The sequence below is a fragment of the Thermobia domestica genome, chromosome 3, assembly GCF_964235325.1.
Source record: "Thermobia domestica chromosome 3, izTheDome1.hap1.1, whole genome shotgun sequence".
NCBI lineage: Eukaryota > Metazoa > Arthropoda > Insecta > Zygentoma > Lepismatidae > Thermobia > Thermobia domestica.
The window spans coordinates 248,264,063-248,552,420 of record NC_137456.1 but is presented as its reverse complement, the minus strand read 5'-3'; the positions used below and the strand labels follow the sequence as shown (position 1 = coordinate 248,552,420).

At 35.8% G+C, this 288,358-nt stretch overlaps 4 protein-coding genes and 2 long non-coding RNA genes across 7 annotated transcripts in view; 1 reads left to right on the top strand and 5 right to left on the bottom strand.

The window, feature by feature from the left end:
- Window positions 1–57,184: 57,184 nt before the first annotated feature.
- On the bottom strand, window positions 57,185–57,646 carry LOC145682187 (protein CFDP2-like). Its single transcript, XM_081753774.1, has one exon. The coding sequence runs from the start codon at window positions 57,644–57,646 to the stop codon at window positions 57,185–57,187; it is 462 nt and encodes a 153-aa protein (XP_081609900.1).
- Window positions 57,647–74,390: 16,744 nt separating this feature from the next.
- fat-spondin (extracellular matrix protein f-spondin) lies at window positions 74,391–279,017 on the top strand. Of its 2 annotated transcripts, none has more exons than XR_014130712.1 (14): window positions 74,391–74,625; window positions 142,280–142,466; window positions 144,514–144,766; window positions 146,393–146,540; window positions 150,473–150,679; window positions 154,625–154,748; window positions 160,789–160,919; window positions 162,924–163,146; window positions 167,802–167,973; window positions 178,339–178,546; window positions 184,111–184,303; window positions 213,989–214,070; window positions 265,957–266,127; window positions 273,775–273,911. XR_014130712.1 is itself a non-coding variant. In XM_081752273.1 (14 exons), exons 2-14 carry the CDS (start codon window positions 142,298–142,300, stop codon window positions 278,646–278,648), a joined length of 2,268 nt encoding a protein of 755 aa, XP_081608399.1. In that variant the 5' UTR covers window positions 74,398–74,625; window positions 142,280–142,297; the 3' UTR covers window positions 278,649–279,017. The 2 variants fall into 2 exon arrangements, 1 of the variants encoding a protein (XP_081608399.1); XM_081752273.1 differs by lacking the exon at window positions 213,989–214,070 and adding an exon at window positions 278,556–279,017 and having other exon boundaries at window positions 74,398–74,625; window positions 273,775–273,950.
- LOC145682186 (histone-lysine N-methyltransferase SETMAR-like) lies at window positions 106,111–106,575 on the bottom strand. The gene has a single exon (XM_081753773.1). The coding sequence runs from the start codon at window positions 106,573–106,575 to the stop codon at window positions 106,111–106,113; it is 465 nt and encodes a 154-aa protein (XP_081609899.1).
- LOC145682185 (uncharacterized) lies at window positions 113,607–115,893 on the bottom strand. Its single transcript, XM_081753772.1, has 2 exons — window positions 115,560–115,893; window positions 113,607–114,715 (listed from the first exon to the last, which is right to left on the bottom strand). The coding sequence occupies exons 1-2, from the start codon at window positions 115,891–115,893 to the stop codon at window positions 113,607–113,609; spliced, it is 1,443 nt and encodes a 480-aa protein (XP_081609898.1).
- On the bottom strand, window positions 119,756–128,413 carry LOC145681609 (uncharacterized). The gene is made up of 3 exons (XR_014130834.1): window positions 128,276–128,413; window positions 120,320–120,422; window positions 119,756–119,828 (listed from the first exon to the last, which is right to left on the bottom strand). It is a non-coding gene; the product is annotated as an uncharacterized LOC145681609 (long non-coding RNA).
- Window positions 279,018–287,498: 8,481 nt separating the features above from the next.
- Window positions 287,499–288,358, bottom strand: part of LOC145681008 (uncharacterized) — a 91,408-nt gene continuing 90,548 nt past the window's right edge. Inside the window, exon 3 of the long non-coding RNA XR_014130711.1 lies at window positions 287,499–288,358. This exon is cut by the window's right edge and continues 195 nt beyond it. This is a non-coding gene — a long non-coding RNA (uncharacterized LOC145681008).

Below are 288,358 nucleotides of genomic sequence, written 5' to 3'. Positions count from 1 at the left end.
AACGGATTTCTATTTCAGATTTAGCTATTGAGAGCTAAAAGAGAATGCTGGATCCTGATTTCTCTTTCTATCTGGACTACGTACACAAGAATAACCTGTTAACCAAATGATGTTTTCCATTTTGCAATTTTAAAATAAAATGAATTTATTATTTTTTCATATTGTCCTGGTAATGTACGTGGTGATGTTAAAGATTCATCACAATACAATACTCTGCACGACGTGACAGTGATTCACCTACACGATTGAAACGCATCGGCGTATTACGAATTATTCCAAATCCATCATGAATTCTTTGCTCTAATTCGTGTATGTCGTTTATTTGTGTTTTGTACACTATACTTTTGAGGTGTCCCCACAAATGAAAATCCAAAGGATACAGGTTAGGGGATCTACGATGCCACTGTATGGGTCCTCCACGCCTATCCATCTGTCTTAGAAGTGCTGATCAAGAAACGCACTAACACCTAGCAGAAAATGTGGCGGAGCACCATCGTGCATAAACCAAAGTTGAGATCTTCTCGAAAGTGGAATATTTTCCACCATTCTAGAAGATTGTGTTGGAATTGCAGGTAGGTTGCATCTGTCAGACGTTGTGGTAAAATATATGCCCCAGAAGTTCGTCTACCGATATGCCTGCTCACACATTAATCGAGAATTGATGTTGGTGTCGGATAGGTGCGTTAGGGTTTTCTTCTGCCTATTGGTGTTCGTTGTGGATGTTGACAACACCATCTCGTGTGAACCCAGCCTCTTCAGTAAATATAATTAATGAGGGAAACAGAAGGTTTTCTACACACCGATTAAGATACCACTCGCAAAAGTATCTTCGCAAAGGATAATCTCTTTCTTGTTTTCCTTGCACAGGCTGCAAGTAGTAGGGATACAGCTGTTCGTGAAACACTTTCCACATGGTCCCATGAAAAACGCCTTCTTGCATTGCTAGCCTTCTTGTACTGGTCCTAGGATTTTCTTCAACTATCTGGAGAGTTCTCTTTTATCGATCAGGAGTCAACACTGTCCGCGGGCGCCCAACTGAATCATGTAGCACGCAATGCACCTGTTTCCCGAAGCCTCCTCGATAGCAGCGAAAGTACTACGGTTGGGAAGAACACGATTTGAAAATTATTAATTATATAGTCGTGCTTGATGTGGGTTTCCATCAGCACGACCATACATAAGATGCATATCTGCCATTTCATTACAAATAGCAGCTATAGTGGTCACTGTTCATCCATTGATTCGTCCTCTTCCAAGATATCCACACAGAGATCATCGCTGCACTCACTTGCAATTTCCTTGTCACTTTCATTATTAGTTCTCAAATTAACCACTACACGGTCATGCAGTATTTCAGTAAGTCCGTCGGTCTCCCATATATAATCCTCAACAGTTTGTACGTGTTGTGCAGCGTTTTTCCACTTCTCTGGCGTGATATTGTGTACAGCGTTTTTCATAAATTGTTCCCGTATCAGCCAATGTAAATTTTGAGTTGCGCGCCGCTATTTCACCTTTCAGACGCCCAGATCAATTCCATCGGATTTAACTCACAGTGATATGGCGGAGTCCGCAATACTTCATGTCCGGCACTTTGAGCTACCTCGTCAAGCTTATACGTCACGTGTCGATTACGTTCACGATCCACTATTTCAAGAAGTTCACATTTATTCAGAGATGGATCCCAGGAAATTTTCGGTCAACGATTCTTGAATTTCTACTTTTTAGTTCTTTTGTCGGCGCTTTATCACTTTTCTCCGAGTGACTGGGGATGTTATCCGTCACTATCACAGTCTTAGGGGGGATATTAGGAAGTAACCTTTCTTTGAAATATTTTTCGTATACTCTGGAATCCATTTCCGAGTGATATTCTTGGTTCTTTTTATCTTTTTGGCCTCGAGAAATCAGTTCAGCGCCTGGAACAAAACCATCTCCTAATCCTGCATGAACCAGTATCACCCTTCCTCTCTTCCCAGAGGGAGCTTCTGCTCCTGTTGTAAGACTCTCTCGCCAAGCTTGTTCCGCAGATTTTATCTTTGTATCAACCCACCTTTTGTTTTTGGTGTGCCCCTGATTCGACCAAGTTTTATCTGTGTATATATATATATATATATATATATATATATATATATTTTTACCCTCGTGCCCTGCTTTTCTTATGGCTCTTAAGTACCTGTGTCTCCAAGCAATAATGTCTTCCCTGTCGATCAAGAGAGAATTTCTTTTATTTCTCAAAAATTTAAAACCCATTTTTCGTAGAAGGCGGTACAAAGTAGATCGTGAAATGTTTGGGAGCTGAAGGTCATTCTACACGATTTCCAACACACTTTGCACTGTTGGGAGTTCATTTTTCTGAAAAATTCATGTACTTTCCGCCTTATGGTTTTCCGGGTAAAATTGTCATAAATGTCATGTGCCATTTGCTTTTCACTTTTTCTGTCTGTGTGGGATTTCTAATCTCTCGTTGTTCATTAAATGCTTCTTTCTTATATACAGTAGATTTCGCAACGAGAGCGGCCACAGCAGTTTTATCCACAGCCTCCCGCACAGAAGGTTTTCTTCCCCTTTCCTGTTCTTGTTTGCGGAAATACGAATAAATATTAAGTATAATTTGTCGCTCTCCACTTTTAAGAATACGCTTTTTATTTCCTCCAATCCTATAATATTCTGGTAACTGCACAGATGTTGATGGTTTCATTATTTACAATTAACTACTTACAAAAAACAATACTATATAAAGTCCAACACACTTATTTCTGCCACGATCTTTGCACAGCGAAGTGTTGCAATCTAAAAATCCAAAAGAATAACTACCAAGCATGTGTGAGAGATGGATCAAAAAATTTCTTTCAAAGAAACAAGAAAATGTGCAATATTTGTTTTGTGTGCGACCTACCTAAAAATGTACCTAAGAAATGTACCTAAAAATAGGTACTAGGTACAGGAAAATCGTACCTAGGTACGCATTTTGTACCTAGGTACTTCCCAACATTGCCAGGGGGTAATGGACACATACGAGAAACAAGCTAACATGTTATAGATGTAAAACTATATAAAAAGCAAATTAATTAAAGAAATACGTCTTTTTCATATATAAAGCTTATGCTGTGAAACATCGTGTTGACGTTGACTTCAGTCAAGATCTTAGTTTGAACATATGCGATTTGAAAACGTCCGGATCAAAAAGCACTTCTGCATCAGACAAAACTTTTCAAGAGCAAAAAAAAAAAAAAAAAAAAAAAAAAAAAAAAAAAAAAAAAAAAACTACAAGTGGAATCAATGCTTTCTTATGTAAACGCGACACTGTAGACGCGTTTTTCGAACTGAAAGAACATTTTCATAACCAAAAGGACTTCAAAAAATAAGACTTGAACAGCAAGGTGGTGTTTCCTTTGAAGTGCGTATTAGCCAATAAATATTTCCAAGAAATTTAAATTTGGGAAATAGGTACGTAAGTAGGTTTATTAGATTTAAATTATTTTGTATAAAATGATAAGAGCGTGAATACGGAGACACTATTCTTGCTGTGGATAACAGTGGATCTGGGACCAAAATAGTTTCTTTATAAAGTGCAAACAGTTCTGCAGAAAAATAACAAGAATATTCTCACGACAAAATTCCTTATCTGCTGAAAACCTGAAAACACGTGCAAAAAAAAAAAACGCATGGAAAGTTCAGGTGCATACTAATAATGAAACTATAAATGGAGTACAAATTTTTCGTTCTCAGCTGGTATAGCGGGCTCCCCCGATACTCGGTTCCCCGTCGCCGGTTTGATTCCCGCCGGGAGCTCACCTTGAATGGAGTGGTTCGGATCGCACATGAATGCAAATTAATAAGTTTTGCTTAGAACGAATTATCCATTCACATACTTATTTTACGTGGAAGTGCAAGAAATAACTTCTTCCATGTTTGAAACACAGGATCACAGTTTGTATATTTCATTCTGTTCATTCCTTTAGGGCATAATCTGCAATGTCCTCTTGCGCAATATGATGGCCAATGTCCTATCTGATCTATCGAATGTCATCATTCGGTCTTTGAACCACTGGAGCTCTTATCTTTCGAGGAGGTTGTGTTTCATTATCTTGTGATGGCCAACCACGCTTTGATCTTCCTGCATTTCAGTGAACTTATCTGTTTTCTGAATTCTTTTGAGAGTTACTTTGGTCCCCAACACCGCGTTATTGTTATTTCTATACAGCAGCCATGCATTGGATACAGTCAAGTCGAGAAAGTGTGAAAATATGGAGAAGTATCACCGTTTAGATTTTGACGGGGTCTTATGTTGTTCCACAATCATACTTAATAAATTTATACCACCCATATGCCATTGTATTTTTTGACGGTAGGTGGACAAGGCACAAAAAAAGGATGTTTCGAGAAAACGGCGATTTAATATTTTAAAAATTTATTAATTTCACAAACATAAATGAAACCGTGTTAAACTCTATTAACTAATAACAAGGTCCTTTACAAATCACATAGCACATACTATGTGGTTAAAACAAAAGAAACATGAGTACAATCTTAGGAATTGTAGAACAATTTTTGAGTAAACAAAGATGTGACATATCATTATATTGCACCTAATTGACGTTTACCATTGTTTTGCTAAAATATTTTGAACGTAATATTTTTCCTACCACCAAAACTAAAAATCTAAACAAAAATACTTATTGTTTCAGGTTTATATAGACAAATGATGAATAATCGTACAACATTGGTATTCTTACGCTAACAGTATCAACACAATATTTCCTATGATAGCGCAAAATTGTGCATTTTTGTCACGTGTACATAATGTACGCTGCTTTTCTAACGTGACCTAACGGGCTATATCCGATAACAATAACCCAAGCTAAAGTAACCTAAGCGGTATTCTTTCGATGATTAGGTTAGGTTATTGTTATAGATACAGTCCGCTAGTTCACCAGTTAGAAGAATACCCCATGTACTAACGTAACAACCTTATATCTCCTTATCATCACGATTTTGTGCATCAAAAGTTAACTTTTTGTAGAAATCATGGTGTACAGGAGGCACGTACGCGAGCAAAAATTGTAAGTCGGCATACTTTTGAAATGAAATGGGAACTTGCGAAACGTTTTTGTGCGGGACTTGATTCAAATCGATCTTAGGTCGAGGACTACACTTGCCCAATGGAACTTCATGCCATTGCCCCATGTCACTGTACGTGTTTTTAAATTTCACAGTCCAAGGATCGTCTTTAGTGATCTGAAATGCACACGCTTCCCAAAATTTAAGTTCCTGACCATCCGTAGCGATTTTTCGTTTCGTAAAGTGAACAACCAACTGACTAATACGGCGGAAATCCGTCTGCGACATCTTCACAATGATAAATATGATTTGAATGTTACATCATTCCCTTCGTAAACCCCTCGTTACGCTGAAGGATTCTGTTAACTTCTACATCAAATTAACACAAGTGAATTTTGAAACTACGAAAGGCTTCCAAAGCGGTTGAATACAATACTCAAACTTCGAAGTAATCGGTTCTATTGGATGTAATAGAGAAATATCAAAGAACGAACCTGTTCCTGAGTCCTTTATATATATATATATATATAAGCTTGTGGTGAACAACATCGTGTCCGTGGGTTTTCTTGGGATACTCCCGTTCCCTCATTTTCTCATTCCACCAGTCCTTCCATTATCATTCATCTTAAAAGTGAACTTTTTTAAAGTGATGTGATATAAAATAGCCTAACGGGCATATTCATAAGACGTTAAACTATTTCATTTTCTTTTCCTTCAACCTTCAGAAAATCATCTTTGGCTTTTGCAAAACTGCTCTTTAAAGCCCCAAACGGAAAAACATAACGGCAAAAAGTTTCAAAAGTGTTCCTATTTTCACTGCTAGCTTATCATTTTGGATAGTGTATATTAACAACGAAGAAGATGCACGTACACCGGTGCACCCCCAGCCGTGTAATATATATATATATATATATATATATATATATATATATAATATTCCTCGTTATTACTGTTTTCATTCAATGGCAATAAATGTTGAAACCAAAAATCGTTAATTTGAACCACTTTCAGTTTGAATACAGGTTAAGGGAAGGTATAAGACACTGTTCAACAAATTTTGATCGAAAGTGTAAATTCTTTGAAATTGCGATTTTTACATTCATTTAAGCATAATATGAAAGGAAATGATAATAGAAGAATTTTCTTAGCTCAGGTTGTGAAAAAAAAACGCCCTTGTACAACAGTAGCTGTACATATACAAATGTATTAATATTTAAAGAACATTTAAGCAAATCCTTGTAAAAACCTACATTTCACTTTTTTTTTTTATCTATTTCACTGTAATGTGATAAGCTGGGGAGTTAAGAAGTATCCTAACCTATAGCTTTCTATACCCTTGTACTTCCTTTTTCAAAATTGCGCAAATACCAGTTTCACAGCGATACAGAAAATAAAGTAACCGTAGTCAAGTTAAACATTAACAATTCCGTAGGTTACATCTGGAGCATCCCTTGCAATAGTCCAACAGTAGTCGGCCAATATGTTAGAACTCCACTTTCCCTCATATCTCTTCTCCATGGCTGCAATATCTTGATGGAAACGCTCACCATGTTCGTCACTTACTGCTCCACAATCTTCGGGAAAGAAGTCTAGATGTGAATGAAGAAAGTGGAGTTTCAGAGACATATTGCAACCAAGATTTTCGTAGCACAATAACAACTTTGCTACCAGTTGTTTGTAATTTGTTGCTCGGTGTCTTCCCAAGAACTGTGAACAAACACTCTTCAAGCTTTCCCACGCATCTTTCTCCTCACCTTGGAGAATTTCGTCGAACTTGTGATCTTTGAATAGTTGCCTAATCTGTGGCCCTATGAAAACACCCTCTTTAACTTTGGCATCACTTAATCGAGGGAATTGTCCTCTTAGGTACTTATAGGCCTTATCCTCTTGGTTCATGCTCTTAACAAAACTTTTCATAAGACCTAATTTAATATGTAGAGGGGGAAGCAAAATTCGGTTACGATCTACCAGTGGTTCATGCTGCACATTTTTCACTCCCGGCTGAAGAGTTTCTCTGGTATTCCAATCACTTTTTCGGTAATGAGATCCACGATCTCTACTGTCACATTCACATATAAAGCAACAATACTTTGTATACCCTAACTGCATACCTAGCAACAGTGCTATTACTTTAAGGTCACAAATGAGCCACTGAAAATCGTAATATTTAATGGCTTGAAGTAAACGTTTCAAGTTTTCATAAGATTCCTTCATATGAACCTACAGGAATTGAAGGAAGTTCATTTCCAATATGTAAAAGCACTGCCTTTAAACTCACCTTGGACGAATCTATAAAGAGCCTCCACTCCGTAGGTTCGTAATTAATTTTAAGTGCCCTCATGAGACCATTTACATCTGTACATGCCACAAGTGTGTCTTCCATAGTAAAAAATGAAGTGAACATCTTCCCCCTATTCCGATACACTGAAATATTTACTTTTTCGTGCAATAAATTCCATTGCTTTAAGCGTGACGCTAAAATTTCGGCTTTGCTTTTCGAGAGGTCCAAGTCTTTGATTAGATCACTTAGTTCCACTTGAGTAAGTCTATGTGGTTCACATGGAGGTTCTTCTACAACAAACGTAGGGTCCTTCGAAGTACTTGATTCAGGAGCTTCAACTTCTTGATCATCATCAGAAAAAAGATCGTATTCTTTAGGTGGGTCAGGAACAGGTAGTCCTTCTCCATGTGGAACAGGGCGCATTGCAGAAGGAATGTTAGGATAGATTAAGGCCCGCTTCTTCTTCGTGGAAATTCCCTTCTTGACGGAAGGAACCATACAAAAATAACAGTCTCTGATGTGATCGCTTGGCTCCCTCCAAATCATTGGCACTGCAAAAGGCATTGAGCGCCCCTTCCCATTAATCCAATTTCTTAGATTGCTGGCACAAGTGTTACACACAATGTGGGGTGCCCAAGATTTATCTTGGTCTCCAATTTTACAACCAAAGTAATATTGATAGGTTTTTCTTGTTAGTGGTGTTACAGTCTGTTTTTGTGAGGAAAATTTCACTTTCTCACACACGTAGCAGAAGCTATCCGCACTGTTTACACAATTTCGCGGCATTTTTGTTTATTGAAATCCTCAAAATGTCACTTGAAATAGTCCCGACAACTATTTAAAAATATACATTCGAAATACCAGTATTTTTGCGTACTTGTAGTTGTATTTTTATGTTCTGCACTACACAAACGTCACACCCAAAACGCTGATAACTGCACTAAACCTGTCTTTTCTAACAATAGCAAAACATTACTGAGATAAGGAACACAATGAAACCAAGCGTTCATATAGTTTCTCCAGTGTTGCCGGATCGGTGTAACATTTTACCCCAAACGAAGCGAATATATTTATTTTTAAAGCGTTATTATTAGACATGCCTGTAAAACGAAAAGTAGAGCTAATATTCGAAAATAACTTTCAAATTCGTGATCAGCACCACAAAATCAATAAGAATTAGCTGATTTTGTTCAATTTACATATTCGTTGTTGAACAGTGGAACAGTGGATAATTATTGGAATGCTAAATCGATTGCAAAAAAGTTGCTTCTCAATATCTCCTTTTGTTTTCGTTGTAATACCTGACACAGTTGTTCTGTAAGACTTCCTACATTTACGTTTGCAAATATGTTTTAAAAATCGGATCATAAATTTTATATGTGAATTTATAAAATGAAACGAGACGAGGACATCTTTTTCGATAATCGAAACCAGAAGAAACAATTCTTCGAAAGCAACAAAAGATGTGCCTTACAAAATTTACAAGGTGAAACAAGGAAACTTATTTCTCGTCTCATCTCATGAACAGCGCTATATCAGACGCATTCATTATTATATTGGTAATTGTATTCGATCTGATTTACACAATAGACTTCAGTGTTTACCAAAATTGAAGAGTGTGTCTATTACAGTACATTTCTTTCTTTTTGGTACAGTCAATAGTTACTATTTATATAGCGCTTATTATTCAATTGCTATAATATTTAATCAGTGTTCAAGGGAGACTTATGCTTGTTCTGTTGCATTGCTCCCTGTTTCGCAAAATATTTACTTTGTCTCAGTTACGGGAAAGTATCCTGAAAAGTGTGTTATCAAAAAAGATTTTTTAAAATTAACAAAAAATGAAAAAGAGTCACTGACCATCAGAATCCCTTTCTTAACAATTTGCGAAGACATATAAGGCAACGTCGTACAAGCATTCATGGATGGGTTTCCCCAACGGGAGGGTCGTTTTGCTAGCGTTATTTCAATGCTGTTTTCTGCTTTTAGGGGGAAAGGGACCATGCCTTTGAGTTTCTGAAACTGTATAAGACAATAGCGAACAGCTTTGCCACAAGTTGCCGCCTTTCTAGACACAAATCATAAAACCTACGGTTCTACAAACAAAATACCACCATCTTTTCATTTCCTTCCACAATACAGGTCATTATTATAAATTAAAACCACTTGTCACTCCTCCCGCCTTTTTCTCCACACACAATTATCTTCCAATAGATTATTTCTTTTGCCATCAGTACAAAATTTTAGCCGTAAGTTAACATCTATGCAAAAATATTTTTATGTAAAATTACGTTTTGCTAATTTCCAGTTGTATTGCACTGCTGTTCAAATATTCTTCCTAAAAAGAAAAAGTAAAATAAAATAAATACTACGGTATTGTTATTGTTGAGTCATGGTGCCTTATAAAAGGTATCTCCAAAATCTTTCTGAAATGAAGGGAGCTATCTCCATTAGTGATATTAAATTGACAGTGAATTGTTCACGATGATCTACTGACAAATTTGGTGAAAACAGTTTCAAAATTGGATCAGTGGTTGATGGGTTCCAAACAGAAACGATGATAGTTCTTAATATTGACTGAAGTGAAAGGATCTAATTGTTATATTTCCCTTTTTATTTTGTGAGTGACTTTTTGACCTTGTTTTAAGATATAGGTGACGGCACTTTGAATTCCGCAGTCGAGAGACTATCAATAATATTCTTGATTGCATTAATTTTAAAAAACATTAATTTTAAAATTTTGACAATAACTGATAATCGATTTCGATATTTCGGTTGATATCAACAATGGCAAAGATGTCATCGTTCACTGTTATTTAAAATTTAAAATTTCAACTTTCTAATACACATCTTAATTGAATATAAAAAATGCAAAATGAACTAATAGAATCATCAAGTGACGGCTCAAGTGTTCCATCGGTTGAATCAACCGAATAAGGTAAATCTAATATACCTAAGATTGATTCAGTTGCCAACATTAGCAGGCCTAGTAATGGCCGTTTATCTACTAACTCTAAGAATGTGTTACCATGTGCTCACTGTGGAAAACATTATGTGAATTCCTGAGGATTAGCTATACCCATAGGTAAAAAGCATCAGGTTATGAATGGGGACGAAGATTGTTGTCATATCTATAATAGTAGCTATCCTGATTATAAAACTAAAAGAACATCTCTAGCCGCAATAAAGGCACACAGGATTTGACGTTGTCTAACTTGGGCAAAATATTATCGTGAAGATCCTCAACACGTATTTTAAGACGTGTCCCTCGAGGTGCTCGAGCTGCAGTTGCTGATGCACTTGCCGATGTGTTACTTCAAGTAACTTTCAAATGACGAGTGGCCCCGCGTAGCGTAGTCGCTAACGCTCTCGCCTTTGTTGCGAGCGATGCCGGGTTCGATTCCCGGTGGGGGCACTCGGTCGAAAAAGTGTAAAAGCTTTTTCAGGCCAGTCACCCTGAATGAGGTTTTCCTGGGTTTTCCTCATTCACACCAGGCAAATGCCGGGGTGGTACCTAACTTATAGGTCCCAGGCCGTTTCCTTCCTTCCCTTTCCCCGGATTCTGTGCTCGCCGAGGGACGTCATCCCTCAAAACATATAGCTAAATGTCATAAGGGCTAAATGGCCTTAGATGCCGAAAGCCCAGAAATCTAAATCCTAAATCCCTATTTCAAATGACGAAAGAGATTGGATCAATATGTTTCTATTTCCATTATTTGCACTAACTTCTCCCAAAAAATCTGAAAATGTAAAAAAAAAAAAAAAAAAAAACCTTACCTCGTGAGTAGTATTATCCGACTGTTGTCGCCATCTCAGTGTTGCCTGTAATGAGAGTAATTACACTGATACTTTTTCCCCTAAATGGGTAAATTTTCGTGATTTTTTAGGGATTTTTAGTGATTTTTTGCAGTGTTACAGCGAAAAGTAACTAGGTTTCTTACGATTTTTATATGTAATGTAGTTATTGTCCCCTTTTATGACTTATTTTAAGTACACTTCATGTACTGCAATTATTTATTCAATTACATTTTTAATTAAACTAATGAGATTGCAATTACACTGGATCGATAATCCTTCCAGCGTATGACGCGTGTAAGATGTTTCTGCTGGCGCCATTACTGTCTAGTTCCCATCGCAGCTTTCCTTTATAGATTTCCGCCTTCGCTTTGTAGAACTGCCCGCCCCGCCAGGTCCGTTACGGCGCGTGCTAATGTAATTTGTCGGTACTTTAGCCAACGTAGGAAAAAATAAAAGTTCACTTACCTTTGATGACATGCCCGCTGCTTCATTGATGTTGACAATCTTCTTTATGACGTAGAAGTTGCGCAAAGTGAAAGTGAAGAAAAAACATTGCGATACCGCATTTGTAATTTCCGGTTGACTACAACCTCGGTTGACTATTTGATTCAGATTATTATTGAGTTTGATAAAATAATTAATTGGGTGAATATATGAATTTGATATTGTATTGTATGAAAAGTATAAATATTGTGCCTTTAATGGGATAACTGATACTCTATTTTACGTATAAGAACTATATGTATTCTTCCCTTATCTTACACAAAATACACATATGTTATTAATGTACGTAAATAAACTTATATAATAGTATATGCAGCGTATGTATTCTTCCTTTATCTTATATAGAATACACATGCTTTGTATTAAGTACCTTATTTCTTTCTAATTGTACAGGATGTAGAAATAAAACGCACGGAATGTAAGTTTAAAAAATTATTGTAAAATTAAAAAAATTGTCTATATAATAAAAAATTAAATATAAAAATAAATTATTTGAATATAAGGATACAGTGTTTTGTAGGTATTTACATAACTTTGTACTTGATTTGCAACAAAACTATAGCTTTGAATTATGCTATATACATTATACATATCGTGAAAAACTATTTACAATATATGAAAAATCTATATAAAAATTTTATATATTTACAAAAATGAGGGTGGGGTGCAGGGGAGGTATATAGGTGACAATAAGCAGAACTTGTGAGTTATAGAAATAAACCCTATACTGTAAAGAAATTAATATGCTATATCCAAGAGGAGCGTAATGTATGATTGCCATATTTATTTCCCTTCATTCATATTGCTGTTAAATTATTTGAAAATTGATACACTGAGAATATTTACAAAATGCATATGTACACCCATTCATTTACTCATCACAGGACAAGACTAGAACTTCTATATCCATACGGTAAACTCGTATAATCTGTTTCATCAGTCGGGTTAAGTCTACGTCTTGTTATTAACTTGTCGATGTGTTTTTGTGTCTGGTCGTGATACAATGATAAACCCGCGCTTATGGATTGTCTATCTCCTTTTTTTAATCTTTCCGCGGACTAAATCATAAAAGTGATCAAACGTGATTTTACCCGAGTTCTACTGTCCAAATTCCCCGTATCTTATATACATAATCTAGTTTTCCCGTCCCAATTTCTTTTAACCTATACGCATAATTTTTTGGCCCCAAACCTATAAACATGTCAATTTCCCACTCGTTTGATATATCGTCAGTTAGCTCACCCAAGTATCAGCCAGTGGTAAGCTTGGGCGTATCATTTCGTCGCTGTACATACATGATACTATCTGCATCACAATCTAATACGGCTTCAGGCCCTACAGCCGTCAAGAGATCATAGAGTTTTAGCCTTGCCCAAGATGTAATAAACGAGGCAAGTACGACATTCGAAAATTTCCAGGACCTGTTTTCATTTTCGATGTCTTTATATGCAATAATGAGATGACTTTCACCAATGTGTGACACTGTTTGCACCTCATATTGAGCTGACAGTGTCAAAAATCTTTCTGGATCATCCACAATTTTCGATTGCGAAAGATCGGTTCGCTGCTCATATTTTCCATATAATGAGTTGAGGAATATCTTGGAGATATACCTCAATCCCGGGTTCTTTCGGATGTTATCGTTATTTAATTGTATGCCCTCGTGAGCAAGATACTCGCGAATATTTCCTTGTTTTCTTCAGTGTGGCATGTATCAGGAAATCCAGACGCTTGCTGTTTCATTTGGAGGAAAGAATTTACGTAGTCACGGAACAAACTACGCGCATTACAATCCTCCGACCCTACGAGTTCGAACTCCCAAATTTCCTTTATTGTATCTTATACCCATACTGTATAGGCTTATGCAATTCTGGTTTGCAGATTGTGCCACTAATGGCACGATCAATCTCGCAATGCGAACAATCGTTGATATTTTCCTCCTCCATACATGTACGACAGAGTCCGAACAGTAATCGGCCTCCCGCAACAAATGGCAGGACCGGAAAATACATATCAGTTGGAGGCATAACGGTACATTTAACCATACCATGAATACTTCCCACATCTGGAAAGTCCGGCCCCCTATGTATTTTTGGCTTACGCGCCATTACCGAAGGGTAAAGATTAGTTACATCAAGATATTGAATACTTTCATCACTGATACATTCATGTAGAGCTTTAAAACATTCGGTTCAGCCGCCGTTAAATCCTTCCTTGGGGAACAAGTGATCGACAATATCCGCAGTGAGTTCGAATGAACTCTTGTATGGACTTGTCTTTCTTCACTTGATCGTCCCAATTGCATTCCCACATTTCAACAACGTTAAGACCGCGTTTACGCAGGTAATTAGACTTAATAGTGGTAGACTCAAATCGCTCTTACATGGATGTAGATTGATGTGAGGTAGAGTCAAGCTGATTGTGACACAATTCAGGGTAACAGGTGAGGCAACCATTCCAGTAACATCCCAGGAACTCATACACAGTATTACTACTTGGTTAATAACCATCGACTTTATATTTTCCAAATTTCTTTTCCTCACAATTTCCAGTATACTGAATTTCAGTACCTCTTGTTTTCTTTAAATACCGTAACCACAGTAATGCTTTCACACTTTGGCGGTCACGATAATCAAAGTCAAGAGGAGGAATAATTGGGATCAAGTCTTGGTAAATACAAAGTACAGTAGACCTGCATAGCAAGACGCTATGGTTCCTGCAGAAATGAAACTTTGCAAACCGCCAGTTTTCTCTTCAATCAGATCAGAAAATTTGACAACGGCCTCCGTTAGAATTCTCACGTCATTGCGGCAATAATCTAGCATCTTTTGCAGATCATACTGCTCGCCACCTAAAGTACGTTGTTTCGTACCAGGCGTACAATTGTTGTCTTTTTTCAGGACTTCTACTATCGGGATCAAAATACTTAATATCAGGGATTGGAGCTACATAATTTTGATTAGCCGGAATATTAAACAGGTATCGGAAATCTCCCTTCTTCAAATTTTGATTAAGGTCTAAAGTTTTGGATAAGTCAGACAGCTTAACTCCCATATAAAGATAGATATTCCTGAAAAGTTTATTCCCGATCCGCAACTGGATAATTTTCTGTCCTGTCATTGTAACTGTTGGAGAAAGATGCTGAGATTCATTGAGACTTCTAATTGCGAAGAACATGTCAAATCTTCATCCGTTATGCGAAAGCACAATAGTTTTTTCAAAAGCACAATGAGCCTTTAGTGTATAACTAATAAATTCATCAATGCTCTTGAAAGAAAACTCGCGATTTCCATTTTCATTCCCATATATATGCCATGGATCATCCAGTGATTTACCCTTGCATGCATAACAGTCATTGAACATACTAAAGAAACATGTTCCTGCTCTCCCTCAGTATTTGTATCTAGCAGCATAGTCTCTACATCAAACACAATGTACAAATACATTTCAACCCTGGTAAGACGGTGGTTCTGAACATATGATCCCGTTCCACGTGTATATTACACGATTTACATAAACGTTCATCACATTTGTGTTCAGATTTCCTACGCCGCAAATTAAACATTACATCACATTTTTTATACTGTACACCTTCACATAGTCACATACACTATTGCCCCCTTTATTTACACTTTTGTGATTATTATAACTCACTCGTTGGAAATAACCTATAACAATCATTACATTCTCGCTTAATATTATTATCTGACTCATGATACTGTTCACAAAATCTACATTTAAGCTCACACTTATGATAAACCCCTTTGTTATTATATCCTTTCGAACAATAATGACAATAACCTTCGGTTCCCAAGTTTGCGCACGCTTTCAATAAGCTGGTAATGTGCATCTTCATATAAGATGAATATTTACTTATCACCTTTAATTCCTGGATATCATTAAATTCACGCGTATCTTTGCATCTTCCAACGTACATCCATTATTTTTCCAGTCTGAATCCCCAAATCATTACACAAAATATCAGGTTTTCTAGTAATCGCTTTGGATTGTTTCTCAATTTATAGAATTGTGAACGATTTTGATAGGCCCTTGCCATCCCCAGAATCACACTCTTTGGGAGGCAGTACACATCCTTCTCCATGGGAACTACTTTTTCTTCCAAAAACTCTGTTAATGGAAGATATTTCTGATTAGTACGGGTTCGATTCGTACCTCTTCCTTTGCGAAGGTTAACCTAATGAACCTTAAAAGTCACACTACATCCGAATAAATAATCCTCATTGGAATTGCGGGTGTTCTCTATCACGGAGAAGAGTACAATGTAGTAAACTCATACCTTTCTTGTTTATGAGCTATCATCATCACTCTAATCTTCTGAAGAATCTGTTACTTGTACACAGATGTCAGTCCTTTCAGTTTGAAAGTTTTCGTAGCTTTAATGCTTTCTACATGTTTGATATAATTTATCAACTTTTCGGGCGTCACATGATTGCATGCCTCCTTAAGAAGTTGCATTACTTCCCCCACTGGTAGTTTCCTTAAATTTTGAGACGATACCCTACCCTTCATTTCTGACCACGCCATTTCGATGGGGTTGAGGACGCAATGGTAAGGTGGTAAACATAGCACAATATGCTCGTATTTTGCAGCTAATTCGTCCACCGCATATTTCTCTTTTCTGTCGGTAACAGAAGTGTTCTCTTCTAGGAACGCCAACTTCAAGGAGAACGGGAATTATAGGAACAGTATTAGGAATGGGAATATTATGCAAGGTCATATAATTAAGAATTTGACTTTTCTTCCAGGAAGAGGTTGGCTTTGGGTTGAGAACACGACTGTGATGCGGAGCATTGTCCATAACAATTACAAATGGTGTCTCGAGGCGTTTCAATAGTTTCTCCTCAAACCAATTGTCAGATACCTGCATTCATACTACAATGGTAATCTGCTGGAGCATCAGCCATTGTTTTGTGAGTTATTAAAAGCGCATCGCCAATAAAACCTGAACACCTCGCAATGTAGAATAACAATTCTATCACCGTTATTCCCAGGACACGTTACAGCACAATTGTCCGAATCGTCTGTCCAGTTTTTCATGCGACAGGAGTTACTATCAAACCACGTTTCGTCGAGGTACACATCTGCATAACCCTGAACACGAAGATTATTGATATTATGCAGGTATCTATATTGCCATGCAATTACATGTGATGATTCACTACGAATACATTTTTTCACCGAGGTTTTATATTTAAAATCCATACTTCGTAGCAGGCGATAAACTAGTGCGTTGGTATAGAAACTTTTATTCCGTGTCAGCTGTCTTAAGTCTCATTGCTTCAATTAGCATTTCCGTTGTGGGAGATTTGCTTTCCTTATAAAATTCAAAAACTGTGCGTCGCAATAAATCACGAGTGAAATCGTCAATTTTGTCGAATTGAAGCTTTTGTTTTACAACTTTCTTTTTATACTACTATTGCTAACACCAGTCGCCTGCGTTAATATCTTATTTAAGTTTTTGGAAGTTAAGAAACCACCATTATCGATAACACTTTGTAAAAAATCACATTTTTCACTAACATCACCGTTTGCTTACGCAACTTAGCTCCCCTCCCAACTACATTATCTTCTTTCGTCGGAGTTCTTGGCGAAGAAGGCCCGGGCTCCGGATTTTCGTCCAAATATTACTCGTTACGAGTGTTATTGCTTAACCAAGGTCGGGAAAACATTGACATTGTAGCGAATTATAACCGAACACACTAACACAAAGAGTTATTCAAGACTGAAAGAAATCTCGAGAAAAGGAGACATTTGGCAATCTTTTTCTGTTTCTAACCGAGACTCGCCTCTTGTTTTCTTAGATTTATGGCCAGTTGACAAGGGTCAGGGCCATGTGGGTGATCTGTGAATTCCTTGAACCAGGGTTCTCTTGATCTGAAATCATATATACATATACTTTTCATCAGGTAAGCACTACAATGAACTAAATTTAATGACACACAAAAAGAATTGTACTTATCAGAGGGTGCCTAAATTCAATAATTATTATTGCTAAAGCGTCAAAATGAAAATAAATATGACCCTACAATCGTCTTTACAATGTATCACACTAACCTATGCACTTACATTTTATGGACAATAAGTTGGCCCTAATACCTACATAATGTTCTCAATAGAAACTGCATATATAAGTTGGATGGACTACAACTAAGTGAAACTTTTTCTTAGTTTCCATCCTTGAAATTTGAGATGGACCATTTATCTTGATACGCCCATGTAATTTTAAAACTGGATAAAAATGGCTGGAATTTTGTAAGATGCAAATAACGACAAGGGAACTCTGTCTAATGAACTCTGCAGTAGCAACAAATTAATAGTGTTGCCAACATAAGATAAAGTTATATTTTTAACACCACTATGCCATGTTATTACATATCTCAAATCTAAATATTAAACGAAAACTTATAACACAAATTTGTTATTCAGTGTTACAAATTAAGGACGCTGCAATATCACAAGCATCTAAACTTCAGAAACCTGATAATAGTATTGATAAAAGCAGAGGCGGATTCAGGACGAACTCAACGGTGAGGAAAGAAGGTAGTTAAAGATTCTGTTTTCTCCCTCGCCGACTTTTGCAGTACTGGTATTGTGAAACTCAGGGAGGTGAATAACCTTTCCCCCCTGGATCTGTGTATGAATAGAAGGGAGACGGACAGTGAAATGCAAACCCGAAATACCTTAGTGTCGAATACTATGACCATGGCTTATTTCGAATGAATACAAGAAATTGAAAATTAGACCTTTTTTCGAAAAAATTCTTACATAAACAACGTCTAATCACGTAGGTGATTCTCAAAAGACGTAAACTTCTAGGTGCCGTTACAGCAATTTGATATCTCAAATCGTTCAGGAGATATGAAAAACGTGAATACTGATAGTGATACTCCTATAAATGACGTATTTGAGGATTGTTTGTAACGTATCTTGATCCTCTTTGCTTTTATAACATTACAGAAACAGATTTTGGTACTTGTAATTACAATAAATTCTTGCAATTACATAATTTTAACCAGTGTTGCAAACTTTACCAATGTGTATCATATCTCCAGATCAGTTTGAGATATCAAATTGCTGTAAACTGCATTATGATCTTTACGTCCGTTGAAAACCTTCTATGTTGTTGGATATGATACTCATCGAAGCAGTTATCGAAATAAAATCTTTCTGGAAAAAAGTCAAATTTTCAATCCCTTACGTGAAGACTAAGAAGCATGGAAGCTCCTCAGTTGCGGCAAGTGACTTGCCAATAATGGCAGAATACCTATGATGACAACTTTGTACCTATTTATTTGAAATAAGTCATATCATGATCATAGTATGTAACACTAATGTGCTGTGGATGTGCATACCCGTCCATGTTATTTATTACTATTATACAAGCCTAAAATATTTGGATCATTGTGGATGTTCGTGATCCTGTAGCATCCTTAGTTTGTAACAAAATTACAGCCTTTTTTATATGATTCTAAAAGTTACAAGAGTGTAAAGATAAATAGTCCACTAAGTGTGTGTCACTTATTTTTCATTTTTACTCTAAGAGTGTTAAACACGAGTGTCCTCTAAATAAATCTTATCTACCCCATTCGGAGAGGGGGGTAGAAGATTCAAATGACACCAATAGATATGTACAATCACTTACCTCTGTTTCTTTTGTGGCTCCATCTCTGGATTACCCTCGGCCTCAGTAATCTCTTCCAGTGACTCCTGCCTTGATATTTCTTGTATAACACCGTGTCGTGATCTTAAATGGTAACACAAGCCAGTCGTTGAATTTCGATTGTGGATAATACTTCGACAGTAATTGCATTTTGAAGAAACACCACCCTTTTCACAAGTGAAATGTTCCCATATATTCGACTTACCCATTGCAAATACTTCCCGAAAATATCTCTTCTTGCAGTTCTTTTATATAGTTCGAAACAGGCTCTGCGTTGGTAACTGATATAATGAACGTCGGTTGGGTATTCCTCATAACGAACTAATGCTTCTCCCACAAGGCCAATAAACAAATCAGAAGTGTTGATATCGCACATACACTCACACAGCGCATTACGGCATAGAACTTTGGCTTCGATATCCATAAGGGATAGTACGGTAGTCGGTAATACTGTTATGGTTTAATCGCTGTCTCTTGTTATTTACCTTGCGGTGAGTTTTTGTTAGGTCGTGATACAATGCTAAACCCAGTTTTACGCGCAATCCTCCCTGGGAACTTTAACTCTTCTTTCTGTTTTGTTACGAACTAAATCGTAAGAATGTTCAAAATTAATTTTCTCCCGCGTTCTACTGTCCAAAGTGACTCCCCTAATTTTATATACATAATCAAATTTTCCCGTCCCAATTTCTTTCATCCTATATCCGTAGTTTTTAGCCCCTAATCCAATAAACATGTCAATTTCCCACCCTTCTGGAGCTTCATTAGTTAGCTCCCCAGGTAGAATCCGGTTGTAAGATTGGGCTTAGCATCGCGTATTTGGACAAACATACTGATGTCCGTGTCACAATATAAAACATTATTTGGTCCTGCTGCCGTCAATAGGTCATGAAGCCGAAACCTTGCCCATGATGTAATAAACGCGGCAAGTTTGACATTCGAGAACTTCCACGGTTTCTTTTCGTTCTCGATGTTCTTGTATGTGACAATCAAGTGTTTGTCACCAAGGGGCGTTACAGTTTGCATTTCGTATTGCGCCGACAATAGGTATGTAAAATATTTCTGGATTGTCAACAATTTTTGTCTGCGGTAAGTCTGTTCTTTGACCCCATTTTCCATATAGCGAAATGAGGAATACATTAGCGATATACCTCAATCCCGGGTTCAATTCAATGTTTTCTTCTGTTAACTGTATGCCTTCATTGGCAAAATAGTCTGCAATATATATTTTTGTTTGTCTCCTTTGCTTTAACACTAAGCAGGAAAACATGAGGGTTCCTGCTTCATTTTTAGGAAAAAATTTAGTCTTGAAACAGACTATTTGAATTATCCTCCTCGCCACCAACCAGGTTAAATTCCCAGATTTCGATAATTTGCAGTATTTTGTATCCGGCTTGTATTGCTTTGTGAAGTTTTGGGTTGCAGATTGTACCAGTAATACTCCTGTCCTTATCGCAGTGCATGCAATTGTTAACATTTTCCTCCTCCATACATGTCCGGCACAGTCCGAAAAGTAATCGTCCGCTACCCATATATGGAAAAATCGGAAAATATGTCATTTGGAGGCATGATGGTACATTTGATTAACCCATGGATACTTTCCACTTCTGGAAAGTCTGGCCCTCCACATGTATTTTTTGCATACCTATTGGCAGCGGCTTACGAGCCATTACCCACGGCTAGAGACTTGTAACATCCGGATATTGAATGTTTTCCTCATCACTGCACTCATACAACGCATTGAAACATTCTGTGCGACCACAATTAAATGCGTGTTGGGGATCAAATGTTCGACAATATCCCTACATTGAGTTCGAATGAACTCTTGAATGGACTTGTCTTTCTTCACTTGATCATCCCATTTACATTACCAGATTTCAACGACATTAAGTCCTCGGCTACGCAGGTAATTAAATTTAATGACGGTTGCCTCATAACGTTGCTGCATAATTGCACGATAAGACGAGAATTCGTCAAGTTGTTCGTGACGTAATACGGAATAACATGATTTACATGAATGGCAGTAACACCCCATAAGCTCATACACAGTCTTACTAGATGGTTCATAGCCATCGACGTTATATTTCCCAAATCTTTCGGTGCCATTTTCCGCAGACTGAATTTCAATACCTCTTGTTTATTTAAATATCGCAATCATTGTAGTGCTTTCACACTTTGCTGATCACGATAATCAAATCCAAGAGGTGGAATCACACCAATTGAATCTAGGTAAATATAGGGTGCAGTAGGCATACATAGCAAGATGTGTGATTGAAGAAATGATTGTGATTGTGATTGAAGAAATGAAACACTGGATACCGCCAGTTTTCTCTTCGATCAGGTCTGAGAATTTTATGACACCCTGAGTTAAAATTCTTACTTCATTACGACAGTACGCTAGCATCTCCTTTTGGAGATCATACTCCTCGCCACTTGCAGCACGTTCTTGGTGCCAGGCGATTAGCTCTTTTTCCTCAGGGGACAAACTGTCGGGATGAAAATACTTAAGATCCGGAATTTTGCCTATGTAATTTTGATTAGCGGGTGTATTAAACAAATACGAGAAAGATCCCTTTCTTAAATTAGCGCACAAGCCTAAAGTTTTCGGCAGTTTTGATAACCTAACTTCCATGTAAAGATAAGTATCTCGAAACACAATATGACCGTTCCCGACTTCCAACTCAGTAATCTTTTGTCCCGTCATTGTTAGATTCACAGAAAGATATTCGGTCTCTATAAGATATTTAGCTACAAAATGGATATCATAACGACTCCCATTATGCGATAACACAATGACCTTCTCAAACGCTCGACGAGGTGTTAGCACGAACTTAACAAATCCATCAAGAGTTTTAAAAGAAAATTCACGATTTCCATTTTCATTCCCGCATATTTGCCATGTCATCCAACGTGTTATCCTGGCACGAGTGACAAATTACTTGTGCACACACGATTTACCTCATGCTGTTGTTCCCCGTCAGCATTCGTATCCAGTAGCAGTCTCTACGTCGAATATTATATACAAATACTTTTCGACCCGGGTAATGCTTTGATTCTGAACATAACAAGTATGGTTTCGGTCTACATCCATATTGCATGGTTTACATAACCGCTCACCACACTTGTGCTCAGATTTTCGACGCCTTAAATCAAACATTACGCCACATTCGTTACAAACCTTGACTAAGTCACATACACTCTTGCCACGTTTTAATACATCTTTATGATTGTTAAAACAGTCATCCGATGAAAACAATCTATTGCAATCACTACATTCGCGTTTAATGTCAGAGGAAGATAATTTCATATTTCTCACAATACATGCACTTGAATTCACATTTGTGATAAATACCAGACTTATTATACCCCTGCAAACAATGTTCGCAAAAACCTGTTCCCAGAAGCTTACGAACGCTCCCAATCAGTTGATAATGCTTGTCCTCATATAAGATATATATTTGTCTTCCACCCTTTACACCCGGATATAGCACATGAAATTCCCGACTATTAAGCTTCCTTTCAAAGACAATAATTTGGTACTTGGATGTGAGGTGGTTTTGAATTTTCTTTACGTCTTCGAGAGTACATCCGTTTTCGGCGCTAGCTTCAATTCCTAATTTTATGCATAATTTTATTGCTTTTCTTAATAAGCGTTTAGGAATCTTTTTCAACCTACACACATGGTCATGTTTTTGATCAGCCGTTGCCATCCCAAGAATTACACTTTTTGTGAGACAATATACATCTTCTCCATAATAAGCAATTTATCTTCTAAAAATTCGCGCAATGGTGCGTATTTTACAATGGTTCGATTTCGTCTTCCACCTCTTCCCTTTTGGAGATGCACACTATGCACCTTAAACGTGATGTCACCTCCGATCAGGAACTCATTACTGTTAAGGGTGTTTTCTACTACGGAGAGGAGGGCCTCCGGGTTCAATTGCAATTTTCTGTGCCAAGACAGATAAATAGGCTTATTTAACTTCGAGGCAGTGCTCTCGATAGTCATTCCTACAAAGATGTTCTGATCAACATCCTTTAATGTACGGGTCAATACGAAATCAAACAATTTCGTACATGTTTTTCCGAGTCCTCCATTCCATTATTACCCATACACTTAATGGTTACTTCCTTTCCCTTAATTCCAAAGTATGCATAATTACGGAATGCACTCTTCATAACTTGAAATTTTAACACCCGTACCATGCATTGTCATAGGTGATTCATCAAAACTCGGGCCAGCCAAGTTTACAGGTTCACCTAATTGCTCGCCAGCGATTTCCGCAAATAACCCACTAGCTTTGCCTGATGAGATCAACTGTTTGAGCTTTTCGCAAGCCTAATTTTTTATATCACCCACTCGAAAGAAGCCTGTCCGATAAAGAACGGTAATATCGGCAGCAGTTTCACACCCCGCCAAAATAAGTTGCTGAGCAATCCCGTAGTGTTTAAACAATGCATGCAACAACCGATCATATTGCACATTACGTACACGCACACCCATAGAACGATAACTTTCAATTACACGTCTCCATGTGTAATATGTAACATCCGGAGCGTCATATCCACAACGGTCCTGAATGGCCAACACATTACTGACTTCCTTAAGATTTTGTATGTGTGCCATCTGTAACAACAATATATTCCTCTATAATAATAATAATAATAATAATATATATAATACTATCTTCGTAACTTACACCGGTATATTGGTAAAATAATATTAGATTAACAATATATATTGATATTCAGTACACTGTACTCCAAAGATGAAGTTAATAATTCCTCTTGTAAATGATAATGCCTCGTAACTTTTCAATTTCCCAACAATGCACTTGTAAGTTTATCGGTGAATCCTCCATGACATTCCGGTAATTGTAAGTTACAATCTGCCGTAATAAAATTTTCTTCAAGCTAATTGTACCACGCAGTGTACAACCAGAAACGTCATTAATACTTGTGATATTACTTGTTTTGAAGAACGCTAGGACTTCAGCTCCTTTCCAAGCAGATGGAAAAGTGCCGCTCATAAGAGAACGGTTGAAAATATTATTGATGGGATTTAGTATAAAACGCAATTTTTTAAATAAATTCAATACTAATTTGGTCAGCTCCAATAGCATTTGATTTTATTCTATTGATGGCCTTCATGACGTTAGAGGATTGACATATTCCAAGGAAAAAACGTTTTCTGTACATTCTGGACTCTCATATATGATTTTAGAATCTGCATTACTTAAAAACGTAATGTCAAAAATTGTTATTAAAATCATCTGCAGTAAATTTATTGTTAGCCATATTTTGTTTCCTACTGCTCTTGATCCCTAATATATTTAACTTTTTTCAAAAAATTTTCGAGTTACCAGTGCTGTTCGTTAGGTTCGAGGCAAATTCCATTTTGGCTTCCCTAATTAAGTGTGTACATCTATTTCGTAAGATTTTGTTTTTTAAAAAGTCATCAGCTCATACTGAATTATCTTTACGAAATTTCGTGTATTGTCTATAAGAGGAATCGCGTTTAGTCATTAAACTTAGAATTTCTTTAGTTATCCACGGGGAAGATCGCGATACTTTACGTTTAATGAGTGGAGCATGCTTATCAAGTAGTGTTAATATCGTGGTATTAAAGAAATTAAGTTTTTCGTCTATAGACGAAGAATTGTAGATTATCTGCCAAGGAATATTTGCTGCATCAAAGAAAAGGGCAGCTTCATTTATTTAAGTACCTGTACGAAATAAACTTTAACTGTCTCTTCGGAGTGTGTATAGAGTAGCAGGCGAACACTAGATCGTTGTAAGATATACCGAAATTGGTAATTGTCCATAGTGAACAATTTTTTGCGGATTATTAGTTAAGATGAGATCGAGTAGTGAATGTGATGTAGCAGTATGGAAAGTGGGATTTAGAGTGCACATTGTCAGGTTAAGGCCGGATAAAACATCATGAAATGTTTCAGGTTCACTGTTCGACTTTAGCATGTTAAAATTAAAATCACCAAGAACTAAACAATTTTCATAAAAGGGTAGTATTGCACTATTTCATCTTCGAAATTTTTAAAATTTGCTTTTGGCGGTCTGTACACCGAACAGATTAGAACTTTTTTTATTCCAGAAACTAAATTCAATGATAATGTACTCTGTGCAGAAACTGTATTCATGTGGTGACATAGCCAGAATTTTCTTATCAACGTCATCCCTCACATAGATACCAATTCCACCTGCGCCTTTTTGCGTTCTGTCGTTTCTTATGAACTGATAACCCGGTAACTCATACATGCTGCTATTCAAGCTTGGCTTTGCCCACATTTCGGATACCAAAATCAAATGCAGACTATTTTGAGGGAGAACAATAGTTTGAAATTCATCGAAAGAGCTTAGAAGGGACTGCGTTGAGGTGAATGACATTTAGGGTTGTCCCCGCTGCTGGTTTACCCAGTTCTGTTTACAATAAATGTGCCGTCGGGGGCGAAGGAGGAAGAAGGGGCGGGGAGAGAGAGGTTGGAAAGTGATCTTCAGTCCCGTTAGGGGAGGAATAGGTGCGGAATACTTTTGTGGGAGTTGAAGTCGGTGTTGCTAACTCTGGCAGTTTTTCTGTTTGAGACATGCTAAAATTTAAGTACTGTTAACAGTAGGTACAAAGGAAATACATATATTTAAAAACCTTATTATGTAGGCTACGTAAAAATGAAGAAACATAAGAGGGACTTACAAACAACTGAGTGACTAAAAATGCTGATTTCCGAACACTAGTTACACAGGAGAATGCTTCTATTAGAAAAATTACACACACACATCACGCACAAGGAAATTACATACACTAACACAAGAAATAATACACTATACTCTTCACATATATTCCAAAAATACAAGTATCGTTCACTCGAAGGCGTAGTTCAAGTTCCCTACCCCCTTTCACTAATAAGGTTAAGCAGCTTCCGTTCAGAGGTGACATAATACTTCTGGTTCTCCAGAGCAATGACAATCTTGCCATCTGATGTCCAAGTATTGCGGACACCAAAGGCTTGCCAAGCTTGGCGAAGTAAGGCCAGTCGTTTCGTGATAAGAGATTCGGTGATAAGAAATTTGCTGCCTTTCAATTTATTTTTAGCTTTCCACACCACTTCCCTATAACGATATGACAAATTTCACAATTACAGGCCTGTGTCCTTCAATCACCACATTTGCAACAGTTCTGGTCCTGCGTTTTATTCCTAGACGATGTGATCTGTTCAATTGCTTAATGTTGATATCAATGTCCAATTTACTCTTAATAAAATCAATTGCTACATTGGTAGGATCTTCGCCAGGCTTCTCAGGAATTCCGTGTAATAGCAGGCAGTTTCTCCGGCTATATTGTTCCATGCTGTCCAGTCAATCATCGTGAGCCACTACTGTCTCGTTTAATTGCTCCACTTGGGATTTTAAGTCTTTCACTTGTTTTTTCAACTCTGCAAGTTCTTGCAGAATCACAGACACATCACTATTTTCATTACTTGCAGACGTCGATGTTGGCTTCTCAGCTGAGTGAGTTTGGGCATCTACAAGGCAACTTACTTTCTCTTGCATGCTGTTAATGGCATCTTCCATTAACGCACATCTGCTATTGGGAGAGTTGTTTTTTAATTTGCTTGGCATTTTTCTGTGTGAGGATGGCAACACTGACTATGAAATAACAGTAAATTTGAATGAGATTAATATCTATGGTTGCACAATAGAATAGCGCGGAATCGTAAGTGAACTTGAGAGCACCCTTATTCCGGTTAATGCCACACTAGAGTTTGTTTTGTTAAGATCGTTTATAACCGGGGAAAGAGAGATAGTAACAGACGAACCACTAAGCGTTGTCTTCTTCGGTCGCCATCTTACTTGCTTATCGATCATTTAATAAAGAAAAGAAAATACAATAGGATGTACTGCTGCTACAAGTATTTGCTAGAAAGAAAAGGTATATATAGTTCTGCATTTTTCATTCGTGACAGTTATAAGGCTTGCATCTCCCATGGTTATACCCTTTAGTATCAGAAGAGTTTTAAATCTTTTGTTGCCTTTGTTTCTGTATATCGTTTTTTGATCTTTGTTGTTTATGCAGTTAACAGATGTTACTTTCTTAAAAAGTACTGTAACAAATAAGTATAATTCATAATTCATTTGTAAAAAGTATGTTGTAAATGATATTTTAATTTGGGCAATTGAAGTTTTACTTTCACATCACTTTCGTGTTAGTGTTTTGATACTAAATGATTTTTCGTCTAGTTTAGTTTCTAAAGGTATGGTGAATATTATTTGTAATCTGATTGACGTTTCTAATATATCTAATATATCTGCTATGCTCAATATTTGTTTCATATCTAATGCGTGTAAGTGTTCTTACAGATCTACGTAATGTAATGAAAAAGAAGTGTAATTCTTTTTTTAATTTCTCAATAAATATAACTGTAAATAGACATATTATATTATTTGTATTTACGTCCCTAAGACCCATCTAGTCGTCATAACAAAGCATATAATGCAAAGTATGAATAATGTTCCTTTCAATGAATTTAGGTATTGAAGTCCTTTAATTTCAGTCTGGTTCGTATGATTTGCTCAGTCTCGTTAATGACAATTGGAATCACTCAAAACTTCCGCCTGAAAATGCTTCTTTTACAATTATAGTAGTTGTTCCCCAGAGCCTTTGGCTTGTCTGCAAATCTGCCACATCTCTTGGCGTCAGACAGGTGGCAGTGGAGCTAGCGACAGCTTCGCCTAACTGAACTATTAGGAGTTAACGTAACTGATGAACTGAGTTTTATGCATTATTATTATTATTGCCTGTCGGTAGATCCTGGGACTTTTTCTAACGTTTGGACCTGGAAATGTTTCTTTGATGTTTCTCGATCTTCAGCTTCTTTTAACTACCACTATTTTCTTCTATTTTTCAACTCCCTATCCCTCGCTTCCCTTTTATTTTTCCTGCTATGGCGGTATGAAGAAACAATTCATGCTCCGTATATAGCACCAACTTCTTCCGTAGCCCAATATTATGCCTGCTAGTTAAGAGTGATCTTGCTGAATGCTTCTGTGGCTATCGCAATTCTTGACCTGATCTCTTTGGTACAGTAAGCGTCTCTCGTGAGAATACTTCCCAGATGCTTGAAATTATCGACCTCTTCAAGTTTTCTTTGTTCTACTCTGACCCGCAAGGGCGCGTTCCCACGGGATATTCTCATGACTTTCGACTTTTCAATGTTCATTTCCATTCCTCAGTTTCCCAGTGTCAACTATTTTGTCAATCATCTATACTCCTCTTTAAGTTCTAGCTATAATCATATCCGCGTACCTGATCTTGTTAATGATATGCCCTCCAATGTTAAAATCCCCAATTCTCATTAATGCATCCTTTATTAAACATTCACTGTAAATGTTGAATAATTGGGATGACATACTACACCCTTGTCTGACTCCCCTTCCAATCTCCACACTATTAGTTTCTTCTTCATTTAAGCGCAACTTCACTCGTCCAGTTGACCCCAGTTTCTTTAAGTATTTTCAAAAGTTTCGTCTAACTGGCCCGGTGGAAAGCTCTTTGGCAGTCGATGAACCACAAACACACCTCTTCCTTTACGTTTATATTAAGGATTAAAAATATGTAAATATTTCCGCCTAATAAGGATATTGTTAAGAAATGAGACCTTTCATTTTTTCCATGTTTTAATCTGTCCATCAGGATGAAACAACACACAAGTCAGATTTCGTTCAAATCACGTGAACTTCATTAACATATCCAAATCTTTATAGTGTGTTCCTTCTATAGTGATTTTTTCTGTATGTGTTAACAAAACATCACACATGGTTGCCACAAACTTTGAAAGTCATGAAATTTGAAAGAGGTCATGGAAAATATTGAAAGAATAAGTAGTAGTCAGTGAAAATGTTGAGCTTTTGAATTGTTTATTTGTACAGCATAGAAGATGGTCCCGGATAGGTCGTCATCTTAAGATTTAGGTCACGGAAGTCTCCGATTGAGATTCCCTTGTACACCGTAACCTAATAGTAAAGGCAAATATTATTCTATTCTTAACATTTCGTATACCGGTATGGTATTCTTGTAGGCTTGTATTAGAAACAGGGGCGGATTAAGGCTTTTGGAGCTCTAGAGCCGACTACTTCAAGGGGGCCCTAGGTTACGAAAATTTCTTTGCTACCTTTCACAGCCTCATAGGCTTATCGAAACACCGAGAACTATGCTATAATATTTTAATCTGCTCCAAGTTTATAATAATTAGTTTAATTACATTCATTATTAACAGTCCAATGCTCATACACTGCAGTGTAACACACGAATGCCAAGTACAAGACAAATGGTCAATAGTCCCTGTAAAAATACTAATAAACTAAAAGGAGAAAAATCGTATACAAATAGGTAAAGCTGTACAAGGCTACTTTGTTAGAAGTTTTCTTTCTATATTTTTGCTCTGCGAAGGATTATATTATGCCATTAAACGATAACTCTCTGAACAGACATGATTCAATAGATAACAGGGCAAGAGCATTGAGCTTCTGCTGCGTCATGTTAAACCTCACTGGATTTTTTAACCATTTAAGTTTAGAAAAGGATCTTTCGCCATACAATTGGTAACAAAAGTAAGTAGATAAATTCTGCACACAATGCAGACATTTGGGAAAATTGTCTAAGTTACTTTCATATAACATCAGAAGTATTTTATTTGCTGTAAGAGAACTCGCACTGTTAATTTGGGTGTTCTCATTAGCAATAAGAGTTCGTATATACAATAAGAAATGACGAAACCCTTCGTAAAAATTCTAGTCCACGTCACCATTGTAATTTAGAATAAAATCACTGATGGCTCGGGTTATATCCTCTTCGTTCATGGAGTTAAATTTGACTATTCTATCAGGCCTTGTTTCCATTTTGTACTAACACACAATAACACACTGAGCAAGGTTATGTGATAATATGTAAAAAAAAAAAAAAAAAAAAAAAAGTATCACGTAACAGTTTCAACACAATAACTGTGTCTGGAAGTCTGATGAAGACACAGTTATTGTGTTGAAACTGTTACGTGATACTGTTTTTTTTTAACATATTATCACATAGCCTTGTTCAGTGTGTTATTGTGTATTAGTTAGATTTGGTAAGAAACCCGAAAGTCTCGTGAAGATTTTTGTACTGAGCTGTCCGCTGTAGCTCTCAAGTGAGTTTATCTGTGATCGGTAAGAACGTTTCCACACGAAGTCTGTATTAGATTCTGCTTCCCAGATATCAATAATTAGAGAGGATACAGTTTCACCTAAAGCTAAGATATTGAATATCAACACACGATTAAAAGGAATTACTCAGGATTCTCTTCTGATAAACAAGATAGCAATTGTACGTTTCAAAATTAATGGAAGAACATTTCATCATGCTTTTCGCGTGTTAAATTGTTTTTCCCAAGACATGTTAGGAAATGACTTTTTAGTATCTCAGAGCCCAAATTGATTTGAATAGGAACGTTTTATTGTTAAGGAGATTCGGAAAACCTCCTAGATTTGCTCTAAGTAATGATAGAGATATTTCAAAGGAATTGTCAGCACAAGCTAATAATTTGGTTTGTAATAGAGGCCCAAAATAGCTCACTCCCTCACAAAATAAGTATCGTGCAGACGCTGGTGGAAGAAGACAACTCTAGCAATACCGCGACAGGGGAAGAAATTAGCATGGATCTGAATCCTATAATACAATAAGTTAATTGTTATATTTTAGCATTAAAGAGGGATTTTTGAGAGCCCTCTGAGCCTGGGGGCCCCGGAGCTGAGCTCCATTACCTCCACTCTTTAGCCGCTCCTGGTTAGAAAACATGCTACCCAGTTTAGTAAGAGAGACAAAAGAATTTTTTTTTTCAGAGAGAGTGATGGCGAACGATGTCAGAATAGTTATTATTGAAAAATGATAGTACTAACTATTGTATATTTATCTGTAAAGGCAATTCCAAACTTAAGAAGTTTGAGATAATGAAATTATGTGCAATTACGAATAGTCCGGCACTTTTTATCTGATACTCGTCCTTTATGACACGCGGCAAAGAGGGAACAGATGGATCTGTCTGTGAAATGTTTTGACAAATACAAATAAAGTGTGCACGCGTTTGTTAAACAGCGTATATTAAGATCTTTCTACAGCCCAACATTTGTTAGATGCTTTCAGTACTGACCTTCAGTTACTTCCTCGAAAAAATATTCAAATATCCATGGATGACCCGAATGTAAACCTTTCGTTCATAAAGAAACTAGATCAACAAATGAAAGAATGCCCTCATGGCAAAATGCTAGTTAACAGGTTTTGTGGTCTTCATGTTGTGCATGTTACAATGGGAACAGAGTTACAAGCTGTACAGTGGGATTATTTTTAGTCATTCACTATATTTTCAATGATTCTTCAGCACGACGTGTTGAATTTGTGTCACTGACTAGAAGAGATATCTTCCCTACAAAGTACTGTGTGACAAGGTGGCTTGAGAATGGTCCATCTTTAAAAAGAACCTTGCAGATTTTTGATGATAGATATTTGTTAATAGTTCCAAAACAGTGCAGACAAGGCCATTTAGAACTGTTATGAATCACACCAAAGATAAATTCGTAAAATGTAAGTTAACCTTTTTTTAAACTATATCATCCGAGTGTGAATTATTTTTAAGGTGATATCAGACATCATTGACTACCCTCTTGCCCCTTTTTGTTCTCAGACTTGCACACTTTAATACGAAATCTGATGGAACGGCTTGTTAAAGCAAATATGTTGCCTGCCATTGTCAGTATAATTTCAGTCATTGATTTTCAGCATGCAGAAAATTTGTCAAGTGAAAAATGCTGATATTGGTCTTGAGGCACAGAAACTTTTGAAAAAAGTAGTCATCTGAAGTTGATAAGCTGCAGTTTAGACATGAATGTCAGAAGATTTTGATTGCCATAACTGAGAAAATTCTTGAGGTTCTTAAAGTACAAAGTTGTTCAAGGATTATCTTCGTTAGATCCAAGTATATTGTCACTCAACCAGAACAAGGAAAAATCAGGTTCAGAACGTTGTTAGAAAAACTGTATCTAAAAGACAGAGCACCAGAGAAACTTGCAGAAAAGGCAAAAGCTCAATGTTGAATGCTTTGGGAAGAAGCTTGTGGAACCCTGCAGAGCAAATTTCAAGAGCTTTTGGAAGATGAGGCAAATCAGATGCAACCAGATGAATTCTTTTCTTCTATTATGTGTGGTATCAAAATATAAATGAACTTTGGGAAATTGTCCAATTTTTGCCATATTTTCACATGGCAATGCATCTGTAGAGAGTGTTTTTTCTGTGAACAATAGTCTTCCTGTGGAGAACCTGCATGAAGAAACTCTTGTTGCACAAAGAAAAGTATATGATGCCATTAGATATTTTGGGGGTGTACACAAGGTTCCTGTGACGCATGAAATGTTAACCAGTATTAGATGTGCACGACAGCGCTATGAAGACTTTCTTGAAAATGCTCGAAAAAATCGTCAGGATGAGGAAAAGAAAAAACAGAAAAGTCCAGTTGGATATAAATAAATTAGAAGAACAAAGGAGAGTTTTGAAGCTTGAAACCCAGCAGAATGAGAAAGCAATTTTGGAAAAAAAATATGAGGTTGCAAAACCAGAGGTGAGAGAATTAAGAACAAGGATTCAGGTAGGATTATTTTGATTGTCGTTTGCCAGCAATACCGTGTATAATTTTGTTACTTTTCATCACCAACATCCATTATATCAAAGCGTCATTTCGCCTAAAAAAAATTGTAATATGTTGTTTCACAGTAGGGTTTTGTAATGTCATTTTGATGATTGGCTGTGGTTAATATAACTGCTTAACTGTAAATAACACTCCAAATTTAAAGATATTTTCAAATTGTACGTAAGTTTTTTATATGTAATTATGCTTTCGAATTTCAATTATAACCAATGCCAGTTATGGAATTTCAATTACTTCAATTATGTATTAAAAATTGTTTGTAAATATATACATATATATAAAATGGGAAAGAAGAGTGTTGGTCGTCTATTGAGGATGGTGGAAGCCGAACTTTAAAAAAAAAAAAAAGTTTGTTGTATTAGTGTATTTTGCAGTCAGAAAAAATTACATCTCCAGTTGTTGGTCAGTGAAAACCAGGGAAAATCACTTAGCAAATGTGGCAACCATGCCACAAATCCAAAAATTTATATCCAGAGGTAAATGTTTTCTACAACGTTACTCATGAGATTATTCATCTATAGTTGCCAATATAGATAAGAGACTTACGATTCCAGAATGAACTATCAAAATGCTCACCCTCAGTTATGCCTGCTTGAGCCTATTATCAGTTTCATTTGCCTTCAAGCTCAAAACACTTCTGATACTTGAACGTCACGTACTGAAAATTAGGTTAAATGAGATCACCATGGGAAGAGATCAAAAATGGTAATATGAAGAGATCAAAAAGATTGGAGCAACGAGATTGAGCTTACAGAAGATGACGATTTGTATCTGCATTGCATGACCTGATGGTTTGGGAAAATGTATGAAGTTTTCGAAACCATTCAGCCACCTTTTTTTGTTAATATTGCTTTGGCAGAAGTAAACCTTGAAATTGTGATGTCATTAAAATCAACTTTCTTCAGTGCCCTCACAATTTCTGATACTTTCTTTTTAATAGGTTGTTACTGAGGCTTTGAGTACAAGAATTCTGATGCTTCGTCTATGGCTGAAACATATTTTCTAGTAACTTTTCGGTCATTAAAATCGCTAAATTACATTGAAGCACAACAATATTATACTTCTTTAATATGGATCGTTTTTATCAGAAATCTTTTTTCATCATTATTTTTTATTATTACTAGTAATGCTATGCGATCCTCCTCCTCACGAACTTCATCCCTAAACCATAGGAGTAAGGGTCTAATCTCCGATAAAACACACACAATGTTCTATGCAAATCTGAGTGTTTTTAATAAATATTCAGGAAATTATTTTATAAGATTGGGGAGAACCTGCAAGCAATTGAGGCTATTTGAAATATCAGGAAACATTAGACTGTATTCGATTAAATCTTTTTTTATTAACGAAAGTTACCATAGAATCTTTATTTGAATTTTTATGGGGCAGTAAGTCCTTTTATTTCATTGATTTCAACTGCAAGAGTGGGGATCATGTAAAAACCTCGATAAGCATATTCATCATGTGTTAAAAAAATCAAATAACATTTATAAAAGGTAACACAGAAGTTATATTTTTAAAAAAAACATGGCGGAATAGGTTCAGTCTCGATTGGTTTTAAATCCAGGTAGTGGGAATGATTGTAAAACCTCAAAAAGTATACACATTATTCCATGAAAATCTCAATATTTTCCAAAAGATATCTTGGATCATATTTTTTAATCGGATAGAATGGGAAGTGGCATCCATACCACATTAGGGAAATAAATTCATCGCTCATTCTTGACTACAATTATTACAATGTATTACAATTAAATTTTTTCCTTGTTTCATTCGTCAATACTAAAAAGGGTCTTTAACGAGTATCATGATATTCCTAATCGAATTTCTTCTCAAACCAATTTTTTTTTTTTTTTTTTTTTTTTTTTTTAAAGGGGGACAACCTTTAGCTGGCCCATATGTTTCATCTGGACCCTCACAATATCTCTTGAAACTTGTTCACACATTCAAAAAGTGCGTAATGTGATCAGATAGTTACGCATAAAGACGCCTCACTAACTGAAATTCTTATCGAACTTATGAGATGTACGATGCTGCTGTATTCGTGCGGAAACAGGTATTAACATGTAGAGTTCACAGTGAACCTTGAAAGACAGGAAAAGTAAAATGAGTCAAAAGGAATTAACAAAATAAAAAATTGGTTACTTACCAATAAATCCTCCCGTGGGAAAACTAAACACTCTCCAGCAGCGACGCAAATCCGTCTTCAACATTGAGAGGGACGGGTAAGACCGTCCCCATAGTGATCTTCAAAATATTTATGAAGATCAAAAACAATGCTGTGGAGGACAAGGGGAGCAGAGTTCTCTTTAAAATATTGGGAAACGGGCAGATTTGAGGCTGCTTCTGGGAGGACATCTCACTTTCCTTTGTGGCAATCGGACACAAATCATCACATTTCTCCCCCCCCCCCAAAAAAACACATTTCAAATCAGATTATTGGGGACACAGTCCCCCCAGTTCCAAGATTGGAGAGACGTGTCCCCCTCCTCCTCCCCGGGATTTGCGCCAGTGCTCTCCACACGTATCGGAACAATAAGCTAGTTCTGTCTTCAGTGGTAAAGTAACAAGGATTTTCACACCTTCTTTGTCATATCCGTTTCTATCTTTGTTACCTTGCCACTGAAGACGGAACTACTTGTTCCGATACATGCGGAAAGTGTTTAGTTTTCCCATGGGAGGATTTATTGGTAAGTAACTTTTGTTGTTGTTGTTGTTGTTGTTGTTGTTGTTGTTGTTGTTGTTGTTGTTGTTAATTTGGATCATCCTCTTATGCACCTACATAATTTTAGAGTCAAAGGAATGTGTCAAAAATATGCCGGAATTCAAGAAAATTGCTATATTTCACAGAGGAGTCGTTTTTCTAACCTACCCACATAGGATATGAAGAACGCCTGAAAGAATCAAGACACTCAAAAGAAGACTAAGAAAAAGGCTGAAGAAAGAAAATTGTCTTTATAAATGAAGAAGCTTAGTAGCATCGAAATGTTTTCAAGCTTCAAATTTTAAAAGAATAATAAAGCAAATAAAAAAAAATCAAATGTTACAGAAGGGGCTTAGTGTTTATCCTGATGCGTGGATCCCCTTATTCAATCCCTGTTCACGTTACTTTGTGGTGGAGAGCACCGTGTCCGTGATTTTCTCGGGGTACTCCTGTTTCCTTTCACATTCTCATTCCACCAGTTCTTCCATCATTCACTTGTCTTAAGCATCCGTCTCCCATAGCCTAACGGGCGTAATTGTGGGACGTTATACTGAAAGGTTTCATTTCATTTCGTTTTCGTGCTAAGCAAATTGTGATATATATATATATATACAGTATATATATATGTTTACTTGTTTATGCTTATGAGTTTTCAGAATGCCAAAATATTAAAGATATCATTAGCATATAATTATTGTTTGGTACTAGTGTTTTATTGTATTCTAAATACAGCTTATAATAAATATTTACACTAAGTAAGATTATACTGTATTTAAAAATAGAAGAGAAGAGGGTTTGACAACTGGGAATGGTGGAGGTCGATTTAAATAATAATAATAATATTTTTCTGATCTTAACCGGGTCAGAGAAAATTTACTTACTTAGTAATGGAAATTCATGGAAATACATACCAAAATTTTAATGTGAACCTTACTATGGAGCACTGTTTTCGATAAGTGAGGACAAATGTGTAAAATGAGAAACTAACTGGTCGACCAAGCATAAAAACACGAATCCCCCCCCCTTCCCCCCGACTCATGGAACCATTCGAAAAGCACCTGGGCACTATGTAATACGGAAATTCAAGGCAGATATCTTCGATGTCTTGGTGTACCATAAGAACAAATGGTTATGTAAGTATAGTGACTACGTCAAAAATAACGTTTACTATTCCTTACTCTGCCAGTGCAAGAATTGTATTCATGAGAGCTTTGTTGTCTTTGAATCACTTTCATATATAATCGTTGTGACCTTTGACGTATATCTCTGGTGGTAGCCGAGTTTTAACTTTTTTTTTTTTTTTTTTTTTTTTTTTTTTAATAATGAAGATGTACATTGTATTGACGGAGTCTTGGTCACGGAGTCTTGAATCTCCCGTGATCAAGACTCCAGAGGAGAGTCGAAAGCTTGGAAGTCTAAAGAAAATCTGTAAGTAGAAAGATCTAAAAAAAAAAAAAAAAAAAAAAAAAAAAAAAAAAAAAAAGCTTACACTGACCTTAAAAGTCAGAAAATTAATATGAGTCGGGGAAATGCTTCAAAATATGCCGAAAGTCAGGGAAGTCTGTTATATTTCATAGAAGAGTCATGAATTCTTTTTAGCTGCCCACAGAACATATGAAGAAGACCTCAAATAATCAAGACAGATTTAAAAAGAAGATAAGAAGAAAGCTCAAAAAACAAAAATTGTCTTTAGGAACAAGGAAGCTTGAGGAGCGCTAAAAGGATTAAAACTTCAACCTGTAAAGGAACAAATTAAATCAAATGCTACGGAAGAAAAATATAAGTTAGGCTTGTTGATTAGATGATCAAAGAGGTAGGTCAAATTATTTTATAAATATATATATATAGTGTTTATTTATGATTTCAGAATGCCGAGATATTAGATATCCTTTACATATAATTATCGCTTAGTATTGTTTTATTGCATTCCAAGTACAGGAAATTTCACCCATAATATTAGTATTTGCAGTAAGAAATTAAGGTCACACTGTATTTAAAAATTGAAAGGAGGACGTTGGATGGCCATGGTAGCGATGGAGGTCAAGTAAATAATTATTTTTCTAAACATAATCATAAATTAGCGTTTCCTAATATCACTGATGTCGCGGATTACTTGTAAGCGACAGTTAATACTCCGCGGCCCCCCGTGAAATATTTTTTAAAAATCTTCTTCTTGTTCACCTGAACCTAGGTTGTTGGGCAACATGGAAATTTTAAAACTTTTCTCTCGCTTGGGGGAGCTGTTTTATACTTTGATAAGGCCTCTTCTTCGTAACTGCATCTAGATATTCTATGCTTGGTCTTCCTCTTCCTGGTTTTCCTTCTGCTTTTCCCTCTATCAGCATAGTGATCCAATCGGAGTGTCGAATAAGATGGCCAAGCATGCTGTTTCTTCTTTTTCCTATTATCTTCATGATTTCCTTCCTTTAGTACGTCTTCATTCCTTTTCCTTTCGGTTCATGATATGCGCAGCATTCTACGCCAACACCACATTTTAAATGCTTCCAGCTTGGATATTTCAGCTTTTCTCAATGTCCACGTCTCTGACCCGTACAGCGCCATGCTCCATACCAGTGTCTTACTTGTTAGTAAATCGTTTACGAACGTCCAGCGACACATTTCTTGACGTTAGTAGTCCTCTTTTCCTATTGAACTTGTTTAGCCTGTGCTATTCTGGAACTTACGTCTTTTTCACTTCTTCCGTTCGAGGATATTAGATTTCCTAAATAGGAGAACGTTTTAACGTCTTCGATTTTCTCTTCATCTAGCCATACGTTTGCCCCTTCCTGTCCTGCTCTTGTGCACTTTATCACTTTCGTTTTCTTCTTATTTATCTTCATTTTGCATGTTTTTTCCAGTTGAAAATTCAAGTTTGAAAGTGCTTCCTGCATTCTTCATCGTTCTCCGCTATCAATGCTGTTATCAGCAAACGTTATTGTGCTGAAAACCTGACCATTTACTTTTACGCCTTTCTTGTTTTTATCCAAGAATTCTTTCATAGTCTCTTCTATATAGACGTTGAACAGGAGAGATGAAGGTCCACATCTTTGCCTCACTCCTTTACTTATTCTTGCTTCCTTCTGATCTCTTGCTATAACAGCTATATTATTCTTCTGTCTCTGTAACCTACTCTCAGATTCTTCAACGCTCTGAACATGATATTCCAATCTACGATGTCAAAAGCTTTCTTTATGCCTACAAATGCTATCACAATTGGTTTGTTTATTGTGATGTGCTGTTCCATGATCAATCGTTGACTCAGTATTGCTTCCTTTGTTCCTCTTTTCCTCCTAAATCCAAACTGGTCCTCCGATAACCGTTCTTCGATCTTCCCCTCTATTCGTTGTGCGATAATTTTGCACAAATTTTTGATGCGTGGGAAAGCAACTTAACGTTCTGTGTTCTTCGCATTTCCGTGCGCCTTTCCTTTTCGGGATAGGTACCAATATGCTTTTCTCGAAGTCTCTTGGTATTTTTTCCCGAGATGTACATTTCATTAATAAGATTAAATAGTTTCTTCTTTGTTGCTATTCCGAGATTATTAATCACTTCCGTTGGTATTTGATCTATTCCTGGGGCTTTACCATGTTGAATTTTCTCCAAAGCATTGTGAAATTCGCACTGTAAAATTGATGGTCCTAATTCATTTTCATCCACGTCTTCTTCCTTCTCTATCTCTTCATCGTTCACTCTGTCTTCTTTGTAGAGTTTAATTCCTTCCATCTTCTTGTTATCTGCTCGTCTTCTATTAGCGTTGTCCCGTCCTTGTCTATGATAATGTCTGTGCGTTTCTTTTTCTCACCGAACTGTTTTATAACCTTTCTATATGCCGTTTCTGTATTGCCTTTGACTATATTTTCCTCAATTTTCTTGCATAAATTGTTTATCCAGTTTTCTCTGGCCTTCTTTACTTCTCTGTTGATGTAATTTCTGCACCTTCTGTATTCCTGTTCTTTGCTTGCTATCTTGAACTGTCTTCTTTGCTCCAACATTTCTGCTGTTATCCAAGGTTTATATTGGGTTCTCGTTTCTCTTCCTATGTGCTCGTCGGCAGCTTTTGTAATCCCTGCTTTCATGGCTTCCCATTTCGATTCGATGTCATCACCTGCTAAAGCTACCAAAGACGTCTCTTTGTCTGTCGCATTTTCATGTTTTCATCTCTTCTTAGCTTGATTGTGTTCCATCTTTTGTTTGCTGCTACCACTCGTTTCCTCTTTAGTCGGAGTTCGCTCTTCATCAAAACTAAATTGTGGTCTGAGTTAACGTCTGCTCCTGGGTAACTCTTACTGTTCTTCACTTGATTTCTAAATGCTTGTCTGTCTAGTATATAGTCTATTTGATATCTTTCTTTGTCTACTGGTCTTGTCCATGTGTATCTTCTTCTTAGTGGTTGTTCGAAGAGAGTATTCGTTACAGTCAGATTATGGCTTTTGCAGAACTCAATTAATCGTGTACCTCTCGCATTCCTTTTTCCTAGGCCTAAATTCCCAGTTACATTCTCTTGTTTGCCTTCGCCGACTACTGGGTTCCAGTCACCCATGATGATTAAATTGTCCTGGTCTTCAACTTTCGTCAATACTTCTTCTATTTGCTCATAGATTTTTTCTACTTCCTCAGGCATATATACTTGGATTATCGTCATATTTCTCGGTTCGGTTGCGATCTTCAACATTATTATCCTTTCATTGTATTTCCAACTGCCTGTGACTTTCTGTCCTATCTTCTTATTCAAGACAAAACCAACTCCTGCCGTACCTGAGTAAATCATTCTGAAGTCCCCGCTACACATGTCTCCTCTATCATGCCATCTAACTTCGCTGATTCCCAAGATATCTATCTTCATGCGTTCTATTTCTTTCTTCAGATTTTCCAGTTTTCCACACTGTAACAGCGATCGCACATTCCAGTTTCCTATCCTGCAGGGGTTTCGTTTGATGACGACCGAGGAGGCCCTGCTGTGTTCCCCTCCACTGGCGGATACGACCCTCTGTGAAACAGTAGTGTCGTATTCCCTAATATTACATTCTCTTATTTCTCTTTCCATGTTGTTTTCTAGGGACTGAGTAAAGTGGTGGTATCCCAGGTCCTTCCACCTCGCAGTGAAACAGCCATAGAGGACACCCTGTCCCTGCCTGTTTTTGTCCAAATCTGAGCCTTGCCGATGTCAATCATCTTCAGCCTCAGTGTGGTAATGGTAGAGTTGCTGCCCAGTACCATAATATCCCTCTTCGTCTGACTCCTACCCCTAAAGACCTGTTCGGCATGGGAAGCTATCTCCGGCATAGCTCTTGGGATCATTAGAGTACGCAAGCCCCCCTCCCCCGCTGCAAGTTTTTTAAAATATGTTTTACATTTTAAAAAATAAAATAATAAATTAACAATTTCAAAACATTAAATGTAATTTAATGTTAAACATAATTTCAAAGAAGTGTTTCAGTTATCATATCTCGGATTAACCTATCTTTGAAAAATAGTGAGCAAAATATTCATTTACGAATAGGGTTCAAGTCAATCAGGTATTTTTGTTTAAAAAAATAAGAAAGAAAGAAAGAAAGAAAAGGTAAATAAATTAATAGAAGAAGTTTCAAGGAGTGCAAACTGCATTTATTTTTACACATAACCTCATGCTACAATTATACATGACTTGTGAGGTTTTTGTTTCTGTAACTCGCTTTGCAGTCTTTTAATTCAGTGCAGACGTCAACTACCTGTGCCGGTCGAAAGCCGAAAGATCGTTTTGAAACCCACCGTGAATTCACTTTTCGGAGAAGTATGTGGATTATTGTGTTTACTATTCCTATCGAAATATTACAAACCTTTTCCATTTCACGAAAAGTTGTGCGATGATTGCCATTGCTTCGTTCTGTTAAATGTTTCCAGGAATGACTGCTGGAGGCTGCGATCCATCATGACCTTAGTGATAGACGTACGACCATCTTTGAAGCATTTGCATCTTTCAAATATCTACTACGGCTATCTCATCAGTATACTCTGGCTTAATCTTCTGTATATTTCAGCTGGTTGTATGTCCTCCTTTACTAAAAATTTCATCACCAAATGTTCCGTGTTCATCTTTACACTGTTGTCCGTCATTTTGAATAACAATCTCCGGACTCGCCCGCAAAATGAGTGCTACCTACTAGTGACAGGACCTTCCTACTGCATACACTATCTCATAGTGGAATTCGATTTTAAATCTGTAAAATGCCATCTCGGATTGACTTGAACGACCTTGGTACTTAACATTGAAATTGATGTCAAAACACGGGAAGGTTTAGCAGTGAGCAGTTAATTAATAAGTCCTAAGCAACTACGTCAAACAGCTTAAGGTTATTTCGTACGTTTTGAACATTGTTGTCTAGTGACGAAAATTGAAAATAGGTGAAAGTCCTCTAGTGAATAATTATTCGTTACATTCTAAGTCAAATAGCAGAAATATAAAATTATTCAAGGAAAGGGGTTCTTTCTGTCAGCGACATGGGTATATTAGCTCTAAGCCTCTCCGGAATTTTTAACAAATAACCTCAATTCGTTTTAATAATACGTTAGCTTGTGCATTTGCTTGCTTCAAACTGCTCAGCTCAATTTTGCAGGCTTCGAAACCGGGCCTGGTATCCCAAAATTGCACAAGAAGAACTTGAAAATGTGTATTTACAAAAACGTTAAAATTATTTGAGTTTCTTCTAAATTTGTTAAAATATTTTAAAACCTTATCTCGGTTTGTAACACAACTAGATATATATTTCCGATCTCTCAAACTCCGCAAGCACGTACTGTATCAAATGAATCAAGTAAATATGTGACAACTGCAGGTCACTATACAGGCCCGTAGCCAGCCTCGAAATTTAGGGGGGGCTAAATGTAAATTAGAGTGGGCACACACAAAGATATATATATAATGTCTGTCTCTGTGTGTGATGATGAATAATTTCTTATGCTCTTAAAACTAAAACTACAGCGTGAAAGAATTACTATTAAAATTTTCCCCTATAGCGTTAGTAGAATTGTACCTGAAAGCTAGAATACTATGTGTTTCCTTTTTATTTATTTGTTATGACAACAAAATATTTCTTCCGTTTTCGCATCATCAAGGAAATAAAAAAAAATATTTAAAAAAAAAATAGTTGGCCGAACGAACCAATCATTGGAATTTCCAAAGAATTAGTACAGGGAATACGTTTTTAAATTTTTGATGGACTGAAAAAATATTTGTGAAACTCGAAAACATCTAGAGAGTAATGAGATTTAATACTATCTTCAAAGAGATTCTACAGAGAAGGGTCTCAAAATCTTAAATCAATATTTTGAAATACATGTGGCCTAAACAAATATATGCATATTGGAGAAATAAAATTAACATCTTATCTGTATTATTATTTACATGTCCTTAGATACGAAATTTTATATTTCTTCAAATATTACGCGCTTTATTTTACACTTGTACTTCTAAACATTTTTTGATCAGTTTTTTATAGTGATGTTCGAAAAAAACAATGATATGTTTATGGATTTTTGCTATCTACAAATTTATAAATTTTATAAGATTAAGAAACACAAACACAACACGCATATATACACTCCTCATGTTGGCACACTATAGTAGAAACAAGTTGAACATTTGAACAATCACTAACAACACAATCACAGTATAAGTCTCCTTGTTTTGGATGCTGCCAATCAGAACAATTGTGTCCAGATCGAGATTTCTGGTGATGCCATTGTTGTAACTCAACAAAACAAGATCGGCACGGTGCAGTTAATGTACAACTCCTTTTGAAAAAATGCCCTAACAAAGAAGGAATTCCTCTCACCTGAAGTAGTCCTATATAACGGTTGACCGGCTTCAGAGCAGAAATTTAGTAAAGAAAATATTCAAATTTACAAACGTAGATATATAATTTCTAATTGGTTTCTTTTTAGTAACTGAAAAAATACATTTTGCATAACAGGTGTGAGTTCCATTTTATCACAACACACTTCAATTTTTAGACGTCGCGGACCCCGTAGCCAGGTCAAGCGGACCCCCGGGGTCCGCGGACTCCAGTTTAAAAACCACTGCTCTAGACTTTTTGGAACATACTATCAACAATCATTTAGGACGATTGCTACTAAAGTCATTTAAGTAAAAATAATCTGTTATGTTTTGGTACTCGAGCATTCAAATAAGAAATAACTCCAAAAAAGTTCCCTGTTCTAGCGCAGTTACCTTCTTTCTCGAAACGAAATTGATAAGAGAAGTAACAATTCATTAAATTTTCTTTGTATAGTACAATTCATATCAAAGTATGCATGAAATTCTTCTTTACATTGTACAAATAAGAATTCGACATCAGTGGCTTTAGTAGGTACCGGTACTAAAAAAGTTTAAGTTAAGAACTAATGATTTAAACAGCTATTTACTTATTTCTATTGAAGATATCTCTTCTTCAAAATGAAACTACATTAACAAATTGTTACTTTTGTGGGCTACCCCGTAGCCTCATGGGTACAGCGCTCGACTTTGGCGCGTCTGGTTTCAGGTTCAAACCGTACTGGGAGTCCTCAGATTCAAACCGATAGTGATTTGGATGTTACTTTAAGCTATAGGTCCCGTGTCTACATAGCCTCCCTGCTGAAGAGGGACGCTAAACTCCCCAACGCACCCTGTTTTAAGTCAAAGATCAAATTTCAAATTTATAAAGCATTATACATATTATCATCCAATAAGGTTCAATTTTTAATTGAAAATTCTGTTTTTCCTATAAGTGCAACTACTACCTCCATTTAGTCCGCTACATTTTTTGTTTACATACCAGAAGATTGCAAGGTATTCTTTTACAAAATAGTAACTTTGGATGATTAGACTTACGTCTGATGATCTGCATGAACATTTGATTCTGGCACCAAAGATTGGCAACAATTATTAAATTATTTTAATAAAGTATCTAATAATTCATCCCCGAGAAAGATTAAGTGAATCGAACTTATTTTTAGTTTAAAGATATATTAAAAGTATTACTTATCTATTCCAAGTTATTTAACAAATAGTCAAGTTGCTGATACACTACAATTCTCATTCTTCAAGTCAACTTCGGTGCATCTTCAGAAACCAGCATCGATCAACTTTCAATTACAACCATCACAACAAGAGTAAACACAATTCAGAAAAGGAAACTTTTCTTACTCCGTTATCACGTGACATAAAACGTAGTCAAAATTCCCCCCCCCCCTCTCTCCATGTCCAATATACACAAAACAAATCCATACGCCTGTGTGATGATTAGAGCGAAGCAGTAGCGACCCCCTGTTAAGGGATGCTGTCTTTTCAATCTCTCGCATATTGACCGAAAGCCAATGACTCACAGCAAAAGGATGTTTTCAGTTGCTAATTTCAAGGACAGGAAGAAGTAAACTCTTCGTCCAAAGATTAAAGTAAAACTATGTTGTTTCCGAACACAAATGCATGTTTGCCGATAGAATAACCATAAATTATGTTTCTCCTGCAGCGAGGGTCGTTTGCACATGAAGCATTAAAAAAAAAAAAAAAAAGTCTCACGCTCAAAGAAATCTTAGCAATTCAAAGAAGCGTAGCGCATAAATAGGCCAATACTTTAAATGAGGATAATAAAAGTAAATTTTAATTTAGCACTCTAAAGTACATTTGGAAATACAATTTCTTCCAACATTTCTGTCAGTGTTCGAATTAAACTTTCGAACGAGAGGGGAGGGTCGTACTAAGTTAACCCGCCACTTTCATTACTGAAAATCGTGAAAAATTAAAGTTATTGTACAAGACTGAAATTTTGCCTTATATTAGCTTATGATTCAAAGAAACAAGTGCACTATATGATTCCATGAAATATCTCGTACGTCGCTGGGTATACGCACGTCTTTCTGTGATTATTTTGAAAATTGTAACGGAGGTCACACTTTCATGATCGAATTAATTTCCAATCAGAAAATGGATTATAATTATGATCCATTTTTGTCAATATTTTTGTGATTTCTTTTGAGCATTTAATTCAAATTTATATAAAAATTTGATGTAGATTGTCAATAAAATGTAAAAATCCATTGTTTCTCAGAAAAAAGAGAAATTTAATAGTGAATTAGATTACTTACTGCAGTTAATATCGTTACTAGTGGACTGATTGCATTTTTTTACAGTAAAGCTTTGCAAACCAATTAACTAAAACAGTAGAACATTATTAGAAATGTAAAAACCCAATTTATATTAATTATATTTCTTGTGTGACCTCCCGTTACAACGTGACCGCTGTTACAATGCCTGTGACATCCTGTTACTTACCATGGACCGCTGTTACTTCGACAGTGGCATTGATACATATCCATGATTATCATAACTTTATCAGGTGAGTAGGTCTGTTCACAAGTAGTATTATACTACCTAATAAAATGTTGAACTGTATATGTTAAATATTTTCTGCATATATATTTCTCATTAGTTAGTTACAATAGTGAAGTACTACAAATTAGTTTGTCTTCAAAATATTGCTCTCCAAAGTTAGTGATGCATTAAGAGATTAAGATGAAAGGCTACTTGTTTCTTAAATAAAATAAAATAAGTTTAAACAGAATACAAAAAACTTTGTTCAGAACACTTTCTCAGCTAACATGGCAACTTCATCTTTTTACCGTCCTTTAGTCTAACTTAGCAGAATTACAAAGCAGAACACATTTAGGAAATGCATAATGAAATATTCGCTTATTTGGTGTCATGACTTTCACTGGGGGATCTATTATAGCCTTCACATCACTTAAGCGATAAGGAGGTGTATCCTTTTTCTTAGGCCAACTGAACTGTCCGGGCCCTGAATACTACATTACATTTACATGTATCACATTACAACTGTCCAATTTAGTAATAGTCCCAGGGTACAATATTCCATTGAGCTTCACAATTACCCATTGTCCAATGACTAGCTCTTCTTAAGTCGTACTCTCTTTTCTTTTCAAGTTCATCTTCTGTCATTTTTGCACGTCTTCTACGTTGCCTCTCTCGATCCTTTCTTGTTTTTTCTTCAAGTGCCGAACCACTAAGCTTCCTTCTTTGCCTGACTTTCTTCTGTGAAAGATTTTCATTTCGATCGTGTAAATACCTCCGTAGGGTGGATTCTGATTTTGAAGATGTTGGGGTCTGAACATCCATCGCTATATAGGAAGTAAGAAGAAACAAATACCTGTAAAGCAGAGGTTTCAAATTTTAACTTATAAAACGTATTCGTTTAAAAATACTGATCATCGTCTGAAAAGATCTACAAAATCTCGTAGCGTAATCAGTGTTTTGCAGAATAATTCCAACAAACTAGAAGCAGGCCCTTCTTCCTACCATACACTGTAGGACAAAATAAAATAAAATATCAAACTGAACGCAGCATCTTGATTTTTTGTTTAGGAAAATTGTGAAAAATCTTCATACCATTCTGTAATAGTACAATACTACGAACTCTGATGCGTTAATAAACTATACTTTCAATTAATATTACATGCCTCACAATAAAATATTAAAAGTGCTATTCTTAGAAGGACCTAAATCACTTTTCAGTGACCTCCGCTTCTGTCTGTATTTCACTCCACGAAAGGCCGAATGGTTTCCTAAACTTATTTGCATTTGAAAGAAAGTAAAGCAATCAATAAGATTGTAAAACATGCTGAGAGATAAACACAATCCTCTAATCCATCTCGTATCTCAAATATTTCTAAGAGACTTTCCATTACTCTTTGCGATCCTTAATTCTGTAGTTTTATATACCTTAATCATTAGAAAGAATCTTCTAATTGAAACATGAAGTATCGGCGGTCACGCATGTAACAGCGGTCATTTTTTGTATCGTCGGTCACGGTAAAAACATAGCCAATTCGTGACCGCTGTTACAGTGACCGCCGTTTCATTTTCGGGCTATAGCTTCAGCTATCATTCGCACATGGGCTTAATCGTGCTGGTCTCTTCAGTAATGTTAGCATTGTGAATGTGATTTAAAAAACAGTAGTTTATTTTACATACAGGAATCAACTTATTCTTTGAATCAGGCGACCGTTGTTACGTTTTCAAAAGTCATGCCTGAAATTTTTAATATAGTTTGCACTTACCTGCGTAATTGATTGCTTATCTGCTCGATTCAGCTGCAGTCACTAATCACACGCGTCATCTTTTTTCACTAGTTAGTATTGCCAGTTCTGAACAGGTTTCGTGCAGTGAGTAATGACATCGCTTGATGGTATGACCTCCGTTACACAGAAATATCGAGACATGACTTTGGAGGTCTGTGCTATCCACATAAATTGCTTGCGGAGATTAAATGGTACATACGTTTATATTTCTATATGTTTAGTAAACTGTAACATCAAAAGAATATACTTTCAATTTAATGTTTAATTTTAATAAGGAGCTGAATATCCTATTTTGTGTATCGGGACGCGTGACCTCCGTTACATTTCTTAGGTTTATAGCTTCATAATATAGAGTTCGGAAATATTATTCGTCATTCACTTGTCTGTAAAGATAAGGACAACAATGGGGATTGTCAATCAACGCAAATCTACTTTACTTTACAATTCAGTAATCCTATGGAAGCCTAGGACTGAAAGTGGCGGGTTAACTTAGTACGACCCGGGAATGCTTATGTATTTTTGCTGTAAATGTAGAAGGCAAAAATTTATCCCAGAAATGGATGTTATGTTACTTCTGTGATACGAGCCGGACATACATTTACCGAAGGGGAATTTCCCCGGCATCCCCCGTTAATTCGAACTATGACTTTAGTTAGGGGGCTGCAAAAAATTTAGGGGGGGCTGAGCCCGCCCTAGCCCCCCCTTGGCTACGGGCCTGTCACTATATACACTGTATTTTGAAAAACCGGTCTTTAATTTTGACGCAAAAGTTGATTTTATACACATGCTAAGGAAACAGAGGGCCAGCGGCTCTGTTTGTCTTTGAGTTCCCAAGAGATTGATATCTCCTGGAGAATCGTGGGGTACAAAATGTCGAGCAGCCATGTCCCACACATGTTCGATGGGCTATATATCATGCTGCAGCACAGGACAGGACAGCAGCAGTACTCCTCGTTTCTAGAAGGCTTGTACGTTCTGGCATATATCTGTGACTGCAGATTAAATTTTCTGAAGAAGTGTATGAAGTCCATCTCTAGAAGTTTCCTGATGTGACAGTAACTTGCGACTGGCGAGGTTGCCTCAGTACGTAGAAGTCGAGATCCTGTGTTATATCCAGCAATGCCATGCATCATCCCACTTGTGTTTTGGCCGGTATGACGTTTGACAATGTAAGCTGGAAGATTGGGTTAATCACAATAGCATCTAACGCGTATGCGGCAGTCACGGTAAGGCACGTTAAAGCGAGACTTGTCCTAAAACACTACCGTCTACACCTCAGCATGTCAACAAAGGTTTTCATTCGCCCACCGCAACCTGAGCTCTTGCTAAACGCAGGCAGCTGCAAAGGTTTACGTACCTTCAATTCAGCGTTGTGCAGATGCGGCGACACAGGTAAGTCCATGCAACTATATCATGCTCTAACTAACACTGTAGATGACGCTGTACGGTCGGCCACGAACATTCAAACAGTAAGTTTATCTTTGCATGGGTTGGTAACATTGTGCAGTCCGCTGCTCGAGCAACAAATGGTTCTTTTCTATCTGTTGCTTCCATTAAATGCATCATTGTCAAGATGGACCAATTTGACAGTACGAAAAGCCATATGTCTTTCCGTAACTCCATACGAACGAAACCGTCTATTTATATTACAGCCTTTGACGTCGACGAAGCATAGTGGCACTTCTCTATACGTTTCGTGTTTACTTGTCTACGCTGTAATTACTTACTCACAAGTAAACCTTACGTTTGGGTGAATCGAGTTGCTGACTGAGACACATATGAGAAAGTAGTACTAAATGCGGTCAGTATTTCGGTGAAGTTTTAGGTGCGAAGCTCCAGGGGTTTAGGAGATACAGCTACCAGAACATCACATGGAAGTACAGAATAGTCTTCATACAGTTGAAGGTAAAAGCCCTGTAAGACCTCTTGTAACGACAAAAGGTGAATAACAAATACATGGGTACATATTAGGACTAGGGGAAGTCATATAGTAAGGGTATACCTGACGGCGGCCATCTTGAAATCCGCCATTTTGAATTAAGGTTAACTTTTTAAAATAGGAATAGGGTCATGTGATACATGATTTAAGGCGCAAATTTAATCAGAAGAACAATGGTGACGTTAATTTTGATTTACGCGCAATTGGTAAAAAGTTACAGGGAAATTAAATATTGTTGCAGCATATGTATTAGTCTTTTACCCCACCTTGTAAATTTTGTGTTAATGATAATAATTAAATAAAAAGCAGGTGGATAAATATCAGGTTTATGGTACGAGTTGCCTTGATGGCAGCCATGTTCAAATCCGCCATTTTGAAAAAGACAAAAGTTTTAAACAAAACGCATAACATTGACACCTTATTAATAGCAAATTTTACCATAAATCAAACGGTATAACTATTTTGCTTTATCATTAACCAGCATTTGTTATCGCATAAACAAGATGCTAACTTAAGGAAAAATGACCAAAGTGGAATTGAGTCATAATTGAACTTGGGTCTTTCTTCCAGAAAAGTCCTCAATTAGTACAATTAGTCCAGAAAAGAGCAAAAATGGTTATACCGTTGGATTTATGGTAAAATTTGCTATTAACAAGGTATCACTGTTATGCGTTTTGTTTAAAACTTTTGTCTGATTCAAAATGGCGGATTTGAAGATGGCCGCCATCAAGGCAACTCTTACCATAAACCTAATATTTATCCATGTGCTTTTTATTTAAATATTATCATTAACACAAAATTTACAAGGTGGGGTAAAAGACTAATACATATGCTGCAACAATATTTAATTTCCCTGTAACATTTTACCTATTGCGCGTAAATCAAAATTAACGTCACCATTGTTCTTCTGATTAAATTTGCGCCCTAAATCATGTATCACATCACCCTATTCCTATTTTAAAAACATTCCTATTTTAAAAACCTTAATTCAAAATGGCGGATTTCAAGATGGCCGCCGTCAGGTATACCCTTACTATATGACTTCCCCCTAGTCCTAATATGTACCCATGTATTTGTTATTCAGCTTTTGTCGTTACAAGAGGTCTTACAGAGCTTTTACCTCCAACTGTATGAAGACTATTCTGTACTTCCATGTGATGTTCTGGTAGCTGTATCTCCTAAACCCCTGGAGCTTCGCACCTAAAACTTCACCGAAATACTGACCACATTTAGTACTACTTTCTCATATGTGTCTCAGTCAGCAACTCGATTCACCCAAACGTAAGGTTTACTTGTCAGTACTACTCGCACCGAACTGATAGTGCTGCTAGACTCACACATGCGCGATTCTGCTCAATTAGTAATACTTACATTCAGTGGGCGAAGTGAGACGGTATACGGTGGTATCCCATACCGCCTCTGGTTTTTCAATGATAAAGAAATACCACCTCTGGTTTTCCGGTGATCAAGACATACCGTCACTGGAAAGTGGGTGCTAATACAGTGAAACCTCCTTTAACGGACACCTCTCAATAACGAACACCTCTATAAGACGGACAGATTTTTTTGTCCCGGCAAAAAGATATGTTCTCTTACAGAACAAAACCCTCCCTTTTACGGACACTCTCAGATACGGACGCGGACAGTCACTTTCTCCCCAAACGTTTGAATAACCTCTTCATAACGGACAGGAATTATTCTCGGTTCTGCGATATATTACAGTATACAGAAAAGTCTTTTCCCAGAAAGTGTATCTCTCATCAGTCCAGACCTGGTGAACCATGAAACAAACAGCTGAACTTGACATTTTTTCCGCAATAAATTGCTTTCTGGCGGAAATCATAGAAAATTTTCAATAAGCAATAACACTCATGCAGGGTTAGTCGTAAGGTCAGGAATTCTATGCGAAAGATCTTCCCTTCCCTAACAAATTCCTTTTCGTCTGGATCTTGCATCTTTACGGACAATTTCATAGATAACAAAACAATCATTGTTTGTTTTACAATAACATTTTCAACGAGCAATGCTACCTCACTTACTTTTTTGGGAAAGAAGCATTTTTCTTTTACTCATGATACTGGAACAAGTGTGGGTTGGAGTTTTCCCGGCTTCCTTTTTCATTTTCTCCAAAAGGATATTCTTTGTGATTGGGCCTGGCTCAATAAATATATATGCACCCCCAATGGCTTGCCTTTTCATCCATTCTGTCAACGAAGATGCCGAGCCAGTACACAAACACACACACTCATATTTCTTCTGCAATCGCACTGAGGATTTCTAGAGGACACCTGCTAATGAGTTTTATTACCGTTGTAGAGGAAAAAGCATGCATTTTTCGTTCAACATTGCCCAGCAATAATAGGCTATGATTTAATAGAAATGAATTTCTTCTTCATCCCTCACAGTATTTCAAATGTGTACTAAATAAGACTATTTTCATATTGAATTTTACGTATTTACGCCCATACATAATATATTTACTGTATATTACTGCATACAATTACCCTTATGAAAAATTAAATTTCTGTAACCTCTCTATAACGGACACCTCTCAGTAACGGACAAAACTTCATGTCCCATTGGTGTCCGCTGTTGAGAGGTTTCACTGTATACCTTTAATAAATCCATTTATAGCTTTGCATGTCAAAGATTTGAAGTTGGCATCACGACATTTTTGTTATTGGATCAAAAGATCCAACATATTTCAGTTAAAAAATTTTCTTGTATGCCTTACATCTGGAGAACTACATACAGTATAGCCAAATCCAAACTATCACTTAACTCAGTATAATGTGCTTATTCCGTTTAAAGAAAGAAAAAAAAAAAACGAAAATTCGATTTAGAGGCCGTTTAAAAATGTTGTGGTCCCTGATCCAAAAATGCATCAAAAGATCCAATATATTCCAACAAAAATTTTCTTGTTGGCCTTATATCTGGAGAACTACATATAGTATAGCCAAACCCAAACTATCACTTAACTCAGTATGATGTGCTTATTCAGGGTTCATACACTACCTGGAAAACCTGGATATCTTAGGGAAATTGATTTTGGAAGAGACAATCCTGGATAATTCAGGGAAATCGATCATATCTAGTTAAAAACCTGGAAATATTAGGGAAATTGAGTTCAATATTTTTGTATATTTTGAATGTATTCAAGTATGGAACAAAAGTATTTACTTATCAATTCCCTTAGTAGGCTTTTCAACTTAATATTTTTCAACTTAAATTTTATTTATTTTAATTATTTATTTTCTTATGACTCAATATTTAATTGCAATCGTTCATTGGGGAGAAGAGTGGTCATTCTTAAATATATAAATATATTATTCCTAAAATTTATGTGTTTCTTACTGTTAGTTTCTTCCACTAGACCTGAAAATTGCAAAATTAATACCTGTCAAACCTAGAAAATTCAGGGAAATTCAGTTCAATATTTTTTGTATGAACCCCGTTATTCCGTTAAAAAAAAAAAAAAACGAAAACTCGATTTAGCGGCCGTTCAAAAATTTTGTGATCCCTGATCCTAAAATGCTTTAAAAGATGCAATATATTTCAATCAAAAATTTTCTTGTACTCATATGTAGAGAACTACATATAGCCTAGTATAGACATATAGCAAACCCAAACTATCACTTAACTCAGTATGATGTGCTTATTCCAGAAAAAAAAAAAGGAAACTTAATTTAGGGGCCGTTCAAAAATTTTGTGGCCCGTGATCCGAGAACTAATTATTGGCCAAGATCGCAATCTTTTGATCCATGTTTTGTATCAATCCTAAAATTCTTGTCTTTTCTTATCTCTTGTTTTAAAATGAGATGTCTACAAAAAAGTACACTCCTTGCTCCTATGCAAGAACTCGTGTTGGCTGCAGATAAGGGAATAGAAATGCAATCTTTTGGGCAACATACCCTCATTGCCTTTCTTCATTTAGATAGATGGTATGTCGAGTCAAAATGGTAATAAAACATACCACCTCTGCTTTTTTTCCACTTCGAACACTGCTTACACTGCCATACAGATCCTGTGATTTCATCTACATTCTGTCATTCTTTATTTTTGTTACTATTTTCACAAACAGTAGTGTGTGCATCTCATTTTAGCAATACCAAGATTAAGCATTGGAATCCATAAATATGTAAGGACTACAGAATATTAGTTTCACATCATATGCACTAAAAGACTTAAAGTTATTCGAAAATAGAATAGAGGACTTTATGAATAAATAAACTAGGAAATTGGGTTTAAGGAGAGAGAGAGAGAGAAAAGCACAAGGTATGTTTCGGCAAAAAAAAAAAAAAAATTGTAAAATAAAGGAGGAAGATTAATATTGTATATGAAGGGTTTGGTACAAGAAGGAAGCAGCTCCACTTTGTGCCGCTATTGAGTTGCACACCCTATCACATACAAAAGAAAAAGGCGCTTCGTTTGGTACAAGAATGGGGCAGTTCCACCCGCTAGTTCCAAAGAAATGCGGCAGATGGAGCTGCCTGTACTCCGAGTTTGCGTGAAAACTGAATTTTTAAAACTTTTTTTTTTAATTTCTACATACTGGAAAAAGTGGAGCCGCCTCCTTCTTGCGCCAAACCCTTCATTTGTTGATCAGAAAATAGTTTTGATGGGTAAACTTGGAACTGTTAGTGAGAATTCTGAAGGAGATTGAGTTGGAATGAGAAAGAATCGAAGATTCATATAAGAAGCTTACATATGATTCAATAAGGTCTCAATCTAGGAGATGTACTGACAAGAGAGTACAATTAAAAAGAGAATTGAACAAGGACTCTCACCAACGCTATTTAATATTGATCTAGAAGAGGTAGTGAAGAAGACCCCTCAAATGAAGACGGTATTTCGATAGGAAGTAGAGGCATTAAAGATTATGATTTTCAGATCTAAAAAGAAATTAACAAGATGTTAGAAAACTTAAAAATGTGCTGTCAAGGATTATTATTAAGTACTCTGCCTTTCGTCAGGTCCTGGGACTAATGAGGTTTTTTTTTTTTTTTAATTTTAGATTTTAGATTTAGATCTGGATATGTTTCTTCCACGTTTTGAGATCTTCAGCTTCCTCTTTTAACTCCCAATATTTTCTTCTGTTTCTCGAATCATCGATCACCTGTATTCTTCTTCCTATTCCTCGCTTCCCTTCCATCTTTCCTTCTATGGTGGTGTGAAGAAGACAATTTCTTCGCATGATATGTGCAATCCAATTGGCCTTTCTACGAAAGATGGTGGCTAGAAGTGTCCTCTTCTCTCCTATCCGTTTTAAAACATCTTCGTTTGTTGCTCTTTCTGTACATTTTATCTTCTCCATCTTCTTCCAACACCACATTTTGAAGCTCTCTAAATATTTCTTCTCTAACTTCCGTTATGTCCCAAGTATCTGAACTATACAGTCCAATGCTCCATATATAGCACTTGACCAACTTCTTCCTAAGTCCAATATTGAGCCTGCTAGTTAAGAATGATCTTTTCTTGTTGAATGCTTCTTTGGCTATGGCAATCCTTGACCTCATCTCTTTGGTGCAGTAAGCGCCTCTCGTCAAAATACTCCCCAGACACTTGAAATCATGTACCTCTTCAAGTTCTCTTTGTTCTAGCCTGACCTGTAAGGGCGTGTTTCCACGGGATATTCTCATGACTCGACTTTTCGATGTTGATTTTTATTCCATACAGTTTCCCAGTGTCAACCATTTTGTCAATCATCTCCTGTTGATCCTCATCTGGCCTAGCTGTAATAACCGTATCATCTGTGTACCTGATCTTGTTAATGATCCGCCCTCCAATCTTGAAATCACCGATTCCCGTTAATCCTTCATTCATTAAGCATTCACTGTAAATATTGAATAACTGTGGCGACATACTACAGCTTTGTCTGACTCCTCTTCCAATCTCCACACTATTAATTTCTCCTTCATTCAAGCGCAACTTCACTCGTTGTCCTCTGTACAAGTTTCGAATGAGTCGTCGGTCTCTCCAGTTGACTCCAATGTCGTTAAGTATTTTCGAAAGTTTCGTCCAATTGACCCGGTCGAAAGCTTTTTGCCAGTCGATGAGGTACAAACACAACTCTTCCTTTACATCAAGAATACTTCCTGATATAATTCTCATCAATCCAATAGCATCTCTGGTGCCTTTTCCTTTCCGTAATCCAAACTGATCTTCTTCTAGCATCTCTTCTATCTTACTTCCCAGCCGCCTGTTCAGTATGCGTGCAATGATCTTTACAGTGTGGAAAATAAGGCTAATGGTTTTATGCTTGCTGCGCCTCTTTGCTTGCTTTTTTGTGGACAATGCAATCATTGTAACATCAAAAAAATCCTTTGGTCATTCTTCACTCACGTAGATCTTGTTAATAAGTGAAATCAGTGCTTTCATTTCATTGTCTCCTAATCCCTTGAGCAAATCTACTGGTATGTCGTCATCTCCAGTGCCTTTTCTCCTTCGCATGTCTTTGATTGCTTGTACTACTTCACTTTTCAATATACTGGCTCCTTTTTTATCACCATCCACCTCTTCCTCTGCTTCGATTGCAATATTCTTGGACAGATTCTTCTGATCTTACAGATCTTTTATGTATTCCTCCCAAATTTTAAGGATTCCTTGATGGTCGGTGACCACATGACCTTGTTGATCTTCAATTTCAAACGTTCGTATACTTTTGTTAGCTTTCTCTCCTCATTCTTGTGTTTTCTGATACATCAGATCATATCTGCCTCGCCATTGAAGTTCCATTATTTCTTCATATATCTGTTCCATGTATTTTTGTTTGGCTTTGTCCGTCTCTCTTCTCAATTCATTATTTAGCCTTCTGTATTCATTGATGTCCGAGTTTTTTGCCCTTCTGCGTCCCTCCATCTTCTTAAGCATCGCTTCCGTTATCCATGATTTCCTCGGTGCTCTTTCCATCCCGCCAATGTTATTGTGGAGTGTGTCTAGTAGAATCTGTTTAACTCTTCGCTCTTCCCTAACTATTTTCTACATTGTCGACCAAATCACCCGTTGCACATAATTTTTCTTCAATCTTTTCTTTCACATCGCTGTCGATATTTCTTAGTCGCTCTAAGTTCCATTTTCGATTTCTCCTCCCATTTTTATTGATCGACTTTAACCAGGTTTGCACTTCCGCCACTAGGAGATCGTGATCCGAATCAATGTTCTCTACCTGTAGTGTCTTCACGCCTCGTACACTATTCCTGAAACGCTGCTTCACAAGAAAGTAATCTATTTGGTAACGTTTCTTATCTCCTGGACTTTTCCACATGTACACCTTATTTTTTTTTTTCTTAGACCACGTATTCATCACCACCAGATCACGCTACCTGCAGAAATCGATAAGCTTTTGACCTCGCTTGTTTCTTCTACCTAGTCAAAATGGTCCCACTGTCTTATTCGCAGTTCCTTCTCCTACTACGGTTTTGAAGTCTCCCATTACTATGGCGTTGACCTTACCTCTTCCTTCCTGATTCAAAATGTCAGTAATCTCATCATACAATACTTCTACTCCATTGTCATCATGGTCGGTTGTTGGCATATACACTTTTATTATCACAATAACCACTTGTTTTACACTTAGTTTCACGAACATCAATCGGTCACTGCAGTATTCCATTTTGGTTACACTTTGTGCTACTTCGTTCTTCATTGCTATCGCGACACCATTCTCGGCCTTAACGTTACTCGAATAGAATATTCTGTAATTTCGCGATACTAGCTCACTTTTTCCTGGCCATCTCATTTCACTCAAGTCCATTTTACATTTGACCATTTCTTTTTGAAAATTTTCAAGTTTGTCTGCACGTCGTAGAATTCGCACGTTCCAAGTACCCATACTGAAATGAAAGCTATTATTTTCTCCTTTTATGATTCTTCCCGGAGTAGTCCCCACCCGGTGATCCGAACGGGGTACTATTGTACCTCCCGAATGTTTTATCTCAGAAAGAACAATCATAAACCTATTTATTTATTCTTTTCCTTCGTCCCTTCTGGGGAAAAGATAATGTGGTAGTATTCCCATTTCCTTTCCACATCTCCATTCCGTTGACCACCTTGTGGTTCGTCCGCCTTTTAGGAGAGTTTCCCCTCCTAAGGACAAGAAGATACCATGACCTCTACCCGCTCATCTGCCCTCCGAGAAGGCTGTTGGCACTTGATAGAGGTTGACTCCTTATTCCGCGAAGAGGTGTAGGTTGGTATTTTCCCTTCGTTTAGGATGAGACCCGAAGGCTTTCCTCAAACCTCTCCAGTACTTTTAGAAAGCCTGTGAAGAATATGGGATAAAAAATAAACATATTAAGACAAAAAAGAATAGTAATTGGAATAAAGCGGTGTATCAAATTTAAAAATAGGAAAGGAAATGGGAATATCTCTGTCTACTCTGTCCCTAGATAGTATTATTAATTAAGACACGAAGTTCAAACATGAAATAAAAATAAGAATTGGAATATTAAAAGAATATTTAGGAAGAAGAAAAGTCTAGGTCCTTGCATAAAGAGTTAAGAAAACAAAAAACTCATAAAATGTTTCATGTGGAGTATTGTAGTCTGTGTGATAAAAGCATGAACACTGACCTAGCTAGTTTTCTCGATTGTTCTCCACACCCACATGTTAGAGCAAACAGAAAGCCAATGAGGATGTGTCAGGAATAACAGAAGAGGAAAGAACAATGTTAGTTGTAATTGAAAAAAGAAATAGAAACTGATTGAGAAAGGCACGAGAGCAGTTGGGTTGCCTGAAAAGAAACTGTATTCTGAGGCACGGGATAGGGAGTACAATGAAAGTAAAATAAGAATGAGACGAAAGAGGCTTCAATTGATGGAGTATATTAAAACAGAAAATAGCTACGTAAAGGCGAAGAGATTAGCTGAGGGCCGCGGTGCATGAAAGCTACTGTTTGCGCCATATCGCTTGCTATTAAAAGGAGAGGATACCTATGGTGATGATGACTCTTCCTATGATGTAAGAATAGATTCAGTTACCATTCCATTTGTTTAAAATAGAAATGTGACTCACACACTTCTCGAAATAAAATATTTCCTATGCTTGTTGATGTATGTTCTTTAACCGACAAGCATGTAGTAATAACATAAAACACTGAAAAAATGAAATCTTTGAGTTTAACGTCCCATGATTATGCCCTTATGCTAAGGGATACGATGATTAAAGCAAGTGAATGATGATGGAAGAATTAATGAAATGAAAAATTGAAAGAGAATGGGAGCAGTGGCGTAACTAAGGGCTTGGGGGCCACCCCGCAGACAACGTGGAATGGGGCCCCTTCTCTACGTCCTACATCACGATTTGGAGGCCCCGTGATGGCTTTGGCCCTCCCGCAATGCGGGACCTGCGGGGCCCTTATTTACGCCCCTGAATGGGAGTATCCCGAGAAAATTCTCGGACACGATGTTGTCTACCACAAACTTACTTGGCCGGGACCAGACCAGGGACCCCATGCAACAAGGTTAAGCGCACTACCATTGAGCCACTGTGCCTCCATAAAACACTGAAGTATACCTAATTGATACATAGAAAAGGTTAGACCACCAAATGAAGCACTTGTCCTGTGCATAAAAAATAGTATTATGTGCACTAAGAAGAAAAAAAGTATTTGACACAGCTCCAATCGAAATAGAATACGAAGCCAAACTATAAGAAATTTCCAAACGTATTATAAATAAGTGCAGTTAAATGATGATGAAACGATTGTTGGTATATGGATGGTGGAAGAAAACTAGAGAATCCCTCCTCAAAAAAAGAAAGAAAAAGTCACGGACTCGATATATCAATCAAATTGAACTTCCTATTTCATATTTTTAGCATATATCAGTATACTTATTGCTTTACGAACTATGATAGGAGAAAAGAAAGTATGGTCATCGAAAAAAAAATCGAATTCGAGATTTGAACGGACTTACACCTTAGCCTCCTACTTACCGAAAAACGAAATCTTTTAATTTAACGTCCCACACCTATGCCGGCTAGGCTAAAGGAAACGGTGATGATGAGAAATGAGTGAAATGAAGAAAGTGGGAGGAAACGGGGGAACCAAGAGGAAACCCACGAACACAGTGTTTGTCCACCACAAAGTTCACTTGGCGGGAGCTGAGATTGAACCCGGGACCCCATGCGCCAATGGTGAACGCTCTGTCACTGAGCTACCGCGACCCCTTACCGAAAAACAAGTTTTTGCATGTTTATTTGTTCGTCCCTCAGTCGGACCAAACGCTCAAATTTCTGACAAAAACTATTTTCTGCTTGAAATTCGTTCTTTTTTAAGTGGTAAGGAAAACACTTATATACATTGGTAAGTATAATTACGGTCTTTAATGTTTAAACAGAAATATTATAAAATTTAAACGTTACCCTGCTTTAATTGTATAAAGCTTGAGGCCTTTTCAAGCTTAAGTTTCAGATTCGGAGTCACTCTACGACTCATTGCTGTCATATATCAACTTCTGGTGACAATATCGTCTCGATTATTTCTGTTTTAAGTGTTTGTTTCTTCGCGGTTTCGCAGAAACCTGAAATCACCGAGTTTCGTGAAATAAGTAACACTTCTTCGATCAGTTACCCTATTAGAGTAGAGCATGTTCGATTACAGCTGAACCATGGATGAGTACCTTGTGTATGGTTGTGGGCATAGGTTAATTATAGGTAGGCCTACTTCTTCACAAAAAAATATATGTTGTGTCCAGAGCGTTGGTGTGAATTTTTTCTATATCTATTTGGTGATCATTGGAAATAACTTTAGCATAATTTCTGATTATATTGATATCAATGCCACAAGTGTTTGCGTACTTTTTTTTTAATTGGAAAGAAACGTCTGTAAGTCGTGCCATCTTTGGAGCTTCAAATCCTAGGCATGATTTGTCAACCAATAAGCCCATTTCCTTCTTGAATTAGTCCTGAATGTATTTCTTCCTTTGGGTCGCAATCACTTTATTTCCTTAAGCGCGAACTTTCTACTTTTTAAGAGGCAGTTTGTAGACCCTACTTAAAGTGTACAAGACATTTGAGAAATCTGATGAATTGAGTGAAATACCTACAATTCAGATTCGACTGTTGAGATTCCCAGTATTTCTTTACTTAAAAACCTTTCCAATGTCGTCTGTGTGTGTGTTGACCTATAGTATCAAATGCAATGGATCAAAAAAGCTTTAATATGCGCAGCTTCTATTACTACTTTTGGCACAAACTTGTATCATGCAGAACGTCAGTACTATTCTTTCAGATATCATGGGCCTTATGCAAAGTCGTTTTGACGTATGATTAGCGTCATATTAAAGGTCTGACTACTGCACGAAACATACGTCAGTCGAATTCTTTAGTATACCACTAATCACGCATCAGAACGAGTCTGCATAAGGCCCGATGTGTCAAAAACGTATATATAAACAATATTCTTCCTTAAACACTATGTTCTAAATTACCAACGTAAAATAGCGGAATGATAGTAGCCTATTACATGATAATTGAAGATGAAAGCACGGTCTTACCTGATGTTATTAACGGTATCTTCAAACTGAAATTAATCACTAAAAGCACTCGAACTCGATCCCATAGGCTGCAGTGGTGCGCAATAGCTGTAAGAACTTCTACGTTTAGGTGTGTCATGTGAGACATGCATTTTTATTTATGCTTTCAGCTAAACAGAGCTGTATTCTGTGGATAATTAAGAATACATTCCATGGTTACTTCAATGAATATCCAAAATTTATATTTTTAAGTTATTGCCAGAAATTCGAGCGTTTGGCCCCACTGTACATCCGTTCATCTTTTAATGTGAATATGTTCACTCTTCTATAGGCCATACCGTGCAATGTATCGAGACTCAATTTTAAACTTTTATATGTTTAGATGTTCATAAGAACTTTAAGATGTATATAAGATTCCTTAGGGATGTTTTTCGAATTTTCTTCATATCTTCAAAAATAACGGTAATTCACATGAAGATGAAAATAAAAATTTATATTTTCTCGGAAACGGCTCTAATGATTTTGTTAATATTTCATAAATCAATGTTTCATTAACAACACTATAATATGATAGACATGAGTTGCTTTCCTAGGGGAAAACAGGGGTAGTTTATTTTTGGCAGGTTTCTTTCATATAATTTTCTGAAAAACGACGCAGGCATTTTGTTCATATTTCATAAATAAATACGAGGAGGTATCAAAGAGTTCGTGCAATCACCTAGAAGAAATCCACTCTGGAGAACTCTGACACCTTGATGGTATTTAGGGATGCGCTCGAGTCGAGACATGTCTCGAATCTCGACTCGACTCGACTCGAATTCGAGTCGAGATTCGAGTCGAGACACACTTTGTAAAATTCGAGACGAGTCGAGACAAACGTATTTCTCGACTCGATCGAGACACGAGTCGAGTCGAGACGGCTCTTAAAAATCTCGACTCGACTCGAATGTCTCGAAAATCTTTCTATAATTTTTAATATTATTTTGAAGAAAGTATTCACTCAGAAACAGCCTTGAAACCAATTCCAGCTTTTATTCCTTCAGAAAGGTACAGAACGCATAAAATTAATAGTTAATCTTTAAAGATCAAGATTTAATTTTCAGCTCAATTCAGTTAATTAGAACTAATAGTTAATGTCGTTGTATTTCGTTGTACTGCAAATATAATGATAATAATAATAATAATAATTGATTATCTAGTTTGTATAAAACTATTATCCGTAGTCTAAATCTAGTTTGTATAAAACTATTGCGATAAAGTGAACTTCATAAATTCTCTGAATGAGCAGTTGGTAGTCTATAGTAATTTAGCATAGTTATAATTATTGTGTTTTCGTTCCCATGAACGCAATAGGGTTACGTAACTTCTGGATTATTCGCTTGGCCAACTATTCTGAGGCTTTAATATGTTGCAGCATATCACGAGCTACGGATAATATATAATGTAACATTTGTTGTACATCACATATTATGATACGAGACTATTTTACATAGTATATCTTATCTAATATAAATAAAATAAAGAGTTTGTTTCTGTGTTTGTCTGTCTGTCTGTGTGCGACCTGGGGACCAGACGAATGGACCGAGAGTTCCCAAAATTTGGTCACGGGTACCTTAGTCCAGGTCCCAGATCAAGACGAAGCGTTTTTTTTTTAATTTCGAACCAGGGGGTCTCGGGGGGGAACGTTTACTGGGACCGACCTGGGGACCAGACAAGTTGACCGAGAGTTACCAAATTTTGGTCACGGATACCTTGGTCCAGGTCCCAGTCTAAGGCGAAGCGTTTTTGTCAAAATTGGAACCAGGGGGTCTCAGGGTGGCGTTTAGCGAGACATGTAGTAAAAGTAATCCAAATTGATCGACATTAGTGTCAAATCCATAGTTTTCACGGTCGCTGAGATCAATGGTGACACTTCCATCAGCGATGACTTGCAAATTTAGCTACTACTGTATGCGGGCCGGGTGTCAGCGGGTGAGGGATACCGAGACATGTATAAATAGCCCATATTCATTGATACTAGTGTCAAATCCATAGTTTTCGCGGTCACCGAAATGAATGGTGATACTTCCACAGGTGTTGACTTCCAAATACAGCCCCATACGAAGAATGGGTATATTAAGCTAGTATTACAATAAATGGACTGCTTGGATGCCAAGAACTAGTACAGATAAGTACCATTCACTTCTATGAATAGGTATTTTTTAAAAGGATTTTTGTAAACACTAATGAACTACATACAGTAGTTATGGTTTTGGTTCCCAACATAAAAGAAATATGGATTGTTCATGAGATATTGAACTTCAACTTTCACTCCTGGAAAATTTCAATTTTGGAGTTAGGCCACTTGGCATCAAAGCAGTTCACTGTAAGATAAATACATTCCGCACATTAGTAACATAGTTGTTCAGGGGCCTTCGATTTCCATCCTCTCAAATGAAAGCTGAACGATTGCTTGATACATGCTGACTATATAGGAGAAATAGTGTATTAAGTTTTCGAGCTTTGGTGCGTATCCTTATTTACACTCTGATATAACTTTAAGTTCACACTCAAATCGAGCTAATTGTTTAATGCATTTCGAAAGCTTTTGTTTTTATGCAGCTCATTAAGGAAAATCTATTTCATAATCGTAACATTTATGTACTAAGAAACTATGAACGTAAAGTGGACTCGACCTAGCCCCGTGGCCGCTATGACTCAGTGGCACAGCTCTCACCCTTGGTGTGTGAGGACTCTGATTCTGTGTGTGTGTGTGAACTCCGCGGCTAGTGTACGCGTCTTTGCCGTGGAAGACTCGGGTTCAATTCCCGGCGCGAGCTCATGTAGTTCGGATTCCACGTTAATCAGTAGGTCTACATTTCATATATCCTCGCTGCTGAAAGAGACGGTAAAGTAAAAATCAACTCAACAATATATATATGTGTGTGCTTATGTGAATTTCCTCGTGGCTGTATGGTTAACACATACGCCTTGATCGCGGGAGACTCTGGTTTGATTTACGGTGGAAGCTCATGAAGTTGTTACCGGTATCCCACTTTAAACTGTAGATCCATGCCTCATATAACCATAGATATAATATATATGCCTTTGATACACTTATTTTCCGACTTGGAAGCCATCGAAAATTTCCGGACACAGAGTCCCGTAGACCGAAAATGAGAAACATGGCTACAGAGTAAAACAGCCATAGAAATTTAAGCTTTTTAGGCTAACTTAATCCTTACATATAATGCAACTAGCTTGGCCAAGTTATAATGGAGGAAATGCTATCATTGCAACACTCTGAGAATAGACTTATATAAACATACGAATAGAATTACAGGATAGGACATGTTTAGAGTGCTTGCACGTGACAGTCGGAAGCGGTATGTATTGTTTATACTACTTACAACGTTACCCCCCACATAAAATATAAATTCACCCTTTCTCCCTTCCCTTTTTCGAATACAATGAAGCGACTCTTTTGCTGAAGAAAGATGCTAAAAGAAAATTGAAACATCTGTTTCTAAACTTTCTTTGAAGCTCAGTCTTTTGTATTTGTAAGGTTTTGCGAGTGTTTTCGAGATAGCCAAATCTTTTACCATGGACTCCTGCTGCGAACTGACCGTGAGTAAACACCCAATCTCGCTGTGCTCAATTTCTCTCGCACACGTGAAATGGGTTTGTTGTTTCCAAAACAAATAGGAAGTTACCTTGTGCTTTTGCATTTCTGCACGCACACAGGCACCATTGTTGTTTTAATGATCAGAAGAAATATCAAAACCATCCGATATATATTATACAAAACAGCTAACAGAGGGAGGCAAAGATAAAAGTAGGCCTATACCAAGTTTTCCGCGTGGTATCATTATGGAGAATAAATATTTGATAAAGTCACGTAGATGCGCTTAAACCTATTCCATCTGTCCTTATAATTTTTCTGGTCTCATCAGTTTCTCAGGAGAATACGTACAACATATGTCCAAATTCCATATATACTCTTTCTAAACTAATGAGTAAACTCATTAAGAACACCAACTGATATCAATAAACAGGAAAGAAAACAATACTTTATACTTCTATCATTTGGTACACATCTCTATGAAGCACAGCTTGTTTCTTTTTGAAATAGCTCCTTCGTGTCATAGCTGTGGTTAGTTTTGTTTTGTGTTAGGATGAAAGAGAGAAATGCAACATTTGCTTCGCGGTGAAGTTATATATATTATTAAGATGAGCGGTGATAAGCGAGGTTTAACAAAGAGTGCCTTTCGGATGCACAATTTAACGGCTAGTTGCAGTCCGTGTTGAGAATCGAACCAAAGCTATGTAAGACATGTTAATATTGAGCTCTTTTGTGGTAAAAGTGAACTTCAGAAACACACAAAAGACTTGAAACATCAAGCTAATGTAAAGCAATTGAAAAATAGCCTACCTATCGGTGCATCTTTTCTGTGGCTAGGAACATGCAGTGTGTAGCAACAAGAATCGTGTTAAGGACTTTTTTTCGAACATAACATTATCTTCCACACCATAAAAGACAATATAATGTTTGTTGAAAGAAAGTGCACATAATATTTTTAAATTTTGTTTGTGATCCTATCATGCATAATTATAAATAATGCCTTTCATACTACGAGAGTGAGTTCAACTATACGTCATGGCCCCTCTAAAGCGGGGCCGCGGTGGCTCAGTGGTAGATCGTACACCTCTGGTGCTTGGGGACCCTGGTTCGATCCCAGCTCGCACCAAGTGAACTTTGTGGTGGACAAACACCGTGTGCGTGGGTTTCCTCGGGGTTCTTCCGTTCCTCCCACTTTCTTCATTCCACGATTTCACTAATTTCTCATCATCACCCCTCTCCTTTAGCCTAACCGGCATAAACGTGGGACGTAAAACTCAAAGATTTCACTTCATTTTTTCCCCTCGAAAGCGATATGTTTCAAAATTATTTATTGTTAGATATTGTAAATTTACGGTATCTATTTTAGTGGACGGGAAATTTTGCATCTAATCGGATAATTTCATGGCTTCTAACAGGAATTCGCAGTTACGAAATTTGCATCACTGTCTTTTGAAAGGATGCCTAGAAAAAATACTACTAGAAAATAACTGAAAACACAAAATGGATTTGATAGCCAAATTCACGTCATCTTGGTGCGTCATCATTTTTCTTTAAATATTTGTATTTAGTATTAGATTAGAGTTTAGTGTCCCTTTCAGCATCAAGGCTATATGAGACGTGAACTTACAAATTAACGTGGGTTCAGAACCACAGGAGTTCCCATCGGAAATCGAACCTAGGTCTCCCGCATCAAAGACGCGTACGCTAATCATATGGACAAGGGTGTTCGATAATTAGTAATGTGTACATAAAGTTGTGAAATTGCGCTTGTATAATGGAATGCAATTACTTCTACTGACATAAACCTTCACAATACTTAGCTGGACAAAGTATCTTTAAAAAGAAAATGTCACTCTTTATGTTTCAGTTCCTGGTTCGACTGAAGGATGGAACAAATTGCAATGAGCGTTTTTGGATCCTACTTTGTGTAGTTGATTCATCATAAACTTGGTATTTGGTACGGATATGAACTATTACACTTATTTGGTGTTTATTTCTAAATAATAAGTCCTAATACAACTTCATAAAGTTGTAATTTTTCTTTAGTTTGTATCACTTTACACAATGACAAATCCAAAAGGTGTGTTGTATCGGTGCAGTACCAGTTTTTCACGTTTTTCAAAATGTTCCAAAACCAAAGAATAATCTTTAATTTCTGATATTTTAGTCGTCACAAATTACAATTTTATAATGTAGTCAATGTTTATAATTACTGGGCAGTTGGGCGTTTAAACTAATGACATCATAATAAAGTCAAAACCATAATTTTGAGTTGAATTGATTCTGAGTTTAACGTCCCGTTCAGCAGCGAGGCTATGTGAGACGTGGACCTACTGATTAACGTGGAATCCGAACCACATGAACTTCCACCGGGAATCAAGCCCAGGTTTCCCACGCCAAAGGCAAGTATGCTAACCGTTAGCCACGAAGGAGCTCCACCATAATTTTAGTGGGCGATAAGAAATATCTCGCCAGTGCTTTTACAATAAATAAAATTTTATAAGTATTAAAGAATAGTGGTAAGAGATTTTATAATAGCTCTTTTATATATGAGATATGAGTATTTTGAAAAAAAAAAACAACTAAAGAATAGGTTGGCGGAACCACAAAAGACTCGTAAAATAAACTTTCTTATAAATACATACGCACCTTATAGTCTGGAGGAAAAACTCTACTTTTGGACCAAACCAAAAATTTCAGTATGTCAAATGTTTTTCAACGGGTTTTACACCATTTGAGGGTGCTGAATCTGAATCTGCCGGGTGTACAAATGTACACCTTGAGCATTTTGAGTAATTCAAGATGGCGGCCAATATGGCGGCTGCAAAAGTGATAGGAATATTTTTGTATATTTTATCAAGATGGGTATCAAATTATATGTTTTTGGGGTTGCAAATTCCAATAATAATGTCAAAAATGTTACGAAATTGATACAAATAGAGATATTCAATATGGCGACTAATATGGCGGCTGCAAAAGAAGTTTATGTTGTCATTTCTGAAACCTATTTTTGATGATATGATGGCATTACTGGAAGAAAGAACAAAGACCAGCCGAACCTGCAAATTTGGTTGGATGTTGTCATTAAACCTGTTTTCATTATGATGCTTTACGTACGTGCAGAGAGAGAAGGTGATTTTCCGTTACATTTAGTTGTTGTAAGGTTGATGTTGCCATATTTTTTTTCTGCTGGTCACGTTAATTACGCTAGATATGGTCTTCTTTATCTGCGGTCAATGGACCGACTCCCAAGTGAAATACTAGAACGATTTATGAAAGGCGAACATGTTCTGCAACACAAACCAGGTATCTGGAATGCTATATGGTCAGATATGTTCATTGAGAATACATTTATGAGTTATGGCCATGGACCAGGAGGAATAATCGGAATTACACTAAATCCATCAGCAGTGAAGCGATGGGCTTTCAGCCTTCACACCTGTAGTCGTTTAGTAAATGACGTTTGTGTCATGAGAGATGCTGGACGAGGTATGGAAATAACTAAGCATAAGGAAGAAATGCCATCTCGAATAAAAGGAGATGCTGCAGACCGAATTACGTTAAAGAAAAAGCTGTCTCATTGCATAGATCCTCTGAAGACCGATGATCAGGCAAAAACTATTGTGAATATTGTGACAGGGAAAATTTGTTCCCAGAAAGTGAATGTTAATAATTCTGTTGAGATATGTCAGAAGGCGTTGTGCTCTTACCAAGAAAAACTACCAACTGGTTTTCACGATCCAATCTCAACAACGGTTCGTAATGTTTCGCGATGACGTCCAAAGAACAGCTAGTATTGGTGTCATTGACACAGAACTCTTGTAATCGCGTGCTATGTGTCTCACATCTACAAGAGATATTGATGCTAAAGGAGTGATTTCATATGAGCTTGCCGCTGTCCCCACATCTTTGTTTGATGAATATGGGACTCCCAGGTTCTGCAAAAGTAAGTCAAAACTGAAACAAATATTACAGGTAGAGAAGTCTATGAGATCGTACAAGCACGAAGATGCTATCATACTTGATGGTTGTGCTGTTTTGTGGGTGATCAACTGGTCATCTAACGTAACTGTTCTTGACTTCATAAAATTGTGTCGGTCATATGTGCTTGAAAAATTGAACAAATGCAACGTGTACCTGATATTTGACAAATACAAGGAGTACAGCACCAAAGGAAGAATAAGAAGCTTCAGAACAGGATTAACATGTAACAGGTATCGTAAATTGTCTTTCAACACGTCCTTGCCCTCCCAATAAGTTGTGCTAAATGTTACGAGGAATAAGGTACAACTAATACGGCTGATCTGCAAGTATCTAATGACAGAAGGGTTGCCATCAGATTGCACCTAAAGAATATTCATCACTGGACCAGAAGATGTTACAACAGAAATAACTGCTGATTGTATCAAGGAACGTCCAGATATGAAAAACACTCACGAAGAGGCTGATGTCATAATTATCACACAAGTAGTGATGGTAGCCAATCAGCTGGACAGAAATTGTACAATAAATGTAATTAGTGATGACACGGATGTTTTTCTCCTCCTGATGCACCACTACCACACACAAAAACTTACTTGTAACATTTTTATGGAGAGGAGTTATTGACATTGGATTGTCTGTGTCCAAACACCGTGATATTGTTTCTAACTTACTAGCACTTCATTCTCTTTCTGGCTGCGATACAATTCCTACTCTTTATGGCATTGGAAAGCAGAAGGCAATGAAAGTACTACAAAGTGGGAAGGAACTTCAAAAGCTTGGAAATAAGACATCACTACTTGAAGATGTGATTCAGGAGGTAACTGAGCTTACAGTTTCTTGCTATGGTAGTAGGATAACTGGCCCTACAATGTCTGATGTCAGAAGAGATGTCTGGCTGAAGAAATTGTCAAAGAAGACTGCCGTACATATGCCGAAATTGAAGAGCTTGCCACCAACTACAGAGGCATTCTCTGAAAATGTAAAAAGGACTCATTTCAAGGCTTGTATTTGGAAACAAGCAGATAAACCAGACCCACCAGATATGGATCCGACACAGTTTGGGTGGTATCGTGATGAGCTGAACAAAACATTGGAACCAATTACTGTACCACCGGGAACTGTGATGGCACCGAAAGACATCTTGAAGATGGTGAGTTGCGGCTGTTCTTCTGAAAACATGTGTAAAGGACGTTGTGGCTGTGTGGCAAATCATAATAGTTGCACTGACTTCTGCAATTGTGAAGCCTCTAAACGATGCCAGAATATCTTCACACGTCAAAATACAAGGAATCTAGAAGACGAAAACATGGATACTTCTTCTGACGAAGACTGACAAGTGACTGATCTGTGATATTTATTATTTTGTTGCGGAGTAACATAAAAACATCGGCATTTTGTATTGTAAATGTACATATTTTGCATTAATGTGGCCAGCAACATAATTCTTGATTAAGAAAACGTCCAGGAAGAAAAATATAAGAAAATCTTCAAACCTAAGCTTGTGTTGTTTGCTTTCTTTTCCACACAGAAAGGAATGGTTTTGTAAATAAATATAGAGAAGCCCAACATGTGGAAAAAATATTCTAGAGCGCAAACAAGGTGAGTTGCAGTGACAGAGAAAGCATCAACACCCAATCCAAAATTTCAGTGTATCAGATATTGTTCTAAGTATGTACCTAGCTCGATGGTCGCGAATCTGAATATTTCATATTGATTTCTATCAATTTCATATGATTTTTGAAGTAACTATTGAAATCTGCAACCCAAAAAAACATATAATTCGATACCCATGTCAATACAATACTCCAAAAATATTATTTTCAATTTTACGGCCGCCATATTGGGTGCCATATTAAATATCTCAATTTGTATCAATTTCATAACATTTTTGAAATTATTATTCGAATCTGCAACCCGAAAAACGTATAATTTGATACCCATCTTGATAAAATATACAAAAATATTCCTATAAATTTTACAGCCGCCATTTTGGTCGCCATATTGAATTACTCAAAACGCTCAAGGTGTATATTTGTACACCCGGCAGATTCAGATTTAGGACACTCAAATTAGGTAAAAGCCACCGAGAAACATTAGACATACTGAAATTTTTAGTTTCGATGGATTTCCTCCAGACTATTACTCACCTTTTATAATTGCTATGCTTACGTTCTCCATAATAACAGAAATTCTCTTTTAGTGATACTTTACACAAGATCATGAAGTGGGTTCAAATTTAATTAAAGGCAAAATACAATACAATAATCCTCAAATATTGCCTCAAGTGAGTTTAAAGATTTCTAAACACTAGTGCGAAACCGGGCTCTGCCGTTGCGATCGATTTACAGGTCTTGAGACAAAAGTAAGAAGGGACTTACGCACACAGTAAGTAAAAACAATTAATATGCCTGTAACTTTCCCACAAATGGGTGTATCTTAAAACTAACCTCACCATTATTTTTCTAATTAAATTCTAGCCCGAAATTATGTATCATATTACTCTATTCCCATTTTGAAAACTTGACCTTAATTCAAAATGGCGGATTTCAAGATGGCTGCCATCAAGGTCATATCTACCATACGACTTCCCCCCAGGATTTATATGTATCCACATGGTTTTTCTTCACTTTTCTTCATTAACGCTCCGTTTACAAAGGGTAGTAAGGGACTTCTGTAGTAATCTCTAATAACCACATCACAACTCTTAAAAGTTATTTTTAAAAAAATAGAAAACATGCACCATGGCAAAAATTTGTCATCACAAGTAATGATGCATACATGCCTTCTATCAGCAAAAAAAGTTTCATTGAATTGGAGCCGGTCATTTGAGTGATGTCCCTTGTGGGATGTGATTGAACGTCACGTCAGAACACATCGCCCCCCTTCCCGGAATTTACGGGAATTAGGTGAGCTGTGTGAGCACATGTGGTGCCAGCTCTCTCCAGCGACCTATCAAGGATCATTGCGTGTATGCCAAGACGTGTCGCCGTTTTTATCCATGCCAAAAGTCGACATACTGAAAATTAGGTAGGTAGTCATGATGGTCTGGCTGATGTGTGCGTATATTTTAACTCGTACATTTTGTCTCGACTCGAATTCGAGTCGAGTCGAGACAGAGACTGTCGAGTCGAGACACGAGTCGAGACAGAAACATATTTTCGAGTCGAGACACGAGTCGAGACAACATTTTCTCGAGACGAGTCGAGACAGGCTTAAATCTCGACTCGACTCGACTCGAATGCATCCCTAATGGTATTAGTCCTTATCTACGTAGACACCGTGCTTAGCGACACATTTTTGCCGACATTTCTTCACCTTCCATAAGCCCATTTTGTAAAAGTCTGCAGTTTGGCTTTGAAACCACAGTTCAACCTCAGAAGTGATGTCATTGCTATTGTCAAAATGGTGTCCTCTGAATGGACGTTTCATTTCTGGAAAGAGAAAGAAGTCACTTTGTTCTGTCAGATGAATATAGGGGTGAGGCAATATTTCATATCCTAATTCCACTGCCTTCGTCGTTGATGCATCGGCGGAATGAGCAGGTGCATTGTCTGCCAAAGCAGCACCCTTTTTTGTCACCAATCCATGACGTTTCTTCTTCGCTTCTTCTCGTAACTTAGTAGTTTCTTCCTGTGATAGGTAATCTATCATGATGATGACCACTTCACAGTCCTAGGAAACAGAACGCATCGCCTTGGAGTCAGACTTATGATCTTTCAGATCTAAAGGTGTCCGCGATGGTCATCTGTCCAGTTTGAAATTGTCGTTTCCACTTGTATACCATGTCATAGGATGGGGACACCCACATAAACTTCTTTCATCTCTTCGTGGACTGCATTGCTTATTTCCTTTGAAGATGGAGGAACTTAGGAGGCCTTATCACTGCGAAATTAAAATACCGCTAATTTTACAGTAATTCTGTGATATCTTCAAATAGATAAAAGATAACGGAAATGTGGAACAAGAGCGCCCTAGATAATATTATTTTGCATGAGGTACCGTTATCACGAGTCACCTAATAGCTTTCAGTTTGCGGCCATTTAGAACGCGAAAATAAATGCCGGGTTTCTAAATGGCTTGAAATTGAAAATAGATAAGTGAGTGGCGATAACGGTATCTCATGTAAAATAATATTGTCTGTCTGTATTGAAAAGTCCACAAGGGACAGTTTGCTTTTGAAGGCTGGGTTTTCTTCTCACGAAGTTTTCCGGAAATAATTTTGTTCATATTTCATAAAGAAGTGTTTCAGTAGTAACTGCAGCTTACCATGATGTAAGTTAGAAAATTGTAGCGAGAAAATTTAGTTGGGTGGCATTCCTTTTATTAAAATAATAGTCTATTTATTAAAATTCCCGTAGTGTTATGTTTGTATTAATAAAAGAAAATACATATTAGTTATTTATTAATAATTGAAGTCTGTGTGAATATTTTATAAGAACACATCTATATAAGCTATTAGAATTTGCATAGGAGGGCACAGTGGCTGTGATAGAACGCATACATCTGGTGCGAATGGTCCCTGGTTCGATCTTCACTGACACGCGCTTATGGCGGACAACATTGTGTCCGTCCGTTTTCTCTTGTTTCTGACGTTTCCTCCACATTCTCATCCTACCAATTATTTAATAATTCACTTTAATTTATTCATCCATCCCCTTTAGCTGAAAGGGCATAATCATGGAAAATGATCATTTTTGGACTAATTTAGTTTAAGAGGGCTACAAGGGTATACTTCGAGAACCACTTGTAGTCCTTGTATCACAGTTTAAGAAACACTGGGTGAGATGATACATTAAAAGAACAAGGGCAAAATCCAGTTCTTTTTTGTATGTCAACAACGATGATAAGTTTACGTGAAATTTGTTTTGAGCTTGATGCACTTGCACCACGAATTGAACCAAAGACTTTCACGTCTTTAATTTTAGCTAAAAGTAAAAGTGTTAGAGGCGTCCGCGGAGGCTCAGTGGTCGGGCGTTCACCTCTGGTGCATGGGATCCCTGGTTCGATCCCAGCTCGCGACAAGTGAACTTTGTGGTGGACAAACACCATGTGCGTAGGTTTCCTCGAGGTTCTTCCGTTTCCTCCTACTTTCTTCAATCCACCGTTTCATTCATTGCCCGTCATCACCGTTTCTTTTAGCCTAACCGTCATAACCGTGGGACGTAAAACTTAAAGATTTCATTTCATTTCTCAAAAGTGTAAGACTTGAAAGTAACATTGATGTCATTTTAACTTCTTAAAAGCCATTCTAATTACAGCCTATATAAAAATGAGAGATCAAGAGATATACGAATCGTGATCTCTGACCTTTGTTTCTAATTAGAAAAGATTTGAAAAATTAAGGATTTACGACATCCATAATCACCTGTCAACCTCTACGAGTGGCATCTATAAACAATTAAGCATTTTACAAAAGTATAAACATATACTTTAGTTTTATGGCCTTTGACATTGTCCCCGATTATTTATAGTGCATATGAGTTACACATTTCTAACTTGTTTCATATGTGATGATGTTATGGTTACAATGCAGCTCTGTGACTGTGGTCACAGTGAAAATATGAGCGAGATAAAAGTGTGTTCGGGAGCCATCTGCAGGGATCGTTTGAGATGCTCATTCCGCCTTCATTAGCTCGAGACAGCTGGCAGGAAACAAGTGCGTGAAAGACCGAAGTTCGCGGAAACTTGGGAGAGATACTGGACCACGCTTTCAACATCTCGAAGAAACAACAGTGCTTTTATGTCGCCGGCGTAAGTAGCAGTGTTTTTTTCTCTATTGCATGCGCTCAGTAATCGCAAGTAAATAAATATAGTTAGTATTCCTAGTTATACATCATAAACTGTATACCAAAACAACCAAATTGTGAACAAATTCCGTATATATTTGCTTTATGTTGAACTTTGAATAGTTAAATTAAAGGCGGACTTAAAGCCGTGCTACACAACATTATGAAATCATATCACAAAACTCACTCAGATTTTTTTAGAATAGAAAGATTGAGCGATAGAGAAAGTTGATATTTTTAACTTAAAAATCGAGGTAAAAAATATATACACGTGAAATATCATTTTATCATGATGTTTTCTTCTCTCTCTCCGTTTTTCAGAAATGTTTATGTCGTTTCTTCTCTAAATGTTACTTGCAATACAACTAGAAACATCATCGCAATTATTAGAATAAAGGGAACAGAATCAATTACTTTGAAGTTTGAGATTTTATGTTTTGCTTCTTTTTGCAATACCGAGGTTATGAAGGACGGGATATATTAATGTAGGACACTATTAGCTGTTCCTTACCACACTATTTCGCCTCAGAGAGCCGGATTATAGGATCCATCGGACGGGAGAAAATACAAGTGATCAGCATTATAGGTAGTATTAAATTAGGCAATATTATTAGTGATAAATAGAACGTAAAAGGATAATACCAGTGTTTCAGGAGCACCCGAAGAAAATTTTCTAGGATGGCATCTCCATGATTGCTATATTACGTCTGGTATTTAATATGCGTGGTTTGCTATATTATGTAGATACATTTTCGTGAGCCAGTGGGACTCGGGCGCCCATTCAATGTTTAGATGCAATTTCAGCCTATAAATTAGCCATTTTCAAACGTGCCCCGTCCCACAACGAGTGCACACTGGTATGCAGAAGAAAGTTATGGCATAGTATACAGTAACAGTACCAGTTTTAATTTCGTAGGAAGGGGAGTGATGGGACAGATAAATTATTTGAGGACAGTTATTGTTTATATACGTAAAATAATAATTTAATATTAATTGACCTATCATATAATCGAAACTGTCTGGGAGACATAGACGATGCCACCGAAGGACGTCCGTCCCCTTGCCCCCTCTAATCCCTTCACTGGCGGTGTATAGTGCACTTTTTTTTTTAAATATTCTTTATATATCTCTCAAAGCGGTAACACGGACTATTTTTCGTTAGTTGATACTCATGCAGTTGCATTTCCGTAAATAATATTTCTTTATCGTCAAATATACATATTAATTTGGCATTAGCTACGCAGGCACAAAAGTTAAAATTTAAAGGTCTGCCGTGGGATTTTAAATTACAAAGTTAATGTGTCAAAAACTGAAAAATAGATTAAAATACTGGCCTAGATCAATATAAAGAGTTGCGGAAAAGCCTTATGAAATGTTTCGTAAAAGAGTAGAAATCTTTACGATTCGATAATAATGTCCTAGAGGATAAAGGAGAATGATGGAATGAAATGGGTAAGGGAATGGTAGAACTCCGAGAAAACTCATTGGCACGATCTTCATTCCATCGTTTGGTTTCTATCTGGAACTCACATTGCCTAGAAACGCACCACCCTTTGCTGTAGAGGTGTGTTCCACCCCTGTGTTAGAGTGCTTTCCTGAAGTGTTTTATACTTAATAAAGCAAAACATATGAATTACGCACAACCAGTGGAAAGAACTATAAATATTCATAATGTGGAGAAGAATTGAAAAATAGCTGACTGAGTGAAACGGAAAACCAATGAGGAAATGGAATGAAAATGTGGTATAACTCTTTTTTAAGATCTTGGGTTTTTGAGGTATTTTTAGACTTTCAGTCAAGCAGCTACTGCATCGTCACTATTTATTCTAGGATCATGGTTTATACCTCATTCTCTTCAGAATAGAGTAGGCTTTCAAATGGTACCACCTTCATGCCCACACCGTATACCAGGAGAGGGAAAAATTTAGGAGAAGGGAAATTTTTGGGGATTTTTTGTTACACTTTGGGCCCTCTGGAACGACCCTGTGTGAACGTAGAGATCTGAAAAAAAAATCAGATAAATACTATTCGGTAGACTGTATGTGTGTACCAAATTCAAGCTTCTATCTTGAATAGTAAGGGCGGGAAAAATTATCATTAATCCCCACAATGCCCAGATTACCGCAAAAGACCCTGATCTCAGGTAAAAAATTTCCTGAGACATCCATATTCATCCTAGAATCATGGTTCGCCCATCGTTCTCTTCAGAATAGAACAGACTTTCAAACGCTAAAATTCACATGTCCCCATCGAGTATCTGAGGCAAGAAAATCGCAAAGAAAGGCATTTTTTGGTTAAAACATTCTCTTTTTAAACTTTTTGCCCCTCTGGACCCCCCTGTTTTAACGCAGAGATCTGAAAAAAACCTGATAAATACTACTCAATGGACTGAATGTTTGTGCAAAATTTTAGTCTTCTAGGTGCAAAAGTAAGCCCGCCCCCCAAAAAATATACCCAAATATTCCCGTATAAAAAAAGATCTTGGGTAAAAGTTCCCTGAGACATCCCTAATGAAAATAGCCAGAAATAATGAAAATAGGCCTAACAAAAGAAAATATAGGTTTTAAAGTTATGACATCATCACCTCCTATGTGTCGACGCAGGAACCATACGTAACGACGTGTACTACAATGCCTCTAGACTTGAAAAAAAAAACGGACGAAAAAGCTCAAATAGAAGAGTTATAACGCAAAGTATCATAAAACACCCGTATGGTACAAATTGTATTAAAGATCTTAAAAGGGATAAAGTTGATGGTATGTGATCGAACCGAGCGAAACGTAGGGTGTTGTGACGCGACGTTGCTAAGCAGACGCACTTCAGCACGAGCAGGTGAGATGATAGATGGATTGACGTGAATGGGTACAAAGAGCTGGCAACGTTTAAAGGGAGCTTTGAGCGCCGCCTACAAACCAGGGGCGTCATTTCAGTATTCTATTGAGGGGGCAAGAGCATTACCAACCTAGACTTTCACGTTTTGTACTAGTACATTAGTAGACAATCAATTAATGTAAATGTATTCCTCAAACTCTTGGGGGGGGGGGCAATTGCCTCCTCCTGCCCCCATAAATGACACCCCGCTACAAACGTCATCATCAAGTTGGTCTCACGCTTACTGCATTATTTGAAAATACGAGGAGCAGTCAGAAAGTTTCCGGAATTTAGTTGTAGTTCTTTATTACCGTCACCACAATGTAAATACACGTTTACTTAATCAGCTTCAAAGTAGGCACTTCCGGAACACCGCTGCTGCCATTACTGGAAACACCGCCAAAAGTAATATTTTGGTATATATATATTGGTATTGCAAAATATCTTGATCTAGGATATTTACACCCCCGCTCGTGTACTCGACTGTCTCTCACTAATCAACCTTTATTTCCTTGTATATCTATAAATATTTTATTATCCAAAAGACGATACTGAAATATCCCAATATTCTAACAATCCTATCACGATTCAAATCTAAAAGAGTTTAAAAATATTCACACTGTATAATTTAACGTCTTAAAATTAAGCTTAGTATTTTATCTTTCTCTGTCTCCAACAAAAGAAGCTATCGTTGTAGTTAGAAACATGCATACTTTATGTGACAAGGAAAAGTCAAGATGATCTCCTCCGTGCCTAAGTGGTTAGAGTTTTTGCTTCCGGTGAAGCAGGTCCTGGCTCGATTTCCTGGAAGCTGTTGTAGTTCGGGTCATCTTAAGACTGTGTTAGCACAACGTTCTTTGTACTCCCGATGGTGATAAAAAACCTTAAATACTAAAGAAACAAAAGAAAGCAGTCACAATAGCTATTCCTTCACCAATACGGGTATTCACAGAAGGGGGTATTCACCTTTGCACCCAGAGTGCCAACTTACGGAAGCACTAGTTTGATTGCATTCCATGTGAGTTTGTGAAGAACAACATCATGTCCATATTCTCCCACCTTGTTATTGTACCGATGCCTTCATATTGATCCACTCAGTGGCGTACACGAAATTTATCCAAGGGAGGTTCAAGCTCTTAAGTTCAGATCGTTTTTTGATTTTTGTATGTATGTGTCGTAATATGGAAATGTTTATTTTCCATACCATCTTGTTCAAATGGATGTTAAAACACGGAAATCCTCCTTTGCGTACGCCACTGGATTCACTTGAATTTATCAGCCATCCCATTTATCGTAAAGAGTATAATAATGGAATTTCATTTATTTTCTTAACATTAGTATTGGGTCAGATCCGCGAACATTGAACTAAATATTTTATATTGTTTGTAAACAAACAGTACAAAGTTCATGAAATGGCTATTGGACACACTAATCTGCTTCAGTTTATACGTTATTCTATTTCGTATACAGGAATCACTTCACCCAAGAAGACGTTAATATAACTGGATAAACTGCCCTATGCCCCAACATGTATGTTAAATACCTAAATGTGTAAAGCAAACAAATGAAGTAATTCTGTACAAATATAAATAAAATGATACAATTTATATCGTATAAGAAGTCCTGAGTAAGTTAGTGTCTAATCAATGGCCAGGTCAAACCGCTTAACCTAGAAACTTCAAATTTGAACAGTGCATAGGATTTGTGACGAAACGTACCACTAAGGAAGAATTTGTAATAATTTAAGCCGGAATAGAGGAAATAGGGTGGGCAATTATTATATATTGAAATGTCTATATGTTGGAATTTCTTAAGCTTACTGTTAGAGACAGGAAGTTTGGTTCATGGACTTCTCACTTCAAATGATTTGACACGTGTTTCAGCGTTTCTTAATATGTGGCCTAGGAAAGAAGAAAAGAATGTAGGTGAAGAAAGGGCCAAGATCACAATTGTTATAATAAAAGTCCGTAACTCGCAATCTCATCACGGCGAAATTAAAATACCGCTAATTTTACAGTTATTATTATGATATCTTGAAATAAAAGATAATCGAAAAATGAAACAAGAGCTTGCTAGACAATATTATTTTATATGAGATACCGTTATCACGACTCACTTATCTGCTTTCGATTTCCAGCCATTTAGAAAATCGGCATTTATTTTCGCGTTTCTAAATGGCTGGAAACTGAAAGCTACTAAGTGGCTCGTGATAACGGTACCGATTATCTTTTATCTATTTGAAGGTATCTCATAATTACTATAATATTAGCGGTATTTTAATTTCGCAGTGATTAGTCCCCTTAAGGTTAGAGACATCAGGTGTGATGTTTAGACTGTTGATTTGAAATAATTAAATATGCGTTTCAACGTTCTTTTATAGTTGTCCTAGAAGAAAAGAAAAGAGATCAGAAGAAAAAGGGGATGAGAGTTGTACTTATTATATGTCCATATTCAGAATCCTTTAAGGGTAAAGACATGAAATTTGATGTTTGGACGTTTCATCTAAATTATTTAGATAGGTGTTTAAGCGTTTTTAGATGTTCGACCTAGAATGGAAGAAAAAGTTCTGCGTGGACCTAAGTTTAAGGAAGAAAACAAAAGAAAAATGCAATCATATATATATATTCATGGATCAGAAGTTTTTAGCAGTCGACGACCAAGACCAACACGGTTATTTATTAGATGAACTAGCTCATAACAACTGCAACTTTACGTAACCTTAGAATTTAACAGTAAGTTGCACTTGTTACCTTGCGAACGTTCTGCATGTAGCTGCTAGAGTTAGTGAGTGTTGTGCGAAAGGAAGGAGAATTGTGTCCATGTCAGTGGTCAGAATGGAGTAAAGTGAACGAAGTGAAGTAAAGTAGCTACTTTCCCTCAACGTAACCCAATACGAAGTCAACTGTCGAAAGAACCATTCGACATTTTGCAGAAACTGGAAGTGACAAAGACTATTTGCGATCAGGAAGGCCAAAATCCTGTGCAATGAAGCAGTTTCTTTGGATTGTTACAATCTTTTGGGGAAACTGCGCAAACATCGAGAACCAGTGTTGCCGACATGATGATTTCTCAGAGTTCAATGCAAAGAATTCTACTTCGCAGTAATTTTAAACCTTATAAAGATCGTTTAATACACGAGCTGACGCCAGATAACTTTCGCACCATAATAAATTTTCCGAAGTAATGATGCAAAATATCGATGACATCAGTATTAACGTAAATGACATTGTGTTCTGTGATGAAAAGATATTTACCTTGAAAGGTCAGGTAAACTGACATAAACCGCGATTGATTATGAACATCTTACCCTATTGGAGCGATGAAAAGCTGCATTGGATGTTGGAACATCATATACCCAGTATCCACAGAAACTGAATGTTTGCGTAGAATGATAGAAAACATCATTATTGATCCCTTTTCACTGACTGCAAACTGACAGGTGAGAAGTATTTGACAATGCTTCGTAAACAGATTCGTTCTACCATCAAGTTTCTAGATATAATTTTTATTGCGTTTGACTCCAACAGGACGAAGCGCCGTCACGCTGTGGACTGAATTTTTGACATCACAGTAATACTTACATAAGAGAGAAAACCTTTCCACAGCGATGGATTGGAAGACGAGCTGTGATCGAATGGTCTGTAAAACTTCTCCGATCTGTCATACCTGGAATACCATCCATAGGGGTACACAGAGGTGCTATTCTACCGGTTCACTAGCGCTGTTGTTATACCCAGACATAACAGTAAATTTTACAGGAACAGTAAAGTTTAGTTAACTATCTTTGTTTTTAGAATTATTTTATAGTTACAGGGTTAAACATATGATCTCTCGGAACAAAGTATAAGCTTTTATGTATTAATCTCAAATGCTCAGATATGAATGAGAACTGGGTTCACATGAGTGTACTGGTGAGAGTTATTCATATTTGAAATACATGGATACTGTTATCAACAATTGTCGATCCATTGCTGTCTTTCCAACACTTTTTGACAACCATCTATCTTGAATAATTCGCTTGCAAGATATTCGCAGTACTACATAATTTCGTCACACACCCTTATATGAAGATACTGCGTTAGTCCCTACTTATCTTTTGAGGTATCCAGTAAAACATTTGCTTTTATCTACCTTGTATGTCTATCCAACTACTCTCTCTCTCTCTCTCTCTCTCTCTCTGTATATATATACAGAACCGGGTGTAAAAAAAAAATAGAATAGAATAGCACCACTGGGGGTACATTAAAGACAAGGTGTATCAAACCAAACTACACATCCTGAATGACTTACGGCATCGCATTGTGAAAGAAACAAGAAAACTTCCTTGTGGTATACTACAGTATGCACCTAGCAGTTTTTACGACCAAATGATCTATTGTCAGACAATCGTCAAAGTGCAAGTAAATGTAAGTAAATGTCATATTTTCTTGTTCATACTGCGTGTAATATGCAGTTTATAGTTACCCAATGGAATATAGTAAGTCTTTCAGATAAATCTCAGTTTTAAATGTCAAACGTAGCATACTCTCATCAAGAATTAGCGATAGGTAAAAAGTAAGTTCAGATTCTCGTTTCGAGAAAAATCCTAGTCAGTACTGATATGTCATGCATATTCTTTCCATTTAAAGAATATTGTGTGATATCCAATGTGATGAAATTCGAGTTGACTGTCACGATAACCACACATTCATTCAATGCAGTTTTTGCCCCAATACCCAATTGCAACATTTGCTTTTCTTCCGCCAGCATGTCTCGTTATTACTGGCCTGTCCCGATACTTTTGCCTACTACATACAAATGTCAAATATAACACACCTACCTTGTAAAAGAAAGGTGATAGGTAAAAAAGAAAAAAGAAAAGAAAGTAGTTTAGATTCTTGTTTGTGGGAAGATTTAAGTCTTAATTTGATGCGGCAAACATACTCCTTTCCATTTAAAAAATATTGTGTGATATCTAATATGGCGGAATCCAAAATAGCTTCAATGATGTCCACACCCTCACTTAATGCAGTTTTCACACGAATACACACACTTGCAACCTTTTCCTTTCCTCCGTCCACATGTCTCGTTATTAATTGCTTGTCCAGATACTTTTGTCCACTAGATATAACTGTCAAATGTAGCACACCCTACCTCGTAAACGAATGCAGATAGATTTTAAAGAAAAATAATTCACATTCTCATTTGTGGGAAGATTCTAGCCTAAATTAATGTGGCAAACTACCCCCCTTCCGTTTTAAAAGATTGTGATATCCAATATGGCGGAATCCAAGGTATCTGCCATGAGGTCCATACCCCATTCAATGCAGTTTTCGAATCAATACCCATCTGCAACATAGCGTCTACTTTTCCTCCGTCCACGTGTATCGTTATTGCTGGTCTGTCGTAATACTTTTGACTAACCCTGTATACAGACCCACATATATGTTCTATCAACACAAATAAATCAGATATTGTCCATAAAATATTTTTCATCTAATAAGCATTTTTATACTTCTCAGGCTTTTTTTTTTACGTGAGACCCTTGTCGAGAGATCCCTTTTATGTGGGCTGTTTTAACTCGGGCCTTTCCAACGTGACACCATCTTACAAGGCATAACCATGGGCCATAAAACTGAAAAATTATAATTCGAATTATTTACATTACGTGCTGCAGCTCTAAATTTCGCTTACTCTGAGGGAAGAACATAGACTGAAAGTATTTGAAAACAAGATCCTGAGACGAAGAGGAATGGGAATGGGGAATGGCGGAAACTTCATAGCGAGGAACTACATAATTTATACGGTTTACTAAACATTGTTAGAGGTCATCAAGTCTAGGAGGCTCAGGTGGGCAGGCCATGTAGCCAGGATGGAAGAAAGTAGGAACGCTTTCAGTCTTAATTAGAAGACTAATCGGAAAACGATCATTAGGAAGACCTAGGCGCAGATGGGAGGACAATATTAAGATGGCTTTTGAAGAGATAGGAATACAAAATAGAAACTGAATCCAGTTGCCTAAGAATAAAAGTCAGTGGCGAGCCTTTGTGAACGCAGCATTGAACCTTCGGATTTCTTAGGCCATAGAGTTAGTTGGTTAGTTTTAGCTCTAAATTTCCATTTTTCCGTACACCTTTTTGAACCATAGGGAAAAGAAAGTGGGCACTCGACCCTCCTCTACTGACTAGGGCTGCCGTGAACTTGGGCGCAATCTCCTAATCTTACCATACAAAATTTACCATTTTCCCCTCCAAATGTACAATTCTCTCCCCCTCTCCAAATTTACCATTCTTCCCGCTAAATTTACCATTCCCCTCCCCCCAAATTACTATTTTTTCATCAAATTTGGCATTCTTTCCCCCAAATTTAGCATTCTCCTCAAAATTTACTATCGTCCAGTTTAATTGTACAATTTTCAGTAAAAAATGTTATCCACCCAAACAATCTCGTAGGCGCATCTTGCTCCTGCAAACCCTCCTGTGGGTACTCCTGCTACTGGCTTAGATTTCTTATCTAACCATGTTAGGCAAGTTTACTAGAATCTGTCTTCTAGAAGAACACCTATTCTTAAACTAGCGTTTACAATTATAACATTGCTTGTGTGGGAAATACCTGTGTGTATACGGAAATACCAATAGACTGTTGGTTCAAATGCTACGGGGAGTAAGATCTATGAACAAACCGGGGCGATGATAAAAGAAGAGGATAAATAAAGCATAAGAATAGGATAAGTTGCCTGAAAAGAAGATAAGAATTCATTAATGAGTTTTTATTCGTGCAGCGATGATCCTAGAGTGAGTTACAGATGAAATGGTCGACATTGTTTTTATAAAGGTTCGAGTATGCTTTCTTGATACTATTATCCTTATCCATATCCTGAAACTCTAAACCAAGAAGAATGTAACAAGGTGGGGGCAGGAATCGCAATTATCACTTAATTAACCAAAGAAAGACCTACATGTTAATTTCCATTCATGAATTGCAATCTTATTACGCTGTGCAAGATATAAACATATCCATAACTCCAATTGTGGCTTGATGGGATTCCGTGGTCCTGTAATCCAGCTCTCACTTACGCAAAATATTATACTGAGGAATGTTCTATATTGTGAGGATTTATCTTCTCTGATGGGGCCTGTGAACCCGTCAACTGCACCGATTTCAAGCCTTTCATAGCCTCGGTGTTTAATACGGGCACAAAACACAAAAACTCAAGTTTCAATGGATTTTTCTGTTTAGATGACCACGGATGCCCGTTATGAACATGAAATATGGGAAGTACGTAGAGCATTATCAAATTCTGATTTGAAACCTTATGAAAAAGTACTTTTAAATGAACCAAAGAAGAATATAGAAGGGAATAAAGTAGAATCTTCCAAAGATGGGTAACACAAAACCTGACTTGTTTCGCTGGTCCGATTGGAAACTTTTGTTTCTGTGGCAATCAGCTTTCTTACTTCTTAACCCATAGAGTTTGTCTCTAATAATAACTTACGCCCATGTAAACCATTATGTCGATTTTATATTCATAGATGTTTACGGCATATAAGAGCGTCCAGGGATGCCCAAGTAGATCCCATTGGAGTTTGAGCTTTGTGTCCTTATGTAAAGTCCAAACGACGGCAGGGTTTCAATCCAGTGCAGTTGGCACGTTCCCGAGTTGCCAACTTCAGAGAACAAAATTATCGATTTTAATCTCTAAAATGATCATATATTACACATAATTATTGCATATTCGTTAAGCACGAGATGATTCTAGAAACAAGTATAATCCTATTGATAATAGCAATCTCTATGAATAAAAATGAATGTGACTATGTGATTGAACCACACGACCAATATCGATCAAAGTTTCCATATAGATAAGGTTCAAATCTGGGATGGTTTTTATCATTTTACTTTGGCGGTGCAACTTAGGAGACTAAGAGGACGATATATATATATATATATATATATATATATATATATATATATATATATATATATATATATATATATATATATATATATATATATATACAGGGTGTTTCAGGTAAAACGTCCAGTGCTCATAAATCCGAAACGGCTGAGAATAAACAGATGAAACAAAAACTGAGATAGGAAAATGTCATAGGGCGCATCACATGGTGTTGTTGTGGTGACCTCCAGGGCCCTCCTTCAAGGGGGCCCAGGGGCCAACTTCAAATTTTCAAACAGGAACATGTATTGAATCATACCTCATTCAATAGTACCTGAAAAACGAAACAACTTTTGTAGGAAACAATTTTCGATTTGGGCCACCGTTTTCAAAATGGCCGCAAAAAGTCCTGTATCAGTTTGAAGTTGGCACCTGGGCCCCCTTCGCGGAGTTTCCTGAGGGTCACCACAACAACACCACTTGATATGCTTTATCATCGTTTCTATCTCAGTTTTTGTTTCATCTCTCTATTCTCAGCCGTTTCTGATTTAGGCCTATAAGCACTGGACGTTTTATCTGACAAAAAGTAAAAATGTAAAAAATAGATCTTAAACTTCTTAGTCTCATCAAGAATCGTTGATTTTATTCTGACACAAATCACGATGAAAAAGTTTTTTTTTTTTTGTCTTCAACATTGTCATATTGTTCATGAATCCAGTCTTTACACGTGCTGCACTGTATACAATCTTCATCAAAAGACTATGATGTTTAGTTTTCGAACATTTTTTTTAGTTTTACTTAGAAGCATTAGTTGACTATCCAAAGTCTTTATATGATTGTATAGTATTTCCTTTTGATCACGATCAAACGTTGTACTAAATCTGCTTTTGTTATCCGAACAGCAAAGTTAGCTGTTGCCTCTTTCTCTTCCAATCTTGACACAATCTTGTAATCTACTCTTAGGAATACCATATCTAGCACTGGTTGCACATACTTGCATTTCTTTGGAAATAACTTTGTCCATGGCCAAGTTCATATTTCCTTCATCCCAATTGCTACCTATTTTCGCCATGGTTTCCTGAAATACTCAGAAATCATTTAAAACATCAAATTTACTTACCAGTGTAATGTCCGTTAACAACCGGATTTCACTTTGTCCGATACCAGCCGAACGACTTGCAACGTGTGAATGGCTATCTACCGGTTTGTAATAACACGAATGCAACTATACGCCTAAATTATAATACGAGATACACTCTAATAAATGTCGTGATGGCGTTAACATATCAATACACTTAATTTGTAATAAGTTGCAGCCACATAAATCTATCTCCGTGGACCTGATCACTTGCAAAAAATACAAAAACATCGATGCATAAGACACACCGTTCACCGGATAAATCCACTATGGCGTGGGCTTGGCTAGTTCATTGCGATCAACTCACTGTATGCTTGACAAGCGCTGCCTTAAGCGGTAGATAACGAAAACTACTTTTGTCCGATACCAAACGATTTTTCCCTACTATTTTCTGATTTTTCATTATATTTTCTTTGTTTCTGTCGATTTGAGCGCGCTTCAGTAATAGTAAAAAACGGAACATATTACTATTTTTATTATTTTAACCCAGTGAAATAGGTAATTAACGCTAGTAGGCCTTAATATATAATACACTTATCTAGTAATCAGTTTCTAACTCGCAAATTGACATTACTGACCTCACTATTTTTTAAAAAAAAATACTTGTTAACACTGCTCTGAACAACAATAATATGCTCTACCCGCTCGTAAACGTTTCCGAATTTAAGAAATGGATCCAGGGTTGCCATTTACCAACTCTAAAATTATTATTGATTTATTTTAGCGGTAAAAACTTGTCAGAAACCTCAGTGTGTGTTTTATAATTATTTAATTCACAACTACAATTTATTTGCATATTCAAAATATGAAAAAAAGAATTTTGCGCTCTAAAATAGTCGTATATTAACCTGTTATCGCAAGGGCATTATCGTATTTAGCATTAATTCTTTAATTATTTTATATCACAATAAATTATCGTATGGTTGCCAAGCCTGGTTCGTTCACAGATCATCAAGATCAATCCACACAGTACAAGCCATTTCTTGAGCTCCCTTGTGGCTAAGCGGTTAGCGTGCCCGCCTTTGGCGTGGGAGACCCGGGTTCGATTTCCGGCGGGAGCTCGTGTGGTTCGGATTCCACATTAATCAGTAGGTCCACGTCTCATATAGCCTCGCTGCTGAAAAGGACGCTAAGCTAAAATCAACTCAACAAGCCATTTCCCACCACATTATCTTGCCTCCAATTTCAGGATTACATCAACGGCCCCAGATAAAAATCAATTGCAGTTAAGAACATACTTATATAGTGCACAGTACAATAAGATTACAATTTATGAATGGGAATTAGCAAAGTGTAGATCTAGATTGTATTTTGGTTAATTAAATACAACCAATCACGAGATGTATAAACAAATGTTGCTAACTGGTATCTTCGGAACACTTCAGTTCTCTTCATTCGTTTATCTTTGATTTTCATTTATAAACTAGCTGAACCTGCGCTGTCTACTCAGCGTATCGTTCTGTTATGACCATGAATCTCCTTCCCTCTGTGCATGTCTCCCTACTCACACAAGTAAAGGATAGGAGACTCACAAAGGAAGTGAATTGCTATGTACGGAGTGGTGTTGGGGTGCAGTGAGTTTGTAGCAAATTTATAGGAGTAACACGATATCAAGTGGAAATATTTTTTACTAATAAATCCATATCCGTCCGAGTACGCCCCATTGCGACTCTTAAAGCCTTTGAAGTTGCCAGCATGCAATAGGTTTTGCCATTCAGATTTAAGCTAAGCGCCTGCAATGTCCGTCAACCCGCCATACGTAACTTCTGTACTGGATGCCTAACACCGTAGTTTCGGCCTGCAACAGTGTTAATCTTATGAGCTTAAAACGGCCCCTAAAATGTTGGATAGAAAAATAACTACACGGTTTTTGAACATTTGAATGAGAACTGGACAATCTACACGAAATTTGGAATCGACCAGTGAAAACGGCACATTTCTAGCACTTGTCATTTTCGAGATCTCATTCAGTGGCGGCGCTACAAGGCGGAGCGAGAAGGGGTGACCGCCACCCCAATAATTTCCTCGACCCCTATTTTTATATGTACAACCGGTGAATAATAATAATAATATGTACAACCGATAATAATAATATTTAAAACAAAACAAGTGTGGTTGCCTCGCCTCCCCCAATTTTTTCTTAACTCCCCTCTTGCCCCCTTACTATTACGAGCTTAGCGCCGTCACTGACCTCATTGTCGAAATGATTGCGGACAAACATATAAACCTAGCATTTTAATATATAGATTGATCACTATATTGTGAGTTACAAAATCTACAAAGAATTTTCTGCTCCTCTTTCTTGCTAAATTCTAACATGTAAAAGAGGTGCTAAAGTTAACAAATTTGGGAGCCGGGCTGCTCAGTGGTAGAGCTCTCATCTCTGGCATGGTGTCTCTGGTTCGATTCTGGCTCCCGCCAAGTGGGTTTTATGGTGGAAAAATTTCTTGTGCATGGATTTCCTTGGAGTTCTCGCGTTTTCCCCCACTTTATTCATTCCATATTTCACTCACTATCATCATTACCGTTTATCTCTGCTACAGGGCATAATCGTTGGACGAAAACTAAAACAAAAAGAGAAGCAATTTACTCCATATGAGCTTGTTTCGTCTCCCACCTACATCATCTTTCAACGCCTAATTTTTGTGGACTTGGTGGAAATACAAGTGTCATATGTATGCATAGCATTTAACATGTGGAGGCAAAGACATATATCATTTGCGATAGACGAAGTGACTGTTCTATTTCAGTCGCTTGTATACCAACATGTCTCGTTCAAATGTAAACAGTAGACTTGGCACGCTCAGTAAGAAGAATTAAATGTATCACAGAAGCTGTAAACTGGTTTGCATATTGCTTCCGAAACCTGGAAATAGAGACAGCAAACTGCTGAACAGTGTTGTCTCCCTGATACGTCAATCAATATCAAGTAGGCCAGTAAGGGGAGTTTGACTATTTTATAATCATATTATTATTATTATTATTATTATTATTATTATTATTATTATTATTATTATTATTATTATTATTATTATTATTATTTTGTTTGTGGATTCCAAAGCAGGAGTTCAGGAAGTTGGATGCGAAGGAAAGAGAGCAGTGAAGTCCGGAAATTTTACGTTCTTTTACGGAGAATGAAAAACCATCAACTAAAAACAAGGTTTTTCGTTCACAAACGAATAATATCATCAACTAAACGAGTTGAATTTGTCAAAAATAGACTTTCTTTTATTGCTCTTAAGGGTCAGTGATGTAGTATTATTGTTTTAAATCTACATGCACCAACAGATAACGATGATGATATAAAAGACAATTTTTAGGAAAAAGTAGAACGAATATTTGATGAACTCCTGCGATTTCATATGGACAGGGGCGTAAATAAGGGCCCCGCGGACCCCGCATTGCGGGAGGTCCCCAAATCGTGAAGTAGGACGTAGAGAAGAGGCCCCACTCCACGCTGTCTGCAGGAGGGCCTCCAAGCGTTTAGTTACGCCACTACATATGAAAATCCTATTAGAGGATTTCAATGCGAAGGTAGGACGAGAGGGTATTTTCAAACCGAGTATAGGGAAAGTCTGCATAAAGGTCTACAGACTCGTGAATTTTGCAACATCCAAAAACTTTATCGTGAAGAGTGCAAAATTCCCACATCGCAACGTACATAAATATACTTGGATCTCACCATATGGAAAACCGTATAATCAAATCGATCACGTTTTAGTAGATAGAAGAAGAGTGTCTAGCATAATTGATGTTCTGTTGTTCAGAGATGCTGACTGTGATACTAATTACTGCCTGGTAACATCGATAATGAGAGAGAAATTGTCGTTGAATAGAGAAAATATTCAATGTCTGAAAACGGAGAGGTTTAAATTATAGAAATTAGAGGAGAGCTAGGCGAGAGGGGAATCCCAAATTGAAGTTTGGAATAGATTTTTGGTTTTAGATGGTTCGGAGTGCATTAGTCTTGAGGATACTTGGATTGAAATTAAGGATAGTACTAAAGTTTCAACAAAAGAAAAATTGAGGCACTCAGAAATATACAGGAATAAACCATGATTCGACCACGAATGCACTACACTAGCAGAAAAGAGAAAATAGGCAAAATTGCTTTTCTTAAGTTTTACGTCCCACGGTTATGCCGGCTAGGCTAAAGGAGACGGTGATGATGAGAAATGAATGAAATGGTAGAGTGAAGTGGGAGGAAACGGGAGAATCCTGAGGAAACCCACGCACATGGTGTTTGTCCACCACAACGTTTACTTGGTGGGAGCAAGGTTTGAACCCGTGACCCCATGCACCAGAGGTGAACGCTTGGCTACAAAATCTGAACGATATAACTACACAAAATTTCGTAGACATCAGGCGGAAAACTTCCAAAACTTTTAGAAAAAGAGAAACACGATCCTTTGAGACTAAAATTAATGAACTTGAAGATAATAGTACAAACAAATGCATTCGGGATGTGTATGAGGGCATCAACGAATTTAAGAAAGGCCATCAACCTCGCGTTCATAGAATGCCGGTGGAAAAATTCTCACTGACACAGATAGCAATTTGAATAAATCAAAAGATTTCTTTGACGATTTGCTTAACATACATCCAAAAACTAACGTTCGTGGAGAAAGAGAAATACGTACAGCAGAACCGTATAATCCATAGCCTAACCGAACAGAAATAGAAATTGCTAAAAAAAAAAAAAAAAAAAAAATCCGGTTGTAGGCAAAATTCCAGCTGAGTTAACTTTAGCTGGAAGGAAGAAATTCTGGAACAAGATACACAAACTCATTCTTCATATCTGAACAAGGAGAAATTGCCACAAGAATGGAAAGAATCAGTGTTCCAATTCACAAAAAAAGGCAACAAAACTAATTGTAGTAATTATCGAGGCATTTCTCTTCTGTCAATATCCTATAAAATCATTTCTACGACTCAGTTAGGAGAACATTGTACAACTTTCGTACAGAATTTGATATACCGAAAAAAGTGGTTACATGAATCCCAAAGTAAAGTTCGAGTAGGAAAGTATTTGTCCACGAGCTTTCACGTCGAGAATAACCTGAAACACGAAGATGCGTTGTCGCCAGTAATATTCAGCTTTATTCTGGATTCCGCTATAAGAAAAATCAAAGATGGCAACCAGGGCCTAGTTCTAGAGCTGAATGGTATTCAACAGGTTATAACGTATGCTGATGATGTAAATCTGATAAGGAATGATAGAAAAACAATAGAAATAAAAGCAGAATTCTATTAAACGGTTGCAGGGACATGGGTTTAGGAGTTGCAGAGAGAACTAAATACATACATGGAAGTTCGCCGCGATTGTAACCAATTGGAGTTCCGGTCGCTGTTCGGGTTGCCATTGATTTGTGACCGTTTCAATTCGAGGTCTCTGTTTGGGTGAACATTTATTTGCAACCATTCTGAGTTTGTGGTTCGTGGTCCTACCAATAAGTATCTTCCTGATACTTGAACTTACCTGGACTGGACGATGAAGGACCTCTCCAAGAAGAATTACAAATTGTTCCCAAATCGCTCGTCGGTCTCAATGATGAGATGAGCATTAGGCACCAAGAGGTTCGGGTGTCTCGTCTCGAAAACCTCACGGACGATCAGACGGTCATCCAGACCATAACGCACACAAATATCATTCACACAAACAACGAAAACACACTAGATTAAATAACACTATACTTATTTATTAGAATACTATCATCTTAAAAAAAATAACGAAGAGGAAATAACACAACACTGAACACGGAATATGTATAATGATTTTTATCACTAAAATCACACTTTGCCTTTTTATGCAATGTAGCCCTTTATATATATATATATATATATATGAGATTATAATTCAGATTTCACTGCAAATGCTTCTCTCACACCATTGACGCACTTGGGGGATTAGCACTGGGGAAAAGTCGTTAGGACAATCTCAAGATGAATCCAGTTGCTGCGCCAAACAATCCTGAAGCGTAAAGATGAGTCTTTAGCAAATTAAAGAAAAAAGTAGAATGCTAATGTTGGAGGGCGCGTGTATAACTTTTTAAACGCACAAGGTCTGCGGACCTGGGACTTCACTAGTTGGGGCTAGCCGTAAGAAAACGTCCTTCACCGGCTAATAGCTTGTGTCCCTTAACACACAATTGTACTTGGTTCCCGACGCAACGTGCGTGGTGGCTGCGTACAACATCGGAGTCAAACTCCCTGAGCACCAAAGCTCAAGGTACGGGCTGCAGTGGCCAATTAAAGAGAGTTGGCAGTTCATTTCAAAAATCACTCAGTTAATGCACATACAAACAGAATATCGAAAAAACATTATGTTAATTTTAGTCAACTGCCTGCAATGCACTAGACACGGTGATAACTCTGGCGTGAGAAAGTACAGATAACAAGCTACGAAACAACGCAGTTAGTGCCACTTTGGTCACTGGAACATCTGGTCAGCCCGTATTTCTCTAATCTATTGCAATGTTTTATAAGCGATTAAAGAAAACACTTAATTCAGTTCCCAATAACTATAGAATATATACTGTGCATATAAGTCAGGGAGAAACACTGAAATGGTTCATCACTAACTGAAATGTGCTGACCAAAAGCAATGTTTTAAATATATATATGAAAAAGCGATGAAAGACTTCTTTGTCCAATTGTGTGGGAAAGAAGCAATTCCCACCGAAGAAAGAACTTATATGCGTCACAGAATAAAGTACAAATCGAAAATAATAATCACTGTCTTTACGAAATATACAGAGTATCCACAAAAAATCCTTCTATAACCTGGTAGCAGTTATAGGATCGTAATACCGCAAATTATGGATGCGTCAAAATATCAAATAGTGCTTTCCACAAAGTGGATAGTTTCAAATATCTAGGATCAATATTAACAAATCAAAACAATATCCAAGAAGAAATTAAATGTCGACTGAAGGCAGGGAATTCGTGTCATTATTCAGTTCAAAATCTTTTATCGTCTCGAATGCTGTCAATGAAGAACTTTTGTGAACGCGTCATTGAACCTCCGGTTCTATAGGTTAGTTAGTTAGTTATAGTTTGAATATTTAATATTTCAAGGGGAAGTGACAGGACTTTGTGACCACATTTGTAATATGTATATAAAAACGCACACACACAAGAAAAGAAAGGAAAGGAAAGGAAACATACGAAAAACTGCCTTGAAAGTAAGTTCCCAATACTTCATAACTCAGTTTGATCAGAGTACGCGAAATTTAATCCTGCTTGAATTGTTAAAACCATGTATTGGCCTATAATTTTAAGATTCTTGAAATAAGCTTGTAATGCCAATATGAAGAATATAAATATAAAACTATTTAACTTGAACTCATAAAATCCTTGATCTCTCATAATACAAGGGTCACTGCCTCGCCTTGATAACATGGCGCAATTAGACTTCTGAACTATTTTCTCTTTTCAATTCCTTATACTTTCTATAACTGTTATATTAGGTGAGATACAGTATTGTAACATTTAATTAGAATACCTGTATGGTCTATAATTATTTCTTCATTAGATACAAATAATGTTACTGTGTTAGAGTACAGTAAATAGCAAATGTGTTAGAACTATGCTCAGAAATCGAAACGGTCTAGGATAAAAGAGAGGGAGATTTAAAGAGTAACTACTAACACAGACCCTACGTTATATTAGCAAGCCCAGATTTTTCTTAGGAATACTGTTAAGAGTTTGCTTTCAAATGTGTAGACCAGTGGTTTTCAAAGTAGGGTTCGCGTCCGTGGGACTTAGGCAGGAGGTCCGCGACGCCTAAAAATTGAAAACTGTTGTAATAAAATGTAACTCACAGATATTGCGCAAGAAGTGCTTTTAAGATTAAGAAACTGCAGCTGTGAGCAATAGGAGTGAGAAACAATAACTATTCATCATTTCCAGTACTCAAGGATTTCATTCATTCTTCAGGTGAAAAACGCTCTGCTGAAATCCACAAAAGACTTGTAGAATACTTGAAAGCATTAGCTGCAAGTTTCCGAGAATATTTCCCTGTCCCACAACCTGGTATGGTTGAATTAGAAATCCTTTCACTAATGTAGAAATTCATGACATACAAGGTATGAATCTCTCTAACACAGAACAAGAACAGCTATTGGAACTATCCTGGAACTTCATGGAAAAACGCTTTCAACGAAAATAAACTTTGTAGCTTTTGTTTGCGTGTGCGCTGTCAGTTGTCTAAAACGACATTGCAACATTTGATGTCTTTCCCTACAACTTACTTATGTGAGGAGACCTTTTCTGCTATTTGCAGTATTAAAACCTTAAAGCGAAATCAAACCTAAGATAGATGGTGACAAAACTTATTTCAGATTTCAATACAATTATGGAAAAACACAAAGAATTTCATTTCTTATATTAGTGACTCCACATTTAAGAACATTGTTTATCAAGTGAATTTCTTTTCTTTCTTTCTTTCTTTCTTTCTTTCTTTCTTTCTTTCTTTCTTCCTTCCTTCCTTTCTCTTTTAAATTTCTGTCTTGAAAGTTACTGCATTTTCAGTTGAAACTGTTCACTATGAAACAATCACGTATCTGTAGAATAAATTACTTCTTGCATTATTTTTCTTGATCTTTTTTTCTTGTCAGTGGTAATTCAAATTAGTATATGTTTTAGTACCATGTGAAATTTCAGAAGCACTCAAGGGGTCGACTGAAAACGGGGTTCGCATTATCGGAAAGTTTGAGAACCACTCCTGTAGACTAGTATTTCTTATACAATGCCGGCCCTAGGCAATTTACCGCCCCGTGCAGTGGCATCATTTGTCGTCCCTTTTCTCCAGAAAGAACAAATGTTAAAAGCCACGATTTTAAGTATGCTACCCCATTATGAACAACGAATGGGGGATGTGCACTCGCACTCAGAAAAGCTTAAATACTACAAATACAATCTCATTTTATCTGTTTTTTCTTTCTTTAAATAATAATCTATTATGTTAGTGAAAGATAAAGCAAACACTCCTGCAGAGGAAAGATGGTAATCCTTTTGATAAAATTTAATATCCAACTCTAACCTCAATATAAGTTATCAGTTTGCAATTCCAGTGTAACTTGCTCATTTATTTTTATTTCATGATTTTCACAATCCTGCAGTACTTCCGCGACAATTTTTATAAAGGTAGTTGGTGAGTACTTCAAATTATATGTCCGTAACCAAACTGCCTGTACAGAAATTGTTGCGTGAGTACCTTAAGATTCTGAAACATGTACTTTTGGATAGATCACATATTAGTTCCTAAATAAAGTCTTCACTCGACTACAGTAGGTAACATAGTTTTGGAGCTATGGACTTTTAAAGTTCATTTTTTCATGTTTTCGGTAGCCTATAAGTCCGAAAGCAAGCATTTGTGCACCCAGGTTGGTCTATACTTTTCGTCTTATTTTGGTGTCTGTGACTGGGCAAAATAAAAGTAAAAATGAAATTCGACAAATTTCATGTCAGCCACTTTATAAAAAAAAATTATATGCAAACGAAAACATTACAAATAAGAATTTTCCCGGCTAAGATTTTATGTGTCAATAGGGACGAAACGTGAGCTAGTACGTTGATAAGATTTGCAAATGTTATTAATTTCTTTAACACAAATTTTATTAGTGGAACAGTCCAACTGTTATTATTTTATTTTTGGTAGTTGTCACTTAATGGTCTTCCCTTAATTCCCTTAATAGTCTTTGGCCGTTCTATAATGAAAGATTTATTATAGTTCATGTATGTTTGATCTTACCGGCCCTCTCCACATGGTCTCTCGATAAGTCTCGAATATTCTCACCAAATAGTCCATCCAACGCACCAATCACTCACATTTAGCACAACTCACTGTCAGAAAACATTCAATATGGATTCAAGTTCATGTCCAGATCCTGCCGCTGGGGCGATTATATCACTAATTAGTTTAGTTGTCTTTCTAATTATTGTCACTGGTCGTTACGTATGTTCATACACTACACTCCTCGTCTTGTTGATTAAACTAAAAAAAATGTCTTTAAAATAATGAGAATAGACGCATTCCCTTTTTGCACTGATCGTTTTGGGGTCCCCTTTCATTCTGTTCTCTCCGTTCACACTTTTTGGTTTTTAGAAACATTTACAAATTTTCAAATGCAAGCCCACCCTCGTTTCCTATTGGTTGGAAAAACTATTTAACATTTTTTTAAACTGGACAGAAAAGAGAAACAAACAGGAAACTTCGTTGGTGGCGACTTGAAACATTATCGGGTGGTCAGTGGGTGAAAAACAAGAAAGTGTAAAAAGGACAGAAAGTTAGGAAAACGAGAGGGGAGTTGGGGTGTGGACCTTTTTTTTTAACATCGTGGAGGGTGGCTGGACACAACTGGTAAGAAAGTGGTTTGGATAGGATGAGCGCCTGAAATAAAATGGCCAAACCTACGCTTAGTGAAATTAGAACAATAAATAAATACCGAATAAAGATTAATAATATGATTGATGATATGTGCACTGGCACATTGCCCCTTTTGAATTGGATGAAGTCATGTTGGTGACGAAGAGAATTCACGAAATTATGAAATAAGATGAATTAATTAGGGCATTCCATACTAAATATTAATTAATATTGATTACATACAAATAAAGACTTAAATACTTAAACAAAGACAATTCTAGTTAATGTAGATAATTTTTATGGTTAGTGAAACATTTATGATAAACTACCAAATAGAAACTAAAATACCAGCATTCTACAATACAATTATTACTGTATTATGAAACACAAGATAAGCTATTTCAACTTTAACTAATGTAAATGATGCATGGCACCAAGGAATATATTTAGTAAAATTAAATTAACTACTCTACTTTAATATTAATATTTTAAATCTACTTTCTGTGATACTTAATTCAATGCACTATCTACTTTCCTACTATACAAAGATAAGGTCTAAAATAATAATAGTTAGTATTATTAAATACACATAATGACTAATGTGTTAGTAAATACGATTATGCTACTTCATGTCTGTACACATATTGCTAATCTAATATATCGCAGAAATATAAACAAAATGGGAAGGCACTTTGCCGCTAATTAAATTGATACAGTAGCACTTAAATTAGTGTTCTCTTTTCTTTTCTTGCTTTCTTCTTCTTCTTAATCAGTGATGGGTTCTATATAATGTTTTAGGTCCTTAACATTTATTGCTGCATAATGAACACCCTCTAGTGTCTCTACATGGTAGCAATTGTCACACACCTTTTTACTTATTCGAAATGGACCCTTGAAAAGAAAAAAGAATTTTGCGATCTTCTTATTAGCAGCAGAGCTCTTTGGATGATCGCGAATGAGCACCTTTTCTCCCACAGAAAATTCAATGGATCTCGCTCCCTTTTCTAATCTCCTTCTTCTTCTGTTCGCTTCTTTCTCCAGTTTTTCTCTAACGAGAACTAATTTAGCATCGTGTGGCACTTCATCTCTTGGTTGTGTTCCCAGCAAATCATGTAATTCTGTTGTTATGGGCCTCCCATAATGAATCTCATACGGGGAAAATCCATGTGGCCCAACAGACATATTCAAACACTGGGTTACGAATGACAGTGCACTTGGCCAACCAACATGGTGGGCATGAATGTAACTTCGAAGCATTTTTACTAGACTACCTATTTGTCTTTCCGAAGGATTTGACTCCGGATGATAGATGGACGTTCTCACTGCTTTTATCCCATGTTTTTCTAGCGTGTTGGCAAATCGGGGCGATGTGAAAATCGTCGCGTTATCTGTCAGTACTATCTTGAACCTTTGTACCTGTGGGACATAATAGTGCAGAATTTTATTTAAAACGCTGTCTGTTGTAGCTCTTCTTAACGGATATGTTACAAGGAATTTAGAAAATACATCTACCATGATGAGCGCATATTCAAATGCACATTGTGCCCGGGGCAAAGGCCCTAGGAGATCCAATGCTATAATCTCTCCTCTCTCATTTGGAATTATGCTCATAGGTGGAGCGGCAAACTTCCTGTTCGGGGGTTTTGCCCGTTGACACGTCACGCACGAAGCTATAATCTTTCGTATGTCTCGATACATGCCGTTCCATGCGAATGTGCGGGACATTTCGGTGAAAATCTTTTCACTGGAAACATGTCCCCTTAACGTATGAAAATAAAGTGTGAGTTTGACCACTAGCGTTTTGGGTACACATACTCGCCAACTGCCATTAACTGGATCTGTCCTCTTAAAGAGTAGACCACCTGCAATCTTGTACTTTTGTATGATTTGTTGTTCTCTGTTAGTTACGTCCGAGTGCGACTTTTCCAATGCAATAAATATTTCTTTCACTTTTGGATCTCCGCGTTGTTCATCGATAAAAGAATTCGCATCACCCAGAATGCGATCATCTATGTCCAATGACACAGCAGCGATAATTTCAGTCGTCTCTGAGTCATCTTGACAAATAGCCTGATTTGTCTCATGGTCTAATGGGAATCTACTGAGAAAATCTGGTACTATATTTGATGATCCGGGGACATATTCTACAGTGAAAGACAAGCTCTGCAACTCAAGAAAATACCTTTCAATCCGTCTGTTGCGAAATGCACAGCGCCAAAGGTGTTTCAAGATCTTGTGGTCCGTAAGTACAATGAAATGTCGCGCCTCTAAAAATGGTCGAAATTTCCTACATGCGTACAGAACGCTAAGAAGTTCAAGTTCACTCGTACTGAACGAACGCTCTGTAGGAGACAAAGTACGTGACGCATATGCAATCACTCGGTGGTTTCCTTCTTCGTCTATTTGAAATAACTCGCTCCCAATTCCGTAACCACATGAATCGGTTGCTACGTAAAACGTCTTATCTGGCAAAGGAAAGTACAATATTACTTCATTTAAAAGACATCTTTTAATTTCCTCGAATGCAGTCTGCTGTTCGCCATTCCATTCCCAACGAACGTTCTTACTTAGTAATTTCGTTAAAGGAGCTTCTAGAGTAGCTAGGTTCTTGATATATGAACGATAGAAACCGACGAAACCGAGATATTTCCTCAATTGACGTTTTGTACGAGGTGGTGTTAAATTTTGCACTGGGGCAATTCTTTCAACGTCTAGCTTAGTTCCCTCTCCATTTAATACAAATCCGAGAAATTTTACTTCTCTCTGTCCGAAACTGCATTTCCTTAATTTTATGTGAAAGTTTGCCTCTTCCAATTTCATCAAAATGTCCTCCAGTCGCTTTAACATTGATTCCCATGTCTGTCCGCTGATTAGGACATCATCTACATACCAGGATACTCCCTCCGAGTCTGGACCCATAATTTGGTCTAAACACCTTTTGCACGCACTACTAGAATTTACCATACCATACGGGCAAGTAGTGTGCACGTACGTGCACCCCTTGTACGAGTAGCCCATATATTTCTGACTATTTTCGGAGAGTGCTATGCTGAGGAAACATTTAGAAATGTCTAGGTTACAAAAGTATTTCGACGTTTGATGTTTAAGAATTACGTCATACATGTTTTCATTATGATCGCCATCTTTAGTTATCGCTAAATTCACTCTACGAAGATCTGTACAAATTCGTACTTCTTTTGTTCCTCTTTTTCTCACTACGACAAGGGGAGAAATATATTCCGAAAACCCTCGTTTAATTACTCCTAAATTTTCTAATACTTGAATTTCTTCTTCTACTGCGTTTCGCAATTCATATGGTATGCAATTATTCTTGGCTTGGAAGGGTTGCAAATCTTTGACTTGGATTTCGTACTGAAATCCCTTCACACGCCCTGGCTGATCATTAAAGACTTTTCTGTATTTAAGTAATATGTCTAATAGCTCTCCCTTTTGCTCGTTACTAAGGTGTGATTGATTGGACACAAATTCCCGAATATCAGAATCCGAATATGTCCCTGTCTCTTCATTCCTTACTTCCTGTTGGGTAACTTGGTTACATTTCACTGTGTGGGTGGTTGAAATGTCACTAAATAGCGTATCTGCTTGGATGAAGTTTACGAATTCAACATTACAAATATCCTTTTGTCCACAAAAAGGGATTTCATGCACAATGTTATCTATTTCAAATGAAAATAATTTTCGCAAGAAATCAAAACGTCCTTTATATTCGTAAAACAAATCAACTCCTGCAATAATTGGAAAAGACAGGCCTGCTACTACAAGAAACGGATGGACAATGCTTGTTTTCTGAAAACATAGTTCTAACAATATTTGTTCTTTCACTCTCACGCCTTTATCCCTAGTTGCCGTCTTAATAACTGTATTAGTCACTGGGATGACGTCAATATTTATGCCCGCTCCCAACATTTCATTGAAATATTCTTTCGACACGAGAGACGACGTACAACCTGTATCCAACAGCATTTTGACACCTTGACCACATATTTGTACCTCTATTTCAGGTAAAATCTTTATTGGTGGTCGTAACAGTGTTTCATTTTCACAAATTACGTCATCAAACATCGACGTTAAATTTTCTCGGACCTCGAGGTTATGACTTTCATTCATTTCAGTTCTAATGGGATAAAGTGTATTTTGTTTTAAAGAACAATCGTTTAAGCTATTTTCTACGGACAAGCTTCCTTTTCTTTTTATTTCATTGACCTGCTTTCTGGGGGTAGAAATCCCTTTCGTGAAAACTTGCTGGTCACTTTGCTCACAGGAAGAGCTCTTCTGACCACCCTCGGGGGCTTTGCCGCTCTGATTGTTTACCACTGACCTGCCGTGTAGGGGAAGATTGGAAGAAGAACTAGCCTTTTCTTTCTGTAAATTTTCCCTCACCGTCCCCTCTAATGAAGAGGCGGTGGTCGTTGCGCGTTTCCCTGATATGAAACATTCGCTCCAGTTGCAGTATTTATACTTCGGTTTTCGCTTATTTGACTATTGTCATTCCTCTGAAATCTAGGAGCGTTGTGATCGTTCCGCGGATAGTTATGATTGTTTGGTGGATTTCGTTGTCTTCTGTTAGAATTATTGCCGTGTTGAGATTCCGATGTTGCGTTAGCGTAATGTTGTTGGCGTGGTTCCCGGCGTTCATCTCGGCGGGGTGGACGGGCTGTGCACCTCTCTTGTCGGTCTTCTTCAATTTGCCCCAAGTTTCTAACGAGTTCTAATAACTCCGATAAAGTTTTTAGACTAGCTGCAGCTAATGTCCTTTGTATGGGAATATTGTATTGCTTGCTAATGACCTTTACTAACTCATGCTGTGGTAATGGAGGGCGGAGCAACGAATTTAAATGCGCTATGTGCATAGCATGATCATAAAATGATGATTTACGTGGGTCATGTTTTGCGGTGTACACTTGCAGTATTATGTCGCTCAGCCTCTCGTCAGAAAGATATTCATTCAAAAATATTCTCTTGAAATCCTCAAGTGTCTTAATTTCCGACTCCATCATCTCGAAAAATAATAATGCTTTCCCGCGCAGAGTTGATCTGATTACTTTTATGTGCAAATTACTGGGGACTTGCATTAGTGAAAGGTAATCTTCTAAGGAACGCATATATGAGTGAATTTCTAACTCATTTTCTTCTGATGTAAATACAGGTGCTTGGATAATGCGACTATCTATTAACGCTTTTTGGACGTTGCTTGTTATTTCCATGTCGCGATACTCGTGAGATCTATGTCGATGCAACCGGCTGTCATACTCAGGTATGACGTCATTATCAGGGGTATTCCTAGCCATGTTATTAGTGTTTAAAGTACTGGGTCCCTGTGATAATTTTCTTACTCGCGTTTCTAAATTTTCTATTGATGAAGTCATATGGTCGCGTAAGTTTTGCAGTTCTTTTGTGAGGTGCTCAATATCACTTACGAGACGTCTTTCAAGCTGCTCTGTTCTATTCGCATTATGAGCACTGTCTTCGCGGAATTCATGGAATTGGCGTGTCGTGATGAAATCTTGAGTGCGCTCTTCTAGATTTATCACTTGAATTTGTACGGTTTCCAGTGTAACACTATTTGTTTGTATTTTTTTTTATTTCTTGCATGTCCCTATTTATAGTAAGTATCACATCCTCTTGCTCTGACAATCTGTTTGATTGTAAATCTACTAGTCCCTCTAGTTCCTTCGACCTAACTTCTAACCTTTTGCTCATATTTATTTCTGATTGGAATATTTTATTCTCTAAGTTTGTAATGAATCGATCTTTTTATCTAATCTACCGATTTCGGTCATGATTGTTTGGTTAATTTTAGTGTTTTGGTCCTGCATTTCGCGTGAAAGCTTTGACTCGATTTCACAGCATCTCGCCTCAAAACGGGCTAATTTCGAGTCCAATAATTCTTCTATTCCCCGAAGGAGATCTTCATTGGGTTGTACGACTAATGCTGGTTGGTTTTGTGACTGTGAATGACTTTCATTTTCAATAAGGGTTGGCGAAGACCCTTCCGCTAGTCCTGTTTCGACCTCCGCGGTTAGCGGGTGGAGGGACAGTTGCCTTTCCATTTCTATTATTTTCAAAAGTCTTACTTGTAACCGCGTTACTACAGGCATAAAGCGGCACAATTGACAATAGATACTATTATTTCCCAAGCAACAAAAATGAATCTAAATGAACACAACATATGACATAACAACAACACAAACCGATGATACAAAATAAACAGGAAATACATATATTTCAAATAAATTATAACAATAAAATGGCATGCACAAAAACATAAATGCATAGACAACTATATGCATCATGCACTGTTAATTTTCAAGTCTGTTCTGCCCCTTTCCAAAATAAAGGATAAAATTAGAATAGTCTGCCCCTTTCGAAAATAGTTATATTTTCTCTTAAGGAATATACTAAAACAGAAATTAGTCTTCATATGAAAAGATTTGGCCAAAGACAGTTATTTCAAATGAATAAAATTTTAAAGGATAATTTAGAAGTCTCAGGATGAATAAAATTGTGTAAAATTCGAGCCCCACGCTGGGCGCCATTTAATGTGACTGGGCAAAATAAAGGTAAAAATGAAATTCGACAAATTTCATGTCAGCCACTTTATAAAAAAAAATTATATGCAAACGAAAACATTACAAATAAGAATTTTCCCGGCTAAGATTTTATGTGTCAATAGGGACGAAACGTGAGCTAGTACGTTGATAAGATTTGCAAATGTTATTAATTTCTTTAACACAAATTTTATTAGTGGAACAGTCCAACTGTTATTATTTTATTTTTGGTAGTTGTCACTTAATGGTCTTCCCTTAATTCCCTTAATAGTCTTTGGCCGTTCTATAATGAAAGATTTATTATAGTTCATGTATGTTTGATCTTACCGGCCCTCTCCACATGGTCTCTCGATAAGTCTCGAATATTCTCACCAAATAGTCCATCCAACGCACCAATCACTCACATTTAGCACAACTCACTGTCAGAAAACATTCAATATGGATTCAAGTTCATGTCCAGATCCTGCCGCTGGGGCGATTATATCACTAATTAGTTTAGTTGTCTTTCTAATTATTGTCACTGGTCGTTACGTATGTTCATACACTACACTCTCGTCTTGTTGATTAAACTAAAAAAAATGTCTTTAAAATAATGAGAATAGACGCATTCCCTTTTTGCACTGATCGTTTTGGGGTCCCCTTTCATTCTGTTCTCTCCGTTCACACTTTTTGGTTTTTAGAAACATTTACAAATTTTCAAATGCAAGCCCACCCTCGTTTCCTATTGGTTGGAAAAACTATTTAACATTTTTTTAAACTGGACAGAAAAGAGAAACAAACAGGAAACTTCGTTGGTGGCGACTTGAAACATTATCGGGTGGTCAGTGGGTGAAAAACAAGAAAGTGTAAAAAGGACAGAAAGTTAGGAAAACGAGAGGGGAGTTGGGGTGTGGACCTTTTTTTTTAACATCGTGGAGGGTGGCTGGACACAACTGGTAAGAAAGTGGTTTGGATAGGATGAGCGCCTGAAATAAAATGGCCAAACCTACGCTTAGTGAAATTAGAACAATAAATAAATACCGAATAAAGATTAATAATATGATTGATGATATGTGCACTGGCACATGTCAGAAATCACCTCCCAAACGTTGTCAGTGTTGTTTTAGAACACTATATATATATAGGTAATCTGTGTTATTATCAAAGTCCGATTTTTAAAAAAAATAATTTAAGAGTTTTAATCTATGAACTGTTGTTTCCTATTGTGGGCCGTTAAATGACTTCACACTTAAACGCCTTACCTTTCGAAAACGAAGCGGGATCTGCCCCATATTTAGAAACGTTTTGATGTCAGCAACCATATGCTAACGTGTAAACGTCTTGTGCTATTTGAAAACGTAACACTTTGTACCAGGTTGGCAACACTGACAACCCAATAACCTTAAATGTCGATCAGTTTCATTCTCTATTTTAGTGTAAGTGTATTTGCACTGGCATAATTACACTTGTTTATATTATTCCTGCAATATTGAACATTTCCATTCACTCTCCCATAATGAGCCATTGGAGGGACTCGACATTTGAACAACCTGTATCTCAGAAACTAAGTGGCATCGGACCGATGTTTATAGGAACATTTTTACTTATTTAGATGTCCGCAATCACCTCGCCACTTTTGGACATCCATTAATGTTACACCCTATATATATACATATGCAGGGCTTGAAAAATACACTCGCCTGCTCGCCGGTGGCGAGTACTTTTTTACACTTGGCGAGTAAAGTCCGATCAATCAGAAACCTTTTTATTTCACACACAAAAGAATAAAAAATGTAATATTGCAATGCACTTCCATCTAGAACAATCTTTTTCATTCGTGTCCCAAAGTGATTTTTTGTTTCATATATATATACACGAGGGTTGGGGCAAAAGTCATGGCAACTATTTTTTTTTCTTGAAGATACCAGTCCGGTTGGAAAATCTGACATATACAGACGAAACGACAAGGAGTTAACTACATGTGTGGACAATGAATACCACTGAAATATCGTAACACACTAATTTATTACGGTAGTATACAGGGCAATATGACCTTCACGGTGCAAAAGAATGACAACACAGTACGCATACAGTTGACATGACAAATCTAGGCCTAAAGACCTCAAAGTAGTCCCCTGCTACTTGAGCCACGCGCTGCCAACGATGTGGGAGACGTTGAATACCATCCGCCTCAGCATTTGCCGCACCATGTGTGAATCGGGTCACCTGTTCGCGCACAGCATTAGCAATGTCCTCGCGTGTTGCAAACCGCCTACCACATAGTCGTTCCTTTATCTTTCGAATGAGATCAAAGTCACAGCGCGATATGTCAGGAGAGTACGGTGGGTGTTCCAATTCTTCCCATCCCCAATGTCGCAGTAGCTGCCTACACACTCTGCTTTATGTTGTTTTGCATTGTCGTGCAGGATTATTGCACTGTCCACAAAATCCGGACGTTTCTCCCGAACGCCACGTCGTACCTGTCGCACCAGGAAGTCCCTGTAGTACTGTGCGGTCACTGTTCTGCCATGTGGAACAAAGTGGCAAACAACGACACCCCTGACGTCATACGCGACGATCACCATCAATTTGAGTGGGAAAGGATTCTGACGGAACTTCTGCCTCCTTGGTGATCCAGCATGTCGCCACTACGCGGACTGACGTTTCAGTTCTGGTTCGTATGCCATGGCCCAAAATTCATCGATGGCGATTATTCGTGACAAGAATTGATCGCCGTTCTGTTGCCAGCGTGCAAGGTGGTCGGAGCATACTGCATAGCACATCCACCTTTGAACTTCCGTCAGGGCATGCGGTACCCACAACGATGCGATTTTGCGTAGTTGCAGCTCATTACGCAATATCTTGTGGACGGTGCGTTTCTCAATGCCACTTGCCTTCACTAACTCCAGTAGCGTCCATCGTCTGTCTTCATCCAGGAGCTGCTCGATGACGGCACGTACCACATCGGTCCGCACACTGACAGGTCGTCCCGAACGTTGCTCATCACTGTTTGACACACTTCCTTGCTGAAACTTTACTACCCACCGTGCTACTGTCCGGTATGGTAGGGCATTATTCCCAAGCGCTTCCACTAATTCACTGTGACATTCCATCGCATTTCAGCCTCGGAGAACGGCTATTTTGATATAAGCGCGATGCTCAATACGGGTTACTTCCATCTCGCACAACACTCACCAACTGACTGATTTCACAGGCCTCGCTGTGCTACTACCAGCTATCACAGAGCCATCTGTTGTTCTGCATACACACTATGCCTGCAGAACTTCCACACGACACATAGAAGTTTATGATCCGCTCACATATCTGCAAGAAAAAAAAAGTTGCCATGACTTTTGCCCCGACCCTCGTATATATATATATATATATATATATATATATATATATATCAGCTAAGTTTTTATCAAAAAATCCAATATATTTCAATCAAAAATTTTGTTATACGCTATACATATCTGCAGGAGTGCCCACAAGGGGGGCTATGACGCAAACTGCGTCATTGAAATATTTGGGGGGTTAAAATCTATATAAATATGTTTGATGAGGGGGGGGTAAAATTAATCGATTAGAAGATTTTTTCATGGAAAAACACCTACGGATAGACAATTGGGGGGTGCGTCATAGACATAAGGGGGGGGCACCACTGATATCTGGAGAACTACATATAGTGATTCGAAACCTAAATTATCACTTAACTCAGCATGATATGTTTATTCCGTAGAAAATACGAAAATTCGATTTAGGGCCCGTTCAAAAATTTTGCGGCCGCTGATCCAAAAACGAATTATTGGCCAAGATCACAATCTTTTGATAATTTTTTTTGGGATTATTCCTCAAATTCTTGTTCAGAGAAATAACTCAAATGGAGATGCCGACAAGGAATGAATTTTAAAATACATATTCGTTTATATTTGTTAGATATAATGAAATGCACATTGATATGAATTCGTTGGTTCGAAGATTTCTTAACAGCTATATCTTTTTGAAAAGAATTCAAGTTCGGAAAACTTAAAGTACGCTAGAACATCCTAGGTAGCTATTTATGAAAGGTATAATCAGCTTGAAATCGTTATCAACTGTAGACAAAATGAAATGGTGAAGAGACGATCACAAACCTTAATTAACTGATGGAAGAAGCATGACATATTTTCCATTGAATTATTCGAGTTAGAATACAAACCTTCATAAGCAGCGGCTTATTCAGCAGGCACTAGTATAAATTCGGTTTTCCTGACTTGATTTAAAAAAAAAAAAGGGATTTTTTGCAGGAGAGGGCAAAGTTTGTCCTCTGGTTTTGTATTTTTAATATAGCTATAAAAAGAGAAAGGGTATGCGAAGAAGTCGCAGTGAGGCTGATTTATTTGATACTATCTCGATATTAACGGTAGTTTCACATGACATTATTAGTAAGAACGACAGGAACTTTTACTTAGTGGAGTGTTCAAAATATAAGAGGATGTGCATCCAAAATAATGATATATACATTTTACAAAAGCTAAAAAAAAAAACAATATTTTTACTCCCTGGGGTGTGTGTAGGGAAATATGGGGGATGTTAGGGGTGTTGGGGGTGTGTAGAATACTCCCTGGATATAATTTCTATTTTTACAACCGAAGTCGTAAACGTAAAAAAATCAACAAACTACTGCAGCATTAAATTCAGAAAATATTTGCTTATACTCGGAAACTTAATACAAACTATTCATTTATTTGTTAGGGAGAGGCCATACCCTCCCTTGTGGAGTCCATGGATGTACCTGCATTGGATTATGTTGTTGTGTGTACAACCGAGAGTAGAAGAGCCATCTTAACGGTACCATAACCATTTGGCCGGAGGGGCCGAAAACATTGGGGTCTCCGCGAGCAGAATGGCATGTATTAATTACATATATTAGAAGCACTGGCGCAAATCCCGGGGGGATGAGGGGGACATGTCTCTCTTGGTACTGGGAGGACTGTCCTTCCCAATAATCCGATTTGAAATGTGTTTTTTGGGGAGAAATGTGATGATTTGTGTCCGATTGCCACAAAGGAAAGTGAGATGAAATTCATGTCTCCCCAGAATAAGCCTCAAATCTGCCCACCTCCCAATGTTGAAGACAACCCTGCTCCCCTGATCCTCCACGCCTTTGTTTTTCAACTTCATAAATATATTCACGCTTTAAATATATATATATATATATATATATATATATATATATATATATATATATATATATATATATATATATATATATATATATATATATATATATATTAATTATGGGAACTGTCTTACCCGTTCCCCCTCCCCAGTGTTGAAGACAGATTTGCGAGGGGACCGATTGGGACCAATCGGTCCAATCGGCTTAAGGCTGGCCCTGAATCTCAGGCTATATATGAAGTCAGGGTTCCTTCTCATTCGGTCAGAATTAATTAATGATTTCCTTTTTGCAGGTTACTCCTCATAATTTCCAGTTCCTTCTATACACAGTTAACACAAATGAAGCCCAACAAGGGATGTATAAAGAATGTGAATAGTAACATAAGAAGAACTGCCTGGCGTCCCTTATTCCGAATTCCGATTTGTTGTGTTTAACAGCTCCTAAATATTGTGCCAATTAATTACGACACACCCTCCCATTTATGATTGAAGAAACACTTTTTCTTTGCTGTGTCATGACCTAAGTCAGAAACACTACCCTAAAAGAAATACAAATTTAGCATTTAGCAAGAAAAGATACTCTGAGAAAAAATCGTATGTGGCGTGCATAGGGATGTAAAATACCTGGGTATTTATATCATGGGGTAAATACCCGGGTATTTACCCAAAATGAGTATTATAGTGGGTATTTTATGTTTCAATTATCCATAAACGGATCTTATCGTTGTCAATGAAAAATATAATGGTCATTTGTATTGCATGCAACAAGAATACTAAATAACCACGTAACTAATCCTTTTTTTTATTAATTAAAGAATTAATTTGATATTTATTAAGTAACACATTTCGGATTTCCCAGCTACTCATCATAATTTTTCTTTCTACTTACACTAAATTTCCTTCTATTACCCTTGGTGAAAAATAAATGTCTATTCTACCCCGTGAATTCTTACCTTAGTATGCTCCTGGGGCGTCCAACCAGCTACGCGATAGAATTCGATAGTGGACCAAACCAAGACGAGAATATAAAATTTATGACAGAACATAACGATGACTAACGAAAGTGAAGTCAGTTGTCACCAAACCAATCATTCACTATTATGAAGTATTCTCCCTGCCAGCAGCTCCTGGTATTAATGACAGGAAGTTTAAGTTCTTCTTTAGGTTCACGTCTGATGAAACTGCTTTCTTCATTTTTCTCGATCTGGCGCATCTTTTATCTTCCAAAATCTTGATGAAATCTCCAGTTTTTCAAGTCACCGATGAACACACTAACTAAACTATTTAAATAACAGGAGGATCTCTATTACTGAAATGAATAACCACGTTTTCTTCTGGTTTACCAAAGTTATTAATGGCGGAAAATGTATGTACTGATTTAATAGTACTGATGAAAAACAACTTTTTCGATAATTAAAAAACGGAACTGATATTCCAGATACAGCTGGTTACTTTCTTCACACAAAATAATATTATTTTTGGTATTTTATCTATAGGGAATGGGATGTACTGAATTGTCAATTATGCAAAGAATTGGACCAATAAATTTCTTATGTTTTACTCCTGGTTTGCTGAATTCAATCTGTTTAAGAAACTAGATTGTTCATATATCAAAGCAAAGAAACTCGGCTTTAGTAAGTAATAACCTAAAAAATACTTAGAAACTAAACAAATTACGCATTCACCGAACTTGCCATTCTGTAAAAGTAATTGCTTGATTACGAAAGTTGCAGAATAATCAAAGTAACTATATTTAATTAATTGGTCGATCAAATTATTTACTAAATATGCCGTTGAAAGAAAATTATCCATAAAATAAGGAATAACACTTTGTAAAACACTTAAATAATTAATTCCTGAATTTTAGAAGTATTCACTAAATGGAGTTTAACACTAGTACTAATGCTTTGAGTTCTTATTGGAATAGCATATTTAAAATAATAATGTGATAAACAACGTTAAGTCGTATAGTAACTCACTGAAGGTAATATTTATACTTTAAATTATTCAGTATAGAACAGCAATTAATCTCTGCGATATTTGCGGTACTATAAAAAGACCACAAATTTTACCGTCCTACTCAGAATCAATCCTAAGATCACAGTCGGAATCATCGCAAACTTTACATTTAAAACTGGGACTGTCTCCCAAAGATTCAGCAAATAAGGTTTATATACGATTTCTATGTATACAACCTAACCACCTAATCTAAGCCTTGAAGTCATACTATGATTTCTTCATTTTTTAGGTTTTGGTGAAACTAATCCAAGTTTAAAAGCCGGTCAGACCTTGATGAAGAAAGAGCGTAGGTGGATAAGTATAATAAAATGGCCCCAGATCAGTCTTGAGACGACAAGTGAGTCTCCCTGTAGATACCCCCAGAAGACATTAATCTCTCATGCTTCAACTCTTACTCTGATTCACAACTCTTTTTCGTGAGCAATGACGTAAATTCGGAAAAGTGATGTGAATTATTTCTCAAGATTGGCTTAATCGATGTTGTTCAAACTTAGATGTAATATAGGTGTACATGAGGCTTCGTCTGAAAAATGTAGCACCTAGTAGAGTGTTTTCCATATCTGACCTCCCTGAGGCGATATTATTTTAATTGTGGCCTTTTACGCTGTATTACGGGCTTTTTAGCGTTGCGGTGTTGTCAAATTATGCCCTAAAGGGTTGAAATTCCCTATATTTTGTATATTTATAGTGTAAATTATGCAACATTGTAAGATATAATTTAATTAAATTTTGATATCAATTTAATTAACCCTTTAATTAAACTTCTATCAAATTGATTACCCCATTAATTAAACAGCTATTAATTTATTCAATTAAAGATGATTACATAGAATTAATGTAATCGCGTATGATGATATACGTACCGTTATTACCTTATAGTGGTATTTAATTACGAACGGGTTTAATGTATTATTGAAGTAATGACTGCAATTATTTTGGATTGATAACACGTGTTAGATGGTGCCGTTGGCGCCATTACTGTTTGACCGTAGTGCAAGTTTCCTTTATACTTTTGCCGCCCGTCCACTTTGTATATTACCGACTGCCGCACTGTATTGAACGTTAGCTTTTCGCTGGCGCCATTATTGTCGCGAGTTTTTTAGCCCGCCCGCTTTGTATTTTGCCGCTCGGTAGCCGTGGACGCTAATGGTATTTTTCGGCACACTTTGTATGTTTATTTAATATTGTAACTTAAGTAAGAAGAGAAAGTTTACTTACCTTTGATAATATTCCGCCGTTGCATATTTTTTGGTTGCGGTTGGTGGTTCATTGATGATGACAATCTTTTTATGACGTAGAAGAACTTGTTGAGCGAACAAACAAATATTGCGATACCACATTTTGTAATTTCATGTTTTAGGATATATTTATAACCTCGGTTGACTTTTTGATTCTGATTATTATTAAACTTAATAAAATAATAATTCATTGAGTGAATGTATGAATTTGATATTGTAATTTTATGAAAAGTATAAATATTGTGCCTTTATTATTACACTATTTTTATACATATGAAGCATATGTATTCTTCCTTTATCTTATACAGAATACATATACTTTAGTATAATGTACGTAAATAAGTTTATATAATAGTATATGAAGCATATGTATTCTTCCTTTATCTTATACAGAATACACATACTTTTTATATTAATTTTATAGGGTGTAGAAATTAAAGGCATGAATATAGTTTAAAAATTTTATTGTAAAAATAATGACAAAATATTATATATAATAAAAAATAAAAAAATTGTAAATATAATAAAATGAAAATGTAAAATATATAATAAAAATTAAAAATTGAATGTATATAATAAAAATAAAAAACGAATGTATATAATAAAAATAAAAATGTAGATATATAATAAAAATAAAAATTGTAAAATATATAACAAGTGTTTAATATAATGATATATACAATGTTCTATTGATTCTTTGTACTTGATTAACAAAACTAATTTAATATTTGAAAAAATGGTATTTACTATATGAAAAAATCTATTTATAATATATAAAAACTATTTACAATATGAAAAATCTATTTACAATATATAAAAAACTATTTACAATATGAAAAAATGTATTTACAAATTTACTATATGAAAAAATCTATTTGCAACATACGAACAATTTATAATATATAAAAACTATTTACAATAATATACACATTGTGTCTTAAATACAATAAACATAATATATAAATACTATTTATAATATATATTATTTGAAAAAATATTATTTACAATATAAATTATTTAGGGCGTGAGAGGCTGTATAATATTTAAAGAATTTGATAATATAGCATACCCGGGAATAACATGATAGAGTGTATAATTGTTACGTGTTTCCTTTTCATTCATTCATACCACTATTTATATTTTTACCATTTATTCATTTATTTACAGTTTGTTCAATTTTATTAACAAAATATATATATTTTTACATTACATTCATGCATTCACACATTCACACATTTGCCAACCATTAGGCACGGTACCCAAAGGGTAATGTCCTGTAGTCAGTCGTGCTGTCAGGATTTAATCGTCGTCGTTTGTTGGATACCATTTGATGGGTCTTTGTTTCAGGACGCGAAACGATGACAAATCCGCGCTTACGGGTAATCCTACCTGGGATGTTTATTGATTTTCTTTTAATTTTTCCACGAACCAGGTTGTAAAAATGCTCAAAATTAATTTCTTTGCGTGTTATATAATCCAAAGTGATACCCCGAATTTTATACACATAATCAAATTTTCCCGTCCCAATTTCTTTCATACGGTAACTATAATTTTTTGGCCCCAGACCTATAAATTTGTCTATTTCCCACCCCTCTTTTACTTCGTCGGTTAGTTCACCCAAGTAGGGCCCTAATGTAAGCGGCGATTTCTCATCACGGCGTTGTACAAACATGATGCTATCAGTATCACAATACAACACCTTATCACGTCCTACACTTGTCAGCAAGTCATAGTTTTAACCGCGCCCATGACGGAATGAACGCCGCAAGAACAACATTTGAAAATTTCCAGGGTTTATTCTTATTTTCCGTATTATGAAAAGTAAGAATAAGATGTTTATCTCCAACGGGTAATACGCTTTGTACCTCATATTGCGGTGCCCATAGATAATGCAAAAATTTTTCCGGTGTGTCAACAATTACGGATTGCGACAAGTCCGTTCGTTGTCCCCATTTCCCATAAAGCGAATTGAGGAATATCTTGGAGATATACCTCAGACCAGGGTTCAATCCAATATTATCCTCCATTAACTCTATGCCTTCATGGGCATAATAATCTGCTACGTATTTTTCTTCGTCTCCTTTAGTTTTGCACCAAGCAGGAAGTCCTGAAGATTCCTGCTTCATTTGGAGGAAAGAATTCACGTAGTTGCAGAACAAACTACGCGAATTACGATCCTCAGAACCGAACAGTTCGAATTCCCATACTTCAATAATTTGCAGAATTTTATATCCGGCCTTTAACGCTTTATGAAGTTCTGGGGTACAATACGTGTCTGTTAAGGCACGATCGGCGTCGCAATGCGTGCAATCATTGATACCTTCTTCCATACACGTGCGACATAAGCCAAACATAAGTCGACCGTTACATGTATATGGGAGCACTGGAAAATACAAATCTTTTGGGGGCAAAATGGTGCATTTTACTAACCCATTGATACTTCCCACATCTGGGAAGTCCGGCCCCTTGTATATTTTTGGCTTACCTACGGGCATCGGTTTACGTGCCATTACCCAAGGATACAATGATGTTACATCATAATATGCAATGAACTCATCGGAAGTACATTCGTACAAAGCATTGAAACACTCGGTCCGACCACCATGAAAACCGTCCTTGGGTACAAGATGATTAACAAGATCTTTACACTGAGTTTTAATAAACTCTTGCAAACTCTTGTCATTTTTCACCATGTGGTCCCAATCACATTCCCACATTTCAACGAGATTAACACCTCGTTTCTTGAGGTAATTAGCTTTTATGATGGTCTTTTCGAAGCGGTCTTGTAGGGATGTACTATCCTTAGAGGCAGAATCGAGACTGACGTGGCGCAATGCTGTAAAACAACGCTTACACCCGTGGAAAAAACATCCATGAAACTCATAAACTGTATTTGTTTTGCTATCATACCCATCGACTTTATATTTACCAATACGCCTTTCCAATCCATTCCCTGAATGTTCAATTGTATTACCTTTGGTACGTTCTAAATACCGTAACCAATACAAAGCTTTTAGACTTTGCCGATCACGGTGATCGAACCCATAAGGCGGAATAATTGGAATATAAGGACCGATAAGTTAGAATTGCCAAACTTGCAATTGTAGGGGAGGAAATAAAACACTGGATACCATTCGTTTTCTCCTCGATTAAGTTCGAAAACTTAATCACAGCCTCTGCAAGAATCTTAACGTCATTCCTACAGTATTCCATCATCTCGTATTGGAGATCATACTCCTCGCCGCTTAAAGCACGTTCCTGGTGCCAGGCGATTATTTGTCCCCGTTCTTTCGGGCTGAGACTGTCTGCATCAAAATACTCTAAAGACGGAATTTTGCCTACATAATTTTGATTTTCGGATGTGTTAAATAAATAGGGGAAATATCCCTTTCGCAAATTGCCAGATAAACCTAATGCTTCAGGGAGCCGGGACAATTTGACTCCCATATACAAATATGTGTCACGGAAATAAATTTTATTTCCAAGTCTCATTTCTACAATTTTTTGGCCCGTCATTATTACATCTGGTACGAGATCATGTTTTTCTATTAAGGTTCTTGCACAGAACTGCATGTCATAGTTACTTCCATTATGAGAAAGTACTATGATCTTTTTGAACATTGGCCGACTTATTAGCACGTGACTAATAAATCCATCAATATCCTGGAAATCAAACTTACGGGATCCATTTTTATCCCCACACACAAAACATGGATCGGATAACTTTGTGTCTTTGCATTTATGGCAAATATTAATACAATTTACAAAATTCACGCAATGTTCTCGTTCTCCCCGTTCATTCTTGGGTAATAACATCGTCTCCACGTCAAACACAATGTACAAGAAGGTATCGACATGCTCAACTTTGGCAGCCTGAACAAAACAAATATGGTCACCATCCACATGCATGTAGCATGCTTTGCAAAAATGTTCACCACATTTGTGTTCAGACTTCCTGTTTCGCATATCGAACATATCACCACAATCGGGACAAACTTTCTTTAATTCACACATTGTCTTGCCACGTGCAATTACATTTTTATGATTGGCAAAACACTCATCCGAAGGAAACAGTCGTAAACAATCATTACACTCGCGTTTAATATCGTCATTACAAGGCTCATGATATTTTTCACACGCAGGACACTTATATGCACACCTATGATATTGTACCTTATTATATCCTTGCAAACAATAGCAACAATATGAGTTTTTGTGTAATCAACTCATAAGTGTAGTAATATTGGTAATCAACTCATAATGCCCTTCTGTGTACAAAATTAATATTTGTTTGTTTGCATGAATTCCCGGATATATTATATTATATTCACGAGTCATTTTGTTCTTCTCATAAATGACAATTTGATATTCAGGGGTTAGTTTGTTTTGGAATTTTTTCGCATCAGTAATAGTGCACCCATTTTGTTGTTCAATGGTAACATCAGCATCATCGCACAAATCCTTAGCCTGCTTTAACAATCGCTCAGGATGTTTTTTTAATTTATACAGTTGTTCATATTTTTGATCGGCCCTAGCCTTCCCGAGGATAATAGCCTTAGGAAGACAATAGACATTTCTTTCCATAGGGATGGTACACTTTTCCAAAAGTGTTGCACATTTCTCATACTTGGCCGATCCACGGGTTCGACCCCTTCCCTTGCGTGGATTAACAATGTGGATCTTAAAATCCACCTTTTTCCCAAAAAGAAAATGTTCATTACTATTAAGCACGTTTTCAATGGTATGGAACAATATATTGGGGTTAAATTCCTTTTTAGGACGCCATGTCATGTACACCGGTTTGTTTAATTTCGACGCAGAACTTTCAATAGTAATACCAATGTACATGTCATCATCGACGTCATTTAGCGTATGCTCTTGTACAAATTCAAATAATGAGCGAATATATGTTTGTGGGTCTTCGATTCCAGTAGTGCGCATACACTCAACGGTAACTTCCTTTCCACGCAGACCAAAGTAAGGATAGTGCTTAATTCTACTATTAACAATGCGAAAATAATCCCGTTTGCCTGCACCATACAATGTAGGTTCCAATGTAGAACATGTACTATGTTCTGGCGCAGAACTCGTACTAGCCCCTGGAAGAACACCCAATAGCTCGTCAGAATCATCAGCAGTTAAGTCCGTAGTCTTCCCTGAAGACACAAATTCTCTAAATTTTTCACGCGCTGTTTCCAACATATTGTCTTGACGAAAGAAGCCCACACGATACAAATCAATAATATCCTTTGCGGACTTGCAACTCTTCAATACAATAGCCGGTACACAGCCAAAATGCACAAATACCGCTTGCAATAACTTTACATATGATAAAGTGTTTACCCTCACACCCGTAGCATGGCATTGCGTCAACACTTCCCACGTAAAAAACACTTCTTCGGCATTATTATAGCCCCGAGCTTCCTGGGCCGCCAACATGGTGGAAATAACATTGTGCGCTTCCATTTTTTTCAGTCTTCAAGCACTGTTTAAATAAAATAAGTAGTTTTAGTTTCGATAGAACTTTTTAAATATTCTTACACAGTTTTGCACTAATGATATAATTAAAAGTTTTCGTGCTTCAAATCAGTTACTTAATTTTTCAATTTACTGAACACACTGTTTAACTTTATCGACAAGTCCGTTAGTACTTTCTGCCAGCAACAATTCGCAATGTCCCGTAATCAACTAATGATCACAACACGAAAACTACAATCAGGGATGTCTTCACAATTTCAATAATTTTTCACTACTAACTGCCCGTGCAATTTTACTTAACTTATATACACGAAAATATTGTAAATATCACACGAAGTTTCCGAACATTAACGAAATTTTCCGAAGATTGCCGAAAATACCAATCCTATACTAACACTGTTTATTGAAAATATAATTAAATGTTTATCAACAGATCCTGATAACTATAACTCCGTAAGTTTTTCACTTTACAGAATCGGCAAATCCGCTCACAGTTTCCAATAACACTAAATGACAAAATCTTGTAATATTTATCTAACTGTCTTGCAATTGCAGCACACAACGTACAAACAGGAACGTCTTCTATACTGATTCGGCGCGGCTTGCTGCGCTCTATTTATACTTTCCGAAATGTAATCTCGTACCCAAATGCATTTAGTTTGTAATCTTGTACCCAGATACACTTACTTTAAAGTCTCATACCCAATCGTGTTCAGTTTGTAATTTCGTACCCAGATAATTTAGTTTGTAATTTCGTACCTAGACGACATAAAATATTTTCTAAAGTAATAATCCTATTTTACAAACATGTATTATTTAAAGTCATGTGACATTCTCGAAGTTTCCCGAACTTAACCGAATGTTTCCGAATTTTTAATTTTCACGGACAATAATATTTTCATATTTGAAAAAAGGAACATATCTGATGTGAACATTCCAAAGAATAAAAATCATTTTAAAATAACATTGGCAATAAAAAAATCCAAGTAGTAATAAACAGAAACACAAATTAATAAAAATAACATAGGAAACAAAATATATCAAAGAAAAAATAATTTAGCAAAAATCAAATAAGAAACAAGGTTAGAAAAAAGGTTTTAGAATATTTTATGACCCAAATCATCAGAACTTTATCAGACAAACAATATAGCAGAGATTTAAAGAATATACTGAATTAATACACATAGGTTAGGAAAACCATATTTAATTAACCCAATTATTATTAAACAAACGACAGCATAGAAATAGCAGATTTCAAAGATAGTTAGTTAATGCAGTTTTATTCAACAAAGAATAGCAAAAGATAGCATTAGGATAGTTAATTATTACAAATTGAAGTTAAAGGCCAACAACAACATAACACAACAACAAAGAAATTAATAGAATAGCAATAGTATAAAAATACCAGAGAATAAACGAACTTGAAACCAAATACGAAAAAGAAGAATGGTTAGGAAAAAAGCACATTTACTTTAAACAAATTATTTAGCAGTTCACAACTTTTAACAAGTTTCGAAACATTTAACAACTATTTTTTAAACGTTCACACAAATAATTAACACTGAGTTTATTTTAGTACACTCACATATTGTTCAAACATGTTATACATGTGTACGAATAAAATAATTAGAATCATAGATTGTTCAGTTTCAGTTCATAGGAAGCGTATGAATTAAAATTGTAAAGTAACAAAATGTATAAGTAAACAAAAGTAACACACACATTAAATATTTTTCTGATAATGTAGTTTTTATAATACATTTTTTAAATTCTCTTTTAATGTATTTTCTAACGCATGATTTATTTATTTATTACTAAAAATATTATTCACTTGTAATGTAAGTTTTCATTAACTAAGTGTTAATAACATTTGTATCTTCTACTTTGATAGCCATTTATATTCTAACTGATAAAATGAAGAATGTCTTGTATTAGTAAAACTTTTCATATTTCTAATTTACTTGTGTCGATACTTTGAAATTGTTATACGTATTTACATTATACAAAATTAAAAAATACAAGTTTAAAAAACGAAGATGTAACTTTCAAAATTAAAAATTCAATTTACGAAAATGAAAATATAAGTTTAAGAACAAAGATGCAATTTTAAAATTTTGTTAACAAAAAAACGTATGTTGTAAACGGAAACATGATACAAACTTTATGTTGTGCAAAACAAATCCATGTTCTCAAAAAATAAGTAATGCAAAATAATTCTTTTAAACTAATCTGCATGTTACAAAATAATGCACGCTTTCAAAAATAACTGATGCAAAATAATTCTTTCAAAGTAATCTGCATGCTACACAAGCTCAAAGCAGCTACGCTGTGAACTTACAAAAAATTTCTTAAGCATAAATTATTATGTAAATTGTCAATGATACTTACTTTACTTCTGTGAACTTTGATACTTTGGAATTCTTAATTCCGCTGCCACTTTTACTCCAAGTAGTTACCTCCAATTAGTTGCCCTGAAACAATGAAACATTACTAACTAACACTTGTAATTTATTTTCCTAATCATTTTTATGATTCGCTTCTTATTAATTTAACCTCTCGTAATAAATTACTCGAACACTTACAGTGTGATTATTTTATTCGTTCGTGTTATTTAAAATAACACTCGTTTTTAAAATTAGAAAGTCGTAAGGGCAGCTATGCTGCGAAACTTACAAAAAATTTCTTATCTTTTACCGATCGCTTGGTACACAAGCTCAGACCAGCTACACTGCGAAACTGTAAATAACTCGTTTGCTGTGCAAACTCTTTATTAACTTTAATTTGAGCGCTTGCTAAGCAAGCTCAGAACACTTACAGTGTGAACTTACAAAAAAATTTCTTATTTTTATTGGATCGTGTTTTTTTATTATTGCGCTTCTTATTTTACTATTTTGTATTATTTTCAATAATATTCTTGCACCAACATAATTGGTCTATTTTAGTACAAAGGAATAAAAAATACCGTTGGTAGCAAAAATATCTTGCTCCTCTGGTACTTCTGGTTGGTACTTCTCGATACTTTTAGTACTACACCAGTAATAATGGTATTGCCAGAAAAGGGTAACCTAAAATATAACATAACATGTGTTAGAGCATATGTTGTAGTATAAAACCTTATACCAAACTATATATCTATATTTACATTAGAGATATATCTATAACTATATTTATATCTATCTATCTATAACTATATCTATAACTATATCTATCTATCTATAACTATATTTATACCTAACTATATATCTATATTTACATTAGAGATATATCTATATCTACAACTATATCTATATCTATAACTATATCTATCTATATCTATAACTATATATATATCTATATCTATCTATAACTATATTTATATCTAACTATATCTAACTATAATTATATCTATAACTATATATATATATCTATAACTATATTTATATCTAACTATATCTATCTATCTATCTATATAACTATATATATATATATATATATGTATTTCTATCGATATATATCTATATTTACAATACCGATATATCTATAACTATATCTATCTATCGATATATATTTACATTAGAGATATATCTATATCTAATATGTTAGTATACTATATGGTATGCCTAATATAAGATATATATTGAGTGTATCTAATGATATATATTTCTGAAATATGTATAAATCATTTGGTTCTGTTAGAATTAAATTTTCAAATATCAGTACTATAAGATACTGGGAAGAGGTGGCAAGAAACATTTACAGGTGATATCAATGGAGTTTTGATAAGTTACGAGAAACCTAAAGGAAACATTTATTAAAAAAAGTCTACAAAAACAGAGTACCAAAAGAAACAATACAAAGAAAAAACAATGGCAGGCATAAGAAGAAAACATGCATAAAGACAAAACAACAAATTTGGATTATACACAAACACAAAGCTTCTGCTATATACAGAAAGATAAAAGACATATAATAGCTAATATCAAATAGTTTGGGTTAGGTTAAAGAAGTTATAATAGAATAACAGACCATCATCTTGAAAAAATACAAGTAGTAGTGCTAATAATAGTAAATAGCAGTAGAAGCCAAGCAAGAAAAAGAAATACTAAACACAATAGAATAGTACTCAAGCAGGTTAAGAAATTCTACTAGTAGTGCTAGGACCAAATAGCAGTAGAAGCCAAGCAAGGAAAATACTAAACACAATAGAATACCAAGCAACCATTTTAAGAAATATATAATGCTAGCACAATAAGGAACACATACACCAGTCTTAAAATCATCTACAAAGAGGAGCACAATTGGAAATTCTAAGGGACATCTAATAATAGAATTGGTAACAGACATATAATAGCAAACAGGGAGACAGAAAACTTTCAAATAGCTTAAAGTTAGTTCAGGATAGGGACATAAACTTGAGTATGCAATACTTAAAAGCACTATACTGGTTTAGCATTAAGAACTAGCGAACTAATTAGTTAGCAAGTAAATCAGAACATGAGCTTAAGTTTAGAGTTTAGGAAACATTTAAAGCTTAGTTGTTGTTCTGTATGGCTGCAAAACACTGTCACTTACTCTGAGGGAAGAACATAAACTAAAAAATATTTGAAAACAAGATCCTAAGACGAATATTCAGTCCTCGGAAATGGGGAATGGCGGAAACTTCATAACGATGAACTACATAATTTATATGGTTTACCCAACATTGTTAGGATCGTCAATTCAACTCTAGGAAGCTTAGGTAGGCAAATCATGTAGCTAAAATGAAATAATGCTTTCAAACTCTTGACTGGAAGACCAGTCGGAAAACAACCATTAGGAAGACCTAGGCGCAAATGGGAGGAGAATATTAAAATGGATCTCACAGAGATTGGAATACAAAGTAAAAAATTGATACAAGAATAGAAGTCAGTGGGGAGCTTCTGTGAACCTCCGGGTTCCATAGACCATAGAGTTAGTTAAAGCTTAGTTGCGGACAAGATCTTAAAAGTTTAAAATAATTCAAAACAAATTATTCAGATCATGACCGTATTGGCGTTTATTAAGTATTGTAGGTCATTGGCAATTGACGACTGAGGCAAAGCACAAATACAATTAAATTTAGTTCACATTAAAAAGTACAATAACAGCAGGAATAAAAGTAGCGGCAGCAAAGTAAAAGAGGAAATCATGTAGTACAACAAACAGAAAGAAAATATTTAGCGATTCATACCACGGAGTCAATGAAGGATAGATATATTACATAACAAGTAAAGGTGACTGGGCAAAAGCAAGAATATGTTAGCTAAAGCATAGTCGAAAAGGTACCAAAAAAAAGAGCAAATCAAGACGTAATTTATGTAAAATTTAATTGGAAGGTCATCATAGTTAGGGTAACACACAATAAATTGGAATAGCTTAGGTTAGGACAGGTTACATAAAAAGTCGTCAGACTCAAGCAAGAGAAGATACTAATCTGTAAGAGATGTCTTGTTAATGATACTTTACTTAGTTTTTTATCTACTTCAGCATATTATTCTATAGAAAGAGATAGACATACATGAAAAAAGAGAAATATTCAATAGAGATAAACCAACGAAAGAAAGAGACAATTTAGAAGCCGATCAAGGAAAGAGTAAAATAGAAATAGGTGCAAATAGTACAAAAGGTGAAATAAAAATCTAATAGCATTCCGCATAGAGCAAATAGGTAAAAATAGTTAAAGAGAAACACAAAGAAAAGAAACTTTGATTAGAAAAAGGGGACACAAAGAAAGAAAAAAAGAGGCATACATACAAAAGTTTACATGGTAGTAGAAGAAAGAAGGTTAGATTACAAGCGGAACAAAAGAAATAACCACAAAGCAACAAGCAGTAGTCGATATTCGATAGTTCACATACATCCAATAGGAGTAGTAGTAGTAGTAGTGATAATACTAGCAGTCGTATTACTAGTAATAGTAGTAGCAGCGGTAGTACTAATAGAGTATTAGTAGCAGTAGCAATTGTGGCAGTGGTAATACTAGTAGTCGGTAGTAGTAGTAGCGGTGGTAGTAGTAATAGTAGTAGTAGTGATAGAATACTAATAACAGTAGTGGCTAACAGTGGTAATACTAGTCTGTAATACTAGTAAAGGTTGTAGTAGTAGTAGTAGTAATAGTAGTAGTAGTAGCAGTGGTAGTACTGGTAGAATACTAATAGCAGTAGTGATGGTAATACTAGTAGTAGTAGTAGTAATAGTAGTAGCAGTGGTAGTGCTGATAGAGTATTAGTAGCAGTAGTGATGGCAATACTAGTAGTCGGTAGTAGTAGTAGTAGTAGTGGGAGTAGCAATAGTACTAGTACTAGTAGTAGGGGGTAGTAGTAGCAGTGGTACAATACTAGTGGCACTAGTGGCGGTGACATTGGTAATACGAGTACTCGGTAGTAATAGTAGTAGCAATACCAGTAGTACTAATAGTAGTAGTAGTAGTAGTAGTGGGAGTAGCAATAGTACTAGTAGTAGGGGGTAGTAGTAGTAGCAATGCTAGTACTGGTAGAATACTAGTGGCACTAGTGGCGGTGACGTTGGTAATACTAGTACTCGGTAGTAGTAGTAGTAGCGATAGCAGTAGTACTAATAGTAGTAGTAGTAGTAGTAATAGTAGTAGTGGGAGTAGCAATAGTTGTAGTAATAATACGAGTTCATGCAGCTTCAACGATCATGTGTTTTTACATATATAAAGTATCTGTATTTAAAACTTAGTTACTTAAGAACCCAAGGCAAATACATATGTAGTGGACTCAACTAATACAGATTTACTTTTAATTAGATACTTTCTCTTACATATACAATAAGTTTCCATATACGTAGACTCTCATTGGGTAAGCATTTATCTAATGTAGGGGTCCAGGGTAAGCATTCTACATTGAACTAAATTAGTGACTATTTATAAGAAAAAAGGGATGCCTAAATTTAATCATTATTATTGATAAGCTTGAAAATGAGTCTTTACAATATATCAGCTATATTCTCTAACAATATCAATAACTTGGTCCTATCTGCAAATATAAGCTGGACAAATAATGAACCGGTTTTCTTAGTTTCGCATGTGTCAGTGTCTTGAACAATAGTATTCACATTGAATTGAAACAAGTGTTTCTGCTTCTATTATTCATATTGACGAATATTAACAGCGTACAGTTCTTCCGCCTCTGATTATATTGAAATCTTCTAATTAAATGCGTATCCTACTTATAGTTAAAATTGCATCCATTTAACTCGAATGTATGCCACACTTAATAGTAAAATTGCGGGGCGCTGCTATGAATTCTTGGTTCAACAAATCCTGTAGCGTTCTCATGACAAAAAACAAGTGTTTTGTATAAATTGTAGTGAACAATCAGCGTAATCGTGGGTTTCCTTCCACTTTCTATATACTTTTTTCAACAGTTTTCTTTGTAAAGCAAATCAACATAAAAATTCATTTCTCATAAGGGGCCGCGGTGGCTCAGTGGGAGCGCGATCACCTCTGGTGTTGTTGCCCCGGGTTCAATACCAGCCCCCGCCAATGAACCTTGTGGTTGACAAACACCGTGTGCGTGGGTTTTCTCGGGGCTCTTCCGTTTCCTCCCACTTTCTTCATTCCACCATTTAATTCTTTACTCATCATCGCCGTCTCCTTTAGCCTAACCGACATAACCGTGGGACTCAAAGATTTCATTTCATTTTTTCATTTTCTCATAATCACCATAAACTGAAAGATACTGATTCTTTAACAAGTACATACAAAATTTCCCTCTGCCCCAATCCTAGTGTCCGGTCTTAGTGTCCATCTCCAATCAAGTAATTTCATAACAATTTTAAATCTTATATAAATTGTGGTGGGACCCCACCCCGCCTTTGGCTTACATTTGAAAGAAAATTGATGAGTATTTTTCGAAAGTCATAATTGTGGGACGCTAAACTAAAATATGGCGTCTTATTATAATAGTAAATTTCAAAAAATAAGTTGAGATAGGGTAGTATCCCTGGTTGTATGCAACCCTGCGGTACATAGGTGCTTATCTAGTCTACATAACATTTCAGGCACTTTTCTATTAAATATGTTTGGTATTGTTCCGTAAAGTATATGTATTTCTTCCCTGTATAGTTAAACCTCCTGTACGCTAAGCATTTTAAATGTCAAAATACACAAGTCTCGGCATGTCCTCAAATAAGTCATTATCCAAGGTAGCCTAGAAAATCTAAAATCTTAATTCCAATTCTATACGTATTTCTGAGTATTGTCCTAAAGATCTCACTAATCAACCTTACAAGTATTGAGGAGTGCTATAACATTTTTTTCGACGGCATCAAATATTTTAAGGAAGCTAAAGACTCTAATCGATAATTAAGAAATTTCATTTAAATTTTTTGTCCATCTAAACGATTTCTCATTTGTATTATCAAACGGAAATAGATATAAAACAAATCGGGTACGCTAATATTCAAATATTACTGTAAACAAGGCTGCGAAAACACAATTTATGTATACTGTTCAACTTATTTTACACAAATACGGAACTAATAGCTAATTTGATAATTCCGATATAAAATTATGTTTCCAATAATATTGAAACTCAATCGAGTACAAATCAAATCTAGTTTCAGGAAATACTAGCTTCAATAAACTCAAATAGTACGCTACAAACAAAATTCAAGAGTACTATAACTCGTTGTATCTAAAATTATGTCTACGGACCCTGTAATCATCATTATTTCTTAATAAAAAATGTAATCTACAAACTAAAATACAGTGTAATTAATCTAAATAGCAAATCAGTACAACTACTCCTTTTATATAGTCTTAGTATTAATCAATTTGTCCTCATACCAAAATATTTCCTATATTTCTTTAATTGTGGGGAAAATCAGTAATAGAGTGCTTACTTCAAAGCCAAGTTAGGGCATTATAACAATGTCCATAGATTTTTTCGGGGTTCTATCTATTTTAATGGGTCAAAATAACCACCATTTCCCTCATAACTTAGCAACTATAATTGCATAAAAGTTGGAATTATTCCTCAAATCATTATAACTGCAAGTTTTTTCCCTGAGTGACTTAAACAATATAATGCAGTAAACAAAGTGAGAGAATTTTTTAAATTTGTTCTCCAAAACTTTAAAATCCATGTGTGCCGTCCGTTTTTAAAATTACTAACAGCCTTTAGAATCTCAAACCAAACAAAGCGACGCTACTAATTCAATAATATATGCCTCATATAATTACACCGTTGGAGGTTCATGTCTCAAATATCCATAACTTTGAAACTTATGTTTCGCCACCCATTAAAAAACTAATAACTTAGTTCATACACTCTACCCAATGTCCTTAAGTGTCAATATTAGCTGTATTACGCTATTACATCAGTTATGAGTCTATTTGCTTTGCTTCACTCTAAATTTTCTATGACATCCAATAAATTAAAAAACTGTTATTTCGCTCTACGCAATTTCTACTTTCATTTAAGCTGGTCGCCATAAAATTTAATTTTATATGCGTCCAAAAGAAATAACATCTATAAAGTATTAAGGTTTTCTCGGAGTATCATATACGGCTTTAGCACGGTGGAGGTCCCCCATGTTACTTCCTGTGGTTCAGGAATATAATAATAAAATATAGGTCCGTGTCTCCTATAGCCTAGCTGTTAAAAGTAATAATAAATCTTGTTCCTTACTAATCAATTAACATACACGTCCTAGTTGTGGGAAAACCCCCCAATGGGTAAGCAACGCTAAGCTATGCTTCATATAGCCACAGTTCTAAATGAACTCTATGTATTATCTTGGACTTTAAACGTAATTTTACTCAATAACCGTAAAATTGAAAAAGTACATTTTCGATGGGTCATAATCCAAAAGATCTAAGTGGAAAATAAAATTCAATTACAAGGCTAATATAAGAAATAACAGTACGACCAATAAGCGTAAATTGCTCTCATTATGCGGCGTAAAGCATCTAGATGTTAATGGAAATTATTCTACAATTTCATCTCATGACTTGTCCCTAGCTGGACACTCTTTATTTTTACTGCTACCAACTCGCTGAATACTCACAAAATTTTATAATTCAAACCCTTTAAACTTAATTATTCTGTCACGCAGCAATTCCTGTAACATTGGCAATGCCCCCATTTCATATAAAGTCAATACTTTATACTATTGGTATGTGAAATCAACAATAAAAAGTTTAGTATTCGATGACTATAAGGAAACATCCTAAATGTAATTCACTAGACTTGACATCACAATTTAATGGTCATATTACAAAATAAGGAAAACAAACGTAATGATGATAAAAGGGACTGAAAAACAACCAAATAAGTTAATGTTCTTACAGTTCATCTTCTTTGCTGAACGAAGGATTTTCTTTATATATAATCTCAAATTGATTCCTAGTTAGAAAACCTTAAACACCAACGTGATAAATACACATTTCACACTACTAAACTCCAATAAATCACTTCAACAAATAACGTTTCCTACAGCTTTGATTCTAATTCTGTACTGCATAATAATGAAATAGAAAAATCTCCAAAACGAAAAAAACAAAGTTTAAAATCAAGCTCAAGATGCGCAAAATTCCAACTCAATAATAATAATAATAATAATAATAATAATAATAATAATAATAATAATAATAATAGAGCTTCTTTACTGCTAAACTTTTTAGCGTATGCGCCTTCGGCAATTAATTCTTTATTCCTACAAAGTAGTATTCAACTCTGCTTTCCATTGTTTACTAGTTTGTTCGTTTCATTTTAAAAAAATCGGTGCTGAACAGGCCTATAAACTCAAACTTAAGTACAATCAGCATAATAAAACAAATCTCTTTCAATAAAACAAAGTTTAAAAAACGAAATATCAATTTCATGAATTAATCAATCTTTGCAATATTTAATTCTATATTTTCTATGTATAAAATTAGTTAAAGTTTTCTTACCTTAATTCTGCATAAGCGCTGAAACAATCTTCAATGTCAATACACCTATCTGCAGAAATCAAACACCAAACTAGTACACCCAATAAATTCTAATACGACCACGCAATAAATCTTCTCTATACCAAGCGCAGTACTCGGCATATAATAAAACGGCTATGTTCGGTCATGTATTTATAAAGTCCTTCAATTCCGTCAAAGCATAAGTTCGTTTACCTACCCTCCCTTCTATCTATGATTAGATACAAAATATCTTTCAGCTTTCTACCGCTATGCTTATTTTAAAAGAAAAAATAGGTAAAATCTGATTTCCTCATGCATTTTCATCAGCTATAATAAATGAGGGGTCAGTCTCCTGCCTTGTCCTAGTTTTTGGGTTAAGCAAACAGTTAACCAATTTATTTATTTCATTTCTAGCCTGCATGTTATTCCAAAATAAGATTGCACTTAAAAGAGAAAATTCTGGAAATCGTTTACTGATTACATGGCAATAACCTCTGTAAATAACAATGCCAGTATACATAGCAGTTTCTTTCCTTAACTATCATTCCATCAACGTAACCTTTAGTGGCCGTTCCTTTCAAATCGTCTATTGGTACAGTTAGAGCCGACTTGCAAACATAAATATCTTCACATAAGTAAATCTTAAAATATCTAAAGAGTCGCAATAAAGTGGTTCTTTTTAGATAATATCAGTCATTGTGCCATCACTGCAAATAATATCATCTGTAGGAGAAAGTCCCATAGCGGTTCAGAAAAATAGCACTAGAAATCAAAGCATGTTTTTATTTCAACGGATGTGGCTATTAATCAAATACTGTCTACATTTATAACTCGTCAACAGTCCTCATTTCAAAAATATTTTATAGTTCTTGTGTACATCAGAATAGACACAAGCATCAAAAATAATATTTCAACAAGCTGTATTTCAATTAGAGGTAAATGACATTTTAAAAATAAATATGTTCCACATGATTTCAAGGCTGAGTTCCAAATTTCCAATAACAACGAATATCCCGCTTCAATCACACCAAAACCCATCGCTAAGGGTTCATTCCAAGCAGGTCATATATCTTGTCTTGTTCTCCGACTCATTGTAATACAAAATTCTGCCACATGATGTCGCCACCTCCTTATACGCAAAGAGAAATCTATCTTCGAAAGTATTAACACACAAAGAAAGATGCATAGTTAGATTGTCTTTGATTTTCTTTCACCAACGTATCCTAAACCGTTGTTACCGCTGTACCGTAAAAAATATCAAATATTTTATAGTGTAATTTCCAGTATTTATAATTCCACGTACTTAAATAGATCAACTATTTTTCCTAAATAATTATAATATGCGAAAATGATATTGTAACAATAAATAATTCTAAGTTGTTCGGAAAAAATCAGGTTCATTCTAGAAATAATTAAAGATTTTAAAAAAAACTCCGGAATCATAAGACCAGTTCATAAACGGTCTGTGCGGTTCGTGTGTCATTGGCGTGCTACGTCAATGAACATCAGTGGTGATATCAAAGATAACTTGTCTTCTTACTTAAGTTACAATATTAAATAAACATACAAAGTGTGCCGAAAAATACCATTAGCGTCCACGGCTACCGAGCGGCAAAATACAAAGCGGGCGGGCTAAAAAAACTCGCGACAATAATGGCGCCAGCGAAAAGCTAACGTTCAATACAGTGCGGCAGTCGGTAATATACAAAGTGGACGGGCGGCAAAAGTATAAAGGAAACTTGCACTACGGTCAAACAGTAATGGCGCCAACGGCACCATCTAACACGTGTTATCAATCCAAAATAATTGCAGTCATTACTTCAATAATACATTAAACCCGTTCGTAATTAAATACCACTATAAGGTAATAACGGTACGTATATCATCATACGCGATTACATTAATTCTATGTAATCATCTTTAATTGAATAAATTAATAGCTGTTTAATTAATGGGGTAATCAATTTGATAGAAGTTTAATTAAAGGGTTAATTAAATTGATATCAAAATTTAATTAAATTATATCTTACAATGTTGCATAATTTACACTATAAATATACAAAATATAGGGAATTTCAACCCTTTAGGGCATAATTTGACAACACCGCAACGCTAAAAAGCCCGTAATACAGCGTAAAAGGCCACAATTAAAATAATATCGCCTCAGGGAGGTCAGATATGGAAAACACTCTACTGCAGCTAACCCCCACAATTTCCCTCTTTCAAAAAATTCGATTCAATATTTTGATCTCCTCTTTACCTATCAAGTTCTTCAAGAAAAATTATGAAAAGAATAGGTTTTGGATGTCGCTTTAACCCTAGAATAACATATAATATATACAATTGTACCGCGGGTGCGCTATGGTCAAAGCTGCCTGCAAACCTGCATGCACCTGAACGAGGTCAATTGGTTATTATTTTGCATTTTTACTCATGAATGAATGAGAAATCACGCTCGAAAGACCATAAAATCGCCAAGGGTCCATTTGGTGGCCTATGGCACTACCATCCTCATTTTGGGTCAAAGCGAAACTGTTGATATTGGTGTCTATTTCGTATGAATCTAACATCTTCAACATGAATATGAGATTCAAATTGCCATTAGTTTCCCGTAAGTACCGCATTTGATGTTACCTGAAGCTTCAATTTGAGCTGTTACATAATAAAATCAATGTTATCTACCAGGTATACATATAGTGCCCAATTGAGGTAAAGAGAATAAACATCAATAAGAATGTAATGATGTTTGTTGTTGTGTCCATAGCGGTATAGAACCGTTTGCCTTACATTTTCTTATATTTCTTGGATGAAATGTTTCTTTTCGATTTCATTCAAAGGTTTTATTAAATTGCATTGTTGTTGATGGTTGTTCTCTCCCCAGCTGAGGTGTTATCACCTTGATTAGACATTGCCCTGTAGGTATATGTAATTTTTTATATGACAGCTCACACTGAAGCTCCAGGTACTCTCAAATGCATTCCTTACCAACGGGGAGAGATGTTCATGAACCCACTCCTATTTGTAGTGTTCTGCACGGTAAACCAGTAGCCACTGAGAAAGAAATGCAGTTGAATTCTGTTCTTAACATTCCTTCTGACAAGAAGCAGAAGTCAGACTTCAATTGGTTGTGGGTTCGACGAACATCCGCTTGGTACCGTAAGATTTAATATCCACCTTACTCAAATAAGCTATACTGAATTGTTTGCAGTTTATGTTTGTGACTGCATCAATGTAGTTCACAAATGGTGACAAAGAACCCAATGATTTACTTGAATTAGAACTAGTAGTTATATTTGCACATGAACCCAGCGATAGAGTTGCAGGGCTTTCTTTTGACACTGAAACATCAGGAATATATATTTGTAATAATTCAGCTATTTCTTTCGCAGATGATGTACTTGTAACGATATTCGAAAAAGTACTGCAGAATGTTGGTTTTTGAAGCTGTTTCTTCATATGAGCTGGGAACTTGAAACACTTTTTTAAATAATTTGTCATTTTATTGATATTCCCAATTTTATATTCCTTATTACAAAACTTACAAACAACACCTTTGTTTTTGGCTTAAAAGAACTGTCACACACGACCTTTCTTCTTCCACATGTTATGCATTTTAGTGTAAAATATTCGTAGTGTAATACTTATAATAATTTCAGTAACTAATAAAATACAGAAAAAACGTCACCAGTATGGTTAACAATTCTTGAAACTTCATAATAATTTAATTTTCGTAAAATACCCATTTTTGGGGTAGGTAAATACAAAATGGGTAAATACCCAAATAAATACCCATTTTTATTTACCTACCCACTGGGTATTTACCCGACCCACATCTCTAGGCGTGTGTAAAAGGTATGTTACATTTGTAAATCTTGTAGTTTTTGGACTTAACGTACGGCAAACGTATAACTGAAAACGCGTGTTTTAGAATACTTTCCGTATCGGTGTTCCATTTATACGTACTTTACTTTGCGTATGAAACGGTCAGGATCTCACATACAAATGGATGTATATAACATATAGCTAACGAATGTAACATATATGTATATGTATGTAATATACCGAAAACTGTTAGATGTAACGGCATCCTGTAACGGCATGATGTAAATCTAAGAGCAATGCGTCTGTAGCATATGGATAACGCATGCTCCGTACTGATTTCTGTATTAAGCAAGAGGATTCCGTATATTTGTACAATATACCGCTGTCCGGATAACGGATTTTTCTCAGTGTACAGTTACTCTAAATTCAGAACGATAAAGAGTCTTTTTTAATGTTTTTAAATTTCTTTTTTCCCTCTGGAAGATAAACAACCCGTAGGATGAAAGAATGAATGGGATTTTCAAACTCCTTGTTTGTTTAATAAAATTAGTTGACTACACAAATCTTCCGAAAACCTTCTGTTTTTAGCTGAGACATACTAGTTCTTGCAGGTTGAATTTATTTTTCAATCTGAAAGAAGAAAATCGTGACAAACATGCGTCTCGAAAGCTTTTTTTGGAACAATTAATTCTTTCGTTATAATCCGAGACTGTCCTAGAAAACCAGGACGTCTCGCAACCCTAGACCTTAAACTAATGCGACCTAAACATGATTTATGAATGCAGTATACAAATAGAAGATCAGCTTAGTAAATTTAACTACCATCATCATGGAGTCTGTTTCCAAGAAGAAATATTCGTTTTAATAATATAGTTATGACAGATTTTGTCACCCCTCGAAACTTGTCGACCCGTGCAAATGCACGTGTTGCATATTTGGTAGAGCCGGCCCTGTTCTTATGATGCAACTACAGTAGTGACAAGAAAACGAAAGATTTAATTTAAGTTCGAGATTATCAACATCTTTCTCGTAAAAAAGTTCACCACCAATCGATAAGAGCCTTTAAGGAAATTCATCTTATATCTCGTGAAAATCAGATTTTTCATTGTACAAAAGTTACACTGAAATTGAAGATAACAGAAGGAAAATCATTGAAGATAACAGAAGCATTTTAACAGTTACGTTTGGAAGTGACGGTAGTTGGTTGAAGGAGAGGAAGTATCATTGCGGGTAATAGTGATTTCAAAAGAAGTTTCCTCTGGGAAACTTTTTATATCGAAAATACTAGTAACATATTGAGCACGATCGGAGATATTACTCCGGCAAGGAAATTCTCTACTGGGCCACCCCTGAAATCATCACTGATTAGGAGACTACGGCAAATAGAAAGAATTTATCAAAACGAAACTATGTTATAGGTTAAGAACATATTACTTAGGAAAGCAGAAATGCTACTGTGCAATACATACTTTCCCACACTTTCACACTTTGTGTCCACAATAACATACACTAGTGAAACATGAGTAATGGCTAGTAGAGCAGAATTGGTGATATTTGTATGCAACGTTCTCCGAAAGACAAGAAATACTGAGAAATGAAATCATCAGAAATATACTCAACCAAGAAATTGTAGGGGAAGCTAAACTGCGCTAGTATGAAAATGTAGAAATAATAAAAGACACTTACAAAGATTTTACTTATGAATATTACGGGTGAATGCCCACGAGGAAGACATAATCCAGGCTCTGTCCATAAGAGCTGTAGAAAAGTCGGGGATGACAGCAGATCTCTTCAGAACCTGTTAGAGGGTGATCAATTAATGAAAAAAATCGAAGGTAACACTTCCGCAACCGGGGCCTTCATTGTGAAATTCAATATTCAAAACGGCGTCCGCGCGCAAGTACCAAATTATATTTGAACTGAAATATCTTCTCACAGAAACAAGTTAGAAACTTAGTTTTTGTAACAAATTAAAGATAATTGATAGTAGAAGTAAGAAAGCTGGATATATTGTTTACAGGTTGCCGCCATATTTAAAAATAACGGTTATTTGGACCAAAAATTAGTCTTTCTCGTTTCTCTTTTTTCATTTCATGACAAATAACTATGAAGTTATTAAAAATATGAAGACGCAGCCCAAACTTATTAAAGGAGCATAATCTTGGCTTTCTATCATTAGCAATATCTTTAATAGATCTTAAAAAATGACGGAGCTATTTAAATTTAAGTGGCGCAGGGTGTAGCGTTTTTTGGGCTGTTTAATAAATTACCGGAAAAACACTCACTACGCGGGGGCTATTACTTTTTAACAAATTAAAATAGTCCATTCATTTTATCGATAAATTAAAGGTAATAGATTGCTGTGTCGTAGGAAGTGAAACAATAATGTCATTGCATTTGTCAAATATTAACATGTTTGTTCTTATAATATGTAGCTAATGTAATAATTATATATTTTTTTTTATTTTGCAGACTTTGATGTCACGAGAATTTACTTTAATTTGATGGTAATATCATGTGTGCTTGTGAGAGCTAGTAATATTTAACTAAGGTTTTCTACAGTTTCAAAATTCACTTTAGCTGTGCTTTAGAGAATATTTACATATTTATTTTCAGAGCATAATGTAAAATTACTGACGCTCAGCATGAAACACTCATGTAATTTTTTTTAACAATTGAAGAGGCAGTGACAGATATAGCAGGAGTTGCACTATTTGCAAACAGTAATTCACTCAGATACATTTCAAAGACTATAAACTTTGCTTTTGTGCAGAAGTAGTCTTTTAAGACATCTTGAATTTCAAATTTGTTTTCCGAGAAAGCCAAAAATCTCTCCATTTGCGCAGGTAGGAATGTGTACATGATATATTAATTAGTAGTTAAGGTGAGGCTGTTACCCTTTGCTATCTTTGCACATTTTTGACCGAGGTGATTAGTCAGATAAAATCCCTGCGGGTGCGTGTTTAAACATTGCTGCACCTCCTGAAGAATACATCAAACAGATCAGCAAATGTTTGTAAACCTTTCACTCGAGTTTTACGAAGTTGGTTCATAACATCAGCAATAATTGCTGTATTCATTGATGAATTTCCTTTGGAGACGTACTCAGACGGTCCCAACAACTTTTGCAAAGCAGACAAAGTAGACTACTTTATTTGCTTGACGAAACAGTGGAAGTTTCGTCTGTGAATGGTCTTCGACAACGGAGTTGTTTTATTCAAAAATGGCTCGTTTCGGAATGCCACATAAGATTCATGGCTACGTATCAGGTAATTCAGGATTTCTTCTGCATTAGAATCTGGTACAACTTCATGCGACATGAAATGGTACAACTTCACAGGACCGTGAACTTTGTACGGGTTTTTCCTGCGCTCCATAAAAGTCTACCATTCTGTTAACAGAGTTACGAACTTCAAGTACAGTACATTACCAAGAAACTCATGGTCTGTTTGGGATATACCAAGAATCTGACTGAAGATTTGGAATGTCGAAAGAACTTCGTGGTACAGTTCAAACTCCGTAATATAATTCTTAGTTGCGTCTGACACATAATTTCTTCCGATGATTTTTAGATCTATTTATAATCTGTTCAAGTATCATATCAGCACCAAATGCGCTAAATACATTGTTCGTTCTTCTGACTACGAAATGACCATTCATGAACTGAGCATCTATTTCCGGGTGTTGAGTCTCCAAATTTCTAATTTGTTCAAGATAGAGGGGCGCCCACCACAGGAAATTGATTCGATTGAATGTCATGAATACCGGAAGCAACTGCTGTACTATATACAGATGCAGTGGCCAGTATCCTTCTCGGTCAGCTCTTATAAGGTTTTTCAACAGAAATAAAAGATGTAAAAACTCTTCAAGGCAGCGGCCCTGCTCTGAAATTGAGCTGAGTTTCTCTGAAAAATTCTGCAAAGCTTCTATATTTCATCTGAATTACTGACCAACTCCATGAACTGATAAGAGCACGTTAAGCTTGTCTTTCTTTCATAATAGTCATAGTGTCAACGAACTGCTGGATGACAGACGTATAATATTCACCTTCTTCCAGGAAAGCCTTCCCTTTAGCATAAACACATTTGCAATCATAAATATACCTCTCACTGCCCTGACGTAGATAGTTCTCTTTAGAATACTCTCGGTTACTTTGGACCCAAAAATTTTCTATGAAAAGAGACTCCAAACCACTACCAGAAATGTACTTTCCTGTGCAGACAAGAAGGTCATGTGGAATGATCCTAGCATGAGGACAATGTTTGAAAATTCATTGCTCCTAAATTGAATTTCGGCAGCAATGTGATACACCCCTTCGTCACATACTACAGGCATTGAAGATTGGTTTAAGTGTATAAGTAGGCTCTGGAAGTTTTTTTTCATTGCTGTGTATACACTATTATATTCCGTTACTGGATACTTCAGTACTGGAAGAAAGCCAACCTGTTTCTTGGAAACATCTGAATCCGTTATTATTGCATTCACAGTACCCCGCGTTAGAGTGGATTCGTTAGTTTCTAACTCGTATGCAGCATGCATTATGTCTTGAGTAAACTCCTTCTAACGCAGATTATCGATGTCCAAATCATACAGTTCGGGAGAAATTGTCAGCGTGTTTTGAATCGATATAGGTTGTACCTTCCTTTCTTATTTCTTCAATTGCTGTGATGGAAGGATCGAAGATGACTGCAGGTCTTGCTAATACTGACTTTGACAATTTCGGTTTCGATGGGACTTTGTTGGCACTTCCCAGAAAAGCACCATGACTGTATCTTGGCTATCACGGATTCCTCACAGAGTAGCTTCTTCACGGTCGAAATTGTCCACAGCTCCTACCGTGAAACTATCCTCCTGAAAGTGGCTTGAAAAAGACAAGATGGAGAAACAGGTCTTTAGTGTATATTGTACAAGGTTTCTTCGTGCTTGCATGATATCTTTATAGCCAACTGACACACCTAATTTATTCACAGTTGAGATCAGTTGTCTGATTTTGCATTTCTCATGAATTGAATGTGCCACCATCAAATGCTTGGGGGTTGCTTTCCTACTACGATATATATTATAGAATACAGCAGTGTGCGAATTATATAACCTATATTGGGGGGGATAAAATTAAGCCAAAGGACATAGTCTGAAGGTTCAAATTTTAAAATGAGACAATAAATGCCTTACCCCCATATATATATACATATACATATATATATATATATATATATATATATATATATATATATATATATATATATATATATATATATATATGTGTGTGTGTGTGTGTGTGTGTGTGTGTGTGTGTGTGTGTGTGGCATTTATTAATTTAATAAATCTACCGACAATAACTATGCACATATATATTGTGTGACATACACACACCCCACTAAACCTTTCTGAACGTGTTTTAATGTTGTACTCACTCTTGTCCCCGTAGCTCTCTAAGGTTTATTTAGTTAGTAATTCGGCTCGAGCGATAGCCATGATCACAAGCATATGTTAATTTTTCCACTCATATTGAAAGCTTCCACTTTGCATTAATACATACAGGTTGCGAAAAGAAACCTGCTTCAGTCTTGTGAAAACCACTAAAATTATCAGTTAAACCGGACATTTTTTTAAAAAGAAAATCTAGATATTAGCCTATCAAATAAGAAATGGATTGTTGCTGGTCCCGATTTCTCACATCAAGGTCAAATCGAAGGCCAAATATTTAAAATCTCTCAATTCAAATTTCGAGCTTGTGCTTCTACTTCCCGCTAAAGCTGTGCTCATCACGACTTTTTTTTCTCCAAATATTGATTCCGTGATGGGCACGGAAAGTCAACACTTAAAAATTACTTTACTGTTAGATTCACTATGGGCTACGTTATTCAAATAAAGTAAAACATTACACTGAAGTTTTTCAGACAACATTAATTGCGTGGACAGCAAACTGTACAGCGAAAAGATGGAAAAACGAAGGGTTAACTTTAAAAAAACCCGCTCCAGTTGAAATGCTTATACAGACACGGACAATGACACGGAGAACCAGTCGTATTAACAAATGCTGAAACAAATCTTGAATTATTCGCTTATTCACCTAAAAATCACCTTCATTAAGATGTCAACGTTGAACATAGTGGGTAATTAGGTGGTAAGTAGAAATGACCAAAACTGAACAGTTTACATCGATCATTTCGAAATACAGCTAGAAGATTAAATTTACAAGAAATAACAAAAATCAGTGAAATTTGGAGTTATACTAAGCATAGTTTGAGGGGGAAAGCGAGCATCCCCGGTGGGGATACTTCAGCTGACTTCTTTGGGGGGGAACAAAATGTGATTGAGGGGGAAAATCCCCCTCATCCCCCCCGGTAATTCGCACCCTGGAATACAGTCTGGAAGATTGACTTCAATAGATTCTGAAAATTTAGATTTTGTTGGTCGGAAAATTCTTCAAGATCATTTTCACTGTCTTCGTCAGTGATATGTAGATCTTCGCTTGCGTCCCAGATATGTTGTTCAGCTTGGCCACTTGTAGCACTTCTGCTAGGAATTCCAAAAGAGGTTGAGGAATTCTAGTTGTTGGCCAGGACTTATGAAGTTGCTGACTGACCCCAAATTCTCCTTCAATACCGAAATCTGTGTGAAGAAGAGCCGTTCGTACTTCTTTCGCTGCACTCGTAAGTATGTTAATCGATCTCAGTTTGTCAGCTACTTCTTCGGCACTAAATAATGAGTTGAAACCTAGAATCGGTTTATTTATTTTCGAAGGCTTCGAAAACCTTACTTTTTCTCCAAAGTTTAACTTCGTTGTTATTGAAAGTCAGTTCACTGTTTCCATTAATGAAGTCTCGAATTTCCGACAATGTCAATCCACACCCTCATCCAATAGTTTCTCGATAATTGGCGCCACTTTATTAAGCACTCCACTTTTATTAGTTTTCTTCGACTCGGTAGTTGTGCTATCTGATTTCTGAGAATATTTATTGAACTTCAGAAGATAGTGCTCAAGACAGGCCTTATGATAATAGAGATCTGCACCGAAAACAGGTAATTTATCCTCCAAGTCACAAGTTCTCGTAAATCCGTCATCTTTAAAGAACATAGTTGCGGATAAAAATGTAGTTGCACGATTTGATTCACATATTCTGTACTTTTGTTTAATTCCGTTGTGTTTCTCTTTTCCACATACTACACATAAAACATTTCTTGCTTTCTTATTTGAAGATGGTGATTGTCGAACTGCAATATCTACTCTCATTTTCTTTGCCATTGGCTCAGATTGAGATTTTATTGAACGTTGATCCAGCTCCTCAGTTTCACTACGTTCTCTTTTCTTTTTCTTCCGTAACAACACATTCTTATTTGAATATAACATATAGGATGCGTCATTACAATGATATACAAATTCTACACCTCGCTGAAAATCCTTAAGTCTTTTCAGAACACCATCCTTGCGAATTTCAGCCGCAGCTATAACATCTTCTCTCCCTCGGAAAGACGACATTGTTTTACCTGAAGATTCGTCACGTTTCTGGCAAATGATGCAGGCATTTACGTCTAATACGGATGCAGAGGAAGAGGTGTCTCGGGATAGGGAGATGCCAAACAGGTTTTCTATAGTCATTGTCTAGGATATTGGTGCCAACTATGGATTTTTATTATTTCACTGTCCACATTAGAGTCTGCAACATTAGCTACATATTATATGAACAAACATGTTAATAATAATATTTGACAAATGCAATAACATTATTATTTCACTTCCTACGACACAGCAACCTATTACCTTTAATTTATCGATAAAATGAATGGACTATTTTAATTTGTTAAAAAGTAATAGCCCCCGCGTAGTGAGTGTTTTTCCGGTAATTTATTAAACAGTCCAAAAAACGCTACACCCTGCGCCACTTAAATTTAAATAGCTCCGTCATTTTTTAAGATCTATTAAAGATATTGCTAACGATAGAAAGCCAAGATTATGCTCCTTTAATTAGTTTGGGCTGCGTTTTCATATTTTTAATAACTTCATAGTTATTTGTCATGAAATGAAAAAAGAGAAACGAGAAAGACTAATTTTTGGTCCAAATAATCGTTACTTTTAAATATGGAGGCAACATGTAAACAACATATCCAGCTTTCTTACTTCTACTATCAATTATCTTTAATTTGATACAAAAACTAAGTTTCTAACTTGTTTCTCTGAGAAGATATTTCAAATCAAATATAATTTGGTACTTGCGCGCGGGCGCCATTTTGAATATTGAATTTCACAATGAAGGCCCCGGTTGCGGAAGTGTTACCTTCGATTTTTTCATTAATTGATCACCCTCTATCAGGTTCTAAAGAGATCTGCTGTCATCCCCGACTTTTCTACAGCTCTTATGGACAGAGCCTAGACTAACAAGGAACAGATAGCGAGAATCAAGTACAATAAAAAGTAAAAAGAAGAATAAGATAAAAAAAAGTCCAGGATGAAAACTGTTAGAACGAAAGAAGTCAATTCAGAGGCTCCATACACACCCAAAGTGGGCATGATATTGGAATTGGGAACTTGTGTTTGGTTGTTTATGATGTGTTTGGTTGTTTATTAGTGTTATTACTGTACAACAAGGTTTACAACTACGTGGCTAAATTCATAGTTCAGTTACATCAAAATTGTGAAACATGAATGTTTAGATAGAGTTTATAATAATTTCTTTCCATGGTTTTTGAACAAAAATCCTTTTAAAATAACCAATCCTAGAACTGTTCAACAACCTATGACTTTGAAAGGATGCATCATTCGAAGTATGTTTATTAAAACATGTGAGGGTGTGTGTGAAATAGGAAATGAACATTTTTTGTTTCTGAAAAAAAGGAGAAAAAGGAAAAAACGTTCTATTTTTTGCCCTTTAGACTAAAATAGAAGGGTAATTAATGAAAGTGAATACTTATAAAATTATTTTTATGTTTTCCCATCGGGAATCAAACCTAGGATCATATGCACAAAAGGTACATACGCTAGTCACTAGATTAGCACAGCGGACGGTTTTCATTTTTGATTTCGTGACTAGAAGTTTACATCTATTGCAGAATCTCTTCAGTAGAAGCCAAATAAGAACCAGTTGAGAATACTCCAAGAGCATTGCCAGAACGTACTTTAAAAGAATTATTTTTTCTTATTAATTTCTACAGGCTTTATAGCAACTGTTTTATGTACTTTATTAGTATACTCATTAAACAGTTCTTGTAATATATCTATCTATATATAATTTCCTTCAGTACTAAATTTTTCTCGTATGTTTTGATTAAGAGTTCTGTTAAAACGTTCTACGATATGTTGTTTTACGGACACACGTGCTCAAAATTGAGGTCTCAAAATTGAAAAATTTCGCAAAATATTATTTCTCTATGACTTACGGTTCCCGAGATATGGGTCCTTAAATCTCCCGAAACCCAAACTATTTGGCTAATATCTGAGAAACGGTGGCCAGTTGACCAGTGGCCACCGGTTACTAGTGGGTATCAAAATGTTCACCATCCTCTTAGTATTGATCAACACCAATATGATCTCTCTATGACTTCGGTTCCCGAGATATGGCTCCTTAAATCTCCCGAAATCGGGACTTTTTTGGCCAATATCTGGGGAACGGTAAGAGTGACGCGAAAAATTCCATCAATTCTTTCAGATAGTTTGTCATGCTGTATCGAATGGAGAGCTCAAAATTGAAAAATTCGCAAATGACAGAGACACACGCATACACACACAAAGAATTCAGTAATGAAATTTTAAGTTGGTTGAAAATACGAGTATTTCTATTGTAGTCAACAGCGGGATAAGAGGATAATATAATTTAGATGAAAACGTTACCTTTACCTAAATACTTCATGCAGTGCAGTGCGCAAGAGGAAAATTTCCGTGTTTTAACCTGTCTCCCGTTTAGCAATATATTATGCAAAAATATACATTTATCATATTGAGACATGCATACAAACACGTGAAATAACATAAACTTTGGAGTTTGAGCCCCCCTCCCTCGACGAAAGTTTACCTACGCCACTGACTACACGCATTCCATTGCATTTACTTAGCAAAGAGAAACTTATTGACTATTAAAAACTTTACGAAGATAAGTTTGCTTAACCCTTCCATACCAACATATGTTGATAATATTCAATAGGTATAACAATAAAATATAATTTCGTACTTTTTCCTTTTTTCAGGTGAATTAATTGTTCATTATGAAAAGGACTCTAGCAATTTTTTTGGTACTGCATTTGGCAGCTGGGAGTGAGCGTTGTGACAGGGTGCCTCATGATACGACGTTCCCAAAAACACCAGGAGATGGTGATTTCTTTATCTCGATAATTGGAGAACCTGAAAAATATGTTCCGGGTTCAGTTTATACAGGTAATTATTAAACTTCTTTCCCCTATCTTTCTCATAATATATTGCTTTAATCGTTAGTTTTGGTACAATTTACCCTAATGACATGACAAATTACCGAAAACATTGACTATTTTCAATTTTAGCACTTTTTAAGCACTAGAAAAATTACCTTGCAAATTTTCACGTTTATTATCATTTATTTTTCAAGTATTCTGAAAAACGTTTAAAAAATTACATAAGTACCTAACAATAATCTTGAAAGCCAGACTATAAAATTCTTCAACGGCTAACAATATTAATATCGTAATTAACCGATTTCATTGTGTGCATGTTCAGGCACAACTTCAACATAGATATGCCAATTTTATCAAGAATTTATTACAATCTTTGGAGTTACACTATGAAATTCCTCAACAGATGATAGTGTTTAGATCATGTTTATGTTCATGTATAATTCAGTAACGCGTAGACCGAGTAACATATATAGTTTTCTGGCGCTATGCAAAGGTACGGCGTACCAGCACCCCTTTTAATAAGAATGGAATATTTCCTCTTCTGTCTTAAAAAGGGGCTGACGAGAAACTTCGAAAATATCAAATAGTAAATACATAATTTTATTGAGAAACAGAATTTTCATTGTTTTCCTTTTCTTTTTCTTTCTTTTTTTATCTGGGAAAAGAGTTGCGAATCTTTGTTCCTTCTTGAAGTCAGTTAATTGTATTCAAGGACTAGAAATATTTGGGTCCTTTTCTCCCTCGCTCGCTGGCACGTCCTCGCACCTCCCTTTTTTAATTCCTTTTTTACGTGGTAATATAAACCGTAAAGACTTTAAACCGACCAGATGCCTTTTGAAAACAAACAATAGCAGCTTACTTTCGCCCGTTTACAAAAAGCAAGAAACAAATAAACCACTATGAAATATTTATTATCATTACGTTCATTGTATTATAAAATTAAGATCGAAGAATCAGACATTTTAAAGTATCTTTATATATATATATATATATATATATATATATATATATATATATATATATATTAGATATGTGTGTGTGTGTGTATCTGATATGATCACGAATGTTTCGTACGCTGATTCTCTTTATAGGAAGTTAGTACCTATATCCTATATCTTGAGAGTAGTTTAGGTATCAAATTAAACTACTGGGCTAACAAAAAAGTAGAAAATTAAATAAACAAAAGAAAAATAGTCAACTTTAAAAAGCACTTAAAACCAGAAAACAAAATATCTTTTTAAAAGAAACCATATTAACCTACTTCAATAAAAGCGTTAAAGGGTCGAAAATAGTAAAAGTTTTTAAAAGCAGAAAATAATTCATTACTATTATCTATAAAAATTTGGAAGTCTGTCCCAAGCCAGACAAATTAATGTCTTATAAAATTATCATTGAAACTAATGTTTCTTAGGTGTTAATTTGGTTGATTTGTCACAGACTTCAAAGTTTGTTATAGATAATATTAATGAATTACACTCTGCTTTTAAGCAGCTATTATTATTTTTTTCTTTTATCATTTTTATTATTTTCTACTTTTTAAATTTTGGAGTACATTAACGTCAAATAATTACTAATAGGAGGAAAATCTCCTACCAAGTCAGTTTAAACAATTTTACCTTAAGACTTCTTTATGCTATTCAATATGCGTCCAATGTTATCGTTAAGTAATTGTTCCAGCAAATCATAAACTTTCCAATAATAACAATAATGGTAAGCCTACTTGAATTCTTTCATGCATAGAAATTCCTTAAATTTAGAGTCCTCTGTCCTGCCTGCCGTCTATACCTATCTTTCGAGTCAAAGCAGTTATTTGTCGTAATAGGTGTGGTATCATAAAATATTTTCAGGAATCTTTTTACACAGGTAAGTAGGATATACATACTCTGCAGAACAAAGCATACATATTTTTGTACTTGAAGGCTGTAGTTTGTTTATAACTTTCGATGTTATAGCGTACAATATTTTCTACAAAGTTTTGCAAAGCAAATGCTCGTCTTACAACAAACATACAAGACTTTTCCTTTCTATATACTTTCTGTTGCTTCCTTTTACAGTGTCTCTTCTTGGAGGTGTTACAGAAACTGGCTTCGAATCTTTTAAAAGGTTCATGCTTGTTGCCGAACCATTGGACCCATGGGGAGACGTAGCTCCACAGAAGACTGGAAGCTTCCAGTTATTCGGTGACGGGCGCACTTCTTTTAACGAGAAATGTATAAACACTGTGATGGAGACTTCAGATTCACCGAAGATAGAAATTCAAGTACTATGGACAGCACCCAAACCTCATTCAGGATGTGTGGTTCTAAAGTAAGTTGCAAGCGTTCAATAGTCGTAGGAAATACAAATACATGATAGCTGCAATTGAGTAAGACAATCACTTCAAAAAATTTACAGATTTTACGTATACGGTTCTTTAGAAAAGGTAATTGTGCCTATTGAAGCATTAGTAGTAAGTCAGATCTTAGAATAAGATGTTTTAGTTAGATCGTCTAACTTTCCCATGTTCTGAAAAACTACCTTGAAATGGAAAAAAAGAAAAGAAAAAGAAAGAAAGAAAGAGACCGGCCAAATATCATGTACTGATCTGCATTAAAACTGAAGTGTTGCGGGAAAACTTCTTCGAAATTCAGTTCATAACGTTTTACATAAAATGTGTGAATTGATTCTGTAATGTATCTTTCAGTACACAGTGGTTACTCGTTTCCACGGTGTCTGCTCGTTCTGCTAATGACCCTCCAGCTCTTTGTATCATTTTTTTTTTTTTTTTTTTTTTTTTTTTTTTTTTAATATTACCTAATCTACCTTTAAGCAGAATGGGAATTCCTGTACTATCAGACCTTCGCAGAAACTTACATTTAGATTTGAGGGAATTTTATTCTTCACCCAGCACTTGAAGTTGCTTTCAAAACCCGTCGACTTTCATATACCATTTTAGTGTACATGAAATTAAATAAGCAATCATAGATCACCATTATTTTACTATTAGTATGTCTACGGGGTCTCTGCTGGCCGTCTACAACCTCACTTCGTATGTTAGCCTTATTCAAGACTACAGTAATGTGTATAATTGTAGTTTCCTGTATAAATTATGAATAAATCTTTTAGTTTCTTAGCAGTAGTAGTAGTAATTATTGTTGTTGATAGTGGTAGTGTTTTTTTTTTTTTTTTTTTTTTTTTGTTTTGTTTTGTTTGTTTTCCGTTTGCGTTTTTGTTTTTAAGCGCTCCATGCTACATGTAATATTACTTTATTGGAGATGTGTTTAGCTACCAACAGCACTACTTTATTTTGCTTATAAGATTAATTTAGAAATGGGTGAATGTTTCGAAGGTACTTCGTACTGAAGACAGATGTTGGAGTTTTGGCCTTCCTGATGCAATACAACAGATATCAAATACAATTTATGTTAATTTATTTATTTATTTGAATTACTCATACGAGGTAGTGTACTAAAGAAAGAAGGATGCAATAATAACAGTTAAGCTAAATTCCGAAGAAAAATTTCTGCTTCACAATGTTATCAGAAACTGCATAACGAAAAATATTCCAAAAGATTTCAACTTACTGACGCACTCACAAGTAGCATTTGTTTTGGTACTAACTGCAATGATTTGTTTAATTATTCTATCTTCTACAGGTGAAATTAATTTTAATTGAAATTAAATTTGGACGTTAGACTATTATGAGAAAAAATAATAAACGAAAAATTGAAAAACAGAAAATATCGTAGTGCGGAAAAGTGAAAACCTCCAGTGCTCCAGTCTTGAAATTGACAGCAAAATATAGGTTTTTAATTGAGAGATTATTGTAGCATGAAAAGCAATATTATCGAAATAAAAGTATATAATGTGGGTTGTTTTATTATTCATTGATTATAGACACTATTTTAAAGTACCTTAATTTGTGAACAATCAATTTCTTAATTCTCTCTTCAGAGCAATGGTGATGAAAAATGACGAAGAATGGTACATGGATGATGGTAAACTCAGTCGATTACTTTGTGAATTGGAAGATGAAAGTAAATTAAAAGATGAACCAGAGAGTTTGGATAAATGTTGCGCGTGTGACGAGGCCAAATATGAGGTATGGTAGTAACTATTTGATACTCAATACATAGTATTAAAATAATAGAGTGTGAAGTCTAGTATTTTCTATTCGTAAATTGGACCGGTTCTGAATACGTAGCACATAAATGATTTGAACAACAAAAAAATAGATGAATAATGAAATTGCAAATATATAATTAACAAATAAGTTTGGTTTTAAAAATGCAAACTTAAAAAAAAGAGAGAGAGAGAGCTGGCATAACTGGTTCCACAAAACTACAATGCAGTTATTCAAACAAAATTTCAGTTACCTCTAAAATGTGTAGTACGGTAAAACACACAATCACTTGATTGAGAATGTAAACTGAAATATCCTATTTGATCCATTCTTTAAAATTTCTGTCAATAAATCTTCATCATCCTTGCAAGAGATTCTCTTAGCTACAAGGGTAGTACATTCTCACCGCACGATGAAGCTCCTGTACATTTCAAAGACGTACTATTTCTCATACTTCTTCATAGAATTCCGTACTAGTAACACTCAAGTGGTGTAAAAGCTATATAGAGCTCCCTCATGGCTGTATGGTTAGTGTGTGTACCTTTGACCCAGAAGATCCAGGTTCGGTTCCCGGAGGGAGCTCATGTGGTTCGGTACCCACGTTAAACTGTAGGTTCGTGTTTCATATAGCCTCAGTGCTCAAAGGTACGCTAAACTCCAAATTAACCAAACAAAAAGCAATATAAGATGAAAACTGATTGATGCTTCTCAATTCGTTAATACATTTTTTTTAAATACATTATACCAGTAATTCTCGCCTGTTATAAGCAAAATTTTCATATAAACTTTGTTTTCACGTTTGAGAAGATATAGATCGTACTTGCGATTTACAGAGGTACAATAGTCCAAGTCCATTATAAAGAAATACATTCTTTTTAGTATTTCATAATAAAAATGATAAAAGTTATTTCGGTATTTCAAAATAATTAAAATTATTTTCATGCCTGCCTTTGGGTCCGTAATTACTTCCTAAATTTTATTATCAATTCACCTTTTGTAAATAATTCTGCATTCTGATAGCAAAATGTTTCAATTCAAAATTAAAAGAACATAATTTGAGTGCAAGTTATTATTATTGCCAATAATATGGAAGCTGATCAACAAAAACTGTGATTAAGTCTAAAAATCATTGTTTACAAGTTCACAACAAAAGAATTACTGTGATCAAAAGTACAATCTGTGTTGAAAATCACCTCAAGATTTGCTGTTTTACATTTTTAAGGGCACAACAAAATATTACTTTCGTCTCTTAATGAAGTGCAGACCAATAGACTTCGTAAATTTAGCATTTTGCTTTCGACTAAATAAAATAAACGCTGAATGCTAGTTGAATCATATGGTGATAAAGCGTCTTTCTTTCTTTCTTTTTTCTTTTTTTTTTTTTTTTAACAGAATTAAAGGAAAAGTCGCTTCTTTTATTAAAGGATGTGACTGGATGTCAATTAGCAGCTGTCATAATGTGAAAAATGCTGTGCCAGTTTGTTGTGCGACTTCATACTACTTGTGTTTTAGATCCATACTGTACATAACTTTTCGAAGTTGAAACATATATATTGGAATAAGATCTTGTGTATCTATTTCTATAACAACACAAGATGTCAGTGTCTACTTGAGTAAAGTTTTGTTCGTTTGTAAGTTTTTTAATTCACTAGCTTTCAAGAATGTGTTACAAGAATAAGTTTTATTTCTTTCGAAGCTCTTGTCAGTACAGTAGAGGCAAAAGAGTTCTTCAGTTCTAGCCTTACGCTGTGACTCTTAAATTTAAATGAAGTTTGATGTGATTTCTCATTGATATTGAATGGGCGTAAAAGGAGCGTCCTTATCTCTATATATAAAATAACATTAAATTACACATTGAATGAGCTTTGAATATATGAGAAACCTTTATAGGTTATCGCTGGAATTCATATGCAAGCTTATCAAGTACAAAATTTATATGAGTTATATTTATATTTATCAAATACAAAAACTAACTCATGTATGTACATGGCCATTATCACTATATTTACGAATTTTATGACGGATGATGTTAGTGGCTTAAAAAACCTCAAAACTAACGAAATTCATGTAACTAAATTAACTTAATATATTTTTAAATATATGTTCCAAATAATATATGTCTAATTAGAAATGTTACATTGATTGATACTCTTAGCAATTTTTCTAAAGTGAATCCAAGTAATTTGGTTGCTGTTTGATTTTTATTACCTTTGTGTCATGTTGATCATCAACGACATGTGTTATAATCTTTGTAAATATAATGTTATTATATTAAACATGAGCTATTGTACTTTGTCTTCACTTAATAGGATTGAAGAACAGTTCGACTGATGAGCTCGAATTGTTCCTAATGTATCAAAAGTTTATTAAGGATATAATTTAATGTGATTTTTCAATATTTCTTGTCCTTCTGGTCTCATGATTGTCCTTTTGTTGTGTTATTATTTATTTAATTGGTAATAGTTTCTTTGTAATTTTCTTTCGTATACTGATATCTAGATCTAGTCTCAGTTCTGTTAACGATTCCTAATATCTTTCGAAAATCACTGTTGAATATTGTGTATGTTTACAATATTTTCTCTTTAGTCTCAAAGTAATTCATCTTAATTATTTGATAAATGTATTATATCTAGTTATAACCACATTTATCTTAAGGCATTGCCTGAAATATTCATTGTCATTTCAATGTCTGGAATAATTGAGGTGCTATATTTAACATAAATTAGGTAGCCTCCGTCATACCGTTTACCAAACATTGTTAGGGTCATCAAATCTAGGATGCTCAAGTGGGCAGGTCATGTAGCCAGAATAGGAGAAAGTAGGAAGCTTTGAAAGTCTTAACTGAAAGTCCAATCGGAAAATGACCATTAGGAAGACCTAGGCACAGATGGGAGGACAATATTAAGATGGATCTCGAAGAAATAAGAATATAAAGTAGAAACTGGATCCAGTCGGCTAAAGATAGAAGTCAATGGAGAGCTTTTGTGAACTCGGCATTGAACCTCCGGGTTCCATAGTACATAAATTTAGTTAGCCTCGAACTTAAATAACGCTGTATTTAGTTGAGATGCTTAAATCATCCTGGCTATAGTAACTAATTAACACATGCAAGTAACCAAAATAATCTACAAATAATAAATAATATGCAGGTAATCAATAGCATGTGGTTCCACTGACTCTTTCTTCGTAATTACGCTTATTATTTTATATATCACAATTCCAATTTTCATATATATATATACGCATACTATTACAACTCTATTTATAATATTTACAAATCAGAAAAAAACTGTTTCCTTTTCTAATTACAATATTTGACTTCTCATCAATCTAAATAATCTAACTGCTGTGTATTTAATAAAATATTAACAGCTTTCGTTCTTTTCTTGCGCCAGTTTACATCAAATACTGGAAACATTCATATTCCAACTATATTTATTACCAACATTCTCATTTTTTAATTATTTATTTTCTTTACCCAGTCTTTTTCTTCTTTTCCTTTTTATTATTAGCCTTGTTTCCGGAGTCTTTATTCTTCGAACTACTAATTCTGACATATGTTGTTTGGAATATCTCAAACTGCGATTACTTTTCCATCTTTTGCTAGTGTGGTATTTACAATTTTATTTCTCTGGATTCTTTATCTTCTTCCTCTGTTTTCAAACTTCTTTGAAAGTTTCTCACATATTTCATTATAATTGTTGCGCCACGCAGGAATTCATGGTTTATTTACCAGAAATCAAAAAGTTTGTTTTCCTTTTTTTTTTAATTTACATTACTTGAAGAAAATGTTGATGAGCGACAATATTATCATCCATTTGTTTTCAATAATTATTTCCTTTCGCCAAACTGTGTCAATACATTTTACTTTATAATATGTATTGAATATTAACTTTTGTTTCTTCTTACAGTTAGTGTTTGAAGGAATATGGTCGAAAAAGACTCACCCTAAAGACTTCCCAACCAACGAATGGCTTCTGCATTTCAGTGATGTAATTGGTGCATCTCATCGAAGTTCTTATCGTTTCTGGGAGGAAGGGGGCTACGCTTCCAAAGGACTCCGTGGAGTAGCTGAATGGGGGTCTGTTCGTGAAATGGAAAATGAACTCAAGGATCAGGTAATCAAGAAAATGTTTATGAAAATAGAGAATTCAAGAGATATGAATATTTGTAGAGATTGGGGTTATTTGGTAGCTATTATATGAAAAAATGGAATGAATCAATTATCTTACTGTGCCGATGCACTAACTACTATGCAAACCCAATCCATTACTTACCAGGGATGACTCCAAAGCTGAACCTTGAATCTGGGGATAACCTATATATTTCCTGAAAGGGTTTGTCGAGTAAATTGCAAAACAAGTTTCAATTCCTTGCCCGGAAGTGACCCCACCCCCTTCAGGGTTGGAAATGTATAGAACAACGTGACCTTTATATCCTATATATCAAAGTGATCTGCATAACTAGTAGATTAAGAATATAATATGCACTATTTAATTATATCCCATATTAATGAATAAAAAAAAAAAAACCATCATTACTTTACTATAAATATCCTATATTAATAAGCCTATAAAGTTGAGAAAAGCATATCCGCAATACCCAGTCAACAGTAAGTCATTTTGGTATCACGACTAACATGACTCATTATTATGGAAGATGTGACACATTCGGTGTACGTATTTCAATTTCTATATTTTCCTCGATTTTACCTATATATTGTCAGATCTCTACGTTCATTATATATTCTTCAACTGCACATCTATACGAGTTGTTTAGTTTTGTTCATGGTAGGTCACATGGTACAAAAACGTTCAATAGATTTTGAGTTACTAATTAGAAAATCTAGTCGTGGTGATAATTTGAGCTCATTTAGTCGATCCGAACAGCTCTTTCTTTGTAGCTATGTAAATCCGATTGGTTTAAGCCCTCTAACCACGACAAGGACCGGATAATTAGAGAGAGAAGAAGGCTCCGGCTGGATGTTGTGTGATGGAGCTTGGCTTTAGTTTTTGACTATGTAACTTACACGTCACGATCCTAGCAAGATGGTGCTGCCAGGACTTGGCCTTTGTTTTTAAAGTGTGAGAGACAGGGTAACTCACACTGTCTCACGATCATTCTACGCATAATAGTGAGGTTCACTAATATAGGATATTTATAGTGAAATAGTCATTTTTTGGTTTATTACCTTGATGTAAGACATAATTGGGTAGTGCATATTATATTCTTAATCTACTAGTCATGCAGAGCACTTTGATATATAGGATATAGAACAACTTGACCCATATAGGATATATGAGTCAAGTTGTTCTATATATTTCCTACCCTGAAGGAGTGGAGTCACTTCAGGGCAAGGAATTGAAACCTGTTTTGGAACTTGCTCGACAAACCCTTTCAGGAAATGTATAGGTTATTTCCAGATTCAAGGTTCAACTTCGGAGTAATCCCTAGTTAGAGAACTACACTCCTGACATTGGTGCTCATACTTTTAATTGGTAATTATTGTTCACTTTAATGTGTGCTATACAGAATAGTTGTGTTATACTTTAAACTACAATAATGAACAGTAAAAGCATACACACAAAGTATATATAAATAAATTCAAAAATGCAGCAAAATTTTACATTTGGTGAGTCTTAATTGAAGAATACATTTTAAATTTCTACGTAAATATTCATCAATACTGTAAAATAGGTGCTTCTGTAGCAATTTTTTTACCCTATCTTTAAAAATGTTAATATTCAATTTCATATACTGATATGGTAGTTCGTTGTACAGTTTTATTCCCTCGAATAGATTGGATTGTCTGATTAGATTTTGATACCCGAAATTTTATTATTAAGAGCTCCCTCGTGGCTAAGCGGTTAGCGTACGCGCCTTTGGCGTGGGAGATCCGGGTTCGATTCCCGATGGGAGCTCATCTGGTTCGGATTCCACGTTAATCAGTAGGTCCACGTCTCATATAGCCTCACTGCTGAAAGGGACGCTAAACTAAAATCAACTCAACTCAACCCGAAATCTTATTAAGTGTAAATGCGTGGAAATTCTGGTATCGTACGAGTGAAAATTTGCATTATTGCCAAACATATAAAAAACAGTTTCTAAAATATAGACAGATGGGAGTGATAATATGTTCAGGCTTTGAAACAAAGGACTCCCAGCCGTAGTATCATTAACACTTTTTTTCTGAAGAATGAAAATATTTCACTGGACCACAGTTTTCCCAAAATATAACTCCATACGTGTTAACAGCGAATGCAAAATTCCATAATACACAATTTCAAACTTATCCGTTGAAACCTCTGAATAACGGATACCAATGAGACGTGATTATTTTTCCGTAAATGAGAGGTCTTCGTTACAGAGAGACTGCACAAATTTCGATTACTCATAGTTCATGCCGTAATTGTATGCAGTATAAAGTAAATACATTTGTTATAAATGCAAACATACGCTGATATCGAAATGCTGTATTCAGTGTCCGAATGACTGAGATATGAGGAGAAAATTTTCTCTGTAAAGAAACAAAATAATATTGCTGAGGAATGTGTTTATATTGGCATGTACTGAAAAACACGTACTTCGTATATGGTAATTTTCTTCTCAGGTACATGTCATATCCTGTAAAAATCCTTTAAATTCGCATACTGGTTGTACGAAAATTAAACATAAACTAGATAAAATTCACCAACCATGACGCTTTATGAATTTCTTGAAGAAAAGTCTGCTGTGTAGTTACATCTTCCGGATGTTAGTTTCTGTTTGGAATTTGTTACTGTCTACTGTATTATATCGCAGATTAATTTTCACATTGTACTAAGTATCTTCTATGCTAAATAATATGAATTGAGAATATTTTCTGCCCGTTATGAAGAGGTACGTCCGTGTCTGAGAATTTCCGTAAAAATGGAGGGTTTCGTTCCTTACTAAGGCATATTTTTGCCGAGACAAGAAGACTGTCCGCATTATGAAGGTGTCCGTTACGGGAAGTTTCATTGTGTTCGGTTAAATTTACGAAATAATAATTTTGTTATATTCTTTTTTCATGACAGACTTACAAATGTCCAAACACCAAAACACTTCTGAAGATTTGGACAACTGAGTGTCTATGTAGCAATGAACATCTATGATGATCGAACACTAAACTATATGAGCAAATGAGAATATCAACCGACTTTTCTTACATCATGTCCTCTAGGGGTGCTAATTCAATAAACGTTGCACCGTTACCACGAAAATTCAATAAAACAAGTGCCACCTGTTGCTCTTCTTTTAAGTTTTCTTTCTTTCTTTCTTTCTTTTCTTCCTAATTTCCTACTCTATTTGATGAGAGACTTTAGCGAAAGATCTAATAGTTTCCACATGAGTTTCCACCGAAAAACAAACCCATTGTGCATTTTAGTCTTATTATCGCGTTTTCACTATTACCTGACAAGTAGTTCACTTTACATGTGCGTTAAAAATTAAACATGATGTTTCAGATTATAATTTCAATTTTTCAGAACACCTTGATATTGAAGGTTGAGAAAATAGCCTTGTAACAAGTGTTTGTGCAAACTTATGTTAAAACTATTATTTTAACTACATAAATTGACTGATTATTTTTATAATATTTAAGATTCTACAGTAATTTGATGCACATATACACTTTAGTGGAGTTGACAGAAAGAGAAAAAATATATATTGCTTCCTACTTTTAATAATAATAATGTGTACAAACAATTTTTTTGAAATAAATATTAGAATATACATATGCAAATATAGCAATAAAATCTGAAAACATAAAATTAAATAATAAACTTTGAATAAGGCTCTACAGTTTTAAAGTTATATATTTAGCAACTATGTTAAATTTTCCTTTGTAGCAATGGTTTCATCCGATACATACATATATATATATATTTTATTTTCTGACCATCACAAGGTTAACAATTAGTTATGAAACTGAGAAACATATTTTAGAGTGGAAGTTGAAAAACTATAACATATCAACACTAAACTGTATGGGTCTTAAAGGATGTAGTAAAGTCTAATATATGATCGTGTTTTGTATGTTACAGGTGGACAATATTCGGACTATTATCAAAGCAGTTGGTCTTTGGCCACCTAATGTTAACTCAAACACTACGTCTAATTTCCGTGTTGATCGCCATCATCACCAGGTTTCGCTTGTTTCTATGATAGGTAAGTTCTGCTATACTGTGGTCCCACGTGTAGATTTTATTAGTTTACCCACTTAATTTTTAAGGATAACCTTAGATTACTAAATCTACGCTTAAATCAATAATGTGAAAACAAGTTAAATCCAATTTACGCTCATTTTAAGCTCATTTACATGAAATTACCAATAACGTATTGTTGCAAAAGTGTGTATTATCAATATGTATTGAATTTGTATTATTATCTACTATGTTTATAGTGTCTTTGTTTTGAATTTCAATTCTTATTTCTTCGTGTATCATTCAATTTTTAAGTGAAATAAAGATAATTTGTAAGTGAATGTATATATATATATATATATATATATATATATATATATATATATATATATATATACAGATGGTGATCAGAAAAATGGAAACACCTGAACGAAATTGCAACTTACCAGGTTAATATGGTGTCGGGCCACCTTTCGCCTTCAGAACAACCTTGATACGACGTGGGATGGAGGCATAGAGGTCGTGAATGGTAGCAAGTGTAATTTTACACCATTCCTCGTGCAGGGCATCGGCCAGTTCTGTGAGAGAGGATGGAGGTGGAAATCGTCACCGGAGTCGTGTTTCCAAGATGGACCACAGATATTCAATTATGTTGAGATCTGGGGATTGGGCGGGCCAGGGGAGGTGTTGAACTTCATCCCGATGTTCCTCAAACCACGCTGCAACAACGCCAGCTGTGTGAATGGGTGCATTATCATCCTGGAAGATGGCGCCATTGTCCGGGAACAACATCCGGACCATAGGATGCAAGTGGTCTCCTAAAATTGCGACATAATCGTTGGCAGTGATTCGTCCACTAAGTGTGACTACAGGACCCAATGAAAACCATGATATGGCGGCCCACAGCATCACCGAGCCGCCGCCATGTTTCACAGTTGGGCGGAGACACTGCAGATCATAAGCTTCTTTGGACGTTCTCCACACATATACACGGCCCGTGGTTGGGAATAGGGTGAAGGATGACTCATCCGACCGTATCACACGTTTCCAGTCCTCAATGGTCCAAGTTGCATGGTCGAAGCACCATTTGCGGCGTGCGAAAGCGTTATGGTCCCTGATGAGCGGTTTGGCCCGTGCAACACGACCCCGTAAGTTCATGTCATGTAATTCGCGACGGGGTGTGATTGTCGAAACAGGGTGGGGGAGGTGCTGATTGAGTTCCTCCGTCACTTGCTCCGCAGTGGCACGACGGTTCTGCGTGACAATGCACTTTAATACCCGGCGTGACCTGTCACTCATGATTTTCTTCCGCCTACTGTTCCGCTTTCCCGATGTGGTTTTCCCGTGTTGTTGTGTAGGCCGTCATCACCTTCAACACTGTCCCACGCGACACACCTAACACAGTAGCCACTGCCGTCACACTCAGTCCACATAACTACGCACCAACAATTTGCCCTCTTTGATAATCTGAGAGGTCTCCCATTTTACACTACCTCCGTTTGCTGCAGCCACTGGACACCGCTGTTCTACTGCGCCTGACGTAGTATGGAGACCGACCTAACACACCACCACCAGCGGTCTGGCGCTGCGGGCGCCACGACACCACTGCCAACCCATACATCTGACGTGTTGCCAACTACAGGTGTTTCCATTTTTCTGATCACCATCTGTATATATATATATACTTAAATATTCATGCTTCACTCAGACTATATTCCCTTTAACATGCTGACCTTTAATATAAGATATTTGGAAACAAATTGTAAATAGAAAATTACTTTTCAGAAAGGGGGGGGGGGAGGATAAGGACGTCATATAAACCAACCAACAGGAAATTACATTTAGCACCAGCAGCTACAAAACCTTTTCCTGTCATCTCAAATATATTTAAAATCTTTACAATATCAAGCAATTAGATTCTGATTACGTTCTTCTACAAAGACAATTCTTCTCAGAGTATAAACACCTCATCCAGTTCCTTGCCAGGTGGTAAAGTGCCAAGGACCGACGAGACGTTACCACGTTGGATACAAACGGATATGCGCTGTATTAGATAGGATGTGGAGCGAACTTCGCCGGAAACACAAGAAATGCGTCTTCCTACCTCCCTAATGAATTCTAGACTTCTTGCACCCCAAGCACCACTTGTTTCAATAGCGATTGGAGTGAAAACAAACTTTTCGAGAAGGTTGTTGTATTTTCTTTGCTTTTCAGCTTCTCTGCGATTAGCAACAGCTCCAGCGTTCATTACTGACAGAGGGAGACTTGAATGAGCGTATGTATCAGCGCATGTGAAGTCCCACAATAAACATTTACCTCTCATCCATGGAATCAGTGTCATCCCATCCGGTCGCTTTCCATCCGAACGACAGCAACCAGAAGGTTCCCGTATTGAAGGAAATCCAGCTGTGTTGAGGGCTCGTAGTATTATATCATTTACCGAGGAATGTCGGGCGAATCTACCAGCGCTCTTCATGCATGAAAGGCCATGCAGACCACGTTGGTTAACCTCATCCCCACAAGCTGGACAGCGATGAGGCTCACAAACTGCTAAGCCTAAACGTAAGGCTGCAGCAATTCGAAAGCTTTCATTTGACAAATGAAGGCCTAAAGGCGGAGAAGGTATCGCCATCAACCATGCACCCGCTTCGGGAGACGAGGCAGCAAGAAGCCTGGCTTTATCTTCTGGAACAAGAACAGATTGTAACAAATGATTATGTAATTGACATGCAATTGGTGTATACCAAGATGACTGATAACACTTTTTGTTAATCTCCGGAAGGCTTGTATCTGCTAAGTTTGCCCACTTATTAGAACCTTCTTGAACTGAACCATCTGGGTCCAAACAATAACCCTGTGGAAGGAGAGCTTTGATTAAACGCAGAGATCCGTGGTATGACGCTAAGAATGTAGGAATCGCCATATCCACAGCTCGTCGAATACCAAGACCGCCCAAACCAACAGGTAAACATGCTTGTATCCAAGAGTTGTCATTTAAGGAGCAGTTCAGAATTGATTCAAGGCCAGTTTTTAGGACAGTATCATATTTTTGCAGCAAAGAACTCTCATGCCAAGATGGAAAGCATCGTAAAAAATAGGTTAGGCGAGGGATTGATAAAGATGCTCGTAAAAGGAAAAAGGCTGAATAGGCTGAAATTGAGGGAAGTCGAGACAAGAACAATTCTAAAGTAGATATATATACTTAAATATTTATTACAATTCAAAATTATTCGACATTCAACTAAAATAACAACAGGCATAAATGAGGAATGGAACAATAATTGCTAACAGAATAACAGAAAAATATAATAATTTGAATAAAAGTTCACTTAAATATATATCTCAAAAATTCAACAATGCATGAAGATACAAGAATTGAAATTGTTATTATTACAATATTAAAAGAAGGAAGAAATAAATTATATATAGTTCAAAATATAGCAGTTCGTTAGAAATTCTAAATGTGTTAATATTGCAGTAATCGTCAGGAATTCATTACGCTCCCCCCAAAAATTAACATTTTTCAGGAGTTTAGAGTTTGTGTGATCCATGTATGCAGTAACCAGCGGGTACATGAATGTAAAAAGTGAAATGAAATCTTTGAGTGTTACGTCCCACAATTATGCTGGCCAGGTTAAAGGAGACAGTGATAATGAGAAATGAATGAAATGGTGGAATGAAGAAAGTGGGAGGAAACGAGAGAACTGCGAGAAAACCCACGCATGCGGTGTTTGCCCACCACAAAGTTTACTTGGCGCGAGCTGGGATCGAACTAGGGACTCCATGCACCAGAGGTGAACGCTCTACCATTGAGCCACCGCGGCCCCGGGTACATGAATGTTTCAAGCTTAATGTTTCGAAGTTTCATGGACTTCTACCAATAGATAAGAAAAGTATAAGCAAAAATATAATCGTTAATATTCTGCCATAAAGAATGTACTTCAGATAATTCTCAACTGGGTGTAATATACTTAGATTTCCTATAGCTTTTGATAAAAGTTGATATCCAGATGCTTCTTTACAAGCTATCCATAGATTTAATGTTCATGAGCAATTCGTGTCTTGCTAAATGACTGTCTCAGTAATCGTAAGCATCGTGTTGTCCTGCCAGATTCATCATCCGAATTTGTCCCAGTTTCTTCCAGTCCAAGGTAATGTTCTTGGACTCTTGTTATTCTGTCCCTACATAGATGATCTCCTGTCCTATCTGTTTTTACCATCTATAAACATTTTTCTTTTCGCTGACGATTGTAAGCTTTTTCAAGAAATCCTCTCTATGGATGATGATTTACGGCTTGAACAAACTCTTTCTAAACTTATTGAATGGTGTTCGACCTGAAATTTAACATTGAGTCCTCAAAAATGTTTCACTCTTAATATTTCTGTGAAGAAAATAAAATTCACAACGTGTAGCTCATTGATAATAGTCTTATCGAAAGATCTGGTATCCATAAAGATCTCAGAGTGTTATTTGATGAGAAGCTGTGAATGTTATTTCTCTTATCACGTCACTGCTATTGTGGAATATTTTGTACAGATTTACTGAAAATCGTGATCTAAAATCTCTCAGTATTTTTTCAAAGGTTTTGTAATCTAAAATTGAATATTGCTTACCGATATGGAATATGGCTTGTTCTTTTAATTTGTCCCGCCTTGGTTCTGTTCTTAACTTTTTTCTTGTCATTGTTAGGCAAAAAGTTTTTTCGGTGCGAATACTTAATAAAATTTAATTTCTCAATAAATTTAAAATATGAACTTCCCAGACACGACATGGTGACAGATCTGTCGCTTCTCCACAAAATTATTAATGGAAAAGTTAAGTCCGAACTCTTGGTTTCCATTCTCAATTTTTGTGTACTTTCTTGTCATACACGTAGTCATTCGTTACTAACGCCCTGACTTTCAATTGTTCAACGTTCTTTCTACTTCAGATTGTAACCACCGTACAATAATTTACTTTAGATATTGATCTATGAAAAACTTTTCAGAATAAAATCAATGTCTCTGTAATTAAGGTACATATTTCTTTATTTCTCTTGTAATTTTTTTTATTGTTATACTAGTTCTTGTATTTTTAATGTTACGTTGTTTCAGTGCAAAATGGACTTCGATCTGTATCTGAAACATTGGTAAATAAATAAACAAATTATATACATATAAAATTATATAGAGATAGTATAACTAAATTCAAAAGAAAGATACTATAAACATAATATATGTATATATTTATTTATTTATTTCTGTGAGTTCCACATTATAACCAGTTCTGAGAATCCAATGTGCTAATAAGCTCCTTAGATTACTAGTGGCAAAAGTAATAAAAGTTATCATTGGTAACCAATAATAAATAAAACACATATACTACATAAATCCTCGAAAGCGTTTTATTATTTTCTTCTTCTTTTCTTTTCTTAAAAATTTGTTTTCATGTTTGTGATGAACGAAAATAAAGGGTATTCATAAAGTCTAGACGGTTTTAATTTGCTTATAATTTTCTTAAAAATTCTCATAATGAAATCAAATAAAGTGCAAACGGTAGCGGAAGGATTAAATTTTTAGTTGGCAACACTGTTAGATAAGCGGCAACTCTGTACACGTTGAGAGAGGGAGAGGGAGGGCAAGGGTCAGTTTCTTACCAAATTCCATTCATTGTTGTTTTCATTTGCGACTTCTGGCTTTGGGGTCATGTGAAAACGGAAGTTTATGCAAAGTAGCCAAGTGGTTTGGAGAACTTAAAGGACAAAATCAGGGTGTCTGTGGCTGGCATTTCGGATCAAACACGGCGGAACGCTGTGAGTGGATTCCAGCGTCGCCTACGCGAATGTGTGGACGTAAATGGCGCCCAGTTGGAGGTGTGGCGGTGAATGAACTGGGCTGGTGCAGATTACAGGTAAAAATTTAATCCTTCCGCTACCGTTTGCACTTTATTTCATTTCAATATGAGCATTTTTATGTAAATTATAATTTATGTAAATTATTAAATTAAATCCGTCCAGACTTTATGAAAACCCTGTATAGGGAAGTCTTGGATTGCTGTCTAAAACTAATCTTATTTCCTTTCGCAGGGCCTTCTCCTGATTGGATTGTTGGTGTGTCAGGATTAGAGCTTTGTCAAAAGAATTGTACCTGGGTGGAGAAAAAGGTAGTAAATTTGTTTCCTTACGATGCTGGAACCGATACGGGAATTACTTACATGGTAAGCAGTGTAGTTGTTGCATCTCATTTTCATAATCGCTAAGTTTATTTTATTAACTTCAGGACGCTTAATTAAATTTATTGTCATTCATATGCGCAGTTATATTATTGATTGAGTCTCATTCCTGTCTTGTCAACTGTCGTAACAGAAGCCAATGAAGGCTTTTTTATATAATACTTAAAAACAATGATTATACGTGTAAATCGGAACAACAACAAGTAAGCATGCTATGGTAATTAGAAAGTAAGATTGGAAAGTTGGAAATATTGTTAATAAAATAGCGTAAAAGCAAAATTTGCGATTTTGATCCTATTTTACGTATTTCGTACCCGTGAAAGTTTGTAAAAAAATAAAATGAAATCTTTAAGTTTAACGAAACACAGTTATGCCAGTTAGGCTAAAGGAAACAGTGATAATGAGAAATGAGTGAAATGGTGGAATGAAGAAAGTGGGAGGAAACGGGAGAACCCCGATGAAACCCACAAGCACGGTGTTTGTCAACCACAAAGTCCACACGGCGCGAGCTGGGATCGGACCAGGGACCCCAAGCACCGGAGGTGAACGCTCTACCACTGAGCCATCGCGCTCCCCCTTGAAAGTTTGTGTAACTCAATTCTTTAACCCTTTCAACTTCTCTGAAGATGCGCTTCGAAGACGATGCTGAATCTTGGAGGGCGGCTACAGACGCACTTAATAAAAAGCTTCTTCCTGCTCAATGAATTCAACTAGAGACGCAGTCATTTTATTAATCACGTCTGTACACGCTCTCTACGATTCAGCGTTGTCTGAAGACACGTTCTCCATTCAAAAGGTTAATTGAAGCCTATAAATATGAATTTTTAAGTTATCATTTTATTACAGCCTTCATTAAAACCCTTTGGAGTTCTTGTACCTATTTTTAAGTACTAAAATAGTGTCTTCATTATTCGATTAAAAAGAACCAATAAAGCTTTTTACTTCGTTTTTTTATGTCTAGGTCTAGAGGCATTGTAGAACACGTTACATATGGTTTCACGCCTTCCTGCATCGAGCCGTAGGGGGGTGATGACGTCATAACTTTTAAAAAGTATTTTTGTTATGTCTTTTTTATTATTTTTTGCTGAGCTTACTTTTGCACCTAGAAGATTGAAATTTTGTACAGACATTCAGTCTACCGAGTAGTATTTTTATCAGATTTTTCTCAGATCTGTGCATTAACACAGTGGAGTCCAGAGGGGCAAAAAGATAAAGAAAAGGAATATTTTAACCAGAAAATCCTTTTCTTCGCAATTTTCCCGCCTCAGGTACACGATGGAGACATGTGAGTGGTACCGTTTGAAAGGCTGTTCTATTCTGAAGAGAACGAGGTACAAAAGATGACCCTGGTGATAAATAGGGATGTCTCAGGAATTTTTTTACCTGAGATCAGGGTCTTTTGTGGTAATCTGGTACATTGTGAAGATCATTGTTAAATATTTTCCCACCCTTACTATTCAAGATAGAAACTTGACATTTTTTACACACCTTTAGTGCACCCTTAATATTTTTTAGTTGATTTTCAAATCTCTGCGTTCATACAGGAATGGGGGTCCAGAGGGGCTCGAAATTTGAAAAAAAAAATCAGAGAAAAATCCAGATTTCTCTCAAAACTTCCCGCCTTAGGGGCATGATAGGGAAATGTGCATAGTATCGTTTGAAAGATTGCTCTGATGTGAAAAAAAAAAAAAAAACGAAGTATGAACAATGATCCTACAATAGTTCAATGATCATAGGGATGATGCTACCTTATAGTCTATATTTATATGCTAAATAAATACCTTATTGGCTGTATTTATGCTGTAAATATTTGACAAGACTTCAAATTTCTTCTAAAACGGAAATTATTTCTTACTCTTCCAGCAAATGCAGATGAATTTCTTTAGAATTCCTCAAGCTGTTATAATTTAAAATACAAATTCTGTCTTCTTATGTTAATTGTAATTAATTAATTAATAAAAAGTTTATTGTATGTTCATCTTACTTTAGTCACCAAACAATCCAGCGGAACCACAGGAAAAAATTACACGAATTACCAGTTCGTATCCTGATGATCCACGAGCTCCATTTTATGACCCAAATGGACGTCCAATGACACCCTTGGCTCGTCTTTATCTAACAAGACAAAAATTGTATGAGAAAAGCTGTGATAACGACGCACCTTTAGTAGAAGAAATAAACGTTGCAGAGAATACGGAAGATAATAATAGGCGTAAGTGTTGAATAAGTATTAGAGAGAATGCACTTAAACAATAGAAAATATGTATGCAACTATCTTATATTTGTTTCACTTACTGCAATTACTTTTCTTTGTGCTTTTAGCTTACTTTAGAATACCACAAGGTATACTCAAGTCATTACTACACTCTCAATGTTTTTACCATTCAATTTTATCTTTATTTCATCATTGTTGTTTTAAAAGGTATTTCATAGTAGGCAAAATGATTCTGACACAGAATCTTTTCCTATCGACTACTCCAGATCACAAATACCATTATGTTCTTATATACCAGAAAGCTCGTTTGAGGAAAGTGATTTAAGACAATAAAAGTAGGTGAAGAATGTAGCTAAGCACTGGGACACTACTAGATAATCTCTGTGGTTGTACGATTTAAATATACAGGGTGGCCCAAAAGTAGATATACAGCCCGGTACTGATCAACTCATTGCTTTTTATATAATTTCTTATTGTTATCTATCAGATAGACTTAGTTTCTTTATTATTTGTTCTTAAAGCCTTTTTACTTATATCTTAAGCTCAGAACAGCCGTGGCAAATAAACCTATAAGCTAGAATGTTATATTTGATCAATGCAGGGGTGTATACCTACTTTTGGGCCACCCTGTTTATGAAGAATATGTTACAATGCTGAAGTTCTTTCATCTTCTAACAGTGTTAAATAGAAACTTAAACCGTCACCTTCTAAAACCTTAAATGTTATATCTTATTATACTTATCTTCTATTACTTGTCTACGATGGTGTAAGTAGAGGAAGGGCACCGGATTTTAGTCCTTCCCCCCCAACAAGATATTATTTTAAAAATATACATTTTCGTTATTAATATACATATTAAAATCTTGAAAAAATGGACTTGGGTGATTGAACCCCTTCCCTTGATGAAATTATTTGTACATCACTGCTTTTTATGATTATCACTTGCTTTCAGCGGGATTCTCCTAACTGAATGGAAGTGAAGAAAAATGTAGAATACTGTCCAAGTTATTTTTCAATTGTTTTTGTCAATAAAATGTAGTTGCGATTGTTGAAAATTGTTTAAATAATAACATCTAACATAAGGTTACAATCAAAGGTTGGCAAACTGTAAATCAATTATATTCAAAACTTTTCAGTTTAACGTCCCACGATTATGCCCTTTAGGCTAAGCGAGACGAATGATTAAGACAAATGAAGCATGATGGAAAAATCGATGGAATGATAACGTGGAAGGAAAGGAGAGTACTCCTAGAAAAATCCATGGACACGATGCTGTCCACCACAAGCTTACTTGGCCGAGGGATCCTATGCACTAGAGATAAGCGCTCTACCACTGAACCACCATGTCCCCTCAATTATATTCAAATTTATTAACCTCCGACATGTTTTTATGGCTACCAATAAATTAGTACGTACTAAATATTTCGAATATATGATCGAATATTCCTGATAAATAATAATACTTGGTTTATACCATCTTGTTAAGAAAATCTATATATATAAAAGAGAACGTACAAATCCTTTGTTCCCTCATCACGCTAATACGGCTGAACCAATTTCTTTTATTTTTGGGGGGTTATTAGGATTTGGACCCTAGATGGTTTTTATCATATCACTTTAATTTTTAATTACCAGTGTCTTGAGATAATTGACCATTCAAGTGTCCATAACGTACAAATCCTTTGTTAGATCATCATAGGTAAAAATAAACGTATTTATATGCAACCCGCATGACCGTGTCACTCGGCGGGTTAACATAAATGACAGGCGCTATAATGTTAACATTTACTGCAATCACTTGAAAGCGAAAAAGTAAAAATTATCTAAGTAACAAAGTTTATTGCGTTCCGGGGTGACCGCAGCGAAGCGGGGCGGGTTAACATAAATGACAGGCGATATAATGTTAACATTTAATGCAATCTTCTATGGTTTTTATCATATCACTTGAAAGCGAAAAAGTAAAAATTATCTAAGTAACAACGTTTATTGCGTTCCGGGGTGACCGCAGCGAAGCGGGGTGAACGCTGCTAGTCTATTATATAAAAGAGAACGCACAAATCCTTTGTTCCCTCATCACGCTAATACGGCTGAACCAATTTCTTTTATTTTTGGGGGGTTATTAGGATTTGGACCCTAGATGATTTTTATCATATCACTTTAATTTTTAATTACCAGTGTCTTGAGATAATTGACCATTCAAGTGTCCATAACGTACAAATCCTTTGTTAGTTCATCATAGGTAAAAATAAACGTATTTATATGCAACCCGCATGACCGTGTCACTCGGCGGGTTAACATAAATGACAGGCGATATAATGTTAACATTTACTGCAATCTACTATGATAGATCACTTGAAAGCGAAAAAGTAAAAATTATCTAAGTAACAAAGTTTATTGCGTTCCGGGGTGACCGCAGCGAAGCGGGGTGAACGCTGCTAGTTGATTATATATTAAGTTACTTCAACTCCAGTCGAATTAGGAAATCAATACTTATTTAAGCTGTAGAGGACTGCTGTGTAAATGTAGTAACGAAATTACTTATTATAACGAAGAACAAAGATAACCTATCAACAGTGTAAAATAAATATAGAAAAGTATTTTGAAACGAATTTTGCCACATAGATAATACCTACCTCAAGCTGCGTTGTTATGATGTCAGTTGATTATAGGGAGCATTTTCAGGAATAGAGAGATATTAAATGTATCTCTAAAATAGAGTATTTTGTCATTAGACTTTCATTGAAATACGTATCCAAAGGGAAAAGAGAGTTCAAATATTTTTCCCCATACGAAGAACTGGCCTTTCAGCTAGCTCGAAATATTTAGTACATACTAGTCTTTTAGTCGTAACAGGAACGTGTAACAAAAACAATGTTCCTTCTGTTCTACTAACATTGAAATCAATTTCTTACAGAACAATGTGAAATAAATATTCTCGGGTATAACCTTAATTTCTTTTATAATTTCACAATTGATATCACTTCTCTTCATATCACACACCTTTACTTTCTCAAAGTGTCTTATTTAGATTATCTTACAAAACTGTGTCAAGGAACTATTGTATACTCCATAGTACTTTACAAAATTGCAATCTGCGAACAATGATCTCCTTATCAGTAATAAAGTCTTTTGGTTATTGTCGGGAATTAATATATTTAGTCCAAGCTGAAAGTGTTTACTTTTCCGAAACTGAACATTGATTGACAATTTAGTCTGTGTAAATGTTTATTGTATGGAATTATAAATTATAATGAGAGATGGTGGTTTATTAAAAGTAATAGAGAGAGTACTCTTATTTTGTGTATTAGAATGGTTTGGGGGCTTTCTCTATCAAAATAAATAAGTTACTCAGTGTGATTTCTGGAGCTGATTAATATTAAATGTACTAAGGAAAGAGTTAAATAATTACTAGAATAATCAATATACAGGGTGTTTCAAAACAACACCGACAACGTTTTTGGGAGGTAATTTCTGACACCAAAATAAGACAAAAAGTATAGACCAACCTGGGAGCAGAAATCCGTCATTTTGGAGTTATAGGCTGCCGAAAAATGAAACAATGAAATTTAAAGGTCCATAGCTCCAACACTATGGAACCTACCGTAGTCGGGTCACTACTTAAGAACTAATATGTGCGCTGTCCAAAATACATGTTTCAGAATCTTGCAGTACTCACACAGTTTTTATAGAGGGAGTTTGGCTCTTGAGGGAATACATTTTGAAGTACTCAACAACTTCCTACAAAAATTATTGCGTGAGTAGCGCAGGAATCTTGGATAAGGGTACTAATAAAACTCCAACTGACGAAAGCAGTATATATATTTTAAGATTATATATACTGCTTTGGTCAGTTGGAGTTTTATTAGTAATCTTGAATTTTCCAAAGCTAATATGAATAATTTACAAGTTGGATAAGGGATATACTAGTTCCTAAGTGAAGTCTTGCTCTGACTACGGTAGGTTCCATAGTATTAAATCTTTTTTGTTATGTTTTCGGCTGCCCCTAACTCGGAAAGGAAGCACTTTTGCATCCAGGTTGGTCTATACTTTGTCTTATCTTGGTGTCAGGAATCACTTCCCAAACGTTGTCGGTGTTGTTTTGAAACACCCTGTATATAGTTCGTATTTCACCTTTCATCAGTTACGTTGCGATTGAAGATTTGGTTATCAAGTATAGAATTGTGTTTACTGTACGCACAGATCAACTACAGTTACATTATAATGTACCGAAGTTAGGGTACAGTACAATATTATTCCACCACTAATTCATGAAATTGTACCACCAGTGTTTTTTCTTAATGCCAGTAATATTTATTTCTCATAAATATTGCCATGTGTTTTAAAGATGCAAATTCCTTAGTCACTAACTCAGCTAAAAAACCATTATTAGTGCTTTGAAAATATTTACATTATTATACTTGTGTTCAGAGAGTTAGTATTTAGCTCGTCTACTTAGCTCTTTAGCTGGTCTGGTTAGTTGAAAAATGTATTTATTATTATTATTATTATTATTATTATTATTATTATTATTATTATTATTATTATTATTATTATTTGAAAATTTTAAAAATATGCTATAAAGTTTGATAAACTCCTTTAAGATTCTATATTATGAATACAGTATATGAAGTTTTTCACTTTTTAATGCTTAGCGGAGTGTGCTGTAACCGAATGGTCTGAATGGAGCCTCTGCTCTGTAACTTGTGGCAAAGGCTTAAGAATGAGGCAACGAGCATATTTAAATCCAATGAAAGCAGAGATGATGGGCTGTGATAGGCAACTAGTAGGGAAGGAGATGTGTGTGGCTGATATACCTTCATGCAAGTAAGTAGTTGTCTCTATTCAAAATGTATATAGACATGATATGATTAAAGTTAACAACTATTGTAAATGAAACTATAGTTTATATTTGAATTATAGCCAGATAAATTTACATGTTATCCTTTGGTTTTTTTTCCAGATTCAGATATTATTTCGTTGACACTGATATATATATTATTACTTTTTCCGTTCTAAAAGTTTTCCTAGCGAAATACACACTTACTCTTCCCGATAGAAATCGACCTTTCTGTCAATTTTATTGATTAATTTCGGTTTTGTTTGAAATATTTCTTTGTATTACATCTTCCAATTGGAAAAGTGCACCTTTTTCATATTCATAATTTTGATGGACGAATAACTGTCTCGACCTATTTTTAGGTAGTTTTAATATAAGCTGTTTCTAAGCTTACAATTGCTAGTTTCTGTTTAGAACTTATATTTTGTTGGGTTGACTTTGTTAAACAGTTTTCTAATTTTATTTTGAATCGTTTTATATATTCTCTTGAGATCTCAGGTTTAAGTACTCATTAGGTTTTAGGATTTTAATTTTTTTACTTTCGACTGACGAGAAGAGAGAAAAAAGTATCGTGGTGATTGTGAACAAAAAAGAAAAAAATCGAATTAGAGATTTCAAAGGATTTTCAGGTTCCATGGCTCATATATATCGCAAAAGTGATTTCTCGACATCTGTCCGTGTGTTCGTCTGAGAGGCCGTATCGTTCAACGTATCGAGACCAAATTTTAAACTTATGGTTTTTGTGTGTTTATCCAGGTTTGTTTCCGAATTTTCTTCCTACTCCTAAAAGTAAGGGTAGTATACTGAAGGATGAAAATCAAAATTTGACATTTTATCAAAAACAAATCGAACCAATTTTTTAATAAAAAACACCATAATGTTGTAGAAGTCATTTTTCTGACAAAATCAAGAAAGGTTTTTTTGTTCTTTTTTCTTGACGATTTTCTGAAAAAACAACTCAGGTGATTTTGTTTATATTTCATAAATAAATATTTCATTAATATCCTGACAACATGGAATAATTTATTTCTCCTGAAAAATGTACGAGAAGTACTTTATTGTTCAGAATGTTTTTTTTTCGGACATTTTTTTTCAAAAACGACATAAATAAATTTGTTCCTATTTCATAAATAAATATTTCATGAATAACCTTATAATATGTCATAACTCACTTGTCCTTAAAAATATGAGTAGTAGTTTATTCTTGGGGATGAGTTTTTTCGGGTAATTTCCTCAAAAATGACTCAGGTTATATTGTTCATACTTCATTAATAAGACTATGATGTTGTGTAAATTACTCCTTGCGAATGAATTCACATGGGTTACTTTCTTTTCAGAGTACTTTCTCAAAAACGACTCAGGCAATTTTGTTCGTATTTCATAAATAAATGTTTAATTAACATTCCTATGATGTTGATTAAATAATTTCCACGACATAGGATAGGATTTGGACTACTTATAGTTTCGGATTATTAAATTACTTTTTCTTACATTGAAGAAGAATTTTCATGTAATTTGGCGGTAATTGATTCATTGCTTTTTTTCTGTTTCCCAATGGTTATCTTTTTTAGTTTATTTGGATATCTATTAATTTTTCCGAAATGCCTTTATTCCGCCTTTCCTTTGCTTTCTTGCCAATGTCTCGACATTTCTGTCCTTAGTTTGCTTTAAGTTTTTTTTAAGAAGTTCATACATAAATTTCGCACTCTATCGATAACTTCTTTCTTTTTTTTAAATCCACAGATAACTCCGTATCCAAATACAAGAAAATTTGAGAAGCAAGGTAAAAATGTTCTTGCACATGAATTCTTGTTGTTTCTATAAATTTATTGTTAAATCAGTCGAACATTTCCATTTGTAGTGTAGTAACTGAACATTCTGTGAAGTGTTGAGTTCATTTATTTAAATTTGTTCCAACCGTCATGATAGATCAGAGATTGCTTCTTTATAAGGATGTCTAAGTGATTTAGAATCTTCTTATAAACCTTCGGAAAGCGCCATAACAAGTAGATTAGGCTATAAGTCAATCTATGCCATGTTTTCTGCTTTGATAATTATGAAATTTGAAATAGAAACATTTTAGTGCTACAAATTGAAAGATATTTTGTTATGACTCACAATCATATTTTGTATTTCGAACTCAAATAGTAGAATGATAATCTTTTAATGTCTCTATTCATGAATAATGATTATGTTGCCACATTTTTCGTAACTTCTGTAAAAATCAAAAGCATAAAATGGTTTCTGTTTTGTATCGTATTATGTGTTTTCAGGTATATCCAAGAATCCTCCAGTATATATCCTTCTTATACTTTATACAGAAATATTAAGTTCCTTTCCTTGTTATTGTTCTTATTCTATAACCACAGTTGTGGTTTCATATTATTGCCGCAGCTATTAGCTGTGTCGGCTGTTGCACTATAAATTGTTAAAAAGTAGAAAATTGTATTAAACAAAATTAATTTTCACTATAATCGTCATGGTCACAACAGAAGTTGCAAATCAAAATGGCGCAGCCATATGGTCTGTAATCACCCGTGTTAAACAGTTTGTTATACAGCTAAAATAACATGAATATCATAAATTGTAACACCAGGAATATCCACACTCTTTAAAATTTGTATTAAACATAAAAGAACTACAAAACAATACTTGTATGAAATAAAACTTTGTATTTAACTGAAGTTCGAGACAGTTCTTCTTATCCAGGTGCCATTTTGCCTCGAACCCCTTCCTTCTTGTTTACAGCTGGGTGTATTTTATTTCCTTGGAAATTGAATATTACAACAATATTAACATTAATAATCATTAGAAATATATATAATAAAAACAATTGTTGAATTTGAAGCAGTTGTTTGTGCTCTAAAAAGAGGACATTTTTCCATTCTCGTAAAAACCCACCCGAACTCTTTTTGGACCCAAAAAAGATGACATGTTCGAGTAAAAGAGAATGTCTGGTGATCCTAGGAAGAAACATGAATTGAAATGCTGCACTAACGTCTACATCTAATATTCATGTAGCTTTGACATAAATAAATTGCCATTAAGAAGTAACTTTGAGAGGTTGGTGTACTTTTAAGATGTGTTATGAACTATGATCACCTGTGAATAATAGTAATAATAAGCTATGTACGTTTAGATTCTTATTTCAAACCTATTATTTTTTCTTAATGTATCTCTCGCTAATACTTCATTCAGTTCCAACAGCAACAGACACAATTTTTAAAAAAGGATCTATCGTTTGATCATGATTCTGTAGTATGAACATATTATTTCTAGTGGTGTTTAAATTCTGTAAACCATAGGTTGTAAATCACGACGGATCGTTTCTTCTGCTATTGTTTGCGTGAATATTTACCCAACATGGTGGTAATATTATTGACAAAGAGCATTGTATTGTCAGCACAATCCATTAACAACAGGTGGATTCTTTAAACAACTTTATCTCAAACTTGAGTTTTCGGACTTGTTACCTTTCTCCGAAAAAACATAAATATGATAATCTATAATACTTTAACTTACTATAAGCTACTCAGAGATCTCATCACAATTATTCTTGGCAATAAGAAAGAGGAGTGATTCGGGTAAAGGGGCTATTTAGAACTTTATAATGCCGTAGATAAACCACATCATAAACATAAAATCATATATACAATAGGCACGAAGAGCACAAATAAATATATTTACATATGAAGATTACATTTTACACTCAAAATAAACAATTCAGCATGTTTTGAGAAGTAAATTATCATTTTAAATTAATGAATTTCTAAAGTAAAAACCACTACGAATATCTATTTTTCATATATGTTTTCTTTCTTTTTTCGTACTAATCAAACCAGGGTCGTGATATCTCAAGACTGCCATTTTTCCTCAAAACTCGGATATTTAAGTTGCATAAATGTAATGAAAATTTATAACACGAATCATAGTAGTAACGGGTAATTAAACGATCGACGAACAAATAATAAACAGATAATACATAGGTAAGAATATCTAAACAGTATGAGAAATGTAACGAACATTTCTAGTCATTACAATGCTACCTTTATATATAATCTAAAATCTGCCCAGAATATTAAACTAAACTTTATCAGAGGAGAAGACAACCTTACTGTACTAAAACTTAGTTTATTAACTAGACAAGGAGATAAAATGAATAAAAGACAAATTTGAGGCTCTAATATCATCAAATAGAGGTCTTGAGCTTGATCATCACCATTTTCTCATAATAACTAACTAACTAACTCTATGGCCTATGGAACCCGGAGGTTCAATGCCGCGTTCACAAAAGCTCTCCACTGACTTCTATCCTTAGCTAACTGCATCCAGTTTCTACTTTGTATTCCTATCTCTGCGAGATCCATCTTAATATTATCCTCCCATCTGCGCCTAGGTCTTCCTAATGGTCGTTTTCCTATGGGTCTTCCAGTCAAGACTTTGAAAGCGTTTCTACTTTCTTCCATTCTAGCTACATGGCCTGCCCACCTAAGCCTCCTAGACTTGACGACCCTAACAATGTTGGGTAAACCGTATAAACTATGTAGTTCCTCGTTATGAAGTTTCCGCCATTCCCCATTCTCGTTCCTCTTGGGTCCGAATATTCTTCTCAGGATCTTGTTCTCAAATACTTTCAGTCTATGTTCTTCCCTCAGAGTAAGTGACCATGTTTCGCAACCATACAGAACAACAGGCATGATTATCGTTTTATATATTTTAAGCTTCAAATTCTTCGACAGAATTCGCGACGACAAGAGATTTTGAATCGAATAGTAACACGAATTCCCTGCTTTTAGTCGGCATTTAATTTCTTCGTGAATATGATTTTCGTCTGTTAATATTGATCCTAAATATTTGAAAGTATCCACTTTATCAAAAGTATTATTTAATATTTTAACGCCTCCACAATTTGCAGTATTACGGTCCCGACGCACTTCCATGTATTTAGTTTTCTCTGCATTTACTTCTAAACCCATGTCCCTGCAAGCATTTAATAAGATCTCTGCATTTATTTCTACTGTTCTCCTATCATCCCCTATTAAATTTACATCATCAGCATATGCCATCACCTGATGAATGCCGTTCAACTCTAGGCCCTGGTTGCTATCTTTGATTTTCCTTATAGCGTATTCCAGCACAAAGTTAAATAATAATGGCGACAACGCATCTCCTTGTTTCAGGCCATTTTCGACGTGAAAGCTCGTGGACAAAAATTTTCCTACCCGGACTTTACTTTGGGATTCACTTAAGCATAACTTAATTAATCCAATTAGCTTTCTCGGTATTCCAAGTTCTGTAAGAACGTTGTACAATGTTTCTCTCCTAACCGAATCGCAAGCCTTTCTAAAATCAATAAATAGTTGATGTACCGGGGTATTTCATTCCCACTTGTTTTTCGAGTATTTGGCGAATGGTAAATATTTGGTCAATAGTTGATCGATTTCGTCTAAATCCGCACTGATAATCTCCAATAATTTCATCTGCGTATGGGGTCAGTCTTGCTAATAGAATATTTGAAAGGATTTTATAGGATGTTGACAGAAGAGAAATGCCTCGATAATTATTACAGTCAGTTTTGTCCCCTTTCTTGTGAATTGGAACAATGATTGATTCTTTCCATTCTTGTGGCAATTCTTCCTTGTTCCAGATAAGGAGAATGAGTTTGTGTATCTTGTTCCACAATTTTTCGCCTCCAGCTAAAATTAACTCAGCCGGAATTTCATCCACACCCGGAGATTTGTGTTTCTTTAATTTCTTTATAGCGGCTTCTACTTCTATTCGATTGGGTTCTGGAATATACGGTTCTGCGGTGTGTATCTCCTTTTCTCCACGCGCATTAGTTTTTGGCTGCGTGTTCAGCAAATCGTCAAAGAAATCTTTCCATCTATTTAAGAGGCTATCCGTATCGGTGAGAACTGTTCCGTCAGCTTTCTTTAATATATAAGCACGAGGTTGATAGCCTTTCTTAAATTCGTTAATCCCCTTATACATGTCCCGAATATTTTTATTTTTACTATTATCTTCAAGTTCCTTAATTTTAGCTTTCAAAAAATCGCGTTTCTTTGTTCTAAAAGTTTTGGAAGTTTCCCGCCTGATATCTGCGAAATTTTGTGTAGTTATTTCATTCGGATTTTGTAGCCACCGCAATTTTGCCTGTTTTCTCTTCTCTGCTAGTTTAATGCATTCTTGGTCGAACCATGGTTTGTTTCTACGTATTTCCGCTTGTCCCAATTTTTCTACTGCTGAACTTTTAATGCTATCTCTAATTTCAATCCAAGTATCCTCAACACTAGTGCACTCCGAGTCTTCTAAAACCGAGAATCTATTCGAAACTTCAATCTGGTATTCCTTTCTTACATGGCTCGCTTCTAATTTCTTTAAATTAAATCTCTCCGTTTTCGGACATTGAATATTACCTTTATTGAACGATAACCTCTCCCGTATTATCGCTACTACCAGGTAGTGATCAGTGTCACAATCAGCCCCTCTAAACGACCGGACGTCAATTATGCTAGATTGCCTTCTTCTATCTACTAAAACGTGATCAATTTGATTATGTGTTCTTCCGTCTGGTGATGTCCAAGTGTATTTATGAACGTCGCGATGTGGGAATTTTGTACTTTTTACGATTAGGTTTTTGGATGTTGCAAAGTTCACGAGTCTAACACCGTTGTCATCAGTGGCGGCGATTGGACGTTAAAAGTGGGGGGGCAAGACATGATCTGAATATTTGTATATCAATGTTAATATACAAATTTCCCTGGTTGAAACTATATACATTAATAGGCCATTTCAGAAAAGTGGGGGAGCAACTGCCCCCCTTTGCCCCCCCTAATCGCCGCCCATGGTTGTCATTACTTTCCTTATGCAAACTTTCGTTCCCTATGATCGGTTTGAAAATATCCTCTCGTCCTACCTTCGCATTGAAATCCCCTAATAGAATCTTCATATGGTATCGCGGGAGTTGGTCAAATATCCGTTCCACTTCTTCGTAAAAACTATCTTTTATATCGTCACCCTTATCTTCAGTTGGAGCATGTACATTTAAAACAATAATATCACACCACCGTCCCTTGAGAGTAATAAAAGAAAGTCTGTCAGTAACAAATTCAACCCGTTTAATTGCTGGTAATATTCGTTTGTGAACGAAAAACCCTGTTCCTAACTGGTGATTTTTATTTCCTTCCCCGTAAAAGAACGTAAAATTTCCGGAATTCTCAGACCCATTTCCTTCCCATCTAACTTCCTGAACTCCTACTAGGTCCATCCTGTATTTCTCTAACTCACTCGTAACAGATTTTAACGCGCCTGCCCTATAAAGACTTCTAATATTCCATGTTCCAAATCTCATGTCCATTTTCTTTTGCCGAGGTCGTGCCAAGTTATCAGTCCTTGTCCGAGGCTTTTGTGAATGTTTCTGAACAAGTACCTTTTTTTACAGGATGAGGGTGTTAGCCTTACCCAAACCCCCAAGCTGGAGGACCACTCCTAATCGTCTGTCCGCGACTGCTTATTCAGTATATTCGCAGCTAACCTCTATATCTAGAGGCCTTCTCCTCGATCCGCAACCTGAGGACGCGCCATGCCGTGGTGACAGGAACCCACGTTACACGGATTTTCTCATAATGGATTTGAAAAAAAAAAATGTAGAAATAATTATCATTTGAAACACTTTTATTATATTATAAAAGAGTGACTTTTAATGTAACATGAAGAGAACAATTATATAGGAGTGTAATGGCTTAGCATCACATTCTGTGTTGGCTATACTAGGCTTTACATATTGTCTTATTGATAGTTCTTTTTATTGCTACTTTATAATTATTCTTTCTTACAATTTGATTAATGTATATCGGGCTTTATGAGAACCTTATATAATTCCAAAAAGATATAGATGTAACTTTTTATATGTAGAAGAAATTAAAAAAAAAGATACAGATAAATATAAAAGATGATAAGGATAACGGATGGACTGATGTATGAATAATTAGTTTCAAAAGAAGTCTTAATTGTTGTTTTGCAACACTATAGAATTATTACTTCATATTATGTTGATTCAGATAATTAGTCAACATAAAATCATCGTAAATGAATGATAAAATATTATATAATTAAAAAGGTAATCGTAAAACACTGTGTTCCCAGATAAAGATCTTATTGGTGAAGGTAACGGAATAATAACTGATACTTTTTCTATGTATGAAGTAAGAAAATTTGGGCATTACAGAAAAAAAGACCAATTATGTATATAAGAGTCATAGAGGGAAGTTTATGTCTGACTCTACCTTATTATTTTTATTACTAATCAACTATTTATGGAAATTACAGAAACAGAGCTTACTTTATAATTATTGTAAAAGGAAATAGTATTGTAATGATCATTATATTTACATAAGACTACTTAGCAAGAAAATAATGGCTACTTGATCAGATTTAGGTCTGATTTCAGGTCAAATGATAATCACTATGATGTTCCTAAACTAAAAGTTCTTTATGTTCTTAAGATAGTTTGGATTACTTGTGAAGTTTTAAATGATTTGCAAAAAAATTAAGATTTAAGAAATTAGTTTTGGAATGTAATATTACGTTTCCTCGCATATTATATACAGATTGTATTATTTTATCGCATGGAAGAAAGAAAAATTAGAAAGAAATTTTATCACAGTCTGTGGAGTTCACACGGACGATCATCGGCTTCAAAGTGATTATGAACAATACGTGTTTTTACTATTGTACGAAGGGGAATTTACAAATGTTCTTTTGATAAATATGTATAGGTAAATTGCTAAGTCACTTCGATTGATTCTTGAATCTTGCATGCATCTCCTTTGACTTTAATTAAGTTTAATAAATTTAAACTTTAAAACTTAATTGAATAAGTATGCATACTAATTTGTGCAAAAGATATGTATACTAATTTCGTAACAGAAATACGTATTATTTCTTATGAAGCACATCCTCCCATTTCCATAAATTTTGGTGCTGATTTACCACATTCAACTTAAAGGAAGGAACAGCAACCTAAAATACCTTAAGAATAATTAATATACGATAATTAATTTCAATCTCTTGCTTGCCATCTTGACTACATTGGGTTATTGTCTTAAAATTTTTAGGAAGTACTTCTAGGATATTTAAGCATTAAATTGTTACAGATTCCAACTATTTAAGTTTATTCTGCCACCGTACATATTACATAAAAAATATAAAACTTTTAAAAGGTACTTCCTCCACAACAACCTGATGTGATCAAGATGACAGCCAAGATATGGAAATTAGTTATCGTACACTAATTCTTAAGGCATTTGATCAAAGTGCTTAACTTAGAAACAGGAAATGTGCGTATTGCGATCAGTTTCAAAATAAAGAAAGAAAGTTACAATTTAACGATGAAAATATCATAAATATGTTTTATTCTAATATCTTTAGCTTTTTTCTTGAAACTTGTTTAATGTATGTATTTTCTTATTTTGCATATTTCAAACAACATACATTTTTTTAAAAGTAAGTAGTCCTATTATTTTCATCCATGTAATTTACTAACGATATGCGACACCAATTTCGCAGAGGGCTGCAGCTTATTACGTAGTATCATTAGTGCTGAACATATTTTAGTATCAAATTCACGTCTCTATCCAGATAAAAAGTTACAGAAACCGATTTGAGAGTAAAATATAAAAAATCTACAATCTTTTTTTGCATGTTTCTAAATTCACAAACTGAGTCCTTTAAAAACAATAAATAAATTTACTCTGGAAATTTATTGCTTATATTTTGAGCTACATCATTAAATGCCTCCACGTACTTCACCTTTCTTGTTCCTTATTTGGAGAGTATAACTTCTCCTCGCGATGTTCCCCTTTAAAATTGTGTAGCAACACCATTGACCCCATGGAGTAAGTTGTAAGTTAGTATCGTCTTCAAAATCTCATAGTTTAATCTTCTAAAGTTGATTACAGTAGTTACTTTTCTATATAATTAGATGGAGACTATTTAACAAACTCTACATGATCCATCAATTAAGTGTTTAATACGGCAATCACAATGCTGTCTGAACATCCGGTTCTATTAGTTTGATTGTTCTGTTGATTGAGAATGCCCGCTACTCTGGAAAATCCAAGTTTCGTGATTCATTAATGTATAAAACTTCACTGAGCTTCGTAATGTGATTAGCCATGCATAGCAATGACGCTTATTGCGTATGATGCTAAGAATTTATGACATGATAGAGAGTAAAGTTACTTTCAGCTACTGAATTGTTAGGCTTTCTGAATATGTTCAGTTTTCTGGTTTTCACTACTTTCAGTTTTCACTAGTATCTCTTTTGTTAATTTGACTTCCTATTTCCTTAGCGATATAGATGATAATGGCGGCTTATGTGCTGTAAGTGAATGGAGCGAATGGTCGCAATGCTCTGTGACATGTGGAGCAGGATTCACCATGAGAAATCGACGATACCTTAACAGGATGGGTATCAAAGCATGTCGAGTACCTCTTCGTGAGAAAGAAAAGTGTATGGGAATGAAACCAGTATGTGAGGAGCCGGAGGCACCGGAATCGGTAAGTTAATCATTAGCCTCATTGTTCTGTCAGCTAGACTAATAAGTATAGTATAAAACCGAATAAGTTATAATCAAATAATTGATAGATGAAAATATTTAAGACTCTCGTGGCACATTGGAGAAAAGTATTGGATCAATCTTAAGACCTTGTAGTATTTAAAACACAACTGGAACATTCTGAGAAGCCCGAGGTCCGGCAAGCTGCGTATTTTTGAATTACTTCCGATCAAAGTTCGAACAATCGAGGTTTTACTGTAAATGTGTATTGCCAAATAAAGTTTGAAATATAATTTAATAGATTTTTCAATAACAGCTACAACTGCCCGAGATCCGAGTTGTAGCTGTTATTGAAAAATATATTAAATTATATCTCAGATAAACTTTATTTGGCAATACACATTTACAGTAAAACCTCGATTGTTCGCACTTTGATCGCAAGTAATTCAAAAATCGCTGAACAATTCAAGAAAGAGCATGCTTCACACTTTGTGTGTAGTTATTTTTTACTTAAAAATAAAATTCGTAATATTTCTATAGTTGCAATGATTTTTTTCTTTTCTCTGTTAATTCACATACAGTGTGGTCTGGAAGTGGGCGTACCCCCCCCCCCTTTAGTTTCAAAAGTATAGTGTTACTTGTGGTAGAATGTATGTACACAGTTACCTTGAAGTCTTAAGAGTCATAAATATCGATATGATCACCATATATGTCAATGCTATATGGACTTTGATCACACATTGTTGATTACTCCAACTTCACTGCAAATAACTGTTATCAAGCAGAAAACAAGTGAGCATGGATATCAATGTTGCCAGACAATGCCAAGCAATGTTACCAAACAAATGTGGGTAAAACCTAAAACAGTCAGAAAACACCAATTAGGGGTATGCCTACTTCCAGACCACCCTGCAGAATTTGACCGTATTAAAAAAAAAAAAAAATAGAGGGGTGTTTCAACATATCACATTATAAATGAACTAATGAAAAGTTTCTCTCTGTGTCAATCACGTAAGACTTTTGTGATCTTCACGACTATGGCGAATAATGACTTTCGCTACCACGAGTTTGGCGTGTGTGTTTTAAGTACTTCAAATAAGTTATCGTTTCGTCTGGAATGTTTCCGCATGACTCAAATTCCAATTACACATCGGCTTTGTTGTCGGACTCGTAATCACTCTCGAAGTTCCTTACAGCGACGCAACAACAAACTAGACAAAACTTCTTATATTCTTATAAAATTTAACTTTTCAATAATGACACTGGTCGGAGATAAATTTTATGGGATGTTAAACTTTCCCATAATTTGCAATATCTTTGTCTCTGTCCGTGGTTTATGATAGTTTACATCACATCTAGACATAAATATGTTGATTTTATTTTAACGCTAAACGATCGAATTATCTGCAGTGTGATCATGTAGTTTGATTGAAATCAAATTCGCAAGAAACCGATAATTACAGTTATTATGCAAGTCAGAACCAATGAATTTCGGATGATTTATTGTGCACTTTATTTAGAGGAGGTAATTGTTAAATTGTGTCCATTTTAATAATATTTAGTATGATTTCAAATATGTACTAAATTTAGCTCTGTTTTCCCGCCAGAACCATTATCTTCTCTGTTGCACCAGGCAAGAAACACAATATCGCTCCATAAACTATGGCCATGATACATTTAAAATTGTTTGCCGCCATAGTATGTTTCACATGAGTTATGTTAATATTGAAAATCTGCTTGAAATATTAATAGGATTAGAAAAAAATCATTTATCCATATCAACTCGTTTAATGATGGCTGGAAATTATGTTGATTATCATCATCCGTCCTCGAGAGGTAACATTCAAACTGATTTTATGAATCTACTTGATAAATCTACTTGACAATGCTATCAATTATGCGGGAAAATGAGGGCACGGTGGCTCAGTGATGGAGCTCTTATCTCTGGTGCGTGGGGCTCCTAGATCGATCCCCAGCCAAGTACGTTTGTGATGGACAACATCGTGTCCGTAGCTTTTCTCGAGGTACTTCCGTTTCCTCCCACGTTTTCATTCCACCAATTATTTCATCATCATTCACTCGCCTTAATCATCCGTCTCCCTCATACAGTGCCGGATCTACGTACAAGCTAAACAAGTTATAGCTTAGGACCCGACTCTGTTGAAGGGCCCCAAAAACCTAAATGAAAAAACTGTACATTTCCAAAGTATAAGAAAAACAATAAATACAAATAAAATAAAATCTCCATAGAGCAACAGAGCTTCGTGTTGTGTAGGCTCCTATGATGTAAGTAATGGGGCCTCTTCTGCTAGTCTGATTCCTAAAATATCACTAATTTCTTCCTTTCTGTATGTAGGGTGCCTACGTTCATATGGATACATAAAGAGCCCAATTACCTCCAATAGCTTAGAGCCACACAAAACTTAAAATCGATTCTGCCCTCATGGTTGTGGTTTGTAGTGATAATCAGTTACCATTTCAGTTGTTCGTTTGTGTGCTGTTTCGTTCGTTTCAACAATTGATAACTGTTTCGACATAGAGTGCTTTCAATGGTACTTCCTTTAATGATTTATGTATCATTATCATCATAATAGTCAACTATTATCAATTCACTACTGGATAAAGGTTTGTTGAATTCTTCCCCACAGCCATTTTTCTTGGGCAAACCACTTCTATGTTACTCCACAGTTTTTCTTGATTTTGTCACACCGTCTTGTATGAAAAAGTTTTCTCCTAGGTCGCTTCCAGTACGGACGGTCGAAATACGTGCGATTGAAATAAATGAATGTGAAACGGGAATGGAAAACAAGTTACACATCAGAAAATAGTGCAGGCATAAGCACAACACTAGAAAAGTGCATTAGGAGTACTTTCGCTTAAAATGTTTCATCAGGTAAAGAGCGGAAGAAGAACAAGAAAAATAAAAATGAAAATTGAAGAATAGAAAGCTAGCTTTAAAGTACCCAGGTGGGAGACACCATCTTGGAAGCTGTGTCAGGTAATAGACATGGGATATATATATATTCTTTATCAGTTTTAATGTAATGAGATTTGATCTAGCTTTCGGGGTATTGATATGAACTATTATTTTTTTAGTCTGATAGGAACTATTTGTTTCTGATGAGAAAAAGATGATATAAAATTTATGCCAAAAACAGAGTATGGCACGAATTTTTCTTGTTAGGAAGATCAAACTCGGCATATAAAATCATTTTTAAAAACAAGTGGACATACATACATAACTTACAATCCGAAGAAAATATTATACGGAAAGTACACTCCTAGGGAAATAGAGAGGGGGTGATATCTAAAAATAATCGAAAATGGCTGACATTAGTGTCGAATCTGTGGTTTTCGAGGTTGCTTAGATGAATAATGACACTCCAGATGTCGTTTAAGTCCAAATTAAGCCCACATCGGCATAGAGGGTGAGAAAATGTGCAAAATAAGAAACCAAAAATAACCAAAATTAGTGTAGTATCCACAGTATTCGGGGTTGTTAGGCTGGTTGGTGCCAGTTTCAATGATATTTAAACCCAGGTTTATTCAAGAGAATGCATTTTAGAAGGTCCGAGAATTTCGTCGTTATTTATTCTATTCAATTCCATATTTTCAAATATTGTGAATAAACATTATTCTTCCCGCGTAAAGGTGGGCACCTCTCCTAGTGCATATTTATAAAAGATACTGCTGTAGTGTCGAAACGTTATACTTTATACTGGTTTTGTTAAGCATGTGTATTTTGTTCATGGTTATATCAATTTAAAGTTGGCTTAGTAATATCCTTAAACTCTCCCATGGAACTACATAATTTCAATGTATCTGATCTTTAAACTTTGATATCTGATATATTGATATAATCTAGGTATTAAAGAATTTAGAATGTCTTGAAAAATTTCTTCATTGAAAATGAACCAAAATTTTTGAAACACTTCTTGTTAAGATATATTTCGTTCTTGTACGTGTATTTGACTGAAGTAATTTATTGTAGAATCCTCTTTAAGTTTTTTCATGAAATTTAAAAATAGCCTCGCCCAATGAAGGTTTGTAGTGTGCTACAAAACAGGTAACTGTGTCATAATGTACACAAGGCGAAAATTGAAGTTTGAATGTTTGTACTTTCTCTCATTCCCCATTCCCTGTACTCAAAAACTTTAGTAAGATAAATGAATATTTCAAAATAAAAAAATATTTAAGTGTTTGAATTTGTCGAGTAGGAAGCCATTTAGTTTCATTCTAGCATTGTAAGCCGTTCATTTTAGCTTTGAAACTGCTTTGCCTTAATTAAAAAATAAACTCTGACCAAAAGCAAGCCACTTTTAATTAATAATATATTCAATTTTGGCAATATGCCATGGCAAGGCATGTAAATATTTCCGGTTTTAACGTTGATCTTCATGCAGCAAAAATGGTAAGAGATAGCGACAAGCAGTTGTTGGGAATCGATTCCGCGTCCCAACAAGAGGTTCCATCTACTACATTAAGCCACTAGTCAAACCGTAAGTTATTAGATATTAATCGGATATATATTAACCATTCTCGGTTCCAACACTGATCACATAGCGAGAAGCAGTCTCCTGGAATTGCTTTAGCGGCTCAAGGAAAGATAACATCTTCACTAGCATCTCTACTAAAACCGGAAGTGAAGTGGTAGAAATTTTCTCAATATTGATCTCCATAGAGCCAAAATGGTAAGATAGCGATTTGCAGTTTCTTGAAACCGATTCAGCGTTTCGAACAACATATTCCACCTACTCCGTTAACCAATTATTTAAACCATAAGTAGTAGATATTAACCATTTCCGGTTCCAACATTGGTAGCCGTAGAGGAAAACCGGTAGAAGATAGCGAGTAAATGTTTTTCGACTCACATTCATTGTCCCAAAAGTCAGTTTTATTCTGATTTTTAACTCTATCTAAACCTCATATGGTAGATATATACAATTTTCTGTCTCAATAGGGATTGCCACAGTGAGAAAAAACTGCATTAGATAGCGGCAAACAATTTTCTGGTATGGATTCAGTATCGTAAGAGTATATTTCTTCTTTGACTTTATTCTACAACCGGGAATGGCAGGCACCAACTACCACTTCCGGTTTCAATATTAATCGCCATAGAGCACAAATAGTAATAGATAGTAATAGCTTTTTGATGTGGAATCAGCGTCCGAGGAACAGGTTCTATTTTTGGTTTTATCCCTCTATTGCAACCAGATGTTACATATAGGTGTACTATTTCCAGTTTTTGTATTCAATTCGTATAGTTTGGAAATCTACCATACTTTCACACTGCGAAACAAAACATACTTGTGATTACAATACCTTGGCCGAGGGACCTGAATAATAATAATCATAATAATATATACATTTTATACACAATATTATTAACTCACAAAATAACTCAAGCAATTTTTGATGTTGTAGCAACTTTTATCATACATGCTCTTTTCTTTTAGCTTATAAGACGAAATAGGTAATATGTGAAGTTCCATATTCAATTTGTTTTGATACTTAAAAAGTCATAGTTACTGATATTTGACTGTTTTATTGCTTATTCCTCGATAGGTTAACCCAATGTGCCAAGTGACAGAATGGACTGATTGGAGTCCATGCAGCGTGACATGTGGAGAGGGTAAACGTGTGAGGACCAGGTTTTACCTCGTACCTGAAGAAATCCAAGCAAAATGCAATCTTAATCTAAGACAATTGCAGACTTGTGAAGAGAAAAACTGTTTACTTGGAATGGCTGACGCAAAAGGTATAGATAATAATTATTTAAAGTACTAAAGTATAGTAGTTATAAATATAACAAAAAATATTTCTCCTTCTTTAATTTTTTATCACCCATTATATTATTGTCCGTTCTTGTCATAAGTAATTTCTGTTGAAACATAACATATTTATTCATTATGTGTTATTTTAAAAATTGTAATTCTATTGTTCCGGTCGTTCAACAAATAGAGAATTCTCAATCAAATAAATACATCTCTGAACAAAACATTATGTGATAATATGTCTGGTAAAGGCGTTATTATAATGCCGGAACTGTAACACAGGTTAATAATACAGTAAAATACCAGTAAAACGAAATTTTGGGGACTTCTAAAAAAATTAATTTGTTATAGTGAAATTTTGTTATACTGAAATAAGTGTAGTCTGAAGAATTCATTTGTTCTTACAGCCACTGCAGCTCTACATTACTTCAACATGAATTTACGGGCAAAAAATTTGAAATGTACAAGCGTCCACATGTATCAGTACTGTAAATTGTGGTCGCTTAGTATTTATTCAATCGTTTATTGTGCAACTGTGATTTATATATATATATATATATATATATAGATAGATAGATAGATAGATAGATAGGTAGCTGCAATGGGTCTATTCCGGACGTTTTCGTTACGTTTAGACCCCTTTTGCAATGCACGAAAATACACAAGGGGTCTATACCGGACGAATGGGTCTATTGAGGACCAAAAATGGGTCTAAGCCGGACGATAGGGGTTTAAATGGGACGGAGGGGTCTAAGTAGGACGATCAGTGCTACCAACATACTTTTCTTGAAGTGTTAAATATATTTTACTGAAGCTTTATAAATTATGCTCATCTGATAGTGTTTTGAAGTTTAGTGTTTCTTTTCAGCAGTAAGGCTATTAGACACTTGAATCTAAAGTTTGAGGTGGAATCCGAACTACATTTGTGCGTTCCAATTTCTGTTCTTTTTCAACCGGGAATCAAACTCGGGACCCCACGTACCAAAGTCGTGAGTGCTAGCCACTATAGCAACGAGAATAGCAATAATCATATCATAAGAGCTTTTGGTAGCATTATAGTATCAAACTACATATATCCATTATATTTCTTCCATCTCATTTGGGATTTTTTAAAATGAAAAATATTATACTAGCTTCCAACTCTACCATTATGCCAAGATCACGAAAAGTACAGTCATCCAAGTAAACAAAACACATCTTAATTCAAAGTAATTCGGAATACTTAATAAATAATAAAATAAATACACAGAAACATTAAAATAGAAACGTAAAGCATTAAACACTTGATGTAGCACTTACAATTTGGGACATCTTTTCGGTATAGTTTATAAATATCTTATTGATAAAGTGGTAGACCGCTTATGGTGGCGTTTCCTGGTTCGATGGTGGCTAGTGCCAAGTCAGATTTAGGGTAGAAAAACACCGTGTGCATCGGTTTTCTCTGGGTTCTCCCGTTTCATCTATTATCAAGGATTCAGAAGTCTCCGTAGAAAAAATAAACTTTTTGGAAGCTCCACTATTTTCACGAAATGTGGTCAAAGTCCTCTTTCAAGTATGATGTTGCAAACTAAATGTGTTTCAACTTTCATAAAACTCAAACCGGTTACTAGTATGTGGAGGAAAGACTATGAAGATTATTCAAGTTTAGCATCTCTTTTATGCACCAAGGCTATATAAGACGTAGATCTACAGTGAAATATGGAATGTGAACGACCATAATACTTTAAAACTTAGGTACTCTTTCATCAAGAATCGAACCAATGACCTAATGAACCAAGGGCGCGTGTTAATTACTAGATCAGCGAAAAGTTTGGGGAAAAATTGAAAGTGTATATATTACATCTTGAAAATTGATCTACCAGGTTTCACAAGAACTAAAAAAAAAGTCAGGATACACGGTAGCGAATTAGATTAGTCTCAACTTATGAAACAGTAAAGAAATACCTGTAGTATGCATTTAAAGTTCACTACTCTTACGCTTTTGGTAAGGAAAAAATTTAACATGGGAAAAAGTATTTTAAATCCATCTAGTGGCAAACAGTTTCTAGTCACCGCGCTCCAATCACCGCAGGCTTCTTAGAGGTACACATAATGATTTATTTATACTTTGTCATTTACCCCACACTTCTCTGGCTCAATTCAATTGAGAATTAGATATTTGGAAGCTTCCAGTTGGATGGATGGTAAATTAGGCATAAAGCGTATATCAAATAACGAAGGGGCACTAATATGTTTGGTTTAAGTTAAACATGAAAGATGTACGTCATCTCATTGAACCCGTGCCCTTATGTGTGGAAGCCATGCCATGAATGCGCACTTACGGCCAACCTGTTCCAAAATGAGTGTTTCTTTAATTGACAGTTTAGTGTAATACGAATTTTGATTACACACTCAATAATCAACATAGCTAATAGGATCATTAATAACAACTAGCTTTTTATTTGTGTTAACATTCTCGGATTTACAGATTTTATAATTCAAAGAGAGAAGGATTACATTCATTAGATTGAATGAGTGGAGAATTGCACTGTGTTATCAGTGGCGTATTTAAGATTTTGTTTCGGGAGGGGCTTTGCTAACTTTCGGGGGGGCTTTGCCTGTAAATGTGAAAATTTTGCAAGATATTTCATTTACTTTACTATAGTAAGTAAGATTTCGGAGGGCTTAAGCCTTGAATACCCTCCTAAATACGCCACTGTGTGTTATTGTTTATATTATTAAAAAATATGATCATTCCAATGCAAAGTAAACATTTTTAATGCACTTAATTTTCCAACTTTAAAAATTTCTAATGTTTCTTAATATGCCAGTATTTACTCTAATTAATCATCTTAATTTATGTTTTGTGCAATTTGTGTTTTGAGTATATTCTTCTATAGTTATTTTGCGTTTTTTTTTAAATTCAATTATTGTCAAATTACCTTAAGTTTAAGGCCACACGAAAGTTCTATGAACAACAGGAATTGATATAGCATAATTACATAAAAGTATTGTTAAACCTACCCAGGGATTAGTGGCCGCATTGGCCTAGTGGTAGAGCGTTCACCTCTGGTGCTTGGGGTTCCTGGTTCGATCCGAGCTCGCGCCAAATGAACTTTGTGGTGGACAAACACCGTGCGCGTGGGTTTCCTCAGGAGTTTCCTATTTCCTCCCAATTTCTTCATTTCACCATTTCATTCATTTCTCACCATCACCGTCTCCTTTAGTCTATCCGGCATAACGGTGAGACATAAAACTCAAAGATTTCATTTCATTTCCTACCCACGGATCAAGGCCGGATTAAGGAGGGCTTAGGGGGCTGTAGCCCTGAGCCTAAAGGCGGATGGGGCCCCCCAATTTGATTAAAATCTCAACTGGCTGTCTAAAACGAATCATACAAGATACAATCATCATAAGATAAAATATGACCAAAAATATTATTCTCTTAACTTTCCTATTGCACTTTCACAGAAATGTATTAAGCAAAGTCTACAGGGCTCACTGTTTTTTCTAGCCCCGGGTTTCCAGATGGGTTAATCTAGTCCTGCCAGGGATCTTCTACTAGAAAGTGATGCATCTGTGCATATATGTGTACTTGTAAGGAAGTATTCTGCTGGACACAATCGAGATTTGTAGACTAGTACACAATTAGAGAGAGCAATTCTAACTTGTTCAAAAATGTATGTAAAAACTGCAGAGTATAAAGCTATAGAATTAGAGATTTTACGTATACAGTAACAGAGTAATTACGGCTTCATCATTGAGGTTTACTTGCCCACAAATATGTGTATCAGTAGACGTCAAAGCAGGATGTGTATTTACTGGGCGAGCATCGGTAATCTTTACTGATTTGCAATCGGAAAATCCTGAGACCAAGCATTCTGTTCAAAATAAAAGTTAGCAAATGGTTTTATGTACATACAAATACAAAAGTATTTTAAACTCATGATGAAAATTTTCTATTTCTGATTACTATATTACAATATGTTGATGTTCTTATGTTTAGTATGTTTGGTTACACCAGACCCACCACTCTCTGCTAATACTTTAATATTTAAACAGTACAAAAATATTTCTGTCTTCAACTGCTTTTTCATCACGTGACCACTTTTCTATATAAGATTGTTCTGTTTCAGCTTCTAAGCTGTAAGTTATCTTCTCGTAATTGATTCTTCGAGATTTCTTTCGTTCACAGTTTCATTTATTATGACTATTACGGTGTTGCTCTCGTGTTTTAAGGCAATTGGAAAACCCTTACATTATGAGCTATCAAATCTTTGTTTCGAAAAAAAAAACAATAAATGCTGTTGGATGTCAACGCGCTGCCCACATACTATTGAGTCAAAGTATGCCATTTGATTCGCTGTAGCCATTTGTTGTAAGTTCAGATAGATAGAAACGCGTCATATTCAATGGGTCTATTCGCGTCGTTTTCGGCGCTTTTAGACCCATCTTGGAATGAACTAAAAAATGCAAGGGGTCTAAAACGGACGACTAGATAAAAGAATACACTGTTCGTTTTATTATTCTCGTTTTAGAAGGCTGAGGTAGCTAGATAACATGAAACAAAAATAGCAGCAACTTGTTACAAATATGGCTTTTGGCTCGCGCCGATTATAAACTATAAATTACATTCTCACTGTGCTGTGGAGAACAATAGTCACTACAACAATACTGTAAATAAACATGATTTAGTTGCACAACAGTGCTTCAATCCAAGTTTTCGCTTACTTTCAGCTGGTGCATGCCGTGTGTCTAGTTACGAGGAGTAACTCAAAGATTATTCTGCACATGTACAAATTTTATCTTTCCTTGAAGATGATACAATGAGAATTTATTGCGTTAGTATTCTAAACTGCACCAGCCGATAGCCTTGAACATTAGTGCTGCCATACAATAGAAGTTATTAGCGAAATACTCAATCGGAACCAAACAGAGATTTTTCAAATTTTGTCCGACCAAAATATGCAAGCGCCAAAGTGTTTCCCGAAGTGCATTGTTAGTTCTTTCCGAAGTAGAAAACACTGACGTTAGTGCAATCATAGTTATTTGGGAAATACCTGGGTGATGGGGTAAAACTTTAAATGTTTCAACTTAGTAACTTTCACAGCAGGGTGGATTGATTTAAATCAGCCTGATTTAAATCACGATTTTAATCAAGATTAAAATCACTTGATTTTTTAAATAAAAATCGTTGATTTAAATCAAATTCCGAAATGAATTAATTTAAAGTGAAAGTAAGTAAAATCCCATTTCTGTTCTGTTATTTCGAGTATGGAAGATAATAATCATAATACAATGAGACTCAAATGTATGTAAGCACAGTATGAAAACGAGTATCATGTAGAGAACGATCAGGGAAAATCCCGTTTGAACGGGTAACGGGTGAACCCTGCTTTCTTCTCTTTGTAACACAGGGTTTTAAAATTTCTATTCCAACGGGGAAATCACCATGGACATTTAAGACGAAAACTTTTTTGTGTCCACGTCTATTTGTTTGTTTACAGTTAATTTAGAGGGGTCCGATCCCCTCTCCAAAACGATAATAATAATAATAATTTTAAAATTTTGGGCGAAATTTATGTACTAAATACATAGAAGTTCCTCGGAATCGTAATACGACAAATTTTGGATGCGTTAAAATATCGAATAACACTTTAGATAAAGTGGATACCTGACCCCATTGCAGAACACGCCGCGATCTGCGATGTGATCGCAGAAACTTTGCCGTGCCTGTGCAGGAAAAATTGTCAGAGGAAATAAAAATAGCCAACAGAAAAGTATAAAAACGTGCCTGCTATGTATAGATGTCTTGAATGCACGGACAACTCGCATTTGAACTGTTTTTCACTTCACATAAAGCATATTTTTAACAATCACAAGTGTTTCTTCTCCTGGAACTGATCATCTTGATTTATTTTTATTTTGGAATTCCTGCAGAAAATTTTTTACTTCGCATAAAGACATCGCATAAAGACAAAGAAAGTTCTGCCATCGGCTAATATATAGGATCAGAAAACGATATTCACGAAGAAATTAAATATCGACTAAAAGCAGGGAATTCGTTATTATTCAGTTCAAAAATCTCTTATCGTCGCGAATTCTGTCGAGGAATTTGAAGCTTTAAAATATATAAAACGATAACTATGCCTGTTGTGCTGTATGGTTGTGAAACATGGTCGCTTACACTGAGGGAAGAACGCAGACTGAAAGTATTTGAGAATACAATCCTGAAACGAATATTCGGAACCAAAAGGAACGGAAATGAGGAATGGCGAAAACTTCATGATGAGGAACTGCATAATTTATACCGTTCACCAAACATTGTTAGGGTCATTAAATCTTGGAGGCTCATGTGGACAGGACATGTAGCGAGAATGGAAGAAAGTAGGAACGCTTTCAAAGTTTTAACTGGAAGTCCAATCGGAAAACGACCATTAGGAAGGCCTAGGCGCAGATGGAAGGACAATATTAAGATGGATCTCGCAGAAATAAGAATACAAAATAGAAATTGGATTCAGTTGACTAAGGATAGAAGCCAGGAGAGCTTTTGTGAACATGGCATTGGACCTTCGTGTTCCATAGGTCATAGAGTTAGTTGGTTAATTTTAGGCGAAATGTACTTTATATGTATTTCGTGCCGCTAGCTAGTTCGAAGTGTTTAAAAATATGCCCCTGCCAAATATCAGTAACTTTCGTGAAAAGAAAAGTGTCTTGTTGATATACATTGCTGTACTTTTTTTAATGCTTAAGAAACATTGTTTGGGATTGAAATAGGTTAACAATTGGGAATTAATTCAAAATTAAAACACAATACTTTCACTTAAATGGCATAATTAACATTTAATACTAATTCCTAATGTTTTTTCTTCAGTTCACGACTCGTATTATACGAAGAAAAATATTTGATTTAAATCAAAAAAATCGATTTAAATAAAAAAAATCAACAAAAATTTAAAAAAAAAATCATGATTTTTTTCCACCCTGTTTCACAGTAATTATCCGACGATTGTATACACGACTCCAAAAGTGCATTACCACCTACAATTCTCCTTTTCCTGCAATAGCAGGCAACCCAAAAAGTTCGGCGGTTGGGTTGGTTGCGAATTCGAAAGGCGTTGGACTAAACCTCAAATTTGTCACAAATATATCAGTGTGGCAAACTGCAAATAAGGGAATAAAACAAATTGTTAAGAGTGACAATTTTATTATTGTGACGGAGTTGGATGACATCAAAAGTTACAAAATGACTTACTTAAGCAGTTCAAACAAGATGAATGGTAAGAAACAGATATCAGAAGAAAGCATTTCTCTCTTTCCCCCCATCCCACCAAAAAAAAGAAACTCATAAAAAGAAAAAGTTACATAATATAAAAGTTTCATATAAAAGCCTAACAGCACAAAAACAAATATCTACACGAAACAAAAAAGAAACAAACACAGAATAGGGGACACCAGTGGCGTAGCAGACTTGCGGCCCTCCCATGGAAGATAAAGAGACGGGACCCTAGCTGTAAACCCCATTGTTATAATAATAATAATAATAATAATAATAATAATAATAATAATAATTATTATTATTATTATTATTATTATTATTATTATTAAAAAGTCGTTTCCTTTTCTAAATCTCTGACTCTGACTCAGAGCATGAATGCATATAGCGATCATGTGTGCACCTTTTGTCAATTAGCGGTCCCAAAGGCCAAAAGGGATGGAAATCTCCAAGAGAGAGAAGCAAAAAAATTTCTTATGGTAAATTCTAGTTCAAAGTTCGAAGTACTTGCTTTTGCACGTGATTTTTTGTTTCTTTTTTCAAGGAACAAAAAAGTTCTGGTGCCTAAGAAATTACATCATATAATATTGCAAATTTGCTAGTGGATGTATTTCCATTGCAATGTTTGGTAATAAAGATATTATGATTAGAAAACAATCTTGCAAAAAGTAAGTTTAATTTCTTCATCCATCGCAAGTCTTAGGGGACTTTATACCTCACCTCCCCACTCCCCGAATATCGATATCGAAAATTTAGAATATATTCATGTCCATATATTTGCGATATCGAATGTTAATATATGATAATATAGATATCGATGATAGCGATATATCGACATATCACAGGCCCAGATTCCGAGAAGTGATGCTTGAAATATACTGGAACCAACAATCAAATTCTAAATAAGTTTTCCATTTCCGTATCCAATGTTGAGGGGGAAGGGTGGAAGTCTACTTAGCTACACAGGCCATATCAATTGTGTTCTTAAATCAGCCATTACACCCGCTATTGTCAAAGTGTTAAGTCAGCCATTGTCAGCGAGTTACCCCAGTTCCATTTGAAGTTTGAATTGGAAACCTGAATTACAAAACATCCCAAGTCCACTCTTTTTGTTCGTATTTTTCGTTTTCTGTTTTCTATGTTAGCACCTATGTTTCAGGGGTATTAACTTGCATAATACGTAAGTCCAAATCAAAACTTTTTTAAAAAATTCAAAATAATTTCAGCTAAACAGAATAGCATTCCAAGTATAATCTTTTTGTCTTTCTTCTAAAAACAAAAAAAGTACTCCGGTGGACCTAATTTTATTCACGGTCTTTATCCATCTTTAACTCGCAGGCTCATTGCTTTCGTAAAAAGCATTTGTTGTATAGATTAAAATCAAAAATGAATTAATCTATATTCTTGGGAACTTACTGTTGCACCAACACACATATATACAAGGTGTAACATAAAGGTACGGCAAAATTTCAGGGGTGGATTCCTTATGGGTAGACAAGCAAAATCGTTCATATGACCATATGTCGGGAAATGTATCATTACAGAGTTACGACCATTGAGCGGCTTAATGGTGGAAATAGTCATATTCTGATCGCTCCTTAATGTGACTCAATTTAAACCTCAATAGCTCAGACCCTAATTAACCTAGTAAGATATTTTTGGTATCTATGTATTTCTAAAGGACGATGCTTTCCGCCTATATATATAGGGTGAGTCAAAAGTCTTTGGACACCTGCATAAGTTTTAAAATCGACGGGAAAAGTAAAAAGTGATGATGGGAAAAGAGGTTTGATGGGGGGCTGCAACTTTTGGAGTGTATGTCATTCATGGCCGCCATCTTGAAATCTGCCATTTTGGATTCAAGCTATTTTTCTAAATGGGAAGAAGGTCTACGTCCCATCAAATAACACTAGCTTGAGCTCAGAAAATTAGTGGTGTAATCTTGTACAGTTTAGAAGTTATTAATGTTCAAAAGTGGGAAATTACCTTGTAACTGACCCAGTTCTCTTTGTTCCAGGTGATCTAAAATAGGTCTGACACGTGAACAGAAGATCGAAATCATCCTTATATCAGTGGAACGCAGCTACCGAACAATAGCAGCTGACTACAACCGACGGCACTCAGACAGAGAACCGGTATCGCACAGCACGGTGGCTCACTTGATCACCAAATTCCGAGAGACGGGCTCTGTTCAAGATAGGGCACGTAGTGGGCGACCAAAGACTGCCACCAATGAGAAAACTGCAACGGTGGTTGTTACGTCATTTGTGAAAAGTCCTAAACGAAGAATCCGTCGTGTGTCCCTAGCATGTCCAATAAGCCAATCCTCCGTTGTCCGGATATTGCACGCCAATCAGTGGCATCCTTACAAGTTGCACATGCAACATAAACTGAACGAGGATGACCCTGATCGCCGGTTGGAGTTCTGCATGTGGGCTACTGAACAACACGAACTGAATCCTGCGTTTGTCAAGGGCATGCTGTTCAGTGACGAGGCGTATTTCACTTTGAACGGGGAGGTTAATCGACATAATTGTCGATACTGGTGTGACGCAAATCCGAACTGGGTTGACCCGAGTCGAGAACATAGTCCAGCGAAGGTGATGGTGTGGTGTGGCATATGGTACACCCGCATCATTGGGCCATTTTTCATTTACAACACCTTAACTGCACCACAGTATCTGATGCTGTTGCAGGATTTTGTGTTCCCTGCCACACTGAACGCTGACGGCATTTTCCCATCTTATTTTCAGCACGATGGAACCCCTCCACACTATAGACTTGGTGTCCGTCAATGGTTGGATGAACAATTGCCACGGAAGTGAATTGGTCGCCGTGGTCCCGTGGAGTGGCCGCCCAGATCCCCTGACTTAATGCCCCTTGATTTTTATCTATGGGGACATCTTAAGCAGATAGTGTATGCTGAGACAATCCGTGATTTGAGACACCTGGAGGAACGCATCCAACAAGCCTGTGACCAAATTTCAGGAGACATCTCCTCCGTGTGCAGTCAGAGTGGTTGCGGCGACTACAGTTGTGCATTACACGGGATGGCCAACACGTAGAACATGTGTTGTAGCATTCAGTATCAAGATAATTTCCCACCTATGAACATTAATAACTTCTAAACTGTACTAGATAGGAAAAACAAATTACACCACTAAATTCCTGAGCTCAAGCTAGTGTTATTTGATGAGTCATACACCCCTTCCCATTTAAAAAGTGACTTGAATCCAAAATAGCGGATTTCAAGATGGCGGCCATGAATGACATGCACTTCAAAAGTTGCGGCCCCTCATCAAACCTCTGTTCCCATCATCACTTTTTACTTTTCCCGTCGATTTTCAAACTTATGCAGGTGTCCAAGGACTTTTGACTCACCCTGTATATTTTATGTATGTGTGGGAGTACCACGGAGGACTGGGAGGGTAATTACTTGTTTTATAATTGATTTTTGCATAAGCATTTTGGAGATGGCATTTCTTGGGGATACACTCATAAAATGCATATCAGCGGAAAGCTTAATTTTTGCAGAACACATTGCTACTAAAATTACCTTCCTATCTTAATCAGAGTTTGATATATTGAGGTTTAAATTGAGTCACATTAAGGAGCGACCAGAATGTGACTATTTCACACCATTAGTCGGCTCAAAGGCCGTAACTCTGGAACGATGCATTTCCCGACATATGGCCATCTGAACTTTCTTGCTTATCTACCAATAAGGAATCCACCCATGAAGTTTTGCCGTACCTTTTAGTTACAGCCTCCATATACAAGATCCGTTTTGTTGATTTACGAAATCACTCTTTTTTCCTCAATCAATTTACAAAACGGGTCTTGAATGAGGTGGTCGCACTAGTAATGACATCCCGTAGCGTCGTTACGTAACACACACAGTATAAATAAAGCTTCGAAACCACAAATGTTCTGCCGCAGATAATTCGGTAAGGTGTCTGCTTGTTGAGTGGGCAACCCAGATTCATAACACGGCTTCTACGGTTTGCTTTTTTTTCCTTTCAAAATACATTTCTATATGTTTATATTTCTTCTTAATAATTACTTTCTTGCAATCTTAAATTAGTCGGGGTTAAGTAGTCAGAAGTTTAAAATACATGTATGACTACTTTATCCGTGTGTGTGTGTACTCATATATGTATCTTTACATATTTGTTTCTTTCTTGGGGCCGCGGTGGCTCAGTGGTAGAGCGTTCAACTGGGGTGCTTGGGGTCCCGGGTTCGATCCAAGTCCTCGACAAGTGAACTTTGTGGTGGACAAACACACCGTGTGCGTGGGTTTTCTCGGGGTTCTCCCACTTTGTTCATTCCACCATTTGATTCATTACCCATCATCACCGTCTCCTTTAGCCTAACCGGCATAAACGTGGGACGTAAAACTCAAAGATTTCATTTGTTTCTTTCCTTCAACTAGTGTTGCCACGAGACGAGACAGAAACCTTTGATACGAGACACGAGACGAGACAGACTACTTGTTCCGTCTCGTTTCCAAGACGAGACGAGACGTCTCTTGAAATGCCTCGTATCGTGTCATGTCTCAAAAATGCAAAGACAGTTTTTGAAATTGTTTAAAAATTTATTAACTCGGAATAAATAATTGCCTTCGGAAGTATACCAGCGTTTTTTTTTTAAATGAGGACTATCCTAAAAGAACAAGGAAGACCTAAAGTTATTTTTTAAATGATTCTTACAAACAGCTTTTATTTCCTTTTTCTAACCGATTCAAGTTTAAATATTTAGTGATACTGTTCCAGATTCAAGTAAAATGTTAAACCATTCTTTGAGATCAGTGTTTCAGAAGATTTCATTCCGAGGGCTGGTGGTTATATCTATGTATAAAAATCCTTTAAAGAAATACAAGTTCTCTTAATGCCAGTTTCATCAGCAACTAACCATTGTTTCATGAGTTTTCTCGTTCCGAACAAAGACAGAAACGTGTAGGCCTTTTTCTGTACTGAGTTTGAAAGGATGCTGGTTTGACAATAAAATTTAGTTTCGTTTTATTGTTTTATGATGTTATTCGAACCAAAGTCATTTTTGAAATCAGAAAGTCACATAGGCCTTCTTATTTTTTGAAGTGGCGCCAGAGGTTTTGAAAAAAGGATTTCAGAATAAGTGGCGAAGGCTTGCCTTTCGACTGTACCGACGATATTGACAAATATTCCTGTCGTAATAATTCTTTACTGGAAACCATTGGCGCCCCAAGAAATTTTTAAGGGGGTCATCTCCTTGATTGCTATATTACGCCTGGTATTTAATATACGTAGTTTGCTATATTACACATATATTTTCGTGAGCAAGGGGGGCCGGGCCCCTTCCCCCTCCCTTCGGACGCCCGTGGTCGAAATTAAGTAGTCGTTGTTTTAAGCAGTGTTTCTTCCAGACATGTTTTTGGGGTGCTGCCCCCTGGAACTCTGAGAGTGCCCCCGACGGGGAGACCAAAATAATACATCTATAATAGAATAATATCAGCAGTATCCCCAGAATCCTAAATATAACTCCCAGGAACATTTTTTTCTGAAAGAAACACTGATTGGAAGATTGTAGTCGTGTTGTGTGTTGTGCTGATAACCAAACGAAAGTGGTTAAAAGCTGTAATTTTAACCACTTTGTATAACAGCTCCTTTTTGTGGGCCTCACCCGTTCTAGTGTTGCCACGAGACGATTCATTTCTCGTGTCTCGTCTCACGAGACGAGATATGTGACGAAACGGGACAGCTTGAAGTCTTCTCTCGTCTCATCTCGTGGAAACACTACTTTCGACCATGTGGGTCACTGCCCCGATCTTGGAAATGTCCTCGAAGGGATTGTGCTAGGAATAACAGATTTTATTCGAACTAAATGACTGACTCCAATGCAACATTGTTCCAATTTCGCCTATTCGCAATGCAATGGAATAGACAAACATACGTTTATATGATTACGTGAAGGCGTTCCCGTGTTCGATTCCTGGTTGGGGCACTCGGTCGAAAAATTTAAAAGTTTTTCAGGCCAGTCACCCTGAATGAGATTTTCCTTGGTTTTCCACATTCACACCAGGAAGATGCCAGGGTGATACCTTAGGTTTCAGATCACTTCCTTTCTTCCCCAATCTTTTCTTCCTTCCCCAGAAAGTGTGTTCGCCTAGAGACATCATCCCTCGAACGTGACGGGCTAAATTGTCTCAGATGCCGAAAGCCCAGAAATCTAAATCCTAAATCCTAAATTTACAAGGTTACTTCTGGGGAACATTGTTCTTTCAAAATATATTTCTATATGTTGATATTTATTATTATTAATTGTTTTCTTGCATCTTTCCTACATTATTCTAGATTAGTTACCATCGGTTAGTTTAGTCAGATTATGTATAGTTAAGTATGTTTACCGTTTCTTTTCTTTTTTTTCAAAATACATTCCTATCTGATCACATGTATTGTTAATAATTTATTTGTTGCATTTTTAATAATTTATTTCATACACACAACAGATAAAACAACTCATACATTTTAATTACACAGTACATAGTTCTTTGACATGGAGAGAAATCTCCTTTGGTTAAAGGAACATATAGTATTACCAATGGGGATTTACCTCATCCCCCTTGTAATTCGCACACCGTCAACAGATATAAAACATTGTTGAACATTTCTCGAACCACTTCATCACACTCCTGGCCTTGTGACATGGTGCATTATTTTGTCGAAAAATGCCACTACCGTTGGGAAACATGGTCGTCATCAAGGGGTGTACGTAGTCTGCAAGCAGTGTGCGATACGCGTCAGCCGTCATTGTGCCTTGCTCAAGCTATACTAGATACATTCTCACGTGTATGCTCCCCAGAGCATTTATTATTATTATTATTATTATTATTATTATTATTATTATTATTATTATTATTATTATTATTATTATTATTATTATATTTGAAGTACAATCAAATATCACGACATTAATTATTAGTTTTAATTAACTGAATTGAGCTGAAAATTAAATCTTGATTTCGAATGATTAACCATTAAGTTTATGCGTTCGGTACCTTTCTAAAGTAATAAATACTAGAATTGGTTTCAAGGCTGTTTCTGACTGAATACTTTCTTCAAAATAATATTAAAAATTATAGAAAGATTTTCGAGACGTTCGAGTCGAGTCGAGATTTTTACGAAAAGTCTCGACTCGACTCGTGTCTCGGCTCGAAAATTAGAGTCGAGAAATAAGTTTGTCTTGACTCGCCTCGAATTTTACAAAGTGTGTCTGAACTCGAATTCCAGTCCAGATTCGAGACATGTCTCGACTCGTGCGCATCCTTAAATGTTCATATTTTAAATGTGCAATACTACCTCGCAGAAAATGACCCCGAAGTTAATTTACTAAAGCCAACTTTCTTCTTGTTAGATTAGTGATCGTGGTTTAGGCTTGATTACGTAAAGTCAGACATGGTTATGTATGTTTACACTTTCGTTTCTTTCTTTCAAAATGCATTGCTATCTGTTCCCATTTATTATTAATAATTTATTTCTTGCATTTAGTAGTAACTATCAGAAAAACCATTATTCGCGTGGTGGCTGTATTTGGAAGTCAACGCCTGTATTAGTAGTATCACCGTTGATTTCAGCGAGTGCGAAAACTTTGGATTTGACATTAATATCGGCCATTTTGGATTATTTTTACATGTCAGGTATCCCCTCCGGCACCCCGACCCGCAACTAAGTGGGGTTAATTTGGAAGTTAATGCAATCGGAGTTTCACCATTGATCTCAGCGACCGCCAAAACTTTGAATTCGACACTAATATCGGTTATCTTCTACTACTTTTACATGTCCCTGTAAACGTCCTGAGACTTCTTGGTTCGATTTAAAAAAAAACGCTTCGTCTTGATCTGGAACCTGGGCCAAGGTACTCAAGATAAAAATTTGGTAACTCTCGGTCCTCTCGTCTGGTCTCCAGGCAGCACACAGATACATACAGACAGACAGACACACAAACAAACTTTTTATTTTATTTATATTAGATTAGGTGTATTTCAAACAGTGTTTCTTCCAGAAGTGTTTTTGGGGGTACTGCCCGCCCGGAGCTCTGAGACTGCCCCCCGGAAGAGACCAAAATAATACGTCTATAATATAATAAAAAAATAGAAAGTTATCAATAGTGCCCCCGGAATACGAAGTGTGCTCCCCCGGAACATAGTTTCTGAAAGAAACACTGATTTCAAACACAACAGATAGAACCAACGGCGCCGACTTTCCAAAATGTATGTGGGTGCATATAAATGCGGGACGTGTTATATGTTTTCAGGAAAGTCTCGATTTTTTTTATTGATTTCTTTTTAGTTAAAATCTTTTATGAACACTGTCATAAAGGGCTGTGCTGTGATAAAGTAAAATATACCGGTAATATAAGGATAAGTTGGGACTGTCCTACCTCAGTCGGTAACACGGCTGACTTAAACGTAAAGAAACACGTTTAAACCCGGGTTCAAGTTTAATTACTGTAATGCATATTCCCAACATATATAATCGTGGTATTTAGTGTATATTTTCAACAACTTAGATGATGCAGAATGAGTGCAAGAGGCAGTGATGTTATCAAAAGTTACTAAAAGAAAATACTACATTCATACAAATTAAAATGAAAATATCATCATAGAAGAAAATAATTTTAATTGTATTGCAAAAAGAACTTGCAAGGATTTTGAAAATGTAATCCTTGAGTCTTACGTCCCACGGTTATGCGGGTTAGGCTAAACGGGACGGTATGATTAGAGATGAATGAAATGGTGGAATGAAGAAAGTGGGAGGAAACGGTAGTACACCGAGAAAACCCACGAGCACAATGTTTGTGCACCACAAGGTTCACTTGGCGGGGACTGTGATCGAGTCCGGACCCCAAGCACCAGAGGTGAACGCTCTACCACTGAGCCACCGCGCCCCCTGCAAGGATTTTGTTGTGAACGTAAAGTATAAAGTGACTAACTTAGTGTGTTCCTTGGTTGCCTTTGCACAAACATATTTGAAACAAATAATTATGTTTTAGAGGTTAGAAATTTTAACTCCCATCTCTATGTTTTAATTGTTTATTTTTTGATAGTGTCAAGCGAGAAATATTTATTTTATTATGTTTATGTTTCGAAACTAAAAATCTTGCCTGCAGCGCCATGACAAGATTATTTGTGTAAGTGTTGGAACCAGGGAACACCAAGGAGGCGGCGCACATGGACAGAACAACCCCTAGCATTTCTTACACAGTACAACGTTGTTTGGTATATAACGTTGCTACTGTACTAGCGAGTTCCAGCTAGTTAAGCTTTTATTAACAGCCGGAGGCAGCATTCTATTATATCGTTGTAGTGAGTGGCGTGTTAAAATACTCCTAGTATCAGTTTTTTCATTGTTCGATTGACCTTGAAGGACCAACAAATGCCTTTCGAGGAATACAAGTTCCCTTTAATTCATGAAGTTAATATAGAAATGACCTTCAAACCTATGCTGTGCATAAATGCTGGAAGTCTTATAGAACGGTTTTATCCGTGTGTCTGTAGACCAGAGCCCTGCAAAGCCAGGCCCGAAGACGGCCCGGATGGATCTGTATTCTGTGTCCGGCTAGACCCGATCCGGCCCGAATCTCAAGCCTGGCAGAGAATGGGCCGGGCTCTAACCGGATCGGGCACAAACGGACCGGACCCTAAACTGGCCGGCCACAAATGAGCCGGGCTCTAAACGGGCCGGGCGTAACCGGCCTGAGAACAACCAAGTTGATAAGTCAAGTCAATTCTTCAATATGCAATGCAAAATGAAAGATGTGTCGTTATAATGTTGCAATGTCTATTTGTCCTTCTCAAATGGGAAAATCGTATGAAAAGTTACCCAAGGTTTGTTTTCTATATCCCTATATTGTCTGTCTATTTGTTATTTGTGCTTGTTCTGTCTAGCCATGTTTATTATACAATAATACAGCTCATGGACGTAAAAGTCTTATACTACACTCATTAATGCATTACGAGTAACAGATAAGATATATAAAACTTCTACACCCTATGTGATACTAATACTACAACTACTACTGCTAATACTATTATTACTATTACGATTACCAATGCTAGTGCTAATTCCACTATTGCTGCCACTGCTACTACTGTTACTATTACCACTACTGCTACTACTTATTACTGTACTAATACGACAGCGAATACCACTACTGCTGTTACTAGTAATACGAAAACAAAACAATGCAAATGAAATCTTTGAGTTTTACGTCCCACAGATATGCCGACTAGGCTAAAGGAGACGGTGATGATGAGAAATAAATGAAATGGTGGATTTAATAAAGTGGGAGGAAATGGGAGAACGTCGAGAACCCCCACACACGGTGTTTGTCCACCACAAATTTCATTTGGCGAGACCTGGGATCGAACCAGGGACCCCATCCACCAGTGGTGAACGCTCAATCACTGAGCCACCGTTCCAGGAACACCTAATCGACCCTGGCGTCTTGGTGATTTATTTCATCATAATATTTTGTTATATTTGTAGTATCATACTATGATATAAAGAATACAGGAACATGTAACATCATTTGGTATTTGGCTTGTTAATTGAACATAACTACAAATTGCACTGATCTTATGAGCACACCAGTTCACGGTTTTGGCCTCCGTGGTCTAAAGGTAGCGTACTAAATTCTACTTAGTAGGTCAAGTACTTGACTTTGTCATACGTTCTTTAGGTAACTACGGCTCAGGCTGTATGGATGATAATGGGATGAATTGGTAGAATGAAAACAGTGGGAGGAAGCGGAACCACCCCGGAAACTCCCACGCACACGGTATTTGTCCACCATAAAGCTCACATAGCATCTGGGTGGTAGTTCTGTATGGATCCAATAAACTACGGAATAACGTAGCAGAAACTCCCTACTCTGTAAATATATATTGCTAATATTTGTATGTTTCAAGCTTGTAAAAGAACGTAGCTGTTTTGTCTTTCTATTAAGGTTTACGATATTTCTATCGTATCTTGTCTGAGCTGCAAAACGAAAGGTAATACATTTATCGATTTATGGTTAGGGATTGGTCCTTTAAAACATTTAATTATTTCGAGAGGTGATAGAAGGATACTATCCCGCGAAAAACGTGCATTTTCTTTTGTGATAGATGATAACACTACTTCAAGTTTCACTATTGAATTCATATAATTTGGAAATCTACGTTTCACACTGTGAAACGATACTCACTTCTTTTAGTTTGCTATTGGTACTGGTAACTCGTCTAATATATGCAACAAGTTGAAACTCTTAGTCATACATTAAACTTGTAGCAATACACGTTGAAATCGAACTTGGCTAACTTCAGCTACTTCTGTTTTGAATAGGAATTGGTGGAAAATATTCTTGGGATACTGAATTCTTGGAGGAACATTTCCTTACGACCCTCAGTTGATTTAAAAAAGCCTTATCTTGATCTCTCTTATTGTTTTGATTCCTGGAAACAAGAATTGAAATAGGAAATGATAGTTAATTTGAACCATTTCCTGTTGATCGTAATAAAAAGCCGTATCCTGATATCACCTATTGTTTTGATCTATGGAAAAAAGAAAAAAATGAAATGAAATCTTTAAGTTTTATGTCCCACGGTTATGCCGGTTAGGCTAAAGGAGACGGTGAAGGTGACGGAGAGATGAGTGAAATGGTGGAATGAAGAAAGTGAGAGGAAACGGGAGAACCCCGAGATAACCCACGAGCACGGTGTTTGTCCACCACAAAGTTCACTTGGCGGGGGCTGGGATCGAACCCAGGACCCCAAACACCAGAGGTGAACGCTCTACCACTGAGCCACCGCGCCCCCTATGGAAAAAAGAATTGAAATAGGAAGTAATAGTTAATTTGAACCACTTCCTGTTCCGGTAGGGTGTTGACAATAATTATGGTATGTTGCCTAGAGACGGTAAATCGTTTGGACAAAAATGTTCTATCTGTTACTGTTTTTGCTCTATGGCGAGGAACGTTCAAACAGAATATGGCTAATTTTAACAAATTCTGCTTTGATCAAAGCTGCCACGGAGATGGAGGAGGGTATTCTTGAGACGTTGAATCGATTGCAAAAAGTCACTTTTTAATATATTTTACCATTTTTGCTCTACGGAAATCAGTATTGGAACAGGAAGTACTAGTAAATTTGAACAATTTCCAGTTTTAGTAGAGTTATATGGATAGTAACGATATGTTTGTTGAGAGGCTGAATCGTTTGCTTAAAACTGTTTCTAGCTATCTACTGCCGTTTTCATTCTATAGCGATAAACGTTGAAACCGCTATTGAAACCAGAACTTATAATAAATTCTAATTACAGCCGAATTTAGTATTGTAGATATTTGTCTTTAGACTCTAAATCGTTTGCAGAAACCACTTCTCACTATCCGTTATCATTTTCTTTATATATCGACAAACGTTGAAATCGGAAATGGCTAATTTGAAGCAATTCCGGTTTGAGTAGAAGGTTAACGTAGGAAATAAAATATATTCTTTGGATACTGAATTAATTGCAAAAGACCACATCTTGAAGCATTTACTATTTCTATTAGGCGTAAATTGGAAATTGAAACCGGAAGTAATAGTAAATTTCAACCATTTATAATTTCGGTAGAATATTTTGTGTACCCATGATGTTGTCTCTAGATGGTAACTCGTTTTCAAAAATCAGTTCTCGCTATGTTACCGTTTTATGCTATGACGATTAAAGTTGAAACTGTTGTTGAAACCGGAAGCAATAATAAATTTAAACCATTTTCAATTTTAGTAGAGATTGTGAATGACCATGATATGTTGCCTATACACGCGCAATCGTTTACCAAAAAAAAAAAAAAAAAGTTTTCATGTATGTTACCGTTTTCATCTATGGGTTAAATGTTAGAACCGGAAATTGCTAATTTGAACCACTTCTGGGTTCAATATAAAGTTAACGGATGAGATGGAACCTATTCTATTCATTGGATGAAGAATTAATAGCAGTAAACCATTTCTGTATATCACTTTCTGTCTTTGCTCTGGTATACATCAACAGACACACGGATGAAACCACTGTATAAGATTTCCGACTTTTATGCACAGCACAGTTTGGAAGTTTAAAACCTGTCTTTGGTTCCATAAATATTATTAACACTAACATATCAATGATACTCTTGTGTATGACTCAAAAAGTTAAGCGTGAAATTTAATCTAGATTGGAAGTAGTTGTGGAAAGACCTCTTGCTATAACAGATTTGTGGGTGTTCAGATAAAACCAACATAATCTTTCTATTTCACAACGGGTGAATAATGCGTAGGTCATTTCTACTGTATATCAACTTCACGGACCAAAGCGACTTGTGACTTCATGAGAAACCATTTGTTAGTTCTTCAAGGTCAATAATAACAAAACAGCTAATACTAGATAGAACTACACGCGATCCATTACTTCGATAGAAGAGGCAGATTCAATAGACGTGTTTACGTATAAAAGAAGCCCTCCGGCACTTAGGCTGGGTGGAAGCAACATTCTATGCGAAAGAACGCTGTTTGTTATATCTGTTCGAGTTTGCTTGTGTGTCTGTCTGTGTGCGGCCTGGGAATCAGACGAGTTGACAGAAAGTTACTAAATTTTAATAACGGATATTTTTGTCCAGGCCCCAGACCAGGACCAACTGGTTTTTATTAAAAAAAAAATTCGAACCAGGGGTCTCAGGGGAGGGGGACGTTTACCGAGACATGTAATAATATTAGAAAATGGCCGATATTTGTGTCGAATTCATAGTTTTCACGGTCACTAAGATCAATGGTGACACTTCAATTAGCGATGACTTTCAAAATCAGCTCCCGGGAGGGGGGAGATGTACCGAAACACGTAAAAATAATCCAAAATGACCTTTATTAGTATCAAATCCTTAGTTTTCACGGTCGCTGAGATGAATGGTGATTCTTCCAGAGGTGTTGACTTCTAAATACAGCTCCCATCGCTTGGGAGCCAGAGGCGTTCTTTTTAAATTTTGAACCAGGAGGTCTCAAGGGGCATTTCCCGCGATATGTAAAAGAAAATTACCGATATATTTTCGTTTCGTTGTTCAGTTTGTTTACATAGATATTTTATCTGACCCATGCGAAAAGTGGTTATTTTTAGCTACAGTGACTCACATTAATATTCGGACACTTGCATTTTGTTAAAAGTAGGAAGGATTATGAAATAAATGGGAGCCGTGTGAGTGAAAAAATTAGGTATTTAGATACTCATATACTTACAGAAAGAAAAGAAGTACAAATAAGGTGTCTTGAACGAAAGAAGCAGAAAGAACTTACAGATACTGATGACACTGTGTATTTGCAACGTCAGTTTAATATTCGGACACCTACTACATAGATGTTTTGTGTGTGTTGTTGCTTGCTCACAAACGCTTCACTAGTACTTAGTGGGAAACACACGACTTTTCCTGACTTCCTGTAAACAGTTTGACATGTTTCCAACAAGTTTGTTGGTAGAATGGGGCGATATGTCATCCCATGCTGGGCGGAGAGCCCCTTTCAAATCGTCTCGTGATGTTACTTGTACCCGTTTGACCTTATGCTGTAGCTCATCCCAGATATGCTTTCTAGGGCTAAGGTCGAGACTCTGCGGTGGTGTTTCAAGCACTTTCGGACAATTATACAGCAACCATTCGCGCACCACATGCGCTTTATACTTCGGGTCATTATCCTGGTAAAATTTAAACATCCCCATAATTCCTAATTTTTCAGCACCTTGGTGAAGATTTTGCCGGAGAATATTCAAATAAACCTCCTTTGTCATAATCCCTTCAACAAACACCAGTTCTCACACTCCCGATGCAAAAATACACCCCCATACCATCACACTTCCTCCTCCATGCTTTACCTTAGGTTGAAGATTTGCAGGATCTAACTTTGCATTTGGCTTCTGCCACACAATTACCTTGGCATCGGACTCATGGTGGAGATTGAATTTTGATTCGTCCGTGAATAACACGACATTCCATCAAGTTGCGGGCTTCTCAATATGAACTTTAGCGAACTTATTCTTCTATCTTTGTTAAATTTACTAAGAAAAGGCTTTTTTCTAGCTATTTTCCCATTAAACCCTTCACTTCACAACACTCGCCGCACAGTTTCAGGATGCACCGTCTTCCCTGTGTCTTCATACAGCTCTACTGTTCATTTCAGCGCACCTATTCTGGAATTTGCTTCACTTTCTGAATCAATTTGTTTTTCCGTCCATCATTCAGTTTCACAGGTCGACCCTATTGAGGCACTAACTCGATTCAAAATCTCTATTAAATCTTTGTACAATGTCAAAACGGTGCTTTTGTAAAAATTGAGTAGATCTGCAATTTCCTTGTACGATAGACCTTTCGCATGGTGAAATATTACTAGCTGCCTTTGCTTAAACGTTGTACTTGGTCCCTTGTACCCCATTTTCCTTTTATGCTTTCCCTCGGTCACACTAATTACTCGTAAATTAAACAGATACAAATGTCCTGTCTCAGGACAACTTAAACTGCAACTGGAACTCTTCCACTGTATCGCTCACTATTGGTAAACAAACGTCAAAACAACTGTCCGAATATTAAAGTGGCGTCCAAAATACGGTATATTGCAATTGCGTGCTTATAAAGTAGACTTAATTTGCATAATTTAATTAACTGATAGCATATTTGCTCGACCAAACCATTGGCGTTTTGCTTGTTTCCCGTTGGTTTCCCATTTATTATTTTTACATGTACAGCAAGCAAATTATGTGTAATATCTATGGTGTCCGAATATTAATGTGAGTCACTGTAGTTATTATTAAGTGCAAGAAATAAATTGTTAATAATATACAGGGTGGCCCAAAAGTACGTATACAGTACCGTACTGATCAGCTCATTGCATTTTATATAATTTCTTATTTTTATCCATCAGGTAGACTTAGTTTCTTTATTATTTTGTTCTTAATATGTTTTTACTTACATCTTAAGCTCAGAAGAGCCAAAGCAAATAAACTCATAAACTAGAATGTTATAGTTGATCAATACAGAAGTGTATGCCTACGTTTGGATTACGTGAACAGATAGGAGTGCATTTTGAAAGGAAGAAACGAAAGTGTAAACATACATACCGTATTTGACTTTACATAATCTATCCTAAACCGCGATCACTAATCTAAGATAATGTAGGAAAAATGCAAGAAAGTAATTAATAATAATAATAAATATGAACATATAAAAATATATTTTGAAAGAAAAAAGTTCCCCTGGCAGAACTTGTTTACTCCAGACGCCGAAGCATTGACCAGAGTTGGAGTGGGTCAGTGGGTCGGTGGGTCAAGTGGGTCAAGTTTTCTGAGTGGGACGTGGGTCAACAGCATGTGACCCACCACCCACCGTGACCACTGCGACCCATCACCCACCATGACCCACTCTGCTCACTGCATTGTAAACAGCATTTACTGAACAGCATATTTTTTTACTCTCGACTCTAGCCATAGAAACTAAAAACTAAAAAGAAGAACAACATTGAAGAAGCAGTTGAAGTTAAATTTATATCATGGCAGTCAAGGTGGTTCATATTAAGGACTGCCTAATATCAATATTAGGCAGTCAACTAATATCGATCGTTTTCGATTATTTTTAGAAATCAATCCTATATATAGAAAATGCCCACCCTCAACAAAAGGGAGTTTTAAAAAATGATATTGAGATTAGGGCCTAACTATGTATATGCCAAATGTCATTTCAGTTGACTTTGCAATTTGATCATGATGATCACACATACATAGTTATATTCAATTTTTATATAATAATTCATACATTATAGGTGATTCAAAAAAATTCCAGTAGTTAGCACCTCTAAAAACTCTTAGGCTGTGTCTGAAAAGTCAAGAAGTAACTCCTATTGCTATTACTACAATTGCAAATATGATCAATTTCCTGAAGTTCTGCAAGAGTGCCTGAAGTTCTTTTTTCAATAGAAACAAATGAAAAAAGAAAAAAAAAGCCTTGAAAGTAAAATGTAGACAAATTCACCAGTGCTCAGAAGAAGCTGTCTACAATGCACTGAGCATTATGAGTTGGTGAGTCAGAGTGGTTAGGTGGGTCAGAATGGATTGTTGGGTCAAAGTGGGTCACGGTGGGTTGTGTGTCGCAGTGAGTCATATCCTGTTGACTCACAACCCACTTAAAAATCTTAATCCAATTGATCCACTGACACACTCCATCATTTCAGTCATTTTTACCGAAATCCAGAATATCAACATTTTCCATTACTTTCCAAAATTGGCCCTGTAGTGGCGAAACGGTCAGTGATTAGTGGTTGTGCCTATTAAATCCTTTTCTCAGAATCACAATATCTACAACATATCACAGTTTCAGTCATTTTTACCGGAATCGAGAATATCACCATCTTTTGTTACTTTCAAGTGGCCTGGTTGTGGCCTAACGGACAGTAATTATTGGTTGTACCCATTAGAACATTTTCTCAGAATCAGCAATCTACAACATATCACAGTTTCAGTAATTTTTCCCAAAATCCAGGACATCAACATTTTTAGTTACTTTCAAGAAAGTGGCCTGTAATGGCCAAACAGAAAGTGATTAGTGTGTGTGCCCATTAAGACCTTTTCTCGAAATCACAAGATCTACAACATATCACAGTTTCAGTCATTTCTATCGAAATCCAGAACATCACCATCTTCGGTTACTTTCAAGAAAGTGGCCCGGTAGTGGCCAAACGGTCAGTGATTAGTGGTTGTGTCCTTTTCTCAGAATCACAAGATCTACAACATATCACAGTTTCAGTCATTTTTACCGAAATCCAGAACATCACCATCTTCGGTTACTTTCAAGAAAGTGGCCTGGTTGTTGCCAAAGGTCAGTGATTAGTTTGTGTGCCCATGAAGACCTTACAAGTTCTACAATATATCACATTTCAGTCATTTGTACCTAAATTCAGAACATCACCATGTTCCGTTACTTTAAAAAAAAGTGACCCTGTAATGGCCAAACGCTCAGTGATTAATGGGTCTGCCCATTGAGACTTAATCTCGGAATCACAAAATCTACAACATATCACAGTTCCAGTTATTTTTTAAGAAAACCAGAATATCACCATGTTCCGTTACTTTCAAAAAAGTGGCCCTGTAGTATCGAAAAGATCAGTGATTAGTGGTTGTGCTTATTAAATCCTTTTCTCAGAATCACAAGATCTACAACATATCACAGTTTCAGTCATTTTTACCGAAATCCAGAACATCAACATTTTCGATTACTTTCCAAAATTGGCCCTGTAGTGGTGAAACGGTCAGTGATTAGTGGTTGTGTCTATTAAATCCTTTTCTCAGAATCACAATATCTACAACATCTCACAGTTTCAGTCATTTTTACCGAAATCATTTTTACCGAATCTTTGGTTACTTTCAAGTGGTCTGGTTGTGGCCAAACGGTCAGTAATTATTTGGTTGTGCCCATTAGGACATTTTCTCAGAATCACAATATCTACAACATATCACAGTTTCAGTCATTTTTACCGAAATTTAGGGCATCAATATTTTCAGCTCTTTCAAGAAAGCGGCCTAGTTGTGGCCAATGGTCAGCGATTAGTGGTTGTGCCTATTAAGACCTCTCAGAATCAGCAATCTACAATATATCACAGTTCAGTCTTTTTTTTTTTTTTACCGAAATCCAGGACATCAACATTTTCGGTTACTTTCAAGAAAGTGGCCTGTAATGGCCAAACGGAAAGTGAGCAGTATGTGTGCCCATCGAGACCTTTTCTCGGAATCACAAGATCTACAACATATCACAGTTTGAGTCATTTCTATCGAAATCCAAAACATCACCATGTTCCGTTACTTTCAAGAAAGTGGCCTGGTTATTGCCAAAGGTCAGTGATTAGTTTGTGTGCCCATGGAGACCTTTTCATGGAATCACAAGATCTACAACATATCACAGTTTCAGTCATTTCTATCGAAATCCAGAACATGGCCATCTTCGGTTACTTTCAAGAAAGTGGCCCGGTAGTGGCCAAACGCTCAGTAGTTATTGATTGTGCCCATTAGGACATTTTCTCAGAATCACGATATCTACAACATATCACAGTTTCAGTCATTTATACCGAAATCCAGAACATCAACATGTTCGATTACTTTCCAAAAAGTGGCCCTGTAGTGGCCAAACGGTCAGTGATTAGTATGTTTGCCCTTTTCTCAGAATCACGAGATCTACTACATATCACAGTTTCACCATATTAAAAAAAGTGCCCTCGTAGTGTTCAAACGACCAATGATTATTGGCTGTGACTATTAAGACTTTTTTTCACAATCACAATGGCTGCAACATATCTCAGTTTCAGTCAATTTTACCGAAATTTAGGCCATCAATATCTTCAGTTCTTTCAAGAAAGCGGCCTAGTTGTGGCCAATGGTCAGCGATTAGTGGTTGTGCCTATTAAGACCTTCTCTCAGAATCAGCAATCTACAATATATCACAGTTCAGTCTTTTTTTTTTTTTTTTACCGAAATCCAGGACATCAACATTTTCGGTTACTTTCAAGAAAGTGGCCTGTAATGGCCAAACGGAAAGTGAGCAGTATGCGTGCCCATCGAGACCTTTTCTCGGAATCACAAGATCTACAACATATCACAGTTTCAGTCATTTCTATCGAAATCCAGAACATGGCCATCTTCGGTTACTTTCAAGAAAGTGGCCCGGTAGTGGCCAAACGCTCAGTAATTATTGATTGTGCCCATTAGGACATTTTCTCAGAATCACGATATCTACAACATATCACAGTTTCAGTCATTTATACCGAAATCCAGAACATCAACATTTTCGATTACTTTCCAAAAAGTGGCCCTGTAGTGGCCAAACGGTCAGTGATTAGTATGTGTGCCCTTTTCTCAGAATCACGAGATCTACTACATATCACAGTTTCACCATATTAAAAAAAGTGCCCTCGTAGTGTTCAAACGACCAATGATTATTGGCTGTGACTATTAAGACTTTTTTTTCACAATCACAATGGCTGCAACATATCTCAGTTTCAGTCAATTTTACCGAAATCCAGGCCATCAATATTTTCGGTTACTTTCAAGAAAGTGGCCTGGTTGTGGCCAAAGGTCAGTGATTAATGGTTGTGCCTATTAAGACCTTTTCTTAGAATCACCACATCTACAACATATCACAGTTTCAGTCATTTTTACCGAAATCCAGAACATCACCATGTTCCGTTACTTTTAAAAAGTGGCCCTGTAGTGGCCAAACGGTCAGTAATTATTGGTTGTGCCATTAGGACGTTTTCTCAGAATCACAAAATCTACAACATATCATAGTTTCAGTCATTTTTATCTAAATCCAAAACATCACCATTTTCGCTTACTTTCAAAAAAGTGGCCTCGTTGTGTCCAAACGGCCAGTGATTATTGGTTGTGCCCATTAAGACTTTTTGTCATAATCACAATGTCTACAACATATCATATTTTCAGTCATTTTTACCGAAATCCAGGCCATCAATATTTTCGGTTACTTTCAAGAAAGTGGCCTCGTTGTGGCCAAACGGTCATTGATTAGTGTATGTGCCCATTAAGACCTTTTCTCAGAATCACAATATCTACAACATAACACAGTTTTAGTCATTTCTACCGAAATCAAGAACATCGCCATCTTCGGTTACTTTCAAAACGATCAGTGATTGGTGGCCAAACGATCAGTGATTAGTGGTTGTGCTCATTAAGACCTTTTCTTAGAATCACAATATCTACAAAATATCACAGTTTCAGTCATTTTACCGAAATCCAGAACATGGCCATCTTCGGTTACTTTCAAGAAAGTGGCCTCGTTGTGGCCAAACGGTCATTGATTAGTGTTTGTGCCCATTAAGACCTTTTCTCAGAATCTCAATATCTACAACATATCACAGTTTTAATCATTTTTACCGAAATCCAGAACATCGCCATCTTCTGTTACTTTCAAAACAGTGGCCCCGTAGTGACCAAACGTTCAGTGATTAGTGGTTGGGCTTATTAAGACCTTTTCTCAGAATCACAATATCTACAACATATCACCGTTTCAAGCAATTGCTATGAAATCCAAAATAACGTTAAGTTCTGCTGTTGGCAAAAATGTGGCTCTGTAGTTACCCAACGGTCAGTGATTGGTGGTTGTGCTTATTGAGACTTTTTCTCAGGATCACAACATCTACAACACATCGCAGTTTTACTGATTTTCATTGAAATCCAGAATATCACCATATTTGGCTGTTTTCAAAAAGTGGCCCTGTAGTGGCCAAATATCAGTGATTGGTGGTTATGGCCATTAAGACTTTTTCGGAATCACAATATCTACAAAATCACGGTTTTAGTCATTTTATCCAAAATCTCGAATCTCGTTTTCTTTGGCTTTTTTTTTTTTAAAGAAAGTGGCCTCGTGGTGAACAAATGGCCAACGATTTTTGGTTGTGCCCACTGAGACTTTTTCTCAGGAACATCATATCTACAACATAACACGGTTCCAAGCAATTCCACCGAAATCCAATTTCCATAAAGATTGTTCGGGGTTCTTTCTCATTTCGAAGGAGCATTGCCTCCGCAATACTTCTCTGTGAAAAACTTCAAAACCCGTATTTTGTACTTGGAAGTCATCTTTGCATCGGCAGAGTTTCGTTTCTTTAATTTGGTCCTTTTAAATCAAAGGTACCCTTTTTTTAAAAGGGACCCTTTGCCTCCTTTAACCTGTTCTCCTAAAGAAACAAAAAAAACATATGTGCATTTATTTTCGGTCTAGTATATATGTGCCAAGTTTGAAGAAAATCAGATGAATAGAAATCCTTGTGAAGCTATCTCCTTTATAGTTTCACTTTTTGGACTTGACAAGTCGTTTGTCCCGAAGTCCTCAATTTCTTTATTACCTCAAATTGCATTGTAAATAAATGCACTTGCAAATTTGCAATATTATATACTGTAATTTTAGCCGATACAATTTTCTGTCCCCGAAAAACAAGAAAGCACCCGTCAAAAGTAATTCTTCGAACTTTCTCCTAGAATTTATCATAAGAAAGTTTTTGTTCCTCTCTCTGAGATTTGCATCCCTTTTGACCTTTAGGGCCACTCATTGACAAAAGGTACTCACATGACCGCTATATGCAGACATGCTCTTAGGTAGGTCAGAGATTGGGAAAGTAGACGATTTTTTAATAATAATAATAATAATAATTATTATTATTATTATTATAACAATTAGGTTTACAACTAGGGTCCCATCTCTTTATCTTGTATGAGGGGCCCGCTAGTCAGCTAAGCCATTGGTGTTCCTTATTCTGTGTTTCTCTCTCTTTCTGTGTCGTGTGGATGTTTGTTTTGGGGTTGTTAGGCTTTTATATTAAACCTTTACATTATATAATCTTTTTCTTTTTTAGGAGATTTTCTTTTGGAAAAAGGAAAGAAACTGCTTTCCTCTTATGTCTATTTCTTACCATTCACCTTGTTTGAACTGCTTAGGTAAGATGATTTTGTAACTTTTATGTCATCCATTGCCATCACGATAATAAAATGTTAAGTCTTAACAATTTATTTTATTCTGTTATTTGCAGTTTGGCACACTGATATATTTGTAACAAAATTGTGGTTTGGTCCAATGCCTTTCGAATGTGCAACCAACCCAACCGCTGAGCTTTTTGGGTTGCCTGCTATTGCAGGAAAGGGAGAATTGCAGGTGGTAATGCACTTTTGGAGTCGTGTATACAAACGCCAAAGGTTAGTGCATCGTAAGTACTTTCCAAAACACTAAGCACTAATGTGAGCACTATCATAATATAAGAGTGACCAACGAAATGCCCAAGTGGAACCAGATTTTTCATATTAGTCCCACGAAGATGGTACAAACGTCAAAGATTAGTGCATCGTTAGTGCTTCCCACAACAGAAAATACCAACGTTAGTGCTTTCATAGTTTAGAAGGTATTTTCGAAATACCTGTATGGGATTAACTTTAGATTTTTCAACTTAAGTAACTTTTTCATTAATTTTCATGAAGATGGGACAAATGCAAGAGGTTAGCGATCGTAAGTACTTTCCATAACACTAAGCGCTAACGGCAGTGCTATCATAGTATAGGAGTTACCAGCGAAATATCCACCCAAGTAGAACCAAACATAATTTTTCATATTTGTCCCACAAAGATGGTACAAACGTCAAAGGTTAGTGCATCGTTAGTGCTTCCCGAAACAGAAAACACTAACGTTAGTGCTATAATAGTTTAGAAGTTATTTGTGAAGGTAATTCTCATTTTAGAAACTGATTATTCTTTCTCTTATTTAAAGTTGGTCATTAATGGGTTATCCACCTTCCAGTTCACAGCCAGTTAATGAAAAGTTACTAAAAGTCTAAAGTTAATATCTATCTAAAGTTATCCTCGCTCATCTAGGTATTTTACTAATTGCTGCTAAACTATGATAGGACTGAAGTTAGTGTTTAGTATTTTGGAAAGTACTAACGATGCACTAACTATTGATATTTGCCCCATCTTAGTTGGATAATTAATATTAAAAATGAATAATTAATGTGACATTAATGTTAATAATTAATGCTACTAAAACTGAATAATCTAAAGTTAGCCCCTCCACCCAGGTATTTTTGCAAAAAAAACTTATGAACTGTGATAGCACTAACCTCAGTGTTCGGTGCACTAACCATGTGGAAAGTTTGAGTAGTTTCCGAGAAGTAGGCGAAGTTAACTTTAGAAACATGTATTTTAATCATAATCAAAATGTTTCTGAGTAATGTTATCATTATAAGTTCTAAGCATTGTTATCTTGTTTTGTTAAATATTTCTTTTTTATTTTTATTTTTTTAGATAAATGAAAATTTCTATTGTTATATTTGAAAATGTAATATCACAATTACCTATAGCTATTGATGACACTATAAGTAACATCTGAGGAAAATCAGTATTAGCCATAATTATTTACTATAGAATGTTTTCTCTGTTAGTGAGAAGTTAGAGATTTATATTCTAAATATTAATTTACAGTGCAAAGTGCGGACGTGCAAATGTCCTAATACATCGGCAACAATTGAACAATAATGGGTTTTATTTTTGTTTTAGTTACAAATATTAATCTATTTAATCTATGTTAATATTACTTTAGGTACTTGATGAAATAGTCATGCTTTCGTTAAACGTCTTACCTCAACATATGTCATATCTCATAGTGCATTGGTTCGACCAGTAGCGTAGCCAGATATGTCAACGGTGGGCACGCAAATCTATGGAATCACGGTCACCGATCCCGGTGGCAAAAGATCCCGTACACTCTTTCGATTTTTTCCCTGCATACAGCTAGATATAAAAGACTGTCAAGAAGAGATAAATTGAAAGAAGATCTGCACCGAAAACAATGTTGGTACAACAGTACAGCTGAGTTCTCTCGTCATGACGCCATTTGCTGTAGAAGAAAGAGGCAATTACTTATTGGGTGCCAGAGCAATACATGCGTTTGGTTCCATATGCCGCGCCCTGTTGTTGGTGGCTCAATGTAAGAGGACGCAGCCGTATTGTATAGAACTATCATGTTGTTAATTCCCATTGCTGCTTTGTGATAGTTTGGGGGTGAACTACAGTTTTGTCGGGTTAAATAGAAAACTTCTGGGAAGTTAGTTTTTTGAACATGACTTCATAATACTTGTTTTTCTTCTTTGTGATAAATTACATTTAACAGGTGCGAGCGGTTCCTGTTCGATTCCCGGTGGGGACACGGTCGAAAAACTGTAAAACGCTTTTCAGTCGTCACTCTGAATGCGGTTTTTCCTCATTCATACCAGGCAAATGCCGGGGTGGTACCTAACTTATAGGTCCCAGGCTGCTTCCTTCCTTCCCCAATCCTTTCTTCCTTCCCTTTCCCCGGATTGTGTGCTCGCTGAGGGACGTCATCCCCTCAAATCGTGAGGGGTTAAATGGCCTTACATGCCGAAAGCCCAGAAATTTAAATCCTAAAACCTAAAGTTGTATTTAAAACGTCAGAGCAGTGGGATCATAATTAGAGCATTGTATGTAAGGGAAATCATTATTTATATCTCAACCTTGAGAAGGGTTAGCCTCCCTGGCTACGCCACTATGTAGGATCAAGAGCTGAATCAGTCATTTCGAAAAGGCCATATATACATCAAAGTAAATTGTTGAGGAGAAAGAAAAAATGGATTGCAAACTCGACATGCACAATGGCATCGATGATATTGAGGCAATAGTGTAGGATATGTAGCATAACGTTGGCACACAATTGGTCTTTTCATAGGGGGTGCGCGTTTCTTCGCACACGTCTCGACTTTGCACTAAAGTAAAAATGTGGTGGGGATGGACATATGGCGTTTTCGAAATGACTGATTCAACTGTTCGTTAGACGAATTGTTTGTTTGAAATATACCGCAAGTAACTAAAAATTTCGTAAATGAATTATCGTTTTTTTTAAGTTGATTGATAGGCGCCCCAATTGGTACAGAAGCTCAGCAAAATAACGCACTATATACCTTTATTTCTCGTTCTTAGACCATAAGTTAACTGTAGACATCCTACAAGTGATAGTTTAGAGAGGTCTGGTCACGAGCGTGTAAAATGGAGTCATGGTACTGAAAACAAAGGAAAATGAGCTATACTCGGAGAAGAAACTCTAAACTTGTGGCACTCACTTCTGCGTTGATGTTTGATTAGCGATATTTGGAATTCAAATACTATAATTCAGATTTTTTTTTAATTCTCTAGTTTCGAAATTTCTTAAGTGTAATGATTTCGGAATTCTGTAAGTATCATATTCCTATACTCTGAGATTCCACAATGTTAAAGTTCCCTACCTAGGAAAAGAAATTCCGAAATTACTACACCGGAATTTCAGAAATGGCATTATATAATCCGATCTCGGATTAAACATATTTATTTCGAAACATTCCGTAATCTGAACACCTCTACATCTCTGAAAGACCATACTACGGCCTGCACTGCTAACGATGAAAGCATACCATACTAGGAAAGTCCCTAACAACAATGAAAAAGATATTATCTATAGGCCTAAATGTTCTCTGAACACACCTCAGAGGGTGCTGTATTACACGACACGATTTTAAGTTGGCCGATGTCTGATGATCCAAAGTAGAAAGAAGAGGGGATTCTGACTAACAAGCATAGGCTTACTAACAAGTGTTCCCTAAATTTTGACTTTGACAACGCTTTTTGAAACTTTATTAGAGGAAAGAATTTTGGAGGGATATAGTAAAAAATGGGAGGAGCACTGAATGCATTGTGTTCGATTAGACTATAATTTGAATACTAATGGTCATACATAATTTCTTAACTATTTCAGTGGTGGGACCCCGGTTACTGAGTGAACGAGCGCTCCTCTCCGGTGTGTGGGGTCCATAATTGGATCTCACCTCGCACCAAGCGAGCTTTATAGTAGACGAACACTGTGTTCCGGTCGTTTTTTAAGGATCTCCCTTTTCCTCCTATTTTCTTCATGCCACCATTCCATCCATTTGTCATCATTGTCTTCTTTAGCCCCGGTGCATAACCGTGGAAAGTTAAACAGAAAATTTTATTTCATTTCATTTACTTGCTTTGTATCCGAAGAAAATGTTCACAATGGTTTTCGAGTTCACCTTGTTTTTGAAAGTTATTATTTACAGTAAGGGGCTGTTCGCCTCACGCCAAACGCACAACCTAGGAGGCCACTCACTGTTGGTTGTCCGTGACTGCTCATTCGCATATTTGCAGCTAACTCCTCCATATTTGGGGGACTTTTCCTCGATTTCAACATGAGAACGCGCCATGCTTTGCTGACAACAATTCACGTTAGTCTCAAAACTGATTATCTACAAACTAAAACTAAAATATTTTAGTAAATGTGGATAATTTGCGAGTATCAGATCAAGTATTAAAAGTGATACGGTAAAAATAACATGAACAATTTTCCTCCCTGTCATTTTCCCACTTGTCTTTTGCCTGCCAATTTTTCCGCTCTAAAAAAACTATATTACGATTTTTTCGCCTGGCATTTTTAACGCGAATCATTAAAAATACCATTAATTGGAATTTCGGTTTATATTAATTGAACAACTCATCAGGTAGAGGAAATGAGGCCAATTTAGTCTGTAATAATTAAGGACAAATCAACAGAAATTGGAAATAAAACCAAATCATATTTAGAGCTATCACCCCGGCATTCATTGGCTAAATTCAGGAAAAACCCTGAAGAATCCTCCAAAAGGCCGTTCCCGAACTCAAACACGGGACCTCCTGATTGGAAAGCAAGAACACTAACCCCTAGCCTACTCTCGATCAAGGTCATATATTTGAGTTCAACATTTCAAATAACTCGGAATTAAGGGAGAGTTTGATATTACTTCTGATGTACAATATGATTTTTTTCCTCAAAATTATAACGAGTAAGCTTCTTACATACATAATGAAGAAGAGCGAAATGCAGTGTTTCTTAATACAGGGAATAAGCACTGTTATTACCCCTAGACGGTGATACCTACTCCTCCCCCACCCCCAACGTTCTTCTAGGCTAGATATTAATAGTAATCATCCTTCCATAAATACAAAAGTACCATTATCGGAAAGCTATCGTCATTAATTGATGAGATCCTTTAACAGAAAGATTCTAGAAAATGTTTGTTGTGAGCATGTCATAATCAGTTAATTGAGAAATTGATCTAGCTAATTTTCCACTAAAACGGAAAGCTTATAATTTAAATTGTAGATTTTTTTTATGTCATTGCAAGTGTTTTGAATGTATAACCTCAAATGATCTGTTTATTACCTGTCACACTCCAAACTATCATTTTTTTCCTTGCTAAAGAAAGGAAAGAAAGAGAGAAAGAAAAGGGGAGAACAAAAACCCACTGTCGAACTTTGAATCTGTCGCGTGTCAAAAGCCTCATCTAGGGTAACATTGACTCTTTTGTTTTATTTTATTTTATTTTTATTTTTATTTATTTATTTTTTACAATTTTTGTAACTAGTTCCAGGAAATGAAGCTGATCACTTTGATTGATTTATGATGGGTTCAATAGCTTCACCGTGTGTGTAGTTAAAGCCCGGCAGAAATAAGGAAAAAAGCTTTCCTTCCTATTTTCTGTTAACAACAACAATAATAATAATAATAAAAAGGATTTCAATTAGGAAAAAGGAAAGGAATGGTGACAACATTGGTTTTCAGCCAGAAGGGATCATATATCTCTACCACGTGTCGCGAAGACTAGTAGGGGAAGGTTTAGAGGGATGTACAGGGTTTTTAGAATTCTATGTAAGTCCCAAGTGATAATAATAAGTTTACAAGTGAAAGTAATAATAATAATAATAATGAAAATTTATATTATTATTATTATTATTATTATTATTATTATTATTATTATTATTATTATTATTATTATTGCTTTTTAATGTTACAAATTAACTAAGTTTGAACGCCGAATTATTCTATTATATGTGGACTGGTCGATACAGCTTACCTACAAAGTTTGCCCACCATAATAATTTATGATAGTAGTTTCAGCAGCAGCAAACAAATATTTTTTAAGTCACTTAAAATAATTGTTTGTCTCTGAATGTATTAATTATATGATATTAATAACCAGATTTTGTAGTAGTTAAATCCCTTATCGATTGTTTTCTAATCTTACTTGTCAGGCTGTCTACTCCGGATAATATCTTAGTATTTTTCTGTTTTGTGAGCAAAAATAAAACCTAATTTTTATTAAAACCATAGATTCATTTTCCCTTTTTCTGCTAGACTATTTTTTGAATTGGCTGGAATTTTTTCATATCTGAAAAAAGTTTAGGATCAAAGGCATTTAAAACAAACAAAAAAAATTTAAATAATCTGCCAGTATATTTTCAAAATGTCCGCATTAATCTTTTAATTTTTAGGACTACTGCACTCTCTGTTATACTTTCTTCCTTCATAAAGGGTCAAATATTGGTTATAATCACTATCTGCATTTTTTTCACAGAAAAAACAAGGCATTTGAAACTTTAATAGAAAGAAGACTTCTCGCTAACCTCTTGTTTACAAGAACCATGTAAATTTTATGACATATTTTCCACCTCAATTATTACACCATCTTTTACGTTTAACAGACATTTGTTATCTTATTAAAGCAATATTATCTTACACACACACACACACACACACACACATATATATATATATATATATATATATATATATATATATATATATATATATATATATATATATATATATATATATAGTGGCATATTTACGATTTTGTTACGGGGGAGGCTTTGCTAACTTTCGGAGAGGGCTTTGCCTGACAATGTGAAAATTCTGCAAAATATTTCATAAACTTTACTATAGTAAGTAAGATTTGAGGGGCTTAAGCCCGGAAGCCCCCCTAAATACGCCACTGTATATATATATGAATACAGTGAGTCGTGGGTCGTGATTCAACAGTATGTGACCCACTGCGACTCACCACCCACCGTTACCCACTGTGACCCACCATCCACCATGACTCACTCTGACCCACCAACTCACTCTGACCTACCGACCCACTCTGTTCATTGCATTGTAGGCAGCATCTCCTGCACGCTGGTGAATCTGTCTTCGTTTTACTTTCAAGGCCTCCATTTCCATCCTTTTTCAATTGTTTCTGTTTGTGCGTACTTACCTGAGATGAGTAATATCTAAGTGAAAAAACGAACTTCAGACAATTTTGGATATTGATATCTCTAATTATAATAATAGCAATAGGACTTATACTACTACTTGGCTTCCGAGACACAGCGTGTGAGTTTTACTACTACTGGAAACTACTGAAAAAAAATACATTTTTGAATCACTATAATATACAAAATATTATATAAAAAATTAAATGTAACTATGTGTGCCTGATCATCACGGCCAAATTGCAAAGTCAAATGAAATGACTTTTGGTATATGGTTAGGCCGTAATGCAAACTGTGGTGTTATCATATCGATTTCATTATAATACATATTCTAAGGTGGTAGTGGGGATTCAATTTTTATGGGGGAAAATGAGTTTCTCGCAAGCCGTTAAACTTATGGAACTGAAATTCAGTATATTAACTCTTTATTGAAAATTAACAAACGTGTCCTAGCGTTTTTTTTTAATTCTCCTTTATGGAGGCGGCACTTTTCTTGTATATGGAAAATTGGTAGTGAGTTGGTTTGTAAAAATAAGCGAAAACGATCGATGTTAGTTGAGAAACAAATTCTGGAACAATTATTAAGAAACAAAAAATACAGTGCTTAGCTTGATATATCCATTGTTTTGTATCATAATAATTCCTGAAGCTTAAGTTTATTATATGAAATGCTTAGGGCACAGGGCAATCAACCAATCAAATTACGAGAAAAATACACATAAAATTTGTACTGTAAGCTTAATTACACGGACATTTTAACTATGGACTGTACGCATGATTTTCCATTTTTTGTCCTTCCGTTAGTCTACTTATCTTGATTTGGAACTTTCAAATTTAATCCTTTCTCCCATTGAAAAGTGTCGATCATTCAACAAGCAAGTAATAATACCATGATAATTTAATTGAAATTCATCGTAATTTGGCCCATGACAAACACTTTACAATTTTATATCGTAAAGGTCAGATCCACCGGTATTGTAACAGAGCTGTGATTCAGCAATTGACGCTAGAAATTCGAGACCCGATTACTTAGAATTTTACAACCTGGTTTCATTACAAGTGTAAACTCTTTAGTCAGTAGAGAAGATGACGTGGATAATGCGTCAGAGTTGATGGAGATGTGTTTAATGGATCAGAGTGGGTCACATTGATGAAAATGTTTCATGGTAAGTGGTGGATCGGTGTGGATCAGGGTGAGTCGGGGATCAGTGGGACGTGGGTCACGATGAGTACTGGGTCAAATTTTCATTGACCCACGTGACGCTGGCCCAGACGAAGAGAAGAAACGCATGCTAACAATTTGGCTAAAAAGAACTTTTACACGATCTAACTATGAGATCCATGTCCCCAGTTCCCAATCTTACAAATTGACAGTCTTTTCTACACCAAAGTTTTGTGCATCGATTTGGTGAAATATGTTTTATTTTCACCCTTCAGTAAACTACCCTTACTTAGGGGTATAGTAAAAAAAATTCTAACACCTCTCCGTGGGAAAATTTATAAAAACATCTAAAATCTTATCTCCTATCGTTCTTAGAAAGAAGAAGAAAAAAAAAGATTGCGAGTTTGCCCTTGCTACCCGAACACCTCATATCTGTATAAACAGTGGTAGAGCGTTCACCTCTGGTGCTAGGGGACCCGGGTTCTATCCCAGCCCCCGCCAAGTGAACTTTGTGGTGGACGAACACCGTGTGCGTGGGTTTTCTCGGGGTTCTCCCGTTTCCTCCCACTTCCTTCATTCCACCATTTCATTCATTACTTATCTTCACCGTCTCCTTTAGCCTAACCGGCATAACCGTGGGACGTAAAACTCAAAGATTTCATTTCATATCTGTATAAAGTAGTTTTGTTATCCAAACTTGTTTTTTAAAAAAATGGAGTGTTTACAATTTCAGTTTGAAGCCTGGATCATGCTATATGAATTTTGTAGTGAACAGCACTGAACATGTAGGTTTTCTCTGCTTTTCTTCCCTCCGGCTGCGTTTTAAGTCCCAAGAATTATTTTTACATCATCCCATTTTATTTAACGTGGTTTCTTTAGTCTCAAGAGCTCTCATTCGTGGCTAAGCGGTTAGCGGACGCACATTTGGCGTGGGAGATCCGGGTTCGATTCTCGGCGGGAGCTCATGTGGTTCGGATTCCACGTTAATCAGTAGGTACATGTCTCATATAGCATCCCTGCTGAACAGAACGTTAAACTCAAAATCAACTCAACTTTAGTCTCAAGAACATGTCGACGATATTAAAACTACTAATACATGTACAAGTTTTCTTTTAATACACGTTGAATAGTCTAGTGCTGTCATCGCGGTTGGTAATTGTGTAAGTAATATCTACTGCTTTTATTTCCTCTACAAAGTAAAGAGTGGAACAGATAAGCCCCTCTTAGCGGTCTCTGTGTAAAAGTAGTCTTGAAACTTTTATCCCCATAACAGAATGCCCGCTATTCGCACGGGTAGATTAAGTTTTATGGAAAATATTTCAAAACATTGCAACAATGAAAAACTCGATCAACGGATTTTAGACATAGAATTAAACATAGAACTTACTCGTTACTCGTAAGTTGTGTTTAACACTACGGGTTAAGTACACTGCTTTTAAAAATAAAACTCATAATTGAAGAAAACTCGACATGAAATGAAAGCTTAACCTATTTTTGTTTTTGGTTTGTTTGAGTTTAACGTCCCACTCTTACGCCGTGGTGGCTGAAGGAGACGTGAACCGACTTATTATTGTGGAATCAGAACCACTTTTTAGTATCAGACTGGGAATCGAACCTAGGGCTACGCGCGCCGAACACAAGCGTTCTAAACTCTAAACCAAGCATGGGTCCTCAACATCTTCGTTTTACTCCCATTGAGATGAAGAACAACAATGATGTACAGTAAATTATATGGAGAAACCCAGGTAATGAAAACGCCAAAGAAAGGTAGAATAAAGCTCAAACACCGAGTTGTACACTATAAAATTCACATGAAACTTCCTGCAATTGAACAAAGGACGAATATCACCAGATGTTATACCTTTAGCACTTAATCACTGCGGTACCCTTTAGGGATCATTAACCCGATGACCCTTTCCCCCTTTTTCACATTTGTCTCTTTTCAAAGTGTTTGTGATCCATGTGACCTCTGTAAACTGCAACTCAAGTATCCAGTTGTGTGAAGAAATCGGTAGTGGATAGTCGGAAAACGGGAAAAGCTAAATCACAGCAAAAGGTTTCATAATGCGGAAGAGGGGGAACTCCTTCCATGTGGCAAGATGTTGGTTCAATACATGAAAATAGAACAAAAATTTTACACACCTACAGTTTTGTTACTGACGGGAGTGAAATAGATGTTCTACCATCAAGTTAAATGTTTCCTTTGTGGTTTTAGATTCTTTGAATTTCTCTTTACGATGAATGTTTTCAAGAAAACTATGTCAGTTGTTTTTTCATTCTTTTTCTTTTCTTTTTTCTTATTATAAAAAAGCAACACTCTCTTGTCACTTGCTCAAGTGTTACGAATGAGCTAGTGCATTTAGAGTAGATAATATTTGCTTTCATTGTTTGTAGGCTCTACTGTTTGTGTACCCTAGAAAACTTTAAAGATATTGTTGTCTTTAATTTTTATCTGGCACATAGAAATAAGCTTAATAAAACATGATACCATTCTTATCATTCACGGCATCAGCCATTCAAATTTTACATATAGTTGTATCTGATACCGCCTGTGTGAACAACAGTCCTGGTGATGATTTATGGTGACTTATTGATTACTCTCAATACCTATATGAATGATTCGCTAATAATGATCGCAAATTGATATGAAATTGATCATAAAAATCATTAAAAATTTCTAAATTATATATATATTTAGAGAGAGAGAGAGAGAGAGAGAGAGAGAGAGAGACTAAAGCTCTTTTAAAGAATCGTAGAATTTGAAGGAGTCCGGGTAGGGATGGTACATAAACAAGGCTGCAGTTCCGGTTTCGTCTCGTTTGACGAAAGTGGTCTCAGTCCCGATCTCGTCTCAAAGTAAATAGTATAAAATAATAAAAAAATATGTAAGTAGTATAATTTTTTGCTTTTATTATTCAATTTGAATTGTTTTGTGGCATATCCATTAGTACCTAGGTGACCAACACTCGTGCCTTTTATGCGTGTTCGCGGGTTCAATCTTTAGGGTGTATATCAAGCATTGGATAAAACTCGAATAGTGATCCACATTTCACTTTAAACAACAGATCTTATCATATAACCTCAGTACTTGCTTTGCAGAGAAACTCTTCACAGTCAACTTCAATACCATAGTTAATTTCGTTCTTTCTGAATCAGAGTTATTCAATATCTACCAGATAACACAGTAGATAGCTGTAAGAATGTATTTAAATGATAGGAAATTTAAATTTGACAATTTCTCATTTATTGTTCGCTACCAGAATGCCCGTTCTTTGCACGGGGAGAATAACTTTCATTTTGGACATAAGGACAAAAATACTGTCACCAATCAACTATGAATTCGACACTAATATCGATCATTTTCAGTTATTTTTAAGTCACCATCCCCTTTAAGAGTACTAATGGGAGCTGGACTTAGAAGATTTAAACAGCATCGGAAGTGTCACTGTTCATCTCAGCGACCCAGAAAACTATGGATTCGACACTACTATCGGTTATTTTTTATATATACATATAAATATATATATCGGATGTCCTAAAAACTGGCGCTCACAAACTACAGAACACTATTCTGCAGGTCAAAATAAAGGGAAAATGTTATATGATGGAATGCCCTCCGAGGCCTCCCTCAGCTTTTATGGGAATTAAAATTTCACTATGTGGCAACATCGCATATTAATTTGGAACATTAGCATCGCTCTATAAATCCATCAAACAGTTACAAGAGCTCCTCCGTGGCTAAGCTGTTAGCGTACGCGCCTTTGGCATGGGAGACCCGGGTTCGATTCCCGGCGGGAGCTAATGTGGTTCGGATTCCACGTTAATCAGTAGGTCCTCGTCTCATATAGCCTCGCTGCTGAACGGGACGTTAAAATCGAAATCAACTTAACTCAAACAGTTATATCGATTGTTAAGGTAATAATGGGTGCTAGTGTCAACGTCTATTGACTTCACGGGCGTCTCTGGCGGTCTAAAGAGCGGACGCGTCCCCCAAATATTTTGAGTACGAGATAAATGGATCAATGCTGAAAGTATTTAGATCTATGTGGAAGAAGTAAAAATATAGGGAGAACAAATTAAAATTATGCCTGTTCTTAAAAATTAGGTTAACGTGAATAGAATATCCGCCTGACGTATGTTACTTTGAAAGAAGGCTTTTATTTATTTATTTATTTTTAAAGTTACGCTTCTTGGTTAGTCAAAATAGTATCTGCTACAGGCACATAAGTTTTTCATTGCTTAACCAGCAACAATTGGGTTCCATGACGAAGGGAGACTGGATAAGGGGAGGAAAGGGTGTATAGAAAGTTTTCTGGGAATTAACAAGGGAAATCTACAAGGACGGAAATATACAATAGAAGCGAAGGTGACCAAAAAGAATTTAAAAAGATAGAGAAATTTGAATATTATATATGAGAGTAAACTTCATGTGAATACTTTAGAAGGGCAGCAAGGGACAACTACTAGGATAATACATCAACTAAAGATAGAAATGAGTGTTTAATGAGTGAATTGAGTTTGAAGAAAATGGAAAGAATACATTGAGGAGTCGGATGACACCAAGAATAAACAGTACATTTTAGACATTAAAACGGAAAATGAAGTAAACGAGGATGGTTAATTGGACAAGTTCAAAAACATACAGTGAAATGAAGAACAAAAAGGTAGATAATATACCTTTTGAGTTCATTCAGAATGCAGAAGAAGAAAAATTTAAAAAAAAAAAAAAAATCGAAATTCACAAGCAAATCAAACATCATCATAAGACTTCTTTCAGAGAGTTAAGATTTTGTTAGCTAAACAATTAAAATATATGAGGACTATGAAACTACACTGCTGCAAATGCGTTTAAGAAAACTGAGCAGGAATTCAACGGTAGGAATGTCAAGGTGAAGAAATTACCTAATAACCATATTATATACAAACATAATTTTTTTCGGCAAGTAGTCTAAAAGTCATGGAAGAAAATTATGATGAACTGTGTTGCTAAGGCTAGAAAGAGCGGATGTCATTAGTAAAGTAGATTTCAGTTTACTCATAATTTTCACATAATTTTAGTTGAGGTCTACTAGCATTCTAGTCGTCCCCGCCCCCCAATTTTAACATGCTAGAGACGCCCATGATTGACTTTAACTGTTACCTGGCAAGAATCGATGTAATTATTTGATGCATTGGTAGATCTAATCAATGGTTGTTTATCTGCGACGTTGCCACAAAGTGCAATTCGCTTTTGAAGACAAGGACCCGAAAGGTATACATATGTACACACACACACACACACACACACACACATTTATATATATATATATATATATCCATTCCTTCCTCCAATTTGCAGAGCTGTATTTGGATTTAAACGGCATCGGAAGTGTCACTGTTCATCTCAAGACACTAAAAACTATGGATTCGACATTAATATCGGTAATTTTCGATCATTTTTAAATTACCCCCTCCCCCTCCATTACATTGTACCGTTAAAATGAAATAATAAAAACCATCCCAGGCTGGAACTCATCTATGTTGAAAATTTGATTGTGATCGATGGGTGGTTCAAAATTTATTAAGTCACAAAAGTAGTCACTTTCATTTTGTATATAGCCTATAGAAACCACTACACTGCAGTGCTAGTGTATATAGCCTGTAGTCACTTTTATTTGGGTGAATAAATACACACTAATTTTACTTTATAATACTGATGCATTAAATAATACAATAAAACAATTAATATAAACAATGAAATGTGCAAATTGTACATAAGTATAACAGAAAAGACAATCCCTTTATAAACATCCAAGCGTATGTCGTTACACTTAGTGAGCAACTTTGTAACTTACAGGATGCTACATAGATTTGCTGTGATGATTACTAAATTAATCCTTCATATTAATTTAGTATGATGATTAGTAAATTTAGTATGAGGGATTAATTCCGCTCTTTCCAAATAGTTTCTCTCAGGCTCGTGACAGTCAGCTCACCGTCGTGGCAGTCAGCACCTTGATATTTGCAATCAGCGCCAGTCGTGGCAATCAGCACCAATAATTGGCTGTGGCAGTCAGCACACTTGGCAATCAGCACCAAACCTTCAGAACGAAGCGATAGCGCAAAATATCACATCTTAAAAAGAAAGAACAAGAAATGGCTACCTGCATTTTCGAAGGTCGAAATTTTCTGAGCAAGAACGCCAATGCAAGTAATTTCTTGCGATGTATTGCTTCATTAAACTTCTACAACGTTAAAAAAAAAAAAAAAAAATCTTTGGATCTACCCTTATGTGTAACAAAATAATATTGGACGGTTGAAATCTTATGTGCTTGTTTTACAAAATTAGGTTTCGGAATTTGTTGAAAACATGCTCTTTGACTAAAGATGACTTGAAAGGGAATAGCTCTACAGTATATTCTGTCACAACTCAAAATTTGAGTTGTTTTAAACACTTTCGATATACCTTGTGAATCACCTCAGAGGTGGAATTCCTCTTTCTCCCGTGTATATCCCTTTGAACAAGGTCATCTAAGGGTAATTGTTTACTATCAGAAATGTAACTTAACAATGCGTGCATTTTGAGTAAAGACAATGGTATATATATGCATTTTTTTTGTCGACATTCGAAACGAGAGACCGAGATTTTCGAGAGTGAGCTAGATTTTTTTTTTTTTTTTTTTTTTACGAGCTACTTTCCCTCACGAAGTTATTCCCCAGTATTTCCAGGTGGCATGTTGTTTGCCACGACTCGATTTTCGTGTTGATTGCCACGATTTGCATTCCGATCTTACCATATCTCATTATCGTGAAAGTTCACACACACCTGGAGTAAAAGGAAGGGTTGCAAGGCACCTCTGTTTTTGATTCTCTGGAACAAGTGGTAAATGTTCTCGCCTTTGAACACAAAACATCATTAATATCACAATAGCTTAGTAAACTGATATAATTGCATTTTCTCTTTTAACTGAGTTTTTAATATGGGCTGTTACAAAATGTTACGTTTTTCGTTATGCTACGCGACTAAAGAACTGGGTTTTATATACTTTAGAAAAATGAAATGAAATATTTCAGTTTTACTTCCCATGGCTATGACGTGTAAGCTAAAGGATATGTTAATGATCAGAATGAATGAAACATAGTGTAATGAAGAAAGTGGTAGGAAACAGAAGAACCCACTGCATCACTGTCATCTAAAGTGTTTACTCTGAGACTTGCTTGAAAAATTAAGCTAATATTTCTCATTTCTGCACCCCGAGAATCCACCTGAGATACTATCTTGTGTACGATTACATCACAAAAACAATATTTTAAATTGTTCTTATTTTTTCTGGGGGTGGTTCAGTATCGAATGATTTATCTTTCGATTGCGGAATTCAACTTCTTACATTTATACAGTCTAAATTTTACCTTCAAACGTCCGAGAGAATTAATGGTTCAAACTTAGGGAAATGTAATCTGCTAGTTTACTTCTACCATAGGTTTTATTGTATCAAATCGTACACAGTGCTCCCTCTGGAGCAAGTCTCAGGGTAAACACTTTAGATGACAGTGATGCAGTAGGTTCTTCTGTTTCCTACCACTTTCTTCATATGTGGATAGCGTACGCACCTTTGGGGTGGGAGACCTGGGTTAGATTACCGGCGGAAACTTATTTGGATCAGATTCCATGTTAAGCTGTAGGTTCATGTCTCAGTCTGCTGCTGAATGGGATGTTTAACTCAAATCTACTCCAATTCATGCACATTCCATCTTGTTTCAAAAAATCTATGAAGGGATTGCCAACCCATGTATTTTAATAATCTCTGTTGAATTGATTTGATTTGATTTTTAGTGGCCCGCTCAGCATCGAGGCTATATGAAATGTGGACTTACAGTTTTAACGTGGAATCCGATCCACATGAGCTCCCGCTGGAATCGAACCCGCGTCTTCCAAGTCAGAGACGCGTATGCTAACCGCTTAGCCACAAAGGAGCTCTCTGAATGGGCTTGAAAATAGCCAACTAACAATACAAAAGTAACTAAATTTTTGTATTACCAATAGAAGTTTCCTTCCTCTCACCAAAAATTTTAAAAGATTGCTAAATCCATATATTTAAATCTAATTTTGTTTAATTTAATCTCTAGGAAAGCTATAAAAGATAAAAGAGAAAGAAAAAACATGCCCTCTTGATGGTCCGGGTTCACATTTTTCGGGATGGTTACCTCCTACTTATGAGTGTTCCTGATGAAATGCCTACATTCAACGTTGGCTACACATTCGAACACACATAAATTGTACGTCATATAAATATTGAAAATGCATTTGGGGAAATTTTAAGCACACAAATGATTACCTCCTGTGCTTGAACTCAACTTGAATAAATTTAACAGCGGCGTTAGCAGCTGATAGCGTAGTAACCCAATAACGTGCTTGGGACAGTTTGTGTTGTATGTATTATATTTATAAATATAATAGATTTGATTTTTATGATATGGTCATCTGGCAACCCTCAGCTTATGAGTCCATTATCTATAAATCTTCACGATTGTGATATAAGATAAGCCAGAGATAATACCGTGACAAACAACACCAAAATGAAGTCGTGGCAAACAACACGTAAACTATTTCCAGCCCTTAAAACAAAAAAAAAAAAAAAAAAAAAATTGAAGTTTGGAACTTCACTCCTAAGTCCTCGCAAACAACTCCTAAACGATTGATATTCACGAAGAGTTTGACTAATGGCAGACCTCACTATTTTGTTGTACTGTATATCCAGAACTTTTAACTCATAAACTTAACAATTTCACCCCTAAATCCTTCGAAACAAATCCAAAACAATTAACGTAGGTTTCATTATTCGTGACGAATGGGCCCACCTTTATTTTACTGTCTGTATCTTGAGAAGTGTAAACTTCTAAACTTTAGGATTTCAGTTTTAAATCCTCTCAGACAATTTTAAAACAATTGATGTAGGTTTTAAAATTATATGTGACGTATGGGGTGCTAACTTCACGAAGTTGACCCGCAATTTGCGGTAATGTATCTTTAAAATAGTAAACTTCTAACTTTGGGACTTCACTCGTATATCTTCCCAAACAAATCATAAACGATTGGTGTACGTTCTAAGAATATCCGCGAGAAGTTGGACTAGATGCATAAAACTTTCGCATACAAAGAACTTTCAATCTTTAAAATGGGGGCTAGAGATATGCATTTTCCACATTTAAAATGGGGGTAAGTTGAAAGCTGTGAAAACACAAAACTCGGGGTTTTCAGCAAAAAACGGCACCAAACTTTAGCATAGAAAACACTTCCTATTTCTAAAGTGGGTTGTTGTATGTCTCCAGCCCCCTCAAATTTATTGTTGCTTTAACTTGAGAAATGTGAGCACGGAACTGGGGATATAAACTGACATAGAAAATACTTTTAATTTCTAAAGTGGGAGGTTGCATGTCTCTACCCCGCACCTCCAAATTTATTCTTGTTATAACTTGAGAACGACAAGAGCACAAAACTTGGGGTTTTCAGAGTAAAAGGGTTAAAAAAAAAAAACTTTGGCATAGAAAAGATTTTCAATTTCTAAAGTAGCGGCTGAAGAGATGGGTACCCCATATTTAATAGAGAGAGAACTCTAAAACGGCAAGAGAACAAAACTAGGAGTTTTCAGAACAAAACTAGTACAAAATTTTTGCACAGAATGAACTTTCAATTTCCGAAGTCTCCAGCCCTCCCAAATTATTCTTGCTATAACTTGAGAACGGCGAGAGCACAAAACTTGGGGTTTCCGGTACAAAAGGTAAGAAAATACCACAAGACTTTGCCGTACAAAAGACTTCGAATTTCAAAATTGTGTGTGTGTAGGGGGAGGGAGGATTGAGACCTGGACCCCTAATTACGGGACCGAGGTGGGTCAGTGGTATAGTATTCACCTCTGGTACTGAATCCCTGATTCAATCCATCACATGCTTTCTCACATCCTTCTCGTTTAAATCTATTCATGTTTATTATAATACTGACAACCTGAAAAATTTCATCGTGAGTTTGGAATGAAAACTAGAAAGAAACGGAACGCTGTGGTAGGGTCCAATCAAACTGGTATCGAAAATAACTTTCAGATTAATTATTTAACTTGCACTTATGAAAAATACATCACGGAAACAGTGACTGGGATAACAAGTCCGCAGTCGCTGCCGTGCAAGACGGCCGTGACGTTTAGTATCCCTTCCTCAAAGTTGTAAAACCAGATTCGTACAGGGTTAGCTTTTTTTTTTTTTCTTCGGGGTTATACTGACACTGCATAGAAAACTTAATATCAAACTAAAGTGAAAAAAATACATTTCATAGTCAATTCGTGCTACTTGGCTCTGAATGTTTCAATAGAACTAGAGTGCCTATCGAGCCCGGTCCTGTTATTCTTGAATAATTATTTCGCCATAGCATATACAACAAGGTTTAATACCATAGATAGTTATAGGACCTCCATGTCGTTGGAATTAGAAAGTATAATAGATGCGATAAATTGTTTGGAAGCTGGATTATCTGTGTAAATTTATTCAAGTTATTACGAAAATTTCCTTATGTTCTTTAAATAATATTATTCGAACATTGTTTTGAAAATTTTCACAAAAATAAAAAAAATAAAATAAATGAATAAATCTCATGAACTTTGAACTTTCGTTTATCCCATCCTAAAAATTGATCATGTACACCAAAGAAACAAAAAGCAAGGCTTGTAAAACTTGGTATGGTTTAAATACAATCTTTTCTTTTTTCCTTTCTTTCTTTTTTTTTTTTTTTTAAGCAAAATTGCAAGTAACGTTTTAGAGGTTATTAATATATATATATTTCTTTTTTCAGCTTCTCACACATGCAGCAATCCTTTCTTTTGTAATCACTAGAGACCGGATGTTAGGCAAAATACCTATTCTTTAATATTAAAGATATGATCAAAAATAACGTTTTTAATTTTTTGTGGGGGGTTATAGTTTCGATTTAAGGCAATTTTATTTTGCCTAGTTTGCCTATTTCGACCTTTACTGCCTAAATAATTGCTTTAGTGCCTAATGTTGCCTATTCTATGCATTTTCTTTAAAATAAGCCTTCATTGGGAAAATATATAATTTATACAACATAAATAATATACACAAGTGTTTGTAAATACAAGCACGTGCTACGTTAGAATGTACATACAGGGTGAACTTTAAAGATGTGCACATACTTTGGGAGGTGATTAATGATTTCAAAATAAGACAAAAAGTCCTGTTGTATTTTGTCGAATTCTGTGTCGTGTACGAGTGACAGTGGTGCCAACTTGGAATCGAAAATTGAATCTTGACAATTGGAACGGAACAGATAGATGTGCACAAACTGCACATACGTTGGGAAGTGATACGTGACATGAAAAGAAGACAAAAAGTCCTGTTGCATGTTGTCGAATTTCTCGTCGTGTACAAGTGACATGGGTGCCAACTTGGAATCGAAAATCGTGCACATACTTCGACAGATGATTCGTGACATGTAAAGAAGACAAAAAGTCCTCTTGAATGTCAGGAGACACCTCCCGAAGTATGTGCGCACTTTTATGTCTCGTTCGAATTGTCAGGATTCGATTTTCAATTCAAAGATGGCACCCCTGTCACTCGTACACGATGCGGAATTCCACAACATGCAACAGGACTTTTTGTCTTCTTTTGATATGCATCATGCAACAGGTCTTCTTTTGATATCACGAATCACCTCGCGAAGTATGTGCAGATCTTTTAGGTTCACCCAGTATGTACGGAATGCATAACAAACTTCGTTTTTATATGTACAATAAAAGAAGATATTAACAAAGTATGTTTCTATATTCTTTGAACATTATCTATGATCTGAATCTATTTTTTATTGGTATTGAGTATTTATCTTCATTATTTCGAGTTATATTTTAGTGCCTATTTTACTGCCTATTTTTTAACATTTTAGTGCCTATTTGCCTGTCTATTTTACAGGTTTTTAGTGCCTAAACATCCGGTCTCTAGTAATCACTCACGCCGTCGGTCGACAGGTGAGCGTGGCGCTCACAAATTACGCATAGTCACATTTATAAAGCCAGTACTACTCCAACAGAAGAGAATGAAAAGGTTACACTTGACTCTCACACACAAGACACATCAAGAGACAGCTAGACAGCGTCTCAGGTCTGTGACCCCACTAGGGCGGCTTTGAAACGAAAATATAAACCAGGGTGAGCGCTGCGCTCACCTGTCGACCGTTCCCGGGTTAAACAAAATAAAAAATCACAATAATAATAATAATAATAATAATAATAATAATAATAATAATAATAATAATAATAATAATAATAATAATAATAATAATAATAATAATAATGTTTATTCGCATTTCTCTTTCAAACAGTTTTTCGCGCAAAAACTTCAGTAAAAAGACTTTTTATAAAATGTTTAACTTTAGAAGAAAATTGAATAGGAGATCCGCAGCAACACGAAGAACTAATTGTTATATGAATAATTTGCGGTCACTAGCACCCATATGCAGTAATATTTTTCAAGAGGTGGTCCAAGGTATTGCTCCCGGAACTACGAAATTTCCCCCAGGGCATACTTCATATCGAGCTCAATGGGGATTCCCAGTATTTTGCAGTAGTACTTTTTACATACAATGTATTGAAATCAATGAGTAACAAATCTGAAATCATTACTGCCCATATGAGATATCGCCAAAGGATCGACTTTAATCCCCAAAGTAACGACATATACGAAGTGTTTCTAAAGAACAAGTAACAACTCCGTGAACATATAGTACTCACAAGGGAACATTCCGATTTGGTGAATTAAATTGTTGAAACTGATTACTAGCACTGGATTCAGCACCAAAAGAAACAGAGAAAAAGAGAGTGTTTAGTGGCAGACCGTATACTGGGTGGGAGATAAGTGAGGGCAAAGTGCGAAGATAGAACGTAGAAAATGTCTAGAAATGTCACGTTAATTTTGAAACGAGTACATGGATTGAAACGAGTTCATGCAGACATGCTTAGTTTTACACACTCCTTTTTTTTGTTAAGGTTACTGATCAGAACGAAATAATTATTCTACCATCCAGTAAAATGTTTTCTTTGTTTTGAACTTTCTTTTATGATCAATATTCCAGGTAAATTATGTCAGTTGTCTTTTTTCGTTCATATTTTCTTTCTTTTTTTTTTTTCCATCGCTCACTTGTCGCACTCCCCATGTTTGAAATGAGCGAGTGAATTTAAAGCAGATAAAATTTCTGCTTTCATTGTTTCCGCTGGTCATTCCTTTTGTTTGGCACATAGAAAGAAACTTCACAAAACATGCTATTATTTCTTATCATTCACGGCATCAGCCATCCAAAATTTTACACATAGTTATATTTGTCACCGCCTATGTGAACAGTTCCAGTGGTGATTTCTTGATTATTCTCAGGACCTGTGTGAATAGTTCCCTAATAATTTTGGTAAATTGGTATAAAGTTCATTATCAAAAAATGATGAAAATTTTCTAAACTATGTTACAAATGGTTGTTGAGCCTATAATTCTTTCAACTTCTTTTAGAGAATCGTCCAATTTAGAGGAGTTCGGGTTAGGGGTGGTATAGAGACGAGACCGCAGTGTGGGTCTTGTCTCGTTTGTCTCGTTTGACAAATAATGGCCTCGATCTTGATCTCGTCTCGATAAACACACTGTACGCTTGTCTCGATCTAGAATGTCAAGTCTCGATTTCGTCTCGGAATAAGTAGTGTGAAATAAAACATGTGAAAGTAGTATCATCTTACAGACTGTCGTTTCATCTTTCTTATTTTTAGCCTTCATTCTTGAATTAGAATTATTGAATGACGTGTCCATTCGTAGCTAAGTTGCAATGCTCGTGCTTCGTATGCGTGTTTGCGGATTCAATCATTAGTACGTATATCAAGCCTTGGGTAAAACTCGAATAGTGATCCACATTTCACTTTAAACAACATATATCTTGTCTCATATAACCTCAATATTTGCTATATAGTGAAACTCTAATCAATCAACTTCAATACTATAGCTTATTTTCTTCCTGCTGAATCAGGGTTATTCAACATTTCTACCAGATAATGCCGTCGATAGTAGCAAGAATGTATTTAAACGATAGGAAATTTAAATTTTACAATTTCGTATTTATTATCCATTAATTCTTCTTTGACTGCCACGTTAAACAAAGAAAATCACGTTCATTATCTTAACAAATAGATATTTCACTAATACAATATTTGTTTCAAATGGATGAAATCCTTAATTACCTTTCACAACACCAACTTTAATTGACACTTTATAACACGAGGTTATTGCAACCTTACGATACGCTTATTCTCCATAATATTATAGTTACACATTAAGCTGTAGGTCCGCGTCTCATATAGCCTTGGTGCAGAACGGGACACTAAACTCAAATCCAACAATCATCTTTTATTATCTGTGGTCTCGGGTTGTGTCACCAAACACGAGATTCAAACTCAGATATCTCTCCTAGTTCAGATTTCACTTTCTGTTTCTTATACAAGCTCATAAGACTGTGATGTATTATATAGGTATACAACCTTTTTTTTTTTTCACCTAACAGTATGAATAGTTCCAAATTATCGTACATTTCCGTGTTTGTAGTCGAGCAAATCGAAACTGCTAGAATGTTTTATATCTATGTAATAACGAGAAAAAAAACATAATTATGCAAAATGGAAAAAGAAAAATAATAAATCACAGAATACTACCTACCATCACTGAATTAAACTTTAAAAAAACACTGGCGTAACAGCCTTTAGCGGACCATGGCTTAAAAGCTGGTTTACGGCACTTATGCCTTTGGAGTGATGTGTGGTCAGCACATCGCTCCCCTCGTCGTTAATGCTGGATTACTAGACGGGAGTTCACCGGGCTTCAAGTTTCGCCTAATACCTCCTAGCTATGCAAACTTCAATCAAAGCGATGACACAATTTTCTTACTAGGCGAAAGTTGATTTTTTAAAGCACTTCGTTTAGCTCGCATACGTTGGTAGTCCTGCACCTTATTAATAGTTATCATTTTTTCTTGAAAGTATTTCTTATTAAATAGTCCAGTATGTAGCGGAAAATTTTGACAAACCCAGCGCAAATTGGTAGCCTAACGAAACTTGCAGGATAGTTTCCTTTTATCAAGTATAGTAATATCCTGAAAGTCCTCGAACATTCCTCTTGAGCTACATTCAATGTGGCTGCCATATTCAATTTGGCCGACACTGTGTATAGAAAAATAATGGTGTCCTTGATTTCTTAGCTTAGGTTCAATTATGCGGTCTTGGTACTTGTAACAAAATATTTTTGTGTATAAAATTTAGTTTCGTTTCGTATATTCATCTCTGTAGGTCACGTAGATATAAATCTAGAAATGAAGGAGTAGGCTTGTATCGCTTAATGTTATACCTGTGTTTCTGTCAAGCGTATTTTTCTGATTTCTTTGTTTGTTTATACAAATAATATTATATAAGTAAAAAAATAGAGAAAAAAATATGTGAACATGCTAGAATTACACTTGACATATACAAAATATGATGCATTTGAGAACAATAGGTAATTATACGGAAGTTTCTGTAATCTTATTGAGCTGAGCGAAGCGAAGCTCTTATACTCGGGTTAGCCGTTTGGTTGTCCGCGAACTCCTCCTAGACCGTTTGGCCGATCTCAACCAAACTTAGCACGCTGATAGAGTATGTCGTGCTGAGTGACAACATAGGTCGAAATCAAAAATCCGATGTACCATCGAGGAATAATGACCGAAAAACGCTTGCATAGACTTAACATGGGGAAAAAGTTTTCACGCGATTTTTTTGTCAACAATTAAAAATGACATTTATTATTGCATAATGGCCAGGAATGATTACGTAGTTTAAGCTCGCTCAGCTCATTTCATTGCAATCGGGTACATCCATTGCATTCCTAGTTTAGCAAAATAATCTATAGAGAAAACGTTATTTAAGCAAAATTCAGTTTTTTATAAGCGATAGAAATAATTTATGGTACATAAAAGACAAAAAAAAGTCCATCCCTGGCACGGTACACTGTTGGGACATAAACGATACGGTTGGGTGTAAATAAAGGCCCCGCAGACCCCGCATTGCGGGGGGGGAAGGCAAAGCCATCACGGGGCCCCAAATCGTGATGTAGGACGTAGAGAAGAGGCCCCATTCCACGTTGTCTGCTAGGTGGCCCCCAAGCCCTTAGTTACGCCACTGCATGTCTGAGTGAAACAATCTCGAACATAAACAATAGGCCCAAGTACGTGAGAGTTTTACATTTGCAATACACGAGCTTTAAAAAAATAATAAAAAAAAAAATGGTGCTGCTATGTCCAAACAACGAACTAGTTAGAGTTCTCCATTTTCTCTTCCGATCCCCAATACTTGAATATGTTGCTCCCCCATATTAATTACTTGAATATGTTGCTCCAGCAAAGTTAGCTCCTTATGGTACACTTTCTATACGTGCCGTCTGCTCACACTTGCTCTTAAGAGTAAAACTGAGAGGTAAGTGACTGGTGTGAAATAAGTCTTCTGTATGTGAAATATCGACAGAAAGCCAGTGCGTCACCCCATGGGATGCATAAAAGTATAATTGGAAACGTTATCCCACTTTTACTAGTTCTTCAGGTTTTATGGTAGAATTATTGAATATACTCACAACCTATTACAATTAACTGTCTATCTCTTGAGTAGTTTCAAAGGTTTTCTTGCCTTTTTGCAACAGAGACAAAGCCATGTTACTTCCTGAAAATTCATGTAAAAATATCATCACATCATCCATGTTTCCTCCTGTATTTTCATGTATTTAAACATTTTGACTGATTGATGAAATCTGCTTTCTTTATGAAAAATCAGAAAAATACGCTTGAAAAAAAAAACATACAAGATTAAACGACACAACCCTCTCCTTCATTTGTAACTTTATATCTACCTAACCTACAGAGATTGTACTTTATATCAAACGAGAAGAAATTTGTTTACAAAATATTTTGTTATAAGTTTCATAATCGTATAATTGAACGAAAGGTAAGAAATCAAGGAAACATGGATATTCTATAGACTGCGGCGATCACGTGAGATATGGCAGCCATATTGGGTGAAGCTTAAGTGAATATCTGGTCACTTTTAGGATATGCGTATATTTGATGGGAAGAAGCTGTCCCATAAGTTTTATTGTTACTATTCTTTTTTTCTTTTCGGTTCAGACCCCTGCATACTCACTAGCGAATCTAGAAGGATCGTTTGGGAGGGGCGGTCCGCTTCCTGGAAGACGAGTGTAGCTTCAAGGTGATCAGAATTTTAATTTGCAAGAATGGGACGCATATGAATCCGGGACTAAAGCGGAGAGGGTGTAAACCTGATTCCACTTTAGGACCCGAATTTGTAACTTTTTTTTTTTTTTTTTTTTAATGGAAGTACATTCTTTCTGTACATTTAAATTAAATACGTACTTCCGTTTCGGAGGCGTGGCGGTGTCATGACTCACTTCACACACAATCACCGCAACATATCAAATGCACTGTCGTTGACAGTACCGGTATTTGCACAAAAGAAAATACTGTATTGACGATAATATTAATTTTAACGAAAGAGTGTACAATTTGCTCTAATCATTTATATTTTGAATAACAATTGCGGGACAACAGTTAGAACCTGCCGTTCTTTCAGAAAAAGTGTTCCGGGCGGGCAAACGTAGTATTCCGGGGGGCACTGCTGGTACTATTTTATTTATTATTATATTATACACGTATAATTTTGGTCTCGTCCGGGGGGCACTGTCAGAGGTCCGGGGTGCAGTGCCCCCAAAAAACACTGGAGGCTCGAGCTGCGCAAAAATAGATAACAAAAGTATATGTGTATAAAGAATAATACAAAATCTCTATATTTGAGTCGAGTCTGGAAGAAACACTGGAGGCTCGAGCTACGCAAAAATAGATAACAAAAGTATATGTGTATAAAGAATAATACAAAATCTCTATATTTGAGTCGAGTCTGGAAGAAACACTGGAGGCTCGAGCTACGCAAAAATAGATAACAAAAGTATATGTGTATAAAGAATAATACAAAATCTCTATATTTGTGTGCGGTCCACGAAACATAGTATAATTATATTAATAGCTATGCTTACAACAATAAAATTATATTATGCTAGCCTTAGTCTAGGTTGGACTTCGTTCCAGATCCCCAATTTGCTCGGCATACGGCCTTGCACAATATAGCAAATGCTCTTACGTGCTACTGGGGCACAATATTTCGCGTTCCTCCTTCTGCCTTTCATATAGAATTGGATTGAGCTAAAACTCTGTCACGAAATTCAAACATCCCGTAAGGTACTTTAATGAACCACCCCCATTCTTTTCCTTCTTTTCTACGTTAAGTGAAAGAAAACCGCTCAGATAGAAAAATCAAACTACTAACTTTCATGTTTCTAATCGCAAGGGATCCCGAGATATGGGCATGTTATAATAATAATAATAATAATAATAATAATAATAATAATAATAATAATAATAATAATAATAATAATAATAATAATAATATAATCCACCCCTTTTCTTCCTTCTAAGTAAAATATCAAATACGCTGGAACAAGTATTGAATTATTTTAACTGAAAAGTCCATATACTATTTCCATGTTTCTAACCTTTAACGATTCTTAGATATTGATATCTTATTATAATGTTTGCAATTCCCGCCCCTTTTTCTTTCCATCTCTTTTCTCCGTTTTACTAAAATATCAAAAAACGTTGAAAAGCGTGTCAAATTATTTTAAATGAGAAATTCAAATGCCAAATATCAAGTCTCTCGTCTTAACTGATTCGAAGAGATGGCCATCTTATTAAAATAATTTCCACCCAATTCTCCCTTCCTTTCTTCGAATTTCCAAAAATTCTTCCTTAGTGATACTCTACGTAAAAAATCTTACCTAGTTTCCGATTTTAAAGTTTCTAGCTTAAGCGGTTTGGCCTGTGCGAAGTTTTTCACTCAGGATTTCGTCTTTTATATATGAATTACAATAACGGCTTGTGTTATTTCTCAATAAAAGATGAAATGCCATTAGAAGTCACAATGAATGACTGGTCCTTCCTAATGTTTCCATGTTGAACCCCAAAAGTCACGGGTCTCTTTATTGGTCTAGTAGCTAGCGAACGTACTTTTGATCTTTGATGCATGAGGTCCTGTGGTTTGATTCCCGGTGAGCGAGCATGGAACGCACTACGGTGGTTCAGATCCAAATTTAAACTCTAGTTCTCGTTCTGTAAAGCATCGATTTTGACAAACGACGTAAGTACACTCATGTCTAAAATGATTGTCGCATATCTATAACTGTCTTCTTGTAAGAATATAATTTGATAATAGCTTTGCAGGATACTTTTAATACTGATACTATGGGTATAATCGGGAAACGTATATTTGTGGTAAATTTCACAGGAAAAGAATTATAAATAGGAAAATTAGAATGAGTAAAACAAAATGTTGCTAAATGAACAAGAAAGTTTTATTTTCGTTTTATTGTTCTTATTTACTGCTCTTTTGACATGAAATTTGCCACATACATGTCTTCGCCGATTATACACATACTAACATTATAAGAAATACCGGGCGAATTCGTTATCAAATCATATTCCTACAACAACATATTTATAGATATGCGACAATAATTTTGGACATGAGTGTACATATTAATCAATCAACCAACAGAAAATTTTCCTTGCAGATTCAGAGAGCTATTCGGTAAGAAGCGCTGTAGATTCTATATTTCTCTTTATTCAAGGTCGCAAAGGTAATTGAGGTTATAATCCGGAATTCCGAAATCCATTTCATATCCTTTTTCTAGGACACAATAACACATTTTTAGTTCAAAGAGTGAGTCGTCTTACCCCCTTCCTACAGTTGTTCGTCCAACGTCCAATGAATCGTATTCACGCTCCTTTGGAGCTTATGATGACAGTCCAAAAGAACTAGGGAGAGAAGTATTCACAATTCAAATATATCTGTATTAAGTACAATTAAGTACCACACATTTTGATTAGACTCTGCTAGGCTTGTCACAGATTGGATCGGTCGGGAAAAGACCATATTAGTATTTCCCAATAATAAATGCTGAAAGTTCAAAAAACTCTTTGGAGGGGGCAGTCGCCCCCTCCGCCCTCCCGTGGATCCGCCAGTGTGCATACTGCACTAAAACAGTTTGCACTTAATTAAAAATTTACACTTTTAATGGTGATGCTCGATGCCAAGTGTATACTATCTATACCGTAATTGTGCTTATACTGATCTTTGGTGCTTTGTTTAATTTTATTTTATGAATTATGCAAACTCTCGTCGAATTTGTGACTTCACTTTATATTTTCTGTAATGCATCTTGTAACTTCACGTAATATTTTCATATCTTGGTGTCAAACATATAATATCGATTCATATAGCGTAATTGCGCTTATACTGTTTTGATGTGTACGTTTTTTTTTTTTTTTTTTTAATTTAGAAACTACAAATTTCTTAAAATTTGTCATTTCTTGTCAGTACTACCAACATAATTTCACATTAGGCAATCTTGAATTCAAGATTCGCTTACACTTTTTCTTGAGTTAACATCTGCAAATTTCATTGCCTGAGGTTATTAGACGAATCTTGAATAGCCGAAAGTTGAAGTCACCGAGTTCAATACTTTCTTTCAAGTAGTTCCCCAATTGTCCTCACGACGCTGGGTGGATACCGAAATGCCGATACCATGTAATGAGTACGCATGGTCAACCGGTACTATTTAACTTTGCTGATCTCACTAGAACATTGCCGACTAAATTAAACATTAACAACTTTGCTTTCCAGTTAACATTAATTAGTTTTACATTGGTATCTACGTAAAATAGAAATTTCGTTTTATTCCACGCATGCAAGCGCTTGTAATAAACAACAAAAAATTTTAAATGAATCTTTCTGTGGATAATTCCTTAATTGTGTAACTAGAGGCGGATCCAAGTTGAATATTGGGCGGGGGGGGGGGCAGTCGTTCGAGCTCAAAACAAGGTAATAATATATTGCAAAAAAGAAAGAAGAAAGAAAAAACGAAAAGTCAAACAATTTTAGAAAAGGGAATGGACTCTTCTGTAGAATTAATATGAACAAAAACACCAGAGGTACAAAAAGTGCAGCCAAGTTCGTCAGTCTCAAAAAGCGTTGAGATGAGGATGGATGAGCCAAGCTCCTTACCACTGCATCTGCGAGATGTCTAACATATTCGAATACATTAAGATGTCTGTTTCTAGTTTCACGGCGGGACATTTCAGCCATAAGGCTAATGGTGACCCCCAAATCCACCACGCTCACAAACACCATCCCTAAGGCTCGTTAACATCATTTACCTTGACACTTCGTGAAGGAATATAAGTTTTCCCTGTCTGGGTTTCGAACCACCAATCTTACTGCAGTATACTGTATATGTGCCTTAGCGCCTTAGCGAAGTTGATATTCCTAAGGTTGGTGGTGGTTCCAAACCCACCACGCCCACCACCACTATCCCGCGCCAAGTTCCAGTGTTCGTTTCAGATGCAGGGCCAAGGAACTTGGTTCATCCATTCTCATCTCAACACTTTTTGAGGCTGACGAACTTGGCTGCACTTTTTGTACCTCTGGTATTTTTGTTCATATTTCACTTCTTTTTGTAGTTCACCATGTCAATATCGTATATCTTAATTGTAGCATATTGGATCATTGGGGAGTACCTTATCAATTTGATGAGTGAGTGAGTGAAACGATTTCTTGCTTAACTAAGGACAGTTTTTTGCCCATGAAAAATTTCCCATAGCACATTCATCAGATTTTGGACTTTTTCTATACTCAGGTCATTATAAAGTACCTTTGTGCTAAGTTTCACGTCTCTGTCTCATTGGGAAGTACCTAATCAATTTGATGAGTGAGTCAGTGAGTCAATGAGCCTGAAAACTGCATATTTTAGGGGTCCAGTACTCGAATATGGTTGAAGGTAGGAATGTGAGATTTGGTATATGAGCACATCTCTCGGATATCTCCTTAAATTCTAAATTTCATGTTTCTTCGCGTCACTAGAATCGGTTTTACAGAGCCTCGAAATCGGTGATTTTACCCAAAACTCTTGTTCGTGTATAATATGCTTACGGCAGGTGCAGGCCAGTTTTCATTTTCTTCGCGGAACTTGGCTGCCATGCACTGCCGTACATGTTGACTTGTTTAAATGTTGATACTGATGGATTACTACTACTACTACTACTACTACTACTACTACTACTACTACTACTACTACTACTACTACTACTACTACTACTACTAATAATAATAATAATAATAATAATAATAATAATAATAATAATAATAATAATAATAATAATAATAATAATAAATAACAGTAGTAGCAGTAGAATAAGAATAATAATAAGAATACGAATTCTTCTTGAATCATTAACTTTAATTTCTATTCATACGCTAGTTATATTGCTTCCTTCTTTGTATTTTCAATTGCACTTGCATGTAAAATGCCAGAACCATTACGTTTATTGACTTTCTGTACTGTCAATCTGGACTTTCTAAAACAGGAATATTGAAAAAAAAATTGCGGACAAATGGGTTTATAGCTTACTGTTTACTAATTGTTAACAAGAAGCAGAAATCAGTTTTGAGAAGGAACGGATAGCTCAAAATATTGCATCTTGAAAAGAAAGAGGAGAAGCGGCCACCTACATTTTCGAAAGTGGGCATTTTCTGAGCAAGAACTCCAATGCAAGTAATTTATTGAGATGTATTGATTCATTTAACTCCTGCAATTGAAGACTTACTTATTTTAGGTTTTATTCTACAATTATAATACAAAGTTTAAAAAAAAAAATCAAGAGCTACAACTTTGTCATGGGTTTTATTTTTTTTTAAATCCTATTCTTGGGGTTGCGATCGCTATCCTGGATCCACCCCTGTGTTTGTTTTACAAAATTAGATTTCGAGATTTTTAGGGAACATGCTGTTTGAGTACTAAAAATGACTTAAAAGGAATAAAGTATAATATTTGGAATACATATTTGTGATGAGAGGGGAGCTAACTTCAGGAAGTTACAATTAATAGGGATCAGGTCCCTGTATTTCACCCCCTACAGTCCCCGCTCTGTTCTAGTGGTTAGCGAGCATGATGTAAGAGGCTCCAAGTTCGATTCTTGATCAGCTTTAAAATTTGAACTCATTAGCGTAGATCTGATTCGATCTTAAGGTATGGATTCACTTATACGAAAACCTCGGTGGCTCAGTGATAGAGCACCAACCTACTTCTTAGGATATGTGGCCCCAGCTTCGGTCCTGGTTCTCGCCAAGCCGGCTTCATTGAGAATGAAAACTATGTGCACGGGTTTTCTCGAAGATCTTCCATTACCACCCGCTTTTTATATCGCCAAGATTTTACCATCATTTGTTTGTTTCATTCGCTACCATATCCTTCAGCCTTGGAGCATAATTTTGTGGCACTAAACTCAGAGATTTCATTTTCAAGCAGTGATTATTTCAGAGAGTGACAGGGAGCCCCTTGGAGCTATTGAATTCCTCCTGGGCATATTAAATGTGGATTTCCTACCATTTCCACAATATTACTTTTCACACCTAGTGTATTAAAATCCTCACCCCTGAGGGAAAATCTAAAACCATTACTGTTTTCAAGCAACGTATAACTTCGGTACTAGAAAGAGGTCATATATAAACTCATTTATTCATTGGTAAATCCTTTGGTAAAGATGATGCTGAAATTATAACAAAGCAAAGTTTTTATAAAATGCATTGCAAAGAAGAAACTATTTTTGAGAAGGTAAAATGAAGAAATTAAAAACATTGAGTGCGGTTTTCTCGAATATCAGGGAAGTAGTTTAGTTTATAGAAACATTTAATCTCGCAAATGCTTTTAGTGTTAATTTCATTTCTTCAATTTACCACCACAAAAACTATTTTCTCCCAAAATTATTGTTTTCAAAATTTCTTCATGTTATTAACTATATTATTTGAATACCACTCATTCTAGCTTTGGAACTTCTTGTATAAATTAAAAGAGACATTCTGGCCAAAGCATATATTGACTAATAAATAATAGCGTTACAGTTTCGGAAAACTAATTTGCCGAAACTGTAATACTATTGTTTATTAGTTAATATATGCTTTGGTCAGAATTTGTCTTTTAATTTAAACTATATTATTATTATTATTATTATTATTATTATTATTATTATTATTATTATTATTATTATTATTATTATTATGAGTATCTACATACCTAAGCGATTAGCGTCTTTGGCGTGGGATACCTGGGTTCGATTCCCAGTAGGAGCTCATGTGTTTCGGATTCTACGTTAATCAGTACGTCCACTTCTCATACAGCTTAGTTGCTGAAACGGACGTAAAACTCAAAATCAACTCAACTCACAAATAATGTAATAATAATAATAATAATAATAATAATAATAATAATAATAATAATAATAATAATAATAATAATAATAATAATAATAATAATAATAATAATAATGATAAACGACACAATGTAAGGAGTGAAAGGCAAGAAACCATATAAAAAACTGCATGCGATCAGATGAAGTCGGAACCTCTCCTTTCAGTGTAATTACCAGTGAGACACTAAACCATAAATAAAACTAATATAACGGTCTTATTGATGGTGTTCCTGAAAATATGGGATATATTGTAGAGTGGTGTTACATTGGATTATTTAATTATCATTGAGTAACATGTATTTCTTATTCTATATACATGTATTGTAGTTATATATTATAATATTTCAAATGGTGTGCGTCTTTTAGTCTAGGGCTTCTACATATTTTCTCAGCTTTAAATATGTTTGTGTAGAGCACAGCCTATACAATTGTTATTGAAATCTGTAACCAGTCTTTCTTGTTCGCTTTACTGCTTTATAACCAGCGGAAGAAAACAGCTATAAAGGAACTTCAGGTGTCAATCAACTATTGAGCTGCCCTGCGTGGCGCACGTGGGGAGGCCTCCTCCTCTACATACTTCCCCCTTCTCAATAGCGTTTGTTTTGAGCGAACGGTGATGCGACTTTCTCCGAAGCAATTGTGTATGGAGATGATGTTCTATCTGAAATGTTGGTAGACACTGTTTTTGTCAATTTTCCATCCTAATTTCTGTGAACTGTTTAAACAGAATAGTTTATGAAATGAAAAATGCTTGAGAAGAGACGTTTTAAAGAATACGCTCACAGTTGCCGACATTTTCTTACACATTCTGTTGAGAGTTGGATACCTGGAAATAACCAAAAATCGTCCCGAAAAAACCCCTTGACCATAAAAAATATCGTCATATCAATCAACGTTATTTCTATCTAATTACTGACACATCTCGGGAAAACGTTTCTTATGCTACTTAGATTGAATTATGTCAGATTCATTGCAATAAGATGTAAAATATTGATTTTATTTAAAAAAAATCCAAATTATTGGAAACATTTCGTCCCGTTTAAACCCCTCAAAATTATAGATATGTATAAATATGTTATTTATTAAAATTAATTAACGAAACTTTCTATAACGATGTTTCTCACAGTCCTTTACCACTCTCAACAAAATTTATTGGAAAATATAAACTTTTTTGTCCTTCGACTTTTTCGCCTCACAGAAAGATGCCTTGGTGGTATGTAATGAACAAAATACATTTTGTTTCTTAAAAAACAACAAAATATTTATTTGTGAATAGATAATAGGGTCGATAAAGGTTTTTATACGTATTTCTTTGCAAAACGGTGACATCAAAAGTCATTTCTGCAAAAATAGTGATATTTTAGGAAATATATCATGACATTCCGAAAACTAAATTAGAACAAAACGTGTTGATGGCAATAGCATATTCATAGTTTTATTGTTTCACGCATTTCTTCAGATCAAGATTTAGTCAATATAGTATAGAGAAGAGCAAATAAATCAAAGTTAGAAAATTTAGAATATATCTATTGTTTCGTCCTTTTTAGACCCCTAGCAGCTAAAGATAGATAGATAGATAGATAGATAGATAGATAGATAGATAGATATAGATATACAGGGTGTTACAAAAATGTGTCACAATATTTTGGGAACAGATTCCTCTCATCAAAATAAGAAGAAAAGTCCATATGGACCTGTGCTCAAAAGTGGATAGTTTTGGAGTTATAGGATGCCGAAAACGTGAAACAAGTTAACTTTAAAAGTTCATAGTTCCACTACTATGGGACTTATCATAGTCGTGTCAAGACGTCACTGAGAAACTGGTATGTGAACTATCTAAATATCCATGTTTAAGAATGCTCCAGTGCCAATTTTTAGAGAGGTAGTTGGAGAGTAGTCAAGTACTCCCCAACAGCCTCTATAAAAATGACTGTGCGAGTACCGGAGGTTCTGAAAGATGGATATTTGGATAATTCACGTACTCGTTCCTCAGTGATGTCTTGACCCGTCGGTCCTATAGTACTGTGTACTGTGTATCTTTAAAATTAATTTTTTAACGTTTTCGGCACCTTATAAATACGGTTACCTTCAAATCGCTATTCTGCTCCACCGATCGCGTACGTGTGTGAAAAATGACTACCATATCATCTGAGTAATACAATAATGCAATACGAAAAACATTTATATTAAAAACGAATGAATGTCTGTTATATTTTGGAAAAAAAAATAAAGTTAAATATAGGAAAATACGAGATTTTGTTATACCGAAAGTTCGAAATTCGTCAAAACAAAATGTGATAACACTCAATAAATAGGAAAAAGTGAAGAGTCTTAAAAGCAACTTCGCAATTGTCAACTTTCGTTATGCTGGTGCTTTAACAGTGGCATTTTGCTGTATATTTATTGAACTCTAGTGCTTTGTTCAGGGTTTTATTTATGTGAGCAAGAATTCACATACAGGTAAAATATGAGTTTTCAAATGAATCTTGAGCTCCTCCGTGGCTAAGCGGTTAGCGTACGCGCCTGTGGCGTGGGAGACCCGGGTCTGATTCCCGGCGGGAGCTCATGTGGTTCGGATTCCACGTTAATCAGAGGTCCACTTCTCATATAGCCTCACTGCTGAACGGGACGTTAAACTCAAGATCAATCAATCAATCAAATGAATCTTATGAAGAATGTTGACATAGAAACTTCTCAGTTTTCATATGTATAATCTCTGTCATCAATCTACTCAAACATAACTTTTAATTTTGCCTGTTGTATCTTAATTACTTAGATTTTGTACTCTCTTATTAGTTGTACAATTACCATTGCTCTAATCGGATTTTGTTTTTATGTTACTTATCAGCAGGACCGACCCTAGGTAATTTGTCGTTCCGTGCAATGGCATAATTTTCCGCCCTACCCCTTTCTCCAGAAAGAACAATTCTTAAATAGCCACAATTTTAAGTATGCTACTCCATCATGAGCAACGAAGGGGATGGAAAGTGCATTCGCACTCAGAAAGGCCTAAACAATCTTGTTGACTATTTTTTTTCTTTAAATAATAATCTATTATGTTAGTGAAAGATAATAGTCGAGTCAAAATACGGTTTGACCTGGGCAAAATTGCAACCTTTAGTTTTACACCTGTATTTTGTTTAGGTACCTCACCTGATGAAAATATCCAAAATTCGACAAAATCAGGCCACGGGAACACCCCCAAAAATGGTTTCAAAATGGCGGACCCTAGTTTTTCGAAAAAATCGTAGACCTTTACGTTGGTGGCTCTAGTAGCCCTCTTAATTGACATAGAGACATGAATGATATCTCGTTAGAACGCTCATAGACCACAAATTGCAACGAAGTGACTTTTGTACCCATCATGCCCAACCCGTAGAAGAAGAAGAAGAAGAAAGTCGATTTTTGTTTTTTAATTAATATTTCTTAGACCCTGGCAACACTGTACGTCCTCATACTCCGGCAGAAAAATTCCTACGCGTAGACCAGACATTTGTAACAATAATATTAAAAAATGAAGGATGTAGGTTCAACAGTAAGGGAGATAAAAATTCGGAACCGCGGACAAAGGAGGGTCACTCTGTATATTTTTTACTGTGGTCTAACTTCTGTTCCTTAGATCTAGTATCCTCCCTAATTGTCACAGAGACATGAAGCATACCGCGTTGGAAAGCTTATGGAACTCCCTTGGCAACGACGTATCGTTTGTGCCCCCTTGCGCCCAACCTGTAGAAAAAGAAGAAGAAACCTTGAACAAATTGGGAAAATCTGTACTTTTATCTTTCTTGGGCTCTGGCAATCCTGATAATCATTCTATGCATGAAAAAATCTTGTTTCTTTCTGTAAATCAAAGGTCGCTTTAATATAAGTACTATACATAAAACAAAAATATTCTTAAGCAAAAGAATGGGAATAAAGAAAGACTTTAGGAGGCAAATTACACATCTACATCGTCATTGCCTGCGCTAACACTGTCCTGATTATATTCATTTAAACAGTTAAAACATTCAGTTTCTTGGCATACACCACAAGCAATAGCAAATAGAAGGTCATACCATAATACAGTGTACAAGACAATTCGTTTTATAGAAACATAACACCTACATATAAAGCAAAAATATTCTAAAGCAAAAGAATGGGAAGACGAAATATTTTGGGAGGCAAATTACACATCTACATCGTCATCGCCTACGCTAACACTGTCCTCACCATATTCATTTAAAGAGTTAAAAAATTCAGTTTCTTGGCACACACCACAAGAAATAGTACATGGAAGGGTATGCTTTCTGCAAGTATAATACGTCCTTGCACACCCGATAGCACAGTTACAATGAACAATGGTGAACAAATTCCATACCCATCAAACACGATGGTTGATGTGCCATATTTACGAACTGTATACTCAACAAATGATGCAGCGATGTTGTCGTACGAACTGCCTTTACACCATGGAAGTCTATGTAACAGAGATCTTCCGTCTAAGACATACAGAATATTGTCTGGCTCCGTTTCCTCAAACTGTGCGGTCTGCTGCTTGCTGAACTCTAGTATCGCATGGGCCAGTGGGGCTTTGTCTGCCTTACTCATCATGCTGGGTGACTCAAATAAAGCTGATGGGTAGGCACATAATTCATGCGCTAAGGTCTCCTCTAAAGATGTGCTGCCAGCATTAGCGACAACTAACAGTCTTTGAAACAAAAGATTCGAATCGACGGAGATATCGCTGCTGATTTTAACACTACTCGGGGATGCTAGAGTTTTGACTTTATCTGCACGTTTCCACTTCACAGTGAACAGGTCTTTGCCAAATAGTTTCTTCGCAAGCTCTTCTCCAACTGAAAATAAATTATGGACGTTGACCGAGGAATCCGCTGTGACGCCAGTGGCAATGTTTCTCAACGATTTGTCTCCGTCAAATGGTGAAATGGGCTGCAGTCCTGCAAGAATGCGACGTGTGTCACTGATATCACGTGATATTCTTGACGTTTCGGCTTCTTTATGTTGTTCGCTAGTGACATATGCTGTGTGAGTAAGAGTTTGCATCGCCAGATTGTACTCGGAGCATGCTGGCATTGAGAGCACCCACAAAGATAGTTGCATCTCCGACATTCCACTCCCATGGGTTAGACCTCCAGTGGATTTTAGCGATCTCATCAGAACCTGCTCTATGACTAGATCAGAAGACAACCCAGCCCAATAACAGTTGCTTCATCTAATAACAACGAACCCATTTTGAAAGCTTTCGTGAACTGTTGGATTAACCGATGGCAGCGTTAACATTGTTTGCAGGTACAAGCACGTCGACTTCAAATAATTGAAGTGTCCTGCTGCAGCGAATATGGGAATGCACTCTGCTATAGCATCAAGGTGATCCTCCCAGCTTCCTGTTCGGTCTGCTGTCACAAGTTTCCTTGCTGTAGTCAACATGCGCTGGTATGCAAGCCACAACTGGCTTGTTTTTGATGTGTTAATAAGTTCTGACTTTCGTGCTTCTATTTTTTTTTTCGTGCTTCTTGAAGAAGAGGTGAAGAATTAGCTCCAGTTACAGTAATCTCACCCGTCATCAGACTCTGGTAGAGAGAGTAAGCATCGTTAATAGTTCTGTGCGTTCCGTTATCGGTCTGCAGAAAATCATTTTCCACAAGCAATGCACTTAATGCAAGGTCACCCATCATGTGCGCACGGAAGGCTCTTGCTACGGACTTGCCACTTAACATATGTACAACCGAATTTCTCCATAAAACTCATGCAAGATTTCACGTAAGCCTGAACCATCCATCAGGGAACCAATTGCTCCTAGAAGGTTCATCAGAGTATGAAATGAGCCCAACAGGACAACCATGTCCTTAATACTGGTGTTATGTGCTCTGTCATGCAGGATACGTGAAGCTTTCCAAGACAGTGGTTGGTCTAAGGTGATGATTGGTGTGACTTTATATTTTCTCGCAAGATTATTCAGGTACACTGAAGTGGAATAGATGCATGACATATCAGATGGATGGAGGTCAATAATCGGTAAGCAGAGAACAGTGGATTTCCCTGAATGATGAAGAGATGGATCTGCGTGAATGGCCTGCATCATTCCTGACCAGTTTGGTGTGCGTGATGGAAAGTGCCAGGAAAGTTTCCACAAAATATCCAGGGAGCTTTTGTTCGGTGATGGTGCTGTTACCAGTTCACAGTTGACCTTTTCAAGAATAGCCCTGGCTTCAGTGTATGCGTGAATGGGAACACTGGCAAGGGGCTTCACATCAACATCAGAGACGGGCTTCCGAAGAATGGTTAGACTGGTAGTAGTGGATGGAGTAATGGCCGCCAACATTCCCATACCATTGAATGTGCCTAAACCACTCAGCGTTTGGAGATCATGGTCTACATTATCCGCTGCAAAGAGGAGAGTCTGGTCTGCTGACATTTCGATCACACGATTACCAAATGTACTTGCAGCACAGCGTTCAAACCGCTGCACTTCCACGTATGAAGAGCAAAATCCCAGGTGATGCAGCGTGCCAATCAGGTGTTTCGATCGATAGTGGTGGTGCAGCTGCACAGCAACACCTAACTGCAGAGGAGCTAACATATCTCTTGGTCTGGCTGCTTGCATCAAACACTGGCCAATCGATGCTATTTTGGTTTCATTGTCCTTACCGGCAAAAAGTATGGCATAGAATAGTTTAAGGCTAGGTGGAATGTACTGAAGGAATTCCTGAATGGTCAAGACGCTGGGTGAAGGATATGTATCACTTCCAGTTTGTAGTTTGGATTTTATGTCGCTTTTGATCAGTCGAGCTATGGTTTCTATTATTCTGTTTTTTTTCCTTTTCTTCATCATACTCTCATGGTAAATCACGATATGCCCGTAGAATGTGATTGGCAGTTTCTCAAAGTGTAATGAAGTCGTTTTTTCCACTGTCACTAGAAATTATAATTTTTTCACCGAAGTACTCCATTAGTTGACGCTTCAAGTGCCGTCTGTCATATGCAATGTGATCAGTCTCTTCAAGAAATGTGCCCATTTTTGTAACAAGTTCTCCCACAGTTAGTTGCTTACCATCGTGCTCTTCCAAATAACTACAGATGCGCTGAAATGCTCGGATTCTCTCATCATTTGTAGGTCGGCCAGCCAGGAATTTTTTGACGCTGACTGATTGTCGGGGCAGTATTTTTGAGGAATTGCTTTACCTGTTCGAAAGTTGATACTACATGATCTGTGATAGACACAATCTCCTGCATGAAGATCAGATGAGAAGTACTCAATTCGACCTCGGACAGTTTGTGACCCGGTATCGTTTCTTTCATTGCAACACTTTAAAATGCTGTGTGGCAATGATTGTGTTTTCACTCGCACATTTTCTGATTTCAACACATGACGGTCATCAAATAAGACAGGCGTTCCGCAAAACAGGCAGTCGCTGTTGCTGTTGAAGGACCCATCCGACGAACAAGTAACTCGTTTTTGAATCGGCGATGACATTTTTTCTTTCTAGGGCAATCTCAATACTTTTTTTTTTTTTTTTTTTATCAATGTAACGTTTGCGACAAGAGACATGAACCACCATACTTGTAGCGGCGAGAATGTTACTACCGCGAGCCTTACTGGCATTGTTCACTCCTTCAGCTCCCTTTTCTTGAAGTGTGATGAGGTTATCGTCAGGATCTAGGCTTCTGCAGATGATACACAAAAGTGTAAAAGAATCAGCCATGGTTCTTCAGTGCCTAGGTTCATACAAGACTATGATACGTAGAAAAGCTTATGGAACCCCATTTCCAACGATGTATCGTTTGTGCCCCCTATACCCAACTATTATCAGGGTTGCCAGAGCCCAAGAAAGGTAAAAGTACAGATTTTCCCAATTTGTTCAAGGTTTCTTCTTCTTCTTTTTCTACAGGTTGGGCACAGGGGGCACAAACTATACGTCGTTGGCAAGGGAGTTCCATAAGCTTTCCAACGCGGTATGCTTCATGTCTCTGTGACAATTAGGGAGGATACTAGATCTAAGAAACAGAAGTTAGACCACAGTAAAAAATATACAGAGTGACCCTCCTTTGTCCGCGGTTCCGAATTTTTATCTCCCTTACTGTTGAACCTACGTCCTTCATTTTTTAATATTATTGTTACAAATGTCTGGTCTACGCGTAGGAATTTTTCTGCCGGAGTATGAGGACGTACAGTGTTGCCAGGGTCCAAGAAATATTAATTAAAAAACAAAAATCGACTTTCTTCTTCTTCTTCTTCTACGGGTTGGGCATGATGGGTACAAAAGTCACTTCGTTGCAATTTGTGGTCTATGAGCGTTCTAACGAGATATCACTCATGTCTCTGTGTCAATTAAGAGGGCTACTAGAGCCCCCAAAGTAAAGGTCTACGATTTTTTCGAAAAACTATGGTCCGCCATTTTGAAACCGTTTTTGGGGGTGTTCCCGTGGTCCGATTTTGTCGGATTTTGAATATGTTATTCATTAATAATTCCTGAATCGAAACCTGTTTAAAAAGCTTGTGTTGCAATTTTGCCCAGGTTGAGGGTAAAGTTGCTCTAGATTTCCTGGACTATAAAGCAAGCACATCTGCAGAGGAAAAATGGTAATCTTCTTTTTATAGAATTCAATATCGAGCTTCAATCTCAATATATCAGTTTACAATTCCAGTGCAACTAGCTCTTTTTATCTTTATTTTCTTGATTTTCCTTTTACATCTGTTAAAAAGTTTTAAAAAGCTCGTTTCTGCCTTCAATAAGTAAACTTGTTTGTGGCAAAGACACGGCTAGTTTTCATATCAAAACTGTGGTAACTAACTAAATGGAACAAGTGTTCGCTACTGTTTGACAGTTAAGTTCTTGTATTTAACAACAATCAAGTAATTCATGCTGGGATTTGTTTGATCATTAGCACTGTCTATGTGACCTTAAACTAATGCGACCTAAACATGATTTATGAATGTAGTATTCAAATAGAAGGTCAGATTAGTAAATTTAACTACCATCATCATGAAGTTTGTTTCCACAAGAAATGTTTATTTTAAATAATATAGTTACGGCAGGTTTTGCAGCCCCTCGAAACTTGACGCCCCGTGCAAATGCACATATGGTAGAGCCGGCCCTGCGTATTATCTTTGTTTTTCCTGCGTAACTTTCACCTATCTGTTTCTTTAGTAATCGCATTCTTTATTTCTTCTTTAATTTTGTGTTTATCCTTATATCATGTGTTCCTTTATACTTATAATTCTAGCGCAAACTTCATTGGAACCCACTCAAGGCTCAGCAGAAATTTTGCAGTGCTTTGGACCATAGTCTATTGATCTCATTGCTTGTTGTTTGACAGTTCTGTACAATTTTTAAATGTATTGAGTCTACAATATTGCATCTTGTTTCAATTCATTTCATCCTTTGAACACTTAATAACAGAAACACAATTTGCTTTGTCCTTAATTGTTTTTTCTATGGATCATTATCATACAGTTGCGGATCTATGAACAGAAAGACCCCGCGGTGAGTGTGGGCCCGGACCCTAAGAAGCCCAAGGGCTTTTAAAGATCCCTTGCACCTTGCCTGTAAATAAAAAATTTTAAAACACTGAAAAAGGATGTCATTAATGATGCTGTCAAAGGTGTAAAAGAAGTTACCAGTTACTTCACAACGCTCCGGGATTTGTATATATTTTTTGGCCAAAGTGTAAATAGGTTGGGATATTCTGTCAGCATTGACAGGAGTATCAGATGTCACTTTGAAAAAGCTCAATCCAATCAGATGGAGCTCACAGTATCAGCCCATTGTAGCTATCAGGTTGAGGTATGATGTAATGAAAACTCTCCTAATACTCTCACTGACAAGTAAGAAGGCTAACGAGGTATCAGAAGCAGAGCGGTTGGCGAAATTTATGGATTCCTTCGATTTTGTGTTTCTGACTGTGGTGCTGTCAAAAATATTTTCACAACTGAACATCACATCGCAACTTCTTCAAACTAAACAAATTGACCTTGAGAAGCCTTTACGCACTCTTTAAGAGAGCCGAGAGGAACTGAAGAAAATGAGAAGAATACCATCAATAAAACAAGAAGGCACAGCTATTGCTGCGAAGTGGAAAAGTCAACCCTGTGTTCGTAGAAAAAAGGCAACCCAAACCCAAAATGAAAAAAACACTTCGATGAACTGGTAGAAGATAATCGGTTTTCGGACACAGAGGCTTGGTTCAGGGTTAATGTTTACAACAGACTTCTAGATATCGCGTACAATGAAATAGAGAACCGTTTTACATCGTTTCAGACGAAGAAATTTTAGTTAAGGCTGAAAACTACAAAAAATATACCATCAAGACATTGGCCCGTTGCTACCAATGGAATTAATTTCCCTTCGCGAGGGAACTCAAAAACCATATTTCAAAGATCAGTATTATTGTACGTCGAGTTTAATACTATTCACCAAGTTATCCTGAAGTTTTCACTACTCTTGGCTCATTCCTGACCTTGCTCGTCATTGTGGCTTTTGCTGAAATATCATTCTCAGTCTTAAAGAGGATCAAGAGCTATTCAAGGCGACTTGGGAATGTTTGCAATCAACTATGAGAATTCTTCGACCATTGAAAACAGATATCTTATACGTTAGTTTGCGGAGATGAAGTCAATGAGGAAGGACTTCTTCTAAAACGTAATATGCGTAATTTAGGGCAACACGCGTAATTTTAATGGAAAGTTTAAATGTAGCTGTGGAAGGAAAACACGAATGTAGTATCGCTGACAAATATTGTTTGAATGAAAGAAATGAAAGGGGGAGAACTAATCAATTTCTGTAGGCATAATTCACTACTAATGAGTAACAATTGATTCAGTTAGTAAGTATTTGAATCTCTATTCCATATCAAATAGAACACTAGGAATATTTCATTAAAATGTACTATTAAAAAAAGTATTTAATATAGAGGGGACCCTTTCAAATTTTCTTGTGAGGGACCGAAATTTCTAGATCCGGGTACTAATCATCAATCTTCTCCATATATATTGTCAACCTGGGGTGCTACTCTTTCAAAATTAAGCTTGGAATGTAGCTGAAATTATTATTGAGCACTCACAGTACTCCCAGTTTGTTTGCATTAACTCAAGGTACATTCTACATTGCCTACATTGCTAGTTAAATGAATGCACCTATGATGTGATATGAGGTACTTTGGGAAACTCCGACACTCTTTTGATTACGGCAAAATAGAACCTTGTATGTACATGATTAACTCTATCCAAAGTAGTAGTTAACATGTATTTTTACAATTCTTCTGTGTATGTTTGTTGTGTGTATATTTGTGTATGTTTGTGTAGCGAATGTTGGCCGTGTAACTTTAAAGTGTATGACAATTCTCAGACAATAACTAAACTATACCTCATGATGATGATGATGTTGACTAAAATTCAGAACTCCACTTGCTAAATGCATCTATCTCTGATGTATACTATCAGTCTATTCAAGTAACTTTGTAAGTGTTAACTTTAAATCTTGATTACCGACTGTGACTAAGATTCGCTATGTACGATTCTTTAAAGACGCTCACGATACTGTCTCCGACTCTTAACTTCAACCAGTGGCGGCTAATGTTAGTGTTGCTGCGTTGCGCAACGACCAAAGTATTTCAAGAAAATAATATTATTATCAATAGTAGTAAAGAACAGAAAAAATACTTTTTAATGCTTGCATATAGCTATACACTTTATATAACATATTTTTTACTTCTGTAACTGTCCGTTCCGTTAATCCGTTTTAAAAAGCGAAAAATAATGCGTCACAGAGTCTCTAATTTATATTGTGTTGCAGCGAGCATACAACGACCAGATTCCTTCAGCGCGGGAATTGGAGCAAATGTTAAGTCTCCTTTCCCCTATCTCAGAAGTTAAAAGGACTGGTCGTTGCAGTGCTTCTTCAATACAGCACGGTTTCCAGTGAACGAGAAGGTTTTTCACGCTAAATAAGATTTCTGAATTTTCTTTCACTAGCAATTAACAAATGGAATTTGTTTTTATGCATTAACATTTTTAAATTACGGGACCATACTGAAGCAAATCAATATAATGACAATTAAAAAAAGTGATTGCAGAATTCAGTGGTGCCCACCCCCCTCATGTCCATGACGCACCCCCCCCCCTCAATGGTCTATCCGTAGGTGTTCTTCCTTCAAAAAAATCTTTTCGATTAATTTTTACACCCCCTCAAACATATTTATATAGATTTTTAACCCCCCCCAAATATTTCAATGACGCAGTTTGCGTCATAGCCCCCCTTGTGGGCACCCCTGCAGAATTACAAAATAAGAAAGAAAATATCTAGTAGAGGAGAAAACAAATGAAAGTAGACCCGCATTTACAAGTTAATTCTTAGCTTATATTGATAATGCAGACTTCTTCTACAGTAATTTGTGAATCAAATATTAATAAGTCAGTATGTAGAATCGCTCCTCCCCCCCCCCCCCCTCTGTGGATAGCATTTTAGTATTTATTTTATAAAAGAAATATATTTTATACTCTTGATAATTTCCACATAAAACTGTGTGATGGGGAACGCCACATTAAATTTGGGACTAGTTAGCAATGCTCAGGGGCGTAGCCACGAGGGGGTCCACCGGGTCTGGACCTTCCAAAAATTTCGAAACTTGACTAACATTTGTAGACTTTCTTAACGAACTATACTTGTTTAACAGAGAAACGATTGATGTAGGCTAAATATTTTATTTTACACCTCATCATGTACTCTTCTTTTCTTATAGAAATAATCGTTCTATCTTTTTTTCTAAGTATATAGATGACAGTAAGTAAGAATTACTTATCGTCTTTTCGGGTCCAGTATAAGACTGGTTCCATATTATGTAGACGTATTGGACCTCCCTCAAATACTTTGGACCTCTCCCAGTTAACATTTCTGGGTGTAGAACTGGTAGTGCTGTTTGTTTTAATGTTCTTTGATTTTTGGCTTCTGTTACATGCTGATCCTTCATCTGGCGGGTTTCGAGGTTTCCTTTTCAGAACATATCACATTGGTAACCATTGTTTCGCCTCATGTGGAAGTATATTGTATTCATCATGCATTGCGTAACAACCAAGACGGATGATTTGTAATGTATTTTTTTTCTTTTACGCACATGTGTGTGTGCAGTGGCGTAACTAAAGGCTTCGGGGCTTCCCCGCAGACAGTGTGCAGTGGGGCCCTTCTCTACGTCCCACTTCACGATTTGGAGCCCCAAGATGGCTTGAGGATCCCCGCAATGCGGGGTCCGCGGGGCCCTTATTTATGCCCCTATGTGTGTGTTGATGTATGAATATGTGACATTCGGAATTCATATACCAGTGCCTATTTTGTATCAGCTGTTTTGGTTTTTAATTATTAGATTTAATTTTATTGTGTGTGCTTTAATTCCGTAAATAAGCTACAAATTCTGAATGAATTGTATACCATGACTTCTGTAAATAACTTACAAAAAACATTGACTAGCTTTCAACTGAGGAAAAATTTGCAATTAAGGCTTAGACAAAACAAGCAAAGGGCAATTCAGGAGAGTGTTCGAAAAAAAAGTCCAGTTTAAATTTACAGGATATCTTATGGCAGTAGTGTTGTTTGCACCAGATACATTTCCTCAATTTACTTTAAATTTTCCTGGATAAACTGTGAATAAAGTGTACATTTTTTTTATAACACAAATCTCTGCTACGAACTCTCCTCAGTCAACGCTGAAGAGGAATTCGGACCACTGTCAGGGACTGAGTTTGCTAGAATGAATCGTTCGCAATAATCTAGAAAAAATATTTAGTGAATCTACAAAGCTTCTGAAATTAACATTAACTGTACCTATGGCGTCAGCAAAAAACGAAAAGTTTTTTTCCACATGAGAAAGAATTGACACTTTCAAGAAATTGAATGTCCCAAGAAAGGTTATCACCATTGGTTATGCTTTCAATCGAAAAAAGACCTGACAATAAGAATACCAGAGTTCAACCAGCATGTATTAGACAGACTTGCTCTAATCAAAGAGAGGAGAATGAACTTACTAATTAATTAAGGTGATTAATCGGATAAAAATGTTCTGCATTTTTATTTTTTTAAAAACAGAATTTTATTTAATTTAACATGTCACATAGTATTTGCATCTAAAGTTATGTTGATTAGTCAATGAGTCAATTTTATATCTTCTGTCTCTTATCGTTCGTACTGCAACACCCGAAACCACAATCCACCGGCCGCCACTGACTTCAACTTCAACTAACTGATAAAATATATTGAAGTATTTATACAATAAAAATGCTTGCACTGCAGCACGTGGCTCCCAAAATTCGGGATGAAATCACTACACGTGCGTATGAAATTTCTCTGAAGTCAACACTTCAGAAGTTACATAACTTTCATCACACTTTCCGATAAAATGTGTTTGTGTTAACAAAACATGGAATTACAAAATGCTTACATTTACACAAAATCTTTCACACAATTTATAGTATTGAAAACATTCACAGACTGTGCTTTGTGAAATTACAAATATCAAAACCAAAACAAATAAACTTTGATTCTTTTCTACAACTGAAAATTAATATACACAATATTTCCAATTAATAAGAATAAAATATGTAGACTTCTTGATAATATATATAGGGTGTTCTAAAAATGACGCTCATGGACAACAGAGTGATATTCTTCAGCTCAAAATAAAGCAAAAATGCTATACAATAGTATACACTCTGGGACTTCCTTCAGCCGCCATGGGGAATCAAGAATTTCATTATCTGGCAACATCGGAGATTAACTTGGAACTATTAGCATTGCTTTACGAATCCATCAAGCAGTTACATCGATTATATGCTACTAAGTGGTGCCAACATCAACGTCTGTCGACTTTAGCTGCTATCTGGAAAGAATCGACGAAAGTATTAAATAGATTGGTAGATCTATTCTATGGTTCTTCATTTATCACGTTGCCACACAATGCAATATACTGAATATTAAGAAATACTGACGTGCCTAATCTCATATACTGATTACACATGTAATCTGTCATATGAGGAATCATATTGTTACTAACTGTAGATATGTATAATACTATTGTTTTTTCCTATTACTTATATTTAGCGTATATTTATGTATAGGGACTTGGGAGTTACATTTAGCAGCGAAATGTCATTTAATAAACACATTTGATTAATCACACAAGGTGCCTTCAAGCAATTGGGGATTGCAATCAGAAGCAATAAAATGTTTACGAACGTAAATGTCATTGGAACTTTTTTCAAAATTCTAGTACTGCCAAAATTGGAATATGCGTCAGTGATCTGGGCAGCTAAATGTAAAACTCAAGAAAACCAGATAGAAGCAATACAAAAAAGATTCCTAAGGTACTTATATTATAAGAAAACAGGACAGTCTGCTCTTGTAAATAGAATATCTTACTCTAACTTGTTAAGTGAATTTAATTATATTAAACTTTCTGCTAGAAGTATAATTGCACAAGAAATATGTCTACACAAAATAGTAAATGGCATATTTGATAATAGTGAATTTTTACAATATATTAAATTTAATATCAGTGACAGAACGTTAAGAACAAGGAATATGTTGTGGTATAAAACATCCAAAACAAATACATACAATAATTCACCGTTGGTCAGAATGTGTAAGCTGTATAATAATATAGCACAAAGTATAGAAGAATCTTAACCAGCAAGCGTTTATAAATTTTAATCAAAAATAAATTTTACAGAATAAAATAAATATAGGTGTAATTATGGACTTTACCTATGTATTGATGTCTTCTTGCTTGCAAGTATATTTGCGTGTGCTTATATATGTATGTATTCATATAAAACCTATATACCTGTAGGGTATGTACTTCAATATGTGTATCTGGAAATATTCAGAAACATAAACCATAGCTGTTGTTTATAGCGATATCTATTATCTAACTTTGTGTATCTGAGAAGAATGTTTCTTGCGATTTGTGTGTGTTTTTTTTCTTTTGTATTTTTTAATTTTCATTTTTTTCTTTTTAATACTATCATTTTTTCTTTTTTAATTTTTATCACTTACTAATCTAGTAATTATTCCTTAAATGTATATAATAGATTTAAAAGCCTTCTGTAAATGGAGAATGTTTTCTCTGTTGAAGGTAAATAAATAAATAAATATTTCTTCAATGCTTGAAAAGGGTATTTAAAGTCGAAATAGTTGATCATAGTTTACTTCGTTTGTTTGACATGTTTTACTTCTGCAGAACAACATGAGAACCACATATAAAATTTGTTTGAATCTTTTAAGAATGCGACTATTTTTTTCTTTTTTTTTTTAAGAAGGTATTCATTACTAGTAAAGTTTTTAAAATTGCTAAAGTAAAGTATTACTAGTAAAGTTTTAAACATTCGAACATTTGCCTTGATATCATTCTCTTAATTTCTACAGAATGTACCAAGTTTCTACGTCATCCTGGACTTTCATCTCATTATAAATTACAATATTTAGTTTGGTGTTGGAATGGAGTGCAAGAAGCCAAGCAAAACGGCTCTACTACTCCACAAGGGAAGTTTTAAATAAGTACTTGATCCCGTTCTTTTGCATTATAATGTGACAGAATGATGCCAGACTATACGATAAGGCTCGTCTACCACTGTATCAGATGTTTTCATGTTATGTTCATGAAATACATTATGTCAATCACTGTTCAGTTAAATTTCAGTCGCCTCGAATACTAACTGCGAATCTCCAATATAAAAAGAATTGCTTTATTTTATTTTTCTTTTCAGAAGGATATCGCATTTGAGCATGAAACTCCCCAGTAGTAAAGATAGTTGAACCAATGGAAGATTTCACCCCGGAAAATGTTTAATTCGCATTGATTTACCAACAAATCACCAACGAGCGAAACATTCATGTTAGCCCCAAATATAATTTCCAAATTGAGCCTACACGTACCTTATTTTATAATTATTAAAGTTGCGAAAGTTTTCCAGTCGTTAACGTAAAGAGTGTATGTAAGCAGATATTTGGCTTTTCGATTCAGCTATTACCCAGCCGCCCGGTGATTACTCTGCTTTGGTCCAACGTTTTTTGCTACTGGGGATTCTATATATACACACAGCATTATGCATGTATGTAGCTAAGAACTATGCACTCAATTAGGTTAATATAAGCTATTGCTATTATAATATGAATTATATTTTTAAAAAAGTGAGCTACTGTGATACTAAATTAAAATTATAAAATATATTAATGCATATCGATTGAGAATTTCATTGCTTCATTTATCTTTTCTACGATTTCTCTGCCTGCTAGCTACATAAAAGCAGAATTCTTTTTATAAATATAAATCAAAAGTTAATAAAAGCATTCAGCGGCGCCGACTCAAGGGAACAAAACTGGTCAAAAAAATGTAATATTTTTTATATATTATTTGTATTTTTCACCTACTTTTCATATGATGAAAGAAAACATATTGTAGTAAGGTTCAGATACGGCACATAGTTCTGAAACAATCATGTAGTTTTGCATTATATTATAAGCATATAATATAATAACAAATACAAACACATGTTAATTAATTGTATTGTGTACCATATGTTTTTATACCAAGTTTTTTTCTACTTAATCCTCTACCATTTATCCGTCTATTTATGTTCACTAGTTTAGATAGTGCTTTATCGAATAAAAAACAATAATAAAACACATTTTTAAAATTATTATTTTCAAATATCTACCATTAACATTAACAAACGAAAACCATATCCACGAAGAAATTAAATGTTGATTGAAAGCAGAGAATTCATTTTATTATTCAGCTCAAACTGTTTTGTCTTGTGTCGAAAAATTTAAAGTTAAAATGTATAAAACAATAATTATACCTGTTGTGCTGTATGGTTGCGAAACATAGTCGCTTACTTCGAGGAAAGAACGCAAACTGAAAGTATTTGGAAAATAAAATCCTAAGATGCATATTAGGTAAATGTCAGGTATACAGTGCTAGGTAAATAATATAAATGATGCAGTTCTTCGTTATGAAGATTTCGCCATTCCCAGAGAAGGATGGAAATGGAGACTGGTGAGAACTTCATAACGAGAAACTGCATAATTTGTATCACTTACCAAACATTCTTATGATTGTTAAGTCTAAGAGGCTTAGATGGACTGGTCGTGTAGCCAGAATGGAAGAAAATAAGGACACTTTGAAAGTAGAAACGTCTTTAAATGGAAACCCAATCAAAAAAGACCATACGAAGATCTAGGCATAGATGGAAAACAATACTAAGAATTGTCTGCAATGATCAGAAACTGGATTCAGTTGGTTAAGGACAAAAGTCAATGGAAAGCATTTGTGAATAGACATTAAACCTTCAAGTTCCGTAGGATGTAATGTTGGTTAATTATTAATTTTCCACATGTTGTACTAATTTATTGTTTGGTGATTTATTGTATATTTTAATTGTTAGTACCTCGGACCTTGCATATATTGCAAATATAAACCAAATCAAACCACTTTGCATAACGACCCATTTGCGAGCCTAAGTCTGCTCCAGAGCCATCTGCTAGCGACTGGCAGAACTACGCCCAGCCTAGCAGCAACACCCTGTACCTACCAGGCGCATTAGGTGCTTTATAGACTTAATGACCGTCACGTATTGTTTTCACGTGACTCCCCAGTTTGCCTCACGACATTGGATGCACACTGAAAATTGTGAAGCACCGGCCGGGAATCGAACATGGGACCATGTGGACATGAATCCAACGCTCTACCCACTAGATTATGGTAATCTATTGCAAATATCCTTATTTTTAATATTGAATACTATGACCCTTTAAGTCGGCACTGCTGAAAGCATTTCTATGAATGAGCAAAGAAAAATAAAGAACTTGAAGCTAATTTCTTGTTCTTAATCAAGTGACTAACCAATCCTCCATTACTTTTCTTTACTATTGACTTTTATTGCTTGTATATTTTGATTGATCATTTCCAGTGCTGCTACGCGACGAATTAAAACAATAGTGACTTTGAATATGTTTCTTGTTTCTAGTTGACGATGCTGATTATTTTTTAATGTTCATGTAGACAGAAACATTTGAAAATTTCTTTTTTACTTGTTGTTACAGAGGCTTGTATGCAAGAGAAAGAGGTAGGACCTTGCAGAGGCTATTTCTCTCGGTGGTATTTTGACAGCCAGAAAGCAATGTGCTTACAGTTTGTGTATGGTGGTTGCAGAGGTAACAGAAATAATTTTGCCACTTACGAAGATTGTGATTCGGCATGTGAAATTGTCCGAGGCAAGTAATATCATTAAGAAACTAAATTCCTCTTTTTCCTTACATATTTAGAGGTTGATTTATTGTATCATTTTTTAATTTTTTTTTCATTTTAATGTTGAGACTGTTAGTTATTACACATAAATACAAAGCGTGATCAGAGGAGACTGATTCTCTTTTATTATTAACTTTTAAAAGTTAAGTTTTGAAGTATTTTCTTTTCTTTCTTTCTTTTTCCCAAACTAAATGAATCTAAAGTACATAACAGTTTAAACACAATACAAGTTTTCGTGAATTACAAAGGACTTTTTTTAAATTTAAATGAAAGTTTTCGATGTTTTCTTCTTGGTCACCAGTATCCTCTCTTCCCATACATGGAATCACTAACCTTTAAATTAATATATTTTCCATCGTATTGTGCAGAAGCTTGTATTATTATGCTCTAAAGCCAATCGTAGGAGCCAAGCACTTAAAAGAGCAGTTCGACTTAGAAATGCATTTTTTACAAATTATTTCCATTTGTAGAGTTGAAAATTCTAAAAGGAATGGTGTTTGTTTGATCTCGATACATTGAGTCGTTAGCGGGTAACAGCGCAAAAAAAAGGTTGTGGTAATGTCATCTGTGGTTAAACTGCGATAGCAGGCTTTCATACATACAGTGTCAAGTATTTCGTTTGGGAGTGGTGCGGTGGCACGTTCTAAAGTGCGATTTCCTTTTAGAGAATTAATTACGATGACTGATAACTTCAGACCTTATCAGTTCGAACCTCGAGCTAGTGGCAACGGAGGAAGAAAAACAAATGAAAATAATTATTTTCGTGGTCGTTGCGAAAACTTGGACTGGTGCAGTTGCAAATGTTGCTCTCATATGGCTCTCGAAGAAGAAACTACATTCATTACGTATGTTCTTGTACATGAATGTACAAGAATGTACAATCCATTCATGTACATTTTTAACATTATACAACACTGCTATACAGATATAACTTTTGCTATTAAAAAAAAAACTACTTCTAAACTAAACTACTCTTTATTTACGGATACGGGTACATGCACACACAAACTTCAAATGTACTTTACTAATTTTTATCCCCATGCTACTAAATAATATTCTTCATAGTACTTATGATAAGCCCACTTGCATACTCCAACTTCATTCTTGTTCACACGAACTCTTGACTTATGCCAAAGCCGGCCATCCTCATGCCCCATCACAGACTATTGACAGTAGTCTCACACTCTTCACAGACTATTTGCTATACCACATTCTCCACAGATTATTCACTATTACACTCTTCCACATTCTTCACAGAATATTCAATATTACACTCTTCCACATTCTTCACATATTTTGACTGGCATAGAATCTGTAATAATGGTAAAACATCTACCGAACAAATATTTATGAAATTTTTTACTCCGTGTATTATTGCTAATGCTTCCCTTTCGATCTGGGCATAGTTACGATTTGCATTCTTAATGTTGCTGACGTACACGCTACCGTCTTTAACTTGTTATTCTCAACAAGTTCATCTCAGTTTCCGTTGCATGTTGCCATAAATGATATAACGAAATACTTTGGATAGAGTAATAATTACCTGTACCTTGGGCAGAAAGTGCTCATACATGTGCACTATACTTCATAGAATGTTAATTTAATAATAACAGAAGAAGAATGTTTTTAATATATGTAAATTATTATTATGGGATAGTTGTTGCTATGTACATGTTTTATGGATACCTAGTCAGCAAGTTTGTGTGCTTGATAGTTTGAAGGAAAATATATTATAAAGTATATCAGCTAATAAACCATTTTAGCAACGTTCATCGACGTTATCATTCTAATAGAAAAGGTGAGAATAATGGTATATAATTATTAAAGATAATTTTTACATGCAAACAAATACTACCACTTAAGATTTATATATCTTACTAAGCCGAACCAGGTTGACGACTACCCTTGGTGAGTCGTTATAAAAATTTTGGTGCCTTCACACCGGGATTAGCTAAAAATTTTGGTTTACCTCACCCGGGACTTTTCATAAATTCTTACCCCGAAGCAAAGTAAGGGTGAATTTACTTTTGTAATACGGCTTATGAATACAAATTTCACAATATTAAGAAGTGGTAGAATAATTAGAAGAAAAATGGACACTGAAACAATGGAGAAAGAATCCACTAATAGTGGCAACGGTGAACCTAGTGTAGCACCAGGAATGCCATCATCAGAAGATCGAATCTTGTTAGCCTTACAGCGACAATTGATTCAGATGTCTACCGAGATAAAGCAGACCATAGAACAGAACTCAGAAAAATCCAATAAGCAATACGAAGAATTGAAGCAGACGATAGAACAGAAAATAGAACAGAAGATAGAACAGAACTCCGAAACATTCAACAAGCAATACGAGGAATTAAGCAGACGAATGGAACAGAAGTCGGATGAAACGAAACGATTAATTATCCAGACGATGAGCGATATCACCTCGCAGTTCGAGGAAAAGTTAAAAGGAATATCGGAGGAATGCCAGGACAATCACAACCACCTGAGCCAAGAAATCAGCGATATAAAAAAGGATTTAGAAGTAACCGAATCTTCTGTTCAACAACAAAAGATCCAGGTCATCAATAATTCTAACAATATACATGCAAATACGCAATTGATAGCTACGTTACAGGAAGAAGTTAGAATGCTACAGGTTAAGGACAACACATACCGTAATAACATGTGTAGTGATCGCTTGGAGTTTCCCCACTCACCAGAGATGAACTCGCCTTCGCCGGTGTCTGATGAGGATATTATATTGGAAGAAATACATCCGAAGAGTACAGATGGGCGAAACATAGATGGTGTAACGACACATCACGTCATGGATAGGAACTGTCACCCAATAAATACACGGAATGATAAAAGGAAGGTAAAATTAAGTGTTAAGATGAGTGAAATACGAGCTATGAGTAAATTCAGTGGTAAGTGTAACGAGAATGCTACTTCTTTCTTAGAAAAATTCCAGGACGAGTGCAATATTATGTGTATAGATAAATCACAATATATGAAATTAATCCCTCATATATTACTCCCACCTTGTTCATTATGGTTTAAAGCAGTACATGATCACATCAGTACATATGAAGAATTCAAAGCGGCACTGATCGCCAATTATGAAAATGACTTTTTGCTGGCGAATAGAGATGCCATCATTAGAAATCAACACTTCAATCCTCGATTACATAAATCTGTTGTAGAGTTTGTTGTAAACACATACAACGAATTAAAGGTCGTTAATCCATTGCAATCGGAATCGAGAATAATAGCATCGATTCGAAATTTGCTTCCGTTTAAGTTACAACAGATCTTATTTTCCACACAGTGTATGAGTTTCAACCACTTATTAATGCTTGTCCAATGCTATGAAACTCAATACCATGCTATGAATCAACAAGCAGGAATGAGTAAAAATAAGAATAATTCAGATCATTTTGTGCCTGTTCGGAATTTAAATATCCGAAGTGTGAATAATACGAAACATAACCTAAGCCGAATAAATTCTAGCAATCAAAATGAGCAAAATAGGCAAAGTTATGTAGGGAATCCGCCTAACCTAATTAATCGTAGCAATCCATATGTTAGACCATATAATCAAAATAGGTTTAAAAATAGACGAAATGTATGGCGAAATTCCAGGAATACAGCGAACTACGTGGATAGACGTAATGGAAGGACAAGAGATGGCACTTCGCATCAAGATCCAGGTATTGAAGTAATTTCTGTACAGAACAATAATACGGGACATAATCATGATTGTGCTGTGCAATGTACTTTATTAGAATCGTATGCAAGTACGAATGTAACCTGATTACCGTTAATGAAATTAGGTTAAATTCATATCAGCTATAGATTTTCATGAACATTTATTTTATTTTTATTCAATTTAATTTTCTTTAATTCTCATTAATCAATGATAATTCTCAAATGTTTTTAATATATGTAGGAATTATAATTTGATTCATAAATGATTAAAAGCAAAGGTTATTTATATTAGATTGATTTGTGTTGAAAACTTAACTGTCAAAGATTATGTTAAGAAGAAGATCTATTCTATAAAACTAATTATTCGACGACTGTTTTTATGAGCTATCCTATATATTATCCGAACAAGATTCTTCTATGTTTTGATGTCTTAGGAATCCAATCACCTAAAATGATTATCATATAATGCGCCCGGGCTATTTGTAACTCATGTTTGTTCCTTTACGATTTTGAATTCGCACCCTCGTTAATTATATTAATAAGCGACGATGTTTTGATAATAATGAAATAAATATAATTAATATAATAAAAGATAAGTATTGATGAAGCATAAGATTTGTTGTAAATGTATCTATATATATGAAATGTAATGAAGATATATATACGAGGTGTGATCAAAATATAAAGAACATATGTAATGTAAGAACACTATTGTAAACGGACCAGTGGTTCTTGAAGATAAAAGCCAAGCTCACTCATGGCTTTTATATTCAGTCCATTTTGTCGGGCGACATTTTATATAACGAAATACTTTGGATAGAGTAATAATTACCTGTACCTTGGGCAGAAAGTGCTCATACATGTGCACTATACTTCATAGAATGTTAATTTAATAATAACAGAAGAAGAATGTTTTTAATATATGTAAATTATTATTATGGGATAGTTGTTGCTATGTACATGTTTTATGGATACCTAGTCAGCAAGTTTGTGTGCTTGATAGTTTGAAGGAAAATATATTATAAAGTATATCAGCTAATAAACCATTTTAGCAACGTTCATCGACGTTATCATTCTAATAGAAAAGGTGAGAATAATGGTATATAATTATTAAAGATAATTTTTACATGCAAACAAATACTACCACTTAAGATTTATATATCTTACTAAGCCGAACCAGGTTGACGACTACCCTTGGTGAGTCGTTATAATGATTAGCCAAACTTGGTTTCAATAGTTGTTGTTAACAACACCGCTTACCCTCAATTTTAAGTCTTTTTGCAAAGCATTTAGCTACATGCCATACGTCAAATTCGGAGTTAAGTTTGTGAATTCCAATGCGATTAGTTTCCTAATTCCTTTATGGGGATCAGAGAGAAACATAGTAATATTTAAGTTTTTCAGAAGCTTCAGTAAAACTTTACAAGCTGCTTTTTTTAAATCACCCTCCACTAAACACTTATGAATGACAGTAAAATCTACAATTTAATTGCTTCGCAAATACATTACATTATGTTAAATATTTTGCCGAGTATTCTGGGGAGTCGTATTGTTCATCTTCTGACAACTAGACACATCAGAACCGTGCAAAGATTTAGAAATGTCATCTGCATGCATTTAATATTATAAAATGTGGGTTTTCCTACAAAACATAGGTTCAGCGTTTTGCAAAAGCAACTGAAAGTTCCGAAAGCAATACTATTTAATTAGATGGCGGACGAAATCGCTACAGTATTTAAGTACCTATTCTTTAATCTTGATTCCGATTTCCAAACATAAGCATGTTTATTTTCACATTTGCAATTTTTAATGATGACCCTATAATTTTGTGCTTTGATGTATGTACAGGAGCGTGCCATATGTGGCAAAACTGAAATAATATCTGTAAAGTTTGCTAGAATACGGAAAATACTTTACCGGTTAAATTTGTTTAATTCGCAATGCTCTCCGCGGAACAACCCTCGTCACTCCTTTCATCATTATTGTCACTTCATACAGAAAAATTAAACGATGAATCAATGTCCTGAGAACACTGTCATCTTCACTGATTCCTTCTACAAACCGGTATATTTCACTCCACAATTCACATTGTATAGCAGTTGTATTTAAATTTATTTCTAAAACTGTACCTTCAGAATCTTGACTACAACCGGTAATCGCGTTTTATACTACTTTTTTACATTGGTAACTGGACATACATCAGCGCTTGTTCAATGGCTCGGATTCTAAACCTTTCAATAATATACTTGGAACAGCATTCTTTCTAAGTTTGCGTATAAATGATTTACCTGGCATTAGTTTTTCTTTCAGTAAACATAACTGCTTGAAATCGGACTCTTCAAAATGTTTGTGACAAACACAAGTATTTTTATTTGGCACAAAATTTTAATATTGATCTTCTTGAGCCATAATTTATATCGATCTGGTGATTTCTGACTACTTGGAAACGTAAGAAAAGATACTTTATATCCCTCAGCTTTAATCACACGAGAATTACAACCGAAAACACAGCATGTGTTAGGCATTTCTACCTCACTTCACTGACATAGCACGCACTGCACTAATACATGTTTTCTACTTCGCACAACACTACGTAATCACCTCTTTCTATATATATATTTTTATACAATTCCTGAAGGAAAAACAACTAACGAAAAGGTTCCTCAAGAATTCAACACAAAGCAAGACTGGTAACGAACCCAAAACCATCTATTAAATCCACTGCACTATTAAAGATTTATCAGCTGCGCACAAGGGTGTGGTTGGTGACTCACATTGAGTTCCTCGCTAGCCCACGGGTAACGTCAGCATTTGCGATTCATCTAGAACAAACGCCTTCAGAAGCTGAGCGAGACGGCCTTTCAACATTTTAAAAAATACATGTCTTTTATTTTTATTTTATTTATTTATTTATTTATTTATTTATTTTTACTCTTTGTATTGCACCAAACTTGTTTTTAACTCGAACTGCTCCTCTAAGTTGCACTTGTTATTGGTCATAATTTATGAGAGCAGTGAAAATTCATTAGTTGCTTCTTCTTTAGCAGGGCTGTTGTCAAATAAATATATTTCTTTCCTCAATAAAAAAATATTTGATTTATTGTGAATTATGTTATTGTCCCATTTGAGAGATGCAGTATTTCGTGAGTAGCTTGATCGAGACCCTGCACACATTAACAAGAGCATAGAAAATACTTTTTGAATTAAAAGTTGCAAGATAGGAATTGATTGATTTTTGCTTTTACATTCTTATGCAAGACCCAGGTTGTGAAGAAGGAGACCTATTATTTGCATAAGCTCTGAACCACTCCAGATCTCAAATCCAAAGCTGTTGACGGGTGCATATACCATCATGTAAGATCAACTTGCGCAAAGCACCGTTCCCTACCACGCTATCTAGCCTCTAAGAGAGCTGAATAAGATTGGACCACGAAGCAGGAACAAGCAAGATAGGAATTTGTTTGTCACATCGTAAAGGAGACCAAGTACGATATTGGTATCCGTCTTCACTGAATTCAATGTATCTCTTATTCTATATTTAAAAGCTTAATTTTGATAAAGAAGTATAAGGACTCTGGCAAAATCATTGAAACCATAGCGCAGATCTAATGCATTTTTATTCAAACCTAGATGGTTTAAATAAAACATGATGCATTTACTACACGAGTCAAAAGTGTATAATAGTTTGAACACATTACAAATTTTTTCATGAATTACACGTCTTTTCTGTTAAAATTTAGATCTTAGTTTACGATATTTTCTTCTTGACCACCTGTATCCTCTCTTCACATATATGGAATCACTAAACTTTCAATTAATATATTTTCCAACGTATTGTGCAGAAGCTTGTATTACGTATTATGCTCTAAAGCAAATGTTAGGAGCCAAATAAAAATATTGCTTCCCTTTCTTTTCAGATTTTCTATTGTCTGAGAACAATACAGATCCTGAATTACTCAAATCACAAGAACAGACTCCAACAGAATCGAATGATGGGCCTGTAATTGATTGCATGGTAACAGAATGGAGTAATTGGTCTGAATGTAGTGCCACATGTGGTAAAGCTAGGAAAGAGAGATTCCGGATGATAAAGGCAAGTATACAACAATTCTTCCACTTAAATTTTAGCAATCAAATCGACCCAGAATTGAGAATTATTTTCAATTATAGTCTTAGCCAACAGGCTTCTCTTAGGAAGAAATTTTCATTTCATGTTTTTTCTTTAAAGAAATGAAAAAAGAAACGAACTTGTAGTTATTAAAAACAATATAACTAAACTCTGGTAAAGACAGTAAAGAGGATTCCGCGAAACATATATATGGGGCATACATAGCAACCGTGATCCGTTATGGCGTTATCGGACTGGCTGTATTAACGAACTTGGTCAGAGAAGTCACTCTAGCTGTTTATTGCAAGAGACATAATTCAAATTTTACTTACATGCATGAGATATAAATAACCACCGTTAAAGTTACCATTATCCGTTAAAATATAAAACGGATTGACTTCATTGAAGAAATCGATCGAAATAATTGTTCTAGCAAACTATTGCAAAAAAAAAATCGAATTTTTGCTTAGTCTACATGTATAGAATATGAGCTATAGATAGTCACTGTTAAAGTCACCGTTATTCGTTAAGATGTTAAAGGATTGACTTCATTTTGAAGAAATTGGTCGAAACAATTGTTCTAGCAAATTATTGCAAAAAGAAAAAAAGAATTTTCGCTTAGATTACATGTATGGGATATGGGCTATGGATCTACCGTTAAAGCCATCGTTATCCGTTAAGATGTTAACGGATTGACTCCATTTGGTCTAGTTATATATGGCAAAATGGTATTTCAAAAATGGTTATATATGGTATTTCACATACATATATGGGATATAAGCTACTGACAGCCACCGTTAAATTCACCGTTATCCGTTAACCGGATTGATTCTATTAACGAACTCGGCCGAGATAACCACTCTAGCTATCTATTGCAAGAAACAGACTTATAAAGTTCACACTAGTCGTTATCGGTCGAACGGACATACTAACAACCACAATCTTATAACTTTCACTGCATGATTCTAATAAAAGAGAGCATTACTTTCCTCGTGTTTCAAAACGGAGCAAATTTATTCTACAATCGTTCCTTGAAGCTTTTGTTTTCGTGATATCAATAAATCATTGTTAATTGCACTTCTCATGATATCAGACAAGAGAGATCAAAGGCATTTATTTATTTATTATCATCAGATTTCACGATTTGTGCTTTAAAAAAAGTATTTACCATTTTTAGACTATCGAAAGTTTAGATGCAAGTGTAGAGATTTACTTGCTGAATAAAAACTTTAATATATATATATATATATATATATATATATATATATATATATATATATATATATATATATATATATATATATATATATGTATGTATGTATATCGGGTGTTGCAGAATAAGTGTTACAACTCTTGGGAGGTGACTCCTGCCACTGAGACAAGAAAAAAAGTTCTCTTGAACTTTCGGCTATCGGACAGTTTCAGATCTACAAGGTGCCGAAAGCGTGGGAAAATGACTTTCAGACACCAATAATTCGGAAACTATCCAACATAAAGAAGGCGGGTAAAAAAATCACTGAAGAAGTCATACCTGCTCTATTGAATTTTGCATGTTTCACAATTCTACCATGCACGCGCAAGGGATTCCCCAAAGGAACGTAGGGAGTCCCGGATAATCTGCCAAATGAAACTTGGTCTTAATGGATATGAATTGATAGGCTTTCTACCAGGCAACAATAATTCGTTTGTATTAAGTCGATATCTGGAACAAATACGAAATGGCGGACACCTTCATGCCCGTTGTGTGTGGTTGCATAATCGCCAGGTACGGATGCTGGCCAACAGTGACGTTCTGAGTATTAAGTGTAGCGAATTTGTACTCAAATGCTCTAGAAGGACATCTGGAGTGCCGGTAGAGCATAACAGATGAAACAAGGTGATTCACATGTGTGGAAACACTTAACGAAAAATGCCCAGAAATGCACTCATACTCAGTAAACGTGAGTTCAAAGCGTCGTAAATGTAAGGATTAGCGTCAAGAACATGAAAGCCATTGCTAATTCACCAATAATATTCCCTCAAACCGATGCAATATGATGTGCACGGTTGCATACCAATAAGGATGCAACAACTGAGGCCAAGTTGAAATTGTGCAATTGGACCCACAAAGAAACTGGGCAAACTAAATGAATGTCACTAGTGGGATCGCATGATCGATATTGAAATGTGGCCAATGTGTGTGTTGATATCAACATATACCTAATGGACAAATGTCAACATGTCGCACTACTGCTGGGACACCATCTCACGTGCGAAAACTAGGAAAATAACGTTGTACATTCTGCTATTACATCTGGTGCACCTTTTGGTAGAACGTAAATAGAACACGATTGTATCAATGTCCCTCTTTGTTTGGGACATTTTCCCACAGTCGACACATATGAAAAGAAATTTCTTAATGCATGGTTCAAATTCTGATAGAGCGTGAAAATAACAAACTTGTATCATGTCCCATGTCTTCTGGGTCATATGACGAACTCGAAATATAGGAAAATACTTCCAGAAATTCGTATTTTACACACAGTGCACATGCCAAGACAAAGACGAAAATGAATCGATTTGGCGCATTTAACACTACAGCTGGAACACCATACATATGGAAAATAAAACGACATGAGAAATAGGAAGAAACGTCTTAAAGCTCTGATTGTTTACAACTGTGAAGTAGGAGTAACAAAATGAAACACACAAGCATGTCGGGAGGCTGTAAAAGAGCGCTTGCCAAACAAAGTGGGTACTCCTCAAAGAAATGAATACAGAGAAAGTGAGGCTCCTTCAAACCTCAGGGCTAGAGCGCTCGCTTTTGCTCGCGTAGTCGCAGTTTCCAATCCTACTGGGAGCCCACGGCTTCAGATTCAAGACCCGAGCAGTTATTTTCCTATTTTTCGCACGTGGGACGGTGTCCCAACAGTAGTGGGACATGTTGATATCAACACACACATTAACCACATTTCAATATCGATCATGCGATCCCGTTAGTGATATTCATTTAGTTCACCCAGTTACTTTGTGAGTCCAATTGCACAATTTCAACTTGGCCTCAGTTGCTGCATCCTTATTGGTATGCAACCGTGCACATCATATTGCATCGGTTTGAAAGAATATTATTGTTGAGTTGGTAATGCCTTTCATGTTCTTGACGCTTATTCTTACATTTACGACGCTTTGAACTCACATTTACTGAGTATGAGTGCATTTCTGGGCATTTTTCGTTAAGTGTTTCCACACATGTGAATCACCTTGCTTCATCTGTTATGCTCTACCGGCACTCCAGATGTCTTTCTAGAGCATTTGAGTACAAATTCCCTACACTTAATACTCAGAACGTCACTGTTGGCCAGCATCCGTACCTGGTGATTATGCAACCACACACAACGGGCATGAAGGTGTCCGCCATTTTGTATTTGTTCCAGATATCGACTTAATACAAATGAATTATTGTTACCTGGTAGAAAGCCTATCAATTCATATCCATTAAGACCAAGTTTCATTTGGCAGATTATCCGGGACTCCCTACGTTCCTTTGGGGAATCCCTTGCGCGTGCATGGTAGAATTGTGAAACATGCAAAATTCAATAGAGCAGGTATGACTTCTTCAGTGAATTTTTTACCCGCCTTCTTTATGTTGGATAGTTTCCGAATTATTGGCGTCTGAAAGTCATTTTCCCACGCTTTCGGCACCTTGTAGATCTGAAACTATGTCCGATAGCCGAAAGTTCAAGAGAACTTTTTTTCTTGTCTCAGTGGCAGGAGTCACCTCCCAAGAGTTGTAACACTTATTTTGCAACACCCGATATGTATATGTATATATATATATATATATATATATATATATATATATATATATATATTTTGACCATACTTTTGACAGTAAACGATTTTCCGATTTCCCTCCATCAAATAATTAAAAGTGTCTCGTGACTTTGTTCTTTTAAAATGAATAATTCCAAGTGTTTTTTCGGTAGCTTCTTGGATGAAATTGATATTAAATTTCACCTTATCACGACAAAACTGTATAATCATTTGAAATGATTTTTTGAATATAATTAGCACTTGGGTCAAGCTGGGATTTTTCTCATTTCACTTTGATAATCAACTATCCACAAGTTGAGATAATTCATCATCAAAGTGTCCATTAAATCATTGAATATGATGATGAAATATATAAACAATCTTCACAACACAATGTATATGGATCCAGACTTTTAAGAATTTAAGATTTACAAATAGGTTAACCGGGTGCATTCCTTTAATTAGGCGTTTCATATCAACTTTTAAAGCATGATCTACTTAAATCTTACTAGTTATTTTTTCTTTCTCTCAATTTTATATTGTTTATAACTTTTTATGTTGAAATCTTACTACTCGATTCTTTTTTTTCAATTTTACATTGTTTGTAACTTTTTCTACTGGAATCTTATTAGTTATCTCTCTCTTTCTTTCTCAATTTAACATTGTTTATAACTTTTCTTCTGAAACCTTATTCTTTATCTTTTTTTTTTCAATTTTAGATATTTTTTTTTTACTGAATTTTACTAGTCATTCTTTTTCTTTGAACAAATTTACATTGTTTATAACTTTTTTCTTTAGGTGCAACCACAAAATGGTGGAAAACGTTGTCCAAAAAGATTAGTAAAGCGAAGGAAATGCAGGCTGCCACCGTGTTCTCCAGTGGAAGCTTAAAACATCACAATTTACATACATTAACCAAACTTGTCTACAGAACATGATCCAACATTGTCTTAATCATGTTGGGCCAAAGAGAATATAGTGAACTTTGAAATAAAGTGAAATTTAGTGTACTACAAATAAAATTGTGCTTATCTTGTTTTATGTGGAGACTTAACTATTTTCGTAAAAACTGTTTTTAAATATCATTATGAAATAATCTCACGTTTCATAATTTCATGTGCTAGATTAAAATAAAGAGAAACATTGTAAATACTTGTGTATGTGTGTGTGTGTGTAATATGTGGATTTTCTAATTAAAAATCATATTTGTATAACTACAAAGAATTATAGTTTTAAAATACAGATAAGGGTTTAACACCATTTTATCTTTGAGTCGTTCATTCATCAAACATTCAGTAGATCAAACAAGAATTGGAAGGGATTTATCAGACTAGCTATACGGTGATTACACTGTATTAATTAATTGAGGGTGTAATATAAATCATATTGCTTAATTTTGTTGTATACTACGCATTTTTTTTTTTTTTTTTTTTTTTTTTTTTTTTTTTTTTTAAAGATAAAGCTGTTTAGAGACTACAAAGGAAACTATAAAAATACATGTAACTTATTAATGACAAAATTAACCACATGTATTACTTTTCTTCATAATTCTCATCGATTTCTGTGCAAGGTACAGTTTCTCTCTATTTCCTTCTCGTATAAATGTTCTGCCTGTAATTTCGACTACTTCAGGATGTATCACATTTGTACGGACCAGCCCAACTTAGTCCGTTTGTTACTATATCAATTTTCTAAATGAAAACCGGAAAGGACATACAATATCTAATGTTTATAACTTAAGTTACCGGAGTCACACTATTGGAAGCAAGTATTGAAATCGTTAAATGGGTAATTCTTGCGAATTTTTACGTTCACTTTTTGCACCAAATCGTTTGTTATTATAATTGATTACCAACTGTACTCTTTATTAGGTTGAAGACTGCATTTTTATAAGACTTCATATTCTGTTATTAAACTAAATTTTAAAAAAATGTTGCAATAGTCATCAAATTCTATTGATGGGTCGGCCAAGTATGATAATCTTATAACTTTTATTTTCGTGGATATACAAAACATGGAAGTTATAAGTGTTGTTAGTTTTGCACCGACCTCTAAGCATTATAGTAAAAGAGAAAATTGCTATTTTTGTTTAAATTTCAGTAAGGAGAAGCCTTACGGTTACGAATTATTTTCACTTATTATTATTGTTAGTAGTGCGTAGTGAATATTTATCCAGTATGGTTTTCGCACAGCATTGAATTCCCCCTCTCCCAAGAAAAAAATACCTTGATGAATATCATTCAATTTAAGAGCTATTACAGACTCCAATGAAAGGCAGGAATTTACGAGGTACAGTGCAGGTGCCTGGAGGGTTATATAGACATAAGAAAAAGACACTTAAAAGTACAAGTCAAAGAACAGCTCGGAAATGCTAAAACAGAACATACTGTTTCAGACCTTTCGAAACACCCAAAATAAACACAACACAATATTTCTCATTCAAGAATTTTATTTCGAGCAAAGACAGATATAGAATGGTTTGTCTTTGAAAATTTGTTTATTTTCGTAATAAATCCAAAGATTAACATAGATAAGGATTGGTTAAGCAAAGAAAGAGAGATACTAATTGAGAACTATATAAAATATTGGTACAAAGACAGAAACATTAACATGCGCTGCCAACCTTCCCATCTTGAACAAAACAACTTACTAATTGAGCTCGCTATTTTAAAATATGCTGCTCCATAATTCGATTCGTGACTAGCAGCTAAGACAAGATGTTCTTCGCATTGCTTTGGCCTGCTGAATCTTTTCCTTTTTATTTTATATTATTTTCCTCCCTATTTTATCTTTCATGAACAAGGCTCTCGGCAATAGCCGAAAGCTAGGAAGTAAAAAAATATTCAGGAATCATAAATGCATGTAAATAAAATTAATATTAATTTATGCTATTCGCTGGTTAAGGCATTTAAAAAAAAAAACAACTTAAAATTGCGTTTTACTTTTCATTTCAATTATCTAATGTAATTGTAGCATTTTCGTGTAACTTAAAAAGAGGAAAGTCCTAAAATCCTAGAGCTGAAGTCCACATAAATATACGACCTCCTAAAATTTATTTATTCATTTTAGTTTAAACAATATGATTTTCTTATATTGCCTTTTCACTATAGACATACATTGATATCCAGGATAACCAACCTTTTTAGTTTGCAGGGCTACTTTTCATTTCAAAACCCACTGGCGATTTACATTCCTGTTCGCTAGCCACGATCGATACAGACAGTGTGACACAGAAACCCGCGGTCTACCACTCCACGACTGGTCCGCGGAGTCAATTAGCAGCCCGCAGTCGACGCGTTGGCCACTCCTGATATACTTGTAATCAATATGAGAGGGTACGATATAGAAAATATGTAATGTATGGTAGAGGAACGATACACAGATTTTTCCTTACCTTTTTCAGTATAAAAGTTTCTATATACCTTATATACTGGATTACAAATAAGTAATCTGTCTCTAATAATCTGTCTTCTATAAGTTGGACCTCCTACCCAAAGCAGCGCGGAGGTTTAGGGTTGTTGGTTAGGAACCTTTTGTCCGATGTAGTGCAGAGGTAGGATGGTATCTCTTGGCCAATGAAGCACGGAGATAAGTAAGGAACCTTTTGCCCCATGCAGTGCAGCGATGGGATAGTATCTCCTGCCCAGTGCAGCGCGGTGATTGATAAAGAACCTATTGCCCGAAGCAGTGCGGAGGTGGGATAGTATTTCCTGCCCAGTGCAGTGCGAAGATTGGTAAGGAATCGAAGCAGCGCAGAGGTAAGTTAGGAAGTCTCTCCCGCCCAGAGCAACTTGGAGAGATATGTAGGATATGAACAGTTGGTGACTGATGCCTTCTGTCCCTGTGTGTCATCTTTTATAGCTAGTTTTGTAGGCAGAGTCTGTGGAGGGTTTGAATGGTTCCTCTTCGAGACTCTTCGTGTCCTTCTCGTATTCCTTCGTGTCCTCCTCGTATTTCATCAGAGAAGGCATACATCGGCTGCTTGCTGGTGCTTGTGCTGAAGCATGCGGTGTTGTTTCCTAATAAGAGGGGATATTGCAATAGCTAACGGTATGTCCAACAAAAAACCTTTGGAAGTTGTTGTTTCAATTGCATTCTGCTTGCAACTATCTTTCTGAGAAAAACAGAAAAGATGACTTTCCGCGTTACAAATGTCATGTTTATATCTGATTCAGGATGTTCAGTCTCTCAATTGATTTGTTTTCTGCCATAATTAAGGCATTTCCGAACATATATTCAAGTAGCTGAAACAAAATAAATACTTCCAAATATTTGACAATCATTCATCTCACACTTCTAGAGAATCTGTTCTACTTCATAAGGAAAACTTCGCTCATCTGGTTAGATTACAACCACATCGTAGTCTGATTTTTTTTATGCTATTACGTAACATATTGTGTACTGTAACATATTACGTAACTAGTGTACTGTAAAAGTTATTAATTAGTTTCAATTCTACGAGTTAGTCTTTTTTATTTATTTATCTTTTTTGTTTCCCATAAGCTTGTCTATGACTTGGAATTATTGAGAGTTCTAAATGAATACAAATCGATCCAGTTTTCTTATTAACAAATTATATATCTTATTAGTAGTTCTTCTGGTAACCAAGCCATATAGATCACGATCTCGGGAAGTGATATGCATTTCAGTTCTCAGTTGATCAGCAATGAAACTCCTGAACCATCTAGTGACGTAATTAAGGGGAAGCAAACATGGTTTGTGCCCCGGGCGCCGGATTGAGCGATGCAAAACTGGGAAAATGTTTATTTCCCCTATAAGGCAGGGAAACGAGTTTTAGCAAACTAAAGATAATGAAAAATTACTTCGGAAACTTAAAAGAACAACAAGAACTCACGAACCTTATAATATATCCATAGAGCATAAGTTAGTTTTAAAGCTGTCTTTGAGGACATTATAAAAACCTCTGTAGCCGCAAAGTTAAATTTTAGTTCCAGCTTTTTGTGTTTCATTTAACTTACATCAATTTAAGAGATTTGCAAAATGACCGAGTATAATACACGAGACAACAGATTGACTATTTGTCATAATTAAATATTATATTCTAAAGCAACAGACTGTTGATTTATTCTACACATATGAACATCCCGATGTAATTCCAAAAACAATGTGATTTGCAGTTATTATGATAAGACTATAAGAATATGTCAAGCATGCTACTTTCAAATTATTTGACAATCAAATACAAAGTAGTTTGGTGTTTTATCTTGTACTAAAAATTAAATTATGTACTGGAATTTTGAAAGCAGACTTTACCACTTGAAGAAATAATTAAATAGAACAGTTACTGTGTGATACCAATATCAGATGTAGTCGGGAAACGTTTTGATTTTGTTGGGGAGGGGGGGAGGGCACTAAAGCGAGTTTTTGCCCCGGGTGACAACTAGCCTAGTTGCGTCGCTGAAACCATGTACGTCTAATAATGAAGAAAAGAGAATACCAGTAAATAAAATGCATGCTGATCAGCAGTTTTCGAAATCCAGTTTAGATTAAGTTCTACAGCCCACAAAGAAAGCTTTTCTAGTGTTTCCTACATATACTGTACAATGCCCTATGCTAAATGCAAACAACAGGGAGAAGATAAAGAAGGTTATGATGTTTGAAATTTTCACATTCAAAGTTTTCATATCAACGTCGTTTAACAACAAACTCGCTACTCTGTTTGAGAGTGAAGAAGGTATCACAGACAACTATTTGCATCTACTTATAGATATTTAACTCCAGAAGTAGATACTCATATATCCAGGATGTGACCACGAATGTGTCGATCCATCAGAAGACTGAATACAGTGCAATTAATGCAAAGGTTGATTGCATTGATAACGTATAATGGTGTAGAGAAGACCATATGTGTGTGACTTTAAAATTTAATTGTATGTTGATTTTACGAGTTTAGTTTTCCTAAATATAGTGGAGTCCCGCTAATCCGAACTAATTGGGATTGAACCCTGTTCGGATTACGTGATTGTTCGAATTAGCTGGAATAACAGTAAAATCGCGGTCTGAAGCGGGTGAACGGATATATTGTGTTGTAATATAGCGTATAGTACTTCAAAACACGTTTTCAGACTACAGTATGTGTACCGTACTGGAAAAATGTTTAAAATGTTGGAAAAACTTGAAACTTTATTCTATTTCAAACTTGATGTAATTGTCGTAATGTGGCTTAAGGCCTAAATACAGATATTAAAGAAATAAAAATATATATTTAACGAAAGTTTACTTTGTTTTCTACGAAAACATGCACCCATTTTCATCCTTTTAGTTATTAATTTTCTAAAACTGCATATTTTTGCCACAAAAAAATCCTCCCGGACCTGTTCGGATTAATCGGATGTTCGGATTAAACGTGTTCTGATTACCGGGACTCCACTGTATACGTTTTATGTGCATTTCTAACATAATTTTAATACGATGCACCTGTAAAACACAATATTCTATGTTGAAAAATCACTTTGGGACAAAAATTTAATAATATAGCCCGGTGAAGAGAAAGAGGATGAATGAAAACAATAGCAAAAGTAAGTGATATTCTTCCGATGCTCATGTGAACCAATATTTGTTCATTTTAATATTACTATTATTATATGCAACAGTTGGAACAATATAAATAAAAAATTAACGCATCTGATATTTAGCAAGCAATTAAGGTATCTTACTATTTCTGTTCCCAAATTCAGCTCCAGATTGCAGTTCCATTGTGCATTCAGTAAAATGGAACCAATTGTTACTACTATTTGCAGAAGTGAATATAATCTCTCGATGTAATACCTCGCTTCTGTGATAACATGTTTCCAAACATATGACAGGTCTTGTGTATGCTAATGAGTGCATCATTTTATCATAGAATTAAAGGGTATGCGTTGGATGAGTGCAGTGACTGGCGAACAACTTTTCGTTTCGTTTTGTTTACAGCAATAGGATTAAAAGACTGCCTTAAGGCAGAAAGTATACTAGAGAGGTCACGAGATCTTTACCGTGTTACTATTATTATTATTATTATTTAATATAACATAGTCAAAGAGATTCATGTTGCGTGAGTCAGTCGCTGCTCTATTGAGCAGTTAAGGAAAGCTGGTGTCTGACAGTTCAACAGAAGACTTAGTATATTCAGACGCGCTGTTGTTAAGGGCTCCCAAAAATAATGTTCAAAGATTATATCATATACCAACCGATAGATCTTACTGAGTAACAAGAATTTTAGGAATGATCCAAAAATGCATTAAAAAATTGCAATCTTGGTCTATAATTAGTTTTTGGATAAGGGCCACAAAATTTTTGAACGGTCCTTAATGAGTTTTCGTGTTTTCTACGGAATAAGCACAACACACTGAGTTAAGTGGTAGTTTGGGTTTGGCTACACTGTGTGTAGTTCTCCAGATATAAGGCCTATAAGAATTTTTTGGCTGAAATATATTGGATCTTTTGATTCAAAAAAAAAAAAAAAAAAAAAAGATATACGTTACTGTAAAAGCTCATGTGTAGTTTTCGAGAAAAACGAATTTATAAACCTAAAAAAAATTGATGCTGAACGAGAACTACGCCAGCTATGAAGATGAGATTGACAACGAAATATTCCCTCTTACAGCTCTTCATTATGACATTAGTATTAAGTACTATAGCTAATAAGATATGATCCAAAACTATGATTACCTCTTAAATTTAATTTCTATTTAACTAAAATATTGTTCAATATAAGATATATATCACTCGATGGATCACATCCAGCTTAACAGACGGACATACTTAAGGGGAAATTCTGATGCGTAATTTCCGAGAAAATCTACAAAAACGAGGTTTTATGACACTAAAAAGTATGTAATTCGTTACCAATAATAAATGTTAATTGATAGTTCTGCTACAACAGATTATTTACATGTTTATGTACTGTACATATAAATAAAAAATACCTGTTAACCATAGATCATGTCTTCTCGTAAAGGTGACACACTCATATATTCCTAGCATGACACACATATACTCCTATAGTTACGAACATATTAAGCTCGCTATACATAATGAGATAAATCCTAGGAAATATCTTACTTTTCCTAGAGTCAAAATCTCAATGTGTATGACATCAGATCACTTGTCATTTCTTATGTTCTAAATGATCCAATGAGATTTCTCTTGTTCAGAGCACGTTCTATTTCGGAAAGAAAATTCATAAAATTTCAATTTAAGTGACATCAGGTGAGAGAAAGTGAAAACAAAAAACAAAAATACTTGCCAAAATAAAGAGTGGTGCAGGGACTGATGAGTTATGTTTGGCTAATTGATCTTATGATTTTTTTTTCTGTTTTCTTTTAATGGTGTGAATTCAACAATATAGCGTCTAGTATCAATATCAGTAGGATGTGCAGTGTAGTTAGCATAGGAATTCATCAATTTTGTACTTTGTATTATGTAACACTATTCCCGTGGAAAAATGTTCACGTGTATGGCACAAAAGGATAGGATTTCCTACGAGATATGTCGTAACATTTTTCCTAAGTAAATCCGAAGATATTTCTTAAGATTTATTTCATAGTGTATAGCAGACCTTACTTATGGTGTCCTGAGAAGAATCAAAGCAACCAGTGTAGTACAGAAGCAGCGGCGGAAAAGTGAAATTGGATAGCACGAACATTTTTATTTTGTAAAATATGTTTCATGTGGAAAACCAGTTGAATGGGTTTATGTTTCAAAGTAGTTAGATGTTCAGTATAAATGTATTTTGTGTGTAAATGTAGGACATGCTGTATTTTGCCATGAGAAGAAACTTCGAGGTGAATGTAGGGTTGTAGTGCATGTCTTAATGGAGATGCTAGTGTTAATTTCTGTATGTCTCACTTCCAGTCGTATTCAGAATTAAGTGAACTGAAATAGGTAAGTTAAGTTTCTCATCTGAATATAACGCCCGTAACTTGCGTAATATGATAGGACATTTTATAACGTATGATATCAATATAACCAAAATAATTGTACATTGTAACCTGTCTATGTTGTCTATGTTAGTCACCATCGGTTACACTGTAAGGTGGCCAAATTATAGAAAATATCAATTTTTGAAACAAAATAAATCATAATAAGCACTCCTAATGCAGCTACTAATTAGTATCCATGTATTATTTGGTATTTTGTAAAAGAAATATATGGTAAAATTTATTTTCAGATTATGGAAGTATTCTATTTTATGAAATAAGTATCTATTTTTGTTCATCATACACACATTTTGTTTTATATGTAATTAGCCTTCGGAAAGTTGCGGACTTCACCTTCATACCTCCCGCATTTGCTTGGTCTACGACCTCGCACTTCTCATATTCTTAACATATCTGTAATCTTAAGGGATTTCGAGGTATGGCTATCTTATTATAACAATTGCAAACAGCACCTTTATTTTTCTTCCCTTCCAAGGGAAACATCAAAAAACACATAAACATGTGTTTAATTAACTTCTCTCGACTCTTAAGCGATTTTCAGGTATGGCCATGTTATTTTGACAGTTAGAACCCCTGTCCTTTTTTCTTCCCACTATTTTCTTTCCTTCTAAGTTAGACATAAAAAAAAAACGGTGAAAAACGTCTTTCATTATTCTAAATTAAAAGCCTAAACACTGATTTTCATGCCTGTAATTTATTAAGTCCCAAATGGGTTTTCCCAATGCTGGTAAAAGTTTAATAATTTGAGGATCCACCTTGACACTTTAACTAGCTCTTACATTTATATTAAAAAAAAAAAAAAAAAAAAAAAAAGCAATGCATACACTAACAATAATACACATTACAAGTACACTAATATCATTACAAGTATAAAAATATCATTACAAGTACACTAGTACACTTTTTATTTAAAATAATTCAAGGTGTATTTCAGCGTTTTTTATATATTTCCTCTAGAAGAGAATACAAAGGCGGGATAAAAAAGGGAGTCGGGGTTGCAATTGTTAAAATAAGATGGTCATATCAGGAAATCCCTTAAGGTAAGGTATATTATTATTGGTTCTAAGGGAGTGATTACCAAAAGGGCCAAAAAATTCCTTAAGAAACTTAATATGCCTAATTTTATTGTAAAACGTATTGCTGTAATAGCGCTAAAATCAAGTATAGAAATTTTAAACGCACGTTTAGATTATACAAACTCGTTTTATGCATTTAGAAAAATGAACATTTTAAAATAATTTTATCATACTCTCTGGTATTATGAGAATGTAAATAAGAGTGAATTGTTATTTTAATTCACTGAATTTTTATAAAAAACGCTGAAATACACCTTGAATTATTTTAAGGTCGCCGTTCACGATCGCCGTTCACCAACATTCAACATTCACCTGCGATTACCATTCATTAACGTTCAACATTCAATATGGTCACCATACACTAACATTCACATTCGACTATGGTCACCATTCACCAACATTCAGCATACAGCGCAGTCAGTTACCTTGGTTGTTTAGAAACCGCGTGAAAGAATACTGCAGTGATTGGCGAAGTGTTCTTTATATCACGTGCAGCTATTTATCAGACACCAGCTTTCCTTAATGCACAATGCTACCTTCCATACCTGTTTTTTCAGTAAGTTCTGCACGTCATATGTCCCAT

Excerpts from the sequence above, each read along its gene's own strand:
- LOC145682187 (XM_081753774.1), bottom strand. The coding sequence starts at position 57,646 with ATGGGTACTTGGAACGTGCGAATTCTACGACGTGCAGACAAACTTGAA.
- LOC145682186 (XM_081753773.1), bottom strand. The coding sequence starts at position 106,575 with ATGGAATGTCACAGTGAATTAGTGGAAGCGCTTGGGAATAATGCCCTA.
- LOC145682185 (XM_081753772.1), bottom strand. The coding sequence starts at position 115,893 with ATGTGTGAATTAAAGAAAGTTTGTCCCGATTGTGGTGATATGTTCGAT. Across the intron at positions 114,716-115,559 it reads TGGGGATAAAAATGGATCCC|CATTGCGCCACGTCAGTCTC; the intron begins GTAAGTTTGATT and ends GTTGTTTTACAG.
- fat-spondin (XM_081752273.1), top strand. The coding sequence starts at position 142,298 with ATGAAAAGGACTCTAGCAATTTTTTTGGTACTGCATTTGGCAGCTGGG. Across the intron at positions 146,541-150,472 it reads GTGACGAGGCCAAATATGAG|TTAGTGTTTGAAGGAATATG; the intron begins GTATGGTAGTAA and ends TTCTTCTTACAG. Across the intron at positions 266,128-273,774 it reads GGCATGTGAAATTGTCCGAG|ATTTTCTATTGTCTGAGAAC; the intron begins GCAAGTAATATC and ends CTTTCTTTTCAG.